Source organism: Hypanus sabinus, chromosome 2 (genome assembly GCF_030144855.1).
Source record: "Hypanus sabinus isolate sHypSab1 chromosome 2, sHypSab1.hap1, whole genome shotgun sequence".
NCBI lineage: Eukaryota > Metazoa > Chordata > Chondrichthyes > Myliobatiformes > Dasyatidae > Hypanus > Hypanus sabinus.
Window position 1 is genome coordinate 208960588 of NC_082707.1, and position 255410 is coordinate 209215997.

Here is a 255410-nt window from a genome sequence, read left to right on the forward strand (position 1 = left end):
TGATGTCCTTTGGTCACCCATTGGCCTGAGCTTACTGATGTCCTTTGGTCACCCATTGGCCTGAGCTTACTGATGTCCTTTAGTCACCCATTGGCCTGAGCTTACTGATGTCCTTTAGTCACCCATTGGCCTGAACTTACTGGTGTCCTTTAGTCACCCATTGGCCTGAACTTACTGGTGTCCTTTAGTCACCCATTGGCCTGAACTTACTGGTGTCCTTCAGTCACCCATTGGCCTGAGCTTACTGACATCCTTCAGTCACCCATTGGCCTGAGCTTACTGATGTCCTTTGGTCACCCATTGGCCTGAGCTTACTGATGTCCTTTAGTCACCCATTGGCCTGAGCTTACTGATGTCCTTTGGTCACCCATTGGCCTGAACTTACTGATGTCCTTTGGTCACCCATTGGCCTGAGCTTACTGATGTCCTTTGGTCACCCATTGGCCTGAGCTTACTGATGTCCTTTGGTCACCCATTGGCCTGAGCTTACTGATGTCCTTTAGTCACCCATTGGCCTGAGCTTACTGATGTCCTTTGGTCACCCATTGGCCTGAGCTTACTGACATCCTTTGGTCACCCATTGGCCTGAGCTTACTGACATCCTTTAGTCACCCATTGGCCTGAGCTTACTGACGTCCTTTAGTCACCCATTGGCCTGAGCTTACTGACGTCCTTTGGTCACCCATTGGCCTGAGCTTACTGTCGTCCTTTAGTCACCCATTGGCCTGAGCTTACTGACGTCCTTTGGTCACCCATTGGCCTGAGCTTACTGACATCCTTTAGTCACCTATTGGCCTGAACTTACTGACGTCCTTTAGTCACCTATTGGCCTGAACTTACTGACGTCCTTTGGTCACCTATTGGCCTGAGCTTACTGATGTCCTTTCGTCACCCATTGGCCTGAACTTACTGGTGTCCTTTAGTCACCCATTGGCCTGAGCTTACTGATGTCCTTTGGTCACCCATTGGCCTGAGCTTACTGACGTCCTTTAGTCACCCATTGGCCTGAGCTTACTGACGTCCTTTAGTCACCCATTGGCCTGAGCTTACTGATGTCCTTTGGTCACCCATTGGCCTGAGCTTACTGATGTCCTTTGGTCACCCATTGGCCTGAGCTTACTGATGTCCTTTGGTCACCCATTGGCCTGAGCTTACTGATGTCCTTTAGTCACCCATTGGCCTGAGCTTACTGACGTCCTTTAGTCACCCATTGGCCTGAGCTTACTGATGTCCTTTGGTCACCCATTGGCCTGAGCTTACTGGTGTCCTTTAGTCACCCATTGGCCTGAGCTTACTGATGTCCTTTAGTCACCCATTGGCCTGAGCTTACTGACGTCCTTTGGTCACCCATTGGCCTGAGCTTACTGACGTCCTTCAGTCACCCATTGGCCTGAGCTTACTGATGTCCTTTCGTCACCCATTGGCCTGAACTTACTGACGTCCTTCAGTCACCCATTGGCCTGAGCTTACTGACGTCCTTCAGTCACCCATTGGCCTGAGCTTACTGATGTCCTTTGGCCACAGCTGAAGTGAATCCCTTGTTTTCAGACACATCTGTGCTTCTTCCTTTCCTTTTCATTGTAACCTTCATCCAGCACTACAGAACAAAATCAGGCACTTCAGCCTGAACCATTAATCTGCCTAATCCTGTCGACCTGCACTCGGAACATAACCCTTCATAACCCTTCCATCCATCAGTCCAACAATCTTCTGAAACTTACGTGATCCTCCATTTCTGATCTCCCTCACTACAGTCATTGATGACAGTGTCTTCATTCTCTGCCTCAATACCTCTTTCCTCCTTAAAAGTACATTTAAAAAACGGTCAGTTTTTCAGTTATGGTACTATCTCAGTGTTAATGTGTTTCATTATGTACATGCAATGTGCATTGAGACATTTTGCTTTTTCAACGCTGAATCATAAAAATAAGTTGTAGATTTTTCGATATTGACAGTGTCTATGTGCTCCATATTGTTCATGACCTTGGACTTCGGTGTAACTTATTTTTGATCAAGGCAACAGCACACAAAATACTTAACATTCAAGATTGTTCAATGTCATTTCCAGTACATAACTGTAAAGGAGAATGAAATAATTGTTACTCTGGATCCAAAGTAGCATAAAAAAACACAATAAAATAAAGAACACAATAAATATGAATACGTAAGAGAGCTTTTATATATATATATATATAGATAGATCTATTTATAGATATTTTTAAATCTATATATAGATTGCTTTTTTTCGTCCATAAAGTGACACTAGGCACAGGAGTGTCTGTATATAGGTGAGTGACAGGAAATGATATAGTAGTGGGTGGAGGTGTTGATCAGCCTTAGTACTCGGGGAAAGTAGCTTTTTGAGTCCGGTGCTTCTGGTGTGGATGTTATGTCACCTCCTCCCTGATGGGAGTGGGACTAACAGTCCATGAACAGAGTGGCTAGGGTCGTTCATGATGTTACTGTCCTTTTTTTGTGGCGTCTTTCTATTGATGTCCTTGATGCCGGTGTTGTGTGGGGTAGTTTTAATTACCTGTTGTAAAGCCTTCCTGCCCACTGCAGTGCAGCAGCAGTGAGGGAACTCAGCGTGCCACACAGCATTGATCAAGAGAAACGAAAGGTCAACATTTCGGGCTGAGAGCCTTCATCAGGACTAGAAAGAAGGAAGGCAGAAGGTAGAATAAAAGGGTGGGGGGGGAGTACAAACTGGCACCCAATAGGTGAGGGGAAACTGGGGAGTTGGGAGGGACAGATGTGGGAAACTGGATGGTGATAGATTGAAAAGGTAAAGGGCTGAAAAAGATAGAATCTGATAAGAGAGAACAGTGGACCACAGAAAAGAGAGAAGGAGGTGGGAAGGTGTGGGTGATGGGCAGATCGTGAGGGCAAGAGTGAGGAGAGGAAGTGGGTAATGGGGAAAGAGCGATAATAACAATAATTAGAAACATTACAAGCAGTCTATACAATAAAACTTTTCATTTCAAAGCGTAATGAACAAATGCTCTGGACAGATGCAAAGCACAATCGAGATTTTTGGTTATAATTTCATGTGCCTAACTTTGTGGACAGCATTGAAAATTTAAAGTCAATTCAAAATAAATTTATTTTCAAAATACATAATGTATCACCATCTACAACCCTGAGATTGATTTTCTTGCAGGTATTCACAGCAAATAGAAAGAAATAAAAATTAACAGGCAAAATAATAATAAATAAATAAGCAAAAACTATTGAGAATATGAGATGAAGAGTCCTTGAAAGTGAGTCTATAGGTTCTGGGAACAGTTCAGTGATGGGGTGAGTGAAGGAGTGAAATTATCCCTTCTGGTTTAAGAACCTGATAGTTGAAGGTAATAACTGTTTCTGAACCTGGTGGTTTGGGTTCTGAGTCTCCTTTGCCTCATTCCTGATGCCAGTAGTGAGAAGAGAGCATGGCCTGGATGGTGAGGATCCCTGATGATGGATGCTGCTTTCCAACGACAATACTTTGTGGAGATGTGCTCAATCATGGGGAGGGCTGTACTCGTGATGGACTGGGCCAAATCCACTGTTTCATAGGCTATTCCATTCAATGGAATTAATTCTGTTAATTCATTCTATTCTGAAATTAATTAAACTTATTTGTGGTGATGACTTTTCTATTTTTTAGAAAGGAAGGTATGATTACAAAGCTGGTTTTACATAGCAAGTCTACAACACATAATGCTGAAAAATGAGTGATATAAAAGATCTCAAACAACAGAAAATCTGTAGATGTTGCAAATTCAAGCAACACACACAGAATGCTGAGGCAACTCTGCAGGCCAGGCAGCATTAATGGAAAAGAGTACAGTCGACATTTCAGGCTGAGCCCCTTTGGCAGGACTGCTGAGTTCCCCTGAATATAAATTACCTGCTCTGTAGTATTCCTCCTAGACAATGGAGAATGTTGACATCTAAATGCCTCCTCTGTTGTCTTACTGTGATTTCAAAGTAAATATATAAATATTTATATATTCTGAAGTCAGGACATTCTGAAGTATTCTCACAAATCCTTTGTGTACAAAAGGGACAGGATTGGCTTGAATCCAAGGGGGATCAATATCCTTGCAGGCAGGTTTGCTAAAGCTGTTAGGTGTGGTTTAAACTAGTATGGCAGGGGGATGGGAACCAGCAGGATAGAGCTGAGGATGATCCAGATGGTTACAAGTAAATGATCGGTGTAACATGAATGTAATGAAGGACAAGCCAATGATTGGGTACAAATGCAGTCAGTGGGCTTCACTGAGTTGTGGCTGAAAGAATGTCATTGTTGGGAGCTTAACATCAAAGGATATACTTTGTATTGAAAGGACAGTCAGGAAGGCATGGGCGACAATGTGGATCTATTAGAAAGAGATGGAATTACATCTTTAGAAAGAGGTGACATAAGGTGAGAGAATGTTGAATTTTTGTCGGTGGAGTTTAAGAAACTCAAGGGTAAAAAAAACATGATGGAAACCATATATATAGGCCTACAAATAGTGGCCAAGATGTGGCATTGTGATTGCAAAGGGAGCTGGAAAGGATAATGTAATAAGGGTAATGTCACAATTGTAATGGAAGACTTCAATATGCAAGGGGATTGGGAAAATCAGGTTGGTGTTAGATTGCAAGAGAGGGAATTTGTTGAATACCTACGAGATGGCTTTTCAGAGCAGCTTATGCTTGAGCCAATATGGGGAAAGGCTGTCGTAGATTGGGTGTTGCGTAAAAATCCAGATTTTATTAGGAAGCTGAAGGTAAAGGAACATAACATGATTGAATTCATACTGCAATTTGAGAGGGAGAAGCATAAATCAGGTGTATCTGTATCACAATGGAATAAAGGGAATTACAGGGGCACAAGAGGCACCAGGTGGTTTAGAAGAGGATACTGGCAAGGATGTCAGCAGAACAGAGATGGCTGAAGTTTCTGGGAATAGTTCACAGGGTGCAGGGATAGATATGTCCCACAGAGGAAAAAGTTCTCAAATGGCAGGAATAAGAATCCATGACTGACAAAGGAAGTTAAGCACTGCATAAAAACCAAGGAAAAGGCATAGAAGGTAACAAAAGTGAGTGGGAAGTTGGATGATTGGGAAATTTTTAAAATCCAACACAAGGAAACTAAAAAAGCTATAAGAAGGGAAAAGATTAAATATGAGGGCAAACTAGCCAATAATATAAAGCAGGAAATTTAAGGTTTTTTTTCAGATATGTAAAGAATAAAAGGAAGGTGAGAATTGTTATTGGACTACTAGAAAATGATGCTGATGAGATAGTAATGGGGAACAAAGAAATGGCGAATGATCTTGACAAGTACTTTGCTACAACTCTTTACTGTGTGTGCCAAGGTCCATGAGTGTCAGGGAGCAGGAGTGAGTGTCATTGCTATTATAAAGGAAAAGGTGCAAGGCAAATTCAAAGGTCTTAAGGTGAATAAGTCACTTGGACCGGATGGACTACAGCCCTGAGTTCTCAAAGAGGTTGCTGAAGAGACAGCAGATGAACTGGTTATGATCTTTAAAGATTCACTTGATTCTGGCATGGTCCTGGAGGACAGGAAAATTGCAAATGTCACTCCACTCTTTAAGAAGGGAGAAAAGCAAAAAAAAAGGAAATTATATGCCAGTTAGCCTAACCTCAGTGGTTGGGAAAGTATTGGAGTGCCACAAGGGGATGTCCTGTCTCTGTTTCTATTCACACTGTACACCTCAGACTTTAAAAAGAACTCTTGAGTCTTGCCACTTGCAGAAGTGCTCTGACCACTCTGGATGTATCAGAAATGGGCAGGACTCGGAGACAGAGGACTGGTGGACAAGTTTGTGAAGTGGTGTGGGAGGAATCACCTGCTCCTGAATATGGCAAAATCAGAGAGATGGTGATTGATTTTAGGAAGAAGGGACTGTGACGAGTCCTGTATACATTCTGGGAGAAGTACAAATGCTTGGGAGTTCACCTGTACAACAGACTTGACTGGAAAACCAACACCAAGGCTGTTTACAAGAAGGGTATGAGCAGACTCTGTTTTCTAAGGGAGCTGAGATCCTTCAATGTGAGCAGCAGGATGTTGGAGATCTTTTACCAGTCTGTTGTAGCGAGTGTGGTCTTCTTTACAGCTTTATGTTGGGGGAGCAGCATCGGCACTGGTGATGCAAAATGACCAATAAACTCATCAAAAAGGCTGGATCTGTCCTTAGCCATAACCTGGACCCTTTTGAGTTAGTGGTGGAGAGGAGGTCACTAAACAAACTGTTATCCATTATGGGCAATCAGGCATATCCTCTCCATGACCGACTGAATAATCAGCAGAGCGCCCTTTCAAATAGATTCATTTAGCTCCACTGTCACAAGGATCGTTACAGAAAATCCTTTCTGACCAAGTGCAATGAGCATATACAACAGTTCATCTCTGTGCAACAGGAGAACACACATTATCATACAATACTCTCTGCTTTATTATTTTGTACATTATTATTGCATGTTGGTACATTATTTACTGTGTATATTATTATTCTGTACTTTATTATTAGTAAAACCTGCACTCTGCTAAGTTTGTTTTTAAATGTGTTTGCTGTAATGAAAGTATTACCCACTCGGGATCAATAAACTTATTATTATTAAGGATGAGGCTTCGGGGTACTTGGAGACTAATGATAAAATAAGTCACAGTCGCCATGGTTCCTGTACAGGGAAATCTTGCCTGGCAAATCTGTTAGAGTTCTTCAAGGAAATAACAAGCAGGGTGGATAAAGAAGAGGAAGCAGATGTCATTTACTTAGATTTTCAGAAATCATTTCATTAGGTGCCACACACAAGGATGCTTAACAAGATAAAATCCTATGGCATTACAGGAAAGGTACTGACATGGATAGTGGAATGACTGACAGGCAGGAGGCAGTGAGTGGGAATAAAGGGCCCTTTTCTGGTTGGCTGCCAGTGACTAGCGATGTTCCTCGGGTCAGTTTTAGGACCACTACTTTTCACATTTTTTGTCAGTGGTTTAGATGGCTTTGTGGCAAAGTTTGTGGATGATACGAAGATAGATGGAGGGGTAGGTACTGCTGAGGAAGCAATGCAATTGCAGAAAGAAGGACATGGACAAATTGGAAGAATGGGCAAAAATGTAACAGCTGGAATATAGTGTTGGAAAATGCATGATAATGCATTTTAGTAAAAGGAACAATAGACCATTAACCAAATGGGGAGAAAATTCAAGCATTCGAGGTGCAGAGTGACTTAGGAGTCCTCATGCAAGACTTCCAGAAGGTTAACTTACAGGATGAGTCTGTGGTAAAGAAGGCAAATGCAAAGTCAGCAATTATTTCAAGGGGAATAGAACATAAAAACAAGGAGATAATGCTGAAACTTTATAAGACACTAGTCAGGAGTATTGTCAACAGCTTTGGGCCCAATATCTCAGAAAAAAATGTATTGTCATTGAAGGGAGTCCGGAGGAGGTTATTGGAGTATGAAGTTGCATTGTTTGCTGTGTAACCAAAACTATGTAGTCAGCTTGGTATTTGCTATGTATGTATCCAATTTAGTAGGAGAATGAAATCTCTGTTTTGTCTCTGTACTATTGAACACATCAGTGACTTGACAATGTAGCTAACTTATACTTACTATTTATCCAACTTATCAGCCAGAATGAAATCTCTGTATTGTCTCTGTAACATTGAACACATCAGTAATTTAAGAATGTAGCCAAATAAGAAGATAATGGTATGTTAATGAGAGGCTAGCTAAGAGATAACAGGGATGAGGTAACACATGGCCCAAAGAGTAGATTAGAACATGATTAAGTTAATGGGTAGAAACAATAGTGGGAAGTCGGGAGCTGATGTACTGGTGATACGCAACTGCAGACCGATTGGAAATGCTATTGCAACTAAACCAGGAGATTGCTATAAAAAATGCTATGCACAAGGATCGGTGGGCAATCAGCAACTAGCTTACTGACCGTCTCAGCTTTGATTTGCAAATTAAAGTTTAACACTTCTTGAAGAATCTTCTGCGTCTCCTGGTCGTTTGTGGGGCACAAGAAACCCCGACAAGGTTCAATAGGATGATTCTGGGAATGAAGAGGTTAATGTATAGAGACATAGAAAACCTACAGCACAATACAGGCCCTTCAGCCCACAAAGCTTTGCTGAACATGTCCTTACCTGAGAAATTACCTAGGGCTACCCATAGCTCTTTATTTTTCTGAACTCATATACCTATCTAGGAGTCTCTTAAAATACCCTATCGTATCTGCCTCCACCACCGTCACCGACAGCCCATAGCACACACCACTATCTGCGTAAAAAACTTACTCCTGACATCTCCTCTGCACCTTAAGACTGTGCCCTCTCGTGTTAGCCATTTCAGCCCTGGGAAAAAGCCACTGACTATCTACACACTCAATGCCTCTCATCATCTTATACTCCTCTATCAGGTCACCTCTCATCCTCATGAGGAGCGTTTGGCAGCTTTGGGCTTGTATTCACTGGAATTCAGAAGAATGTGGGGGGATGTCATTGAAACCAACCGAATGTTGAAAGGACTAGGCAAGGTGGATGTGGAGAGGATGTTTCTGATGGTGGGAGTATCCAGAACTACAGGGCACAGCCTCAAAATTGTGGGGCAGCCCTGTAGGCCAGTGAGTAGTAAATCTGTAAAATGTTTTGCCACAGACATCTGTGAAGGCCAATAACATGGGTATGTTTAAAGCGAAAATTGACACTTTCATGATCGGTCAGGGCATCAAAGATTATGGGAAGAAGGTAGGTATGTGGGGTTGAGTGGGATACAGGATCAGCCATGATGGAATGGTGGAGTAGACTTGATGGGCTGAATGGCCTAGTTCTGCTCCTATGTCTTATGGTGTCAGGGATACTGAGGGGGAAAGCTTTCATTAAAAACATCTATTTTGTGTTGTAAGGTGGAACTGGCACACAATTTTAGCTGAACAAACGTGTATAGATATTAGTAACTCCAAGGCTAATGGTGGTGGTTTCCCGTCATGTCTGATGATGATAGGACATCAATGGAGGAGTGTTTTTAAAGTGGAAAAGCCTTTGCACTGGGGCAGATCCACTCTATCGACCTCAGAAGTCTAGGTCCAATGGTACGAACAAGCATCAGAAGCTGGGGTCTTCCCTTGTTGCAGTGGATATCCATGAAGTCTTCTGGGTCTTATCCTGCTCTTCGCTTTCCATGGAGCATTGAAGAACCACCTTCCTGCCCATTGGATCTCACTGTAGATCTTGTCTAACCAGTTCACCTGAGCTGACTTCACATGCTAGGGCAGGCATGTCTGTATCTCACCAGGATATGTGACCACTAGCATTCCTGGCCTGGTCTAGCCCACCTTTCGAAGTGGTGTTGCAGGGTGTGGCCATTGTCAAATGCAAACAGCTACTCGGAGCCACAGATGGAAGCTAAGTGTCTGTTGTGGACCCAAGGTGTATGGAGTGTCTATGGAGGGGTAGCACCTCTGATGAACGGTTTGCCATGTCCATTCTGGTCTCTCAATACTTGACAAGTAAATAGCAATGTTTAACTTTAATCTTCTGATAGATTTCTCAAAATGCCTGATAATGCTACGTGTACCTTTTTCAGAGGTAGCATGGTGACCAAAACTGAATACAACCCTGCAAGTGCAGCGTTTCCCACCTCCTGAATAAGAATGGCATGATTTCCCAGTATTCAATGTCCTGATGAGTAAGGCCAGTTTGGCAATAGCTTTCTTCCCCACCCTCTCTACCTGTGACAAGAGGGGGAGGTGTTACATTGCTTGTCAGAGAAAATATTACAGTGGTGCTTTGGCAGGATAGATTAGAGGGCTCATCTAGGGAGACTATTTGGGTGGAATTGAGGAATGGGAAAGGTGTAGTAACACTTATAAGGGTGTATTATGGACCACCTAATGGGGAGCGAGAATTGGAGGAGCAAATTTGTAAGGAGGTAGCAAATACCTGTAGTAAGCACAGGGTTGTGATTGTGGGAGATTTAAATTTTCCACACATTAACTGGAAAGCGCATGCTGTAAAAGGGCTGGATGGTTTGGAGTTTGTAAAATGTGTGCAGCATAGTTTTTTGCAGCAATACATAGAGGTACCAACTAGAGAAGGGACACTGTTGGATCTTCTGTTAGGGAATGAGATAGGTCAGGTGACAGAGGTACATGTTAGGGAGCACTTCGGGTTAAGTGATCACAATTACATTAGTTTCAATATAATTATGGAGAAGGATAGGACTGGACCCAGGGTTGAAATTTTTGAATGGAGAAAGGCTAACTTTGAGGAGATGCAAAAGGATTTAGAAGGAGTGGATTGGGACAATTTGTTTTATGGGAAGGACGTAATAGAGAAATGGAGGTCATTTAAAGGTGAAATTTTGAGGGTACAAAATTTTTATATTCCTGTTAGGTTGAAAGGAAAGGTTAAAAGTTTGAGAGCGCCATGGTTTTCAAGGGATTTTGGAAACCTGGTTTGGAAAAAGAGAGAGATCTACAATAAATATAGGCAGCATGGAGTAAATGAGGTGCTCAAAGAATATAAAGAATGTAAAAAGAATCCTAAGAAAGAAATTAGAAAAACGAAAAGAAGACACAAGGTTGCTTTGGCAAGTGAGGTGAAAATAAATTCAAAGGGTTTCTACAGTTATATTAATAGCAAAACGATAGTGAGGGATAAAATTGGTCCCTTAGAGAATCAGAGTGGACAGCTATGTGTGAAAGAGATGGGGGAGATTTTGAACAATTTCTTTTCTTCGGTATTCACTAAGGAGAAGGATATTGAACTGTGTAAGGTAAGGGAAACAAGTAGGGAAGTTATGGAAACTATGACGATTAAAGAGGAGGAAGTACTGGCGCTTTCAAGGAATATAAAAGTGGATAAATCTCCAAGTCCTGACAGGATATTCTCTAGGACCTTGAGGGAAGTTAATGTAGAAATAGCAGAGGCTCTGACAGAAATATTTCAAATGTCATTAGAGACAGGGATGGTGCCGGAGGATTGGCATATTGCTTGTGTGGTTCCATTGTTTAAAAAGGGCTCTAAGAATAAACCTAGCAATTATCGGCCTGTAAGTTTGACATCAGTGGTGGATAAATTAGTGGAAAGTATTCTTAGAGATGATATATATAATTATCTGGATAGACAGGGTCTGATTAGGAACAGTCAACATGGATTTGTGTGTGGAAGGTCATGTTTGACAAATCTTACTGAATTTTTTGAAGAGGTTACTAGGAAATTTGGAGAGGGTAAAGCAGTGGATGTTGTCTATATGGATTTCAGTAAGGCCTTTGACAAGGTTCCACACGGAAGGTTGGTTAGGAAGGTTCAATCTTTAGGTGTTAATATTGAAGTAGTAAAATGGATTCATCAGTGGCTGGATGGTAGATACCAGAAAGTAGTGGTAGATAACTGTTTGTCAGGTTGGAGGCCGGTGACTAGTGGTATGCCTCAGGGATCTGTACTGGGTCTAATGTTGTTTGTCATATACATTAATGATCTGGTTGATGGGGTGGTAAATGGATTAGTAAGTATGCAGATGATACTAAGAAAGGTGGTGTTGTGGATTGGATAATGAAGTAGGTTTTCAAAGCTTGCAGAGAGATTTAGGCCAGTTAGAAGAGTGGGCTGAAAGATGGCAGACGGAGTTTAATGCTGATAAATGTGAGGTGCTACATTTTGGTAGGAATGATCAAAATAGGACATACATGGTAAATGGTAGGGCATTGAAGAATGCGGTAGAACAGAGTGATCTAGGAATAATGGTGCATAGTTCCCTGAAGGTGGAATCTCATGTGGATAGGGTAGTGAAGAAAGCTTTTGGTATGCTGGCCTTTATAAATCAGAGCATTGAGTATAGGAGTTGGGATGTAATGTTAAAATTGTACAAGGCATTGGTAAGGCCAAATTTTGAGTATTGTGTACAGTTCTGGTCACCAAATTATAGGAAAGATATCAACAAAATAGAGAGAGTACAGAGAAGATTTACCAGAATGTTACTTGGGTTTCAGCACCTAAGTTACAGAGAAAGGTTGAACAAATTAGCTCTTTATTCTTTGGAGTGTAGAAGGTTGAGGGGGTACTTGATAGAGGTATTTAAAATTATGAGGGGGATAGATAGAGTTGACATTGATAGGCTTTTTCCATTGAGAATAGGGGAGATTCAAACAGTGGTAGCTGTTTTTTTAACCATATAACAATCACAGCACGGAAACAGGCCATCTCGGCCCTCCTAGTCCATGCCGAACTCTTAATCTCACCTAGTCCCACCTACCCGCACTCAGCCCATAACCCTCCACTCCTTTCCTGTCCATATACCAATCCAATTTTACCTTAAATGACACAACTGAACTGGCCTCTACTACTTCTACTGGAAGCTCATTCCACACAGCTATCACTCTCTGAGTAAAGAAATACCCCCTCGTGTTTCCCTTAAACTTTGCCCCCTAACTCTCAAATCATGTTCTCTAGTTTGAATCTCCCCTACTCTCAATGGAAACAGCCTATTCACGTCAACTCTATCTATCCCTCTCAAAATTTTAAATACCTTGATCAAATCCCCCCTCAACCTTCTATGCTCCAATGAATAGAGACCTAACTTGTTCAACCTTTCTCAGTAATTTAAGTGCTGAAACCCAAGTAACATCCTAGTAAATCGTCTCTGCACTCTCTCTAATTTATTGATATCTTTCCTATAATTCGGTGACCAGAACTATACAAAATATTCCAAATTTGGCCTTACCAATGCCTTGTACAATTTTAACATTACATCCCAACTTCTGTACTCAATGCTTTGATTTATAAAGGCCATTGTTCCAAAAGCCTTCTTCACCACCCTATCTACATGAGACTCCACCTTCAGGGAACTATGCACTGTTATTCCTAGATCTCTCTGTTCCTCTGCATTCCTCAATGCCCTACCATTTACCCTGTATGTTCTATTTGGATTATTCCTGCCAAAATGTAGAACCTCACACTTCTCAGCATTAAACTCCATCTGCCAACGTTCAGCCCATTCTTCTAACCGGCATAAATCTCCCTGCAAGCTTTGAAAACCCACCTCATTATCCACAACACCTCCTACCTTAGTATCATCGGCATACTTACTAATCCAATTTACCACCCCATCATCCAGATCATTTATGTATATTGCAAACAACATTGGGCCCAAAACAGATCCCTGAGGCACCCCGCTAGTCACCAGCCTCCATCCTGATAAACAATTTTCCACCACTACCCTCTGGCATCTCCCATCTAGCCACTGTTGAATCCATTTTATTACTCCAGCATTAATACCTAACGACTGAACCTTCTTAACTAACCTTCCATGTGGAACTTTGTCAAAGGCTTTGCTGAAGTCCATATAGACTACATCCACTGCCTTACCCTCGTCAACATTCCTCGTAACTTCTTCAAAAAATTCATTAAGGTTTGCCAAACATGACCTTCCACGCACAAATCCATGCTGGCTACTCCTAATCAGATCCTGTCTATCCAGGTAATTATTAATACTATCTCTAAGAATACTTTCCATTAATTTACCCACCACTGATGTCAAACTGACAGGTCTATAATTGCTAGGCTTACTTCTAGAACCCTTTTTAAACAATGGAACCACATGAGCAATACGCCAATCCTCCGGCACAATCCCCGTTTCTAATGACATCTTAAAGATCTCCGTCAGAGCTCCTGCTGTTTCTACACAAACTTCCCTCAAGGTCCTGGGGAATATCCTGTCAGGACCTGGAGATCTATCCACTTTTAAATTTCTTAAAAGCGCCATTACTTCCACCTCTTTAATTGTCATAGGTTCCATAACTTCCTTACTTGTTTCCCACACCTTACACAATTCAATATCCTTCTCCTTAGTGAATACCAAAAAGAAGAAATCGTTCAAAATCTCTCCCATCTCCCTCGGCTCCACACATAGCTGACCACTCTGATTCTCTAAGGGGCCAATTTTATCCCTCACTATCCTCTTGCTTTTAATATAACTGTAGAAACCTTTCGGATTTACTTTCACCTTATTTGCCAAACCAACCTCGTATCTTCTTTTAGCTTTTCTAATCTCTTTCTTAAGATTCCTTTTACATTCTTTATATTCCTCGAGCAATTCCTTTACTCCATGCTGCCTATATCTATTGTAGACATCCCTCTTTAGAGTTGATAGAGTTGACGTGGATAGGCTTTTTCCATTGAGAGTAGGGGAGATTCAAACAAGAGGACATGAGTTGAGAGTTAGGGGGCAAAAGTGTAAGGGAAACACGAGGGGGAATTTCTTTACTCAGAGAGTGGTAGCTGTGTGGAACGAGCTTCCAGTAGAAGTGGTAGAGGCAGGTTTGATATTGTCATTTAAAGTAAAATTGGATAGTTATTTGGACAGGAAAGGAATGGAGGGTTATGGGTTGAGTGCGGGTCAGTGGGACTAGGTGAGACAGCACAGACTAGAAGGGCTGAGATGGCCTGTTTCCATGCTGTAATTGTTATATAGTTATATGGTTACAAAGAGGATTCATAGATTCCTGAGAACTTCACTAATTATAAATATACAGCACAAGATTGGTGTTGTCAGAAGAAAATTAACTTATGTGATGCAGTGACTCTATAGTCATTGCCCAGACTTGATAATGCAGCTTGTAATTAAGACGACCACAACATTGTTGGGGTCTGGAGGCTTGTGTGCCTCAAAAGACCCAGAGCACTGGGTCAGGGCTCTATGCCTTGTCTCTTTATGCGTTGTCAAAGGGATGAAGCCAGACAAAGAGTGATCACGTCCTCCAGTTTTTGGGGTTCAGCTCAGGGCTAACAATCCTGCCTTGTCAAACAGAACTGTTATGGAAACTGCAATGCAGAACTCTTACGCATTTGTGTGTGCAACCTGTGTGCTCCTGTGTCTCCACCTGGGACTTGCATGGCTGACAGTAGTGAAAACCGAGAGGAAGCTACTGGCACGATGAAGGAAGCCCTCGGCACTGCCAAGATCAAGACAGGCTGAGATGGAGGGCTTTCATTTTCCCCTAAGCACCAGCGGCTTAGGGCAGTAAATAAGTATATGAATATCTCAATATCGTCGGCAGTTCTCGCTTTGATCATTTCTCCTTATTACAGATTTTGTTCTGGGAAATAAGTGAGTTTTAAATATTTATCACACCTTCCTTACTTTAGTGCACTGAGCCTTTAATTTTAAAGTCAAAGATTCTGTATGGTTTATTTTACGTATTGTTTCAATCATTATGTGTGTGTTGTATAATATGGGTGATCATGGTTTTTCCATGGCCATGATTGTTCTTGGCAAATTTTTTTACAGAAGTGGTTTATCATTGCCTTCTTCTGGGCAATGTCTTTACCAGGCAGGTAACCTTCCACCACAACCATTACCAATACTCTTCAGAGATTGTCAATCTGGTGTCAGTGTCACATAACCAGGATCATACGACCATCCACTACATCCTCCCATAGGTTCACATGACCCTGATCGGAGGGAATAAGTAGGTGCTACACCTAGCCCGGGGTGACCTGTAGGCCAGCAGAGGGAAGGAGCACCTTACAACTCTTTTGGATAAGATGCATCTCCACCCTATCACCCTGATGGATTGGTATCGCTTATCAGTTCTGTGTGTTTGTGTGCAAAAATCCAGTTATTTTGTCATTGATAGTTGGCAAGAAATAAGCAGGTAGGACAATTCTGAACTGTTTTCTCACCTCAGTTTCAAGCATTCCGACTTGGAGATACCAGAAATGGCCAAGAGCGAAAATGAGACGAGTTTGGAATTACAAAGAATTTGAAAGTATTGCCATTCATCATTGAATGCTACAATGAAAATGAAGATTTGGAGGATGTAATCTTTGAAAGCTTTATGCAAAGGCAGTGTGTTTGTCTGCACTAAGTGTCTGCACTGATTTTGTTCATTTACAATCAATCAAAAGAACATGGCAGAGTACACTGGATAAATATTAGGAACTAATATGCAGTTTATAGTACTGTAGAGGTATTGGTAGATTGATCATTATTTCATGTAAATACATAATTTTTCAGCAGTTAAATAGCTCCTTTTGACTATTTTGATGAAATTTTAACAAATTGGGACAACTGCTTAATTGGGCCAAAATGTATTGGTCCAATATATTATATCATATATAATAATGTGTGTATAAATATATGATTATATATAAATATAATGTATAGCACTTGCTATGTATCATATAGTTTAGTTTAAGAGTAAATAAATGATGGATTGCTTTAATGGGGTTTGTGTTTCCTTGGTTGGATGTTTAAGAAATAATTTACTTCAGCAGATATTTCAGATGGTGAATGGATCGAAGAAAATAAATAGAGTATAACTCTTTTCTCTGATTGTGCAGACAAGAGCATCTTGTAGTTGGAACCAGTACAAATATGGAGAATATCAGGAAGAACTTCTTTACCCAAATCTAATGGAAATGTAGAATACCTTACTACCAGCTACTGTTCCCTATCAGTGATATCACTACCCCCCACAACCACCTACCCACACCCTCCAACAAAAGCAATTTTAAAGCTGACATTCATAGATTTAGTGAAGATTGAGATTTGGGGATAGCAAAACCAAGATGGTGGATGGGCTTACTATCACTTTTTTAGGTCAAGATGGCCATTGAGTTCCAAAGTCTGTCAAGATCATAACTCTAAGAGTTATTTAATTTTTAGAGTTGTTGGGATGGATTTGGGGACAGCACAGGGAGTCAGGGATGAGGACTGTTAGAAGTAAGGAGTAGTAGAATTATGACAATGACAGGCAAGACAGACATACTTTATTGATCCTGAGGGAAATTGGGTATGTTGGGGGTTAGGGATAAGGGACAGTTATAGGTGAGTGGTGGTTGTTATTTGTGAAGGAGGGGAGGGGCTTGTTTTGTCGTTGTTTTGTTGCTTGTGGTGTTCAGCTGAATATCGTGGGCAGGAATAAAACATTACTATCCCCCCCCCCCCCCCAGCATCATTCTCCCCTCTCTTTTATTCTTTATATATCTGAAAAAACATTTCACGTTGTCTTTTAGCTGACCTTCATATTTCATCTTTTCTCTCCTTCAGTCTTTTCAGTTGCCTTCTGTTGGTTTTTCAAAGCTTATCAATCCTCTACCATCCCACTAATCTTCACTCTATTATATGCCCTCTTTGCTTTTATGCTGTCTTTGACTTCCCTTGTCAGCCACGATTGCCCCATCCTCCCCTTAAAGTAATTCATCTTTAGGATGTATCTTTTCAACACCACCTGAACTGCCCCTAGAAACCCCAGCCATTGTTGTTCTACCATCATACCTGCACGTCAGCTTCCAATCAACTTTGGCCAGCTTCTCTCTCATGCCTCTGTAATTCCTTTTACTCCACTGTAAGACAGACACATCAGACTTTGTCTTCACACTCTCAAACTGCAGGGTGAATTATATTATGATCACTGACTCATAAGGATTCCTTTACCTTAAGCTCTCTAATCAAATCAGGGTTATTACAAACACCCAATCCAGTATGGGCTTTTCCTAAGTGGGCTCAACCACCAACTGCTCTAAGAATGCATCTCATAGGCATTCTACAAATTCTCACTCTGAGATCCAGCACCAAGCTGATTTTCCCAATCTACTTGCAAATTGAAATCCCCCACAACTATTGTAACATTGCCTCTATCTCCCATTGTAATTTGTAGTCCACATCTTCACTGCTGTTTGAGATCTGTATATAATTCCCATCGAGGTCTTTTACCCTTAAAATGTCTTAACTCTACCCACAAGGATTCTACATCTTCTGATCCTGTGTCACCTGTTTCTAAGGATTTGATTTCACTTTTTACTAATGGAGCCACACTACACCCTCTGCCTACATGCCTGTCCTTTCAATACAATGTGTACCCTTGGATATTAAGCTCCCAGCTATAACTTTCTTTCAGCCATGACTCAGTGATGCTCATAACGTCATACCTGCCAATCTCTAATTGCACTACAAGATCATCTACCTTATTCCGTATAGTGCGTGCATTAAAATATTACATCTTCAGACTTGTATTCACCACCCTTTTCAATTTAATCTCTGTTACATTGCAAAGTACCCCGCTGACTACAATTCTGTCCTATTATCTGCCTGTCTTTACTCACAGTCTCACAATACACTGCTTCAACATCAGTAAGACAAAGGAGATGGTGATGGACTTTAGGCCTGCACTGCTCCCTGTCGCTTTTGTTGGTTAAGACGTGGATGTGGTGAGGACCAACAAGTACCTAAGGTGCACCTAGATGAGAGACTTGAGTGAAGCACCAACACAAAGACTGTGTACATGAATGGCCAGAGTCGTCTCTACTTCCAGAGGAGATTGAGGTCCTTTGGAGTATGCAGGCGTCTCCTTTAAATTTTTTACTAGTCTGTTGTCACCAATATAATCGTCTATGCAGTGGTGTGCTGGAACAATGGTATCAACATGGGTGATGCCAACAGGCTCAATAAACTGATTAGAAAGGCTGGAATTGTTGCAAGAGTCAAACTGGACACACTGGAGGCTAAAGTGGAACAAAGAACCCAGGCAATTCTGGACAATGTTTCTCACCCTCTGCATACCATCTTGTCTGAACAGAGGAGCACTTTTAGTAATAGACTAAGACGACTGTGCTGCTTCAAAGAGTGCTATATGAGGTCATTCTTACCCTCAGCCATTTGACTCGAAAACAAGTCAACTTATAGCTGGGGAAGGGATGATCCCCTCCTGTTAAGACTGTTTGAGGTAAATTAATTTTTACTCTTTCTTACTTCTCTTCTAATACTTGTGTATCTGTACACTTGTAATGCTACTGTGACACTAATTTGCTGTAGGATCAATAAAGTACCTATCTGTCTACCCATCTAGTTGTTTATCTACGGCCCCATCCTCAGCCCTATCATTCCAGTTCCCATCTCTCTGCAGATTTTGTTTAAACCCTCCCCAACAGTTCAAGCAAACCAGCCAGCATGGATATTGCTTCCCCTCAGGTTCAGGGGTAACCTGTCCCTTTTGTACAGGTCACACCTTCCTCAGAACAGATCCCAGTGATTCAGAAATCTGAATCTCTGTCCCCTGCGCCAGTTCCTTAACCACTCTTCCATCTGCCAAATCATCCTGTTCCTGCCCTGACCAGCATGTGTCACTGGGAGTAATCCAGAGATTACTATCTTGGAGGTCCTGCTCTGAAAGAATCGGACAGATGAGGAGTCACCATGGGAGAAAGGGAAGGAGGAAGGGCACAAGTGGGAGGTGATAGGTGGAAAAGGTAAAGGGCTGGAGAAAAAGGAATCTGATAAGAGAGGAAAGTGGACCATGGGAGAAAGGGAAGGAAGAGGGACGCCAGAAGAAGTATGATATGGATCAACTAGGATCTAGATGGGATCATAGTATCTAAGTTGGACTTCATGGTATCCAAGACATCTTGGCTGAACAGAGATGAACTTTTAGTAATAGACTAAGACAACTGCGCTGCTCCAGAGAGCGTTGTATGAGACTTGGGAAGGAGGCGCCCACCGTTTCGGATCCCCACCAGCCAGGACGTGCCCTGCGCACAATGATACCGGCGGGAAGCAAGTACAGAAATCTGAAGGCACACACTGAATGTTTCAGGAACAGCTACTTCCCCTCTGCCACTTGATTTCTAAGTAGGCATTGAAGCCATGAACACGACCTCACTACTTTGTTTTATTTCTGTTATTTTGTACTACTTATTTATAACAACTATTTATTTAATATACATTATATATTTATATAACTCAATTTTTTCTCAATTATTTATCATGTAATTCATTATACTGTTCTCGTAAAGTTAACAAATTTCACGACATATGCCGGTGATATTAAATCTAGTTCTGAGTGAGTAGGGTGCAGTCTCCGGTGCATGTGCCTGCAAATTAAGATGTATAAATAGACAAGGCTAACTAAGGTTGTAGTAACTCTTGGCGGATGTTTTTATTTAACATGCAGAAACAGAAGGAACGCTTCCCCGAGTTGCAAGGCATGGGAGACAGCTGGGATAAAGACTACAGCAACAGAGAGCACATTGTTGTCCCCGTAATGTTCTTTCAACCTCAGATTCTAAATATAACCGGGGTCTGAATGCAGTCGACCACAAACCCTCTCTGTTCCCTTTAATTTCTTTTGCGGTATTCCGGCAGATGATGCAGAATCCAACCCGCTGGTCCAAGCAGGCTCAATGCGAACACCGACAGGCACAGAACTGTCTTCTGTAAAAGCCACACAAAGAAACACATTTAACTCAGCGGTAAACACCACGTTACCACTTTATCGATACCGAAATCTGTGCAGTGCCAAAAAAATCACCGACAAGTGTTAAAATTTTACAGAGAGGGAGCAAAAACGTTAGCAACCCAATTTTTACCTTAAGAAAATGAGAGTAAATTATTTAACATACATTGATGAACTAAGGCAAGGAAAGATATATTCCTGAAAGGCTCGTTAAAAAGCGAGCAAAATAACAATGTGGAGTTCAAATTTCGTTGAGTTTAATAAACTGTGCAAAACTCAAAATTTCCGTGCGACCATCGGACCATAGAACATAAGAGCAGGATTTGGCTATTCGGCCCATCGAGACTGCACCATCATTCCGTTATGACTGATTCATTTTCCTTCGCAACCCCCACTCTCCTGCCTTCTCTCCATAACCTTTGAATCTCGTCTTCGGGTAGCTTTATTTTGGAGTAATTTTGAAAATAAAGGTTTTTTTTCTACTTTGGGTGTACGTGACGGACACCAGGTTGCACTCACAGGAGAAGACATGGCGGTGCCATGGATACAAACTTACCAAAGGGCCGATTTTCTCTTTTGGCGGTTTTACGTGAATATTCGCCTTTTGCATTAAGGTCTGCATCACCGACAAACGGCAGCCAAACAGTCCACGGAGAATGCCCGACATATCTTTGCTTTTTCTCTGTGTGCTCCCCGGTTCAAACTGTAACTTGGATTTCTCACGGTCAGCGCCAAACTGACGGGGGCTATGTGATTTGGCAATGAGTCCCGGAGAGGCAGGACCAGTGAGGCTCGTCTGCTAGCGGGTCTCAGAGTGCGCGGAAACTTTGAGTATCACATTCAACATAAAACGCTGAAATTATTCTAACTCACTTTATTTAGATGAGGGAACATCTCAGTCCTGTTAGCTAATCCACATTGGCTTCCTGCGTCTTTTAGAATTGATTTCAAAAATTAATTTACTTGTTTTTAAAGCTCTCATTGGTCTGGGACTGGAGTACCGTACATCACAGAATCACTTTTGTTTTATAATCCTGCTCGAGCTCTCTGGTCTTCTTCCACTAGTCTCTTAAATTTAAACAATCTCCCTCAAAAGATAATTGGCATGTCAGCTTTTCTGAACTGCGCCCCAAACTGTGGAATTCAACATCTAAAACTATAAGGGATGCAGGCTCAGTCAATACTTTTAAACATCAGATCAAAACCTATTTATTTAACCTTGCTTTTAACCAACATCTTTTTATCTTTTATTAATTTTCATGTTTGCACATTATCCCATTGTAAATGACTTTGAATTCTATCGTCTGTCTGGAAACTGCTCTATAAATCGGTTATTATTATTATTATTAAAATTAATAATTGTGCATAACTAACAGTGCTGGAAATTCTATTTGATGGAACTTTTATACAGATTTTCACATTGATAATACATCCCAATGCCTCTATAGAATGCAAAGTTTTGTCTGGTGCTCTAACCTTAGGAATAAGAATAAAGTTAAAAATTCGCTTTCGTCAAAATGATTGCCTCGTTACTCTGCAGACACTCCTGTGCCTAGCGTCACTTTAGGGACGTATAATCAATATGTGCATATAAACTATATAATGTGTTATATTTATTGTATTTTTATTATTGAGTTCTTTATCTTACTGTGTATGTGTGTGTGTGGGAGAGAGAGAGTGTGTGCGCGCGCATATGAGAGCGTGTGTGTGTGTGTGTGTGTGTGTGTGTTTGTGTGTGTGTCAGTGCGCGTATGTGTTTGAGTGTGTGTGTTGTGTTTGTGTCAGTGTGTGTGTGTGTTTGTGTGTACGCGAGCATGTGTGTTTGTGAGCGCGCGCGTGCGTGTATGTGTGTGTTTGTGTCAGTGTGTATGTGTTTGTGTGTATGTGCGTGTTTGCGTGTGTGTGCGTGTGTTATGTTTGTGTCAATGTGCGAGTGTGTGTGGTGTGTGTGTTTGTGTCTGCATGTGTTTTGGTGTGTGTTTTCTGGTGCATCGGATCTGGAGAAAAATTTATTTTGTTCTCCTTTACACTAGTGAAGATTTGCGTCTAAGATGCGCGGGTGAGCGGTCATGCAGTAACTCAAGTGCTCCCATGCACATAGACGTTGTTTTCGTGCAGCTGGGATTTGATTTTATTAAAGTGCAAAGCAGTTTTCAGGCCATGTAAAAATTTCTTGCTCAGAGCAATTGTTGGTCCGCGCATTTTTGGGAAAAAACAAATTAAAGGCAGCGTTGCACTTGTGTGCTGGAAATGACATTAATCAACCTCGATTGTTGCATGGATTGGATCCGACATTGCGCCCTCCTGGGCACTCGAGTATCTCAGCCGTGGGTAAGGGCTCCGATAGTTGTGTGTCACACTCAATTATCTTTTCTCCCACTGATCCAAATCAGTTTCAGGCCTGTATTATGCAAACATGACAACCGCAAATTCCCAGAGGCATCAGACTCCATCCAGTCACACGGAAGTTCAAACTCCTCTCGACCTCTTTCTCAACTCTTCCCAGCCAGCACTGCTCCGTTTTCCAATTTCCTGTCTTCAACAGTCTTTTTACTTTTAATAAAACCCTAATATTCAAACATGTTCAAATTAACCATACAAAATTCTATCTCACTTGCCAATGCAAGTTCAGTTCAAGTACTCAGATGGTCTCTCAATTTGAAGTTAAAGTTCAGTTTATTGTCATTCAACCACACAGGTATACTAGTGATAGTGTGGTCACTGGAGTTGAGTATGAGGAGTTGTCTGACGGTGGTTCCTCTGGTGGCTGTAGAAGCTGATTGAGGATCCACATATTCTGGTGCAGTGTGGACACAAGCAAGTGGTGGCTGTGGTTTGTCTACACATCTACTGCCAAATGAAGCAACATCCCTCCAGACCAAGATGCACAACATAGTACATATTGAGTAGAAAAAGCAGCGACTTGCAGCAGTTTGGAACTTTGAGCAGTGCTCAATCAGAGATCAGAAACCTGAGAAGATATAGTTTGCTCAGGTAGAAGAGATTGTGGCAATTTGGTGCTTTGAGCAGTGCTCAATCAGAGATCAGAAACCTGAGAAGATATAGTTTGCTCAGGTAGAAGAGATTGTGGCAATTTGGTGCTTTGAGCAGTGCTCAATCAGAGATCAGAAACCTGAGAAGATATAGTTTGCTCAGGTAGAAGAGATTGTGGCAATTTGGTGCTTTGAGCAGTGCTCAATCAGAGATCAGAAACCTGAGAAGATATAGTTTGCTCAGGTAGAAGAGATTGTGGCAATTTGGTGCTTTGAGCAGTGCTCAATCAGAGATCAGAAACCTGAGAAGATATAGTTTGCTCAGGTAGAAGAGATTGTGGCAATTTGGTGCTTTGAGCAGTGCTCAATCAGAGATCAGAAACCTGAGAAGATATAGTTTGCTCAGGTAGAAGAGATTGTGGCAATTTGGTGCTTTGAGCAGTGCTCAATCAGAGATCAGAAACCTGAGAAGATATAGTTTGCTCAGGTAGAAGAGATTGTGGCAATTTGGTGCTTTGAGCAGTGCTCAATCAGAGATCAGAAACCTGAGAAGATATAGTTTGCTCAGGTAGAAGAGATTGTGGCAATTTGGTGCTTTGAGCAGTGCTCATCAATGTTTGGGATTGATAGACAGGAACAAATTAAAGAAAGTCAGGGGCAAGCGGAGCAGCCAACTTTGGAGTGGTCAGAGTTAGAGTGGGGTTTTGAGGCTTTAACTCTTCGGGGCTTCAGCAAGGAAGAGGCTTGAATGAGAGAAGGCAAAAAAAAAGCTGTAGCTTGTGTATTTTCTCTCCCCTGCTGTTTTTCCTTCTTTATATCTGCTCAGTTAGAAACAGTAAAGGTGTCAGGCAGGAGAGTTGAATGGTCCTCTTGCGGGATGTGGGAAGGCAGGGAGACCTTGTGTTTCTGACGACTACGGCTGTAAGCAATGCATCCAGCTGCAGCTTCTAACAATCCGCATTCAGGAGCTGGAATTGCAACTGGATGAACTCTAGATCATTCAGGAGGCTGAAGGGGTGATAGATGGGACACATAGAGAAGCAGTTACACCCAAGGTGCAGGACACAGGAAATTGGGTGGCAGTCAGGAAGGAGAAGAAGGTTCAGGTTAAGGAGCCAATGCAGAGTACCCCTCTGGCCATCCCCCCTCAACTACAGGTTTGGATACTGTTGGGGGGGGGAGGGGGGGAAAATGACCTAGCAGAGGAAAGACAGGTCTCTAGCACTGAGTCTGGCTCCGTGACTCAGAAGGGAAGGGGGGGAGCACACCGTGGTGACAGGGTATTCATTAGTTAGGGGTACAGACAGGAGGTTCAGTGTGTAAGACCGAGATTCCCAGAGGGAATGTTACCTCCTGGATGCTAGAGCCTGGGATATTTTGGATCGAGTCCGTAAGTGGGACAGTGAGCAGCCAGAGCTCATGGTCCATCAGGTACCAATGACGTGGGTGGGATGAGTGACGAGGTTCTGCATGGGGAGTTCAGGGAGTTCGGTGCTATGTTAAAAGGCAGGACCTCCAGGGTTGTGATCTCAGGATTGCTAACTGTGTCACATGTTAACACGTGGCTAAAGAGTTAGTGTCAGAGGGAGGGCATAGAATTTGAATCATTGGGCTCTCTTCCAGGAAAATTGGGGCCTGTGATGCACCATCAATAACTCACTCTGAGACGTAAGGCGAGATATCGGCTTTTATTGACTGGAAGAAGGAACAAGCAGTGAGTGACCACCATACTACATCCTGGAGACTGAAAGGCCGGGCTCAGGCCTTGATCGCCTTTATACAGGGGTCTGTGGGAGGAGCCACAGGAGCAGTCAGCAGGGGGCATGTCCAGACAGGTATATGTAGTTCACCACAGCCTGTACAGAAGAGATAGTTTGTATCTGAACTGGAAGGGGACTAACATGTTGTTAGGAAGGTTTGCTAGTGCTGCACAGGAGGAAGGAGTGAGTTTTAAACGACAGTCACAGGGGATAGGAACAGTTAGTGGAGAGGTTGTGGGGACAGATGTTATTAAGATCTCAGACAAAGTTGGGAATCAAAAGGTTGAGCAAGGTACGGCTAGGGTCCTGATGTTCATATATTTCAATGCAAGAAGTATTGCAGGAAAGGCAGTTGAGCTCAGGACATGATTCTGATCTGGAATTATGATATTGCGGCCATTAGTGGGACTTGGTTGCGGGAGGGGCAGGTTTTACAGCTCAATATTCCAAGGTTTCATTGTTTTAGCTGCACAGAGTGGGAGGGATTAAAGGAGGAGGGGTGGCGTTACTATTCAAGGAAAATGTCATGGCTCAGTACTAGATATTCTCCAGCAGACTGGTGAATTTGTCTACTGAGGCATTCTGGGTAGAACTCAATAAGAAGGGTGTGACCACATTAATGGGGCTACATTACAGGCCACTGAACAGTCCGTGTGTTACGAGCGCACCAGCCTCCAGAGTTTAGAGGCTCTGACTCTCTTAAATAAGGGTAGCTGGCACTGCCCCTTTAAAGATCCGGGCCTGCCCTGCTAACTGGTCATCATGTTTTGGCGGCAGAGTTGCAATATTTAAAGAGCACTTGAACTGAGGTTCAGGGTTCAATCGTCAGCTCAACTTCGTCGTCTAGTTTGGAACCCCGTCTTTATTTCAGCCTCGTGTCGTGTCTCCGTTCTGCTCTCACTTACTCCAGTGCTTGGATCCTAACCATCCTTACCTGGGGCTCTCATCACAGTACGATCAAGGTCAACATGGACCCAGCAGAGCTCCAGAGCCTGTCCAATGCGAAGGCCAGCCACAGACAGAACATTTCTGGACAGACTCTGGAGAAACACGACCTCCAGGTCTCCAGGCCGGGTGCCAACTATTGCAAGGAAGAAGTCACTGTCGTTCGGGTGAGGCTGTCATTCGTTCTGCGAGCCAGTCGGTCTTCCGACCCCAGAGAGATTGAGCGGTGACCCGGCTCTTGCATCCACTGCCTCACTCAATGTTCATTGGTGTTTGAACTCCAGCCATCCTGGCCCCAGAAATATGGCCTTCGTGATCTCTATCCTGACCGGGAGAGCCCTGGCCTGGACCAGCGTGCACTGGGAGCAAAGCTCGGACCATCTGATGTTGGTGCGTCAGAGTAGTCGGTCAACAATCGACTAAGATATTGAATTTCAGACTCTGTCAGCAGAAAGTTGCAGAAGTGGGGAGGCCTTGGCCACATTGTACCGCCACTGACTCCAGGGCGAACTAGAGGATGCCCTTACCTTGGGAGAGCTGGCGAGGACCCAGAGGCTTTGATTGATTGTTCAATCCATCCGCCTCAATAATCACTGGCGGAGTGACCGTGGGACTACCTCAAGATGTTAAAGAGGGCTAGCCTGAGCCTGGCCTCAACACATCGCGGTTTCACGTCTTAAATCGGACAACATCCCCTGCTGAAGATCCTGTTGAGCCCATCCAGATCAGCTGCACCAGACTCCCCACTGATGTGAGTCTCTGGTATCGGTGTTAAGGTTGCTGCACTTCCTGTGTGGAAGCAGGTCACCTGTGGGGCGAATAGTGAAACCCAATAGCATGAATGGCAGCAATGCTTCACTACCAGATGAACTCAACACCTTCTATGCCCACTTTGAAAGGGAGAACAGAACTACAGCTGTGAAGATCCCTGCTGCACCTGATGATCCTGTGATCTCTGTCTCAGAGGCTGATGTTAGACTGTCTTCAAAGAGAGTGAACCCTTGAGAGGCAGAAGGCCCCGATGGAGTACCTGATAAGGCTCTGAAAACCTGTGCCAACCAACTGGCGGGAGTATTCAAGGACATTTTCAACCTCTCACTGCTATGGGCAGAAATTCCCACTTGCTACGATTGTACCAGTGTCTAAGAAGAATAATCTGAGCTGCCTGAGTGTCTATCGCCTGGTAGTACTCACATCTATAGTGATGAAATGCTTTGAGAGTTTGGTCATGACTAGACTGAACTCCTGCCTCTTCAAGGACCACTGCCACTGCAATTTGCCTATCGCCACAATAGGTCAACAGCAGATGCTATCTCAATGGCTCTTCACACGGCTTTAGACCACCTGGACAACATAAACACCTACATCAGGATGCTGTTCATCAACTATAGTTCAACATTTAATACCACCATTCCCACAATCCTGATTGAGAAGTTGCAGGTCTCTGTACCTCCCTCTGTAAATGCTTCCTTGATTTCCTAACAGGAAGACCACAATCTGTGCAGATTGATGATAACATATCCTCCTCGCTGACAATTAACACCTCAGGGGTGTGTGCTTAGCCCACTGCTCTGCTCTCCATATACACATGACTGTGTGGCTAGGCGTAGCTCAAATACCATCTATAAATTTGCTGATGATACAACTATTGTTGGTAGAATCTCAGATGGTAACAAAAGGGCGTACAGGAGCAAGATATACCAACTAGTGGAGTGGTGTCACAGCAACAACCTGGCACTCAATGTCAGTAAGATGAAAGAGCTGATTGTGGACTTCAGGAAGGGTAAGACAAAGGAACACATACCAATCCTCATAGAGCAGGGGTGTCAAACTCATTTTAGGTCAAAGGCCGGATTGAGAAAAATGCGACTTCATGCGGGCCGGATCAGTTGTGCATGCGCGCGTGCTCCCACAGCTTTCGTTGCCTTCATTTTTTCAACCTGCTCTCATGTGTCTCAGTCTCTGCTATATCTAAAATTGTTTCACTTTACGAATTTCGTTTTTTATGAAGCAGATTGCCTAGCAAGCATTCTTTTTATGGTATTAACTTACAGACGGAGATTACAAGAAAGTAGGCAACGAGAAAGAAACGATGCTATTTTGGCTAAGATTGTTTTGGGAGCCATACCTTTTCCATTAATAAACCGTTTGAAATCAAGCATTAGCAAACACAAATGTAGACCTAACGCAGGGGTGTCAAACTCAAATACACAGTGGGCCAAAATTTAAAAATCGGTACAAGTCGAGGGCCGGACTGGTTCAGCGTTTATTGCAAAACTTATTGAAATGAATTCATTACACATATTAACCTGGAACTAACAAAGCTTAGGTTATTGCCTACAAAAACAACATTGAACATTAAATAAATAAAAAATCAGTTGCATTTATTTCTTATGGCTTTATCTGCAGCTTTTCCAGAGTAATTTCTAATGAAAACATTTTTCCACAGGCCAACACTCTGTGATTCACACTAGTCTAAGCCAGATACTTGGCATCTCATCTTGGATGCAAGTTCATCAATGTTTGGAATCAGGCTCTGAGCTGAGGAAATCCTCAGAATTGAGTGAAGGTGTTCATCAGAAAGACGACTCCTGTGTGATGTTTTGTTTATCTTCATCAAAGAGAACAGTTGTTCACACAGATATGTGCTGCCAAACATAGAGAGCATTTGAGCAGCTTGGGTACGCAGCTGGGGCATTGTGTCGGGAATGAAACGTAGAAACTGTGCAGGGCCCACCGAGTCATACTTTGCCTTGAGTGTGTCACTACATTGGAGTTCAATCAGCTCCATTTGTATGTTGGTTGGTGCGCTTTCCACGTCAGCTGCAAATGGATTACTGAGCAGTTCAAACCTGCTTTTTTGGGCTTCAAAGTCGGCAAATCGCCGTGTGAAGTCGGCACCAAGTATGCTAAGTTTTTCAGCAAACTTTGCACATGGGAACACTGCGGTAGAAACCTGCTCTTTCATAGTTTGGCAACACGGAAAATGGCTCAAGTTTTCTTGCTGCATCTGCATCTCCCACAGGCGCAGCTTGGTTTTAAAAGCCCTCACTGCAGCGTACATGTCTGTGATCACACGACCCCGCCCCTGAAGTTGCAGGTTGAGCACATTGAGATGGCTCGTGATGTCACACAGAAACGCCATTTCACAAAGCAACTTTTTATCCCGGAGCTCTGTTGTGTCTTTCCCTTTGCTTTCCATGAACTGACAGATCTCCACACACAACTCGAAACATCTTTTCAGCACTTTTCCTTGGCTTAACCATCGCACCTCTGTGTGATAGGGCAAATCATTATATTCTGAACCCAACTCCTCCAGAAACGACTTGAACTCGCAGTGATTTAAACCTTTGGCTCTTATGAAGTTAACTGCTCGTGTTATGGTGCTCATTATATGTTCCATTTTCAAGGCTTTGCCACACAACGATTCCTGGTGTATGATGCAGTGATAAGCTGTCAGCTCACTTGCGCCGTTTTCCTCCCGCGTCTTCTCCCGAATCCTGCCCACCAATCCACTCTTTTGACAGCACATCACAGGCTTCTGTTTCTTGTCCAGATGCTTGTATTTGTCATGGTGTTTTGTTTCATAGTGTCGTCTTACGTTATATTCTTTAATTACAGCCACACCGTCTCCGCACACAAGACAAACAGGTTTGCCCTTTATATCTGCGAACATATACTCTGCCTCCCACCTGCCTTGAAAACCCCTGTTTTCAAAGTCCACCTTTCGTTCAGCCATTTTTGGGGTGAGGGATAGCTGAAAGTTGACCACACGTGACTAGCGCCATAAGGATGCTGATGAGAGAGTAAGGCAAGCACGAGCAATGCACTGGCAGTGCATTGTGGGATTTGTAGTATTAGTGGTGTATGCAATATACCGGCGGGCCAGCTCTAATAGAAAAAAAATTTATTCATTAATGATATTCAGGAAATAAACCAGGGAAACCGAATAAACACTAAAAACCCCTGAAAACCTGGTACCTGAATAAACTCAGCAGTAGCCATATCCTACGCCATAGGCGCTTCGATTACTGGGGCCAGCTTTAATAGTAATTAGATATTATCTCGCGGGCCAAAGATAATTCCCTGCGGGCCTTGAGTTTGATATATATGTCATAGGGAGATCAGAAGTGGAGAGAGTGAGCAGTTTCAAGTTCCTGGGTGTCAAGATCTCAGGATCTAACCTGGTCCCAACATAGTGATGCAGCTATAAAGAAGGCAAGACAGTGGCTATACTTCATTAGGAGTTCGAAGGGATTTGGTATGTCAACAAGTACACTCAAAAACTTCTATAGTTGTACCGTGGAGAGCATTCTGACAGGCTGTATCACTGTCTAGCATGGAGGGGCTACTGCACAGGACCGAAAGAAGCAGCAGAGGGTTGTAAATCTAGTCAGCTCCATCTTGGGTACTAGCCTACAAGGTACCCAGGACATCTTCAGGGAGCGGTGTCTCAGAAAGGCAGCGTCTTTATTAAGGACCTCCAGCACCCAGGGCATATCCCTTTCTCACTGTTACCATCAGGTAGGAGGTACAGAAGCCTGAAGGCACACACTCAGCAATTCAGGAACAGTCTGGGGCAAGCAGTCGGGATGCCGTTTTTTGGTTGACACCGGAGCCGAGGTCAGCGTCTTACCTCCAACGAGTTACGACACCCACAACAGAGAACTGGGTCCCACCCTGAGGACCGCGAACGGCAGCACAGTAAGGACCTACGGCACCCGTACGGCGCAGCTACAGTTCGGCTCCAGCTGGTTCATGTGGGACTACACACTTTTCGCCGTAGCCCAACTGCTCCTGGGAGCGGGTTTTTTGCGAGCTCACAGCCTGCTGGTCAACCTGCCAAGGAAGAGACTGGTCCACACCGAGACCTTTCAAGCGTTCTCCCTGGGTGAAGCCCAATTGCCGGCCCCACACCTAGCCTCCATCACTCTGTCCGACAACGACTTCACCAGAGTCCTGGTGGATTTCCCATCGGTTTTGGCACCGCAGTTCACGGCAGCCATGCCCAGACACGGCCTACAGCACCACATCCCAACACAAGGTCCACGCCTGTGCTCGAAGGCTCCCCCCAGACAAGCTCCGACTGGCGAAGGAGGAGTTCAAGAAGATGGAGGAATTGGGGATCATCCGGCGGTCCGACAGCCCATGGGCCTCCCCCCTGCACATGGTGCCCAAAGCAACAGGGGGCTGGAGACCATGCGGTGACTACCGCAGGCTGAACGAGGCTACAACACCGGACCGCTACCCTGTGCCGCACATTCAGGACTTTGCAGCAAACCTGCACGGCGCATGGATCTTCTCCGAGGAAGACCTTGTCCGGGGATACCATCAAATCCCAATGCATCCAGACGATGTCCCCAAGATGGCACTCATCACCCCTTTCGGCCTTTTCGAGTTCCTCCGCATGCTGTTCGGCCTAAAGAATGCCGCACAGACATTTCAGCAGTTAATGGACGCGGTGGGATGCGACCTGGACTTCGCTTTCATCTATTTGGACGACATCCTCATAGCCAGCAGCAGTCGTCAGGAGGATCCATCCCACCTCCGTCAACTCTATGCCCGACTGAGTGAATACGGCCTGACAATCAACCCGGCCAAATGCCAGTTCGGGCTCAACACCATCAACTTCCTGGGCCACAGGATTACTAAAGACGGGGCAGCCCCTCTGCCCGCCAAGGTAGACGCAGTCCACCATTTCCCCTGACCCAACACAATCAAAGGCCTTCAGAAATTCGTGGGTATGGTGAATTTCTACCACTGCTTCCTCCCTTCAGCTGCCCGAATCATGCGCCCCCTGTTCACTCTGATGTCGGGTAAGGGCAAGGACATTACCTGGGACGAGGAGTCCACCGCCGCTTTCATTAAAACCAAAGAAGCCTTGGCAAATGCCACGATGCTGGTGCACCCCAGAACAGACGTCCCTACTGCCCTCACAGTGGACGCATCCAACACGACAGTCTGTGGAGTGCTGGAACAACTCTTCGAGGGTCGCTGCCAACCCCTGGCATTTTTCAGCAAACACCTACGACCACCCGAGCTCAAATACAGTGCTTTTGACCGGGAACTGTTGGCACTATACCTGGCAATCCGGCATTTTAGGTACTTCTTAGAAGGTAGGCCCTGCACCGCGTTCACGGGCCACAAACCACTTACCTTTGCGTTCACGAAAGCATCTGACCCCTGGTCGTCCCACCAGCAGCGACATCTGTCCTACATCTCCGAATACACGATGGATGTCTGGCATGTCTCGGGAAAGGACAATGTCATGGCGGACGCCCTCTCCCGCCCTAACATCCAAGCCCTGTCCCAGGGGGTAGATTATGAAGCACTGGCAGAGGCACAGCAGGCAGATGAGATCCCTAGTTACAGAACCGCAGTCTCCAGTTTGCAGCTCCAGGACCTCCCCATAGGTCCAGGTGAGAGGACCCTACTCTGTGACGTCACCACCGGCCAACCCCTCCCCGTCGTTCCGGCAGCCTGGCAGTGGCGCGTTTTCAACTCCATTCACAACTTAGCGCACCCCTCCATCAGGACAACCATCCGGATGGTAGCCAACAGGTTCGTTTGGCACGGACTCCGCAAGCAGGTCAGTGAATGGGCCAGAACGTGCATGCACTGCCAAACAGCCAAGGTGCAGCGGCACACCAAAGCTCTGCCGCAGCAGTTCCACCCCACCCACCGGCTTTTCGACTATATTAATGTGGATATCGTGGGCCCCCTGCCAGTGTTGCAAGGAGCACAGCACCTCCTGACTATAATGGACTGGTTCACAAGTTGGCCAGAGGCAGTCCCACTCACCGACACCACCTCCGAATCTTGCGCCCGGGCACTGAATGCCACCTGGGTATCTCACTTTGGTGTTCCTGCCCACATTACCTCCGACAGAGGCGCCCATTTCACCTCCAGCCTGTGGTCAGCTATGGCCAGCCTTTAGGGGACACAGCTGCACCACACAACTGCCTACCACCCACAATCGAACGGACTAGTGGAGCATTTCCACCATCACCTGAAGTCGGCTCTCATGGCCCGCCTGAGAGGAGCTAACTGGGTGGATGAGCTTCCCTGGGTCCTGCTCGGAATCCGCACGGCGCCCAAAGAGGATCTGCACACCTCGTCAGCCGAGTTGGTGTACGGCGCACCCCTGGTCGTCCCAGGAGAGTTCATACCAGCCCCAAGGGAGCAAGAGGAAGAACCCACAGCAGTCCTGGGCAGACTACGTGAGAGGCTCAGTGACCTGGCCCCCATACCCACTTCGCAGCGTGGGCAGAACCCGACCTGCGTACCCAAAGACCTGCAAAACTGTAAGTTCGTTTTTGTACAACGGGACGGACATCGGGCACCGCTACAGTGACCCTACGAGGGGCCATTTACGGTGATCAGAAACAAGGGATCCACATCCATGCTGGACATTGGGGGGAAAGAGGAGGTTTTCACGGTGGACCGACTCAAACCGGCCCATGTGGACATGGCGCAGCCGATCAAGGTTCAGGCACCGTGGAGCAGAGGCAGACCTCCCAAACAGAGTCCAACCCAGACTGTGGACATTGGGGGGTGTATTGCCTGTTCTTGGGGGGGGGGGTTATGTGGAGACCCACTTCCCAGCACACTCGAACCGGCTCACAAAGCAGCGCGCGCCGGCATTGAGGCTGGTCCCAAAGAGGGTGCCAAGCCTGCCTCACCAGCGGGAGGAAAAGCCCGCGCGCGAGACGGGACTGTGAATACGCGCCCCCTACAGCATTCCCGCCCGGGGAGGGCAGGATCAGGAAGGCTTTAAAGCGAGGCTGCGAAGCTTGAATAAACCTCTTTTGCAACTGCAGCTCACCGACTCCGTGTCGTTATTGCAGCGCTGCGTGTAGCACACCGCTACAAAGTGATCTTTTTTTACAACATATTCATTGATTTGTGAGAATAAAATCAGGCCTATGAGGCATTATGTAGTTAAACCATTTTTACTACCTCACTTTGTTAATATATATTTTTGTTTTTGCATGATCTTTATTCAATATATGTTAACTGTAATTGATTTACATATTAATTATTTTTTTCTTCTAGATTATTGCATTGAATTGCTGCTCTAAGTTAACAAATTTCATGTCATGTGCCAGTGATAATAAACCTGATTCTGATTCTAATTGTCTGAAGTTACTGCCATCGGAAAACTGATCATACCGTTCAATGTTGGGAGGACTGCAATGGTAGCAGCCGTTACTCCCAATCCTGCTGATTCTGCTGTCTCGCTGAAGGCGGTGTATCCAGAGATACTGGCCACGTGACAGACGCACTGCCACCTGGCTGGTCGGAGGACACACCACACGCCAATCAACATTTGGTCCGTCCCAACTAATCAATGCACACCTAAATTATTGGTCACCTTAATTGGATTATCTCGCCCAGCCCCATGCTATAAAAGGTGAGACATGTGCCTGGCTTGCTCTCTCTTACAGACCACCTCATTGAAGGTAAGTGCATCGATTTATGTTTGGGAAGGTCTATTGTTTGTCCTGGTAAGGGAGCTGTGGCTATCCAAGGTCAAGGGGGATAGCTGTCGTAGCGCTTTTCCCTTGTTCTTTGTTTGTGTAACCATACCCTGTCCCCACAGGGTACAGGGTATTGTTTTGTACAGCTGACCCAGCTTTCCCCACACGTGTTAACCCTAAGCATTTTTTGTTAGAATATTGTAGTTGCTTGTGTTGACCCGAATTCCCCTTGTAAATAAATTCCTTATTATTAAAACTGTCTGTGTCCAGGCCTCTGCTGTTGAGACTCAAAGAAGCAGTTATTTTCCATCACAACAGGTGGCAATCTCCTGGGGTAAGAACCAATAAGAGATTAATGCCTTTGTGGACTTTGAAGCAGCCAGTAATTTCCTGGACTGGGGGACAGCCTGTCGACTTGGCCTACCTCTGCAGAAGGTGAGCCAGCCCATGCCTACAACTGCCCTGAACGGTCGTCCTCCTGGTTCCGGGCGAATCCTACAGCAGGCATCAGTTTTGCAGATGAGGGTAGAGGACCATGTGGAGGATGGTTGTTTTCACACCATAGATTCTCCTCACATACCCCGATTCTCCGGCACCCTTGGCAGTCGCAGTGTAACCCTAGCATGGACTGGAAAGAAGGGAGGATCACTGCATCACCCAGTCATTGCAAGAGGGATGTTTTCAGCTTGGTTCCACCCTCTCCACCCCCCCCCCCCCCCCGCTGACCCTCCTGGGACCAGCAGCTGATGAGGGGGCAGACTCTTGTTTGGGGTAACCTGGAGCCTTCGGGATACCCAGTCCTGCCTCCAAGGGTAGACAAGCCAGCTCCAGTGTAAATCCTGACCCTGTCTAGAGAGAGAGGGTCTCCAGTTCAAAAGCAAGCCCAGGTGGTGCCCAAGCAGTCCGGAGTTCTAGTAGCCAAGCCTAGGGGATCCAGGCACCAGGTCCCATCTATGAGCAAGGCTTCTAAACGTAGATCCTTGGAGCCTAGTCCCAGGAGCACAAAGACCATTTGTAGAACCTTGCTGTTGTTGTCTGAGGATTCAGAAGAGGATATGGACTCTGATTTGGTCTCTGTTTCAACTTGAAGACTCTCGTGAACCTATGGAGGAGACTCTGAGGACTTCCAAATCACCCCCACTACTTAAGGAGCCTCAGGACTCATTCTCAGAAGGAGGTTCAGGAATAGTTGCAACACCCAAGCTGGTTGCAGTCCCTTCCATCTACAAGGATTTGGCAAGGGAAAGGCTTCAACTCTTCCACCACACCAAGCCAACAACCGTGCTAGAGAGCAACTACCTGGTACTTGTCCTCTGCAGGGTTGATTGCACACAATCTCTCTCAGGCCCAGAGAGAAGCTCTATGGAGGAGCACATAGAGGAGGCTCTTGCTACGGAATTCTTTCAGCCCTCCACCTCACCAGATGAGCGACACACCAACAGGGCACTATGAGTAACCGGTCATGACTTTGGCCTCGGGAGCAGGAATGAGTGCCACTGATATAACAAAGTAAAAACTGCTAGGCAAACTCAAAGGTCTTAAACAAGAGAAAATCTGCAGATGCTGGAAATCCGAGCAACACACACAAAATGCTGAAAGAACTCAGCAGACTAGCCAGCATCTATGGAAAAAAAGTACAGTCGACATTTCAGGCTGAAACCCTTCAGCAGGACTGGAGAAAATAAGATGAGAAAGAGATTTAAAAGGTGGGAGGAGGGAGAAACACAAAGTGATACATGAAACAGGAAGAAGGAGATGGGAAGTAAAGAGCTGGGAATTGGATTGGTGAACGAGATACAGGGCTGGAGAAGGGGGAATCTAATAGGAGAGGACAGTCAATAAAAGCCGATATCTCACCTTACGTCTCAGTGTGAGTTATTGATGGTGCATCAATTTTATTGACTGGAAGAAGGAACCAGGAGTGAGTGTCTATCATACTTTGTCCTGGAGACTGAGGCCGAGCGTCAGGCCTCAGATCTCCTTTATACAGGGGCCTGTGGGAGGAGCCACAGGAGCAGTCAGCAGGGGCGTGTCCAGACAGGCACATAGTTCACCACATTCACCCCCCCTTTGTTTGAAAGAGACCTCATGTGGCGAAGTTTCTTACAAGTCAAGTCTATCAGGTGGTCGAATCTGTCGCTGCGATCTACGTAGCACCGGCTGTGATTGCATAGATGCCGGCAACATTGGTGATTGCACAGGGGACGGAGGTTGTGCTTGTTCTTGCCCACTAGGCACAGGTAATCCTTCATGCATGTGCGAGGCGCCTGGTATAAATGTGTACGAAACGCCCGGTATACAAGTGTCGTGAGGAGTCTGTGTAGGGCCTGGTGAGCACGGTGTCACCTCTGGTGCAGGGTTCATAGTTACCGGAGAGCCTTCAGGGTAGTGGTCTGCTGCACCTGCGGGTGCCAGGTCGCGGATGGAGACCGTGTCCTCCCGCCCATCAGGTAAGACCACATAAGCATACTAGGGGTTCGCATGTAGAAGGTGAACCCTCTCTACCAGCGGGGAGTATTTATTGCTCCTCACATGTTTCCGGAGCAGCACTGGCCCCGGGGACGTCAGCCAAACTGGTAGGGTGGTCCCAGTGACAGACTTCCTGGGAAAAGAGAATAGGCGTTCGTGAGGGGTGGCATTGGTGGACGTACATAACAGAGAGCGGATAGAGTGTAGTGCCTCAGGGAGGACCTCCTGCCATCGAGAGACCGGCAACCCTTTTGACTTAAGGGCTAAAAGTGTGGCCTTCCACACTGTGGCATTCTCCCGCTCCACCTGGCCATTACCCCGGGGATTATAACTCGTGGTCCGACTGGTAGCAATGCCCCTAGCTAGCAAGTACTGGCGCAGCTCCTCACTCATAAAGGAGGACCCTCTATCACTGTGGATATAGCAGGGATACCCGAACAGAGTGAAGAGCTGGCGCAGGGCTTTTATGACGGACATGGCAGTGGTGTCGGGGCAGGGGATGGCAAAGGGGAACCGTGAGTACTCGTCGATAACACTGAGAAAATAGACATTGCGGTCAGTGGAGGGAAGGGGGCCCTTAAAGTCAACACTCAGTCGTTCAAAAGGGCGTGTGGCCTTGACAAGTTGTGCCGTGTCAGGACGGTAGAAGTGCGGTTTGCACTCAGCGCAAATTTGGCAGTCCCTGGTCATCGTCCTGATGTCCTCCAGGGAGTACGGCAGGTTCCGAGCTTTCACAAAATGGTAAAATCGGGTGACCCCCGGATGGCAAAGTTGTGCATGAAGGGTGTACAGCTGGTCGAGCTGTGTGCTAGCACATGTTCCCCGGGATAGGGCATCAGGGGGCTCATTGAGTCTGCCAGGCCGGTACAGGATATCATAGGTGTAGGTGGAGAGTTCTATCCTCCACCGCAAAATCTTATCATTTTTGATTTTGCCCCGCTGTAGGTTGCTGAACAGGAACGCAACCGAGCGCTGGTCGGTCACCTTTTGCCAGCAAGATAGTGCCTCCAGTGCCTAACAGCCTCCACTATGGCCTGGGCTTCTTTCTCCACCGCGGAGTGCCGAATTTCGGAGCCTTGGAGGGTGCGAGAAAAGAATGCTACTGGTCTGCCTTCCTGATTGAGGGTAGCAGCCAGAGCAAAATTGGAGGCATCACACTCCACTTGGAAGGGAGCGGTCTCGTCCACCGCATGCATCGTAGCTTTGGCAATGTCCGCTTTAATGCAGTTGAAGGCCGATCTGAGGCCTGACGCTCGGCCTCAGTCTCCAGGACAAAGTATGATAGACACTCAATCCTGGTTCCTTCTTCCAGTCAATAAAAGCCGATATCTCGCCTTACGTCTCAGTGTGAGTTATTGATGGTGCATCAGATAATACATTTACTTTGAACCATGAGGACACTGCCAATGCAGGAACCTGGAACAAAAGAAACCAATCTGCTGAAAGGATTAGAATCCAAATCAGGATAATAATCACTGACACATGTTGTAAAATGTGTTGTTTTGTGGCAGTACAATGCAGGGCATAAGGATTACCATAAATTGCAGAAACTAAATAGTGCAAAATACTGAGGAAGTATTCATGGGTTCATTGTCCGTTCAGAAGTTGGTGGCAGAGGGGAAGAAACTGTTACTAAAAAAAAACAACTAAGCATGTGCCTTCAGGCTCCTGTACTTCCTTCTTGATGGTAGCAATGAGAAGAGGGCATACCCTGGGTGGTGGGGTTCCTTAATGATGGATGCTAACTTCATGAGGCACTGCCTTTCGAAGATGTCCTCAATGGTGGGGTGCATTCAGGATATCCAGCAACAGAGGGAGAATACGTAGTGTTTTTTTTTGTTTACAAATAACCTGAGAATAATTTGACACTATATAGAAAACGTAGATTTGGTTATTAAGTTTCACGTGGCCAGAAAAAGGGTTAAATTTCTGACTGATGCCTTCCACTAGTATTTTGAAATGGGGCGTTAGCTTTGTTCTGTTAGAGTCATGGAGTCATACGGCATAGAAACAGGCCTTTCGGACCATCTAGTCCATGCCAAAACCATTTAAGCTGCCAACCCCCAATGACCTGATACTGGACCATAGCTCTCCATATCCCTACTATCCATGTACCACTTGTGCATTCTTGTGACCTTCTAAGAGAAGAGGTTTCCCCTCATACTCCCCTTAAACTTTTCACCTTTCACCCTCAAGTTATAGTCCCACAGAACCTCAGTGGAAAAAGCCTTGCCTTTACCCTATCCATACCCCTCATAATTTCGTATACCTCTATCAAATCTCCTCTCTATTTTTTATGTTCAAATGAATCCAGTCCTAACCTATTCAATCTTTCTTTATAAGCCAGGTCTTTGTAAAAATCTTTGTAAATTTTCTCTGTGCTCCTTCAAACTTGTTTACACCTTTGCTGTAGGTAGGTGACTGAAACTGCACAGAATACTCCAAATTAGGCCTCAACAATGTCTTGTACAACTTCAACACAACATCCCATCTCCTGAATGCAGTATACTACCCACTCTCCCCTGATTTAGCTGACACTGACCTGCTCAACATCAACCAAACAACACTACAGTGGCTGGCTGTCTGCTGTGACAAGCTATAATGATGATGACTAATTTATGAAGGCCAATGTGCCAAAAACTTTCTTCCTTCTGTAAATTAAAATCTGCTTGTTTTCTCACTTTTCAGTTACAATAAATATTCTTCCATCGATTTCTTTCTTGTAACACTCAAAACCTCCTCTGTCACGTTCTCCTTCGGGTGTAACAAAACGCCGAATTTAACGTCCGGATAAACCACAGTTAATAAGAACCAGATCGCAGTAAGATTAACCATTTACTGTTCACTCTTCACATTAACATATGGTGAAAACTGTTGATAAAACAATACAGGATTGATACAGTATTTGTTCCTTCCTTAATATCACATTTCAAGTGTAAATACTTGCAAAGGTGACTATAACTACATTACACTAAGGTGCAGTATACAGGGAGAGTTTACCTGCTCCATTGACTACTTTAAATACACTTCCATGCAAACTATCCGCGACTCTTTAACTAACGAAAGCATAAACATTATCTACCGTCGTTACCTCTAACAGGATCAGCATTAACATCTTAGTTCAATATATCGATTATCTATTAACTTACAGCGTTGCTCTCACTGTGATTTCTCATGCCTGCAAAACTGCTTGTGCTCAGGTGAGCCTCGTGGAAAGCCCCCACCCTCGCGCTAATTTCAAACCGGTATTTTCCCACAAGACGCGGCGAAACCGGATGTGACGTCATCGCATGCCGATATATTTTACATGCAATGAATACACTTTAAACACTTCTAATTCTAACTAGAAAATACTATTGAATGAATTACTAAGCGAAAATATTATAAACTAAATAACTGTCGTAAAGACAGCACACTCCCCGCTTGACCTTCGTAAGGTCACAATGAGCAGAGTACAAAACTTAGTCTCTTAATCAGTCATTGGGTAGAAGTAGAATAACTTCTGTAACTGGCCCTTGGTAAATTTTCACATCGCCTTGGTCGGTAGTCTTCAATTCGATCTTCCTGACATGTCCATCCCCGCTAGGGAATGTAGCAGTGATTCTGGCCGTTGGCCAGATTCCTGTGGGGTCCTGTCCACTTTTGTCTCTGTTGCAACGAGGGTAGATATTTTTGTCTCCAGCGAGGCCAGAACTGATTTGCCAGAGCCTGGACTTGTCTCCATTGCTTTGTGTACAAATCCTTGTCTGAAAAGTCTCCTGGTGGAGGAGGTGCTCCTGCCTTCTGCGTAAGGAGCGTTGATGGCGAAAGTATAAAGGGGTTTTCTGGGTCAGAATACACAGGTAGGAATGATTGTGCGTTTATAATGGCTGTGACCTCTGCCATTAGGGTGCACAGTACCTCGTGGGCCAATCGGGTGTGTTGCTGCATCTCAGGTTTCCTTTTCCGGGTTTTCCGTAAGGACGTGAACTGTTTGACTGCCTGCTCTTTGTTATCTGGTGAGCGCTGGCATGGTTCTCTGATAGGCAATGGGGCAACCCCATTATTTGCTTCATCTCTGAAGACCTTGGTGTCTTTGGGTTTTAAAGAAATGGTATCTTGAGCTGATTGTGCAAGTTTGTTTCCGTCCTCGGTTTGAACGAAAACTGACTGACCTAGCGTCTCGTCGGTTACTTTACGCTTGGTAATGTCTTGTTGTGCTTCTTTAGGGTACACCTCAGTGAGGCAGATCTCGGAACAAGAACGGCTTGACTGAGTTTGACCGCAAACTTCTGTACAGTTCGAGCTGACAATTGTTGTCCTGGAGTGAACCTCTCCCTCCCCGCCGTCCTGTTGTGGGGGTGAAGGAGCGTTGTCGGTTCTTTCATTCTTGACTTCATCACGGAGCCGTGAGGGTAAATTTCCTTCCTCGTATGGATGTGATGCAACCGTGACTCTCTGAGGTTCCTCGTAGCTGGGGAAGTTATCGAATACGTATGGAGAGGGGAGACGAGCCTGCCTGTCTATTTGATATTGTACATAGTCGCTTGTGCGTTCCAGTCTGGTCCTTTCTAAAGTAGATCTTACTTCGGTCAGATCACGCGACCCTTCAGCTTGTTCTATGTACTTTGCTTCCACCCTGGCAGCTTCTCTTTCTCCTTCTAGCTGCAGCACATGCAACTCTGTCGATATTTTTGTCATTTCCAACTGGGTTTCGGCTTCTCTGGCGGCCTCTTCTCTTTGTCTGGCAGCCTCTTCTCTTTGTCTGGCAGCCTTTTCTTTCTGGATTTCGGCTTCTCTGGTGGTCAGTTTCATTTTCCAAACTGCTTCTTGTCTGGCGTAACGCAGTAGCACCTTGGCGGCTTCTGCCTTTCTGGCGGCCCTTTCGGCTTCTCTGGCAGCCAGTTTAATTTTCAAAACTGCTTCTTGTTTGGCGTAATGCAGTCGCACCTTGGCGGCTTCTGCCTTGGCTCTTGCCTGTGCGGACTTACTTGATGTCGTTCTACTGCCCTTGTCGCTGGGCGGCGTCGACTTGATGCCGGATTGAGCTGACATTGCAGCACTTGAAACACCTGATAATGTCGCTTTTTCACTGTCACGTTCTCCTTCGGGTGTAACGAAACGCCGAATTTAACGTCCGGATAAACCACAGTTAATAAGAACCAGATCGCAGTAAGATTAACCATTTACTGTTCACTCTTCACATTAACATATGGTGAAAACTGTTGATAAAACAATACAGGATTGATACAGTATTTGTTCCTTCCTTAATATCACATTTCAAGTGTAAATACTTGCAAAGGTGACTATAACTACATTACACTAAGGTGCAGTATACAGGGAGAGTTTACCTGCTCCATTGACTACTTTAAATACACTTCCATGCAAACTATCCGCGACTCTTTAACTAACGAAAGCATAAACATTATCTACCGTCGTTACCTCTAACAGGATCAGCATTAACATCTTAGTTCAATATATCGATTATCTATTAACTTACAGCGTTGCTCTCACTGTGATTTCTCATGCCTGCAAAACTGCTTGTGCTCAGGTGAGCCTCGTGGAAAGCCCCCACCCTCGCGCTAATTTCAAACCGGTGTTTTCCCACAAGACGCGGCGAAACCGGATGTGACGTCATCGCATGCCGATATATTTTACATGCAATGAATACACTTTAAACACTTCTAATTCTAACTAGAAAATACTATTGAATGAATTACTAAGCGAAAATATTATAAACTAAATAACTGTCGTAAAGACAGCACATCCTCATTAGTCAAGAAGGCGCATCGGTGTCTACAATTTTAGAGGAGATTGAGGCGTGCAAGGCTCCAGTCTCCATTCTGACAAGTTTCTACAGGAGCATCATTCAGAGTGTCCTGTCTGGCTGTATCATTGTGTGGTACCGAAGCTGCAGGAGATTGCATCACCAGGCCCTACAGAGGATAGTAAAAAATGTTGAGAGGATCACCAGGGTCTCCCTCTCCCCTATTTTGTTATTTGCTGGGTGCACTGCACACAAAGGGCCCGAAGTATTGTTGATGATCCCTGCCATCAGCCCACAATCTCTGACCCACTACCAACAGGAAGGAGGCACAGGAGCATCAGGACTCACACTGCCAGACTGCTGATGCACCATCAATAACTCCCGGAGACGGGAGGCGAACGATAGGCTTTTATTAGCAGCAAAATGGAGCACAGCATCTTGGAGACTGAGGAGAGGCAGTGCCTCCAATCGCCTTTATACAGGGGTCTGTGGGAGGAGCCACAGGAGCAGTCAGCAGAGGGACGTGTCCAGACAGGTATATGTAGTTTACCACAACTGAGTAACAGCTTCTTCCCTCGGGCTGTGAGACCCTGCCACCTCTGAGGTCTCATCACTCGGACAGCCAGCTGCTTACTGTTTACATGTGCTGCGCACGACATGCATTTTAAATTATTTGGGTTTGAATGTAATCCAATTCCTCCAGGCTTACTCACAGCAATTTCATCTTTAACACACAAGAACACCGCAATGCCTTGACATTGCACCTTAGAGCAACGTTCCCTCTCATTTTTTTTCCACAGACCAACCATTGTTCTGAGCAGGAAATTTTTAAACAGGTTGACACTTTAATAAAAATTATTGAAAAGAAAATTCTGGCTGCGTGGCAACAAAGGCTATGTGCGCGGGAGCATTTCAGTTGCTGTGTGGTTTATGTGCTGCGGTAATATTCAGTTTTATGTGCTATACGTGTACCCCCCCCCCCACTGAGCTCCTATGCAAACTTGGCTCATTAGCCAGTGATGCACCATCAATAACTCTGAGACGTGGGTTAAAGTAGGCTTTTATTGGCTGGAAGAAAGCCATCACACGACATCCTGGAGACTGAGGAGCAGTCAGCAGGGGGGTGGGGGGGGGACGTGTCTAGACAGGTATATGTAGTTCACCACAGCCAGCTCTGCCAACAGCCACTGGACTCAGTGGTGAGAAAACCACCTTTCTTAAACGATATACATCTGAGGTCCGTATGGTTTGGGTTCAACCAAAAAGGAAAGTTGGGATGGTTTGATTAACAGAAGCCCAAATTGAGCAAATGCTGTGTAAATACCATCCATACACAATTATCCATCAGCAAGAAGTACAGACAAACTTTATTGATCCTGAGGGAAATTGGGTGTAACAGATCAGACACTGCGTACAATTATAAAGAAAACATATTTACTAATATCAGCTTTATCAAAGTTATTAAGAGGGGAAAAAGAAAAGAAAAAATAAAAGGGCCCTTTACATTTAAACCAGTCTAAATGTGCACATCATTGGAGCTCGTATCGTCCAGAAGCTGGGTATGACCGTTACTTAAGGCACTGAATTCTCATCACCAATCACCAGTAGAATGTCCCATCTTGGACTCTTTTGTCTCGTTAAGCACCCCTTGTAATTGCATCTTCCCATCGGCTCAAATCCTATGGCCGTCTCTCCTGATCTTCTCCTCTCCGTATTTCTTGCCAAAAAGCCACAAGCCCACCCAGTGTCCATCACAAATCTCTCTCCGCCCAGCTCTCTATAGAACCTTCTCCCAATTCCTCCATCCTGATTGGCTGACACAACATTCCTAAATTGAACACCATAGCCCTGATCTTTAACCAAAGCCCAAACATTCTACTAGCAGGACATACTGTTTTAACAGAAAACTACTGATTGAAATACCCTACAGCATTAGCATTAAAAATCTTAACCAGGGTGTTATATTCTCCCCCCAACCACAAATATCCATTACTTTGGAAGTTATCAAGTCATTAGTAATAACAGAGTGTTCAAATGAATTTTGCGATTCAGGACCCCCAACCCATTTGTAGATGGTAGTAACATATCTCATGATGGGGGACATCACGTGATGACGTAGGATCGAGACGTGGATATCCAGCTGTCCCGTTTATAAAAAAAACTAATAACTTAATGTTTAAGTGAAGAAAAGTTAGTAAATATGGTCTAAAAACTACGTCTAAACTACTCAGGATTTTACTTAGATATGCCTCCTAAACAGACAAAGAAGAAAACTACTACTTTGAAGACAGTACAAGCTGGGCCGGCCACCATGAAGAAGGCTCGGACTCAAGTGCTTCTTACCTCCAGCGACACAGAACAGAAATCGGCGGCAACATCAACAGTCTCCAAGAAGGAACAACAGGAACTGCGTGTGCGTGCAGGAAAGGGCATGTGCAAACACGAGCAATTTGAACTACAAATCCCAGCTACGGTTGGAAGTGGAAGTGAAAGTGAACCCGAAGTGGATTCGGATTCTCTGGAACATACAGATGAAGATGAGGAAGTAAAAGAAGAACAACAGGAAGAGGTTGGAGGTGGAAGATATTCTGGAGACATAAGAGAAGCTTTGGCACAAATAATGCATGAATTAAAAGAATTAAAAACATTAAAAATAAAAGAAGATATTAAAAATATGAAGACTGTTTGATAAAATGGTGAAAAAACAGGAGAAAATGGACAAGAAAGTTAAAAAGCTGGAAGAAATAATGGGAGACACTATTGATAGAGTGAATAAAATAGAAGATAATCTTGCCTGGACATCAGAAAGAAAACGACTGTTGGAAAAAATAGATGTGATTGAAAGTTTTAGTAGACGAAGTAATATTAAAATTGTTGGTCTTAAAGAAGGGATAGAGGGAGAGGATCCAATAAAAATTTTTTCAAAGATGGATCCCGGAAAATTTGGAAAAGGAAGAGGGAACCCAGTTGATTGAAATCGAAAGGGTCCATAGAGCCTTAAGACCAAAACCCCAACCTGATCAAACCGACGACTAATCTTGATAAAATACTTAAGATATCAAGATAAAGAAAAGATCCTGAAGGCGGCTGCCCAATGTGCCAGAAAGAGAAATGAGCCATTGATGATAGAAGGGAAAGCAGTTCTTTTCTATCCTGATATAAGTTATGACCTTTTGAAGAGAAAGAAGGAATTTAACCCAGCGAAAAAAGTTTTATGGGAAAAGGGTTATAAATTTATATTGCACCACCCAGCAACAGTGATAATTTTCTTGGATGACGGAAAAAGATTTTTTACTGATCATCGGGATGCAGAGGAGTTTGCACAAGAACTCCCAAATATTCACTAGACATAGTAAAGATTTAAAAGTGAAACAGATTAAAGATGAAGATGGGGACACTGAGGTGAGTAGATGGACATTAAGGACAGAAGAATATTTAAATATACCTTTAATTATATGATACAAGGGGAGAAGGGTAAAAATTTGAGAAATATTAATCGAGTGTAGTGATACTATTTTTTCTTCTCTTATATATACTTTTTTCATGTTACGGGGGAGCTGGGGGAACTTTGGATCGATCGCTATGGGATTCACGTGTGTAATCATGGCGATCGCCATGACCCACACAACGGAGGGGGGTAATGTTGTGGGTTTTTTCAGTCACATTAGCAGGGGTGTTTTTTGTTTTTTTTCTTTATAATCTATTTTTCTTTTATCTTTCTTTCTTTCTTTACTTGGATGATCGGAGGGGAGACACATAGCAACATGGAGAATTTTAAAATAATTCCCCAAGGTACTATGAGAGTTGAAATATTTTCTATTATTATAGACTGAAGTAGTAACCCTGTTAAACATTAAGAAAATGAAAATAGATATAGCTTTTATACAAGAAACACATTTAACAGAGATAGAACATCAGAAATTAAAGAGCGATTGGGTCGGAAATGTTATAGCAGCTTCATTTAATTCAAAAGCGAGGGGAGTTGCAATTTTGGTCAACAAAACTTTACCAATTAAAATACAAAATGTATTAATTGATTCTGTGGGAAGACATGTAATTATACATTGTCAAATCTTTTCAGAACTATGGACTCTTATTAATATTTATGCACCAAATGAAAACGATGTAAAATTTATACAAGAGGCTTTTTTGAATTTGGCTGACGCAGACAATAAAATATTAATAGGTGGAGACTTTAACTTTTGTCTAGACTCAGTTTTAGATAGGTCAACAAAGGTTGTTACAAAACCAAAAGTAGAAAAATTAACTTTATCATTGATGAAAGATTTAAATTTGATTGATATATGGAGAAGAATTAACCCAAGAGAAAGAAATTATTAATTTTATTCAAATAGACATAAAACATTAAGGATAGATCTTTTCCTACTATCAGCGAATATTCAAGACAGAGTGAAAAATATGGAATACAAAGCAAGAACATTGTCAGATCATTCCCCCTTGATAATGACAATGATAATGATGGATAAGGAGGAATCAATTTACAGATGGAGATTTAATTCAATATTATTAAAACATCAAGATTTTTGTGATTTTATGAGAAAACAGATTCAGCTTTTTTTAGATACAAACTCACACTCAGTTGATGATAAATTTATATTATGGGAAGTGATGAAGGCATATTTGAGAGGCCAGATAATAAGTTATACTTCTAAAATTAAGAAGAAATATACGGTAGAAATAGATCAATTGGAAAAAGAGATTACAAAATTAGAAAAAGAATCTCAAAGATATATGACAGAAGAAAAACAAAGACAACTTGTTAATAAGAAGCTACAATATAATACACTGAAAAAGCAATCGAGAACTAAACAGATATTATGAACTAGATGAAAGATCACACAAGATTCTTGCTTGGCAGTTAAAAACAGACCAGGCTTCCAAAACAATAAATGCAATTAGAATAAATGTAAATAAAGCTTTACATAAACCTTTAGAAATCAATGAAACTTTAAAAATTTTTTATTCTGAACTGTATCAATCAGAATCACAAAATGATATTGTTGAGATAGAAAGGTTTTTATCACAAATAACTCTCCCAAAATTGAATTCGGAAGAACAGAAGGGATTAGATGTGCTTTACATTAAAAGAGGTCGAAGAAGCTCTAGGATCACTTCAGAGTAATAAATCCCCAGGAGAAAATGGTGTTACGCCTGAATTTTACAAAAAGTTTAAAGATTTATTAATTCCTCCTTTTATGGAGCTAATACACCAAGCGGAATGCATAAACTTCCAGAATCTTTTTCGACAGCTATTTTAATAGTATTGCCAAAAAAAGACAGATCTTTTAAAGCCAACATCATATAGACCTATTTCTTTGTTGAACATGGACTATAAAATAATAGCAAAGATTTTATCTAATAGATTATCTAAATACTTACCAAAATTAATACACATGGACCAAACAGGATTTATTAAAAATAGACAATCTGCAATTTGCAATCTTGGTTACTTAGCATAATTCATTTGGCACAAAAGAGGGAAGAAATGAGTGTGGCAGTTGCTTTGGATGCAGAAAAAGCATTTGATAGATTGGAATGGGATTTTTTATTTAAGATATTGGAAAAATATGGATTAGGAGTATCTTTTATAAAATGGATTAAAACCTTAAATACTAACCCCAAAGCTAAAGTGGTGACAAATGGCCAAATTTCAACATCATTTCAGTTAACAAGGTCAACTAGACAAGTTTGTCCATTATCACTTGCTTTATTTGTGTTGCGGATAGAAAGACTCAGATTATGGGTTTCAGAGTTAATCAGGAGGAATATAAGATTAACTTATTTGCTGATGATGTTCTGATTTATCTAACCAACCCATTGCATTCGTTGCGTAAATTATCTTCTAGATTGGAAGAATATGGGAAAAGATCAGTGTACAAAATAAATTAAAAATAAAATTAAATTTAAAAACAAAATAAAAGTGAAATTCTACCCCTTACTACAGGAGATTATAATCAATGTCGATTAATAACTCAATTTAGATGGCCGATAAATGGTATAAAGTATTTGGGTATAAGAGTTAATAATGATATTAATAATTTATATAAATTAAATTTTTGCCATTATTGAAAAAAATTCAAGAGGATCTTGATAAATGGATGATGTTACCAATAACATTAATAGGTCGAGTCAATGCTGTAAAATGAATATATTCCCTAGATTACAATATTTATCCCAAACACTACCAATACAGTTACCGCAGAAGTTTTTTCAAGAGTTAAATAAATGTGTGTGGAAATTCCTTTGGAAAGGTAAGGTGTCAAGAATATCGTTGGAAAAATTGACATGGAACTTTGACCTAGGAGGGTTACAATTACCAAATTAAGAATTATTACAAAGCAAATCAACTTAGATTTATTGCATCTTTTTTTGATGAAGACAAACCGGCATAGATTAGAATAGAATTAGATAAAATAGGAGAAAATATACCAGAAGATTTTATATATAAATGGGAATCTAAATGGATACGGGAAAAGAAAGAATCTCCTATACTAAAACATTTGATTGATTTATGGAATAAGATAAATGTTGTTGATGAGATAAAGAAATCTTTATTAGCAAAGAGAACTTTAATTCAAAATAAACTTATCCCTTTTTCAATGGATAATCAGCTTTTATATAACTGGTTTCGCAAAGAGATTAGATATATAGGAGACTGTTTTGAAGGAGGTATATTAATGTCATTTGACTAATTAAAGAATAAATATAAAATATCAAATAACACTCTTTTCTGCTATTTCCAATTAAGGGCTTATTTAAGAGATAAACGGGGTCGAACAATGTTATTGCCGAAACCTAATGAAATAGAAAATTAATTCATAAAGGAAAAATTTTAAAATTTATTTCTGGCACGTATAATTTGATTCAAAAACAGGCAATTAAACAAAGAATTCATAAGTCAAGACAAAAATGGGAAACTGATTTGAATATTAAAATTGATGAAACAAGTTGGTCAAGATTATGTCTTGACAGTATGACAAATACAATAAATGTTTGACTAAGATTAGTACATTATAACTTTTTACATCAAATATATATTACACCACACAAAATAAATAGATTAAACTCAAATTTATCTGATCAATGTTTTCGATGTAATCAAGAAATTGGTACTTTTTTACACTCTACTTGGTCTTGTTTTAAAATTCAACCTTTTTGGACAAATTTAAGAGTTTTACTGGAACAAGTTATTGGAATACAACTTCCACATAATCCAACATTATTTTTACTAGGTGATATTGAAGGGATAAAATCGAAATCCAAATTGAATAAATATCAGAAAGAATTATTTATTTATTTATTAAATTTTAGAAATTGCAAAGAATAAATGTAATAGTAAAATAGTAAGAAAGATAATACTAACCCTCCCCCCCCCCTTAACCCTTATCTAAGGAGAGAGGAAAAAAATAAAGAAGAGAAAGATTGCCTGGATATCGGAGGATCCCCACCTGCTCCATGGTTCAAAATAATTTTGATATTTATTTTTTACTTTCCCCAATTACTATAATTTTATCTTCAAAGGACCTATGCTATCTTTTGTAAGTATGGGAGCCAAATTTTCAAAATATTCAAAAATATATCATTCATTTCTTAAATTATACATAATTTTTTCAAATGGAATACAACTATGTATTTCATTATTCCAATGATCCATAGTTAAATATAAATCAGATTTCCAACTAACTGCGTTAACTTTTTTGGCTACTGCCAATGCAATTTTTATAAATTTTTTCTGATACTTGTTCAATTTAAGTTTCGGTATTGTCCCTTCAATGTCTCCTAATAAAAATAATAGTGGACTATGTGGGAGTTATACTCCAGTAATTTGTTCCAATAAAAGTCTTAAATTTATCCAAAATGGTTGAATTTTAAAACAAGACCAAGTAGAATGTAAAAAGGTACCAATTTCTTGATTACATCGAAAACATTGGTCAGACATATTTGAATTTAATCTATTTATTTTCTGTGGTGTTATATATAATTGATGTAAAAAATTATATTGTATTAATCGAAGTTGAACATTTATTGTATTTCTCATACTATCAAAACATAATCTTGACCAGTTTTTCCCATCAATTTTAACATTCAAATCAGATTCCCATTTTTGTCTTGATTTATGAATTCCTAATTTAATTATTTGCTTTTGAATCAAATTATACATACAAGATGTAAATTTTTTAATTCTTCCTTTCTGAATCAATATTTCTATTTCACTAGGCTTTGGTATCAACATTGTTTGTCCCAGCTTTTCTCGTAAATAGGCTCTTAATTGAAAATAACGGAAAAGAGTTTGATATTTTATATTTATTTTTTAATTGATCAAACGACTTCAATATACCGCCTTCAAAACAATCACCTATATATTTAATCTCCTTTTGGAACCAATTATGTAGAAGTTTATTGTCCATTGTAAAAAGAATAAGCCTATTTTGAATTAAAGTTCTTTTTGCTAATAAAGATTTCTTTAACTCGTCGTCCATATTTACCTTATTCCATAAATCAATCAAGTGTCTTAATACGGGAGATTCTTTTTTTTCCCGTATCCATTTGGATTCCCATTTATATATAAAATCTTCTGGTATATTTTCTCCTATCTTATCTAATTCTATTTTAATCCATGCCGATTTTTCTTCATCAAAAAAAAAGACGCAATAAATCTAAGTTGATTTGCTTTATAATAATTTTTAAAATTTGGAAGTTGCAACCCTCCTAGATCAAATTTACATGTTAATTTTTCCAATGATATTCTTGACATCTTACCTTTCCAAAGAAATTTCCTTACATATTTATTCAGTTCTTGAAGAAACCTCTGAGGTAACTGTATTGGTAAATTTTGAAATAAATATTGCAATCTAGGAAATATATTCTTTTTTACAGCATTAACTGTACCTATTAATGTTATTGGTAACATCATCCATTTATCAAGATCCTTTTTTTTAATAATGGCAAATAATTTTGTTTAAATAAATTTTTTACATCATTATCAACTCTAATACCTAAATATTTTATCCCATTCATTGACCGTCTAAATTGAGTTGCTAATCGACATTGATTGTAATTTCCTTTGGTGAGGGGTAAAATTTCAGTTTTATCCCAATTTACTTTATAGCCTGATACTTTCCCATATTTCAATCTAAAAGATAATCTTTGCAACGATTGCAATGGGTTTTTTAAATAAATCAAAACATCATTTGCAAATAAATTAATCTTATATTCTTCTTGATTATCTCTAAAGCCCCTGTGCTGTCTTTACGACAGTTATTTAGTTTATAATATTTTCGCTTAGTAATTCATTCAATAGTATTTTCTAGTTAGAATTAGAAGTGTTTAAAGTATATTCATTGCATGTAAAATATATCGGCATGTGATGACGTCACATCCGGTTTCGCCGCGTCTTGTGGGAAAATACCGGTTTGAAATTAGCGCGAGGGTGGGGGCTCACCACGAGGCTCACCTGAGCAGAAGCTGTTTTGCAGGCATGAGAAATCACAGTGAGAGCAACGCTGTAAGTTAATAGATAATCGATATATTGAACTAAGATGTTAATGCCGATCCTGTTAGAAGTAACGACGGTAGATAATTTTTATGCTTTCGTTAGTTAAAGAGTCGCGGATAGTTTGCATGGAAGTGTATTTAAAGTAGTCAATGGAGCAGGTAAACTCTCCCTGTATACTGCACCTTAGTGTAATGTAGTTATAGTCACCTTTGCAAGTATTTACACTTGAAATGTGATATTAAGGAAGGAACAAATACTGTATCAATCTTGTATTGTTTTATCAACAGTTTTCACCATATGTTAATGTGAAGAGTGAACAGTAAATGGTTAATCTTACTGCGATCTGGTTCTTATTAACTGGTTTATCTCGACGTTAAATTCGGCGTTCGTGACACGCGAAGGAGAACGTTACAGTGAAAAAGCGGCATTATCAGGTGTTTCAAGTGCTGCAATGTCAGCTCGATCCAGCATCAAGTTGACGCCGCCCAGCGACAAGGGCAGTAAACCGACATCAAGTAAGCCCACCCAGGGGTTATCAGGTGTTCCAAGTGCTGCAATGTCAGCTCGATCCGGGATCAAGTCGATGACGCCCAGCGACAAGGGCAGTAGAGCGACATCAAGTAAGTCCACCCAGGCAAGAGCCAAGGCAGAAGCCGCCAAGGTGCGACTGCGTTACGCCAGACAAGAAGCAGTTTTGAAAATGAAACAGGCCAGCAGAGAAGCCGAAATCCAGAAAGAAAAGGCTGCCAGAAAAGCCGAAATCCAGAAAGAAAAGGCTGCCAGAGAAGCCGAAAGGGCCACCAGACAAAGAGCAGAGGCCGCCAGAGAAGCCGAAACCCAGTTGGAATGGGCCGCCAGAGAAGCCGAAACCCAGAAGGAATGGGACACCCGAGAAGCCGAAACCCAGTTGGAAATGGCAAAAATATCGACAGAGTTGCAAGTGCTGCAGCTAGAAAGAGAAGAAGAAGCTGCCATGGCGGAAGCAAAGTACATAGAAGAAGCTGCCATGGCGGAAGCAAAGTACATAGAAGAAGCTGAAGGGTCGCGTGATCTGACCGAAGTAAGATCTACTTTAGAAAGGACCAGACTGGAACGCACAAGCGACTATGTACAATATCAAATAGACAGGCAGGCTCGTCTCCCCTCTCCATACGTATTCGTATTCCCCAGCTACGAGGAACCTCAGAGAGTCACGATTGCATCACATCCATACGAGGAAGGAAATTTACCCTCACGGCTCCGTGATGAAGTCAAGAACGAAAGAACCGACAACGCTCCTTCACCCCCACAACAGGACGGCGGGGAGGGAGAGGTTCACTCCAGGACAACAATTGTCAGCTCGAACTGTACAGAAGTTTGCGGTCAAACTCAGTCAAGCCGTTCTTGTTCCGAGATCTGCCTCACTGAGATGTACCCTAAAGGAGCCAAAGACAAGGCCATCAAAGTCTATGTGATTCTGGACGATCAGAGCAATCGTTCACTAGTCAGTCCAGAGTTCTTTAAATTGTTCAACATTGAGAGTGAGCGGTTCCCATACTACCTCAAAACTTGCTCAGGCCACATGGAAACCCAAGGAAGGAAGGCAGAAGGCATCCAGATCGAGTCCCTGGATGGTAAAGTCGTCATCTGTCTCCCTCCGCTCTTAGAGTGCAATGAAATCATGAATAACCGCGCTGAGATCCCGACACCAAGTGCGGTGCTACACCAGCCGCATCTCCACCACATCGCCAAACACATCCCAGAACTGGATCCGAAAGCGGAAATACTCCTGCTATTAGGAAGAGATGTTATCCAGGTACACAAGGTTAGGCAGCAGGTCAATGGACCACTCGACGCCCCCTTCGCGCAACGTCTGGATCTGGGCTGGGTGGTGATAGGAGAGGTGTGTCTCGGTGACGTACACAAACCGACAGTCGACACACTCAAGACCAATGTGCTAGAGAGTGGCCACCATTCGATTTTTCAACCCTGCACAAGTTCCATGTATATCAAGGAAGCACAACAAGGCGTTAACAAGCGCGAGGCAAGCGACGAGTCGCTGGGCCAGTCAGTCTTCGCTCAAACGAAGTATGACAACAAACTTGCACAATCAGCTCAAGATACCATTTCTTTAAAAACCAAAGACACCAAGGTCTTCAGAGATGAAGCAAATAATGGGGTTGCCCCATTGCCTATCAGAGAACCACGCCAGCGCTCACCAGATAACAAAGAGCAGGCAGTCAAACGGTTCACGTCCTTACGGAAAACCCGGAAAAGGAAACCTGAGATGCAGCAACACACCCGATTGGCCCACGAGGTACTGTGGCACCCTAATGGCAGAGGTCACAGCCATTATAAACGCACAATCATTCCTACCTGTGTCTTCTGACCCAGAAAACCCCTTTATACTTTCGCCATCAACGCTCCTTACGCAGAAGGCAGGAGCACCTCCTCCACCAGGAGACTTCTCAGACAAGGATTTGTACACAAAGCAATGGAGACAAGTCCAGGCTCTGGCAAATCAGTTCTGGTCTCGCTGGAGACAAAAATATCTACCTTTGTTGCAACAGAGACAAAAGTGGACAGAACCCCACAGGAATCTTCAAGTTGGAGACTTAGTCCTGCTCAGGGGCAAGCAAATCGCCCGCAACAGCTGGCCAACGGCCAGAATCACTGCTACATTCCCTAGCGAGGATGGACATGTCAGGAAGATCGAATTGAAGACTACCGACCAAGGCGATGTGAAAATTTACCAAAGGCCAGTTACAGAAGTTATTCTACTTCTACCCAATGACTGATTAAGAGACTAAGTTTGTACTCTGCTCATTGTGACCTTACGAAGGTCAAGCGGGGAGTGTGCTGTCTTTACGACAGTTATTTAGTTTATAATATTTTCGCTTAGTAATTCATTCAGCAGTATTTTCTAGTTAGAATTAGAAGTGTTTAAAGTATATTCATTGCATGTAAAATATATCGGCATGCGATGACGTCACATCCGGTTTCGCCGCGTCTTGTGGGAAAATACCGGTTTGAAATTAGCGCGAGGGTGGGGGCTCACTACGAGGCTCACCTGAGCAGAAGCTGTTTTGTAGGCATGAGAAATCACAGTGAGAGCAACGCTGTAAGTTAATAGATAATCGATATGTTGGACTAAGATGTTAATGCCGATCCTGTTAGAAGTAACGACGGTAGATAATGTTTATGCTTTCGTTAGTTAAAGAGTCGCGGATAGTTTGCATGGAAGTGTATTTAAAGTAGTCAATGGAGCAGGTAAACTCTCCCTGTATACTGCACCTTAGTGTAATGTAGTTATAGTCACCTTTGCAAGTATTTACACTTGAAATGTGATATTAAGGAAAGAACAAATACTGTATCAATCTTGTATTGTTTTATCAACAATTTTCACCATATGTTAATGTGAAGAGTGAACAGTAAATGGTTAATCTTACTGCGATCTGGTTCTTATTAACTGGTTTATCTCGACGTTAAATTCGGCGTTCGTGACACGCGAAGGAGAACGTTACAGCCCCCAATATCTGAATCTGTTCTAATTAATTCTGCTAATGGTTCTATTGCTGATACAAATAAAGCAGGTGATAATGGGCAGCCTTGTCTAGTTGACATCTCTTTAGCTACCTCTCATTAACACACCATTGTCTTCTACATTCTTAAGATTTCATTCTCCTACTAAATTGGGTACATGCATAGCAAATAGCAATCTCAGAACTGAGCAAAATAATAGCAAACTCAGAACTGACCAATGTTCTAATCTACATCTCTTTAGCTACCTCTCATTAACACACCATTGTCTTCTACATTTTTAGGATACATGCATAGCAAATAGTAGTCCTAGGATTATGTGACTTAATGATGTTCTAATCTACATCTCTTTAGCTACTTCTCATTAACACACCATTGTCTTCTACATTCTTAAGATTTCATTCTCCTACTAAATTGGGTACATATCAAATAGCAAGTTTCAAAACTGACTTCATAGTTTTGGTTACACAGCAAAATTTATACTTTTATACTCCAATACCTTCAAATGCTTTTTCTGCATCTAAAGTAACTGCCACACTCATTTCCTCTCTTTTTTTTGTGCCAGATGAATAATACTAAGTAACCGAGTTATATTATCCATTGTCTATTTTTAATAAAACCTGTTTGATCCATATGTATTAATTTTGGTAAATATTTAGATATTCTATTAGATAAAATTTTTACTAGTATTTTATAATCTGTATTCAACAAAGAAATAGGCCTGTATGATGTTGGTTTTAAAGGGTCTCTATCTTTTTTTGGCAATACAGTTATGATCGCTGTTAAAAAAAGATTGCGGAAGTTTATGCATTCTTTCCACTTGGTATATTAATTCCATAAAAGGAGGAATTAATAAATCTTTAATTTTTTTATAAAACTCAGGAGGAAAACCATCTTCTCCTGGGGATTTATTACTCTGAAGTAATCCTAAAGCTTCTTCAACCTCTTTTAATGTAAAGGGCATATCTAATCCTTTCTGTTCTTCCAAATTTAATTTTGGAAGGGTTATTTGTGATAAAAATGTATCTATCTCAGCAGTCTTATTTTGTGATTCTGATTGATATAGTTCAGTGTAAAAATTTTTGAAAGTTTCATTAATTTCTAAAGGCTTATAAGTAACCTTATATTTACACTTGTTCTAATTGTATTTATTGTTTTAGAAACCTGTTCTGTTTTCAACTGCCAAGCAAGAATTTTATGCGATCTTTCACCTAATTCATAATATTTCTGTTTCGTTCTCATAATTACTTTTTTCTGTACAATATATCTGGAGTGTATTATATTGTAGTTCTTTATTAACAAGTTGTCTTCATTTTTCTTCTGTCATATCTTTGAGATTCTTTTTCTAACTTTATATCTTTTTCCAATTGATCTATTTCTGCTGCATATTCCTTTTTAATTTTAGATGTATAACATAATCTGACCCCTTAAATATGCTTTCATCGCTTCCCATAGTACAATTTTATCCTCAACTGAATGTAGGTTTGTAAATCTCCATCTATAAATCGATTCCTCCTTATCCATCATTATCATTGTCATTATCAAGGGGGAATGATCTGACAATATTCTTGCTTTATATTCCACACTTTTCACTCTATCTTGAATATTTTTTGATAAAACTTAAGGATTGATTTTTTTTATTATGTCTGTTTGAATAAAATGCGTAATCCCTTTCTCTTGGATTAATTTTTCTCCATATATCAATCAGATTTAAATCTTTCATTAATGATAAAGTTAGTTTTATTACTTTTGATTTTATAGCACCTTTAGTTGATCTATCCAGAACTGGATCTAAACAAAAATTAAAATCTCCACCTATTAAAATTTTATCATGTGCATCAGCCGTTCAAAAAAACTTGTGTAAATTTTGCATCATTTTCATTTGGTGCATAAATGTTCATAAAAGTCCATAATTCTGAAAAAAATTGACAATGTATAATCACATATCTCCCCCAGAATCAATTATTACATTTTATATTTTAATTGGTAAAGATTTATTAACCAGAATTGCAACTCCTCTCGATTTTGAATTAAATGAAGCTGCAATGACATTTCCAACCCAATCTCTCTTTAATTTCTTATGTTCTGTTTCTGTTAAATGTGTTTCTTGTGTAAAAAAAAAAGCTATATCTCCTTTCATTTTCTTAATATGTTAAAACTCTTTTTCTTTTCACAGGTCCTGTGTTGCCTTTATGGCAGTTATTTAGTTTATAATATTTTCGCTTAGTAATTCGTTTGTTAGCATTCTAGTTAAAGTTAGAATTGTTTAACGTAAATTCATTGTCTGTGAGATATCGCGGCATGCGATAACACCTGAATGTCAAATAGTACAGTGAGTATCCGGTAGCTTCATTCAGTGTACAGTTGTAGCAGTGTGCCAAATGCCCATTATGCTGACTCCATTTGCTTTTCTTGCTGATCTCCAAAGTCCAATGTCTAACAATGTCCAGTTGAATCTTTCAGACTGGGGATCACCCTGAAAGAAACAGTAGAACCAATCCCGGACCAATCCGTAGGTCTTGTCAAACCCCAAGTGACCTGAATCATCATGAAGTGACTTCAACACAATTCTCTGATGCTTCTCAGGCAAAACAAACTGGGAACACTGACTGATGTTGACTGCTCCTTTCAACAGATGCTGCCCGACCTGCTGAGTTCATCCAGCTTGATTGTACGTGTTTATGGGAACACTGAGGCCTGTCTAGAGGAGACATAACCTTGTATAGAACCTGGTTCCTCAACTCAAGTCTTTTACATTCTCTCATCAGTAGGTAGGGTGTTTCATCTTTTCAACTCGGCTGTATCCCCTTCTGCAACAGATGACCAAATGGCACCTATACAAGGGTTGTCTCATTGTGCTGCTGCCAGTCCCACAGGACTCGAGGCAGGCAACTGCTTCATATCCAGAGCGGTCAAGTTGCAGTAAGTTTGTGGAATGGAGCAACCAGAAGCTCCCAGATGATCCACAGCTCTACTCTGCCACAGCCTTGGTGGAAAGCTGGCACATTGCTTTAACACTAGAGGCAGGGACGCTCTCCCATTCTCCGTCCGTTTCCAGCACCTCATGTGAATGTCAGGACAGCACATCCACATCAATGTTCCAGCTCCCCAGCAGACAATTCAGGCTGTAATCATAACCAGATGACACTGACAACCAACAATGACCTGTGGCATCCAAATTTGAGAAGGTCAAGATACAAGTCAGTGGATTGCTGTCAGTCCTCACCTTGAACTTGACACCATATAGTCACTAAACTTATCCTCCACAGCCCATTTCAATGCCAGAAACTCCAATTTGCACACGGAGTAATTCTGCTCGGAGGGTGACAGACTCCAGCTGATGAAAGTAACAGGCCTCAACCCTCTGCCATGTCCCTGATATCGAGCAACCCCTATATCGTCATGGCTAGTATCGGTATGCAGTAGAAACTGGGGGTTTGCAAAGGCCAACACAGCTGCTTTAGTCAGCAGCTGAAAGGGCTCTTCACATTTTGCGTTCCATCTTTCCCTGAAAGGCTCCTAAGGGGCAAGATAAGCATTACCACCTTCTCCTTTTGTCCTCCCTTTCTTCCCCAAGGGTGGGTAACCATAGAAAAGCTGATTCAAAGGGTGACTCATGTTAGAATAATCCTTTACAAACCTCTGCTACTACTCACAGAATCCAAGGAATGAGCTTAGAGCCTTGGCCATATGGTCACCACCTCTGACTTGGATGGATCCGTACCTCCTCCATCCCATGAGACTATGTGCCCAACATAAGTTAACTGACGTCTTGCAAAAGTTGACGGTTTGCACTTCAAAGAATTTACTGGCAGGTCAGCAAAGCTTATATAAAACAAGAGCTTCGTAGGTGTCCAGACATTCCAGAGGGCCAGTCAGCATTGGGAGCAGAGCACTGCGAATGAAATAAAAGTAGAGAAGGGGCAAGCAGGGTGGCCATTGCCAGGAGTGGGCCAGCAGTGAGAGTGGGAGCATCAGGCTTTGACTCAAGAGACTTCGATGAGAAAGGAACAGGTTAGAGGGTTTGGTCTTGGTTGGCCGTAGAACAGTTTAGGCAGGATGGCAGATATGGCAGTGGAATGCTCCTCCTGTCGGATGTGGGAATTCATGGAACCTGATGGTTTCCCTGATGAGTACATCTGCAGGAAGTGCAGGCAACTCCAGCTCATGAAAGATAGCATTAAGGAACTGGAGCTGGAGTTGGATGAACTCTGTGATTAAGAAGGCATATGGTACATTCGCCTTCATCAACCATGAGATTGAGTTTAAAAGCGGAGAGGTAATGTTGCAGCTATATAGGACCCTGGTCAGACCCCACTTGGAGTACTGTGCTCAGTTCTGGTCGCCTCACTACAGGAAGGATGTGGATACTATAGAGAGAGTACAGAAGAGATTTATAAGGATGTTGCCTGGATTGGAGGGTGTACATTGTGAGAATAGGTTGAGTCTCCTTGGCCTTTTCTCCTTGGAGCAACGGAGGATGAGAGGTGACCTGATAGAGGTGTATAAGATGATGAGAGGCATTGTCTGTGTGGATAGACAGAGACTTTTTCCCAGGGCTGAAATGGTTCGCATAAGGGGACATAGTTTTAAGGTGCTTAGAAGTTGGTACAAGGGGGATAAGTTTTTCACACAGAGAGTGGTGGGTGGGTAAGTGGAATGCAATGCCAGCAAAGCTGGTAGAGGCAGATACAAAAGGGAATTTGAAGAGACTCTTAGATAGGTACATGGAGCTTAGAAAAATAAAGGACTTAAGTGGTAGGGAAACTCTAGGCAGCTTCTAGAGTAGGTTACACAGTTGGCACAACATTGTGGGCTGAAGGGCCTGTAATGTGCTGTAGATTTCTAGGTCTCTGTGATCACTCTTTCTAATAATGATCAGTGAGGCACAGAGAATCTGTATTTACTAACAAGTAACTTTTATTGTCTCAACTAAAAAGTTTGGGTTCAACTACCTGTGTGTACCCCACTAGAATCCCTGAACCTCCATGAACAGTCAATGAAGAAAGGAGTTTACACTTGCCAGGCGTTCCTAATGTCCGTGGGGTCCAACTTATCCACGATGGTTGGTTTCTGGTTACTGGAGAGTTATTGCTCCTGCGTATTTGGAGCTCCTGACTCTCATAGTGTTCCTAATCAATTGAACTGTTGGTTCTCCATCCCATTGGCTCAACGTCACCTGACCTACACTGGGTTGCCTTCTTACTGGTTCTTGTACACGAGTACAACCCAACATTGTCTCATGATTCTGGCCACCCCAGACAGTCCTGACGAAGGGTCTCAGCCCGAAATGTTGACAGTGCTTCTCCCTATAGATGCTGCCTGGCCTGCTGTGTTCCACCAGCATTTTGTGTGTGTCATTGTTTGAATTATCAGCATCTGCAGATTTCCTAGTGTTTGCTCTTGTATATTTGTGTCTTTCAACTCTGACTGGTCCAAATCAGTTAAATGAGACGACCCAGATGGAGTCTAATGAAATTACAGATTGTTTCTTTGTTAGGTCTGACATTTTACATAATAAGTAGCTACTCGTCTGAGAATGGTCTCCGGTTCAGCAGGTGAAGCTCCTTGTGTCCATGTTCAATTGCACTGTTTAGATTACCCAAGAACAAGAATTAGTTCAGAGTCCACACACTATACATAACAAATAGCTACTTGTCCAAGAATGGTCTCAGGTTTAGCAGGTCATTACTTGTATCCACAGTCAATTGCTCTGATTAGATTATCCAAGAACCAGAATTGGATTGGAACACAAAGTGGATGGACTTGCTGAAATGTTTCTGTCCAAAACATCAACTGTGCTCTTTTCCATAGATGCTGCCTGGCCTGCTGAGTTCCTGCAGTATTTTGTGTGTGTTGCTCAGATTTCCAGCATCTGCAGATTTTCTCTTGTTTGTGATTGGAAACAAAGGCAACTGGCTTGTCTGCTTCTCCTGTCTTTGATTAGACTATCATTTCTTATGGCCAACAATGCAAACACTGAGGTCATCCAAGAACACCTGTAACTCAAGCAAGTTCATGACTCAAACAGCCTTCTCCATGACACATTGTAAAGTAGCTGATGCCCCTGATATGCTCTGGGGCATTTGTTCAATCTGAAAGAATTTAAGTGGACATATAAATGCTATCTTCTCTTTGTCAGCTTCACTCATGGGGTATCTGATAATACCTACTCCCAACTTCTTTTTCTCAGGCAGGCCAGAGTATCCCTGATCCGTGGAACCATATATTGGTCAGGGAATGTACGTTGGTTCAGTGTCCGATAAACAACACACATTCATACCTTCCCATTCTTCTTCCTCACCACCACTATGGGAGTCACTTAGGGATTCCTTGACTCATTGAGAGTTCTAGCTTCCTTCAGTTTCAGCAGATGCAGCCAATCATCTTCAACTTTAGCCGGTTCTAATCACCAAGATTATTCTGTGAAAGGGGTGTCCTCTGTCATTTGGATGGTGTGGCGAGTACTCTTAGAGCAACCCACATCAAATTCGTCAGTAGAAAAGACATCTTCAAACTTCAGCATCTTCTCCGTTCATCTCCTTTTCCATCCCATGGGTACCAGGGAGTCACCAAGGTTGAAATACTTTCCCGTTAACTTTCCTGATGCAAGAGATTGTCTCTGTCCTGGTTTACTTACCAGAAATCTAGACATTATGGTCACCAAGAAAAGACGTGCCATTGGCATCCCATGTCGGAGGCTAACCTCTCTCTCCAATCACCGTTATCCTGTTTACATGTACAGCTGAAGGTTTCTGCAGTTTAGGGCCTTGCCAATACCCAGCCGGTAAGCATGACTGTTCTTCAGGATCCTCCAGAGCATCCACCAAGAGTGCCTCATCAGGCATTTCAGGGAATTTGGGCTTTCCTGTCACTCTAGCTACTTTGCCAGGATGTAACATGGTGGGTTTGGGCTTGGTGTATCACACAGTTCCTTATTTATGCTCATCTTGCTTTGGAGGAACTTTTGCTTTCTCAAAAACAGCTCTAACCCCTGGGGGAATGGACAAGGTTTTCAAAAAATTCTCTCCATTTCTCTCCTTGCAGGCTCCAACAAGCCTTCTCACAATGGGAGTATTTTTTCCTACAATAGTGGGAGCTTCACTCTTTTCAAGGGAGCCCACACAGATCAACAGTATTGTATCAAGGGCCTCATCCACTCCAACATCAGCTTCAACGACAAGTAACCATCATATGGGCAATCATCAGCACAAAGGGGCAAATTTCTAGGGCACTGAGTGACATCAATGGTAAATATGTCAAATATCGATTGTTATAAGATCTGTAAAGTAGAGTAACCTGAGAACCTGTGTCAACTATGGCTCTAGCATAAATATCCTCTGATCCATAGTGATATACTGGAGCTTGGCCCCACTAAGCCTTCAAGAAGAGGGTTTTGCACTTTAGTGTTTCCCCTGATACATTGATTGAAACAGGTTTCCCACAAGACGCCAGGCCATTCCCTTACCAGGTCTCTCCAAAGTTTCCCAACTTTGAGGATGTGATTATGATTATGTTAGAGGAGTAGATGTAGTGTATATGGATTTCAGCAAGGCACTTGATAAGGTATTCCATGCAAGGCTTATTGAGAAAGTAAGGAGGCATGGGATCCAAGGAGAAATTGCTTTATGGGTCCAGAACTGGCTTGCCCACAAAAGGCAAAGAGTGGTTGTAGACCGGTCATATTCCGTTTGGAGGTCAGTCACCAGTGGAGTGCCTCAGGGATCTGTTCTGGGACCCTTACTCTTCGTGATTTTTATAAATGACCTGGATGAGGAAGTGGAGGGATAGGTTTGTAAATTTGCTGATGACACAAAGGTTGGAGGTGTTGTGGATAGTGTGGAGGGCTGTCAGAGGTTACAGCGGGACATTGATAGGATGCAAAAATAGGCTGAGAAGTGGCAGATGGAGTTCAACCCAGATAAGTATGAGGTGGTTCATTTTGGTAGGTCAAATATGATGACAGAATATAGTATTAATAGTAAGACTCTTGGCAGTGTGGAGAATCAGAGGGATCTTGGTGTCTGAGTCCATAGGACACTCAAGGCTGTTGTGCAGGTTGTCTCTGTGGTTAAGAAGGCATACAGTGTATTGGCCTTCATCAACTGTGGGATTGAGTTTAGGAACCAAGAGGTAATGTTGCAGCTATATAGGACCCTGGTCAGACCCCACTTGGACTACTGTGCTCAGTTCTGGTCGACTCACTACAGGAAGGATGTGGAAGCCATAGAAAGGGTGCAGAGGAGATTTACAAGGGTTTCCTGGATTAGGGAGCATGCCTTATGAAAACGGGTTGAGTGAACTCGGCCTTTTCTCCTTGGAGTGACAGAGGATGAGAGGTGACCTCAGAGAGGTGTATAAGATGATGAGAGGCATTGATCTTGTGGATAGTCAGAGGCTTTTTTTCCCAGGGCTGAAATAGCTAGCACAAAAGGGCACAAGTTTAAGGTGCTGGGGAGTAGGTACAGAGGAGATGTCAAGGGTAAGTTTTTTTTACGCAGAGAGTAGTGAATGTGTGGAATGGGCTGCCGGTGACTGTGGTGGAGGTGGATATGATAGGGTCTTTAAAGAGACTCCTGAATAGGTACATGGAGCTTAGAAAAATAGAGGGCTATGGGTAACTCTAGGTAATTTCTCAGGTAGGGACATGTTCGACTCAGCTTTGTGGGCTGAAGGGCCTGTATTGTGCTGTATTTTCTATGTTTCCTCTTCTGTTTAAGTAACCATTGGGATGCTTTCCAAAGGTTTTCCTGTCCTTCACACTCCCACTTGAAATGTCCTCTCCACAGTTGTAACAAGAAAGTACTGGTTGCTTCACTTGTTAAGCGACCCAGTCAGTAGCAGCTGTCTGCTTCCTAAGCCCTACCAGTAGGTCTGGTTTCCCATTGGACTTGTCACATCTTGGTGGCAGCACGAGCCAACATCAACCGAGATACTTCAGCTTGCAGGTTTTTCACGACATCCTGCAAAACCCCTACTAATGTGGCATCAGGAGTCGCTCAGCAACAGAGGCTACTACTGAGGACATTGCCCTGCCAATGAAGGCCTCCTGCTCCTCCATCACATTTTCCTCCTCTCTTGCTTCTCTGATCAGCTCACAAACAAGGGAGGGGATGTGTCTTCTGAGACATTCAAAGGCTTAAAGCAATCACTTCATGTGATTGCACACCCTTCATAACTTGCCCTATCCTTAATCGATTTATCTCAGACAATTGAATGGCCCCTTTACAGCACAAACAAATGCTCTGGCCTGAAAGTTTCTCCCCTTTCTCTTGGAACGTGTTCCTGTGCTCATCCTAAGCTCCACTGGGCTGTCAGTCATGTCAGAAATGCTTTCTGACTCTTGCATGTAGCCCATGGATATAGCCTATGGGTCTCTGCCTTTAAGGACCTCCTCACCTCAGCAGCCAGAACTTTTAGACTCTCTACCAGTCACTGTCTTTTCATGTTATCTGAACACTGCCAGTCTTCTAGTAACTGAGATGTCTGCTCTAACCAAGTTTCATGTTCCTCCTCCTGGTCAGGGGTGGGCTTGACTCCTGACAACTTTCTCAGTCAGTGATAACTTTGGCTCTCCACTGGTTCATGCTGACATTTATCTACCATTGATGAAATCAGCCCAGAATTGTCACTACCCACTGAAGACCCATTAGACCTTTCACACCAGACAACTCGTTCCCCTCACTTCACAGAAACGAGAACAATCTGTCCTTCAACAGCTACAAGCAATTCATCTTTAATGTCTTTGCCCTCTCTCTAAAAGTATGGACCTGGCTCTCCAGATGTCCCCACCCTCTCAGTCACATCACCACTAGTCTGGACTAACCCTTACCCACTGATTGATCAAACCACCATTCAATCAACCACCATTCAGCCCCAATACTACAACAGAATTTAGCATTCTAATTAGCAATTAATTAGGGCTGCAGATACCCACCTGATTTAGAGCACAAGCATTATTTGTGGGTAACTCACACCAAAGCTTAAACCCTGCAGTGTCCATAATAAGGTACCTTAATCACTTTCCCCAACACTAGTTTAAATACATAAACTGCTTAATCAGTTTAAACAGCACTACACAGAATTCAGAAAATCCCAGATAAACCCCCACAAATGTATCCCCCGATCACCAAGGTCCTATGCAAACTTGGCTCATTAGCCAGCTCTGCTAACAGCCACTAGACTCAGTGGTGAGAAGGCCAGCTTTCTTAAACAATGTACATCTGGGGTCAGTATGATTTGGGTTCAACCAAAAATGAAAGTTGGGATGTTTTGATTAACAGAAGCCTCAAATTGAGCAAATGCTGTGTAAATGCTGCCACAATTATCCATCATCAAGAAATAACAGATTGTACACTGCATACAATTATAAAGAAAACATAGTTACTAATATCAGCTTTATCAAACAGTTATTGAGAAGGAAAAAAAGAAAAGACACCATTACATATTACGTTGCATCCTAACTTTTAATAATAATACTATAACACAGAATGGCCCACCCAGGGAGAGTCACAGTTGTTCAGTAAGTTCCTACAGCAGCCAGGACTCAGGCTCGTTCCTGACTTTCAGTGATGTCTGTGATTCTCGCTGCGACTGTGAGGATCTCCTTTGCGTGAATCAGATTCACATTGTGACTTTGGCTGTTTTGCAGCAGCTGTGCATTGCAATACATAACAAAATACTTTTAAAATGCCCTATTCCTTCAGTATCATCAAGAGGACATGGCCACAAACATCATGAGGAAACTTTGAAGATAGATTGGGCACGTGATGAGAAGAGAGGCTAACTCCATTCATCAAGACAGCACTTCATTGGGCCCCTGAAGAGCAAAGAAAACACAGGAGACCAAAGGCAACTCGGCACTGAACGGTAGAGGCAGAAACGAGGACCCCGAACCACACCTGGGCCACAATAGAGAAGATGGCCGAGGCAGACAGAGATGGAGGACCTTCGTTGCTGCCCTAAACACCAGCGGTGTAACAGGCAGGAAGTAACTAATATAAAAATAAATTACATAAGTATTACAGAGAGAGCAAAATGAAGTATTGAGGTAGTGTACATTGGTTCATTGTCCCTTCAGAAATCTGATGGTGGAGGGGAAGAAGCATTGTTCCCGAAACATTGAGTGTGTCTCTTCAGGCTCCTGTACCTGCTCCTTGTTGGTAGCAATGAAGAGAGAGCTTGTTCTGAGTGATGCGGGTCCTTAACGATGAATGCTGCCTCTTTGAGGCTTTGCCTTTTGAAGATATCCTCGACACAGGACAGCCTAGTGCCCATGATGGAACTGTCCAAATTTAAAGCTTCCTGCAGCTTTTTCTGATACTGTGTAGTGGACCCTCCCCTCCATACCAGACAGCTACCCCAGTTTCCTCAAACATCATTTAAAAAACATGCAGAGTTATCAGTTTTTGACCTCTATAAATGGATTAGTGGTAGAAATGAATGCAAATGGTGGGCACATATTCCTTGAACTAGAAGACCTGTTTCTACACCATATGATGATGACAACCACGACCTACAGCTCACATTCTCAATATTTATTGCCTAATTATTTATGTATTTGCTCTGTTTGTTGCCTTTTGCACTTCAGCTGTTTGTCCTCCTGGGTGTGGTCTTTTATTGATTCTATTGCGTTTCTTTATATTTACTGTGAATTCCCTCGAGAAAATTATGACATACGTACTTCCATAATAAATTTACTTTGAACAGCCCAATTTCAGCAACATTTAATTAAAACTGAAAGTTTTCCCTCTAGTTTCCAGGGATTAATGTATCAACCATATTTCTTTCGTTAGAAGTTTTACTGATCAGTAAGATTATGATACCATGATGTTGAATTTGCTGATTTTTATGCTGTTGCCTTGGTGATGACTGTGAATGTGTTTCCAATAGGTAAAGAATATGCTCAATTCTCTCTTGTACCAACCAGTCAGAGAAGAGCTTCTGCTCCACCAGCTCTTTAGAGAGAGCTGGAGAAAGATGTGGCTGTAGAGAAGTGATGTGTCATTTGGATAATGGGACCCTTTTTCCTTTGTTGTAGTACACAGTTCTGGCCTCTGTATCCAGGTTGTGAAGCAGATGTGGGTGGAGGACTTAAAAGCTTCTGGTGACCAAGGAAAAGCAACGTGGGTTTCATCTGCAGCCAAGAATGAAGAACAATCCTGTTCAAGTTGGGGAAGAGGTTTGCAATGTAACATCAAAATGCAAAACTGATTGAAGATGCTGCAGTTGTTTGGGCTTCTGTGAGTTCATGCGACATTTTCATATTTCAATCTTTAATATAAATCATCAAGAAAAGATCCTAAAGTTATAATTGTGTCAGAATCAGAAACAAATTTAATATCACCATTGAAGTATTGACAAGCCAGTCAGTAGGGTGGAGAGAGATGCAAAGTTATTATTGTCATTTATTGGAATGTTGCATTTGTTTTATAACGTGTACTCAGAGATTGGGCTGCACAGGACTGAAAGTGCTGCAGAATGTTGTAAAATTAGTCAGCTCCATCTTGGGTACTAGCCTATGTAATATCCAAGACATCTTCAAGGAGCAATGCCTCAAAGGCAACATCCATTATTAAGGACCCCCAGCATGCAGCACATGCTGCCGTCAAGTAGGAGGTTCAGAAGCCTGAAGAGACACACTCAGCAATTCAGGAACAGCTTCTTCCCCTCTGCCATCCGATTCCTAAATGGATATTGAACGCATGAACATTATCTCACTTTTTTTAAAAATACATACTATTGTATGTATTTTGCTCTTCCTGAATTTTTTCAATATATATACTTACTGTAATAGATTTACTTATTTTTCTCTTTGGATATTGTCATGTATTGCATTGAACTGCTGCTGCTGCTAAGTTAACAAATTTTCACAACACGCCGGTGATAATAAACCTGATTCCGATTCTGATTCTCTCTTGAGATGAATCTGAGAGAAAGCAACAAAAAATAGATTCATGGAGTCATAAATCACGACAGCACAAAAACAGGCCCTTTGACCCATCTAGTCTGTGCCGAACCATTAAATTGCCTCATCCAATAGACCTCCACCTGGACCACACTGCTCCAGACCCTCCCATCCACATGCCTGTCCAAATTTCTCTTTAATGTTGAAATTGAACCCACATCCATCACTTGTGCTGGCAGCTCATTCCACACTCTCACCACCTTCTGAGGGAAGAAGTTTCCCCTCATGTTCCCCTTAAACTTTTCGCCTTTCCCCCTTAATCCAATAGTCTTTTTTTTTAAGTGAATTAGTTTGCAGTGAAAGAATTAAATTCAGGAAGAACTGTAATTCTATTTAACAAATAGTGGTAAACCCAGACTGACAGTCCTATTCCTGGTGCTCCTGTACCTCCTTCCTGATGGTAGGGTGTCAGAGAGATTGTGGGGACCCTCAACAATGCTACAGGCCCTTTGCCTACAACACCCCTGGCAAATAGCGCAACTAGTGGGGAGGAAAACTCTGACGATCCTCTTGTCGGTAATTACAATTCTCCAGAGGGTCTTGTGGTCTGATACCTTACATGTGACCAGAGATGGTTGGACCCAAGTGCCGGAGTATCCGAGGCTGGAATCAAGACACAATGCGAGACTGAACTAAACAACAATCCAAACAGAGCTGATGATTGAGCACTGAACCTCCCTTCAGCTGCTTCTCAAATATTAAACATTAGTGGGACAGTCTGAACCCTTAGAGGGGTCGTGCCAGTTATCCATATTCCAGAGAGTTTGAGAGTCTAAAGCCTGGAAGCTAGCGTGGTAAATGGACCCCCTCCCTTATGGCCGACTCCTGGTGACCCTGATTGTTCGGATAGATGACAATGGTAGTCATGGATGGGAGCTGGATCCAAGATGTCCCTTTCAGGAACCCAGCACTATTCCCCAGGTCCGAATCCTGCCCAGTCCACAAGGAACTGCTGAGCAACCAGGACAGTTCATGAATTAAAACTCTTCTCACAGTGAAGACCTGAAACACATAGACAGACATGGGTGGTAGTGGGACTGAGGACTGGTGTTCACAGGTTTTAATTTGGAAATGTGGAAAGTGCGATTGATTTTGAGGGTCTTGGGGAGCTGCGAGGTGTAAGCTACCCAGAGAGGCAAATTCTGAGTAGACAGCCAGATCTGTTGCCCAGGCCGCAACGTTGGTTCCTGTCTTCTCTTGCAGTTAGCTTTTCCAGGTGGAGGCCTACAAAGTCTCCTTTGCCCTAGTCCATTTCTTCTTGCAGCGTCAGACGAGATCTTCGGCAGTGTTGGGAAGTGTCTGGTCATACACTTCGGTTGAAGAAATAAAAGGGTTGACCATTTTCTAAATAGAGAGAAAATACAAAAAAAATTGAGATGGAAGGAGACTTGGGAATCCTTGTGCAGGATTCCCTAAAGGTTAATTTGCAGGTTGAGTCTGTGGTGAGGAAGGCAAATGCAATGATAACATTCATTTCAAGAGGACAAGAATATAAAAGGCAAGTATTTAATGCTGAAACTTTATAAAGCACTGGTGTGGCCTTACTTGAAGTATAGTGAGCAGGTTTGGGCATCTTAGAAAGGATGTGCTGAAACTGGAGAGAGTTGAAAGGAGGTTCACAAAAATGATTCTAGGATTGAATGGCTTGTCGTATGAAGAGTGTTTGATGGCTCTGGGCCTGTATTCACTAGAATTCAGATGAATGAGGGGTGACCTCATTAAAACCTATCGAATGGTGAAAGGCCTCGATAGAGTGGATGTGGAAAAAATGTTTCCTTTGGTGGGAGAGTCTAAGACCAGAGGACACAGACTCAGAATAGAGGGGTGTCCTTTTAGAATGGAGATGAGAAGGAATTTCTCTAGTCAGAGAATGGTGGATCTGTGGAATGCTTTGCCACAGGCAGCTGTGGAGACCAAGTCTTATGTATGTTTAAGTCAGAGGTTGATAGGTTCTTGATAGGTTAAGGCATGAAGGGATACAGGGAGAAGGCAGGACATTGGAGCTGAGAGGAAAATGGGATCAATCATGATGAAATGCTGGAGCAGACTCGACGAGCCAAATGGCTTAATTCTGCTCCTTTTTCGTATGGTCTTTTGCAGACTCGATTGTACACACCCACAAGTCTAACCTTGAATATTCTTGCCCCTTGGAGAATCTCAAAGGCAGTGTTTGTGAGCAGAAGGGGTGACGATTCTTGGCCTTGTGTAATCAATGCACGGCCACAGGCTCTCGTGCTTCTACTGTACGAAGAACACAGTGCCGACTGGTGAGGTGGAATGCCAAATTAATTCCACGGCAAGAGCCTCCTTTCTGTACTCCACCATAGTGCTTCCTGGCGGCCTGAGAGTGCATACAATCAACCCCACGGAGGACAAGTACCAGGCAGTAGATCTGTAGCAGTCGTAGGGTCAGTGCAGCGGAAGAGTCAAAGCCCACCCTTGCTGAAGACCTCTTCCAAATCCTTGTTGATGGAAGGGATTTTGACTGGTTTGGTTGTTGCAATTTCCTCCAACCCTTTTGTGAATGACTCCTGAGGCTCCTTAGAGGGCAAGGGTTATTTGACAGACCTCAGAGTCTCCTCTTTCCTTGAAATAGTGGCTAAATTAGAGTCCAAATCCTTGTCTGTATCTTTGGACAATGGCAACGAGGCATTACAAATGGCCCTTGCACCCCTGTGACCAAGCTGTAAATGGTCTGTGTTTAGGAGTCTTTCCTTTCCTTCTTGCAGTGACTGGACCAAGTAATGATCCTCTCTTCCTTCCAGTTCACCGAATGGTTAGCCAAGGGTGTTCACCAATCAGGGCTAAGAGAGGTGAATCGATGATAAAGAAACTAAGGGCCTCCACGTGATCCTCAAAAATCCACAAAACAAATATCTGTTGCTGGACCCATCTGGAATTTAGCAGATGGCTGTCTGGCCTCTTTGACTATTGAAATAGTCCTACTTTCACTCCATCAGAAGATAATTGAGGTAAATCAGAACCTTTTCTGGCTCTCCCAAGGCAACAGCATACTCCAGTTCATCTTGGAGATCTATGGTGGTCCAGAGTGGCCATGGCTTGCCCATTCCAGTCACTTTCTCAGGTCAAATTCTGAAACTTGATAGCGTAGTTGGCCACTGATCTCTTGCTCTGACCTCCCTTCATCAGATGGTCCAAAGCTCGGCTTGCTCCAGTGGGATGATGGAACACCCTCCTCCTGGCGGCCATGAATTGCTCCGAATCCGAGCAAATCTCCAACCATTATTCCCAATGTCCCCAGGCCAGGGCTCTCCCTGTCCGTGCTCTGAAGGGAACTGGGATGACTGGAGTTTGAACACCAATGAGTATTGAGTGAGGAACTTGCAGCAAGAACCCGGGTCACTGTAGAATCCCTCTAGTAGAAGATGCACTTGCTCCACAGAGCGAGCACAGCCTCACCTAAGTGACTCTGGCTTCCTGCCCCCGCGATTCCTGGCCCATGGCGACCTGGAGGTTGTGTATCTCCAGGCTCTGTCCAGATATCCTCTCGCTGTGCTGGCCTCGGCAATTGAGAGGCTCTGATACCCTGCTGATCCATGTTAGACTCAGTCAGGCTGTGATGGGAGAGCTAGGCGAGAATGTGAGACTGTAACAGAAACAGAACTGAACTGGACACTAGACAATAATTCAAGTAGAGCTGCTGGTTGAGCGCTGAACCTCCGTTCAGGTGCCCCTTAAATAATGAAATCCTGGCACCAAAACATAGCTCCCAATTAGTGGGACAGTCCTGAATCTGTAAAGGGGCCACACCAGCTCCTTTAGATAGACAGGTAGATAGATACTTTATTGATTTCAAAGGAAATTACAGTGTCGCAGTAGCATTACACATGCACAGATATAAATATTAGAAGAGAAGTAGAAAGAATAAAAAATGAATTACCTCAAACAGTCTAACAGGAGGGTCATCTCTTCCCCAGCAAGAGGTTGATTCATTATAGCATCTAATGGCTGGGGGTAAGAATGACCTCATGTAGCGCTCTTTGAGTAGTGCAGTTGTCTTAGTCTGTCACTAAAAATACTCCTCTGTTCACCCACGGTGGCATGCAGAGGGGGAGAGACATTGTCCAGAGTTGCCTGGATTTTCACTCTCTCCAGTTTGACTCCTATAACAGAGCCAGCCTTTCTAATCAGTTTATTGAGCCTGTTGGCATCTCATGTGTTGATGCCATTGCCCCAGCACTCCATCACATAGAGGATTATATTGGTGACAACAGACTGGTAGGACATATGAAGTTATCCATATTCCAGAGAGTTAAAGCATCTGAATCCTCGAAGTTCAAGTGAAATTAAGTTTAATTATCATTCAAATCATACATAAATACAGCTGAATTTATGGATTTATATTTATTTACAGTAGGTGTAATTGGAAAAGGTATCAATTGTGCCACCTTCATTCTCATTAAAATCATTAATATATTGTGAATCTACAGAGGACCCTACACTGATCTTTGTGGCATATCAACTCTCTATCTCCTCTGACAAACCTGGGTTCCATGGTTAGACAAGAAAGATTCATTCAAGGAAAAAGCTGTCATTACTCTATAGCTGGTGTTCCAAGCCTGGGGTCCATGGATCCCTCGGTTAATGGTGGGGTCCATGGCATTAAAAAGGTTGGGAACCCCAGGTTCTGATTAGATAAAGGCCCTACTCACAACCAAAGAGAAGTTGTGGAATGTTGTATAAGATGGTAAATAGAAGCAAGGACGTTCCGGTGATAACTGGCCCACAGGCAGAATTCGGATGCTCATCACTTTCATTTATGTTGGGTTGAAAGGAGCTTCACAAGGTTATCCCCAGTGATTGCTAGTCATGAGCAAGCTGTTACAAGTCATTTCCCTTCTGGCATCATCAAAGATGCCCTCACCCGCATCTCCTCCACCACCTGCACTTCAGCCCTTAACCCATCCTCCTGTCATCACAACAGGGACCGTGTTCCCCTTGTCCTCACCTACCACCCCACCAGCCTCCAGATCCAACACATTTTCCTCCACAACTTCTGCCACCTTCAACAGGACCCCACCACCCAGCACATCTTTCCCTCCCTACCCCTCTCAGCTTTTCGCAGGGATCGTTCCCTCCGTGACTACCTGGTCCACATGTCCCTCCCCACAGAACTCCCACCCGGCACTTATCCCTGTAAGCACAAATGCTACACCTGTCCCCACACCTCCCCCCTTACTACCACTCCGGCCCCCAGACAGTCCTTCCAGGTGAGGCAACACTTCACCTGCGAGTCTGATGGAGTTGTCTATTGCATCCGGTGCGGCCTCCTCTACATCGGCGAGACCCGACGCAGAATGGGGGACTGCTTCATCGAGCACCTCTGCTCCGTCCGTCACAATAGACAGGATCTCCCAGTTGCCACCCACTTCAACTCTGCCTCTCATTCCCATCTAGATATGTCCATACATGACCTCCTCTACTGCCATGATGAGGCCAAACTCCGGTTGGAGGAGCAACACCTCATATACCGTCTGGGTAGTCTCCAGCCTGGTGGTATGAACATTGAATTCTCCAATTTCTGGTAATCCCCTCCCCCTCCCCCTCCCCCTCCCCCTATCCCAGGTCCCTCTCTGCCTCTCTCCCCCTTCAACTTTCTGCTCCTTTACCTCGACAGTTCTTTCATGCTTATCCCCTCCCCCTTTATCCTTCCTCTGATTGGTTCTCCACCTGGCGCCTCTAGGCCCTACCCCCTCCCCTATCTCTATTACTGGGCTTTGGCCCTTTCTTTCCTCCCCCATTCCTGATGAAGGGTCTCGGCCTGAAACGTTGGCACTTTTTTCTCACGGTTGCTGCCTGACCTGCTGAGTTCTTCCAGCGTTGTGTACGTATCATTTGATTTTTTTTGTTTTGAGGATTCTGGAAGATTGAGAGGAGATTTGACAAAGATGTACAAAATTATGAAAGGTATAGTAGGGCAAATGCAAGCACTGCATCCACTGAGGTTGGGTGAGACTAGAACTATAGGTCATGGGTTAAGGGTGAAAGGTAAAATGTTTATGGGTAACGTGAGGGGAAAATTCTTCACTCAGAGGGGGTGAGAGTGTGGAACCAGCTTCCAGCACGAGAGTTGGAAATTGTCCAGTGATTCAGTTTGTGTTAAATAGCTGAGTTGCTGGGGAGTGCGGCTGATTGGCTGAAAGTTGCTGGGGGGGTGTGCAGCTCATTGGGCTGAAAGTGCCTGTTCCACACTGTATATCTAGATAAAAAAATTTTAAATGTGGAAATAAAGTGTGTACACTGTAGACACAAATATAGGGCCATGTAGGAAAGGGAAGCTTAAGATAGTAAAGTTCAGTTTTAATTGAATTACACTACTTTCTCTCAGAAGTTGTTCTCTCATTCCACTGCTAATTTTCTCATCAGGTGGAATGATTCTCAAAGCCCTCCCATTACCCTAAACTTCTTGACACTTCCTTCAGCCATTGAAAGCATGTCACTATAATCAAGTCTAATTCCCAACTGCACTGAACTTTATTTATCTAATTCTCTCAGTACTCAATAGGCAACCACTTTATTTCCCTCCATCAAAATTCTTTTCTCACCTGAATATTTCTTGTGATACTTCTGCGACCTCATTTTGTACCTTATAAAATACTTTTATGCTCAGTGCCTATGGTAATATGCATGAAAGTTTTCCTTTAGTTGGGACCCGCACAGGCCTGTTGGCTGGAGCCGGCTTGTTTACCCTTGAGGGCAGGACATGGGGCTTCCAAAGGCATTGGATCCAGAGTAACAATTATTTCATCTTCCTTTACGCTCGTGTACTGCAAATGGTGGGTGCTGACAGAAAACTGAACCCAGGTTTGTAGGAATGGATGCTCCCATGTAGAGACAGAAACAAGAGTTTATTCATCAGAACTCCAGCTGAACTTCAGTGGCTTGACTGAGCGACGCATGATGAACCATTCTCAAAACGCACAAACACGAGGACCCCACCATAAGCGCTAATTGAGGGTCCACTTCAAATAATCACAGACAACTGAAAATCTGTGCCAGTCACAATTAACTTGACAAGATTAAACAGAAAGCACAAGGACTTATTGACTCTTAAGACAATAAGTAAATACAGGCATAAGAAAGTGAGAAGCCCGCACTCTATAGCTTGCCGTAGGGCTCATGAGAGTACCTTCCCCCCCCCCCACCCCCCCAGGGCTGGCAGCTGATAGCACTGGGAAACTCAAGACAGGGCTGCAATACTCTTGAGTCAGGGACTCTGAGGATGGCGATAGGGAGGTGAGGAGAAGAGGAATAGGTCAGAATGGGGAATTGAAGAAGGGAGGGGGGGAAAAACTACCAGAAGCTGGAGAAATCAGTGTTCATGCCATCAACTGGAGGTTACCTGGATAGAATAGGAGGTGTTGCTCCTGCACCTTGGCGAAAGAGGAGGCCCTGGACTGACATGTATACTCTTGGCAATTTTGAGAAAATAAATTATTCACTGATTGACTATATGGTAATGTTGGCTGTAAATGTTATTTAACAAAGAGAATCAAAATTAGCTGAGCAAATTGTTGTGAGGTTTGTTCTAGGACTGCAGTGATTCACTGCAGCAGAGCCCAGGCCCTAATGCGAGCTACAACCCACTTTTTGACAACCTAATCACCAGCCCAGATAGACTGGAAAGACAGGGTGTCGAGAATTTGGCGAGGGAAGATCACTCCGGGTACCGAGCTGATTTGAAGAGGTCGAGAAATGGCTTCATGTCTGTGAGCTTTGTGGCAACTTACCCCATTAATATGAACTGAATATTGACCCCACCTCCAGGCTGCTCCAAGAATGTGGATCCAAGGACTCAGTTTGGTTTGGAATGCTGTTGTTGTTACTAGCTTCTATTGTTTGCCTGATTTGGTTTTCTTCTCTCTCTCTGTCTCTCTGTCCTTTGAGTGTTGGTCTTTACTTTTTTAATTGAGTTCTTTCGGGTTCCTTGCTTTGCAACTGCTGTAAGCAAATTTAAGCTTGTATAATTTATACATTCTTTGATAATAAATGTACTTTGAATCTGAATCAGAAATAGGTTTAATATCACTGGTATATGTTGTGAAATTTGTAGTCTTTGTGGCAGCAGTACAATGCAATTATATAATAATTGAAAAAAATTGAATTACAGTAAGTATACACTGATCAACAGAAAATAATCTTTTGTGTCAAAGTGCAAACAAATTTCTACAAATTGTTCTAAATTTATTGCAATTATTAAACACAAAATAATTGTTTGCATAATTTGAAACATAGAGAAACATAGAAAACCTACACAACAGGACCTTCGGGCCGCAACGCTATGCCGAACATGTTCTTACCTTAGAAATTACCTCGGGTTACCTATAGCCCTCTATTTTATAAGCTCCATGTACCTGTCCAGAAGTCTCTTAAAAGTAACTGTCGTATCTGCCTCCACCACCGCTGCCGGCAGCCTATTCCACGCACTCTACGCTCTTCGTAAAAAAAAACCTATCCCCTGGGATCCCACTACCAAGCACATCTTTCTGCTTTTCGCAGGGATTGCTTCCTACGCGACTCCCTTGCCCACTCATCCCCCCCCCATCCCTTCCCACCGATCTCCCTCCTGGCACTTATCCTTGCAAGCGGAACAAGTGCTACACCTGCCCTTACACTTCCTCCCTCACCACCATTCAGGGCCCCAGACAGTCCTTCCAGGTGAGGCGACACTTCACCTGTGAGTCGGCTGGTGTGGTATACTGCGTCCGGTGCTCCCAGTGTGGCCTTTTATATATTGGTGAGACCCGACGCAGACTGGGAGACCGTTTCACTGAACACCTACGCTTGGTCCGCCAGAGAAAGCAGGATCTCCCAGAGACCACACATTTTAACTCCACGTCCCATTCCCATTCTGATATGTCTATCCATGGCCTCCGATACTGTCAAAATGAATCCAAACTCAGGTTGGAGGAACAATACCTTATATACTGGTTAGGTAGCCTCCAACCTGATGGCATGGACATTGACTTCTCTAACTTCCGTTAATGCCCCTTCTCCCTTTCTTACCCATCCCTGACATAGTTGTTTGCCTGTTCTCCATCTCCCTCTGGTGCTCCCCCCCCCCCACTTCTTTCTCCCGAGGCCTCCCATCCCATGATCCTTTCCCTTCTCCAGCTCTGTATCACTTTCGCCAATCACCTTTCCAGCTCTTAGCTTCATCCCACCCCCTCCGGTCTTCTCCCATCATTTCACATTTCTCCCTCCCCCCACTACTTTCAAACCTCTTTGGATCTCTCCTTTCAGTTAGTCCTGATGAAGGGTCTCGGCCTGAAACGTCGACAGTGCTTCTTATAGATGCTGCCTGGCTTGCTGCGTTCCACCAGCATTTTGTGTGTGTTGTTTGAATTTCCAGCATCTGCAGAATTCCTCGTGTTTGCCCTGACATCTCCTCCGTACCTACTTCCAAACACCTTAAAACTGTGACCTTTCGTGCAAGCCATTTCAGCCCTGGGAAAAAGCCTCTGACTATCCACATGATCAATGCCTCTCATCATCTTATACACCTCTATCAGGTCACCTCTCATCCTCTGTCGCTCCAAGGAGAAAAGGCAGAGTTCACTCAACCTATTCTCATAAGGCACGCTCCCCAATCCAGGCAACATCCTTGTAAATCTCCTCTGCACCCTTTCTATGGTTTCCACATCCTTCCTGTAGTGAGGCGACCAGAACTGAGCACAGTACTCCAAGTGGGGTCTGACCAAGGTCCTATACAGCTGCAAGATTACCTCTTGGCTCTTAAACTCAATCCCATGATTGATGAAGGTCAATGCACCATTTGCTTTCTTAACCACAGAATCAACCTATGCAGCAGCCTTAAGCGTCCTATGGACTCAGACCCCAAGATCCCTCTGATCCTCCACACTGCCAAGAGTCTTACCATTAACACTATATTCTGCCATCATATTTGACCTACCAAAATGAACCACTTCATACTTATCTGGGTTGAACTCCATCTGCCACTTCTCAGCCCAGTTTTGCATCCTATCGATGTCCCGCTGTAACCTCTGACAGCCCTCCACACTATCCACAATACCCCCAACCTTTGTCATCTGCAAATTTACTAATCCATCCATCCACTTCCTCATCCAGGTCATTTATAAAAATCACTAAGTGTAAGAGTCCCAGAACAGAACCCTGAGGCACTCCACTGGTCACTGACCTCCATGCAGAATATGACCTGTCTACAACCACCCTTTGGCTTCTGTGGGCAAGCCAGTTCTGGATCCACAAAGCAATTCCCCTTGGATCCCATGCTTCTTTACTTTCTCAATAAGCCTTGCATGGGGTACCTTTGTAATGCAATCATTGGCTTGTCCTTCCTTATATTCATGTTACATCCATCATCTACTTTGGCTCTATGCTTGGAGTCATGGTCTTGTTGGAAAACAAATCTCCTCAGTCACAGTTCTCTTGCAGTCTGCATCAGGTTTTCCTCCAGGATTTCCAGGATTGTGCTTTTCCATAACCTTTTTGCAGAGTTGTTTAGGGTGTTCTTTTGTCTTCATGGTGTAGGTTTTGCCAAGATACTGACTCACCAGCAGCTGAACCTCTTTCTTCTTCCGACAACAACTTTTAATGCAGTTGACGGTCCAACTTAAAGGTGCATTATCGCCACCAACTGGACTGGAGTGTAGTGTGGAGAGTTGGGAAATAAAACCCCTACTAGTTCTTTATCAACTGAAAGGTAAATTACCTCAGAAAGCCCTATAGATTTTAAATAATGAAAGACAATATTGTGAATTAAATTAATGTCACTTCCATAACTTGGTAAGCTTTTTAAATGAATACTGTCAACCCCCAAAGCTAGTAGTGCAGCCTTCATTTGCTTTCTTTCAACCTTAGATGCTTCAAAAGAAGGTGTTCAACTGTTTCATAATGATGACAAAACCTACACACCCCAAAGTGATGTTTTCCATCAAGACACGAGGAATAGTATGCCCAATTCTAAGTCAAGTCAATATAATTCCTTCCCCTCTTGTCTTGCCCTTTCTCCCATCAATCCAACAGTTTTGTGCATTCTGGAAAAGTCACTCTCCTTATACCCATTCTCCCACAAGTCTTGCCATAATTCCTTGATTCTTAGCCCCACCAACCCCTTAGCTCCTGATTTGCGAAGTGGAAGGTCTATACCATAGATAAACTTTTAACAGTTTTTTTGGTCAAACAATCAACCTGCTCGTGTGCACTTCTGTTAGCAGGAACCCATAAGAAGAGGACATGTAGATCAATACTTTGAATGTGAAATAGTTTGAAGAGTTTCCAGCTGTAAATCAGACCTACTGCTAGAATGACCTGTTTGAAGACTAGTTAAAACCAAAAAAGAACCTGAAGAAATTATAGCTTTGCAAGGACAGATTTTCTTCACCACTTCAAGCCCAAAATGATGGCAACCAATTCTGCAGTACACACTGATAAATAACTAGTGAGATGTTTCTTTATTGTTACCTGCAAAGATGGCCACACCGGCATTCCCTGTTAAATTATCTTTTGATCCATCAGTAAAAATGGTCAACAGATCACAATAATCTTCCTTAACATACTGATGAACAAACAGACTCTCAGGCATATCAGGATCCTTGGATTTCATTAAATCATGCAACCTAAAATCAACTAAGGCCATTGGAAAAAACCAAAGTATGATTACTGAAAAAGCTACAGTGGGACAAATTACGTAATCCAGCAAACCCATAGTCCCTGCGTGATGAGAACCCAGCCACTCAAAAGTAAAAACACTTCTTGTGATGTTCCAACACACTTTTAACAGGGTGATTATTCCTCTGCTCCCTTAAGTTAACCCAGTATGTTAACAACAACTTCATCCTCCACAACTGTAAGGGTAACCAGTAAAGCTGAAACAGGAGATACACAACACAGTCTTAAAGCCTGAGTTTGTGTTACATCCATTTTAAGGTTGAAGAAGCAGCTGATCCATAAGCCACACAACCATAATCAAGTACCGACCTAATTAAATAGAAATGGTCACAGAGATTTTCGTGTAGCACCCCAAGAAAACCCATGTAGACACCAAAGAATATTTAATGCCCCTTTACATTTGTCAATTATTTTACTGATATGGTGTTTCCATGTCAGCTTATTATCCAGCCACATGCCAAGAACTCTTACCACTGACACTTCTTCAAGAATTAATTTCAAATTAAGTGTAGATCTATGGATCCTCTTTGCAAAACATATAACGTGCATTTTAGCTACAGAAAGCTTAAAAATCCATCTATCTGCCCACTGTTCAACCTTATAAATTGCTAATTGCATCCTATATACAGTTAAATTAAATTTTTTTCCTCTGGTCTATAAAGCTCCATCATCTGCAAAAGATGATTTCTGCACCCCAGTGCCCATCTCAGAGAAAATGTCATTAATCATAATATTAAACAACAAAGGGCTACAAATACTGCCTTGTGAAATACATTCTCTGCCTCATAGAAGCCCGAATATACCCTTCATACCCTTACCTGCATAGAATGTCCAAATACAAAACTCTGAAAAAAATTATATAGCTTTCCTCTCACTCTTAATTTCCATAATTTAACCAGAAGACTGTTCCTCCATAACATGTCATATGCTTTCTCTATATCAAAGAATACTGCAATTACTTCTTTATTTACCTATGCTTTACTAATATCATCTTCCAAACATAAAACTGAATCCATAGTTATTATACCTTACTGAAATCTATACTGATAAAATGCTATATCATCTCTTTTTTCCAAAAAATGATTCAGCTGTTCTATTATCATGTGTTCCATAAGTTTACACAAATGGGACGTTAATGGTACTGGTCAATAACTAGAAGAATCCCACAGGGGTCTCCCAGGTTTTACAATAGGTACTACTACGCCATTTTTCATGATGGCCTGAACTCAAAATATGATCCAAAAACTTAAGAGAGTTGTCAGCCAAATGTTTAAACCTACAATAACATATATAATCCTTTTCTGCAGCCGTCTGACCTGAACTATTAATAGCTTTCTTAAATTCACACAAGGAAAACTCAACATCACTAATACTATCATTGCTACAGCTGGCTTCTAAAACATAAGGGTATTCACTCAGAATCTTATCCTACTTTGTTTAGCCTCTTCACTTCAGTTATCTTGATTATGAGTTGTGGCAAGTGACCATGCTGGTAACTCAATCTTCTCTGTTTCAGTAACAATCATAAAGCCTTCTTTAATCATCAGTTAAACCTTCCAGAATACAGCAGTGCTCTGGCAGGATAGATTGAAGGGCTCATCTAGGGAGACTATTTGGGTGGAATTGAGGAATGGGAAAGGTGTAGTAACACTTATAGGGGTGTATTATAGACCACCTAATGGAGAGCGAGAATTAGAGGAGCAAATTTGCAAGGAGGTAGCAGATATTTGTAGTAGGCACAGGGTTGTGATTGTGGGAGATTTTAATTTTCCACATAAAGACTGGGAAGCCCATACTGTAAAAGGGATGGATGGTTTGGAGTTTGTAAAATGTGTGCAGGAGTTTTTTGCAGCAATACATAGAGGTACCGACTAGAGAAGGGGCAGTGTTGGATCTTCTGTTAGTGAATGAAATGGGTCAGGTGACAAAGGTATGTGTTGGGGAGCACTTCGGGTCCAGTGATCACAATACCATTAGTTTCAATATAATTATGGAGAAGGAGAGGACTGGACCCAGGGTTGAGATTTTTGAATAGAGAAAGGCTAGCTTTGAGGAGATGCAAAAGGACTTAGGAGGAGTGGATTGGGACAATTTGTTTTATGGGAAGGATGTAACAGAGAAATGTCGAGGTCATTTAAAGGTGAAAATTTGAGGGTACCAAATCTTTATGTTCCTCTTAGGTTGAAAGGAAAAGTTAAAAGTTTGAGAGAGCCATGGTTTTCAAGGGATATTGGAAACTGGGTTTGGAAAAAGAGAAATATCTACAATAAATATAGGCAGCATGGAATAAATGAGGTGCTGGAGGAATATAAAGAATGTAAGAAGAATCTTAAAGAAATTAGAAAAGCTAAAAGAAGATATGAGGTTGCTTTGGCAAGTAAGGTGAAAATAAATCCAAAGAGTTTCTACAGTTATATTAATAGCAAAAGGATAGTGAGGGATAAAATTGGTCCCTTAGAGAATCAGAGTGGACAGCTATGTGTGGAGCCGAAAGAGTTGGGGGAAATTTTGAACAATTTCTTTTCTTCGGTATTCACTAAGGAGAAGGATATTGAATCGTGTAAGATAGAGAAACAAGTAGGGAAGTTATGGAAACTATGATGATTAAAGAGGAGGAAGTAGAAACATAGAAAATAGGTGCAGGAGTAGGCCATTCGGCCCTTCAAGCCTGCACCGCCATTCAGTACTGGTGCTTTTAAAGAATATAAAAGTGGATAAATCTCCGGATACTGACAGGATGTTCCCTAGGACCTTGAGGGAGGTTAGTGTAGAAATAGCAGGAGCTCTGACAGAAATATTTCAAATGTCATTAGAAACGGGGATGGTGCCAGAGGATTGGTGTATTGCTCATGTGGTTCCATTGTTTAAAAAGGGATCTAAGAGTAAACCTAGTAATTATAGGCCTGTCAGTTTGATGTCAGTGGTAGGTAAATTAATGGAAAGTATTCTTAGAGATGGTATGTATAATTATCTTGATAGACAGGGTCTGATTAGGAACAGTCAACATGGATTTGTGCGTAGAAGGTCATGTTTGACAAATCTTATTGAACTTTTGAAGAGGTTACGAGGAAAGTTGATGAGGGTAAATCAGTGGATGTTGACTATATGGACTTCAGTAAGGCCTTTGACAAGGTTCTGCACGGAAGGTTAGTTAGGAAGGTTCAATCGTTAGGTATTAATATTGAAGTAGTAAAATGGATTCAACAGTGGCCGGATGGGAGATGCCAGAGAGTAGTGGTGGATAACTGTTTGTCAGGTTGGAGGCCGGTGACTAGTGGTGTGCCTCAGGGATCTATACTGGGTCCAATGTTGCTTGTCATATACATTAATGATCTGGATGATGGGGTGGTAAATTGGATTAGTAAATATGCAGATGATACTAAGGTAGGTGGCATTGTGGATAATGAAGTAGGTTTTCGAAGCTTGCAGAGAGATTTATGCCGGTTAGAAGAGTGGGCTGAGGGATGGCAGATGGAGTTTAATGCAGATAAGTGTGAGGTGCTACATTTTGGTAGGAATAATCCAAATAGGACATACATGGTAAATGGTAGGCCATTGAAGAATGCAGTAGAACAGAGTGATCTAGGAATAATGGTGCATAGTTCCCTGAAGGTGGAATCTCATTTGGATAGGATGGTGAAAACTTTTGGTATGTTGGCCTTTATAAATCAGAGCATTGAGTATAGGAGTTGGGACATAATGTTAAAATTATACAATGCATTGGTAAGGCCGAATTTTGAGTATTGTGTACAGTTCTGGTCACCGAATTATAGGAAAGATGTCAACAAAATAGAGAGAGTACAGAGAAGATTTACTATAATGTTACCTGGGTTTCAGCACCTAAGTTACAGGGAAAGGTTGAACAAGTTAGATCTTTATTCTTTGGAGCATAGAAGGTTGAGGGGGGACTTGATAGAGGTATTTAAAATTATGAGGGGGATAGATAGAGTTGACATTGATAGGCTTTTTCCATCGAGAGTAGGGAAGATTCAAACAAGAGGACATGAGTTGAGAGTTAGAGACAAAAGTTTAAGGATAGCAGGAGGGGGCATTTCTTTACTCAGAGAGTGGTAGCTGTGCGGAATCAGCTTCCCGTAGAAGTGGTAGAGGCAGGTTCGGTTTTGTCATTTAAAGCAAAATTGGATAGGTATATGGACAGGAAAGGAATGGAGGGTTATGGGCTGAGTGCAGGTCAGTGGGACTAGGTGAGATTAAGTGTTTGGCATGGACTAGAAGGGCTGAGATGGCCTGTTTCCGTGCTGTAATTGTTATATGGTTATATAATACAGGTGTATTTTTACTACCATCAATTGAAGCACCTTGACTTCATGGTAATCTCCATTTAACTAATTTTGTGACTTCTAAAACCAATTGGCTGCACCAGTGATGATTTGGTGTGTCATTTTAAAGAGGGCAAATACTTATGCAATCAATTATTTTGTGTTTTATATTTGTAATTAATTTAGATCACTTTGTAGAGATGTTTTTACTTTGATTCAAAAGAGTCTTTTTCTGTTGATCAGTGTCAAAACAGCCCAATTAAATCCACTGTGATTCAATGTTGTAAAACAATAAAACATAAAATCTTCCAAGGGGGTGAATGTTTTTTGTAGGCACTGAAGTCATGTAAAAATAGAAATAGAAGTGTAGTGAGGTAGTGTTCATGGGTTCAATGCCCATTCAGAAATAAAATGGCAGAGGAGAAGGAGCTGTTCCTGAATCGCTGAGTGTGTGCCTTCAGGAGTATTTACCTGCTGTTTGATGGTCGCAATGAGAACCTGGCATGGCCTGGGCGATGGGGGTCCTCAATGATGGATGCTGCCTTTTTGAAGCATTGCACCTTGAAGATTATTTGGATACTATGGAAGCTAGTGTCCATGATGGAGCTGGCTGAGTTTACAACTCTCTTCAGCTTATTTCAATCCTGTCCACTAGCCCATCCATACCAAGTGATGCTGTAACCAGTTAGAATGCTCTCCATGGTATATCTGTAAAAATTTGATTTGTCAGTGTCTTTGGTGACATACCAAACCTCTTTAAACTTTGTAGGAAATATGGGGTGTATTTGATGTTATTGGTTGGAGTGCAAATTATAAATTTATTTAAAGTGGGAAGAATACTATCCTAAGGTCTACAAGACAAATAAGGATATCATAGCTCAAGGAAGATCCTGTTGTTTAAAAAAAACGTAACAATGTCCTTCCTCTCCCTTCCTTTCCAACCCTGATGAAGGGTCTAGGCCCAAAATATTGACCGATCATTCCTTTTCATAGATGCTGTCTGACCCACTGAGTTCCTGTGTTCATGAGTCCATCAAACTACTTTCTGTTCATGTGATGGAGGAGAGGAAAGAAAACAAAGTCAGTGTTCATTCCGCCTGGTTGTAAAGTGCCAGAGGAGTCCAGGTGAAAAATCTGCGTCGAAATGATGACTCTACAGTCCCCTCCACTGATGCAGGTTGTAAATCATCAATCCCAGAGTTGGTTCAGTTGAGCCCTGTTGTAATGTGAGTGTTATTAAAAGTGAGTTAATACCAATCGGGAAGCTGTTGGTAACGAGAGGCTGGTACCGGGGTCAGTGGGGTTTTACTTCCGGTGTGCATTGTATGTAGTTCCACCACCCAGGCCGCACGAGGTACCGGGAAGCCTCTGTATTGTAAATATCATTTGCCATCCCAGATAAAGACGTTCTTTTGGCCATGAAATTGTCGAGTGGTCCTTTTGTAAAGTAGAAGTTACCAAATATTTTTGGCGACGAGGTGAACTGGTTTTGTGGATGTGTCGGCATGTTTCGAACAGGAGCTGCGTGGGGACAAGGAGCCTCGCGATCGGATGGCTACGTTCAGGATTATCAGTGAATTTGTGGAGGGACCGAGGACTGGCTGGAGCATGGGGAAAGGTTGGGACACTTTTTTTGTGCTAATGGCATTACTGAGGAGGCTAAGAAGCACTCTATTTGCTTGAGTGTGTGTGGGGCAAAGACTTACAAGCTGATAAGGAACTTAGCCACACCGCAGAAACATGGAGAAATTCCACACGATGAACTGGTAAAGCTCATGGGGAACCACAACAATCCGAAACCTTTGGTGATAGTCCAACAATTCAAGTTTCACAACCATTTCAGGAAGCCAGTTCAGTCTGTGGCTAATTTTGTGGCCGAGCTTCGGCAGCTGTCGGAGCATTGCGATTTCGGAGCCGTGTTGGATGTCATGCTCTGTGATAGATTAGTATGCGGCATTAATAATGACGCCACACAACGCTGCTTGCTGGGTGAAACCCCACCGTTGACTTTCAAGAATGCCCTAGAGATTGTCCAAGGCATAAAGGCGGCTGCTAATAATGCCAAGTATATCCAGAAAGGACATGGGAAGTCGCAGACGGCGGCAGTGCTCCAAGTCAGGAGGGAGTCTGATAAACAGGCAAAGCAGGTGGAATGTTTTCAGCGTGGAGGACCGCACTATGCAAATGTTTGCAAATTCAAAGACACTGTCTTCCATGCTTGTAGCAAACAGGGACACTTAGCTAAAAAGTTCAGGAGCATTATGGGTAAGGTTAAGCCTGGGCAGGGGAAAGCTCAGCAGACTCAGGCAGCCACACACCACCGAGGAGAAGCAGACGAGGAGGCAACATGTGCCTACAACATGTTTGGGGTGGAAACGGATGAGGAACCACCTGAACCAACTTATGCCACAGTTACTGTCGGGGGAAAGGACATTAAGTTTGAGATTGATTCAGGGGCTACTGCATCGGTCATCAGTGAGGAGACCTACAGGAGGACATGGGGGTCCAACCTCCCTCCCCTCATACTGTCAAAGCTCAAACTCAGGACCTGTACGGGGCAGTCCATACCTCATTTAGGGGCGTTATATGTGGACATTTCAGCCGGGGGTCAGCCAGGCTGGTGATAGCTAAGGGCAGTGGGCCCGGTCTTTTGGGCTGCGATTGGCATCGCAAAATCCGGCTCGACTGGCATGAAATTAAGTATGCACACACGACGGAGGACATTCTGCAGTGGTATTGTGACGTTTTCAGGGATGAGCTGGCCACACTGAAGGGTGTGACCGTGAAACTCCATGTCGACCCTGGGGCCACGCCACGTTTTTTTAAGCCCAGGTCAGTGCCCTATGCCATGAAAGACAAAGTCGAGGCGGAGCTGGTATGTTTACAGGGGCTGGGCTTCAATGCGCCCATCCAGTTTTCAAGGTGGGTGGCTCCTATTGTTCCAGTTTTGAAGGCAGATAAAACGGTGAGGATATGTGGGGACTACAAGCTTACAGTGAATCAGGTCTCTAAGCTGGAGGAGTACCCACTACAACGGGTGAATGACCTGTTTGTGACCCTGTCAGGGGGTAAGCTGTTCACAAAGCTGGACATGAACACGCCTACCAACAGCTGCTGCTCGACGATGATTCAAAGGAGTACGTCACCATCAATACACACAGGGGATTATTCAAATACAATCACCTGGTGTTTGGAGTGGTGTCTAGCCCGCCATTTTCCAAAGGACAATGGACTCTTTGCTGTAGGGGATTCCGCAAGTAGCAGTGTACCTCGATGATATTTTGATCACGGGAGCCACGGAGGGGGAGCATCTGGCTAACTTAGAACAGATGCTGAAAAGGCTCTCAGACACAGGGCTGTGGTTGAAACACAGAAAATGTGTGTTCCTGGCTCCATGTGACCTACCTGGGACACAAGATTACAGCTGAGGGGCTTTGCCCAGTGGAGGACTGAGTGAGAGCTATCAAGGAGACCCCAAGCCCCAAGAGCATCACTGAACTCAGATCATTTTTCGGCATGGTGAATTATTACGACCTCTCAAAGGTGTATAAGCTGCTTCACAATGACACTAAGTGGCGGTGGGGTGAAGAGCAGGAGGAAGCTTTCAAGAAAGTGAAAGAACTCCTGCACTCAGCGAAGCTGCTCGTTCACTAAGACCCAGACAAGGAGATCACCCTTTCACGAGACGCTTCGCCCTATGGAGTCGGGGCAGTTCTCTCACACGTAATGGAGGACCGTTCAGAGAAGCCTATTGGTTTTGCTTCACGTACCCTGACGGCTGCTGAGAAGGGATATTCACAGCTAGACAATGAAGGTCTGGTCATTGTTTTTGCAGTCAAACACTTTCATCAGTACATCTATGGACGTGCATTCACAATTTATATGGACCATAAGCCACCGATGAACCTGTTCAGTGAGACCAGATGCATCCCACCACTAGCCTCAGCCAGGATACAGCGCTGGGCTCTTACATTGTCAGCCTACCGGTATACTATCATGTACAGAGCCGGGGGGGGGGGGGTAATGCAAACGCCGACGCGCTGAGTCGACTACCTTTACCTGAGAGACACCTGTTACTACATTTATGCCTCCAGAGACTGTGTTTTCTTCGGAGAGGCTGTCAGAGACACCTGTAAAGGTGACCCAGATCAAGCAATAGACAGAGAGGGTCCCAGTCCTGTCTCAAGTCAAGACTTTTCTTTTACAAGGTTGGCCTAGAGTCGTGGAAGGAGAGGAACTGAGACCTTATGCCAAACACAAGACGGAACTGAGTTTGCAGGATGGTTACATTTTCTGGGAGGGGGCGAGGGTCATCGTGCTTCCCCTGGTCGTTCACAGATTATGGAGGAAATTCATGAGACTCACCAGGGGTGTCTCAAATGAAAAGCCTTGCAAGATCCTATGTCTGGTGGCCAAGAATGGATCAGGATCTGGAGAACAAGGTAAAATCATGCACGCAATGTCAGACCAATCAGAACATGCCACACCAGCTCTTTTGCACCCATGGGAGTGGCCAATCTACCCCTGGTCTAGGCTACATTTGGACTTTGCTGGCCCCTTTATGGGGCAGATGTTTCATGTAATGGTAGATGCGCATTCCAAATGGATCGAAGCTCATATCATGAGCAACATCACAGCCCCCTCAACCATAAACAAACTCAGGCAAGTGTTTGCAGTCCATGGGTTGCCTGACACTCTGGTCACTGATAATGGCCCGACGTTCACCAGTGAGCTGTTCAGTGAGTTCATGTGGCAGAATGGTATTCGTCACATTCGGACGGCCCCTTTCCACCCAGCCTCAAATGGTTTGGCTGAGCGGGCTGTTCAGACAGTGAAGGAAGGATTGAAGTGGATGACAGGTGTCACATACCCCGTGACCAGGTTAAAGAACCAGCAGAAATGGAAGACACATTGGAGTCTGGTATTGCTATAAATTAATAGTGTTTATTAGTAATCTACGCAATACAGTACTATAAATGCAAATATATCAAACAGGTTAGCAATTATATATATATATATATATATATATATGTGTGTGTGTGTGTGTGTGTGTTATGATATATATGATATATATGTCCAATGTTATTTGTCATATACATTAATGATCTGGATGATGGGGTGGTAAATTAGATTAGTAAATATGCAGATGATACTAAGGTAGGTAGTGTTGTGGATAATGAAGTAGGTTTTCAAAGTTTGCAGAGAGATTTAGGCCAGTTAGAAGAGTGGGCTGAACGATGGCAGATGGAGTTTAATGCTGATAAGTGTGAGGTGCTACATTTTGGTAGGAATAATCCAAATAGGACATACATGGTAAATGGTAGGGCATTGAAGAATGCAGTAGAACAGAGTGATCTAGGAATAATGGTGCATAGTTCCCTGAAGGTGGAATCTCATGTGGATAGGTGGTGAAGAAAGCTTTTAGTATGCTGGCCGTTATTATTCAGAGCATTGAGTATAGGAGTTGGGATGTAATGTTAAAATTGTACAATGCATTGGTAAGGCCGAATTTGGAGTATTGTGTACAGTTCTGGTCATTGAATTATAGGAAAGATGTCAACAAAATAGAGTACAGAGAAGATTTACTAGAATGTTACCTGGGTTTCAGCACCTAAGTTACAGGGAAAGGTTGAACAAGTTAGGTCTTTATTCTTTGGTGTAGAAGTTTGAGCAGGGTCATGATAGAGGTATTTAAAATAACGAGGGGGATAGATTGAGTTGACGTGGATAGGCTTTTTCCATTGAGAGTAGGGGAGATTCAAACAAGAGGACATGATTTGAGATTTAGGGGGCAAAAGTTTAGGGGTAACATGAAGGGGAATTTCTTTACTCAGAGAGTGGTAGCTCTGTGGAATGAGCTTCCTGTAGAAGTGGTAGAGGCAGGTTTGGTATTGTCATTTAAAGTAAAATTGGATAGGTATATGGTCAGGAAGGGAATGGAGGGTTATGGGCTGAGTGCGGGTCAGTGGGACTAGGTGAGAGTAAGTGTCAGCATGGACTAGAAGGGCTGAGATGGCCTGTTTCCGTGCTACTTGTCATATGGTTATATGTGTGGAAATAGGAAAACCAAGCTTCTTCAAGTCTAGGGGTAAATGAATCCTATTATGTTTCTTGGATTTATTGTTATTGCCCGCAAGAAAATGAATCACAAGGATGTTTACTGTGACCTACATAGATAATAAATTTACTTTGAACTTTGGACAATAGTTAACCTCGCACAATGATGCCGAACAGTAAGAAGAAACCGAGAACCGAAAAGGAGGTAAAGAAAGCATTTCATTCTGTCTCCTGCTCGGCCGGGGTTGCTAAGCTGCAGACGTCCCAGGCTGCGCGTTTTAAATCTCTTCTTGTCTGAGGGAGGGAGCCGCCCCCCTCAGCAATGGAGCTTCTGATTGGCTAGTCGGCGTTCAATGGGGACGAGGCTTGGAGGGCGGTGGGGCGGAGAGAGACGGGGCACAGGGAGACCATCGACTCTGTGTGGCAATGAGTTATTTGGGATTAATTAGTAAAGGAGAGGGATGGACCGGGGCTGGGCTGAGGGCGGCTCCAACGTGCTCGGACTAAACCCAACAGAACTTGCCTTTGGAAGGAGCGGTGAGTGGCTACAGGCGCTGGGGGAAAGTTTCGGGGAGGGAAGTCCAGGCTACAGAGGGGGCTTGGGCCCGTACTCCCGGCCCAGGTTGTCGAGGAGGGGCGACCCACCGGCTCCACTCCCGAACCAGGCTGCAGGGGTTGGGCCCTCTCTGCGCTCGTCCCCGGCCCCCAGTTGCCTCTAAGGGTTTGTGGCGCCCGTCTTAATCCCGTTGAGACGGAGGTGGGGAGGGAGACCTTCGCCTTCCCACGCCTCCTCTTCCTAAATGATGCAAGTTTATAGTGGCACCGGCGTTTCTTCAGTGCAATCACTTTTTTATGTAAGAGTTCAACGTCGACAGTTATGAGAGAAGGGAAAAATGCAGCTTGTCGATTGCATTTCAGCCTCTGCATATCCAAACTGGCTGTTTCTGTCTTGTTAGGTTGCAACCAGGGTGCAGTATGAGTGTGTCATCGCAGATCATTTGCATTTTCACTGGGAGAATTATGCCTGTTGGGCGTTTTTTTTAAAATTCCATCTTCCAACCTCCCTCAACAACTCCCACCACTCCTCACCCTTAGCCCTGCCCTTCAAGGTGGTGGTATGTTTTTATGGAGTAGGAGATATACATTTTTGCTGTCAAAGCTGTGCTTTTGGTGCACAGAACAGAAAATATAGATGAAATTGCAATGATTCTGAGATCTTTTTTTGGCATTGGAAAGAATGGTACTAACAGTCCCAGGAATTGTGTGTTTCAGTACTTGGAATTTGTTCAGGATCAAGCTTTCAAAGTATAGCTTTGGAGGTTTTAAAAATGTGCTTATCAACATTATCTTACAGTAGCTTTGATGGAATTAAGTAAACACTGTTGCTTTTTCTGAAACTGATCAGACAATGATGGCAAGGATTAAACTATGGGTTTTAAGGTGGATCCTTGTGGTTCTTATGTAGTTTAACAATTGATCATTTTTAGATAATAGCTTGTTTGTCTTTGAATTTACAGGAAGTGTTATCTTCTAACATCAGCACATTTTCTAGTTAAGTTATTTTATGTATTTGCATATAATAATTCCAAGAGTGCTGTACTCTTCATTGTGTTAAGAATTCAGCTGGTCTTTGTATTTCATGCATTCACCTGAGCAGAGCCCAGTTGTTTGTCCAATCACAAACAAGTGAAAATCTTAATGCTGGAAATCCAGACAACACACACCAGTTACTGGAGGAACTCAGCAGGCCAGGCAGCATCTATAGAAAAGAGTATAGTTGACATTTCGAGCCGAGACTGTTCACCAGGACTCGGCCTGAAACCTCAACGGTACTGTATTAAGTAGATACTGCTTGGCCTGCTGAGTTCCTCCAGCAATTTGAGTGTATTTGATTGTTTGAGTTTGGCTCATACTACTGTCAACATCAGCTAATTTTACCATTTGAAAGATTGCTCTCCGCTTCCTCTTTTCATCTACAACCCCAGAATCTGAGTTGGGTTTAATATCATAGGCACTGTACATCTCTCTGCAGGCATATCAGTACATCTGTAGAAATTTGTTATGATCTTTGACATACCAAGTCTCCTCAAACTCCTAATGGAATACAGCTGCCTTCCAACACCCAGCCTGCAATTGGAAGCTGTACACAATTCATAGAGTATCTTGTTCTTCTGTCAGTGTCAACTGAATCAGATTCTTGTCAGTGTAATTGCATTCTTCTTCCAAGCTAAACACTTTGTTTTTTTTTATTTTTTTGATACACCTTCCAGCCCGGCTGCCCCAGCAACCCCAATTTAAACCTAACCTAATCACGGACCAATTTACAATGGCCAGTTAACCGACCCGGCACATCTTTGGACCATGGGAGAAAACTGGAGCACCCAGGGAAAACACACAAGTTCCACAGAGAGGGCACACAATGACTCCCTACAGAATGGTGCTGGAATTGAACTGTGAAACAGCCTGATCTGTAATAGCGTTGCCCTAACTGCTATACTATTGTGCCACTGAAGGATGAGGTTAAAGGGCTCAATCTGGTTCACACATGTAGCTCTGTGTGTAACAAGAGAATTAATTCCATGCTCCTTTCCCTTTGTTATTAGTAATCATATTCTTCAAGTATTCCCTTTCGGAATGGAAATAAACTTCCTTGATTGACTTTATTGAAAGGCCAAGATTGAGTGGTCGAGGAGAGGATACAATCTATACGCATCCACCATGTTTAGATGTCTATAGGTTGAGTGCACACTGTCTTGGGTGCAATTAGAACTATACGTGGGTTGGAATGCCCAGTGAAAGGCCTCGAGTGCATGTGGAGAGGCTGATTCCTGTAGTGGGAAAGTCTAGGATCAGAGGTCACAGCCTCAGAGTAGAGGGACATCCATTTAGAACAGAGATGAGAAACTTCTAAGCCAGAGGTTTATGAATCTGTGAAATTCATTTCACAGGCGGCTGTGGGGGCTGAGTCAATGAGCATAGTTAGGACAGAGGTTGATAAGTTCTTGATTACTCAGGATTTCAAAGATTATGAGGAGAAGGCAAGAGAATAGGGTTGAGAGGGATAATATAGCAGCCATGATGGAATGGTGGACAGACTGAATGGCCTAATTCTGCTCCTATGTCTGTTGATTTTTATGGAAAATATATAATTGAATGTGCTGCTACCTTTCATTCAGGTGTTGCATTTCAGATTGTTACATCCTTTTCTGTAAAGCAGTTTCTTAAATAGTCTGAGGAACTATGACCATAATTAAGTCTTCTGGTTATCAACGCTTTTGACACTGGAAACAGTTTTTCATAATTTACTCCATCAAAATACTGCACTCCCTTGAGCACCTGCTAGTTGGCAAAGTAGTAAGGTTATTTTGTTGTTTCCAAATTCAGACTTTCTAATTAGAATTTTTAAATAATTGCCTTTTTGCTTTTGAATGTTCATCTATATACAAAGTAAACAGTGTGGTGACAAGTTTTAAGTCCTTAAATGAATAGGCCAAAACAAACAACTTGTTTACTCTGTAATTGATTAAATTATTTTAATTGATGTATTTAGAGATGAAACCAGATTGAGAGTGCTTTGAAAACATTAATTGATTCTGCAGCAACCTAATTTTTTTTATTTTATAAAGTTTGATTCATTTACAGAAAACTTGGAAAGACATTAGGTTTCCAGGCATTCAAAACTATAAAACGAGTTTTACTCTTAAGAAATTGTGGTGCGTTCTGATAGACTAACATCTAATTGTTGTCAAAATTTGACCACTGTTCTGAGGAACACACAAAATGCTAGAGGAACTCATCAAGCCAGGCAGCATCTGTGGAAAAGAGTATAGTTGACGTTTCAGGCCAAATCCCTTTGGCAGGACTGGGGAAAAAAAGCTGAGGAAAAGATTTAAAAGATAGGGGGAGGAAAGAGAAACACAAGGTGATTGGTGAAACCTGGAGGGAGAGGAATAACGTGCTGGGAAGTTGATTGGTGAAAGGGACAGAAAACCATTGAAGAAAGAAAAGGGTGAGGAGCACCAGAGGGAGGCTGTGGGCAGGCAAGGAGATTAGGTGATGGGAAATGGTAAAGGAGTGAGGTTGAGGGCATTACCAGAAATTGATGTTCATGCCATCAGGTTGAAGGCTGTAATATGCGGTGTTATTCCTCCAGTCTGAGTGTGACTTCGTGACTGGAGGAGGCCATGGATTTTCTATCAGAATGGGAAGTGGAATTAAAATGGGTGGCCACTGGGAGATTCCGCTTCTGCTGGTGGACAGAACGTAGGTGCTTAGCGAAGCTGTCTCTCAATCTACGCCAGGTCTCACTGATGTACAGGAGGCCACACCGGGAGCACGGACTCAGTATATGAGCCCAACAGACTCACAGGTGAAGTGTCGTCTCACTTGGAAGGAATGTTTAGGGCCCTGAATGGTGTAGGGGCAGGTTAAAGCAGGATCTCCCATTGGCCTTCTCCACTGTCATGATGAGGACATACTTGGGCTGGAGGAACAACACCTTGGGCATTCTGTTTGGGTATCCTCCAACCTGATGGGATGAACATAGAATTCTCTAGCTCCCAGTAATGCCCTCCACCTCCACCCCCACCCCACCATTTCCCAAACCCTTTTCCCTCTCACCCGAACTCCTTGCCCACCCATTGCCCCCCTTTCTTTCTTCTGTGGCCTTCTGTCCCTTTCACCAATCAACTTCGCTGCTCTTTACTTCATTCCTCCTCTTCCCAGTTTCACCAATCACCTTGTGTTTTTCTCTCTCCACTCCCCCCACCTTTTCAATCTGCTCCTCAGCTTTTTTCCTCTCCAGTCCTGCTGAAGGGTTTCGGCCCAAAACGTCGACTGTACTCTTTTCCATAGATGCTGTCTGGCCTGCTGAGTTCCTCCAGCATTTTGTGTTGTTCGTATTTCCAGCATCTGCAGATTTTCTCTTGGTTGAGGACCAAGAGGACTCCTTTTTTCTGGTCCAATTCTCATGTGCCTGCACAAACTGGATAATTTTATACCATATCCTCTTTTTTTAAAAAAAAAGAGGAAGATTTTGAACCAAAATATTTTAAATTGAATTTAGCTTCTGGTTATACTGTTAGGAAAGTTATGCTGACTAATTGGAAAGGAAAATAATCTTGTGTATATAATACCAGAACAATCAATTTTTCAGCTTTCCAAAACAAAACTGTTTGTGGTATTAACAGAAATGTGTATACATAAAATACCTCTCCAAATCTCTTGCCTTAATGTTTGCAGCTGGACGGATAACGGCCAGGCAGAACTGGTCACACTTAGACCAGATGGTAGTCAGATGAAATGCTCTTAGTTATTGTGCAGGAGTACGTTTGCTTCAAGGAACAGAGCACCAATTCTAAGCAATGGGAAAGGTTGTAGGTGTCAGTGCAATAAGCTTGGATATTGCACAGCCATTACAGGTTGACTCTGGTGATGGATTTGCTTAAGTGCTGAGTGTGATCTCTCCCTTCCTGCTTTACAAGCAGCGCTGAAAAGATCATGTTCCTACTGCAGACACAACTCTCATCTTTGTTCAGATACATTTCCTTCGTGCCTGAAACTGGCCTGAAATTGACATCTGAATTTTTAAAAATCTGAGGTCTGTGTTCGAGTGTTTTATTTACTATCCCACCCCAGATACAGCTTGTCAGTCTTCCACCCCTAAAATATGACTGGTTAAACGGAAAGCAAGTTTGTTTTCTACTGTTGAATTCCAGTTGTCAAAAATTTAATCCTACATGTCTTTCCTAGTTTGACTGCTTGCAAGGAATACCTTGGACAAAGTAAATTGGTTAGTCATCATGGATAGAGCTATTAATTGTCACTGGGTTATCATCTGTTCACTGCCATGCTGATTTGTGTAAATGTGTGGGGGGGGTGGGGATTACCATTGATCTTGTTACTGATTCTAAGCGTTAAGCAATGAAAATGTTTGCATGAGCTTGTGTTTTGACTTTATTGTTGCTTTCCTGTATTCTCTAGCTCTTTACCACTGGATTTTAACCAGTTTTGTGAAATTCCTGATTCCTGAACTGGAAAGACTTAATAGTTAGATCCCAACTTTATCCCTCAACCATCAGGCTTTGTTGGCTGGTGGCTCAGTGACATCAGCGCTGGTCACCGGAACGGAGGTTCCCGAGTTCGAATCCAGCTGGGCTGATCCTGAGTATGCTTTCCATCCGTGCCGTGTTGAGCTTGCAAATCGACCTCGTAAAATAGAGAAAAATACTGCAAAATGCCTGTGTGAGGAGTGGCGTGCCACACAATCTTTTGTTCTGCACCTTGTAAAGCATGAAAATGCCCGACACTGGCTAGGCCTTGGTCGACGTCTTCATCATCATCAGGCTCTTAAACCAGAGGGGATAACTTCACTCACCTCAACACTAGACTGATTCAGAATCTACACACTTACTTTTAAGAACTCTACAGCTTCTATTCTCAATATTTATTATTTATTTTTCCTTTTGCACTTATACAGTTTGTCTTTTGCATATGGGTTCTTTGTCCGTCTGTCTTGAGGTTTTTCATTGATTCTAATATATCTTGGTATTTACTGTAAATGCCTACAAGAAAATGAATCTCAGGATTGTATATGGTGACATATATGTACTTTGATAATAAACTTTGAACTTTGACATGATACATGTCAAACATTGTCCAATTTTGATGGTGTCAGAAATGATCTGGCACGTGTGAACTGGAGCATGCTGTTTTCTGGCAAAGGTGTCCTTGGTAAGTGGCAGGCTTTCAAAAGTGAAATTTTCACAGTACAAAGCTTGCCTGTCAGAATAAAGGGTAAAGATAACAGGTGTAGGGAACCTTCGTTTTCAAGAGAGATTGAGGCTCTGGTTAAGAAAAAAAGATGCAGAGCAGGTACAATGTACAAACAAAATGCTGGAGGAACTCAGCAGGCCAAGTAGCATCTGGGAAAAGAGTACAGTCAGAGTTTCGGGCGAAACTCTCTGGCAGGACAACAGAAAAAAGCTGAGGAGTAGATTTGAAGGGTAGATTTAAGAGCAGGTGCCGGCAGGTAGGTCCAAATCAGGTATTTATGGAATATAAGAAATACAAGAGAATGTTTGTAGAAATCATGAGGGCTAAAAAAAGGCATGAGGTTCCCCTAGCAGGCAAGGTGAAGGAGAATCCTGAGGGATTCTACAGATTTGTTAAGAGCTAAAGGATTGCAAGGGACAAAATTGGTTCTCTGGAAGATCGGAATGGAAATCCTTGTGTGGAGTCAAAAGAGATGGGGGAAATGTTAAATTAATTTCTTGCATATGTATTGACTCGGAAGATGGATACAGAGTCTATAGAAGTGAGGCAAAGCAGCAACAACTTCATGGATTCTGTACAGATTACATAGGAGGTGTTTGCTGTTCTGAGGCAAATCAGGGTGGATAAGTCCCCAGGGCCTGTCAAGGTGTTCCCTTGGACCCTACGAGAGGCAAGTGCAGAAATTGCTGGGGTCTTGGCAGAGATATTTAAATCACCCTTAGTGATAGGAGAAGTACCAGAGGATTGGTGGGTAGCCAAAGTTGTTCAGCTGTTTAAAAAAGGCTCTAAATATAAACAAGGAAATTATAGGCCTCTGAGTCTTACATCAGCCGTGGAAAAGTTATTAGAAGGCATTCTAAGGGGTTTGGATATACAGTGCCTGTAAAAAGTATCTACCCCCCCCCACCCCGCCGGAAGTTTTTATGTTTTATTGTTTTACAACATTGAATCACAGTGGACTTAATTTGGCTTTTTAGGCACTGATCAACAGAAAAAGTCTCTTCCGTGTCAGTGAAAACAGATCTCTACAAAGTGATCCAAATTAATTAAAAATATAAAACACAAAATAATTGCACAAGTATTCACCCCCTTTAATATGACACAGCAAATTGCAGGTGCAGCCAATTGGTTTTAGAAGTCATAATTAGTTAAATGGAGATCACCATGCAGTCAAGGTATTTCAATTGATTGTACACCTGTATCTGGAAGGTCCAACTGCTGGTGAGTTATTATCCTGGAGAAAACTACAGCATGAAGACACAAGAACTCTACAAAAAAGGTTACTGAGAAGCATCGGTCAGGATAGGATACAAGAAAATGTCCAAGTCACTGAATCTCCCTTGGTGTATAGTTCAGTCAGTCATCAAGAAATGGAAAGAATATGGCACAGCTGTAAATCAGCCTAGAGCAGTCCATCCTCTCAAACTGAGTGACCCTGCACAAAGGGGCCTAGTTGGGGAAGCCACCAAGAGACTTGTGACAACTCTGGAGTAATTCCAAGCTTCAGTGGCTGAGATGGGAGAGACTGTGTATACAACATCTGTTGTCCAGGTGCTTCACCAATTGCAACTTTATGGGAGAGTGGCAAAGAAAAAGCCACTGTCGACTACAGTTCGCCAGAAGGCGTGTGGTAGACTCCGAAGTCAGCTGGAAAAAGGTTCTATGGTCTGATGGTACCAAAATTGAGCTTTTTAGCCAGCAGATGAAACACTATGTTTGGCATAGGCCACACACCATCAAAACACACCATCCCTATCATGAGGCATAGTGGTGGGTGCACTATGTTGTGGGGATGGTTCACTGCAGCAGGTCCTGTGAAGGTAGAAGGTAAAATGAATGCAGCAAACTATAGGGAAGTCCTGAAGGAAGTCTGCTAGAGAACTGTGACTGAGGAGATCTGTTTTCCAGCAAGACAGTGACCCCAAGCATAAAGCCAGTGCTACACAGGAATGGTTTAGAAACAACAAAGTTAATGTCTTGGAGTGGCCAATTGAGTCCAGACTTCAATCCAATTGAGAATTTGTGGTTGGACTTGAAAAGGGCTGTTCACTCACAATCCCCATGCAATCTGACAGAGTTTGAGCAATTTTGTAAAGAAGAATGGAGAAAAATTGCAATGTCCAAATGTGCAAAGCAGATAGAGACCTATCCACACAGACTCAAGGCTGTAGTTGCTGCCAAAGGCACATCTACTAAATACTGACTTAAAGGGCTTGAATACTTGTGCAATCAATTATTTTGTGTTTTATATTTGTAATTAATTTGGATCACTTTGTCAAGATCTGTTTTCACTTTGACATGAAAGAGTCTTTTTCTGTTGATCCATGTCAAAAAAGCCAAATTAAATCCCCTGCAATTCAATGTTGTAAAACAATAAAACCTGAAAACTTCAGAGGGTTTGAATACTTTTTATAGGTACTGTATAATTATTTGGTTAGACATGGACTGATAAGATAGTCAGTATGACTTCATGTGTGGTAGTTATGTCTAAGCAATCTTTCGAAGAAGTTACCAGGAAAGTTGATGAAGGCAAGGCAGTGGACTTTAGCAAGACATTTGACAAAGTCCTGCATGGGAAGCTGTTCAAGAAGGTTCAGTCACTTGGCATTCAGTATGAGATAGTAAATTGGATTAGACATTGGCTTTGTGCAAGAAGCCAGAGAGTGGTAGTAGATGGTTGCTGCTCTGACTGGAGGCCAGTGATTAGTGGAGTGCTGAAGTGGTTAACTGGATCAGCAAACTTATAGATGACACTAAGATTGGTAATGCATTAGACAGTGGAAAAAGGCGTTCATGGCTTACAGCGGGATCTGGACCAGCTGGAAAAATATACTGGAAAAATAGCCGACGGAATTTAATGCAGAAAAGTGCGTGGTGTTGCACTTCGTCAGGACCAATCAGAGTAGGTCTTGCAAAAGTGAATGGTAGGGCACTGAGGAGCGTGGTAGAACAAAGGGATCGGGGAAGACAGGTCTATAATTTGTTGAAGGTGGCATCACTTTCATTAGGGTGGTAAAGAAAGCTTTTGGCACATTGGCTTTCATAAATCAATGTATTGAGTACAGGAGATGGGATGTAATGTTGTACAAGATATTGGTGAGGCCTAATTTGGAGTATTGTGTGCATATTTGGTCACCTACCTACAGAAAAGATACAAACAAGGTTGAAATAGTACCGAAAAAATTCACAAGGATGTTGCTGGGTCAAGAGGACCCGAGTTATAAGGAAAGATTGAATAGTTTAAAACTTTATTCCTTGGACTGTAGAAGATTGAGAGCAGATTTGATAAGAGGTATATAAGTTGATGGGTAAAGATAGGGTAAATGTAAGCAGGCTTTTTCCACTGAGGTTGGGTGGGTCTGCAACTAGAGGTCATGGGTTAAGGGTAAAAAGTGAAATATTCAAGGGAAACAAAAGGGTCATGAGAATATGGAGCGAGCTGCCGGCACAAGAGGTGCATGTGAGCTCGATTTCAATGTTTGAGAAGTTTGGATAGGTACATGGAGCATAGGTAGGGTTATGGAGGGCTATGGTCCTGGTATGGGTCAATGGGAGTAGACAGTTTAAATGGTTTGGTACAGGCTAGATGGGCTGAAGGGTCTGTTTCTGTGCTGTACCTTTCTGTGAATCTATGATAAAAATGGTCATCAGCTCTTGTCATTTTACTAAGAATGAAGGAAAGGTGGTCGACATCATCAGTTCGAAATTCAGCAAGGCCTTTGACAAAGTCCCACATGAGATGCTGTTCCAGGAGGTTACATTGCTTGCCATTCAGGAAGAAGTAGCTAAATGGATCCATTATTGGTTTAGCAGGAGAAGCCAGAGTGTTAGTAGTTGGCTGTCTCTCAGACTTGAGGCAAGTGACGAGTGTCAGTCTGTGGCAATGAATTCCACAAATTTCTGACCCTCTTGGTGAAAGAAATTCCTGCAGAGAAACTTTTTCACATAGTAAGGTGCGAGTGCAGAACATGTTGCTAGTGGAAGTGGGTTCAATTATTGATTTATTATTGAGCTACAGTGGGGAATAGGCCGTTCAAGCCACACCTATCAGCCCCCAATTTCATCTGAGCCTAATATGGGACAATTCAGAATGACCAATTCACCTACCAACATGTAGGCCCTTGAAACCCATGTGGTCACACAGAGAACATACAAACTCCTTGAAGGCAATGGCAGGAATTGAATCTGGGTCACCTGTACTGTAAAGCATTGTGCTAACGACTACACTACCATGCCAATTTTGTAACATGAAGAGAAGTTTGGAGGAATCTGTCCCAGGTGCAGATAGTTGGGAATAGGCATAAAATCAGGCTGGTGTGGTGCAGAAGGACCTATTTCTGTGCAGTAGTGCTCTGTGAATCTGTCCCTCTTCAAAGACGCAAAATTCTGGAAGTGTACTGCTTATCTTAAACATACATTACAGTCAGAGATTCACTAGGTATTGGAAACATAGCCATTAAGAAGCTTGATTTATGGTAAGAGTGCTTTTTGATTTATGATAACATTCATAAAATCTGTGTAACAGCATCCTTGGAAAATAGTTTGTAAACAGCTCTGTGGAGCTTTTTACAAAATATTCTGTATAGGTTTCCTGTTTTTTTAAAAATGTATAGCAAACTGATGCATGTGTTAGTGTCATGCATATTTCCAGAATTTTATCACTTTCTTTATACAACAAATAGAACATTAATGTTATCTGTAAATGGAAACTTCATTTTTTTTTTCAGTTTGTGTAAATTTCTCAAGGAAGCTGTGGTTTTTGATTAAGTCTTGTATACAGTTTCTGAATCATTTGAAACCATCCAGAGCAGTGGTTTAATGAAATATCATTATCTTGTAGTTCCATTGCAGTATTAAATTATTGTTTTGCCAATGTAGAATATTTCAATAGTATGCATTCTGGTTACAACAGTGGGATTTGATTAGAAGTGATTTTACATTGTCACATACTGGGAAATACTTTGCTTTATGGGGAAAAGGGAAGGATACAATTATTCTGGCTTATTTCTTACCCACTCTAAATAACTGCTAGATATCTTTAAAGAACACAAAACATAGGCTTAGAATTAGGCCATTCAGCCCATCAACTGTTTCACCGTTCCATCGTGGCTGACTTATATTACCTTTGAACCCCTTCTCTTACTTTTTCTCTGTAACCATTGATGACCTGGCTAATTAAGAACTATCCATCTCTTCACTTTACATATATTCAATGACTTGACCTGCACAGCCAATTGTGTTAATAACTTCCAGAGTCACCATCCTCTGTTTAAAGAAATTCCTGCTCATTTCTGTTCTAAATGGACATCCCAGGGAACCAGTATGATAGAGCTGAAGATGAGCCAGGAGGTTTACAAGTAAATGATGGTGCAACATAAATGTAAGGAAGGACAAGGCAATGATTTGTTACAAATGCGGACAGAACGAACAGTTAAATTGTACCACAGATGCAAAATTCAAAAGGGCAAAGAATGCAGGACTGAATGTGCTGTATTTAAATACGTGTAGCATTTGGAATAAGGTGGACGAACTCGAGGCACAAATAGATTGGTCAGTATGATGTTGTGGGCATCACTGAGTCGTGGCCAAAAGAAGGCCATTGTTGGGAACTTAACATCAAAGGGTATACCTTGTATTGAAAAGAGAGGCAAGAAGGCATAGGCAGTGGTGTGATGCTGTTGGTAAGAGATGGAATTACATCTTTAGAAAGAGGTGACATAGGGTCAGAGAATGTCAAATCTTTGTGGGCGGATTTAAGAAACTGCAAGGGTAAATAAAAACATTATGGGAATCACATAATGTTAGTTGTTTGCCTGTTCTCCATCTCCCTCTGGTGCTCCCCCTCCTTTCTTTCTCCTGAGGCCTCCCGTCCCATGATCCTTTTCCTTCTCCAGCTCTGTATCACTTTCGCCAATCACCTTTCCAGCTCTTAGCTTCATCCCACCCCCTCCGGTCTACCCCTATCATTTCACATTTCCCCCTCCCCCCATTACTTTCAAATCTCTTACTATCTTTCCTTTCGGTTAGTCCTGACGAAGGGTCTCGGCCTGAAACGTCGACAGCGCTTCTCCCTATAGATGCTGCCTAGCCTGCTGTGTTCTACCAGCATTTTGTGTGTGTTGTTGATGGGAATCATATATAGGCTTCCAAATAGTAACCAAGATGTGGGGTTGAGATTGCAAAGGCATGCAATAAGAGTAATGATGTAATTGGGGACTGCAATATGCAAGGGGATTGGGGAAAATTAGGTTGATGTCAGATCAGAAGAGGGAATTTGTTGAAGCCTACAGGATGGCTTTTTAGAGGAGCTTGTGCTTGAGCCTACTCGGGGTAAGGACGTCTTAGATTGGGTGTTGTGTAATAACCCAGATCTTATTAGGGAGCTTAACATACAGGAACCCTTCGGAGGCAGTGATCATGATATGATTGAATTCATACTGCTATTTGAGAGGAAGAAGCGTAAGTCACATGTATCGATATCGCAATAGAATAAAGGATTTACAGAGACATGAGAGAGGAGCTTGCCCAGGTGGATTGGAGGAGGATACTGGTCGGGATGATGGCAGAGCAGAGATGGCTGAAGTTTCTGGGAATAGTTCACAACGTGCAGGATAGAGATGTGCAACGGAGGAAGAAGTTCTCAGATGGCAGAGATGTGCAACTGTGGCTGACAGAGGAAGTTAAGGACTGCATAAAAGCCAAGGAAAGGGTATATAAGGTAGCAAAAGTGAGTGGGAAGTTGGATGATTGGGAAGCTTTTAGAATCCAACAAACTACTACTACTACATCGACTCAGGCCTAGGGGGCCAGCGTCGGGCACAATGACGGACTCTCCACTACACCCTCTCCCTCATCAGTGTGTTCAGTTCATCTACGTTAGCCACGCCGCTATCTTCTAGGAGCGTGTTGACCATAGTCTTGGGAGGGCGCCCAGGGTTCATCCTCCCATGCTTGGGCTCCCATGTGATGACTAGGCTGGCAGATAGCTCAGGGTGGCGTAGACAGTGCCCTGCTAGTTGCAGTCTTTTTGCCTCAATTTTAGTAGTGAGCATCGGTAGCTCGTCATAGAGCTCGACGTTCGTCATGTGCTGTTGCCAACTCACATCAAGAGCCATCTGGAGCATTTGTGTATAGCAACCATATAGTGACTTTCTCATGATCTTGGTGAGTGTCTACATCTCACATCCGTATGTGAGAATGGACTCTGTGACTGCTATGAAGATCCTCTTTTTGAGCTCTCTGTTTAGATTCGACCTCCAGATTTCCTTCATGTCGTTCATAGCCCTCCACGCCAATGCCTTTCGTGTCTTTATATCCTTCTCCAAACTCATAATTTTTCACCCAAGGTACTTTAAGTCAAAGACTTGCTTAATGGTGTTATTCTTTATAGTCTTGAGAGTACCTTCGTTGCCATGTACTCTGACTTTTTAGCATTTATGTGAAGTCCAACTTTATTGCACTCAATTTCCACTTGTCAGTAGCAGCTGTGCTTCCTCCATCTGGTCAGAGAACAGGACTATGTCATCTGCAAAATCGAGATCTGTGAGTGTAACTGATCTGACCCTTTTTGTTCGTCTTGTTTTTATGGTAAAACCAAGCTTGCCGTGATCTTTGGTAGCTTGACGTGGAGCGTAATCAAGGATGATTATAAAGATGTAGGGTGCCAGAGTGTCTCCTTGCAGCACACCAGCTAGGAGCTCGAACACTGCTGTTTCTCCGTCTGGGGATACAACTTTCACCATGGTCTTGGTATAGCTGGACTCCATTGCTCTCAGTAGATGGTCTGGCACTCCGTAAGCTTTCAGGATCTTCAGCATTTTACCTCAGTGAATGGAGGCAAAAGTTTTGCAAAAATCAATGAAAGTAAGCACGGCTGGTAGGTTGTTCTTGACTTCCTCGATGATTCTACGGAGAGCAAGTATTTGCATTACTGTTGTGCGCTTCTGCTGAAAACCATTCTGATTGAATCTTAGCTTAGGGTCAATCCAATACAAGGCCACTAAAAAAGCTATAAGACGAGAAAAGATGAAATATGAGGGCAGACTAACCAATAATATAAAGCAGGATTCCAAAAGTTTTTACAGTTATATGAAGGGTAAAAGGGAGCTGAGAGTTGATATTGGTCCACTGGAGAATGATGCTGGTGAGGTAGTAGTGGGGGCGGGGGGCAGGGGGAGGAACACAAAGAAATGGCAAATGAACTGAATCGGTACTTTGCATCTGTCTTCACTGTGGGAGATACTAGCAGTGTGCCAGAAGTCCATGAATTCACAGAGCAGGAATGAGTGTCTTTGCTATTGCAAAGGAAAAAGTGCTAGGCAAACTCAAATGTTTTAAGGTGGATAAGTCACTTGGACCAGATGGACTACATCCAGGAGTCCTGAGAGAGGTTGCTGAAGAGATAATGGATACATTGGTCATGATCTTTCAAGAATCACTTGATTCTGGCATGGTCTTGGAGATTGCAAATGTCACTCCACTCTTCAAGAAAGGAGGAAGGTTTTTTAAAAAAATAACGGAAATTGTAGGCCAGTTGGCCTAACCTCAGTGGTTGGGAAAGTGTTAGAGTCCATTATTAAGGATGAGGTTTTGAGGTACTTGGAGACTAATGAATAAATAAGTCAAAGTCGGCATGGTTTCTGTAAAGGGATCTTCTCTGACAAATCTGTTAGAGTTCTTCAAAGAAGTAACAAGCCAGGTGGACAAAGGGGAGGCAGTGGATGTCATTTACCTGGATTTTCAGAAGGCATTCGATAAGGTGCTACAGGTTGAGTCTGTGGTAAAGAAGGCAAATGCAAAGTCAGATTCAAAACCAGAATCAGGTTTATCACTGCCATGTGTTGTGAAACTTGTTAACCTAGCAGCAGTTCAATGCCATACGTAATATAGAGGAAAAAACAACAAAGTAATAATAAATAAATCACTAAATCAATTACAGTATACATATTGAATAGATTAAAAATCATGCAAAAACAGAAATAACATACAGTTGACCCTCTTTATCCATGAGAGATTGGTTCCGGGACCCCTGCGGAAATCATAATTCACGGATGCTCAAGTCCCTTATTCAACCTGTCTCAATACGGTGGATCTTAGGACCCAGCGGAACCCAAGACCTTATTTAACCTGTCTGAGTGCGGTAGACATTAGGACCAGCGACAGAGATCTGAATCCGCAGTGTGTCTGTTCATGAAAATAATCACGATAACGATTGAAAATAAAGCGTAAATAATAAAGCGATTGGAAAGAGGTGAAACGTCATTGGAAAAGCATTAGGCTATGTCGGTCAACAATCAGAACAATTTTAAAGGATAAAGTGAGAAAGGCTGTGCCCCGATGAAAGCTACAATTATTACTAAGCAACGCAGTAGTTTAATTTTTGGGGTTTGGGGTTTTTGATCCTCCACATCAACCCGGCATGGTGGAGCGTGCACTCCATAGTAATCTGTCACTAGATTCTCGTGAACTTGTGTTCCCGAGCCTTGCTCTGAAACATACGTTCTTAAGTGTTTCATATGCATAGAAAGGTAAAATATATACTGTATACGAAGATAAACGTTTGACTAACTGATGCTAAATAATACCGGATGTACCTGTTCCGACTTACTTAGTTAAAAGAACTTGCGATTTTTTAAAATCCCGATCCACGATAACCTACGCACATCCTCCCGTATACTTTAAATAATCTCTAGATTGCTTATAATACCTAATACAATGTAAATGCTACGTAAAATAGTTGTTATACTGCATTGTTTAGGGAATAATGACAAGAAAAAAAATTCAGTACATGCTCGAACAACAAGTGCTGGAAGAGCACTTCCAGGTTTTGGTGATTCGCGGTTGGTTGAATTCACGGATAAGGAGGGCCGACTGTATATTTAAAAAGTGAGGTTGTGACCAAAGCTTCAATGTCCATTTAGGAATCTGGTGGCAGAGGGGAAGAAGCTGTTCGTGAATCGCTGAGTGTGTGCCTTCAGAGTTCTGTCCCTCCTAACTGATGATAACAGTGAGAAAAGGGGATGCCCTGGGTGCTGAAGGTCCTTAATAATGGACACTGTCTTTCTGAGACTCCGCTCCTTGAAGATCTTGGTACTTTGTAGGCGAGTACCCAAGATGGAGCTGACTAAATTTACAACCCTCTGCAGCTTCTTTTGGTTCTGTGCAGTAGCCCCTCCATACCAGACAAAGATGCTGTCCATGGTACATCTATAGAAGTTTTGAGTGTATTTGTTGACATACCAGATCTCTTCAGACTCCTGATGAAGTATAGCCGCTGTCTTACCTTTATAACTGCATCAGTATGTTGGGACCAGGTTAGAAGTTGGATAAGGAGAGGATGTTTCCAATGGTTGCAATATCCAGAAGTAGAGGTCACAGCCTCAAAATTGAGGATCAAACTTTTAGAACAGAGGTAAGGAGGAATTTTGTTAGCTGGAGGGTAGTGAATCTATGAAGTGCTCTGCCACAGACTGCAGTGGAGGCCAAGTCTGTGGGTATATTTAAGGTAGAAGTTGATAGTTTCCTGATCAGTCAGGGTATTACATACCCCGTAACTGGGTCACTTACCAGCAAAGATAGAGAGGTCCATTGAAGTCTGATGGTACTATTTTTAACAGTATTTATTGATAAAAATACACAAAAAGAATATCAATGCAAACATACAGATAATATACGTCGTCAATACTAAATCTAAAAGCGCGGGTATAATAATACTCAATAAGAAATAGCTCTATCGTTGTCTAGGGGGATAATGTATTGTCCGATGGAAATATAAAAGTCACTTTAGTTCATTCAAGCTGTAGGCTGCAGCCTTCTTTGGTTGGAGAGAAAGTCGGAGGTTTAACTTGCCTATTCCTTTTATGATGTCAATCCTTCGAGAGTCGTTGGGGGACTGGTTTCCCCTTTGTGGTTAGCTAAAGCCGTGCTTCCGTGGCAAGACCCACCAATTCCGAGGCAAATGGAAAGGGATGCACGTGGGCTTGCCACCGGCTTTCACTATTACGCTGTTACAGGAGTTCTAGCTTTTCTTCTGGTGTGTCTGAGGGGCTGTTCCCACAGACCCTCTTTTATCCTGACTCACAGGGTCTCAGATGTCAATCAGGTTGGGATGATGCAATCCCTCCACCAACCCCCCCCCCCCCCCCCCTCGGTTCATTGCCTGGGGGCTTCGATGCATCGTACAGGATTCAATACACAATTCCGTCTCCAAGAGACAATAGCCGGTATCAATGGTTCCCCCTTTCGGAGGCCAGGACATATTCCAAACTCTTTGTGGATTCTGCATGTCTTTCTCTCATTTCCTTGGTCTCCTGAACTGACTCAATAGTGATCTTGCGATTCTCAAAAAGGAGGGGGCTACCCCGCACCTTTCAGCCCCTCAGCTGTGGCACATTCGTAACAAGGACATCAAAGGATATGAAAAAAAGGCATGTGTGTGGGGTTGAGTGGGGTTCGGGATCAACAATGATGGAATGGTGCAGCAGACTCAATGGGCTGAATGGCCTAATTCAGCTCCTATGTCATGTCTTTTTCCTCTGTTCTGAGGATATGCCCTCTGCCCTAGACTCCACACAATAGGAAATGTCCTCTTTTGTCATTGTTGTATTGCTATATCCTTGAGGTTTTTTTGTACTCCTTTACAACAACTGAGCATGGAAGTTGAGATCAAATTCTGAATCTCATCTTATCTCCTCACCATTGTGTAGACTGATATTTAACATATAATAGCAGGAAAAGCTTATTGAGAAAGTAAGGAGGCATGGGATCCAAGAGGACATTGCTTTGTGGATTCCTAACTGGCTTGCCCACAGAAGACAATGAGTGATTGTAGACTGATCATATTCTTCATAGAGGTCAGTGACCAGTGGTGTGCCTCAGGGATTTGTTCTGGGACCCCTGCTCTTCGTGATTTTTATAAATGACCTAGATGAGGAAGTGGAAGGATGGGTTAATAAATTTGCTGATGATACAAAGGTTGGGGGTGCTGTGGACAGTGTGGAGGGCTGTCAGAGATTACAGCGGGACGTTGATAGGATGCAAAACTGGGCTGAGAAGTGGCAGATGGAGTTCAACCCAGGTAAGTGTGAGGTGGTTCATTTTGGTAGGTCAAATATGATGACAGAACATAGTATTAATGGTAAGACTCTTGGCAGTGTGGAGGATCAGAGGGATCTTGGGGAACACTTTGCATCCAGTGACCACAATGCTGTTAGTTTCAAAGTAAATATGGAAAGAGAGTGGTCAGGTCCACAAGGTTGAGATTCTTAATTGGAGAACGGCTAATTTTGATGGTATCAGGAATGATCTGGCAAGTGTGAATTGTCTATTTTCTGGCAAAGTTGTACTTGGAAAGTGGAAGGCCAACAGATATGAAATTTTGAGAGTACAAAGCTTGTATGTGCCTGTCAGAATAAAAGGTAAAGATAACAAGTGTAGGGCACCTTGGTTTTCAAGAGATATTGAGGCCTGATTTAGAGGGAAAAAAGGTGCGGAGCAGGTATAGGCAGGTAGGTGCTTAAGGAGTATAAGAAATGAAAGAGAACACAAGAAAGAAATCAGCAGGACTAAAAAAAGGCATGAAGTTGCCTAAGGGATTCTACAGGTATGTTAAAAGCAAAAGGATTGCAAGGCAGAAAATCGATCCTCCAGAAGATCAGAATAGTAATCTATGTATGGAGCCAAAACAGATGGGGGAGATCTTAAGTGAATTCTTTGCATCTGTATTTACTTGGGAGATGGATACAGAGTCTATGGAGGTGAGGAAAAGTAGCATCAACTTCATGGAGCCTGTGCAGATTTCAGAGGAGGAAGTGTTTGCTACCTTGAGGTAAATCAGAGTGGATAAATCAGAGTCTGACAAGGTGTTCCCTCTGACCTTATGGGAGGCAAGTGTAGAAATTGCCGTCATCGATTAAAATCATCCTTGGCAACAGGAGAGGTACCAAAGAATTGGAGGATGAGCAACATTGTCCAAGAAAGCTGTAAATGTAAACTAGGAAATTATAGGCCAGTGAGGCTGACATCAGTTGTGGGAAAGCTACTGGAAGGTATTTGAAGGGACCAGATTATGTGAGAATTTGTTTAGACATTGACCGATTAAGGATCGTCAGCATGGCTTTGTGCATGTTAGGTCATGTTTAACCAATTTTATAGTTTTTTTTCAAGGAAGTTACCTGGAAATTTGGTGAAGGCGCAAGGCATTAGAGGGTGTCTAAATGGACCAGCAAGGCCTTTGACAATTGCCGCATGGGAGGCTGGTCAAGGAGGTTCAGTCGCTCGGTATTTAAATTGGATATGTCATTGGCTTTGTGGAAGAGGCCGGGCAGTGGTAGTGGAGGGTTGCCTTTCTGTCTGGAGGCCTGTGACTAGTGGTGTGCTTCAGGGTTTGCAGCTCTGTTCTTTGTTGTTTGTCACTTATATCAATGATGGATGATAATGTGGTTAACTAGATCAGCAAATTTATGGATGACACCAAGGTTGGGGATGTGGTAGACAGTGAGGAAGGCTATCATGGCTTGCAGATGGATCTGCATCAGCTGGAAAAATGGGCTGAAAATGGCAGATGGAATTGAATGTAAACAAGTGTGAGGTTTTGCACTTTGGTAGGGCCAGCCAGTGAATGATAGGGCACAAAGGCATGTGGTCGAACAAAGGGTTCTGAGAATACAAGTACGTTCTTCATTTCAAGTGGTGTCACAGGCAGATAGGATTGTAAAGAAGATTTTGGCACATTGGCCTTCATAAATCAATGATTAATTACAAATGTTATGTTTATGATGTTACGTTAACAAAGGGATCACCAACCTTTTTTGCACCATGGACCGGTTTAATATTGACAATATTCTTGCGGACCGGCCGACCGGGTGGGAGGGGGGAGGTGTTAATCACGACCAGAAGATGGGTGATAAATCACTTATAAGTGGCTAATACCCTCAATTTTTTTTCTAAAAGGGTTTATCTAACGAATTTAATACTAAATACACAGCTTATATTTTCCTATAAAATCATTGCAACACACCAGTAAGAGGACAAGGTAAGGGCCGGAGGTCCCTGTGCTGGGGCTGCGGCGGTCGCAGCCGGAGAGTGAGTGAGGAGTGACAGGGCACGCGCCCACCCGCCCCCAGTAGGTCGGTAGAATCTTATCGGCCCACAGAAGTTTGGCTGGAGGGATGACTTTAGTAGATCGCAGCGAGGTAGCTGCTGTGCTACTTACGAAACCCTGTCCGCCAGGTGAACACCAAGAAATTTGGTGCTCTTAACTATCTCTACTAAGGAGCCATCGATGTTCAGCGGGGAGTGGTCGCTCCGTGCCCTCCTGAAGTCAACAACCATTCTTTTGTTTTGTTCACATTCAGAGACAGGCTGTTGGCTCTGCACCAGTCCGTTAGCCACTGCACCTCCTCTCTGTAAGCTGACTCATCGTTCTTGCTGATGAGACCCACCACGGTTGTGTCATCGGTGAACTTCATGATGTGGTTCGAGCTGTGTGTTGCAACACAGTCGTGGATCAGCAGTGGACTGAGCACGCAACCCTGGAGAGCCCTGGTGTTGGAAATGCTGCTCCCGATCTAGACTGACACACTGAGGTCTCCCAGTCAGGAAGTCTAGGATCCAGTTGCAGAGGGAGGTGTTCAGGCCTAATAGGCTCAGCTTTCCACTCAGTTTTTGAGGGATGATTGTGTTGAATGCTGAACTGAAGTCTATGAACAGCATCCGAACGTATGTGTCTTTATTGTCCAGGTGGGTTAGGGCCAGGCGGAGGGTGGTGGCAATGGTGTCATCTGTTGAGCGGTTGGGACGGAACACAAACTGCAGGGGGTCCAGTGAGGGGGAAGCAGGGTCTTGATATGCCTCATGACAAGCTTCTCGAAACACTTCATGACGATGGATGTAAGTGCAACGGGACGGTAGTCATTGAGGCAGGACACTGAAGACTTTTTTGGCACGGAGACGATGGTGGTGGCCTTGAAGCACGTTGGAACAGTGGCGCTGCTCAGGGAGATGTTGAAGGTGTCAGTGAGAACATCTGCTAGCTGGTCTGCACATCCTCTGAGCACTCTACCAGGAATGTTGTCTGGTCCAGCAGCCTTCCTGCACAGGGTTCTCACATCGGCCACAGTGAGACAAAGCACCTGGTCATTTGTAGGAGGGGTGGACTTCCTCGCCGCCACATCATTTTCCACCTCAAATCAGGCGTAGAAGTTATTCAGCGCATCTGGGAGGGAGGCATCACCTGCACAGTCAGGTGATGTTGTCCTGTAATTGGTGATGTCCTGGATGCCCTTCCACATGCGCCGCGTGTCACCGCTGTCCTGGAAGTGACTGTGGATTAGCTGGGTGTGTGCACGCTTTGCCTCTTTGATGGCCTGGGACAGTTTGGCTCTTGCTGTTGTTAGAGCTGCCTTGTCGTCTGCTCTGAAGGTGGTGTCATGGGTCCTCAGCAGCGCACGCACCTCCGCAGTCATCCATGGCTTCTGGTTAGCGTGTATAGTGATGGTCTTGCACAGAGTAAATCATCAATGCACTTGCTGATGTAGCTGGTCACTGATGCTGTGTACTCCTCTAAGTTGGTAGAGTCACCATCGGTTGCAGCCTCCCTGTACATGTGCCAGTCAGTGTGCTCAAAGCAGTCTTGAAGAACAGAGATGGCTCCTGCTGGCCAGGTTTTCACCTGCTTCTGAACTGGTCTGAAGCACCTGACGAGCGGTCTGTATGCTGAGGTTAGCATAACTGTGCACCAGCTCTGCATCTTACTCAACAAGCGAGGGAACAACATGGTACACAGTTTCATCACATCAAGTAATTCAGTGAAGGGGTAGACCCGCAGTACACCTGACGTTCAAAATATCCAGCCATGTCTTGCCATCTTAAAGACAATGGATGATCAATCATACCTTTGGTTGGACCTGGGGAGGCCGTTGCGACTGTGCACACCACCATAAGACCACAAGACATAGCAGCAATATTGGGCCATTCAGCCCATCGAGTCTGTTCTGCCATTCCACCACGGCTGATCCTGGATCCCATTCAATCCCATACAATTGCCTTCCTGCCTTATCCTTTGATGCCCTGACTGATCAGGAAATAATCAATTTCTGTCTTAAATATATCCATGGACTTGGCCTCCACTGCAGTCTGTGGCAGAGCATTCCACAGATTCACTACACTTTGGCTAAAAAAAACTCCTTCTTCCTTCTGTTCTAAAAAGTTGCCCCTCAATTTTGAGGCCTTGTCCTCTACTTCTGGATAGGAAACATCCTCTCCACTTCCACCCTATCTAGTCCTTTCAACATTTGGTAGGTTTCAATGATATCCCCCAGCATTCTTCTAAATTCCAGTGAGTACAGGCCCAAAGCTGCCAAATGCTCCTAATATGTTAACCACATTCATTCCCGGTATTATCCTCGTGAACCTCATTCTATTCCACAGAATGTTGGAGAAGCTGTAGCTACCCGTCTCACTATACAAATTGTTAAATCAAATCCACAGTACACACATGCTGTCTAACATGATTATAATTCTGCAGACACCCGAGGGCAAACATTTCCAAATATAAGCTGCAAACCAGCTACGCCTTGCACAAATTCACATCAACAAAACACACTGGAGGAACTCAGCAGGTCAGGAAGAAAGGGGAATAAACTGTCATGTTTCCGGCTAAGATCCTTCAACGGGATTTGGAGGTTCACATCACTATGTTACAGCAAGAAGAACAAAACACGTAACATACTGCTGCTATGTCTTGTGGTCTTATGATGGTGTGCACAGTTGTATTGAGAGCATCCTGAGCAGCTGCATCACTGCCTGGTTCAGAAATTGCACCATCTTGGATTGCAAGACCCTGCAGCGGATAGTGAGGTCAGCTGAGAAGATCATCGGGGACTCTCTTCCCACCATCACGGACGTTTACACTACACGCTGCATCCGCAAAGGAAACAGCATTATGAAGGACCCCATGTACCCCTCATACAATCTCTTCTGCCTCCTGCCGTCTGGGAAAAGGCTCCGAAGCATTCAGGCTCTCACGACCAGACTATGTAACAGTTTCTTCCCCCAAGCTATCAGACTCCTCAATACCCAGATCCTGAACTGACACCTTACCCTATTGTCTTGTTTATTATTTATTGTAATGCCTGCACTGTTTTTGTGCACTTTATGTAGTCCTGTGTAGGTCTGTAGTCTGGTGTAGCTTTCTCTGTTATTTTTTTTACATAGTTCAGTCTAGTTTTTGTACTGTGTCATGTAACACCATGGTCCTGAAAAACGTTCTCATTTTGACTGTGTACTGTACCAGCAGTTACGGTCGAAATGACAATAAAAGTGACTTGACTTGGTGCACAATCCAACAAAAGGTGCAAATGATTGTCTTGGATGTTTTAATTGTAATTTCAAGACCCTGTTGGGAGATTGGTGATGTAGAATAGTTGAACTATAGTTCACTGGTGAGACCGACAGCGGTGGACTTGTGTGGCCCTCATGCTGCGTGATCACCTGTTGCAGCTGCCCAAGAGAAGAGTTGAAGTAGGGTGAGAGAGAGCAAAGGCACCTGTGGGCACATTGGAATCTGTACTGGGTTGAAGTGCTATTTCAGATGTGAAAATCTGATCCGGACTATGAAATAAAGCTAGTTTGCTCTCTAAACTCTCCTTTACCTGCTTACTTTCTGCACAGCCTCTCCAATTCCCAGAGCAGTCAGGTGGCTGACAGTGTCTTTGTCAGGTACGTAGATGTGGAAAAAGATACAAGGTTCATTCTTCTTTATTTAAAAAAAAATCAAGATAGATAATCCTATCATCCAGCTGAATTTTTCCCCAGTGTTATAAGGAGGCATATTGTTGCAATAATTTTGAAGATGTGTCTCAAGGCAGCAATTCCATTTGGTGAAGTAGTGCTCAGCTCTTGCTATTTGATTTCTTCCTGGAACCTCTTGGTGATTTTATAACTGCTTTATCTGATCCATGAATGGTTGAAAAAAGATTAGGTAAGCTATTTTTTTGACAATGAAAATTTTAAGCCAGCTTGTATTCTTAAAGGTCTTTGCTATTTTGTTAAACTGTGGTACAGCTGCTCGGCTTTGTGGCTTGAATAATATTAAAATAATTAATTCTGTTATGTCATTGAGGGGGAAAAACATGTAAATTTTTTCCATCAGGACCAAAAACTATAATCAGAACAATCATACACACATTTGTTGGCTGATCTACAGATAATTAATGTATTTAAATTGGTGTTTTTCTTAAGTTGCAAAAACACAAAGTACCCACATTACTGCATTTTTATGGTTAATAATACGTGAGGCAGAGATAGGGTAGATAAGTGAACTCTTTTTGCAGGTAACGAGAATATCAAATTCAAGAGAGCATGCATTTAAGGAGTTTAACAGGAGTTCTGATGGGTACGTTGGTAAATTGTGCTGCTGGAGTTGGTGGAATCAAATATGGAATTCTGGCTCATGGACTTTTTGTCCCACTCCCATTAGGAAGGAGGCAATGTAGCTTTCATATCAGGATCACCAGACTCAAAAACAGCTATTTTCCCCAAGCAGTAAGGCTGATCAACACCTCCACCACTAACCCACCCCTCCACATTCCTAACCACCACTACTTTATCATTTCCTGTCAGTCTCTTTATGTACAGACACTCCTGTGCTTAGTGTCACTTTATGGTCAGTCGATAGTGCCTTGAAAAATGATTCAGCCCCCAGCCGTTTGTTCATATAAACGAGTATTACAGCCAGGGATTTTGATCAATTTAACTGAATTTTTATTTATGAATCACATGCACCTTTCTTCACAGTAGAGTCCAAAAAAAACAGAATTGTAAAGCATGAAAAACTAAAATTTGAAAATTGAAATGTCACCAGTTCATCCCTCTTTCCTCAGTACTTAGTTGAACCACCTCTTGCAGCTGCCAGTGGTCTTTCTGGATAAGTTTCCATTATCTTTGCACAATATGATGGTGCTAGATTTGCCCAAACCTCCTTGCAAAATGGCTCAAGTTGCCAGGTTATTTGGGGAGCAGTGGTGGTCAAGAATCTTGAGGTCTCACCAGAAATGTGCAATTGGATTAAGGTCATGATGCTGGGCCGCTCAAGGACTTTGTGGCAGCTCGCCCACACAGCAAGTGAACCAGCTCCAGCAGTTGCGGGTGAGTCTGCAGCCAGCGGCAAACGAGAGGGCTCTGATTGCAGGGCAGACCTCGGCCTGGAAGCCAATGTCACTTCAGCTCCGCAAAGAGCAGGGGGATGCTGGGAGCAGGCACATAAGTGTGCGCAGATTGAAAACAGTAAACAGTTCAACCAGACCCTGCTCGACTCAGTGTGTTGCTTTCACTTGTTGCGTATCAGTGCGACTACATTGGTGACCCCGACGGTCTTAACGACATTTGGACCCAGCATGAACTACTCGGCTCTGCAGAATGCAATTTCCCTTAAACTGCCAACCTTCTGGACGACTCAACCCCTGGTCTGGTTCAAGCAAGCAGAGGCCCAGTTCCAGGTCAGGCAAATTGTCTCAGATGCCACCAGGTATTACTGCATGGTAGGTGCCCTCGACAAGGAGACAATGGGCCGCGTTATTGACTTTCTGCATTGGCCCCTGGCAACAGACAGGTATGAGGCACTCAAGGCCCTGTTAATCCGTACATTTGGCCTCTCCCACCGCGAACGGGCCGCGTGGTTACTGCATATGGACGATGACCTTGCCATCAGCCCTGATGAGCGACATGCCAGCACTGGCAGGTGGCCATCAGCCTTACCTCCTTTTTGAACAGATCTTCTTGGAGCATATGGCAGAAGACATCCGCCTCCTGCTAGCAGATGAAGACTTCAGAGACCTTCGCAGGGTGGCTGCCCGCGCAGACGTGCTTTGGCGCGCCAAACAGAATGGCGGAACCACCATCGAAATTACTGCTGAGGCACGGCTGAAAGCCCAGCCCTCCCACACCCCAGCAGCGGAGCACGTAACACCCACACCAGGGGACGGCACCACTTCTGAGTCTTGGTGTTTTTATCATCAAAGGTGGGGTTCCGGGGCCCGCCGCTGCGGACTGCCATGCTCGTTCCAGGGAAAACACCAGGACCAGCCGTCGCTGATGGCTAGGGCAGCTGGACACTGTGATAGCTTCCTCTGTTTGGGACAAGCACTCCGGGCATAAATTCCTGGTGGACACGGGGGCGGAAATCAGTGTCCTACCCCCCTTGAGCCACAATACCCAAACTAGAAGAACAGGACCAGAAGTTACGGCAGCGAACAGCAGCACCATCCACACCTACCCCTTGCAGTTCGGTTCCAGCCGCTTTACATGGACATTTACACTGGCCGCAGTATCACAGCCATTGCTGGGTGCAGACTTCCTCTGCGCGCACTGCCTGCTCGTGGATTTGAAGGGACAACGATTGGTCGATATGAAGACGTTCCAGACTTTCTCCCTCAGTGAGACCAGGTTATCGGCCCCACACCTGGACTCCATCATGTATTCTGACAACGAGTTCGCCAGAGTGTTATCGGAGTTCCCATCTATCATAATGCTGCAGTTTTCTTCAACAGCCCCCAAGCACGGCGTGATGCACCACATCCCCACGCAGGGACCTCCCCTTCATGCCCGGGCCCGCAGGATACCGCCCAACAAACTCCGCCTCGCGAAAGAGGAATTCAAGAAGGTGGAGGAGATGGGGATTGTGCGGCATTCCGACAGCCCGTGGGCCTCTCCTCTCCATCTGGTGTCCAAGTCCGCGGGAGGGTGGAGACCTCATGGTCCGAGGGTATCGTCAGCTCCCAGTCCACCCGGATGATGTACCCAAAACAGCCCTCATTACCCCCTTTGGCCTGTTCGAGTTCTTCAGGATGCCGTTCGGGTTCTAAAACGTGGCGCAGACGCTCCAGCGCCTGATGGACGCAGTAGGGCGAGATCTGGACTTTCTGTTCATCTACCTGGATGACATACTTATCGCCAACTTCTCCCGCCAGGAACATCTAGCACATTTACGCCTGCTGTGCCACCACCTAAGTGACTATGGCCTGGCTATCAAGTGCCAGTTCAGCCTACGCGCCATTGGGATTGACCGCCATGGAGCTGTGCCCCGCCAGCAAAAGTTGAAGCCATCCGCCGACTTGTCAGACCCAGCACTGTTAAAGACCTGCAGGAATTTGTTGGGATGGTTAACTTTTACCATCTTTTCCTGCCCTCAGTGGGGCAGATCATGTGGCCCCTTTTCAGCTTGATGTCCAGCAAGGTCAAAGAGGTCACCTGGACAGTGGAGGCAATGGCGGCTTTCAAACAAGCCAAGAACATGCTGGCAAATGCCGTGCTCCGGGTCCACCCCCGGTTGACATCCCCACTGCCCTCACTGTGGATGCCTCCGCGGCAGTTGGCAGCATGCTCAAGCAGCTCATCGAAGGCCAGTGGAAGCCACTCGCTTTTTTCAGCCGGCACCTACGACCCCCGGAACTGAAGTACAGCACTTTTGACAGGGAGCTCTGGCCCTGTACCTTGCTATCTGGTGCTTCAGGTATTTCCTGGAAGGGAGGGAGTTCACGGTCTTCATGGACCACAAGCCCCTCAGTTTCACGTTTGACCACAACATCAGTTTCCTTCAGTAGAAGCCTCTCCGTGGCTGTATGTCTCTCCCAATGACAACACACCTTTCTGAGATATGGGGCAGTAAACTGTTGAAGATGTTCCAGGTGTGGCCTGAGTATTATCTTACAGGCTCAGGATTATCTCCCTGTTTTTATATTCTATTCCCCTTGAAATAAATGACAACATTGTGTTTGCCTTTTTCATAGACTTGACTTGTAAATTAACCCTTCTGGGAGCCTTGCACGAGGACTACTAAGTCTCTCTGCACCTCTGATATTTGAATTTTCTCCCTTTGTTTTAGTTGCCTTTTGTTGGATTTCAAAAACTTCGCTATTATCCAACTTTCCACTCAGTTTTGCTACCTCATATGCTCTTTCCTTGGCTTTTATGCAGTTCTCAACTTCCCGAGTCTGCCACAGTTGCCTACCCCTGCCATTTGAGAACTACTGCATCTGTGGGACATATCTATCCTGCACCATGTGAACTATTCCCAGAAACTTTAGCCATCTCTGCTCCGCCATCATCCCCGCCAGTATACTCCTCCAATCCACCTGGGCAAGCTCCTCTTGCCTCTAATTCCTTTATTCCATTGCGATATTGATATGATTTGTGCTTCTCCCTCTCAAATTGCAGTATGAATTCAATCATGTTCTGATCACTGCCTCTTAAGGGTTCCAACACCCAATCTCAGACAGCCTTTCCCCGAGTAGGCACAAGCTGCTCTAAAAAGCCATCTTATGGGCATTCAATAAATTCCCTCTCCTGCGCTCTGACACCAACCTGATTTTCCCAATACCTTTGTATATTGAAGTCCCCATTCCATTTGTGACATTACTCTGAACTCCACCCACAAAAATTCAACATTCTCTGACCCTACGTCACCCCTTTCTAAAAGATGTAATTCCATCTGTTGTCAACAGAGCCACATCACTGTCTATGCCTTTCTGCCTGTCCTAACATCAAAGTCATATCAACTAGTCTCTAATTACACCAGTAGTTTGTCCACCTTATTCCAAATGTTACGTGCATTTAAATATAGCATCTTCAGTCCCCCATTCTTCGCCCTTTTGAATTTTGCCTCTGTCTGCATTTGTACCCAGTCGTTGGCTTGTCCTTCCTGACCATTCATGTTACACTCAACATTTGCTGTAAGCCTGCCGGTTCATCCTCAGCTCTTGTAAACCTGCTCGCAAACATATTGGACTCCTCAGCTTCAAGTGCAATTCGTCCCTATTGTACAGGTCCCACCTCCCCCAGAAATGGACCCAACTATCCAGAAATCTGAATCCCTGTTCCCTATTCCAATTCTTCAGCCCCACAGTTATCGCCACCTCATTTTATTCCTATCTTCACAGATGTGTTGTATAGATTTACGCCACCTGTACCTCTTCATGTTGATGTCAAAATACGACCATAAAATACAGGAGCAAAATTGGGCCATTTGGCCCATCAGGTGTGCTCCACCATTTTATTATGACTGATCCAATTTTACTCTCAATCCCAGTCTTCTGCCTACTCCCAGTATCCCTTCATGCCCTGACCAATCAAGAATCTATTGACCTCTGCCTTAGGCAAACATAAAGACTTGGCCTGCACAGTTGCCTGTGGCAAAGAATTCCACAGATTCGCCACTTTCTGGCTAAACAAATTCCTCTTCATCTTTGTTGTAAAAGGGCACTCCTCTATTCTAAGGCTGTGTCCTCTGGTCTTAGACTCTCCCACCATGGGAAACATCCTTTCCACATCCATTCTGTCAAGACCTTTCAACATTCAATAGGTTTAAATGAAGTCACCCCTCGTTCTTCTGAATTCCTGCAAGTACAGGATGGGCCATCAGACGCTCTTCATACGACAAGCCTTTCAATCCTGGAATCATTTTTGTGCATCTCCTTTAAACCCTATGCACTTTTAGCACACCCTTTCTGAGATAAGCACCCAAAACTGCTCACAGTACTCCAAGTGAGGCCTCACACCGCGGTGCTTTATAAGGTTTCAACATGACATCCTTGCTTTTATATTCTATTCCTCTTGGAATTAATGCTAACATTACATTTGCCTTCCTCACCACAGACTCAACCTGCAAATTAACTTTGGGAATCCTTCACAAGGACTCCCAAGTCCCTTCAACTCAACTTTTTTTGTATTTTCTTGCCATTTAGACAGTCAACCCATTCATTTCTTCTACCAGAGCGCATGACCATACACTTTCCACCACTGTGTTCCATCTGCAGTTTCTTTGTCCATTCTCCTAAGTCCTTCTGTAGCCCATCTTCTTCCTCAAAACTACCTATCCTTCCACCCTTCTTCAAATCACCTGAAAACTTTGCAACAAAGCCATCAATTCCATCATCCAAATTGTTGATATGTAACGTAAAAAGAATCACTCCCAACATAGTCCCCCAGTGGAACCTCTAGTCACCGACAGCCAACCCACTCTTCCTTCTGCTAATCAGCCACTGCTTTCTTTTATGCTAGAATCTTGCCTGTAATACCATGGGCTCTTAGCTTGTTAAGCAGCCTCATGTGTGGCACCTGGACAAAGACCTTCTGAAAATCCAATTACACAACATCAACCAATTCTCCTTTGTCTATTCTGTTTGTTATTTGTTCAAAGAATTCCAATAGATTTGTCAAGCAAGATTTTCCCTTGAGGAAACCATGCTGACTACGGCTAACTTTATCACGTTCCTCCAAGTATCTTGAGATCTCATCCTTAATAATTGACTCCAACATCGTCCCAACCACTGAGGTCAGACTAATTGGTCTATAGTTAACTTTCTTTTCCCTCTCTCCTTTCTTGAAGAGTGAAGTGACATTTGCAATTTTCCAGTCTTCCGGAACTATTCCAAATTCTAGTGATTCTTGAAAGATCATTACTAATGCCTCCATGATCTCTTCAGCCACCTCTTTCAGAATTCTGGGGTGTACACTATTTGGCCCAGGTGAGTTAATCTACCTTCAGACCTTTCAGTTTCTCAAGAACCTTCTCCCTGGTTATGTTAATTTCACACACTTCATGCCCCTGACACCTGGAACTTCAACCATGAAGACTGATGCAAAATTAGTTCATCTGTCATTTCGTTATCCCCCATTACTACCTCCCCAGCTTGATTTATGATGAAGAGTAGCCCGGGAGGGGTAGATGCGCATCTGTCCATTTGAGAGCTGGGTTAGATCAATCTTCATCTGACATCTCATCCACAACTCTCGACACGGGTGGCTCTTGAGTTGGCATCGCCTGATGGAGTCCTTGCAGCACGCAACCTTCCACATGACGTCAACACGTCCAGGTCATGGAGGATCCAGCAAGTTGCCATCCAACTTCTCTCTTCTGCTGTACCTACTGACTTCTTGAGCACATTATTTTAACCGGAATATTACCTCTGATAGATCCTTGCATATCAATCAAACAAACTGACTTCAGACAACACCACAATACCAGTGAACAAGTTCATGTACTCACAGCGTGCATGAAATCAGGCTTTGAAGCCAAAAAGAAAACCGGAGCAATTTTTATTGATTTGTCCGATGAGTACGACATCATTTGAAACCAATGGTTAATGTTAAAACTAGCCCGAATTATCCCAAGTAAAAAGATCTCCTCCACAGAATGACAGGCTTCTTTCTTCACCTGCTAAGGAAGTGGCACTAGTCACATTGTGAACTTCTATAATGGCGTCCCCAAGGGTCAGTCTGTCTTCAGCTTCGTTCAGTGTGTACCTTAGTGAACTCCCTGAGACCAAATCTGCTAAATTTGGATACACTGATTAATGGGCCATAGACTTCCAATTGAACAATGTCAAATCCATGGGGGGTGGGTGGGGGGAGGAGAAGAACCTTGCCCAAGATATCAACTCCCTAATCAGCTACTTCTCAAAGTGGTACCTAAATATGAATGTCAACAAAACAGAAACTTTCATATTTTATCTGGACAACCAACTAAACAAACTTAAACTTAATATCCAACTAAGCGACAAACAGCTACTCAACGATCTACACCCAAAGTATTTGGGAGTCACATTCGATCAAGCTCTCTCGTACAAGATCCATATTCAAAATGTTGCAAAGAAACTAAAATCCAGAGCAGCCACAATCAGTAAGATTGTAGGAACTAAATGGGTGCTAACCAGTCAATCCTACGAACATCTAGCCTGGCACTATATTTCTCAGTTGCCGAATATTGAGCACCCACCTAGGAGAGAGTGCTCACACAAACATCATTAATGCATAGCTCCATACTACTTTGAGAATAATCTCAGGAGCCCTAAAATCCACACCTGTCCGATGGCTCCCAACAATGAGTGGAGAAATAGCACCCCGAAGATCCATAGAAGAGCAGCTTCAGCAAAATTCTACATGTGTAACCAAAATATGCTCAACAACATACCAGTTCATAAACTCATTAAAAATGCTGTTCCAACTTCTCGACTCAAATCTCAAAAACCTTTCTACAGCTTGAGAAAGCTGAACTCATGTGATGGCCACATTTAATGGCGCCAATACAAGTACACCAAGACCCCTCTCCCCACCCCCGTCGGAGATCTGATCAACGACCCCACCTCGCTCCTCCCGGACTATACTGCAGCTCCCAGAAAAAAGTGGGCAGCCACAAATAGACTCGGACGTTGACATGCAAAAAAAGTGCAGACACTACCTGACAAACCCCAGCTTGCCTCTGTGGTGCCTCAACCCAGGACGTCTTCCACCTGGTCCAAAGATGCCCTCTCACCAAGATCCAGGACGGCTTTGCCACGGTCAGAACTAGAGGAGTGGCTTGACAAAAAACAATTAGAGATGTGAAGGGAAAAGTACCTGCCTTATGAAACAACAACCTCCCCAGCATCGTTTTCTGGTTTCTCTTTACACTTCATGTATCTGGAAAAACTTTTGGTCTCCTCTTTAATATTATTGGCTAGTTTACTTTTGTATTCCATCTTTACCTTCCTCACTTTTTTAGTTGCCTTCTGTTGGTATTTAAAAGCTTCCCAATCCTCTAACTTCTGACGAACTTTTTGCTCTATTGTATGTTCTCTCTTTGGCTTTTATGTTGGCTTTGACTTCTCTTATTAGCTATGGTTGTATCAGCTTTCCTAAAGAATACTACTTCGTCTTTGTGATGTATATATCCTGTGCCTTCTGAATTGCTTCCAAAAATTGATCCATTGTTGCTCTGCTGTCATCCCTGCCGGTGTTCTTTACCAGTCAATTCAGGTCAACTCCTCTCTCATGTCTCTGAAATTCCCTTTACTCCACTGATACATCTAACTAGCTTCTCCTCCTCAATTTCAGGGTGAATTCAGGGTCATAAGATCACTTGCTCCTAAGGGTTCTTTTACCTTGAGGTCCCTAATCAAATCTGGTTCATTGTGGAACACCCAATCTAGAATAGCTGATCCCCTAGTGGGCTCAACCATGAGCTTCTCTAAAAAGCCATCTTCTAAGCACTCTAGAAATTCCCCATCGTATAATCCACCATCAGCCAGATTTTCCCAATCTACCTGCATATTGAAATCCCCCATGACTATTGTAACATTCAGCACCCACACCGCGCGCACACAGACACACACAGACACACACACACACACAGACACACACAGACACACACACACAGACACACACACACACAGACACACACACACAGACACACACACACACAGACACACACACACACACAGACACACACAGACACACACACACAGACACACACACACACAGACACACACACACAGACACACACACACAGACACACACACACAGACACACACACACAGACACACACACACAGACACACACACACACAGACACACACACACACACACAGACACACACACACACACACAGACACACACAGACACACACACACAGACACACACACACAGACACACACACACACACACACACACACACACAGACACACACACACAGACACACACACACACAGACACACACACACAGACACAGACACACACACACACACACACACACACAGACACACACACACACACACACACACACACACACACACACACACACACACACACACACACACACACACACACACACACACACACACACACCCCCCCCCCCCCCCCCCCGGAGAAACTCAGCAGGAGGTCATTGGAGAATTTGGAAGAAACCCGCTTGGTCATATCACAAACCTGCAAAACCCATTCAGAGGACCAGAGGTCGGTATTGAACTTGGGTCACTGGAAATGGAGACTACAGCCACAGTGCTATTACCTGTGCAGTGATGCTGCCAAGACACTCCTGTGCACCTTGCACTCAATATCAGTAAGACCAAGCAACTAATTGAGGACTTCAGGAATTGGTAGTCGAGGGGGAACACAGCACTTCTCATCGAGGAATCAGCAGTGGAAAGAATGAACCGGTTGAAGTTCCTAGTTGTCAGCCTCTCTGAAGATCTATCCTGGGCTCAACATATTGATGCAATTACAAAGAAGGCATGGCAACAGCTCGATTTCATTTGGAGTTTGAGGGAAGTTGGTATGTCATCAGAGACTTTTGCAAATTACTACCGATGTACCATGAAGGGTATGTGACAATGGTGCCAGCGAACAACGTGACTGAGAGTGACATCCTCCAGACAGGTCATGAAACTATTTATTTCATTTTTTTCTTTCAAGTTTGATTCTGCCACTGTTGAAGCCTGTAATCTACAGTTTGATGGTGTGTTAATCCAGCAGATTGGGCACTCTGGCATATTGCTGTCTTCTAGGGCATTCCAGGAGGCCTGGAGGCTACAGTCAAAACATGTGCCTCAAGGCCAAGAAACCTAGAGATGGGGCCCTCTTCGCGCCTTTGCCCTCCCTCCCCATTACAACAAGCCTAACTTAATCAACTGCATTATTATTTTAAACAGTAAAAAAGATGAAAATACCCAAATATATAATGTAATTGAAGGAACACATTGCATTTTGAGAAAATCAGCAGAAACTAAAATACCCAATAGCATAACTATTAATACAATAAAGTATGGTTTTAAATCAGGGTGTTACATGTTTATTGCTTTAAACTGACCCACCAAGACCTGGATCGTTCCACTACCATACTCCCTGCATCACGACATGACCATGTGCAAGTCAGCACACCCTTGCCTGGACAAGACAGCTTCACAATGCTGGTTTTGGTTAATTCTGCAGGGGCCTGTGTAGAGTAATGTAAAGGGTGACAGATGACAACTTGTTGATTATAGAAACTGTTCTACATACACAAACACCATCATTGAGTTGTGCTCACTTTTAGAGACAACGTCTGACATAATGACATCAGTATAGGATGACTGCTTTTGGTTTGTTCGTAATGGAAGTAAAGAACTGAGACTTTTATTAAGCACAAAAAATGACTCTTGTCTGTTTTATTCACAAAATTGAAATCGTGGCTGGGAGGGGTATGGAGAGCAGTGGTCTGGGTGTAGGTCTGTGGGACTAGGTGTGTTAATAGCTTGGCATGGATGAGATGGGCTGAAGGGCCTGTTTTTATGCTATACTACTTTGACCTGGTTTTTACAGTAATTGGTTGACTGGTTGCCCCAGGATGATGTGTGGTCCACAGGTTGTTTGAAATGGTTCTAAAGAACCTGTGATCTCCTGGACCAAGTGAATATGCAAAAGGTATGAGGTGAGATGAAAAGGGGGTTTCATAAGTAAATGGAGCTTGGAACTGGAGGGAGGAGTGTCTTTTGAACTTGGTTTTATTTGTATGTTTCCTGTTTCAGTGACCAGACATATCCACCACAGATAGTGATCCTGTAGCAAAGAATTCCATAGATTCTCCACTCTGGCTGAAGGCAATCCTCCTCATCTCCGTTCTAAAAGGAAGTCCCTCTATTCTGAGGCAGTGCCCTCTAGTCTGTGGTGGGGGTGTCTAAGTAAAGTGGTGAATCTGGAATTCTTTGCCACAGGCAGCTGTGGAGGCCGTCTTTATATATATTTAAGGCAGAGCTTGATATTTTCTTCATTGGTCAGGTTCTGAAGGGATATGGTGAGAAGGCAGGAGATGGGGCTGAGAGGAAAAATAGATCAGCCATGATGAAATGATGGAGCAATTTGATGGCTAAATTACCTAGTTCTGCTCCTGTATCTCATGGTGTTGACTGTGGCTTCTATGAAATCTCCTGAAGCCTGCTGATTCCCACCCACTAATCCTCTTCCATGTGATGTATCAGTATTTTGGGCATTGAATAATACTCTGGGTGTCTGTAATTAAGAGTGATTAATTCATGCCTTTTAGTAGACGTCTATCAGATTGATCCTGTGGTAGGTGGTGAAAGAACCAGCGCATAATATAAACCTACTGGACCATCTGTGATGACATATCTGGTACAAATGTATCTCTCTATAATGGTATTGATATTGAACAGTTATATTGAATAGCTTGGATTACTGCAGTGCACTTTCTGCTGGCCTGAAGCAATCTGTTAACAAACTGCAACTCATTCAGAATGCTGCTGCTAAAACCAGGATGTGGGAACCTACCACTCCCATCCTAGCTACTCTGCATTGGTTTCCTGTATGTTTCAGAATTGATTTTTTTAAAAGTTCACTGGTTTTTAAAGCTCACAATGATCAGGCACCAGAATACCTCACAGAATCACTTTTGTTTTATAATCCTGCTTGAGCTCTCAGCTCTTCATCTGCTGGTCTCTTGTAGTTAAACAATCACCCCCAAAATAAAATTGGCAGGTCAGGTTTTTTTTGAACTACACTCCTAAACAGTAGAACTCGATACCTAAAACTATAAGGGATGCAGACTCAGTTGACACTTTTAAACATCAGCTCTTAACCTATTTATTTAACCTTGCTTTTAACTGACATTTTGTCTTTCATTTTCGTATTTATTTTTTGTTTTACTTTTATGTTTACACTTTATCCCATTGTAAAGCACTTTGAACTACATCATCTGTATGAAAAGTGCTCCATAAATTAATATTTAATTCAGAGGTACAAGTAAGTAACAGACCCTTCTGGCCCAATGAGCCTACTCTGCCGTATTTTACCCATGTGACCAATTAACCTACTAGCCTGTGCATCTTTGTATTGTGATTCTTCGAGGAACTGGGGCACCCAGAGGAAGCCTACACAGTGACAGGAGAGCTTACAAACTTACAGAGAACTGTGGGAACTGAACTTGGAGATAAAAAGCGATGCAGTAACCACCATGCTATGGTGCTGCCCTATTGTAAGAGACAAAATCCTCCATTATGTTGTGTGTAATTACAAATATGCAAAATGGGATACTGAGAGCAAATACTCCAATTCACAGTTGAGGCACTGGGTTATGAGCAGCAGTAAACATGAATTTCACACAGTCTGATCGTTGGGGCCTGCTAGACTGAGGGTGTGGGGGGGGGGGGTGGAATCTCGTCAGCAGGTACAGAAGAGCATACAATGCCGTAAGACATAGAAGCAGAATTAGGCCATCGAGTCTGTTCTGCTATTTCATCATGACTGATCCATTTCCCCTTTCCCCCTCACCATACCTCTTCATGACCTGCCCCAGCCCCTTTTCCCTCTCTCACCTTATCTTTTTGCTTACCCTTTGCCTTCCTCTGGTGATCCTCCCCCCACCCCCTTCCATGGCCTTCTGTCTTCTATTAGATTCCCCTTTCTCCAGCCCTGTATCTCTTACCAATCAACTTCACAGCTCTTTACTTTGTCCCTCCCCTTCCCGGTTTCACCTATCACCTTGTGTTTCTGTCTCCCCTGCCCAACTTTTAAATCTGCTCCTCATCTTTTTTTTTGTCCAGTCCTGCCTAAGGGGTTCAGCCCGAACTGTCAACTGTACTTTTTTCCATAGATGCTGCCTGGCCTGCTGAGTTTCTCCAGCATTTTGTGTCTGTTGCTTGGATTCCCAGCATCTGCAGATTTTCACTTGTTTGTACCTAAAAGTGAATCACAACCCGGTAGAGCTGCAGCATAGGACTGAAGTGCTCACCATACAAGACAGTATGCAGTAAATACAATTAAGTCCTCCACAATCGTGCAAGTCCCAGGCATAATTATTTTATTCCGATATACAGCATGGAACAGGCCCTTCTGGCCCACCCTGCCATGCCCCCCAGCAGTGCACTTATTTAACCCGAACCAAATCACTGGACAGTTCACAATGATCACTTAACCTACCAGCTGGTATGTGTTTGGCTGTGGAAGGAAACCCACATGCACACGGGCAGGAACACACACACTTGTTTACAGAGGATGCCCTGTCCTGTGATAGTGTCGTGGGAACTGCTACAGTACAGTTGTTCCTCACAGCAGTGGCCCATAAGGCTGAAGAATTTGCAAAACTCTTATCAGGATTGCAAATAACCCATCTTTACTTCTCTGTGGTCCCTGAGATGACCTGGTATCAAGACATGTATGAAAGCTCTGAATATAAGAAAGGAGAAGGGTCTCGGACCAGAGCACACAGCTTCAGAATAGAGGAACATCCCTTTAGAATAGATAAGGAAGAATTTCTTCAGCCAGAGAGTGGTGAATCTAGGGAATTCATTGTCAGAGATGGCTAAAGTGGAGGTTGATAGGTTCTTGATTAGTCAGGGTGTCAAATGTTACAGGGAGAAGGCAGGAGAATGGGATTGAGAGGGATAATAAATTAGCCATGATGAAATGGTGGTGCAGACTCAATAAGTTGAATGGCCCAATTCTATTTCTATGTCTTCTGGTCTTAAAATGGGACCAGGGAACACCCTGATAATGATGAAAGTGCACTCAGAGCAGTTACAGTTCAAGTAGAATTACTGCACTGGCATTAATTTTAAAAAATGTGAAGTTTCCCAGCTACATCATAGTCACAAGAGGCAGGACTATTTAAACTGAGTGAAATGTTACTCATTCAGTTTACTCTGATATGATGGAAGATGATGCCGATGGTCCAGCATTTGCCACTATTCTGCTGACTTGCAAATTTCTTCAGACGTACCATGGGGAGAATTCTAATTAGTTACATCACCATCTGGTATGGAGGGTAGCTATAAGGTGAAACCTGAAACCAGGTGGGTAGGAAAGGTAAAGGGCTGGAGAAGAAGGAATCTGATGGGAGAGGAGAAAGGGAAAGAGAGTTCCCAGTGGGAGGTGATGGACAGGTGAGAAGAGACAAGAGGCCAGAGTGGGGAATAGATGAAGAGGGGAGGGGGAGGGATTATTTTAAACCGGAAGGAGAAATCAGTATTTATGCCATTAAGTTGGAGGCTATCCAGGAAGCATATAAGATGTTGTTCTTCCACCTTGATGGTGGACTCATCTTGACACATGTCAGAATGAGAATCGGAATTAAAATGCTTGACCACTGGGAAGTTCTGCTTTAGGAAGATGGAATGGAGGAGCTCAACGACATGACATATACCAGCGATATTAAACCTGATTATGATTGTATTTTGCCAGTACTGCTAGGTTCCAGATCTGAATGTAGCATTAGATCAAAATAAGATCTTTCTGAGTTACACCACCTTTCTGAAATGTACAGGTAAAGAGAAGCAAGGGAAAATTCCCCATGGCCAGGCATACACTTTATGCAACAGAAGATGGCTGTGATTGTTGGAGAACAAGTATCTGAACCCTGGGACATGGCTACAGGGTTTCTCTGGTGCAGAATTCAGGTACTTCATCCATCACTGCCATCATTGGAAGACTTAAAGTGTGGATGTTCCCTGAAATTCATTTTCTTGTGGCCATTCACAGTAAATACAAGCAAACAGAATAGAATCAATGTAAAACTGCACACAAGACAGACAAGCAACCAATGTGCAAAAGGTGACAAACTACAATACCCCATTCCGAGGGAAGAAGCTGTTATCCAGTCTGGCAGTCGTAGGCCTGATGCTCCTGTACCTGGGCAGATCAAAGAGATTGTGGGGATTCTGAACAATGTTTCGGCCCCTTCCTATACAATGGTCCCAGTAAATGACAGTATGGAGGGGAAGGAGACCCCAGTGACCCTCTTGGTCGTTTTCCTATCCCGAGACTAAAGTCCTCAAATCCAGGCAAATGAAGGGAGCATTGGTCATTTTTTATAATGCTGCATTGTTTCATTTTTGGATTTATAAATTTGATCCTAGGCCTTGTTCAGTGTCCGAGTTCACTGCTGCCCTGTTTGAGTTAATGTGATCAAGTTTTCACCTTAAATCTTCCAGACATCTACTTTGGATATTTTAAAAGGGGGAAAATAAAACTGGAATGGATCAAGTGTACAGTGAAGCATCTGAAATATTAATATTTCTTGTTTCAGGGTAAGCAGTGTCCATTTAAGTGCAAGAAAGGGTTGCAAAATGTTTGTAATTTGTCTCTGCCAATGAGTTGTGGACACTGATTCATTAAGTACACTTAGTGCCAATATAGATTTTTCAACTTTGGAGGGCATTGTGTTTAAAGAGATCTGACACAAAAGTGGAGTTGAATGCAAGATGAGAATATCCAGTATTGAATGGAGAAACAAGCTGGAAGCATCACAGATCCCACTGCTCTTCTGATGTTCTGATTTCTGAGATTGCCAGCTGTGTGTGTTTCATCTTGTTAATAATATCTTATTTATAGAGCACTTTTCATACAGACAATGTAGTTCAAAGTGCTTTACGATGGGATAAAGTACAAACATGAAAATATGAGATAAAACGGTATTGTGTAACCCTCAGGTTTGGCTGGCAGTGTTAGTCTAGGGAAGAGTCTCTAGCCCCGCCAGATGCGTGTCATCTGAAGTACAAAACCTCTTGTTTGTGGGATGCTGTGTGACCTGTTTCCCCCGTTACAAATCAGTACCATGTAATAACAAACTATGCCATATGCAATTAAAACAACTCAGGACTTTAGTTCTTAATTTGCCTAAAGGTTTAGTAAAGAAAAAAAGAAAAGGGTCCATTTTAATGAAAAGCCTCATGTGCAAGTTGGAGCTCACGGTTGGTCCTCCATCGATTTCTCCAGGCTTCGTCAACTCCCAGCCCTACCCCAAGTCCACTCCGTCCTGCTGTCTATGACCTTTTCTTTCTGGTGTCTTCTCTCTTCATCTCTTGCCGAACAAAAGACCCAGATCACCTCGTTCTCGGGCACTCGAAAAAACACTCCCTTCATCGGCTGGCACACATTCCAAAGCCCCCGTTAACTCTAACCATTACCCAAACACTGCTTCTATATGAAAAACCATTACCTTAGCAGTGAAAACTTTCCCAGGGCGTTACAGTTGAAAGCGAGGTTAAATAAATAGGTTTTGAGCTGGCATTTGAAAGCGTCGAGTCTGCATCCCTTACAGTTTTACCAATTATATTTTGAGGGAGATTATTTAAATTTTAGAGTGGCATCTCTACCAGAGGAGATGTAAGGTGCTCCTTCTCTTTGCTAGCTTGCAGGGCACTCTTAGCCAGGGCGTAGCACCCACTTAGCCCCCAATCAGGGTCATGTGACGCCATGGGAGCAGATGGTGACATATATCACAAGTCCTGGTTATGATGCCAGATAGATCATCTCTGACGAGTATTGATAATGGCTGGGGTAACCCATCTTTTAAAGACACTGCCCAGAAGAGGGCAATGGCAAACCACTTCTGCAGAAAAATTTGCCAAGAACAGTCTTGATCATGGGACCATGATTGCCCACATTACATGAGATGGGACATCATGGTTTAAATTTGAGAGAGAGACTAGTGGAAGAAGGCCTGAGAGCTTGAGCAGGATAATAAAACGAAAGTAATTCTGTGATGTTGCTTCACAGTACGAGTCTTCTGGGTTACTTTGCTTTTTAACAAACTACTTTCATTTTGTTTAAATAGCCACCAATAATTTGTTTTCGTTGTTTTCAGGAATGGCTGAAAAAAATTCTAAGAGGGCAGATCTAAAAGTGATGTCCGGCATCTGCTTTTGGAATTTGTAGCGGATGACTTGGCTGCCAGCATGCCGCATGGTTTGACCTGAAAATGGGCGTTAATGCTTCGAGCTACCCTCACTCTTTCTCTCAGAGGGTAGGAGGAAATTCACAGGCTCAGCAGACATTCATTGGTAAGTTGTGCTTTCTTGATCCAAGGTACTTTAAAAACCCATAAAGATCACAAAACAGTAAGTTTAACATGTACTGTAAATTTGGTTGATGTTTATTTTTATTTATTTAGAGGCACAGCGTGAAATAAGCCATTCAAGCCGCGCTGCCCAGCAACCCTTGATTTAACCCTAGCTTAATCACAGGACAATTTACAATGAGCAATTAACCTACTAACCTCTACGGTTTTGGACTGTGGGAGGAAACTGGAGCCCCTGGGCATTCCACAGGGAGGACGCACAAACTTCTTACAGAAGACAACGGTATTGAACTCTGAACTCCAACGTCCTGAGCTGTAATTGCGTCACGTTAACTGCTACACTATCGTTCTGATTTCCGTCTTGTGGTGTCTGAATGACAGTTTGATGCTAGAGATGTGGGCAGTAGTGCTAAGCATAAATTGTTCCCTATTCCCAGTTACCTTAAATATTTTGCCGTCCCTTTGAGCTACTTTAGAGGGACGACCATTTAGAACAGAGTTGAGGAAGAATTTCTTTGTCAGAGGGAAGCAAACCTGGAATTCTTTTCCAAGGGCAGCTTTGGAGACCAAGTCATTGGGAAAATTTAAAGCCACGATGGCCTAATTCTACTCCTATGTCTTATTTGGTGGTTATTTTGCTCTTTATAATAATGGAAGTCAGGAAGTTTTAGTATACCATTATGTATTGTGATAATTTAAAAATGTGTATCTTGGAGATGGGAAGATTGTGGTTAAATGGCTAGGATGTTTCAGACAACTATGGAAATGAGAGGCATTCCTGGAATGGTCACCTTTTGACAAAAGAATTGAAGTATTTTAAGGTATGTGTGCGAAAGGTGCTTGCCAGAACTTGAAAAGCCTAATGATTTAAAATGCTGTCTAAGAATACGCTACAGAGGGTGAGATGGCAGAGTGCGATGGGATAGAACAGGACAGCACAGGGGCCAGCCCTTCAGCCCATAATGTTGTCCTGAACCAATTATCTCGAAGTATGTCCCAAGAAGAAACAATTCAGAGTCTGCAGCTCCTGAGAAATGGGTAGAGGGAATCATAATACAATGTGGAGATGTCATTTCTCAATTAACTGTAAAGAGAGCTACAGTGAAATTTTATCTGTATTATCCAGCAAATAGTCTCTTTTCATGTGTTTAGCAGATTACAAAGTAACTTATTAATTTAAAGGAAGAGATTGTTGGTATCAGGCATACTAAACACAAAATGTATTTTTGTTTTCATTTCCCAGGAACATCTTCCTACTTACATCAAGGATATGGATGTGATTCGAAATTATATAGCCTTGAACATAGCCACGAGAAACCACAAGACAAAAAGAAAAAGAGTTCTGGCCTTGCGACACTGAAGAAGAAATTTATAAAAAGGCGCAAATCTAGTCGCTCTGCCGATCATGCAAAGCAGATGCGTGAGCTTCTTTCTGGGTGGGATGTAAGGGATGTGAATGCTTTAGTGGAAGAATATGAAGGCACTGCAGCTTTAAAGGAGCTTTCATTGCAAGGAATTTTGGCACGACCCGATGCACGGACCTTGCAAAGAGATCTAGCAGATCTTTATGATTACAAGTACTGCACTGATGTAGATTTAATATTCCAAGACACTTGCTTTCCAGTACATCGTGCCATTCTGGCAGCGCGGTGTCCCTTTTTTAAGACATTGCTTTCATCGTCACCTGAATATGGTGCTGAGATTATGATGGACATAAACACAGCTGGCATAGATTTGCCAATGTTTTCAGCACTGTTACACTACCTGTACACTGGAGAGTTTGGAATAGAGGACTCCAGGTTCCAAAGTGTTGACATCCTGTTACAACTCACTGAAGAATTTGGAACACCGAATTCTCTGGATGTGGATATGCGAGAACTTTTCGATAACATGTGTTACTATGATGCTATTCTTAGCTTTTCATCTGATTCAGAATTTGTGGAAGCATTTGGAAGAGGTTCAGGTTATTTGGATGAGGAACTCCGTGGGCATAAGGCTGTTCTATCTGCACGTTCGCCATTTTTCAGAAATCTTCTCCAAAGACGTATAAGGACTGGTGAAGAAATAACAGATCGAACTCTGCAGACACCAACTAGAATCGTACTTGATGAGTCTATCATTCCAAAGAAATATGCAAAAGTAATTTTACATTGTATGTATACCGATCTTGTGGACTTGTCTCTTGTATTGCACTGCAACCCATCTGTGGGGAGCCTAAGTGAAGTCCAAGCAATGGTAGCAGGGAAAGGTAACATGTCGAGAGCTGAAGAAGCGATGGAGCTTTACCACATAGCTCTTTTTCTGGAATTTAATATGCTCGCCCAAGGTAGGTTTACGATAATTAGAATCAGGTTTAATATCACGTGCATATCTCATGAAATTTGTTGTTTTGAGGCAGCATTACTTTATAATGCATAATTTAAAAATTACAGTAAGGAATATATTTTAAAACTAAATTCAATAAGCAATACAAAAATAGTGAGGTACTGTACATTAGTTCATAATCCATTCAGAAATTTGATGAAGAAGCTGTTCCTGAAACATTGAGTGTGTGTCTTCAGGCTCCTTTACTCCTCCTTGATAGTAACAATGAGAAGAGAGCATACCCTGGGTGATGGGTGTCTTTAATGATGGATGTTGCCTTTTTGTTCTCAGTGCTGGAAGGGTCGTGCCCTGTTGGAGCTGACTGAGTTTACAATTTCCTGCAGCTTTTTCTAATCCTGTGTGATCTGAGCCTAAGATACATCTGTTAAGTGTGTGTGTAGCTAAATGCTAAAGTAAATGTGTTTTCCATTGCCATAAAAAGCAACTGTTAAGTTTTAATCTTTCAAGAACTCCTACAATGTATTTGTCAATTTTTCTTCTCTAACCTTGCATTTGTGGAGTAGATCTTTTGATAAAGATTGGAATATCAAGTTTTTTTAAATCATAAAAAATATTAATTGGTTTTAAGATACTGCTTTCAATTGGAGCAAACTTAGGTGTGGATTTGTTCTGTTTTAAATAATAAAAATCTAAGTTGCAAATTTAAAGCATTGATCAGTACATGGAAATACTGTGTTGCGGCCGTTGGTTGCGAGAGGAACTTTATTTGTTAGATCGTAGAAGATTGAAAGGAGATTTGATAAAGGTATACAAATATGAGGGGTATACCTCCATTAAATCACCTTTCAATCTTCACATTCCAGGGAATAAAGTTCTATCCTATTCAATCTTTCCTTATAACTCGGTCCTTCAATCCTGGCAAAATTCTTGTAAAATTTCTCTTTTCTCTGCACTTTCAACCTTATTTACATCTTTCCTGTAGGTAGGTAACCAAAACTGCGCACAATTTTCCAAACTAGGCCTCACCAAGATCTACAACTTCAACATTACTTGGTCTCCACAGCTGACTGTGGCAATGAATTCAAGGGTTTTAAAGGTACATTTAACGTCAGAGAAATGTATGCAATATACATCCTGAAATGCTTTTTCTTCTCAGCCATCCATGAGAACAGAGGAGTGCCCCAAAGAATGAGCGACAGTTAAATGTTAGACCAAAGTCCCACCCTAGCTCCCTTCCCTCCTGCTCGTAAGCGACAGCAAGCAACAATCCCCCCTCCCCCACTAACAAAAAAAATCATTGCACCCACCACCGAGCACTCAAGTGTGAACAAAACAACAGTGAAGACACAGACTTTCAGTACTCCAAAACCTGTACTGTTCACCCAGTATTCGACATACCACAGGCTCTCTCTAAGAGAGAAAGAAGTGTATCCGTTTCACAGCAAGTGGGGAGACAAAACAAACAACTTGCTGATGTACGATGTTAAAAGTTCATTACGTTGCTTTTTTAGAGCTTTGTGCCCAAGGATCTCGAGTCTCTGGGCACACAACCTTAGATGTTCTGACTCCCTGACGACATGGGTCTTCTGCCATGACACCAACCTTGATCCACCCATCTCCAGAGTTCCGAGATCCCAGGCCTTCAAAACAGAGCCGAGCCCTTGGCATGCGGAACAACAGCCAGTTTTGAAACCCCGAGAGTGGGTCCCATTCCCGCAAAGAACTGTAGTCAGCCTGTAACTCCAGATCAGGGTCTTCAAAAGACCCCTGAAATGGAAAAATAAAGATGGAAATAGAGCTGTTTCTGAAGATACAAGCAAAGGAGTCGCCGTTTTGCACCATCATCACTCCGCTCCACCTCCAAGAATTCTCAAGGTTCTCCACCCTCTAGCTGAAGAAAATCCTCCTCATCCCTCTACTGCCCTCTGGTCCGAGACTCACCCACAAGAGGAAACATCCTGTCCAAATCCACACAAATTCAAGCTACACACACAAAATACTGGAGGAACTCAGCAGGCCAGGCAGCAACTATGGGGAAAGAAGTACACAAGTTTCAGGCTGAGACATATGTGTTGCTTGGATTTCTTGTTTCTTTCAATATTCAATAGGTTTCAATGACGTCTCCCCCTTATTCTTCTAAACTCCAATTAGTATGGGCCCAAAGCCATCAAATGTTCCTCGTGCTAACCTTTTCATTTCAGAATCATTCACGTGAACCTCCTCTGGACACCTTCCAAAGCCAGCACATCTGTTCTTCGATAAGTGGCCTAAACTACTCAATACTCCAAGTGTGGTTGACCAGTGCCTTGTAAAGCCTCATCATTATGCCCTTGCTCTTATCTTCCCATTGTCTCAAAATGATTGTTAACATTGCATTTGCCTTCCTCACTACAAACTTAGCCTGCAAGTTAACCTTCAGGGATTCCTGCATAAGGACTCCTAAGTTCCTTTGTACCTCTGATTTTTGAGTCGTCTCTCAGTCTAGAAAATAGCCTTAAGAGGGCATCTATCATGAAGGACATGCCCTCTTGTTACAGTCATTAAGGACGAGGTACAGGAACCTGAAGACGCACACTCAGCTTTTTCCCTTCCTCCATCAGACAGTCCATGAACATGACTCAATATTATTTTTTTTGCTCTATTTATTTCTTAGTTTATAATTATTTCTTTGCACTATACTGCTACCCCAAAACAACAAGGACAGGTGTGTAAAAAAAAGGCCCGTAGGATCATCAGGGACCCCAGTCATCCCAACCACAATGTATTCCAGCTGCCCCCATCTGGGAAATGGTTCCGCAGCATAAAAGCCAGGACCAGCAGGCTTCTTCCACCAGGCCATCAGACTGATGAACTCATGCTGATTTCAGTGTACTCTATATTACATTAACTGTTCAATTTATTATAAATTTCTATGATTGCACATAGCACATTTAGATGGAGACGAAAACAAAGAATTTTACTTCTCATGTATGTGAAGGATGTAAGAAATAAAGTCAGTTCAATTCAATGCAATACAGATGCGCTGGGCTGTCCGCACCACTCTCTGCAGAGTCCTGCAATTGAGGGAAGTGCAGCTCCCATACCAGGCAGTTATGCAGCCAGTCAGGATGCTCTCAATTGTGCCCCTATAGAGAGTTCTTAGGATTTGGGGGTCCATACCAAATTTCCTCAACTGTCTGAGGTGAAAGAGGTGCTTTTGTGCCTTGTTCACCATGCAGCTGGTGTGTATAGGCTACGTGAGATCCTTGGTGATGTGGATGCCGAGAAACTTAAAGCTGTTAGTAATGATAAATCCAGTTGCTGTGTATTTCTCTGACAATATCTATCATTTCATTTGTCAATCTGAGGCTGACATTAGAAGTGTGAAATATTAAATCTAGTAAAATTTCACCGTTGTAGAGGGTGAGCGAGCTGTAACTTAATTTATTTTGGTAGATTCATCAGTACTTTTATAAGCAGTCACAAGCAGTTTGATTTGTCCACTTTAATCCACTCTGAGTACATCACGTGGAGTATATTGTGAATCAGAACTAGGTTTAATATCACTGGCATATGTTTTGAAATACGTTGTTTTATGGCAGAGGTGTATTGCAATACATATTACTATCAATCACAATAAGTATATACACATTAAAAAAAGAAAATTACGTAAGTAGTACAAAAAAGAAGGAAAAATACTGAGACAGTGTTCATGGGTTCATTATCCATTTGGAAATCTGATGGTGGAGGGGAAGAAGCTGTTTCTGAACTATTAAGTGTGTGTCTTCAGGCTCCTGTATCTGCTCTGTGATGGTATCAAAGAGAGCATATCCTTTGTGGTGGGGGAGGGGTCTTTTATAATGGATGCTGACACTTTGAGGTATCACCTTTTGAAGATATCCTGGATGCTGGGGAAGCTACTACCCATAATGAAGCTGGCAGAGTTTGTAACTTTCTGCAGTATGTTGAGATCCTGTGCAGTGGCCCCCTCCATACCAGACATTGATGCAACCAGTTAGAATGTTTTTCACGGTACTTCTGTAAAAATTTGAGAGTTGTGGAATGTGGAACTATTTGTATCTTTGATCAATGTGTACAGCTTTTGGAGTGCTGTGATCCACCTTGAGTTTTCTTAATCAATCATTCCATTGAAATTTTCTTTGCACCATTGAAGAGTTTAATGTACTTAACACGTACTTTATATTAACTAAAACCTGTCGCATATAGAAAAGCCTAGATAGTAAATGTGGAGAGGATATTTCCTGCAGCTGGGGTGTCTAGGACCAGAGGGCACAGCCTCAGAATACAAAGCTGTTCCTTGAGAACAGAGAAGAGGATGAATTTCTGTAGCCAAATGGTGGTGAATCTGGGGAATTCATTGTTACAAGTGGCTGTGGAGGCCATGTCATTGAGTATATTTAAAGCAGAGGTTGATAGGTCAGGGTATCAAAGGTTACAGGGCGAAGGCAGGAGAATGGGGTTGAGGGGGTTATTAAATCAGATTGATGGAAAGGTGGAGCAGATTTGATGGACTGAATAGTCTAATTCTGCTCCTGTGTTTTGTGGTGCAAATTTAATATGGTATGATCAAGAAAACTGACAAAAGAATGGTTATTCTAGTCAGAACAAAGCTGAGATGTTTGCAGATGTTCAGAATCAGTGTAGTTTATCTCAATAAAAAGCATTTTCAGTCGCAGAGGGAATGACAGGCAGAGACTAGAGACCTAATGTCTTTCACAATCAAGAATGCTCTGCCAGAAAAGATATTGGAAGCAGATTCAGCAGCAATTTGGTGATTTGGACAAACTTTTGATGGAACTACCAGTACATGGCTATGGGAAGGAACAGAAGAATCAGACTAATTAAATAGCTCTTCCAAGTCCAGACGGTCCCTTGTGCATTGTTTATGAATAGCCGATCATGTTCTTAGATAGCTATGGGTTTTATCAAAAAATGGTGTTATAGATTCAGGATTTTTTAATGTCATTTCCAGTGCACAAAAAATGTAAAGGAGAACAAAATAATTGTTACTCCGAATCAACACACAAAATGCTGGAGGAACTCAGCAGGTCAGGCAGCATCCATGGAAAAAAGTAAGCAGTTGACGTTTCGGGCCAAGATCCTTCTTCAGGACTGAGAAGGAAGGGGGAAGATGCCAAAATAAAAAGGAGGGCAAAAGGGAAGGAGGCTAGCTGGAAAGTGATAGGTGAAGCCAGGTGGGTGGGAAAGGTCAAGGACTGGAGAAGAAAGAATCTTTTCAATTTTTTTATTATTATTATCCAAAATAACAAGAGTACATCAAAGTAGGTAACACTGACAGTGTCTCAAAGGAAAAAAATCAATGTTTTAAAGATTGAAAAATGGTGACTCAAAAAAACAAAAGAAAAAAATCCCTACTAAAGCAAAGTGAGAAATAAAATAACCCACTGGGTGTTCAACCCCAGAGCCATGTGTCATACAAAAAGCTCAAAAGATAAACATCAAACTGCCAGCAAAAAAAATTATACCAAAATTTACAATTGGATCGTGGAGGAAATCGTATCAATTAACTCAAATGGTAGCAACGAGCAAATGAACCCCATCTTTTCTCAACATCAAACATAGGTTCAAAGGTTCGACTTCTAATTTTCTCCAAACTAAGACATAACATCACTTGAGAGAACCATTGTGACAGAGTGGGAGCCAACGTATCCTTCCACTTCAACAGAATGGCCCTCCTAGCTGTCAATGTAACAAACGCAATAACATGTTGGTCAGACAAAGAAATACCGCAGATATTTTGAGGAATTATTCCAAAGACAACAGTTAATTTGTTGGGTTGTAAATTAATTTTAAGTGCTTTAGAAATTGTAGAAAAAACTGACTTCTAAAACTGTTCCAGTATAGAACAAGATCAAAACGTGTGTCAGTGTAACTGTCTCAGTTTTACCTCTATCACAATAACTATCAACATTAGGAAAGATTTTAGACAATCTCTCCTTCATCAAATAGTAACTATGTACAATTTTAAATTGAATCAGTAAATGACTAGCACAATTCGAAGAAGAGTTAACCAACTTCAGAATTCACATAAAAGTCAAAAAGTCAAATTAAGTTCCTTTTCCCAGTCTTGTTTAATCTTAAACAAAGGACGCTTATCACATTGTAATAATAAATTATAAATTCTTCCAATGGAACCCTTTATCAAAGTGTTCATACTCGTAATTTTATCTAACAGGTCAGCATCCAATATGTTAGGAAAATTACTTAAATAATTTTGTAAGAAATGTCTAACTTGTAGGTGTTGTAAAAAGTGTGAGTATGAAAGAGAATATTTATCAACTAATTGCTCAAAAGACATCAATCTATCTTCTTTAAATAGATCCAAAAAAGAATTAATACCTTTATTATTCCAAAATGAAAACATCGGATCACTCAAAGAAGGCTTAAAAATAATTTCGATAAATTAAACTAGAAAGTTTAAATTTTTTAAGATTAAAAAAATTACGGAACTGGAGCCAAATTTGTAAAGAATACTTAATCACAGGGTATAAATTTAAATTAACAATTTTAGTGAGTATGATAAAAGGATAGTGAGGGATAAAATTGGTCCCTTAGAGAATCAGAGTGGACAGCGACGTGTGGAGCAGAAAGAGATGTGGGAGATTTTGAACAATTTATTTTCTTCGGTATTCACTAAGGAGAAGGATATTGAATTGTGTAAAGTAAGGGAAACAAGTAGGGAAGTTATGGAAACTATGACGATTAAAGAGGAGGAAGTACTGGCTCTTTTAAGGAATATCAAAGTGGATAAATCTCTGGGTCCTGACAGGATATTCCCTCGGACCTTGAGGGAGGTTAGTGTAGAAATAGCAGGGGCTCTGACAGAAATATTTCAAATGTCATTAGAAACGGGGATGGTGCCGGAGGATTGGCGTATTGCTCATGTGGTTCCATTGTTTAAAAAGGGATCTAAGAGTAAACCTAGCAATTATAAGCCTGTCAGTTTGACATCAGTGGTGGATAAATTAATGGAAAGTATTCTTAGAGATGGTATATATAATTATCTGGATAGACAGAGTCTGATTAGGAATAGTCAACATGGATTTGTGCGTGGAAGGTCATGTTTGACAAATCTTACTGAATTTTTTGAAGAGGTTACGAGGAAAGTTGACGAGGGTAAAGCAGTGGATGTCTATATGGACTTCAGTAAGGCCTTTGACAAGGTTCTGCACGGAAGGTTAGTTAGGAAGGTTCAATCGTTAGGTATTAATGTTGAAGTAGTAAAATGGATTCAACAGTGGCTGGATGGGAGATGCCAGACAGTAGTGGTGGATAACTGTTTGTCAGGTTGGAGGCTGGTGACTAGTGGTGTGCCTCAGGGATCTGTACTGGGTCCAGTGTTGTTTGTCATATACATTAATGATCTGGATGATGGGGTGGTAAATTGGATTAGTAAGTATGCAGATGATACTAAGGTAGGTGGTGGTGTGGATAATGAAGTAGGTTTTCAAAGTTTGCAGAGAGGTTTAGGCCAGTTAGAAGAGTGGGCTGAGCGATGGCAGATGGAGTTTAATGCTGATAAGTGTGAGGTGCTTCATTTTGGTAGGAATAATCCAAATAGAACATACGTTGTAAATGGTAGGGCATTGAAGAATGCAGTAGGACAGACTGATCACTCGTGGATAGGGTGGTGAAGAAAGCTTTTGGTATGCTGGCCTTTATAAATCAGAGCATTGAGTATAGGAGTTGGGATGTAATGTTAAAATTGTACAAGGCATTGGTAAGGCTGAATTTGGAGTATTGTGTACAGTTCTGGTCACTGAATTATAGGAAAGATGTCAACAAAATAGAGAGATTTACTGCAATGTTACCTGAGTTTCAGCATCTAAGTTACAGGGAAAGATTGAACAAGTTAGGTCTTTATTCTTTGGAGCGTAGAAGGTTGAGGGGGGACTTGATAGAGGTATTTAAAATTATGAGGGGGATAGATAAAGTTGATGTGGATAGGCTTTTTCCATTGAGCGTAGGAGAGATTCAAACAAGAGGACATGAGTTGAGACTTACGGGGCAAAAGTTTAAGGGTAACATGAGGGGGAACTTTTTTACTCAGAGAGTGGTAGCTGTGTGGAATGAGCTTGCAGTAGAAGTGGTAGAGGCAGGTTCAGTATTGTCATTTAAAGCAAAATTGGATAGGTATATGGACAGGAAAGGAATAGAGAATTATGGGCTGAGGGCAGGTCAGTGGGACTAGGTGAGAATAAGCGTTTGGCACGGACTAGAAGGGCCGAGATGGCCTGTTTCCATGCTATATATGGTTATATGGTTTAGCTTATTGTATAGGTAGGGCAGCTTCCAATAACGAGGTTAAATAAAACTGTTTCACTGCTTTCAATTCCAAATCTACCCAAATTGGCCGCTCGTTCTTATCAACCCAGTGTAACCAAAAGGACATATATCGCACATTAACAGCCCAGTGATACATTCTTAAATTAGGCAAAGCAATACCTCCATCCTTTTTAAATTTTTGTAAGTGCCATTTACTAATTCTTGGTCTTTTATCATTTCAAATAAAAGATGAGATAATAGAATCAATTCAATCAAAAAACTTCTTAAGTCAAAAAAACAGGGATATTCTGAAGTAAATATAAAAACTTTGGTAAAATCATCATTTTGACTATATGGTTGCGGCCAGCAAGTGGAAATGTAAGTGTGTTCTATCTACTAAATAAATACTTAATAGGACCTACCAAGGGAACAAAATTAGCTTTACAAATATCCTTATTTTTTAGTGATTATAACGCCTAGATATCCAAAGCAATCCGTAACTTCGAAAGAAGTATTATCATTTATAGAAACAGATTCATTTAAAGGAAACAGTTCACTTCTATTAAAATTAATTTTATATCCTGAAAAATCTCCAAATTCATTAAATAATTTTCACAAGGCAGGGATAGATTCCTTGGAATTAGATATATAAACCAGTAAATCATCAGCATAAAGAGAAATCTTATGAATTCACAAGGATCTCATGTATATCTTTAGCTTCACAAAGAGCAATAGCAAGGGTTTCTAATATTAAGTTAAATAACAAAGGACTTAATGGACAACCTTTTCTTGTACCCCGTGAAAGCTGGAAAAAAGGGGATCTACAGTTATTAGTAATAACAGTAGCAATAGGAGTTTTATATATCATTCTAATCCAATTATTAAAATTAACACCAAAACCAAATTTCTCTAAAACATTAAATAAATATTTCCATTCGATTCAATCAAACGCTTTTTCAGCATCCAAAGAGACGACGCATTGTGGAGTTTTAAAAGACGAGTATATAATGTTAAATAATCTCCGAACTTTGAAATGGAATAATGACCCTTTATAAAGCCTGTTTGATCTTTAAAAACAATTTTACCCAAAATATTTTCCAACCGATTGGCCATTATCTTTGACAGGATCTTAGCATCAACATTCAATAATGAAATGGGTCTATGTGAGGCACAATCAGTCGGATCTTTATCCTTTTTAAGAATTAAAGAAATAGAAGCCTCATTAAAAAGTAGAGGGTAAGTCACCTTTCACAAAAGAGTCTTTAAACATTTCCAACATATACGGAGAAAGTAATTTTCCAAATTTTTTATAGAATTCTACAGAAAGAACCTAATGGGAGAGGAGGGTGGACCGTAGGAGAAAGGAAGGTTATTCAGAATATACTGCAGGACAAAGAAGCACAGTAAGGTAAAGAACACAAAAAAAAACTCAATGAGTACGTAAGAATTATATATACAGTACTGTGCAAAAGTCATAGTCTCATATATAGCTTGAATGCCAAAACTTTTGCACAGTATTGTATTTGTCAACGTGGAGCAGAGAGCAAGTTTGTAAATCTGGCAAGAGCAAAGGATGTTGTGAATGGCAAAGGTGGAGTGCCACAGAACGGGTGTAGGAAAGCTATCAGAAAAGGATTGGCATGGGTGTGGGGGTGGTGCAGCTGTAGACACACCCAGCCCTGAGACATCAGGCAAGGTCATTTGATTCCAGGCAATTGGTTCATTGATCATTACAAAATGCCTCTCTGGTGCTTCCTATTCCCTCTCCTCTTCCTTCCCCTTTTCCCAATCATGCTTCACAAACTATGAGCCCCTTGGACTCCAGACGATTTGAGTGATGTGATCAACAGGCATGAAACAGCACACCCTGATGCTGTCCCCATCATTTTGGGGAATTTTAACCAGGCTAGCTTGAAAAAAATCACTAAATAATTAGTGTCAAAAAATCACTTGTAGTACCAGAGGAAGCAACACATTGGACCACTGTTACACCACCATCAAGAGCACTTACCATTCTATTCCACACCCACACTTTGGGAAGTCTGATCACCTGGCTGTATTTCTACTCCCTGAGAGTAGGCAAAGACTGAAGACCAGTAGTGAGCACCAAGAAGATATGGACAAGGGAAGCACAGGAGCACCTACAGGACTGCTTTGAATCGGTGACTGGACCGTATTCAGAGATTCATCTTCAAGTCTGAATGAGTATGCCGCAGTTGTTACCAGCTTTTTTAAAAACGTGTGTGGATAAGCGTGTGCCTACAAAGATTTGCTATAGATTCCCAAAACAAAAAGCTCTGTCTCTGATGCCGAAGTCAGGCTTTCTTTCAGGAGGGTGAACCCTTGCATGGTGGCTGGCCCTAATGGAATACCTGGGAACAGTCTGAAAATTTGTGCCAGCCAGCTGTTAGGTGTACTCAGGTGTACTCTCACTGCTACAGTTGGAATTTCCTAAAAGGACAACCATTACACCAGTGCCCAAGAAGAGCATTGCGAGCTGCCTAACAAGCTGTCAGTCAATAGTACTCACAGCTATGGTGATGAAATGCTTTGAGAGGTTGTTCATGGCTAGAATGAACTCCTGCCTCAGCGAGGACCTGGACCCACTTCAATTTGCTATTGACATATCAGGTCTACAGCAGATGTGATCTCAATGGCTCTTCTCACAGCCATAGTCCACCTGGATAATACAAACACTTATGTCAGAATGCTCACAAACAAGAGAAAATCTGCAGATGCTGGAAATCTGAGCAACGTACACAAAATGCTAGAGTAACTCAGCAGGCCAGGCAGCATCTATGGGGAAAAATGGTACAGTCGATGTTTTGGGCGGAAACCCTTTGGCATACTGGAGAACAGTTTTGGCCCAAAACGTCGACTGTAATTTTTTCCATAGATGCTGCCTTGCCTGCCTAGTACCTCCAGCATTTCTTGCGTGTATGTCAGAATGCTATTTGTTAAACACCATCATACCTACAGTCTTGATTGAAAAAATACAGAACCTGGACCTCTGTACTTCCCTCTGCAATTGGATCCTCGGCTTCCTGACCAGAAGACCACTATCTGTGCAGATTGGTGATAACATCTCCTCCTCACTAACGATCAACACTGATGCACCTCAGAGGTGTGTGCTTAACCACTGCTCTACTCTCTTTATACACATGACTGTGTGGCTAGACACAGCTTAAATACCATCTGTAAAGTTGCTGATGATACAACCATTGTTAGTAGAATCTCAGATGGAGATGAGAGGGTGTACAGGAGCAAGATATACCAGCTAACTGGGGGTCATAGGAACAGCCTTACACTCAATGTCAGTAAGAAGAAAGAGCTGATTGTAGAGTTCAGGAAGGGTAAGATCATTACTCCCCAACGCCATTCGGCTCTACAATTCAACCTCCAGGGGCAAGACATGTTAAAGTGCCGGGGTTAGGACTGAGCTTAAGTTACCACTCAATGCACTTTAGTAAACTATTTAAGAACTTTTTAAAAGCTATTTATTAATGCTTTTTGGGAGGGTGATTTTAGATGCATATCATATATATACTGAGTTAAATACTGTATGTAATTAGTTTTGCTACAATAAGTGTATGGGACACTGGAAAAATGTTGAATTTCCCCTTGGGGATGAATAAAGTATCTATCTATCTATCTAAGACGAAGGAACACATACCAGTCCTCATAGAGAGATCAGAAGTGGAGAGAGTGAGTAGTGGCCAACCTCCTCAAACTCCTGATGAAATATAGCCATCGTCCCAACACATCGATGCAGTTATAAAGAAGGCAAGTCAATGGCAAGTAACAGAGACAGAGCTTTTTGCTTTGGGAATCTATAGCAAATCTTTGTAGGCACACACTTATCCACACACGTTTCAAAGAAGTTGGTAACAACTGCGGCATACTCATTCAGACTCGAAGATGAATCTCTGAATACGGTCCAGTCCCTGATTCAAAGGCAAGTATGGGTGGAAGTCAGGAACAGGAAGGGAGCAGTTACTTCACTGGGGGTATTCTATCGGCCCCCTGGTAGCAGCAGAGGTACCGAGGAGCAGGTTGGGAGGCTGATTTTGGAAAGGTGCAAAAATAACAGGGTTGTTATCATGGGTGACTTTAACTTCCCCAATATTGATTGGCACTTGATTAGTTCCAAGGGTTTAGATGGGGCAGAGTTTGTTAAGCGTGTCCAGGATGGATTCCTGTTACAGTATGTTGACAGACCAACTAGGGGGAATGCTATACTAGATCTAGTATTAGGTAACGAAGTGGGTCAGGTCACAAATCTGTCAGTGGGTGAGCATCTGGGGGACAGTGATCACCGCTCCCTGACCTTTAGCATTATCATGGAAAAAGATAGAATCAGAGAGGACAGGAACGTTTTTAATTGGGGAAGGGCAATTATGAGGCTATAAGGCTAGAACTTGCGGGTGTGAATTGGGATGATGTTTTTTCAGGGAAATGTACTATGGACATGTGGTCGATGTTTAAGGATCTCTTGCAGGATGTTAGGGATAAATTTGTCCTGGTGAGGAAGATAAAGAATGGTAGGGTGAAGGAACCATGGGTAACAAGTGAAGTGGAAAATCTAGTCAGGTGGAAGAAGGCAGCATACATGAGGTTTAGGAAGCAAGGATCAGATGGGTTTATTGAGGAATATAGGGTAGCAAGAAAGGAGCTTAAGAAGGGGCTGAGAAGAGCAAGAAGGGGCATGAGAAGGCCTTGGTGAGTAGGGTAAAGGAAAACCCCAAGGCATTCTTCAGTTATGTGACAAACAAAAGGATGACAGGAGTGAAGGTATGACTGATTAGAGATAAAAGTGGGAAGATGTGCCTGGAGGCTGTGGAAGTGAGTGAGGTCCTCAATGTATACTTCTCTTCAGTATTCACCACTGAGAGGGAACTTGATGACGGTGAGGACAATATGTGTGAGGTTGATGTTCTGGAGCATGTTGGTATTAAGGGAGAGAAGGTGTTGGAGTTGTTAAAATACATTAGGGCGGGTAAGTCCCTGGGGTCTGACGGAATATTCCCCAGGGCTGCTCCACGAGGCAAGGGAAGAGGTTGCTGAACCTCTGGCTAGGATCTTCATGTCCTCGTTGTCCACGGGAATGGTGCCGGAGGATTGGAGGGAGGCAAATGTTGTCCCCTTGTTCAAAACAGTTAGTAGGGATAGTCCAGGTAATTATAGATCAGTGAGCCTTACTTCTGTGGTGGGAAAGCTGTTGGAAAAGATTCTTGGAGATAGGATCTATGGGCATTTAGAGAATCATGGTCTGATCAGGGACAGTCAGCATGGCTTTGTGAAGGGCAGATCGTGCCTAACAAGCCTGATAGAGTTCTTTGAGGAGGTGACCAGGCATTTGGATGAGGGTAGTGCAGTGGATGTGATCCACAAGGATTTTAGTAAGGCATTTGGCAAGGTTCCACATGGTAGGCTTATTCAGAAAGTCAGAAGGCATGGGATCCAGGGAAGTTTGGCCAGGTGGATTCAGAATTGGCTTGCCTGCAGAAGGCAGAGGGTCATTGTGGAGGGAGTACATTCAGATTGGAGGGTTGTGACTAGTAGTGTCCCACAATGATCTGTTCTGGAACCTCTATTTTTTGTGATTTTTATTAACAACCTGGATGTGAGGTATGAAGGGTGGGTTGGCAAGTTTGCAGACGACACAAAGGTTGGTGATGTTTTAGATAGTGTAGAGGATTGTCTAAGATTGCAGAGAGACATTGATAGGATGCAGAAGTGGGCTGAGAAGTGGCAGATGGAGTTTAACCCAGAGAAGTGTGAGGTGGTACACTTTGGAAGGACAAACTCCAAGGCAGAGTACAAAGTAAATGGTAGGATACTTGGGAGTGTGGAGGAGCAGAGAGATCTGGGGTTACATGTCCACAGATCCCTGAAAGTTGCCTCACAGGTAGATAGGGTAGTTAAGAAAGCTTATGGGGTGTTAGCTTTCATAAGTCGAGGGATAGAGTTTAAGAGACACGATGTAATGATGCAGCTCTATAGAACTCTAGTTAGGCCACACTTGGAGTACTGTGTCCAGTTCTAGTTGCCTCAGTATAGGAAGGATGTGGAAGCATTGGAAAGGGTACAGAGGAGATTTACCAGGATGCTGCCTGGTTTAGAGAGTATGGATTATGATCAGAGATTAAGGGAGCTAGGGCTTTACTCTTTGGAGAGGAGGATGATGAGAGGAGACATGATAGAGGTGTACAAGATATTAAGAGGAATAGACAGAGTGGACAGCCAGCGCCTCTTCCCCAGGGCACCACTGCTCAGTACAAGAGGACATGGCTTTAAGGTAAGGGGAGGAAAGTTCAAGGATGATATTGGAGGAAGGTTTTTTTACTCAGAGTGGTTGGTGCGTGGAATGCACTGCCTGAGTCAGTGGTGGAGGCAGATACACTAGTGAAGTTTAAGAGACTACTAGACAGGTATATGGAGGAATTTAAGGTGGGGGGTTATTTGGGAGGTGGGGGTTTGAGGGTCGGCACAACATTGTGGGCCGAAGGGCCTGTAATGTGCTGTACTATTCTATGTTCTGTGGCTATATTTCATCAGGAGTTTGAGGAGATTTAGTTTGTCACCTAAAACGCTCAAACTTCTACAGGTGCACCCTGTAGAGCATCCTCTCTGGCTCCATCACCATCTGTGATTTTGGGAGGGGGGTGCTGTTGCTGTACAGGATCGAAAGAAGCTACAGAGAGTTGTAAAATTAGTCAGCTCCATCCTGGGTATTAGCCTCCATAGTATCCAAGACATCTTCAAGGAGCAGTCCCTCAGAAAGGCGACGTCCATCATTAAGGACCCCATCACCCAGGACATGCCCTCTTCTCACTGTTACTATCAGGTAGGAGATACAGGAGCATGAAGGCACACACTCAGCGATTCAGGTGCAACTTCTCCCCTCTGCCATCCAATTCCAAGATGGACATTGAACCCATGGACACAACCTTTATTTTTTTCTGTTTTTGCACTATTGTTCTTAATTTAACTGTTTAATATATATATACTGTATATACTGACTGCAGTTTATTTATCATGTACTGCATTGTACTATTGCCACTGAGTTAACAAATGTCATGACATTTGCCAGTGATATTAAATCTAATCCTGATTCCTTCTCCCTTCCCACTCCCAGTCCACAACAGAGACCCATGTCAGAATCAGGTTTATCATCACTCACATACATCATGAATTTTTTTGTCTGCAGCAGTACAGTGCACTACACAGTGCAATTTCTACAATACTGTGCAAAAGCCTTAGGCACGCTAGCTATATATGTGTCCAAGACCTTTGCACTGCACTGTACACAGATTAATTGTATGCCCATAAAGTGACGCTGGGCGCAGGAGTGACGACAGGAAATGATAGAGTAGTGGTGGTTGGGGGTGTGGAGAGGTGGGCTAATGGGTGGAGGTTACTACTTAGGGAAAGTAACTGTTTTTGAGTCTGGTAGTCTGTGTAGCTCTAAATACATATGAAACCATAAATATTTGCAGGATGTGAAGATATTGTGGTGGAGAGCATCTCCCTTGACACGCTGATTTCCATTCTGAGCTGGAGTTCGCAGCCTTACGGCTCTAAGTGGGTTTACCGACAGGCAATTAATTTCCTATGTGAGGAATTCACTTCAGTCATGATCTCTGATGTGTTCTTTGAGCTCAGCATGGACTACTTGTCTGTCGTACTTCAGTCGGACTATCTGCAGGTATTGGTTTTCATTTACTGTATTTTGACACAAACTAAGATAATCTGGTCTTTCAGTGGAGTCCTGATTCAGCAAAGTTAGTTGTATAGAGCTAATGGAGTAGAAAATTTGTAACAAATTCATGAAATCTGAAAATAAATTTACAACTTTGGGTATAAAAATGGTGGTATAGAAAACAGAAAACTTAGTGCTTGATGTTTTGATCCAAGGTTCTTTTAGCAGCCAGGAAAGAGGCACATAACCTGTTGCTTCATGTTTGTTTTATTAAGAGTTGATAGAACAAAGAGAAATTGAAACAGACAGATGGCTCCCAGCATAAAACAGCGAATTTTATACTGCCGTGATAAGAAAACTTCCATTCACATCTGTAGATGAGGGACAAGCAATTAGAAAGTACTCATTTCAAATACTGCAGTACCAAATTATCCAGTGAGAAAGCACTTATTATCTTAATGCAGAAAGAAGTTTCCAGAGCTTTCCAGAATGATAGCCACTAGAGGCAGATTAAACTTGCGTAAGATACAAGCAGCTGATTAATTGTTAAACGGCAAAGAAAATTACAATTGAACAGTTTAATCTAAGAATTAAATAGTCGGATCCCATGTCTCTGTCAAATGTGGAGCTGAAGTTTGCCTGCTAGAATTGATGCACCTATTCTTGAGCAACCGTGCTAATAAGATAGTTATGATATTTTCAGGAATACCTCTGCTTCTCATTGTCCCACTTATTTAACAAAGGGAAGATGTCTTCAAGTACAGGTGACATTCAAAGCAGTTGTAATATTTTAAGTGAAAAATTGCTTAAGTATCTTAAATGGTGAATTATTTCAAAGAAATTTGAGCAACTTGCACACAAAATGCTGGAGAAACTCAGCAGGTCAGATAGTGTCTATTGAAATGAATAAACAGTCAATGTTTTGGGCTGAGACCTTCATTAGGATATCTGTAGAATCTCTTGTGCTTAAAGAAATTTGAGTATGCTTCCTGAAAATTTCAATATCAAACATTAGATTTCTAATTTTTTTTAATATGTGCAGCTTCATGAGATTAACACAAACTTGTTTGGAATAGCTCTTTATAGAAGGATTCATCTAGACTGTAAAATCATAAGCAGATACTTTTCAGTGGGGAAGCATTCTAGATTGGAACACGGCAGAGAAATAATTATTTTTTTCAATTAATTGATGTAGGGTCTCGGCCCAAAACATTGAGTGTTTATTCATTTCAGATGCTGTCTGAGCTGCTGAGTTCATCCAGCGTTTTGTGTGTGTTGCTCTGGGTTTCCAGCATCTACAGAATTTCTTGTGTTTAAGAATTAATTCTGATAGTTTGTCATTGCATTCTCTTGACAAATTTTTGGCTCAAGAGTTGAAATATAATATATAGCTCAAAGTTCAATGTGAATTTATTATCAAATTACATATATATCACCATATTCCATCCAGAGATTCATTTTCTTGCCAAGATGGTGCTGGCGTTTTGTGGATAGCTGACAAATATAACATTCTTATTTATTATCCCATTTCCTATCTTATTTAAAAAAAATTAAGTCCATCTTTGGCACATTTGGAACTTAAGCACATTGAATGTGTGTGGTCAGTGTAAATACCATTCTTTTTTATGCTGTTTGTGCACAAATTGTTTGATATTTGTGCTTCATAATCCATAGAAACAGACCATTATCTAAATAATTGTCCAAAGTAAACTTATTGTCTGATTATGCATCCAGTTGTAGCATAAGCAAGCAGAAATCCAGGACTGAGATTCTGAACAAGGTAATTGGGATGAAGGAAATGGTAATATTAATTGATTTTTTGTTAATGCATGCTTTAGATGAGATGGAAAGGGTACAACTTAAACAATAGTTGATATAGTTTAAATCTTCAAAACAAAATAAATTCAATTTTCATTTTTTTTTACCCTTTGCTAAATAAATTAACAATTTATTTATTTAAGGCTAGTGAGCAAGATATCCTGAAATACATGAACAAGTGGGGAGAACATCAGCTCATTAAACAGATGGCAGAGAGAGGTGAGGAATTCCTAGTTAAATTTTACATTACTTTTTAAATTGTGGTCTCTGATTCAATACAGGTTATAACAGACTTCCTGAAGTAATCGAATTGAAAATGAATGTTGCTGCTTTATTTCATACTGTAGGGTAATGGTTGACAGACGACACATTTTGTAATGGAAACTGTTCTACATAATTCACAAGCACCACCATTGAGTTGTTGTGTTCACTTTTAAGAGGTGGTGTCTGACATAATGCTTTTAGTTTGTTTGTAATGTAAATAAAGAGCTACAGCGTTTGTTAAGCACATAAAACAAATCTTGCATGTTTTATTCACAACATCCTACAATACCTTTTGATGTAAATTTTCATCTCTACCAACATGCAGCCATTGTTTTGAAATGGTACTTATACAAAAATTTTCCTGACATGAATCTCACATCCTTGATGCACTTATACAGGCCTGACAAATCCTGTAAGAATTTTTTCTGGAGTTTATTTTTAATCAGTGCAGATGTAATTTGTATAATTTGGATTGAAGCTACCACATTGAACTTATTGAGCACACAACTAGCAGTAGTGCAGAGTATGAGCATTTGGAAGATGATTTTCTAAATCAGTTTGCTCACAGACCAGTGACGGACCAGCAGGCTGTTTTACTTGTAGTAAGGCTGTGATGTTAGTGCGGAAAGGTGAGTGTGGTACAAGGTCAACTGTAAACTTACTGAATGACAGTTGTTAGATTCTAATGCTTTTGATTCAAACTTCTTTCGGAAATCAAGAGGCACAAAACTTGTTGCTTCACAATTGTTTATTAAGTGTTAATAGAACAAAGAGGATTGGAAACAGGAAGAAGTTGAGGTCCAGTGGCTAAGAATAAAGAACAGAAAAAAGAATAACGATGGTGAGCCTAGCAACACACAATGCTGGAGGAACTCAGTAGGCCAGGCAGTATCTGGAAAAGAGTACAGTCAGCGTTTCAGGCCAAGATAACACACAAAATGCTGGAGGAACTTCAGCAGACCAGGCAACATCTATGGAAAAGAGTACAGTCAGCATTTCAGGCTGAGACCCTTTGGCAGGACTGGAGAGAAAAAGATGAGTAGGGTTAAAAGGTTGGGGGAGGGGAGAGAGAAACAGGGTGATAGGTGAAACCGGGAGGGGGAGGGGTGAAGTAAAGAGCTGGGAAGTTGACTGGTGAAGGCAATACAGAATTGGAGAAGGGCTGGCTGATGAGAGAGGACAGAAGACCATGGAAGAAAGAAATGAGGGGGAGGAACACCAGAGGGAGGCAATGGACATGCAAAGGGATAAGATGAGAGACAGAAAGGGGGATGGGAAATGGAGGTGGCCATTACTAGAAGATCGAGAAATTGATGTATCTTGGCCCATCAGCATGACAGTTGCCTTGTTTTTCTGTTAAGTCACTCCACCAATGAGGACTCTACAAACAGGTAGTTAACACTGCCCAACACATCATTGGCACCAGCCTACTCACCATCAAAGGCATGTATACAGAAAGGTACCAGTAAAAGTGCAATAACATCAGGAAGCACCCCACCCATCCTGCTCATTAACTGTTAGTCCCACTGCCAACAGGGAGGGAGCTATGTAGCATACACACCAGGACCACCAGATGCAAAAGTAGTTCCTTTCCCTGAGCAGTAAGGCTGATCAGCACCTCCACCCATTAACCCACCCCTCCATCATTACTGTATCATTTCGTGTCAGTCCACTTCCGTACAGACACTCCTCTCCCAAGCATCACTTTATGGACATACAATCAATCTATGTATGTAAGCTATCTTATGTAGTTATATTTATTGTGTTTTTTGTTATTGTGTTCTATATCTTGTCTTTTTGTGTTGCATCAGATCTGGGGTAACAATTATTTTGTTCTTTACACTTGTGTACTGGAAATGACATTAAACAATCTTGAATCTTAAAAACCAATCTCTCTGAAAGGGCTATGTGCCTCTTGTCTTAAAGCTTTCTTGAGTGACTCGATACCCCTGGAATGTATCTGGAGACATGATATAAAAGAAACAGTTGTGTAAATGTAAGGTTTTCTCACTGTGCTCATCCGAGAGCATAATGTTGCATGATTTTCTATTTGTGTTTTGTTTCAGAGCCGAACCTGCTGAGTGGAACTGCACACAGTGTCAACAAAAGAGGTGTGAAACGACGTGATCTGGACATCGAAGAACTAAAAGAGATTTTGTCTCCAGTTCTGCCTCATATCCGCATAGATCACATCCTTCCCACTAACAGTGAGGTTCTTAATGATGCTGTAGGTTGATTTCATTTTGTCTTAATTTTGCTCATGTTTAACACCATAAGAACATATGATATTGGAGCAGAATGGGGGTGGGGAGGGTGGTTACTGATATGCTGAAAAGCAATCAGTGCTCTTTGTCACTCAACACCAGACTCACAACCACCGGTATACCTGGCAGATCACCAACAATGAGATCATTAATGTGTGTTGGTACAGTATAGAACAACTCCATTAGTCCTGCACACTGAAGACTGCACAGATTTTCCATGCATATGATGTGGATGTTATGAACCAGAGGACATAGAATTAGGCCATTCAACCCATCAAGTCTGCTCCGCCATTCCATCGTGGCCAATTTATTACGTCTCTCAATCCCATTATCTTTCCTTCTCCCCATAAACTTTGATACCCAGACTAATCAAAAACCTATCAGCTTCTGCTTTAAATATGCCCGATGACTTGATCTCCACAACCATCTGTGACAATGAATTCACAGATTCACTACCCTCTGGTTAAAGGAATTCATCTCTGATTTAAATTGATGACCCTCTGTCCTGAGGTTGTGTTTCTGGTCCTAGACCAGTGTTTCCCAACCTTTCTTTTAGCCCAACACTCCCCCCCCCCCCCAAAAAAAAACACTTTCGTATTTGCCAACTCACTCCTAAAGAACCTTCATATTTGCCAACAACCCTCTTTGGCACAATATACTTTGTGGTGCTGCCATAATGTAAAAAGATAGCTACCGTATGCTAACATGAGAAAAATTATTCTGCTTTAAATTTTTACTTGTCTTTAAACCTAACTTGCACAGTACCTGTGCACTATACAGCAACTTCAATATCAAAGTTTTATTTGAGCTTGATGGTTTTTAGCTAGAGTTGAAATATCTGGTTCAAGTTGTAACAGTGAAAGCCTTGCATCTCCACATGTAAAAGTGTTCGAGGGGTTTCTGTGAGTATGTGGTTCACTGCAGTAAAACTTCTTTCAACAAGGTAGGAGGATGGAAATGCAACGATGAGCAGTTTGGCTCCTCTCCAAAGACCAGGAAGCTTCGTATGACATTGCAGCCAAATACCACAAAAGCTAATATTCTTGAAAAGCATTTTTTGCTTCATTATCATTCTGAATTTCAATAATTTCTTTTTGCAAGCTCCAACATGCAAAGAAATGGGTTAATTGCCCAATCCAGAATTTCTATGTTGTTTCAAATCCTTGAATTGATTCTGAAAATCCTTCTTCAGTGACTATAAGCAGTACTCTTGCAAATTATTGTTTGTGAAAGCATGTGTCATACTTTCTATGCAGGGAAACTGTGAGAACATTCTTCTCCTAATGTTTTGCTTGTATACAGTACCAGTAAAAAGTATTCACCACCTTCCCCCCGCTCCAGAAGTTTTCATGTTATATTGTTTTACAATGTTGAATCACAATGGATTTAACTTGACTTTTTTTGATACTGATCAGCAGAAGAAAACTTTTGTGTCAGTGATAACAGATCTCTACAAAGTGATCTAATTGCAACACAAAATAATTGATTGCACAAGTATTCACCCCCTTTAATATGACACACCCAATCATCACTGGCACAGCCAATGGTTTTATAAGTTACATAATTCATTAAATGGAGATCACCATGCAGTCAAGGTGTTTTACTTGATTGTAGTAAAAACACACCTGTATCTGGAAGGTCCAACTGCTGGTGAGTCAGTATTTTTTTCTTTCGCAGTTTGGTTAAGGCACAACTGCAAGCGTGCGGACATCAGCAAGTTAGACCAACGAGAAGAGTTTAAAAGGAGGCAGCGTTATACAGCAGGCATCAGAGGTACAGGAGACGGAGTATAGAGGGGCAGAGTAGGAGGGCTTTGGCTCAACAAAGGGTCGAAGAGAGGTAAGTTACCTGTGAAGAACAGAAACAGGAAGTCGGTCTGTGACGTGGGTGTTCTGTGCTCAGTGTCAGATGTGGGAAGTCCGGGAGACATCTAGCCTCCCGGTCGGCCACATTTGCCCCAGGTGAGAAAAAGTGTGGAGGTGATAAGAGAGGAGCTGTAAGCAAGTAATCACTCCTGAGGTAGGAGACAGATAAGTGGGTAACAGTTAGGAGAGGGAAGGGCAAGAGTCAGATACTAGAGAGTATCCCTGTGGCTGTCCACTTTAAGATTAAGTACTGTTTGAGTACTGTCGTGGGGGGGGGGGGGTGTGGGGAGGGAATGGCCTACAGGGGGGAAGCAACAGTGGCCGCACCTCTGGTACAGAATCTTGTCCTGTGGCTCAGAAAGGTAGGGAAAGGAAGAAGGCAGCAGTAATAGGTGCCTCTATAGTTACGGGGTCAGACAGGCAATTCTGTGGACACAGGAAAGAAATGCAGATGGTAGTTTGCCTCCCAGGTGTCAGGGTCTGGGATGTTTCCTCATCACCTCCACAATATGCTGAAGTGGGAAGGTGAACAGCCAGAGGTCGTGGTACAGATTGGTACCAACATCGTAGGTAGGAAAAGGGAGGAGGTCCTGAAGACAGGCTACAGGGAGTTACAGTAGTTAGAAAGAAAGTTGATTACTACTTGTGCTACGGAACAGTGAGTATAGGAATAGTGAGCTGAAGGAAAAATGTGTGGCTGAGGGATTGGAACAGGGGGCAGGGATTCAGATTTCTGGATCATTGGGACCTCTTTTGGGGCAGACGTGACCTGTACAAAAGGGATGGTTTGCACTTGAATCTGAGGGGGACCAATATCCTGGCGGTGAGGTTTGCTAAGGCTACTGAGGAGAGTTTAAGTTAGAATCGCTGGGGGGTGGGAATCGAACTGAAGAGATGGAGGAAGGGGTGGTTAGCTCACAAATAGGTGAAGCTTATAAACAGTGCGAGAGGGAGGATAGGCAGGTGATAGGGAAGGGATGCACTCAGACCGATGCTTTGAGATGTGTCTATTTTAATGAAAAAAGCATCATGAGCAAAGTGGATGAGCTTTGAGCACGGATCAGTACTTCGAGCTATGATGTCGTGGCTATTACAGAGACTTGGATGGCTCAGGGGCAGGACGGGGGCAAAAGAGGTGGGGTGTGGCACTGTTGATCAGAGATAGTGTTACGGCTGCAGAAAAACAGGAAGTTATGGAGGGATTGTATACTGAGTCTCTGTGTGTGGAAGTTAGGAACAGGAAGGGGTCAATAACTGTATTGGGTGTTTTTTATAGACCACCCAATAGTAACAGGGACATCGAGGAGCAGATAGGGAAACAGATTCTGGAAAGGAGTAATAATAACAGGGTTGTTGAAATGGGAGATTTTAATTTCCCAAATATTGATTGGCATCTCCCTAGAGCAAGGGGCTTACCGTAAATTCCGGTGTATAAACCGAGAATTTGCCCCTAAATTTTGGTCCTGAAATTAGGGGGTTGGCTTATACAAAGAGTGCCAACTTTGGAAAAACGAATACGCGGAAGACAGGTCGTATTTATTGGCTGTTATTGAGTCAAATGCGTTCCAGTGTCGACGCATGAATTCTTTGAATGATTTGTTTAAACCATGTTTAAATGTTTGTTCAGTCCTGACGAAGGGTCTCGACCCGAAACGTTGACTGCTTCTTTCAATGGATGCTGCCCGACCTGCTGAGTTCATCCAGCTTTTTTGTACATCTTATTTAAACTCACGTCTGGTGGCTGGAGTATAGACGTCAAACTACTAAGGATGACTGCAATGTCTGTATTTTCAGCTTTCAATACTGCTCATCTCACCAGACAAGTGTGCTCTGAACATGTCCCAGACAAGTAGCGACTTTTCCTTCCTGAAACCTTCAGGACATCGACGCCACACCTCTTTAACCCACTTCAAGAAACCGGCTTTGTCCATCCAGTAGCGTTCTTGAACATGAACATTTTCGGGAATTTTCTAAGCAATCTTTGTTTTTTGTCTCAATACAAGATCACGTCTATTCATAAATCAGGTGCACCAACTTCGCGTAGCTTTGAAATTTTCGCTGATCTCACGATGTTTTTCCTCCTATTTCAACGCTTGAACTCGAATCATTTCTCTGGTAACAATGTATCCTGACGATCGCTGGTGATTCACCCACTCTAAAACTTTTTCTTCCAGTTCTGGCCACTGGCATGTTTTCCTGCAGTTTGCACATTTCGTCTTTGGCATTTCCCTCAGCATGTCCTCTGCCTTCCTCCACTCACTTGTTTCTCGTTTACACTAAACTTCTTTGCAGCTGCAGAATTATTCGTTCCTTTAGCAAAATCAACAACCTTCAGCTTGAAGCCAACATCATATCGCATTCGTTTTAATCTTTTGTGCATGGTGGTCGCAAACTCAATACTGAGTACACGTACTGATCCCACCACCCCATGTTATGTTTTAACGAGATTATGATGGGTGCTAAATGGTTTCACGGGGGTTACATTTCAGAGGATTCTTTTCCATTGGAAACCTAATCCAAAATTTCCCTCCCTGATTTATTTATTAAGAATTGGCATATAATGCTCTACAATGTGTAGACCTGTTTTCTTAGCAGGTACTGGTTCACAAAATTTCCAGGTTCCAGATCTGGCAAAGCTGAGTACCGGCATGTGAGATCTTGTGATCTTTTCTGGTTAAGTCAAAAACCTCTACAAAAGAGGTTGGCTTATACAAAGATAACATGAAAAAGTCACTTTTTTTAGCCTTGAAAATGGGGGATCGGCTTATACTCTGGGTTGGTTTGTACACCGGAATTTATGGTAGATGAGGTGGAGTTTGTTAGATATGTTCAGGAAGGTGTCCTGACACTATGCAGATAAGTCCACAAGAAAAGAGGCTGTACTTGATCTGGTATTGGGAAATGAACCTGGTCAAGTGTCAGGTCTCAGTGGGAGACCATTTTGGAGATAGTGATCACAATGCCATCTCCTTTACTATAGCATTGGAAGAAGTTAGGAAAGCACTTAATTGGAGTAAGGGGATCTATGAAGCTATCAGGCTGGAACTTGGAAGCATAAATTAGGAATAGATGTTCTTAAGGAAATGTACAGCAGAAATATGGCAAATATTCAGGGGTTATTTGCATGGTGTTCTGCATAGGTATATTCCAATGAGACGGAAAGCATGGTAGGGTACAGAACCGTGGTGTACAAAGGCTGTTGAAAATCTAGTCAAGAAGAAAAGAAAAGCTTACGAAAGGTTCAAAAAACTAGATAATGATAGAGACCTAGAAGATTATAAGGCTTGCAGGAAGGAACTTAAGAATGAAATTCGGAGAGCCAGAAAAGGCCATGAGAAGGCCTTGGCGGGCAGGATTAAAGAAAACCCCAAGGATTTCTACAAGTATGTGAAGAGCATGAGGATAAGATGTGAGAGAATAGGAGCAATCACGTGTGACAATGGAAAAATGTACATGGAACCAGAGGAGATGCTTAATGAATACTTTGTTTCATTATTCACTATGGAAAGTGATCTTGGTGATTGTAAGGATGACTTACAGCTGATTGAAAAGCTTGAGCATACAGACATTTAGAAAGAGAATGTGCTGGAGCTTTTGGAAAGTATCAAGTTAGATAAGTCTCCCCGGACTGGATGAGGTGTACCCCAGGCTACTGTGGGAGGTGAGGGAGAAGGTAGCTGAGCCTCTGGCAATGATCTGAAGTATTGGATGGTTGCAGATGTTGTTCCTTTATTCGTAGAGATAGACTAGGGAATTATCGACCAGTGAGTCTTACTTCAGTGGTTGTAAGTTGATGGAGAAGATCCTGAGAGGCAGGAATTATGAACATTTGGAGAGGTATAATTTGATTAGGAATTGTGAGCATGGCTTTGTCAAAGGCAGTTTGTGCCTTTTGAGCATGTGACTAAACACATTGATGGAAACTATAGAAAAGGTGCAGAGAAGATTTACAAGGATGTTGTCTGGATTGGGGAGAATGCTTTATGAGAATAGGTTGAGTGAACTCAGTGGAGCAACGGAGGGTGAGAGGTGATCTGATAGAGGTGTAAAAGATGATAAGAGGCTTTGTTCTTGTGGATAGTCAGAGGCTTTTTCCCAGGGCTGAAATGGCTAACATGGATAGGACACAGTTTTAAGGTTCTTGGAAGCAGGAACAAAGGAGATATCAGGGGTAAGTTATTTTTACTCAGAGAGTGGTGTGTGCATGGAATGGGCTTCCGGCAACGGTGGTGGAGGCGGATACGATAAGGTTTTTTAAGAGACTCCTGGATAGGTATATGGAGCTTAGAAAAATGAGGGCTATGGTTAAGCCTCGGTAATTGCTAAAGTAAGTACGTGTTTGGCGTAGCATTGTGGGCCGAAGGGCCTGTATTGTGCTGTAGGTTTTCTAAGTTTCTAACCTGGCAAAAACTATACCATGAAGGCAAAAGAACACTCAAAGTAACTGCAAAAAGGTTATTGAAAAGCACATGTAACCCCCTGGGTCGCCTCAGGCTCGCTCAGCTCGTTCTTGTCTAGGGGGAGCAGCCTTCGGCCCCGCCAAACTGGGTAATCAGCTGGTGTGGATGCTGTGTGATGTCCCCGCCTCGCCCAAAAACAGACAGTACACCATATGCGATTAAATGAGTACAATTTATAAAGGTTACTATAACTAAGTGATTAATAACGATACAGTATATATGAAGAGAAAATTAAAGGCGCCAAACTTATCAAAGTCCAAACCACTTCGTGCACAGCCGTTGGAGCTCAATTACTGAAGTCTTCTGGCCACCATTCGCTCCCCTCCGAACTCCTCGTCTTGCAGCTCAGGACCCTCCGAGTGGTCAACAAAACACATCTAGCTTCATCCCCCCCCCCCCCCCCCCACCCCGTCCTCGGAGAATCTCCCGGCCTCGGACCCCCCTTTGGGGTCCGATCCTCGCCCAGCTTAGAGCATTGCGTCCTCTCTCTCGACCCCCTCGTGCCGATCTGCCCAAAAGCCCGTCAACAAAAGCTTACAGACTCAGAAGAAAGAACATTAATCCCCATTTGGTTTACAAAGGAATACCATTCTCGTTATCAGTAAATTAGCATTCCTGCTAGTTAACAAAAGGAAACCCTTTCCCAACAGTAACAAAGAAAAAAAAGAAACCCCCTTTACACACAAGTCAGGAGATGGATACAAGAAATGGTAAAAATATAGCTCAACTGTAAATTTGCCTTGAGCAGGCTGTCTTCAAAAAGTGAGGGAGTTAGGAAGGAAGTCGAGAAGCAGGACCGCAAAGGTAGTAATCTTGGGGTTACTGCCTGTGCCACACGACAGTGAGAATAGGAATAGAATGAGGTGGAGGACAAATACGTGGTTGAGGGATTGAAGCGGGGTAGGGATTCAGATTTCTCGATCATTGGGACCTCTTTTGGGGCAGGTGTGACCTGTACAAAAAGGACAGATTGCACCTGAATCCCAGGGGGACCGGTATCCTGGCGGGGAGGTTTGCTAAGGCTTAAACTAGAATTGTTGGGGGTGGGGTGGGAACTGAACTGAAGAGACTGGGGAAGAGGAGCTTGGCTCACAAATAGAGAAAGCCTGTAGACAATGCGAGAGGGAGGATAGGCAGGTGATAGAAAAGGGACATGCTCAGACCGAAGGTTTGAGATGCGTCTATTTTAATGCATAGAGTGTTGTGAACAAAGTGGATGAGACCATAAGACAAAGGAGCAGAAATCAGCCATTCGGCCCTTTGAGTCTGCTCCACCATTTTATCATGAGCTAATCCATCCTCCCATTTAGTCCCACTTCCCCTGCCTTCTCACCATAACCTTTGATGCCCTGGCTACTCAGATACCTATCAATCTCTGCCTTAAATACACCCAATGACTTGGCCCCCACTGCTGCCTGTGGCAATAAATTCCACAGATTCAGCACCCTCTCGCTAAAAAAAATTTCTTCGCATCTCTGTTCTGAATGGGTGCCCTTCAATCCTTAAGTCATGCCCTCTCATAGTAAACTCCCCCACCATGGGAAACAACTTTGCCACATCCACTCTGTCCATGCCTTTCAACATTAGAAATGTTTCTATGAGGTCCCCCCTCATTCTTCTAAACTCCAAGGAGTACAGTCCAAAAGCAGTCAAATGTTCCTCATGTTAACCCTCTCATTCCTGGGATCATTCTAGTGAATCTTCTTTAAATCCTGTCCAACGTCAGCACATCCTTTCTTAAATAAGGAGCTCAAAACTGCACATAGTATTCCAAATGAGGTCTTACCAGAGCCTTATAGAGCCTCAGCATCACATCCCTGCTCCTATACTCTATTCCTCTAGAAATAAATGCCATCATTGCATTCGCCTTCTTCACCACTGACTCAACTTGGAGGTTAATCTTAAGGGTATCCTGCACAAGGACTCCCAGGTCCCATTGCATCTCAGAACTTTGAATTCTCTCCCCATTTAAATAATAGTCTACCTGTTTATTTCTTCTACCAAAGTGCATGACCGTACACTTTCCAACATTGTATTTCATTTGTCACTTCTTTGCCCATTCTCCCAATCTATTCAAGTCTCTCTGCAGACTCTGTTCCTTTATCATTAGCAAACTTAGCCACAAAGCCATCTATTCCATAATCCAAATCATTGACATACAACGTAAAAAGAAGCTGCCCCAACATGGACCCCTGTGGAACACCACTGGTAACCAGCAGCCAACCAGAATGGGATCTCTTTATTCCCACTCTGTTTCTTGCCAATCAACCAACACTCTATCCATGTATGTTAGTTTACTGTAATTCCATGGGCTCTTATCTTGTTTAGCAGCCTCATGTGTGGCATCTTGTCAAAGGCCTTCTGAAAATCTAAATACATAACATCCACTGCATCTCCCTTGTCTAGCTTGTAATTTCCTCAAAAAATTGCACTGGATTTGTCAGGCAGGATTTTCCTTTAAGGAAACCATGCTGAGTCCTGCCTATCTTGTCATATGCCTCCAGATACTCCATAACCTCATCCTTGACAATCGACTCCCAACAACTTCCCAACCACCGATGTCAAGCTAACAGGTCTATAATTTCCTTTTTGCTTCCTTGCCCCCTTAAATAGCGAAGTGACATTTGCAATCTTCCAGTCCTCTGGAACCATGCCAGAATCTATTGACTTTTGAAAGATCATTGCTCGTGCCTTCGCAATCTCCACAGCTACTTCTTCCTTTTTGGAATATATCTGTCTTGAACCTTCTTCATTTCTCGCATAGACTCCAGCCACTGCTGCTCTGCCATCCTTCCCACTAGTGTCCCTTTTCAGTCAACTTTGGCCAGTTCCTCTCTCGTGCCACTGTAATTTCCTTTACTCCACTGAAATACCGACACATCAGATTTCAGCTTCTATTTCTCAAATTTCACAGTGAACTCAATCATGTTATGATCGCTGCCTCCTAAGGGTTCCTTCACCTCAATCTCTCTAATCACCTCTGGTTCATTACACAATACCCAATCCAGTACAGCTGATCCCCTAGTGGGCTCAACAACAAGCTGTTCTAAAAAGCCACCTCATAGACATTCTACAAATTCTCTCTCTTGAGATCCAGTGCCAACCTGATTTTCCCAATCCACTTGCATGTTAAAATCCCCCACAATTATCATAACACTGCCCTTCTGGCAAGCCTTTTCTATTTCCTGTTTTAATTTGTAGTCCACATCACTGCAGCTGTTTGGAGGCCTGTAGATAACTGCCATCAGGGTTCTTTTACCCCTGCGATTTCTTAGCTCAACCCATAAAGATTCTGCACCTTCCGATCCAATGTCACCTCTTTCTAATGATTTAATATAATTTCTTACCAATAAAGTCATGCCACCCCCTCTGCCTACCTGCCTATCCTTTTGATATACCATGTATCCTTGGACATTCAGCTCCCAGAGACATGCATCCTTTAGCCACGTCTCAGTGATGGCCACAATATCATACCTGCCAATCTGTAGCTGTACAGCAAGATCATCCACCTTATTCCTTATGCTGCGTGCATTTAAGTATAACACCTTAAGTCCAGTATTTGGTACATTTTGCATTGATTGCACTGCAACTCATCCCAGTGGCTGCAAATTTGCCCCATCACCTGCCTGTCCTCTCTGACATCTACACTATCTTAGATTTATTTCTGTTTTTCCCCTCCTCCACTGTATCATTCCATCTCTATCTGGCTGACAGAATCTCCTGTCTGTTCCCCTGACTGTGGAATCCCCTATGACTACTGCATTCTTCTTCTCCCTCCTTCCCTCCTGCAAAACAGCGCCAGGCTCAGTGCCAGAGACCTGGTCACTGTGGCCGTCCCCTGTCAGGTCATTCCCCTCAACAGCATCCAAAACGATATACTTGTTGCTGAGGGGGGCAGCCACAGGGGTGCTCTCCACTATCCAGGCATTTCCCTTCCCTCTCCTGACAGTCACCCAGCTTTCTGACCCCTGTAGCCTAGGGATGACTACCTCTCTGTAGCTCCTGTCTATCACTTCTTCACTTTCCCTAATAAGCAGTAGATCTTTGAGCTGCAGCTCCAGATCCCTAACACGGTCTCTGAGGGGCTGCATCTCGGTGCACCTGGTGCAGATGTGGCCAACAGGAAATCTGAAATGATAGGAGAAGACAGCAGGAGGAAGAATGAAGCTAAGAGCTGGGAAGTTGATTGGCAAATATGGACCCTTTTCTAGCCTTGTATCCCTTTTGCCACTTTGTGTTTTATGTTTGTAATTAATTTAGCTTACTTTGCAGACAGCTGTTTTCACTTTAACATGAAAAAGTCTTTTTCTGCTGATCAGTGTCAAAAAATCCAAATTAAATCCACAGTGATTCAATAAAATATGAAAACTTCCCGAGGGGTTGAATAATTTTATAGACACTATATTTCCAGTTTTGTGTTAAAAGTGGACACTGCAGTTTATGGCTGGGTTATATTGAAATTTTCACCCTACAGTTTAATATTTAGAATGTTCATTTTTTCATATAGATCAGCTAGGTATGCCACATCTCCACATAGAAATTCAATCTTGTTTCCCAAGCTTTTGTCGACTTTGAGCAAATACTCAATTCAACCACGGTGCCAAAAGGATCAAAGAAACTTTTTGAGCGGTGGCCTTTTGACAGCCAATGCACTTCAGTGCAAACTCTTCATCATTATCTTGGTATAACTGGCGAAATATTCTGCTATTCAATGGATGACCTTTAATTTTGTTGACTGCAGATGCTACAAGAGTCATGTTTGGAAAAAAAGTCACTGGCTGAAGTTTTTGGCTGCGAGATGATGTTGCAAGCAGATTTGTTATTTCCTTTTTCATAAATGCCACTAAACCAGCATGGTGACCTATCATATATGTTGCTCCATCTGTTGCACAAGAAATTGTGTTCCTAATCAGAGTACTTTGATCCTCAATATACATTTTGAGCTTGTCATAGGTTGACTCTCCATTGATACTTGTTTTAAATTTCTTACAAAACAGGACCTCCATAAATTTTTCCCATTTTGATCAACTGTATATATGCCATTAGCAACGCCTCATTGTCTTGCACAATTGATTCATCCAGTTTTTTGTACCTTTGTGCATAGTTAATACTCAATGTCTTCACTCATTTTGTCAATGTGACGAGTTACAGAGTTTGATTTTAAAATACTGGTATCCATTTTGAGAATAGTGCTGATCACTTCTGATACAGCAAGCATTATTAATCTTTCACCAATTGTGTGAGATTTTCCACACTTGCTATTATTTTCGAAATGTTATAAGAAGCAATGAAACCAGTATTGAGGTCATTTTTAGCTTTCTTGGCAAATGACTCAAATGTGCAACACTTTCCAAATGCTTCTTTCTTCTTCTGGAACTGAGTAATACCATAAGTAGCTTTTTCAGGGTGTCTTTTACAGAAGTATTCCTGCAATCTTGCTGGTTTATGGTTTCAGTAGACAATACAGTATAACATATAAGACAATCTGATCTGACAGGAACAGAATAAAACCATACTTAAGGGAAACATGTTCCTGATGTTGGGGTAATCCAGAACCAGAGGCCACAATTTAAGAATAAGGGGTAGGCCATTTAGAATGGAGTTCAGGAAATACTTTTTCACCCAGAGAGTTGTGGATCTATAGAATGCCCTGTCTCAGAAGACAATGGAGGCCAGTTCTCTGGATGCTTTCAAGAAAGAGTTAGATAGAGCTCTTAAAGATAGCGGAGTCAAGGGATACGGGGAGAAGGCAGGAAACGGGGTACTGATTGTGGATGATCAGCCATGATCACATTGAATGGTGGTGCTAGCTCAAAGGGCCAAATGGCCTACTCCTGCACCTATTGTTTGTGTATAGATGCACTTCCTGTAGTTTCTGTTTCTTACCAGGACTAGAATTCAAAGCTTCACCATCTTCAGGCTCATAGAGATCGTGCCATATGTATTTGTCCATCATTAACGGGGCAAAATTAAAATAAATGACCACAAACTGGGATTGTCTATCGGATGTTGACACAGATGAGACGATGGTAGTGGTATGCAAAGGAACGGCTAAGCGAAGATGAGATGATCATAACAGCAAAAATTACGTTGACAAGGATTCAGATTATAATCTGAATGTTAGTCTGGATAGTGCTGTTGTTCAGCAAGCTACCTTTATACTATTCCAGTTAATACATTTGACCAATCACATAAGGTCTCATAATCCCCAAAGATGATTCTTGACCGCACGTATGAAGCCGAGTTCACTGAACACCTCATTGGTAATACTCGGAGTCGGCAGGTTCATCATTTGGTTCCAGTCAGTGCTGTATCATTGTGCAACTTGTTTTTTGTAGATCTGTAGAGAAAGTTAAGAGGACGCTCTTGACTTACTAACTGTTAAATTGCATGAACTTGTTCTGTGTCGTGAGTCAAGGGGAACTTTTGGGCACCCTGCTTACTAATTTATCCATCAGCAATAATGTCTGTGCGTTGGTAAATTCAGATGCGTTGTGATGACAGGTACCCGCTGCCTGCAGAGATATGGCTCTTCCTGTGTTCCAGTGCCTCGTTCTTTTCATTGGAAGTGTCTGCTCTAACAGTCGGTCAGGTTTCATATCTCAAGTTAGTGCCACTAACTGCCCCCCCAAGAATCCTGAATACCCCCAACAATTTTTATTTCCCCTAATGCCCCCTTAAGACACTTACCGCCCCCATTGGGAAACATTTCCTAGACTCACCCACTATAGGAAACATCCTCTTCATATCTACTCTATCTAAAGCTTTCAATATTCGATAGGTTGCAATGAGATTCTCCACCCCTCCCCCATTCTTCTAAACTCCAGTGAGTACAGGCCCAGAGCCATCAAGTGCTCCCCACACTTTAACCCTTTCATTCCCAAGATCATTCATCATTCACCAGTAGAACACAGTGATCTAGGAATAATGGTGCATAGTTCCCTGAAGGTGGAATCTCATGTGGATAGGGTGGTGAAGAAAGCTTTTGGTATGCTGGCCTTTATAAATCAGAGCATTGAGTATAGGAGTTGGGATATAATGTTAAAATTGTACATGGCATTGGTACGGCCGAATTTAGAGTATTGTGTACAGTTCCGGTCACTGAATTATAGGAAAGATATCAACAAAATAGAGAGGGTACAGAGAAGATTTACTAGAACGTTACCTGGGTTTCAGCACCTAAGTTACAAGGAAAGGTTGAACAAGTTAGGTCTTTATTCTTTGGAGTGTAGAAGATTGAGGGGGAACTTGATAGAGGTATTTAAAATAATGAGGGGGGTAGATCGAGTTGACATGGATAGGCTTTTTCCATTGAGAGTAGGGGAGATTCAAACAGGAGGACATGATTTGAGAGTTAAAGGACAAAAGTTTAAGGATAACATGAGGGGGAATTTCTTTACTCAGAGAGTGGTAGCTGTGTGGAACGAGCTTCCAGTAGAAGTGGTAGAGGCAGGTTTGGTATTGTCTTTTGAAGTAAAATTGGATAGGTATATGGACAGGAAAGGAATAGAGGGTTATGGGCTGAGTGCGTGTCAGTGGGACTAGGTGAGTGTAAGCGTCGGCACGGACCAGAAGGGCCAAGATGGCCTATTTCCGTGCTGTAATTGTTATATGGTTATATTAAGATGAGATTGCTGCCAGATTTCATGGGTGAAAAAGCTAGGTGAGCTCTGGCCTGTTGTTGTTTGTGTTAATTTGCTGTAACTCCCTGCAGTTAGATGTGCAAGTGAAACTAGTGGCCATATCTCACCCCACATTTACACCTTTGGTTCTTACTGACTCACTTGCTTTGGCTGTAGAGGCTGAGTCATTGGATAAGCAGAGGTTGATAGATTCTTCATTAGTTGGAGTGTCGTAAGTTGTGTCTTATGTATTTTTGCCTTCTCATCTTTTGATTGGTAATACTGATGCCTGGCAACTTTTAACTCACCAGTGGCAACTGATCTTTTAACAGTTAATAAGTCTTAATTAATCAGGGCATGAAGGGATACAGGGAGAAGGCAGGAGATTGGGGCTGAGAGGGAAAATGAATCCACCATGATGAAATGGAGCAGACTCAATGGGTCAAAAGGCCTAATTCTGCTCCTATATCTTATGGTTTAATAACTCAATAAATTCCAGGCATGCACTGTTCACATCATTTGAATGAAAAGTGCACTATAAATAAGTTGTTATTGTTATTATTTATTAAAGTGTGAGTGAGTGGTTGACAGATGATAGTCATGTAAGATATGGCAATTTAAGTAGAGACAGAAATGACTTCAGTTCATTCATTTAGAGATACAGCCCGGATTAGGCCCTTCTGGCTGTTTGAGCTGCGCGGCCTAGCAGCCCCGACAACCCCTATTTAATCCAGTTTACAATGACCAGTTAATCTATCCGGTATGTCTCCAGCCTGTGGGAAGAAACTGGAGGACTTGGTGAAAACTCACACATTCCACAGGGAGGATGTACAGAGGCTCCGTAATGAAGGCACCAGAATTGAACTCCCCAGGCTGTAGTAGCATCATGGCTGTGCTATCATGGCAGAACTATTCTCCCATCAATAAATGTTCAGAAATAATATTTGTAAAGCAGCAATATTAATAACATAAACCCAAGAGTGCATATAAATGCACATTTAAAAATTGTTGCATTTGTTGAGGTTGAGGTGGTCTCCGTGTGGAGTTTGCACTTTCCCTATGTGATGATGTGGCTTTCCCCTGGCTCCTCTGGTTTCCTCACAGATCTACAAAAGGCGGTTGGTTAATTGACTGCTATAAATTACTGTATGTCTGGTATTGGTGCGAGTGAGGAGGGATCAATGACACAGAAATGGATTAGGGCTCTTGGGATTACCTGGAGTTTACTGAACTCACTGGGTCATATAATATCCTGGAAGTGTGGAACACTTCATGCCCATATCCTTCCATTTTCCTCACATTCGTGTGTCTCTCCAAATGAATCTTAAAAGCCTGTAATGTACCTGCCTCTACCACTACTTTGTAGCACATTCCAGGCACCCATCCCTCATCTTAAATGCATGTCCTTCAGTATTAGACATTTCAACCCTGCTAAGAAGATGTGAGAAAATGAATTGTAAACTAGTGAAAAAATGATACTATTCAACACTTTCATTTCTTTAAATTTAGATGAAGAGAGGACTGATTAGCACACCACCATCAGATATGCTCCCAACAGCAGAAGGTGGAAAATCTCATGCTTGGCTGCGTCAGAAAAATTCTGGGATCTATGTGAAACCTCGATTATTTGCACCATACGTGGAGGAGGCGAAGGTACCTTTGTTTGTGTTCCAAGCTTGTATGTAAATATGGATTAAATTCAATGTGCTTCACAATTTAACATCTGAGTTATGAACTGTTGTTATTAATAAGCTGTTTTATACATTAAGCTTGACAATTTGGGTAAGTAAATTTGAACATGTGTACAACCTGAGATTTGTTGCCTTGTGGGCATACTCAGTAAATCCAAGAACTATGATAGAATCAATGAAATACTACACAAACAGGATGAAGAAACAATCAATATGCAAAAGATAAAACTGCAAATGCAAAAGAGAAAATTAATAATATGAATAAGCAATTAATATGGAGAACATGGGATGAAGAGTCCTTGAAAGTGAGTCCATAGGTTCTGGGAACAGTTCAGTGATGGTGCAAGTGAAGCTGAATGAAGTTGATATTTTTATTTGTAACTGGGCATATCAGTCAGTGTTTCTGGCCAAGTGTTTGACGCACAAGAAAGTTGAAAAGATTTGCTGTCTGTCAGTTGTGAAATTGAGGGAACAAAATCTGTTCAGATACCTAATGCAGAAAATGAGCTGCCTTGTAAACAAAATTAGCAAAAATCACTGCTTTTTGAATCGGCATCCATTGGCCCAAATAGATAACAACACAAGCACACATAATAGATTCTATTTAAAAACTGTTCATTCCATGCACAGTGTGGTGTCTGATGACCACACAAGTGCTCACGACTGATGCTAGTTAGAAACTGTTCTGCAAGAGGTTCCTGTCCCAAATGAGCAACATAGTGTTCCAAATAAACAAATGGAATCTCAGCTATTTTCTCAATTAGTTTCTGTTCTGTAATATTTATCCAAATTAAGTGGCTGCCTTGGTTAACTGATGGCTCAACTAACCAGAATCCTCTGCTATAAAAGGAAAGATTAGTTAACTAAACTAAACTAAACGTTTACACCTGAGTTGGGTGTGTACTTAAAATAATAGTCACTGTTCAAAATACTAGCATTTTTCAGTTCAGTACAAATGCTAACGAATATTCAAGTCCTGGATATTATATCAGGTTTGGTGCCTTGCATCCAGGTACATTCAGTCTAAAGTTATAAAGTTTCAGTCATCATACTGCATCGGGTATAGGCTGCCAACTGCAGCGTGCCAGAATCCTGTGTCCTGGGTCAGGCTTTCACATTGTCTCCATGTGTAGCCCATTGAAGATCCTTCCTCTCCCAGGAACAAGGTCTTTGTAGCTTCTGTTGAGATTTTGGTAGCTCTGAGTCTGCTAACCCCATGCCCAACCCTTCTCCCTTCATAGCTAGGCTGGGGACCGTCCATGGAGGAGCTTCTACATGCATGACTTTCAATTTAATGTCAATAAGAAATTAAATCTTGATTTACATTACTTTGGAAGATCTTGGATTTCCTTTTGGGATCTAGGCAACCATCTACTACCATTCTTTGTCGTCTTCCACAAAGCCATGCCTAATCCAATTTACTACCTCATCTTGAATGTCAAACAGCTGAACACCTTGACAAGCCTCCCATGTGGAACCTTGTCAAATGCCTTACTGAGTCCACATAGACAACATCCATCAATTTTCCATGTAACTTTCTCAAAAAACTTTATAAAATTGGTTAGACATGACCTACCACAGACAAAGGCATGTTGACTATCCGTAATCAGTCCCTGTCTATCCAAATGCTTATAGATCTGGTCCCTCTGAATACTTTCCAATAACTTTCCCACAACTGATATCAGGTTCACTGGCCTATAATTTCTTTGTTTATATTGAGAGCCTTTTTTAAACAGCAGAACAACTTTGGTTATCCTCCAATCCTCTGGTACCTCTCCTGTTGCTAAGGATGTTTTAAATATCTCTGCTAAGGCCCCAGCAATTTCTGCACTTTCTTAAGTGTTCTGTTGCATCTCTTGTCCTCTATAAGCTCCGCATTTGTTCCTACCTGCTATGCACCTCCTTTTGTCTCTTAACTAAGGCCTCAATACCCTTAGAAAAACAAAACTCCCTATACTTGTTATCTTTACCTTTTATTCTGACAGGCGCATACAAGCTTTGTACTCCCAGAATTTTGCATTTGAAGGCCTCCCACTTACCAAGTGCACCTTTGCCAGAAAACAGCCTGCCCAATCCACACTTGCCAGGTCATTTCTGATGTCATCCAATGTAGAATCTCAACCCACAGATCAGACCTATCTTTTTGCATATTTGCATTGAAAACTACTGGCATTGTGATCACTAGATGCAAAGTGTTCCCCTACACTTTATCTCCTGCCCTGTCTCATTCCCAAATTGAAGATCAAATATCAAGCACTCTCTCATTGGAGCTTCTACATACTGATGGAAGTAAACTTTCCTGGGTACATTGGGCAAACTCTATCCCATTTAGACATTTTACAATATGTGATTCCCAGTCAGTATATGGGAAGTTATAATCACCCACTATAGCAACCTTATGTTTCTTCAAACTGCTGCAATATCTGCAAACTTGTTCCTCACAATCCCTCGGATCATTGGGTGGTCTGGAATACAGCCCCATTAATGTGGTCATATGTTCCGTATTTCTCAGTTCCACTCAACACCTCACGAGACAAGTTTTCCAGTCTCCTGACGGAGCACTGCCGTGACATTTTGCCTGATTAGTAATGCCACTTCTCCTTTCATCTCCTACTATGTCGCATCTAAAACAATAGAACCCTAGAATATTGAGCTGTCAGTCCTGGCCCTCCTGCAACCAAGTCTCACTCTTGGCTCCAGTATAACTCAGGTGTTGATTCAGGCCTGTGCTCACCCATTTTTCCCATAATACTGCTTGCATGGAAGTATATGCAGTTCAGGGCATTAGTCACACCATGCTCACCTTTTTGGTTCTTGACTTTGTCTGAAGTCTTAGCAATACATATCTCCACAATCTCTTCACTAATTGTTCTGCCACTGTGGTTCCCATCTCTCTGCAGCTCTAAACACCACCATGCAGCACTAGTAAACCTTCCTGCTTGGATATTAGTTCCCTTCCAATTCAGGTGCAAATCTTCTTGGTACAGATCCCACCTTCCCTGAAAGAGAGCCCAATGATCCAAAAATCTTATGTCCTCCCTCTTACACCAAATCCTTAGCCGTGAATTAAACTGTATAATCTTCTTAGTTCTGGCCTCACTAGCATGTAGCACAGTTAGGAATCTTGAAATCACAACCCTGGTCCTGCCATTTAATTTGGCACCTAACTGCCTGAACTTATTTTGCAGAACGTCCTCACTATGTCATTGGTGCCTGCATGGACCATGACCTCTGGTTTTTAATCCTCCCATTTAAGAATGCTGAGGACGCGATTTGAGATGTCCCTGACCCTTGTACCCAGAAGGCAGCATACCACTCGGGAATCTTGTTCGTGCCCACAGAACTTCCCTAACTAATGAATCCCCTATCACCACAGATTGCCTCTTCTCCCCTTCCCTTCTGAGCTGCAGAGTCAGACACAGGCCTAGAGAGCTGACTGATGTGACATTCCCCTGTTAGCTCAGCCCCCACCAGAGCACCCAAAGTGATATACAGTACCTGTTGTTGAGGGGAATGGCCACAGCGGTACTCTGCACTGACTGTTTAACCTTCCCCTTCTTGACTGACACCAAGTTTCCTGTGTCCTGCACTTTGGGCGTAACTACCTCTCTGTATGTGCAATCTATGAATGATCCGGAGTTCATCCAGTTTCAGTTCCAATTCCATAATGTGGACTGGTAGAAGCTGTAGTTGGATGCACTTCTCACAGCTGTAGTTATCAAGGACATTCCCACATCTCCCTGACTTCCCACATCCTGTAGGAGGAGCATTCAGCTATCTGGCTGGCATCTCTATTGTTCTAACTGAGCAAATATAATGAAGGAAGAACAATAAATTGTGGGTGAATCTCTACCTAAAGCTTTTTTTGCCTTCTCTCACTAAAGCTTCTCCTTGAAGTCTTGAGTAAAAGCTTCAAAATCCCCACTCTATCTCTGTCCTCTCCACTTGCTCATGCCTTATTTTAATTGTTTTTGCCAATCAGTCCTGAACGCTGCTTAGACACTGCACAAAGCTCCCAATTGCCACAAGTTGCTGCCTTTTCTCCTCAGTCGGTGAAACTGAATGAACTCTGGCTTCCAAACTCTGATTCACCGCTGCTCAATGCACAATGCAATACATAATCAATAAAAAATATATTTTAAAAATTTAAATTAAGTATTACAAAAAGAGAGAAATAAACAATTGAATTCGTGTTTGTGGGTTTACTATCCATTCAGAAATCTGAGGGCAGGGGGTAAGAAACTGTTCCTGAAATATTGAGTGTGTCTTCAGGCTCATGTATCTCCTCCTTGATGGTAGCAGTGAAAAAAGGGCATATCTTGAGTGATGGATTCCTTAATAAGACCATAAGATATAGGAGCAGAATTAGGCCATTTAGCCCATCGAGTCTGCTCTGCCATTTCATCGTAGCTGATCCAACTTTCTGTTCAGCTCCAGTCTCCTGGCTTCTCCTCGTATCCCTTCATGACCTGACTAATCAAGTATCTATCAACCTCTGCCTAAAATATACATAAAGACTTGGCCTTCACAGCTGCTTGTGGCAAAGAAATTCCTCCTCTTCTCTAATTAAGGTAACTTCGCACACTTCATGCTCCCTGACACCTGAAACTTCCACCATACTGCTAGTGTCTTCTGTAATGAATACTGATGAAAGTGCTTACTCAGTTTGTCAGCATTTTTGTTGTCCTCCATTACAACCCCTCCAGCATTGTTTTCCAGCAGTCCAATATACACTCTCTCCTCTCTTTTACACTCTATGTATCTGAAGACACTTTTGGTATCTTGTTTAATATTATTGACTAGCTTACTTTCATAATCCATCTTCACCTTTTAATGATTTTTTTAGTTGCCTTCTGTTGGTTTTTAAAAGTTTCCCCATCCTCTAATTTCCCATCAATTTTTACTCCATTATATGCCCTCCCTTTAGCTTTTAGGTTGGCTTTGACTTCTCTTGTTAGCACGGTTGTGTCATCTTTCCTTTAGAATATTTATACAGGGTATAAATATCCTGTGCTTTCCAAGTTGCTTCAGGAAATTCCAGCCATTGCTGCTCAGCCGTTATCCCTGCCAGTGTTCTTTTCCAATTAGTTCCGGCCACCTCCTCTCAAGCCTCTGTAATTCCCTTTTCTCCACTATAATACCAATAATCTAGGTTTTTAGCTCATAGATGCTAGATCCTATTTGAGGCATCGCCTTTTGAAGATGTCCTCAATGCCAGGGAGGTAGTGCCCATGATGGAGCTGGCAATGAAGCAGATTAATTGTCATAACTCATCTTTGATTCTAGCAAGCTTAACAATTTCTAGTAGTTGTAAGAAGTAACTTTTCTTCTTTCAAGCCGTTATGTAATTGCAGCCCATGTGTGTTGATTTCTGTTTGCAGACTGTGTTGGATGAGATGATGGTGGAGCAGACTGATCTTGTCCGGCTGCGAATGGTCCGTATGTCCAATGTACCAGACACACTATACATGGTGAATAGTGCTGTTCCACAATGCTGTCACTTAATGAATCACCAGCCGATAGGTGCACCATCTAACCCTCCTTCAATCATTGCCAATGAAATTCCCGGTAAGTATTATTCCAGTGCTGAAATTAGCTATTCATTCTCAGTTCTGTATTTGGAGTTATGGGGAGCTACAACATAGAAACAGGTGACATCTAGTCCATGCTGAACTGTTAGTCTGCCTAGTCCCATTGACCTGCACCCAGACCATAACCCTCCCTACCCCTCCCAGATTCCCCTTAAATATTTCACCTTTCACTCTCACCCATGATCTTTGCCCCACCTATTTGTCTCTCTGCCTCATACCGCCCTCTCAAATCACCTAAATGGTTGTACTTCAGTTGGGGAAATTTGGAATGGTTTCCACAATGGAGGGATCACTCACTGCCTTCAGTTCATACCATTAAAAAGTTGTGCTCAGATGTTGAGCCCTGATGACCTGTTGGTTGACATTGTATCCAACAATGATAGGAGAGCTGTGCAGGAATTTTTTTCAATTGTACAAGCTATTGCGCAGGGGCAGTTCCACTCTCCCGACCTCTAAAGTCTGGGTCCGGTGTGGGTAAGTCATCACGTCTGGGTCCAAGTTGCAGTGCATGACCATGACTACTACTGTGCCACATCAAGCACTTCGTTCTGCACGGAGTGTTGCAGAACCGCCCTGGATCTCCAGTCCATTGGTGCTGACTGCACGTGCTAGGCCAGGCATGACTCTATCTCACCTGGTATGAAGCTTGCTGGCTACTTTCACCTGGTTTAGCTTGCCTATCAAAGCAGTGTACCGGGTGTGGCTGCTGTCTCTTGCAAATAGCGCCATCATAACATTTGCACTTGTTAGCTCTTGAGGGCCAATTCATTGCCTTTCTCAGATTGCTTTTCTCTTGGAGCATCAGTTCACTTTACTTAGATATGACTGTTTTGTTATAGTTTCTTGTGCTCTTGATTTGTAGGGATTGCATTACATGTTGATTTGGTTTACAAAGCAGTATCATTAAATCCATTCCTGTTATTCAGCTAATGGACAGACGATAATGGGAGTTAAATTCCCTGAAAGTGAGGGAGCAACAGACCCCCCCCCCCACACACACACACACACACACAAAGAAAGTAAATAGTACAAAACGACAATGAAAAAACCTGAATATTTGAACAGCTACATGGCCTGTTATCACTCCACTGGTCAGACTAAATTACCACTTCAGTTAGTCCTGGTCCAGGGTCTCCGCCCAAAATGTTGACTCTCCTTTCTCCTCCTTAATTGCTTTGTGACCTGCTGAATTCCTCCAGCATTTTGTATGTATTGCTTTTTAGTTAGAATCTCATCCATATTACAATAAATCACTAAAAATTACCACTTAGTGGATAGTAAATGAACGGAGACGGAGGAGGATTGATGGGCCAGATAACCTTGTTCTGCTCCTCCGCCTTATGATTTCCTCCCAATATAAGTGAGTTCAGATGCAGGTACTTGTGCAAAGACCTTACTAAATAAATATTACTTTTCAGTCCCCCCCTTGAAAATGGTAAAAGATATGATCAGGCGCCTTCAAGAACTTAGACATACGGATCAGGTGCAGCGAGCATATGCGTTGAACTGTGGGGAAGGAGCAACTGTAAGCTACGAAATTCAGATCCGGGTATTGAGAGAATTTAACCTCCCAGATGCTGCTGTTGAACTGCTTCAGGTATGGGAATTGTGTGTGTAACATTATGACATTGACCAGCCTAAACGACCAAATGAGTTTTCATAAATACTAATACCTTTAGGTGCAGTATTGGGCAAAGAGGTTTCCTACAATTAGCTTGTTAATAACCATTTTTAAAGCTACTTTGGAATTGATGCAGCTTCATAGAACGGAGAACACTACAGCACAGCAACAAGTCCTTTAGCCCACAACATTGTGCCAAGCCAAATAAAGCAATAATCAAGTGGTTTACTCTTCTGCCTACACTTCTTCCATTTTCTTCACAATCATCTGCCTATCTAAACATCTCCCAAAAGTGCCTAATGTAGCTACATCCACCACCACCTCAGGTGGCAGATTCCAGGACCCACCACTCTGTGTGTGTGTGTGTATATATATATATATATATATATATATAAATAAATTGAATGATAATTTTTTTAAATCCACATCTCCTTTGAAATACCCCATCTCACCTTAAATGTGCATATCCTCTAGTATTAGACATCTCAACCCCAGGGAAAAATACTGTGTCTGTCTACTCTGTCTATGCCTCTCATAGTCTTGTAAACCTTCATCAGATCTCCCCTCAACCTCCGCTGCTCCAGAGAAAACAACCCAGGTTTGTCCAGCCTCTAGTTACAGCACATGCCTTTTTTACCCAGGCAACATCCTCGTAAACCTCTTCTGCACCCTCTAACGGACATGAGTAACCCACAATTTAAAATTCTTTCTTCCTGTTAACAAGCCAGCTAACTTAAAATATTTGAATTATTAAGATATGTGGAAACTTTAACGACAATTGACTTGGGTTAAGTCTATAGGAATGTAGCTCTGCTAATCTAATGATTATCTATTGCTTTGCACAGAATCCTCTGAAGTTCTTTCCTCATGAGCGGTTTGGTGATGAGAGTCCAGTGCTAGCTGTCCGTCACTGCAGGATGAGCAGTCCCCCGGCTGGACAGCGCGGTGATGTTGAGCCCTTTGCAGCTTCCCGGCCACCTTTGCCACCACCTCCACCACCGTATCACCCTCCGAAAGCAATGACACACGAGAAGCACAAAACCCATTCGAAGCAGAGGCTGCCTGGTCAGCTGTCATCCCGCTCCTTATCCTACCCATGTAATCGTTCTTTACATTATTCTGGACTGACCACCAGACCTATTTATACATCTGGTGGTAAACAAATGCCTCCCAACTGCACCAATTCTGCCAGACTGGTCCAGGCGCAAACAGATATAGGGGTAAGTTTTGACTTTTAAACGTCAGATCAGTGGTAAAGAATTTGGAAACAAAATATCCACGTGCCTTTCTGAATCATGTGACGGGGCTTAAAATGTTACATTAACTATTTTATTTCTAAGTATTCTGTTCAGTTTTCCATGTCAGCCAAGATCTCCCATCTAACCCTATCTTGTCTGCCTGACTTTGACGAGACTCCCACTCGTCTCTCTACTACTGTCTGCAGGAGATTCAGGAATTTTGATAGCCCACACGGCCAGTTTCAAGAATAGTGTTGCTCTGTGGCCATCAGGCTCCTAGACAGGCTTCACTCAGCTCAGCACTGAACTGGCTGCACAGCTGTGGCCTGTGGCCTGTAGCCATCGGTCTCCTGGGCTGTTTAACAGCTCAACGCTGGACTGGCTGAATAGCTGTGGCCTGTAGCCATCGATCTCCTGGGCTGTTTAACAGCTCAGCGCTGGACTGGCTGCACAGCTGTGGCCTGTGGCCTGTAGCCATCGGTCTCCTGGGCTGTTTAACAGCTCAACGCTGAACTGGCTGAATAGCTGTGGCCTGCGGCCTGTAGCCATCGGTCTCCTGGGCTGTTTAACAGCTCAGCGCTGGACTGGCTGCACAGCTGTGGCCTGTGGCCTGTAGCCACCGGTCTCCTGGGCTGTTTAACAGCTCAACGCTGAACTGGCTGCATAGCTGTGGCCTGTAGCCATCGATCTCCTGGGCCGCTTCACTCAGCTCAGCACTGAACTGGCTGCACAGCTGTGGCCTGTAGCCATCGATCTCCTGGGCCGCTTCACTCAGCTCAGCACTGGACTGGCTGCACAGCTGTGGCCTGTGGCCTGTATCCATCGGTCTCCTGGGCTGTTTAACAGCTCAACGCTGAACTGGCTGCATAGCTGTGGCCTGTAGCCATCGATCTCCTGGGCCGCTTCACTCAGCTCAGCACTGAACTGGCTGCACAGCTGTGGCCTGTGGCCTGTAGCCATCGGTCTCCTGGGCTGTTTAACAGCTCAGCGCTGGACTGGCTGCACAGCTGTGGCCTGTAGCTTGCAGTCATTGGTCTCCTGGGCTGCTTCACTCAGCTCAGCACTGAACTGGCTGCACAGCTGTGAAGTAACTTTTGGAGACTCTACAGTTAGTGTTCTGTGTATTGTTTGTTTTATTGATATTTGACAGTTTTTTGTGGATTCTATTGTGTCTTTGTTTTATGACTTTTAGCAAAATGATGTATCTCTAGCTTGTATATAGTATACATACTTCTATAATAAATGTACTTTGAACCTTGAAGGATCAAGACCTGTCTCCATAGGAGATCTGTATGCATCACATCCTATACTGATTCTACTGATCTCTTGAAGCTCTATAGTAATGAAAATCTGCTTTACTGACTTCTGCACGGGCTCCCATTGGATTTTAAGAATGGAAGTAGGTTATTTGGCCTCTTAATGATTACATGGTTAATCCATGACCCAACTCTGCATATCCATCTTTGGCCAATGTCCTTAAACAGATTTGGTTATCAAATGTCTATTCCTCCCAGATTCAACATCAACATTTTCTAATTTGCTGATTAGGGTATCAATTAAAATATTGTAAATAAATATTAATAAACTAATTAAAATATTATAATAAGTATTAAAATATAAAAAATGCTGTTTGTGTGCTAATTTTTATTCAGGGCATGGAGCCTTTTAAGGAAACACATCAGACCATCTGGTGTGGAAATCAGCAGCTTGGGTACCTGTAAAATGAGTACAGCCAAATTGGTCTTTGCAAATTTTTGTGATTAGGCTAGAGTTAAATCGGTATGTTGCAGGCAGCTCGTTGGGCCAGAAAGGCCTGTTCCGCCTTGGAGCTCTAAATAAATAAATATGTAACATCCTTCTAGGGGGAACTGCCAGTAGGCCCTGCCAAACGGTGTGCTCATGGTGGCGTAGATGCTGTGTAATGCACCCCGATACAAGCCCACAGTGTAAAATATCAGACAATACACAGTGTACAATTAAATGATTACACTTTATAACTTTTCTTGGTGGTATGGTTAGTAGAAACAAATAAACAAAAGTGCCACTCAGTAAATTCATCAGTTTTGTGCATAAATTTAATTCATTGGAGTTCACGCCTTCCAGATCTGTCCCCAAACGACCTCCGACAACCTCCGAACCGTCCAGTATCTGTTGCCCTGGGACCACTGAATGCTCCCACGCTCGCCCTTCCTTGCCACTTGCCTCCTCCTAAAGACTGCGAACCCTCTCTTGGTTCCCACCATACAAGGTAGCACAAGTCTTCCATTGGTTAGTTCCCGTTATCTGTAATTATAACCCAAACATCGCAACTACAAAGAACCATTACATCACCAGTTAACATTACAGAGAAGCCATTTCATTATAACACTACAGAAAAGCTTTTTTGTTAACCTTGCCAGTTAACATTACAGTTAATATTACTGAGAACCCTACAAATAAAATTGGCCTGAAACTAAGTGTGTGCTTATAAATGAAAGGGTGCTATGAAAATATTAACTCAACAATTGGAACAACATGCATCATTCATTATGCCTTTTTCCTGCATGGATCCACTTTGGAAGCAGGAACAAGAGGGCAGAGTATTGTCTGAATGGTGTAGAGTTAGGTAAGGGAGAAATGCAAAGAGACCTAGGAGTCCTAGTTCCATCAGTCAATGAAGGTGAATGAGCAAGTGCAACAGGCAGTGAAGAGGGCAAATGGAATGTTGGCCTTTATTACAAGGGGAATTGAGTACAAGAGCCAGGATATCCTTTTGCATTTGTACAGGGCCCTGGTGAGACCACACCTGGAATATTGTGTACAGTTTTGGTCTCCAGGTTTAAGGAAGGACATTCTGGCAATTGAGGAAGTGCAGCGTAGATTCCTGGGATGGCAGGGCTGTCTTACGCAGAGAGATTGGAGAGATTGGGCTTGTACACACTGGAATTGAGGAGATTGAGAGGGGATCTGATTGGAACGTTAAAGATAATTAAAGGATTTGATAGGATTGTGGCAAGAAATATGTTCCAGATGTTGGGAGAGTCCAGTGCCAGAGGGCATGGATTGAGAATAAGAGGTCAGTTATTTAAAACAGAGTTGAGGAAAAACAATTTCTCCCAGAGAGTTATAGAGGTGTGGAATGCACTGCCTCGGAAGACGGTGGAGGCCAATTCTCTGGATGCTTTCAAGAAGGAGCTAGATAGATATCTGATGGATAGGGGAATCAAGGGATATGGGGACAAGGCAGGGACTGGGTATTGATAGTGAATGATCAGCCATGATCACAGAATGGCGGTGCAGACTCGAGGGGCCGAATGGTCTACTTCTGCACCTATTGTCTATTGTCTATGAGGTAAAGGAGGGTATTGGTTAGTATTTTGAGTTAGTTTCATCAGGAAGTGTGAGGCTTTACATTTTCAGTGTTTGTGCACTATCTCTTTAATTTTCCAAAAGCAACATTCATTGGTGAGGTCTAATTTACAGTTCTGATTACCTACCCACAGAAATGTATCAGTACGATTGAAAGAGTGTAGAGAAAATTTATTATGATACTGCTGTACTTGAGGACCTGAACTAAAGGGAGTGGTTGAATAGGTTAGGACTTTATTCCCTAGCGTGTAGAAGAATGACGGGAGATTTCAAGTTCAAATTGAAGTTTAATTATCATTCAACTGCACATGAATACAGCCAAATAGTATAGGGTTCCTCAGGGGCCAAGGTGTAAAACACAGTACAAAGCATAGCTCTGCTATTCAATTGTGGCTGATCTTTTTTCCCCTCCTAAGCCCCAGTCTCCTCTCCATAACCTTTCATGCTGAGTCCAGTCAAGGTAGACGTATACAAATTTATGAGGTAAATTTAAGTTAGCTTTTTCCAGTGAAGTTGGGTGAGACTAGAGGTCTTAGATGAACTATTTAAGGGAAACGTCTTTGCTCAGAGGGTGCTGAGAGTGTGGAACAGGCTGCCAGCAAAAGTGGTGGATACAGGTTTGATTAAGAGAAATTTGGACAGGTACGTGGATGGGAAGGGTATGGAGAGCTGTGGTCCAGGTGCTGGTCAATGAATAGTTCAGTATGGAGCTCACCAGCTATACTTGAAAAGTTATTGTGATCATATGAATCTACAGATGTTGTGTTCACATAGTTTGGCTTCAAAAGTCATGGAGTAGAAAATCCAAATTTGATGTTGTTCAATTTTGTTTTCTTCTAGAGTGCTGAAGGTGCCTTGAATGAACTGATGCCAGACATTGCAATGGGTGTGACATCTCTGAGTAACTTGTCACTTAAGGACAGAAGGTTTCCAGAGCTTGCTTTAAGTACCGAAGTGAACCAAATGGCTTCAGATTTTGCTTCCTTTCCACGGCCTGCACCATATTTGCACAGTAGACGCGCACACGGTGTGAGGAGAAAGCCCAGTCATCTGAAGGCAGAACCTCGCCAAGGCTTCCAGGACTACCCTGATCTCTATGATTTCTCCACTGTATCTTACCGGCCGTACACTCCAGGAACAAGCAGACATACATTGGCTCCTTCACAGGCAACATATTTCAGCCCAGACTTATACAACCCCAATAGATCTGCAGCAGCAGGGAGCTTCAAGATGACTTCTCTTTGCAGTGAACCTTCTAGTAAGCCAGTAGAATCAAGGAGAGAGTACTTACTGCCTCCTGAAGCCCAACAACCAAGACCCAGTGACCCACCTTATTTCGATTTTCTGGAGCAGCCACCACACAGGTTGGACTTAGCACTGAAGCAAGAGTATAGTGGGGGCTCTTTGCACACCAGAAGCAGGGGATTAATGGAGACGGATCTGACTTGTGGCCTGACCGCTAGCCATGCCCTCAGTGTGCCCTGCAGCTCTGAGAGCCGCGAGGCTCACTGCAGCAGACGATCATCGGATGGTGATGTGCTGGAGCCGGGACCCAGCGCTCAGCCTCACAGAAACATCCGGAACAGTAGGGAAGATACACTAAGCCGAGAAAGGAGGTCACCAAACAGATCTGATCTCTCGTACAAAAAGTCAGCTCTTTAATGACAGCAGTAATCCATTGTGATTTTTCAGCAGATGACTCTTAATTTTGCTTTCATAGATGTTTTGTACATAACATTTCTACCTTAAATAGGATAATTTCTAAGTGATTTTCTATGACTTTTTTAATATCTCGGGAAACCAAGTCATGTGCAGTATTGCCATCCTTTCTAATGTTCAAATCGTCCAGTAATCAAGTTCACCATTTAAAATAATGCTTGATCTTTTACCTCCGTTTTTTCAGGTCTGTTTAAAACAGTTCCATGTTGTTGTGCATTGAATAACAATTGTGTAATATTTAATGGTGAAAAGTACTCTGATATACAGTACACATTGGCATATTTTCTCATTTTCGAGAAAGTTTTTAGTCTTTAAAATACTGGGCAGTATTCTTTTCAAGTGTACTCAGCATTGGAAACATGCAAGGGAAGAACGCCTTTAATCTGCTGGCCAGCTGCCTCTATTCAGAGCACAGATCCTTGTCAGTTTAAAGCTATAGTCTTAATCTTGGGACAATCAGATTGCTGTGACAATCGGTTTATAGGATTAATGCTTTAATATATCCTGAGAAGCTGAAATCCCAAAGGCAGAAATACTAGCAACATGGAGAAAGCGGCTGGAGTTCCCGATGAAGCTGCTGTCATATTGTTTGCTTAATCATGGATCTGTCGTTGGACGCATGAAACTTCTCAGCCCTTTCCCCTCATTTTTTAGTTTGTTAGCTCCTTTTCAAATTTCTGCATGGATAGATGAATGTTGGTCTCCAAAATGGTTTCCAACACTTAAAATAATATTAATTCTGTGAAGGGGAGAAACTAGAATGCAAGTTGTATGTGATTTTTAAATTCTCTTGTTTCCCCTTTGCTGTATCCAAGTAGGGTCTGCAATTGCACATATTTAAGATGTTCTGTGCACAAAATGCTGAAGGAATTCTGCAGGTCAGGCAGCATCGATGGTAATGAGTAAACAGTTGATGTTTTGGGCCGCGATCAGTGGAAAGGAAGGGGGAAGCCAGAGTAAGAAAGTGGGGGAGGAGAGGAGTAAAAGCAAGAAGGTTTTTATTCCCTCCATAGATGCTGCCTGACTTGCTGAGTTTCTCTAACATTTTGTGTTTGTTACTCTGGATTTCCAGCATCTGCAGACCTCATTTTCACCTCCCTGGCAACAGTTAAATCCAGGCCTACTCCTAAAGACAGAGACTAACCCTGTTAATCCAATCTTGGAGGCAAGGTAGAATATCTAGAGAACTATAATAATTGATTATAGTTGTTTTAGTTCTGTATTCTGCCAGCTATGTCGATCCTACAATCGCTTGCAGAAACTTCCCTCCTCTTGAACCTGTATCTGTTGAGTTATACATTTAAATTCTGTGGTGGCGTTTTGAATTTTACTCATTCTGATCTACAGTATAAAACTAATTTGAAGTAATTGTGCAGATTTTCCTTCTCAGATCTTGTTCTGTTTCCTGTTTGGATGCCACATCAGGACTGACATTAGGAGACAGGAGAATTCAAAGCAAAAAGCTTTGTGTGCAAATTTCCAATGCAATATACTGATGCAAAGCCTACCGTTGTTCAGTGTTACAGTGCAATCTTATCAATCATGTCAGGGTACCTAGAGCTGATGTATTGGTGTTAAATTGAAAATCTGAATTCTAAGACTACACACAAACTTCCATTCTTGGGCTTGTGGCAACCATTGAAATATAAAGTTTAATTTTATTTTAGTAAAGCGGAATTAGGCCCTTCTGGCCTTCGAACCGCGCCATCCTAACAACCTCAATTTACCCCTAACCTAGTCAAGGGACAATTTACAATGACCAATTCACATGCCCAGTACACCTTTGGACTGCGGGAGGAGCACCCAGAGAAAACAGCCACATCGAGGACATACAGACTCCTTACTGAAGACACTGGAATTGAATTCCAAACTGCTATAGCCTGAACGTAATAGCCTCACGCTAATCGCTTTATTACTCTGGTGCCCTGCTTTATTCCAATATGTTAGCTGTGCTTCATTTGGTTGTACAGAGTGAATTCCAATTCCACTCCAGATGATCATCCAGCCTAATAGTCCCATATTGTACTGTGAGTGTTGCTCTAGTGCCACCTTGTGGATGTGTGTGCAGTTTCTTGAGAGAGTACTGGGGTTTCCAGGTTTAACACATTAGCTGTTTTCCATTGAGGTTTGGTTAGACTAGAACTATAGGTCATGGATTAAGGATGAAAAGTGAAATGTTTAAAGGGAACATGAGGGGAACTTCTCTCACAAGGTTGGTTAGATTGTGGAACGAGTAGCCCTTGCAAGTGGTGGATTCGCATTTGATTTCAACATCTAAGAGACGTTTGGATAGGTACATCGACGGGAGAGTTACGGAGGGCTATGGTCCAGGTGCAGGCTGATGGGACTAGGCAGAGCAGTGGTATTCACTACATAGGCTGAAGGGCCTGTTTCTGTGTTCGAGGACTCTAACATTGTTTTCACTGTTGGTTTTTGATCAGTATATATTAGTGCTTGCTTTCCACCACAGCTAGGTTAAGAAGGTAGTCAAAACTGGCTGCTAATTTATCTGCATTGCCACAGATCTGCAGCCCTTCCTAAACATAACAGAAGCAACTATTTCCAGTACACGCACAACATTCAAAAGTTGCCTGATCTGACGCTACTTGCATATTGTTCTAAATTGTGTTGATGTACCTTTTTCTATTGGCCACATGTCCCTGCATGATGTTGAACTGCAACTGTTTACCAGTTTAATTTTGGTTATATTAGAATATTGGAAGCCACTCAGATGAATTTGTGCTTCGTAGCAAAAGCTTTTTAAAAAACTTGCATTGTTGGTGTTTAGTTCTCTAATGATTTGTTTTGGATGCTTACGATCTAAACTGTTACTGGGATACAGTAAAGTGCCTTCAATGCTAAAGGCTCATATAACAGTAAATTAGATCAAATATCCTATGCAAAGGTTTTCTACAAATGGCATAACTGTCTATTGATTCTTACAATGCTTCAATGTATATAAAGTTTTTTAAAGAGATGACTATTTTTTTTAGCATCTTAAAAGGAAGTTGTTGCTTAGTGAAATGCATTTCCCTATTGAGTACTGTAGCAGTTGTACAGAATCTCTCATCTATTTTTCTACTGTTTCTGGGGAGGGAAAAGCATGTAACAAATTCTAAACTGGCATAGTTAGTGTTCTAATTAAATGGCCAACAGAATGTTTCATTATGATTGTGAATTTAATCCATATTTTTATTAAAATGAAACAGCACATTTGAAATGACTGTCCCTTCATTGTTTGAGCAAGAGGAAATGTGACCAACTGGAATGACATTCCAGTGGTTGGTGACTGTTTCATCTGTGGAAGGATCCAAATATAATCTGAATGCACTTTATTTATCCCATAATGTTCCTGATTGTCCCCAAATTCAACTTTGTATGTTTATCCCATGTACCACCCTGTACCTAATAAGATGGCCACATAGTGTATGTCGGTGGTCTTCTGTTGCTGTAGCCCATCCACCTCAAGGTTTGACACATTGTGCATTAAGAGATGCTATTCTGCACGCCACTGTCGTAATGTGTGGTTATTTGAGTTACTAATCGCCCTCTTGTCAACTTGAGCCAGTCTGGACATTCTCCTCTGACCTCTCATTTCAGGGCATTTTCATTCAGAGGGTCGGCTGGTGGCACAGTGACTCCGGAACGGAGGTTCCAATCCGAGTACGCTTTCCATCCGTGCCGGGTTGAGTGTTCAGCTGGCAACTCGACCTCGCAAAATAAAGAAAAATACTGCAAAATGTCTGTGTTAGGAGTGGCGTGCCACACCACGCAGTCTTTCGTTCCACGCCTTGTAAGGCATGAAAATGCCCGACGCTGGTCTTTCATCATTCGCTCACAGAACTGCTGCTCACTGGATTTTTTTTGTTTTTCACACCATTCTCTATAAAATCTAGACTGTTGTGCATGAAAATCCCAGGAGATCAGCAGTTTTTGAGATAGTCAGACCACACCCAACAATCATTCCATGGTCAAAGTCACTTTCATATTTCTTCCCCATTCTGATGTTTGGTCTGAACAACTGAACCTCCTTGACCGAGTCTGCAGTTCTCTATGCATTCAGTTGCTGCCACATGATTGGCTGGTGAGATAATTGCATTGATAATTGCATGTGTACCTAATAAACTGGCCATCGTGTATAAACAGTGGTATGCAACTGCAGCATTGGTTTTTCTATTGGGTTAAAATGGCCATGTCATGTCTAATGTCAGATTCCTGAAATAATGTTCCATATTAAAGTCAGTGAGGCAGACAGCAAAGAAACACTGGCATTTTTATCAGCTTCTGCACCTTTTGAAGCCTTTACTTAAGAATTCTGTGCTAGGTTGGAGGCAGCCCCCTCCCATCAGTGCTGCCCTCTATTCACTTGGTCAAGGACAAATTGAATTCCTTCATCTGCAGCTGCATTGCATGCTGTGAGCAGCTGCTGTGGGCTGTTCTTGCAGCAATGTGGCTTCAGGACAACATCCATGCACCATCAATCCACAGGCCACGACCCTCGAGCTGAAGTGGTAACGGATGCATTGGTCATGATCTTTCAAGAATCACCTGATTCTGGCATGGACCTGGAGGACTGGAAAATTGCAAAACTGTGGTTGGGGAAGTCTATTATGAAGGGGTTAACAAATGAGCATCTGGCAGCTTTAGCCTGTACTCACTGGAATTTATGAGAATGCAGGGATCTCACTTAAATCTTCTGAATGTTGAAAGTTCGAGGTAAGGTGGATGTGGAGAAGCTGTTTCCTCTGGTGGGGGTATCCAGAACTAGAAGGCACAGAGTAATCTTTTTTAAACCAAGAAGTGTTGAATCTGTGGAACGCTCTGCCACAGGTTGTGGTGGAGGCCAAGTCTGTGAGTATATTAAAAGCGGAATAGATTCCTGATTGGTCAGGATACGGTGAGAGGGCAGGTGTATGCATGGTGTTGAAAAAAATCTGGAGTCAGCCATGATGATACAATGGAGTGGACTCTGGCCTAATTCTGCTCATGTCTCATGGCCATGGGGGAACAAAGGGATCTGTGACTGCAGGAACATAATTCATTGAAAGTGGTGTCACAGGTAGATAGGCTTGTAAAGAAAGCTTTAAGCACATTATCCTTCATAAATCAATGTATTCAGTACTGAAGATAAAGTTGTAAAAGATGTTAGTGAGGCCTAAATTTGGAGTATTATATGAAGTTTTAGTCACCTACCAAAGGAAAGATATACACAAGGTTGATAAGAGTGCAGAGAAAATTTACAAGAATGTTGCTATGTCTGGGGGACCTGAGTTATAGGGAAAGATTTAGCAGGTTAGGACTGTATTCTTTAGAATGTAGAAGAGTGAGGGGAGATTTGATAGAGGTATACAAAATTATGAGGGGTATGGCTAAGGTAAATGCAAACAGGCTTTTTCCACTGAGGTGTGGGACTATGATCAGAGGTCATGGGTTAAGGATGAAAAACATGAGGGGAAACTTCACTCAGAGGGTTGTGAGAGTGTGGAATGAGCTGCCAGCACTGGAGTTCAGATAGGTACATGGATAGTAGGGAACTCTCACAAATGCTGGAGGAACTCAGCAGGCTGGACAGCATCTGTGGAAAAGAGTACTGGTGATATTTCAGGGAGAGGCCCTTCAGTAGGCCTGTTGTTTCCTCCAACATTTCCAACAGTTGCTTGGATTTCCAGCATCTGTAGATTTTCTTGTTTGTGAGTGGATAGTAGGGATATGGCCCTAGTGTACATCAAGAGAAATAGGCAGGTTAGTATTGGCATGGATGATCTGGGCCAAAGAGCCGTTTCTGTGCTGTACTTCTCTATGACTCACTTCAAAAATGTTTTGTAACAATATTTCTCTGGTGTGCATAGCTGTTGGTTCTCCTTGGCCCAGTGTTTCGTTTGGCTGCATACATGTGTAACACCCTGGTAAAGGTTTCACTGCTACCACGATGGTTATGCTGTAGCAGCAGTGTTTGGGTTATGGCTAGAGATACAGGCCATGGAATGTGCACTGTCCAATGAAGAGGTTTTTTTCTTGTGTGCCTGAGACAGAGGTGATCTGAGTCTTTTGTTTGGTGGAAGATGAAGAGAGAAGATGCCAGAAATGAGAGGTCAGAGTGGACGTGGAGTGGGGCCAGGAGTCGACGAAGCCTGGGGAAAATCGATGGAGGACCAAAGGAAGGGAAACCATGCGCTCCTACCATGTCTGCATTAGACTGTTTCATTAAAATGGGCCCTTGTTTTACTTTACTAACCCTTCATAATTCTTAATTTGACTAAAGCTAAATTGGGTAGGGTGTACTGTTATTTTGTGGTATTGATTTGTAACAGGGTAACACATTACGCAGTATCCACACAAACAGGAGGTTTTGCACCACAATCTCATGTTTAGTGGGGCCAGAGATAGTCTTCCTGAGACTTGTACAGCCAACAGAACCCAAGTGTCACACGTTGGGTTGAACAACAATTAAATTTGAACTTGTTGACAAGACTGCCTTGTTGCATGACTAGAAATAAATATTTAAATGGGTGATGTCACATTTCAGAAAGCATCTCACATGAGAAAGTAACTAAATTTTTATTGGCTTCTCCCTAACCCATGAACATTAAAGCATTAGTAACAGAACAGATTCAACATGTCGGTCAGCTTTTCATATTTCAGTTCCAACGTTAAAAATTACAGGGTGCGACACAGACAGATATTCCTTATGCTTGCTGTAAATGAAGCAACTTGTAGAACATGGTTTCAGGTTAATAATTGTCAATTAAAGATCTTCACTGTCAAATGATGGCTAGTTTCTTAGCAATCTCAATATGAACCTTAGTGCCTTGATTTGCAGTTTTAAGTGTATAGTTGAAGCTATGAACTTGCCCCTTCTGGCTAGATGAAGCTGGTTTTAAAGTAGGTGAACAAGAGAGCTCTCGGCTACAGGTATGGCTTGATTTCAATATTTACCGCACACTGCTGTTAAACAGCTTGTCGGGGTGGGTATTTAGTTGGTGGATGAAGGCAGCATGGATGTATTAGAGCCACTGTCCTGTTTGAAGGTCTCATTTGTCCCAATGCTTATTATAAACCATGAGTTTAAAAAGAATTACCTGTGCATACATAGTCCAAGCTGTTAATTTCTTATAAAAGTATCATTTCTACTCTTCCCCTACTGAAGTGAACTGATGCTATGAATTCTCTATTGCGTCTTCTCAATAAACCAGGGGTTCCCAACCTGGCGTCTATGGACCCCTCCATTAATGGTAGGGGTCCATGGCGCAAGAAAAGCTCAGGAACCTCTGCACTAAACCATTTCTGCTTGAATTACACCAAGGAGGCCAAGTAAAATAAACAGGGGACAACCAGTTAATTTTAAAAGTGCCGTTGTTATGATAACATTTTGCACATGTTTTGACTGAATGTTATGGTAGTTTAACTGCAAAAATACTGCATCCCGTCCACTCGCCGTCTCTTCTTTGATTGAAGCTCCTCAAAGAATTGCTGGATATCTTCACTTGTAACCACCTGTTAACGTAGAAAGATAAAGGTAAAAATCAGTTTTATTAGAACAAGTGAGTTTCTAAAATAGGATGTCCAATCCCAGGCATTGGACAAACATCCACATGTTGATAACTTCTCTGTACAACTTGTCTGAAGGGGTGGGGCAGTGTAGTAGGTGGCTCACTCAAGTTGAATATGATCTCCTAAAGTATTGTCTGTTGGTGTGGCTGTAGAGGCCGACTGAGATCCAGTTAATAGGGATGTTAGGGCAGATTCCCTAAATAGACAATAGGTGCAGAAGTAGACCATTCAGCAATGGAGAAAATGTGCAAGACTTTGTTTAATGTGGGGGTGGGGGGGCATCAGCCTGACAGATCAGGGTGGAGTTAGAGACTGGGGACCATTTACTGCCAGCACTGATGTGTCGTCATCTTCCACCAGCTCCACTGATTGGAACACTCTTTGGCTAGAACCATGGTGACTACCAGAGCTAAGCTCCAGGTGGCATCATAAACCTCTCTGTGACTGGGTGACCTTCGCTGGAGGAGGGAGAGGGTTGCCGTTTGAACATTTTAGTTTGCTCACTCCTCGTCAGGGGGAAGTTCCTTTGAAGCTTTCCGTTGTAGCCTGCAGCTTCAAAGGCAAATTTCTGATGTCACATGCTCTCCAGTGAAATTGAATTACTGTAAAAATAGAAAGCATCTAGTCAAAAACAGGAAACGAGCAGCTTGAAAGTCTGCTCAGCTCAGTTGCTACTTAAAGCCACTGATTATACCCTTCCATATAAACCACAGTCATCCAGCACAGACACATGCCCTTTAGCCCATCTAGTCTATGCTAACCCAAATTCTCACAATCTGTGGGAGGAACACAGTAGGTCAAACGGATGACACTTCAAGCCGAAACTCTTAAGGGCTGGGGAAGATGCCAGAATTTTGGGGGGGGGGGGGGGGGAACAGTAATAGATGGTGCTTGGCCTGCAGAGTTCCTGCAATCATAACAATCTCTTCAGCACTCGACAAAGGCCAGTCAAAAGAAGCCAGGTAGGAGTAGACAGTGTTAGAGCCCTCAGGGTTGGGTCACAAACAAGAGAAAACCTGCAGATGCTGGAAATCTGAGCAACACACACACAAAATGCCAGAGGAACAGAGCAGACCAGGCAGCATCTATGGAAAAGAGTACAGACGTCTCGGGAATGAAACATCGACTGTACTCTTTTCCATAGATGCTGCCAGGTCTGCAGACTTTGGCTCAACGGGCTTCAGCATAAACAGGCCAAGGCTCACACAGGCGGAGATTCTAAGTGAGTTTCTATCAAGTATTTTCCCCTTTTTTTTGTCTATTGATACATTGTGCTGAGAATGGGTCATGGGTTAGTGGTGTGCTCTCTGTGTGAGGTGTGGGAACTCTGGGAGACCGCCAGCCTCGCTGATATCTACATGTGTACATCTAGCATTGAGTCTGGCTTTGTGGCTCAGAGGGGAAGGAGAGATGAGAAGCAGAGCTGTAATGGTAGGGATTCCATCATTCAAGGAGCAACAGCAGATCCTATGAACATAAGACACCCAGATGGAATTTTGCCTCACAGGTGCCAAGCTTGGGGATCTCTCAGATCCACATCATCAGGGGAGGTGGGGGTGAGCAGCCACAAGTCACAGGACCTATCAGTACCAATAACACAAGTAGGAAAAGGGAGGAGGTCCGAAAGAGAAAATATAGGGGGTTAGGTAGATGGAAGATCCCACAAGACAGACTCCACTTCCTCATCAAGGCAACCAAAGACACATTGCCCTGCCCCCAGTGGTTCAGCAGTGAGGATAGCCACCTCTGTGTGATCCCACCAATGCCAACTCCAAAATAACATCTTCCCACAAATTTCATCAGAAGGGATCACAGCCAAGTAGCAGTGGTTGGAGTTCCTGGGGGAAATTCAGAAGGCCCAGGATAGATACATCCCAAAGATGAAGTAATATTCTAAAGGGAGGATGAGCCAACCATCACTAACAAGGGAAGTCAAAGACAGCATAAAAGCCAAAACAAGGGCATATAATGGAGAAAAAATTACTGGGAAGTCAGAAGATTGGGAAGCTTTTAAAAACCAACAGAAGGCAACTAAAAAGCAAAACAGAGAAAAATTGAAGGTAAGATGGCCAAAAACAAGGTTTTCCAGATGCAAAGTGTAAAAGAAAGGCAAGAGTGGATATCAGATTGTTGGAAAATGACGCTGGAGAGGTAGTAATGGGGGACTAGGAAATGGCAGACTAACTGAATAAGTATTTTGCATCAGTCTTCACTGTGGAAGACACAAGCAGTATGGTGGAATCTCCAGGTGTCAGAGGTGCGGGAATGAAGTTACCATAGCTAGAGAGAAGGTTCTTGGGAAACTGAAAGGTCTGAAGGTAGACAAGTCACCTGGACCACAAGGTGTGCACCCCAAGGTTCTGAAAGAGGTGGCTGAATAGATCATGGAGGCATTATTGAAAGGTCATCCATCACTAATCACTAGATTCTGGAATGGTTCTGCAAGACTGGAAAATTATAAGAAGGGAGAGGGGCAGAAGAAAGAAAACTATAGGCCAGTTAGTTGAACATCAGTGTTTGGGGAGATGTTGGAGTCGATTATTAAGGACAAGTTATCAGGGTACTTAGAGGCACATAGTAAAACAGGCTAAAGTCAGCATAGTTTCCTCAAGGAAATCTTGCCTGACAAATCTGTTAGAATTCTTTGAAGAAATAACAAACAGGATAGACAAAGGAGAATCAGTAGATGTGTGTGTACACTTGGATTTTCAGAAGGCCTTTGACAAGGAGCCACACATGAAGCTATTTAACAAGCTATGAGCCCATGGCATTACAGGAAAAATTCTAGCATGGAGAAAGCAGTGGCTGATTGGCAGGAGGCAAAGAGTGGGAATAAAGGGAGGCTTTTCTGTTGGGAACTGGAGTGAAGTACACAGGATAGGACAGACGGTAAAAAAGCACAGATAGCATGCAGTCAGACTCTCAGGAAGACAGGTAGATGATGGGACATAATTGCAGCCAGCAGGGTGAGTATCAGTGCATTAGGGATGCAGAATCAAAAAAGGGTAACAAATACTGCACTCAAGGCACAAAGAACAAGAAATAAGGTGGGTGATCTTACTGCACTATTCCAGGTTGTCAGGTGTGAGATTGTGGCCATCTCTGAATCATGGCTGAAGGATGGTTGTAGTTGGGAGCTGAATGTCCAAGGTTACACATTGTGTCAGAGGGATAGGAAGGTCGGCAGAGTGGGTGGTGTGGCTCTACTGTTAAAGAATGGCATCAAATCAGTAGAAAGATGTGACATAAGATCAGAAGATGTTGAATCCTTGTGGGTTCAGTTAAAAAAAAAATCAACAAGGGTAAAAAGCCCTGATGGGAGTTAGATACAGACCTCCCAACAGTAGCTGCAAGCTGGACCACAGTTTAGAACAGGAAATACCAAAGGCATGTCAAAAGGGCAATGTTATAATAGTCATGGGAAATTTCAACATGCAGGTCGATTGGGAAAATCAGGTTGCTAATGGATCTCGAGAGTGTTGAATGCCTCAGAGATGGCTTTTTAGAGCAGTTTGTCATTGAGCCTACCAGGGGATCAGCTAAACTGGACTGGGTGTTATGTAATGAATCAGAGGTGATTAGGGAGCTTACAGTAAAAGAACCCTTAGGAAGCAGTGATTTCAATATGATTGACTTCAACTTGAAATTTGAGAGGGAGAAAGTTAAGTCTGATATAGCAGTATTGCAGTGGAGTAAAGGAAATTAGTGGTTTGAGAGAGGAGTTGGCCAAAGTGAACTGGAAGGAGGTGCTGGCAGAGATGACAGCAGAGCAGCAATGGTGAGAGTTTCTGGGAAAATGAGGACAGACATATTCCAAAACTAAGAAATAATCAAATGGTAAAATAGTACAACCATGACTGACAAGGGAAGTCAAAGCTATTGTAAAAGCAAAAGAAAGGGCATACAACAAAGCAAAAAATGAATGGGAAAGTAGAGGGTTGGCAAGTTTCTAAAAAATGTATAGAGAGCAACTTAAGAACATTAGAAGGGAAAAGATGAAATATGAAAGCAAGTCAGCAAATAATATCAAAGTGGATAGTAAAATTTTTTAAGTAAAAAAATATGTAGATATAATACTGCTGGAAAATGAGGCTGGAGAAATAATAACAGGGGCAAGGAGATGGCAGATAAACTAAGAGTATTTTGCATCAGTCTTCACTGTGGAAGACACCAGTAGTATGCCTGATGTGCAAGGGAAGGGAAGTGAGTAGTTACTACTACAAGGGAGGAAGTGCTCAAAGAGCCGAAAACCTAAGGGCTCATGTTGTCACCCGGATCAGATGAACTATACCCAAGGGTTCTGAAAGAGGTGGCAGTAGAGATTCTGGAGGCATTAGTAATGATCCTTCAAAAACCATTGGACTCTGGCATGGTGCCAGAGGACTAGGAAATTGCAAATGTCACTCTGCCCTTTAAGAAGGGAGGAAGTCAGCAGAAAGGAAACTATAGACCAGTTAGCCTGACCTCAGTGGTTGGGAAGATGTTGGAGTCATTTGGTAAGGATGAGGTGACGGAGTACTTGGTGACACATACAAGATTGGACAAAGTCAGCATAGATTCCTTAATGGAAAATCTTGCCCGACAAACCTGTTGGAATTTTTGAGGAGAGTACGTGTGGGGTAGATAAAGGGGATGCAGTGGATGTTGTATATTTGGACTTTCAGAAGGCCTTTGACAATGTACCACACATGAGGCTGCTTACCAATTTAAGAGCCCGTGGTATTACAGAAAAGTTATTGATATGGTTGTAGCATTGGCTGATTTGTAGGAGGCAGGAAGTGAGAATAAAAGGATCCTTTTCTAGTTGGCTGCCAGTGACTAGTAGTGTTCCACAGTGTTCGGTGTTGGGACCGCTTTTTTTGCTGTATATCAATGATTTAGATGATGGAATAGATGGCTTTGTTGCCAAATTTGCAGGAGATAAGAATGGTGAAGGGGCAGGTAGTGTTGAGGAAACAGGAATGCTGCAGAAGGACTTAAGACAGATTAGGAGAATGGATAAGAAAGTGGCAAATGAAATACAATGTTGGAAGTACAATGGTCATGCACTTTGGTAGTAGAAATAAATGTGCAGACTTTTTCAAATGGGGAGAAAATCCACAAATCTGTGATACAAAAGGACTTGGGAGTCCTTGTGCAGAACACTCAAAGGTTAACTTGCAGGTTGAGTTGGTGGTGAGGAAGGCAAATGCAATGTTAGCATTCGTTTCAAGAGGTCTAGAATACAAGAGTGAGGATGTGATGCTGAGGCTTTACAAGGCACTGGTGAGGCCTCACCTTGAGTAGTGTGAATAGCTTTGTGCTCCTCATCTAAAAAAAGATGTGGTGGCATTGGAGAGGGTTCAGAGGAGGTTCACAAGGATGATTCCAGGAATGAAAGGGTTATCATACAAGGAATATTTGATAGCTCTGGGACTGTTCTCGCTGGAATTTAGGATGGGGGGGGGGGGGGATCTCATTGAAACCTTTTGAATGTTGAAAGGCCTAAACAGTAGATGCAGAAAGGATGTTTCCCATGGTGGGAGAGTCTAGGACAGGAGGCTACAGCTTCGGGATAGAGGGGCATCCATTTAAAACAAATGTGCAGGAAATTCAATAGCCAGAGGTTAGTGAACTTGTGGAATTTGTTGCCACATGCAGCTGTGGAGGCCAGGTCGTTGGGTGTATTTAAGGCATAGATTGATAGGTTTTGATTGAGAGGTCGTTAATTGGAGTACAGTACTGCAGACGCAACAGGAGCGTTCCTGCACAGGTCAAACAAAGAGCTTGTATAATCCCAGTCTCTGTGAAAGGGAAGTACCCCATCGCACTTCTGTCATTGTGGGAACGGTCGTCATAGTAGTAAGATTTTGGCTCACAAAGCTTCGGCAAGAACAGATGGAAGCATGGTAAGTAGGTGAGTTCATTCCTTATTTTTTTTCTTCTTTAACTCTTGAGAGCATAGGGGACATGTCTACAGAGCCAGTGTTCAGTTCTGGGTGTTAGATATGGGATTTCCAGGAGACACCGAGTGTCCCTGATGGCCACATCTGCACCCCGTGCAGCGAGATGCAGCTCCTAGAGATGGAGTTAGGGAACTGGAGCTGCAGCTCGATGACCGTCTGCTTGTTAAGGAAAATGAGGCAGTGATAGACAGGGGCTACAGGAGACTGGTAATGGGTGACTATCTGGAGAGGGAAGGGAGAACGTCAGATACTGGATGTCCCTCAACAATAAGTACTCCATTTTGAGTGAGTACTGTGGGGGGAGGAAACCTACCTGCGGGAAGCAATAGCAGCCATGCCTCTGGCACTGTAGCTCAGAATGGCAGGGAACTGAAGAGGATGGCAGCAGTATTAGGGGACTATAGTCAGGGAGATAGATAGGTGATTCTGTGAACACCAAAAGCAAACGCAGGAGGGTGCCAGGTTTCTGTACGTGTCCACAATATCCTGAAAAGGGAGGGTGAGCACCAGAAGTCATGGTACATACTGGTACCAATGACATGGGTAGAAAAAGGGAGGAGATCCTGAAAAAAAAGTTAGCAAGGATGTTGAGAAGCAAGACCTCAAGGGTAGTAATCTCAGGAGATTGACAATGAGGAGAGGAATAGAGTGAGGTGGAAGGTAAATGTGTGGCTGAAGAATTGTAGCAGGGGGAAGGGATTCAGATTTCTGGATAATTATGATCTCTTCTGGGGCAGATGGGACCTGTACAAAAAGGATGTGTTGCACTTGAATCCAAGGGGAACCAATATTCTTGCGGACAGGTTTTCTAGAGCTGTTGGGAATGGTTTTAACTAATATGGCAGGGGGATTGGAACCAGTATGATAGAGCTGAGGATGAGCCAGTAGGTTTACAAGCGGATGATGGGTGTAACATGAATGTAAGGAAGGACAAGCTAATGACTGGGTACAAATGCAGACAGAGCAAAGAGTTAAATTGTACCAGAGAGGCAAAATTCAAAAGGGCGAAGAATACGGGACTGAAGGTGCTGTATTTAAATACATGTAGCATTCAGAATCAGGTCGAGGCACAATTAGAGATTGGTCGGTATGACATTGTGAAAATCAGTGAGCTGTGGCTGAAAGAAGGCCATAGTTGGGAGTTTAACATCAAAGCATATACTTTGTATTGAAGGGACAGACAGGAAGGCAGAGGCGGTGGTGAGGCTGTGTTGGCAACAGGTGGAATTACATCTTTAGAAACAGGCAACATCGGGTCAGAAAATGTTGAATCTTTGTGGGTGGAGTTAAGAAACCGCAAGGGTAATAAAAACCATTATTTAAATCGTGTGGGTGAGGAAGGCAAATGCAATGTTAGCATTCGTTTGAAAAGGACTTGAACATAAAAGCAAGGCTGCAATGTTGAGACTTTTTTTTAAAAAAGCAGTGAGCAGGATTGAGCCCCTTATCTCAGAAATGATGTGCTGAAACTGGAGAGGGTTGAAAGGAGGTTCCTGAAAATGATTCCAGGATTGAATGGCTTGTCACATGAAGAGTGTCTGATGGCTCTGGGCCTCTATTCACTACAATTCAGAAGGATGAGGGGTGACCTCATTGAAACCTACCGAATGGTGAAAGGCCGTGATAGAGTGGATGTGGAGAGGATGTTTCCTATGGTGGGAGAGTCTAAGAGCAGATGACACAGCCTCAGAATAGACGGGCCTCATTTTAGAACCGAGATGAGGGGGTTTCTTAGGCCAGAAGGTGGTGAATCTATGGAATTCTTTGTCACAGCAGCTGTGGAGGCCAAGTCTTTATGTATATTTAAGGCAGAAGTTGATAGATCCTTGATTGGTCAGGGTATGAAGGGATACAGGGAGAAAGCAGGAGATCAGGGCAGAAAGGAAAATTGTATCTGTCACAAAGAAAAGGTGGAGCAGACTCGATGGGCCAAATGGCCTGATTCTGCTGGATCTCATCTCCTCTCCTCGTTCACAGTTGAGATGCTGCAGGGAGCCTGTGTGCCTTTTACTGACCTGGTTACAAATCAAAAGTTACCACAAAGAATTCTACCTTTTTCAATTGGCTCAATTTCATAAACTTGTTCAAAACAAAGCTGACCTTACCTTTCCTTCATCTGCAAATCTCTTCAGGTAATCTTTCAATTCAGATTTTAAATCATTGTATTCTGTAAAAGGAAAAACTTTCTTTAAACCATAACACGCACCAGGATGAGTGAATCAGAATTTTATTTTTTCCCCTACAGCACAGCAGAGAAACCAGTGAAATAAGCCAATATTTTTAAAAGACATGCAAGTCAGACATGATAATTTCTCTGGCACCAGATTTCACAAGCTAAAATCTATTTGATTGTAATAATTGTGGTGTTTTGTGTTAAGTCCCCATTTCAGTGCCCATTAAAATGACAGTTAAATGTTTAAGTAGACTTAAATACCCCAGTAAGATTAAAATTCAGTCAAGACCCACACTTCAGCCTTGAACGTGATTTTCAATCCATAATACAACAAAATAGCTCCCAGAGACAGCAGAACTGTGATTTAGTCTTTCAGAAGCTGTGCAGTCAGAGTGATTGGGCAGCACCAAGTTAGCACAATGCGGCACTGTGCCAGCAATTAGTGTTCAGTTCTCAGGGTTGGGAGTTTGCGCGTTCTCCCGGTGTCCACACTGGTTCCTCCCACGTTCTAAAGGGCGTGCAGGCCCGGGTACGTTGTGGCCATTCTCGGCTGCAACAGCGAGCTGTCCCCAGCACATCCTCAGACTGTTGGTCTTTGAAGCAAATGACACATTTCACCGCATGTTTGTGCTGGAATAGGTGACAAAGCTAATTTGTTTTTAGAAACAGAAAACCTACAGCACAATACTGGCCCTTCAGCCCACAAAGTTGTGCCAAACATGTCCCTACCTCAGAAATTACTAGGCTTACCCATAGCCCTCTAATTTTCTAAGCTCCATGTAACCATCCAGGAGTCTCATAAAACACCCTATCGTTTCCGCCTCCAACACCGGTCGCTGGCAGCCCATTCCACGCACTCACCACTCTCTGCGTAAAAAAAACTCCCTGACATCTCCTCTGTACCTACTTACAAGCACATTAAAACTGTGAGCTCTCGTGTTAGCCATTTCAGCCCTGGGAAAAAGCCTCTGACTATCCACACAATCAATGCCTCTTATTATCTTGTATACCTCTATCAGGTCATCTCTCATCCTCCGTCACTCCAAGGAGAAAAGGCCAAGTTCACTCAACCTATTCTCATAAGGCATGCTCCCCAATCCAGGCAACATCCTTGTAAATCTCCTCTGCACCGTTTCTATGGCTTCCACATCCTTCCTGCAGAGATGTGACTGGAACTGAGCACAGTACTCCAAGTGGGGTCTGACCAGGGTTCTATATAGCTGCAATATTACCTCTCGGCTCTTAAATGCAATTCCACAATTGATGAAGGCCAATACACTGTATGCCGCCTTAACCACAGAGTCAACCTGCACAGCAGCTTTGAGTGTCCTATGGACACAGACCCCAAGATCCCTCTGATCCTCCACACTGCCCAGAGTCTTACCATTAATACTATATTCTGCCATCATATTAGACCTCCCAAAATGAACCACCTCAACTGCTATTTCTGGGTTGAACTTCATCTGCCACTTCTCAGCCCAGTTTTGTATCCTATCAATGAACCACTGTAACCCCTGACAGCCCTCCACACTATCCACAACACCCCAACCTTTGTGTCATCAGCAAATTTACTAACCCATCCCTCCACTTCCTCATCCAGGTCATTTATAAAAATTATGAAGAGTAAGGGTCCCAGAACAGATCCCTGAGGCACACCACTGGTCACCGAACCTCCATGCAGAATATGACCTGTCTACAACCACCCTTTGCCTTCTGTGGGCAAGCCAGTTCTGGATCCACAAAGCAAGGTCCCCTTGGATCCCATGCCTCCTTATTTTCTCAGTAAGCTTTGCATGGGGTACCTTATCAAATGCCTTGCTGAAATCCATATACAATACATCTACTGCTCTACCTTCATCAATAAACTCATCAATGAGTTTAGTCACATCCTCAGAAAAATTCAAACAGGCTCGTAAGGCACGACCTGCCCTTGACAAAGCCATGCTGACATATTATGCCTCTACAAATATTCATAAATCCTGCCTCTCAGGATCTTCTCCATCAACTTACCAGACAATGAGGTAAGACTCCGGTCTATAATTTCCTGGTCTATCTCTACTCCCTTTCTTAAATAAGGGAACAACATCCGCAACCCTCCAATCCTCTGGAACCTCTCCCGTCCCCATTGATGGTGAAAAGATCATCACCAGAGGCTCAGCAATCTCCTCCCTCGCGTCCCATCGTAGCCTGGGGTACATCTCATCCTGTCCGGGTTACTGTAGAGATACAGTAACTAGCCTTTCCCGACTATTTACACCCATGTGACTAACCCACGTGGCGTTGGAATATGGGGCGAAACCCACCCGGTCACAGGGAGAACGCGCAAACTCCTTACAGGCAGCAACAGGAATTGAACCCGGGTTGCTGGCGCTGTAGCGCTCGGTTACCAAGTAGCCACTGATCTTTATTTAAAAGCCACAAGCAGAACCAGACAACTATTCAAACACTTAACAGACTTAAACAAAAACGAACACGGTACCATAAATGAGTTCAACTTGCTGGATTCTATTCATATTGCTCAGGACAGCCATCAGTGGGTCACTTCTCTCTCGATCAGTCTCTTCATCACTTTTACCTTTGTTCTCATAAGCCAGTACTGTGTCAAACTCGTCCAAAAGAAACGAGATTTCGAGTTCTTTGTACAGGTTCTGCAAAGCAGTCATATTTAACAGAGATGGATACAGAATGCACAGCACAAAGTTTTTATCAGCAATGAAATAATTTAAAGAAAAACAAGCCATTTAATAAAATTCAGTCATAACTGAAACACTGGTTTCTTACAGTTGTTATAGCCAGGCTTGGGGTACTAGGGATGAGATCTCACTGCCTAGTAGATGCTCGCAATGGAGTACCTCTCAAATAGCCTCTGACAACCAAGTCCAGCTCCTGGCCGTCACTTGTGGCTCAACTACTGAGCCCGACGGAACCGATTCTACTGACACAGGAGGGTCAAAGGCAGGTTACGAGCAACTTCAAACCCATTGCCTGGAGCAGATGGTGTTCATTATTCCACGTTGGCAACCAACATTCCCTGACCAGTTCACGCAAAAATCTTCTACAGTGCAGTTGTTTGCCTAGTGATGTGTGTGCACTGAATAATTTCTTCAATAAAAGCAGTATAAATAAGCCAGTTACAAAATCTGCAGACAAATCATTGTAAACTCCATATTGTCAACACTGTCTACTCCAGAAACCGGAAAAGGAAATATGATTATGTATAATTGTGAAATATCCTTAACATACCAATGAGGTAGAGGACAACCTTTTGTGCGCAGTTTAAATTGCTTTGTGCACTAGTAGCAGAAGATGTGTGCATGCACACCTCAAAGGGAACATTGCTGACAGCTCATCTAGGAGGAGAAAAAAATCTCAACCCTTCACCTTGAAGCTGTACCCACTCGTGGGGAAGTAAACCCCGAGGGAAAATCCGGAGCTGGAGTCCCAAAGGCAGTTCGATGCTGACTGCTGCCGAACTGTTCCTTTGGGTTATCAGCTGCATGGAGGGGAAGCCTGCTGTTTGCTCTCCATATCGTACTGCCCAGGCTTGTGTAACACTTAAACAGCTGAGACGAAACATCCATGGTTGACCCCAAACAGCCGAACACCTCAAGGCGCAGAGGTCTATTTTATCACAATTGAAATGATGTGATCTAAACACTAGTGAACACAATACTAGTCGTCAAGAATTCATCCACAGTTTAATCTTTTTGTTTTAAAAAAACCTGGAGTACATGCTGTCAAATTCCTCCTCCTCATCAACACTTGCAAATTGTGCATTGGCAAGCCTCCAGCAGAACATCAGCTGGCATTTGTAATATTTGAAGAGTTAGCTTTCTTTTAAGATGAATTATTCAATGCTGTGGTTAGACAGATTTCCAAGACTCAATATACTTTATGACTAGGTATCCAGAGAAACAGTACAGGCTAGAAGTGCAAGAAAAAAAACATCTTGCAAATCTTCAGAGTCACAGGATTTAAGAAACCCAGAAGCAGGATTCAATGTTTCATAAGATGTGAACCCAGTATCCTTGATTTAAAATCATTTATCTATTTAAATGTGCATTTACAAGGCATCTTAAACCATTTCAGAATGCTACATGCAGAAAAGCACACAAAAATCTTTATTCCTAACATTAAAAACAGATTAAAGTTCTGTACTCAGTTTTTTAAACCTATGATTACAGGAAGCCATGATAGTGGGGAAATTAAGTGTGGTCAGGAAGCTACATGACCCTACAGAGGGCAGCAAAAACCGTCAAGATGATCACTGGGGTCTTCCTCACCCACTGTGACCAAACAGTCCAAAGTATTGTTGAGGATCCCTACCACTCAGCCCACAATCTCCAATCCACTACCATCAGGACTCGCACTGTCAGACTGCCCAACAGCTTCTTACCCTGTCACCACCGACAACAGCGAGATGTATACTGTTTACCTGTGCTGCACATTATATGCATTTTGAATTATATTTTAGACTTATGGTAATATTTTTGTTTTATGTGCTGTGTGTGATATATGTATTATGGGTGCACCATGGTCCAGAGGAACATTGTTTCATTAGTTTGTATAAAATCAGATGACAATAAACTTTAACTTAATTGGAGAGTGGAGGCCAACCTACCATGCAGGATGGGCAGGTGCACAACGTGTTACGCCAGTTATGAGGCCAGTAGGTGGCACAGTCTCTCTGCATGCCCCCTCTCTTCCTCAGCTGTTGCAGTTTGCAGCCAGCATCCTCCTCTTTCACACTGCAACTTGCTTCGTCGTCACTCACTGCCTGAGAGAGAAATCAAACTTTAAATTCTAGACCAAACACAAATTACAAAGAGGATACAACATGCTGGCATTAGTGATATGAATGCATGTTACTGACGCAGTTCAAAATGATATATGCCGCCAGCCTCTGGCAAGAGTGAAAGTCCCCCAAGCTCAATGCTTTTCAAGATTTTGTCGCAATGATTAAAATCACTGATTATACTTCACCGATAATGGGGAAGAGAGAAACATTGGCTGCATCGTTTACATTTATTGTAATTCAAAGTACGAATCACAATCAGGTTTAAATTCACAGGCGTACAGTACTGGGCACCCTAGCCATATACGTGTGCCTAAGACTTCTGGACATTACCGTACTTGTCAAAGAGGAGCAGAGAGCGAGGAGAGGAAAGGATGTTGGGAACAGTGAATGTGGAGTGCCACAGGAAAGGTGTGGGACATGTGGCAGGGGAGTGCCAGGGGTAGGGATTGGCGCAAGTGCAGACACACCCAGCAAGATCATTTCATTCCAAACAATTAATTTCTTGGTCATTACAGAATTTCTCTCTGGTGCTTCCTGCTCCCTTCCTCTTTTCCCTACCATGATTCCCCTCTCCCTGCCCTCTTCCCACTCTCAGTCCACAATGGAAACCCCCACCAGAATCAGGTTTATCACTCACATGTCAAGAAATCTGGGTTTTTTTTGTGTCAGCAGTATAGCACAAAACAAAATTACAACAGTACCGAGCAAAGGCCTCAGGCACGCCAGCTAAAAAATGTGATCAAGACTTTTGCATAGTACTGCATGATGTGAGATGGGTTTTGCAGCAGCTATACATTGCTACACATTAAAAACTATAATGTAAAAGTATTAAATTGGATTAAATTTAATAAGCAGTTGAGCAAAAAAAAGTGAATTGTATTATTGTACAAATCCTAAAGGAGTAACAGAGGCTAAACAAGCACAGCCCCATCCTCCTCGATGGGACGGGATCTTCTGTATCCGAGTTTCATAGTGCCTGGTAGCAACGTTCTCTCAGTGTTTCAATTTTTAATTTCCAGAATAGGATTTGAACGCAGGACCTTGCAGTTCAGGGGCAGGGGTACGGGTCATACACAGGCACTGTTGGCTGGAAGGACATGTTGGCTGTAACAATCACTCAAAACTAATACCCCATACCCAGAATACGACAGCAAAGCGTCTTTACTGCTGGCCAATCACAACTAGTGCAGGGGGGCCTGCAAGTTCAAGAAGCTAAAGTCAGTTGCATCAGCGTTACAGTAGAGTAAAGGAAAATAAAGGCTTGAGAGAGAGGAACTGCCCAAAGTTGATTGGAAGGGAACACTAGCAGGGATGATGGCAGAACAGCAATGTCTGGAAGTTTTGGGAGCAATTCAGAAGGCGCAGGATAGATACATCCCAAAGAGGAAGTACTCTAAAGTTGGGATTATGCAACAGTTGCTGACAAGAGAAGTCAAAGCCAAGGAGAGGGCATATACTAGAGCAAAGATTAGAGGATTGGGAAACTTTTAAAAACCACAGAAGACAACTAAAAAGTAATAAAGGTTAAAATAGGATACAAAAGTAAACTAGCTAGTAATAAAGATGATACCAAAAGTGTCTTCAGATACACAAGGTATAAAAGAGAGGTGAGAGTGGATGTTGGACTGCTGGAAAATGATGCTGGAGGGGTAGTAGTGGAGGACAACAAAATAGCAGACAAACTGAATCTTCCCTCACTGTGGAAGACACTAGTAGTATGGTGAAAGTTCTAGGTGTCGGGACAGAAGGAAGTGTTGTTACTATTACTGAGGAGAAGTTGGGTTCCAGGTACAACAGACTATTAAGGTGGCAAACAGAATGTTGGCCTTCATTGCTAGAGGGATTGAATTCAAGAGCAGGGAGGTCATGCTGCAACTATACAGGGTACTGGTGAGGCCACACCTGGAGTACTGTGTGCAGTTCTGGTCTCCATACTTGAGGAAGGATATACTGGCTTTGGAGGCAGTGCAGAGAAGGTTCACCAGGTTGATTCCAGAAATGAAGGGGTTAACCTATGAGGATTGATTGAGTCGCCTGGGACTATACTCTCTGGAATTCAGAAGAAAGAGAAGGGATCTTATAGAAACATACAAAATTTTGAAAGGGATAGATAAGATAGAAGTAGGAAAGTTGTTTCCATTGGTAGGTGAGACTGGAACTAGGGGACATTGCCTGAAGATCCAGGGGAGAAGATTTAGGACAAAGATGCTGAGAAACTTTTTCCCAGGGAGTGGTGAATCTGTGGAATTCTCTGCCCAGGGAAACAGTTGAGGCTTCTTCATTAAATATATCTAAGATACAGTTAGATAGGTTTTTACATATTAAGGTTTATGGGGAAAAGGCAGGTAGATGGAGCTGAGTTTACGGACAGATCAGCCATGATCTTATTGAATGGCGGGGCAGGCTCGATGGGCCAGATGGCCTACTCCTGCTCCTATTTCTTATGTTCTTGGGAAGCTTAAAAGTCTGAAGGTAGATCAGACACGTGGACCAGATAGACAACATGACAGGTTTCTGAAAGAGGGACTGTAGCTGAAGAGATTGTGGAGGCATTAGTAATGATCTGTCAAGAATACTAGATTCTGAAATGGTTCACAAAGACTAGAAAATTGCAGAAGTCACTCCACTCTTCATGAAAGGAGACAGGCAGAAGAAAGGAAATTATAGGCCACTAAGTCTGACCTTAGTGTTAGGAAGATGTTGGAGACAATTATTGAGAACGAGTTTTTTTGGGTAGTTGGAGACACAACACATTTTTCTAAAAAAAGACCAAAGACAGCATGGCTTCCTTCATGGAAAATCTTGACTGACAAATTTGTTAGAATTCTTTGAGGAAAGAACAGGCAAGGATAGACAAAGGAGAGTCAGTGGATGTTGTTTACGTGTTTTCAGATGGCCTTTGACAAGGTGCCACACACGATGCTGCTAAACAGTACAACAGCCAATGGTATTACAGGAAAAATACTAGCATTGACAGACGAATGGCTGACTGGCAAGAGACAAAGAGTGAGAATAAGGGGGCCTTTTCTGCTTGGCTCCTAGTGACTAGTGGTGTTCCACAGCAGTCAGTACAGGGACCAGATTATAGGTCAATGAATTAATGATGGAATTGGTGGCTTCATGGCTAACTTTGCAGACAATACAAAGATAATTAGAGGGCAGGTCATGTTGGAGGGGGGACCTTTACAGATACAGAAAATAGACAAAGTGGCAGATGGAATATAGTATATGCAAATGCGTGGTCATGTACTTTAGCAGAAGTAATAAAACATGTAAATTATTTTCTAAATGGAAAGGAAATTCAGAAGTCAAAAGGAGTAAAGGAACTTGAGAGTTGTCATGCTAGATTCCATAAAGATTAACTTGCAGGTTCAGTTGGTAGTTAGAAAAGCAAATGCAAAGTTCACATTCATTTCCAGAGGACTCGAATATAAAAGCAAGGATGCGACACTGAGTCTTTACAAGGCATTGGTCAGACCACACTTGGAATATGTTCAGCAGTTTTCGGTCTCTTATCAAAGAATGTGCTGGTATTGGAGAGGGTCCAGAGAACATGCTTGAGAATGAAAGGGTTAATGTAGGAGTGTCTGATGGGTCCTGGCCTGTACTCTCTGGGGTTTAAGAGAATTGGGGGCGAGTGGGTGTAGAAATCTCACTGAAGTCGATCGAATGTTGGAAGGCTGCGATAGAGTGGATGTGGAGAGGATGTTTCCTAGAGCAGAGGAGTCTAGGACCAGAGGGCACAGCCTCAGAATAGAGGGACATCCATTTAGAACGGAGATGAAGAGGAATTTCTAAAGCTGGGGGCAGGGGGTTGAATCTGTGGAATTCACTGCCACGGACGGCTGTGGAGGCCGAGTCGTTAAGTATATTTAAAGTAGAGCTTGATGGGTTGTTGATCAGTCAGGGCATGAGTTTACAGGGAGAAGGCAGGAGAATGGATTTGAGAGATAATATATCAGCCTGATGGAACAGCAGAGCAGACTCGATGGGCTGAATGGTTTAACTTTGCTCCTTCATTTTATGGCCTGAAATGGGTAATTCAATGTCACCACCTGCACAATGGATCAAATTGTTTTGTGCAGTGCATGTCAATGGAGTCAGAGATGATATCGGCCAGCAGGTGGCAGAGCTGAGCATTCCACACCGCACAACCGAGAATTTGAGAACAGACATCACAGCTATAGCAAGTATTGAGGTTACCTCAGATTGCTCAGCTGTGCAGCTTGTGGAGGGTCCATTCTGCTTGGCTTCACTTTCTTCAGTTTTCACTGCTTTTTGGTTACAGGAATCACCATTTTCCTGCACCGTACACACATCAACGTTGCTGTCCTCCAACTTGGTCAACGGTGCACTGTTCTCACCATCTGTTGCCTTGATAACTGGCAGGAGTTCACAAAAAGGACACTAAATAGTTAAGCACAAGAGACTCTGAAGACGCTAGGAATCCAGAGCAACACACACAAAATGTTGCAGGAACTCAGCAGGTCAGGAAGCGTCTATGGAAATGGATAAACGGCCAGTGTTTTGGGCTAAGACCCTTCATCAGGACTGGAAGGGAAGTGGGGAGATGCCAGAGTAACCCTGAGATGTCAACTGTTTACTCATTCCCATATTAAACAGTTTCTTTTACCCAGTTCTAACACAACCAGCATGATTCATCGGCACACTTGTCCCATTCCGAAAGGCTTGAAGCCAGTCCATCTCCCGTTAAGGGAACGACACACCACTCCGTCAACTTCTCCCGCCTCCGTTCACCTGGCAGAATGCTGTTTCCTCATCAAGAACTCATCACTGTGTCAGCAATCACACCTATGCAAACACGAACCATACTGAACTGAACCCAGACACAGTTGCCACAGCACCCAAGCAGGAAGTCGCAGAACACTACAGTGCAAAAACAGGCCCTTTGGTTCATCTACTCCATGCCAACCCATTAATCTGCCCCATCTCATCGACCATAGCCCTCCTCCACATACCTATCCAAATTTACCCTCAATATGGTAGAGCTGGGTTTCCCACAAGATCAAGGACTTTGAAATCAAGCAAAACCAAACACAATTAGAATCGGGTAGCAGAGGTGATGAAACTGTCATTTTGTGGCAGCAGTAATTTATAGTTTTTTTAATGTATTGCAATAAGGAATACTGTTGATTCCAGGTAAATGGACACATCAGGACCAAAACATTTTGGCCCAATTAAGCAGCTGTCCCAATTAGCCAAAGTTTCACATAAATAGTTAAAAAATAAGACAAACTACCATTTAACTGAGTAACAAATTATGTATTTAAATAAAATACAGAACAATTTAGGTTTCTTAAGGTTATTACAGCCAGGGGTGGTGATGGGGACAAACTCCCACTGACCGATTAAATGCTCTCAATGGCGGCGTCTCAAATAGCCTCTGACAACCAAGTCCAGCTCCTGGCCTTCACGTGTCGCTTAGTGACCAAGCCTGGTGGAACTGTTTTGACTGACAGGAGAAGGGGCAAAGGCAGGGTACTGGCACCTTAAAACCCATCACTTCAAGCAGATGGGGCTTGTCAGCCATGGTCGGCAGCTCAGGTAGAAGGAAAACTGATCACAAACCTCCACTGCCTTGCAGCTAGACCCAGCCATGGGGAAGGCTTCGGGAGTAAACCGGAGTCGGGAGTCCCTACGGCAGCCCTACATGGAATTCAATGCTGACTGGCAATGCCTGACGCTGCTGGTACCAAACTGTATCAGACTCTGCTGTTCCTTTGGGTTCATCAGATGCATGGAGAGGGGGAGCTTGCTCTCCATATCGTACTGCCCAGGCTTGCATGTCTAGACAGCTAGGTCGCAGTATCCACGGTCAACTCTGACCAACAAAGACCCTCAACTTCCTCAAATAACAAATTAGAACATATAGAACCATTGAACACTACAGCACAGTACAGGCCCTTCAGCCCTCCATGTTGTACTGACCCATATAATCCTTTTAAAAAAAAGTAAACCCACACTACCCTATAACCCTCCATTTTTCTTTCATCCATGTGTCTGTCCAAGAGGCTCTTAAATACCCCTAATGTTTTAGCCTCCAGCACCATCCCTGGCAAGTCATTCCAGGCACTCACAACCCTCTGTGTAAAAACACTTACCCCTGATGTCTCCCCTAAACTTCCCTCCCTTAATTTTGTACATATGGCCTCTGGTGTTTGCTATTGGTGCCCTGGGAAACAGGTACTGACTATCCACCCTATCTATGCCTCTCATAACCTTGTAGACCTCTATCAAGTTCCCTCTCATTCTTCTACGCTCCAAAGAGAAAAGTCCCAGCTCTGCTAACCTTGCTTCATATGACTTGTTCTCCAAACCAGGCAACATCCTGGTAAATCTCCTCTGCACCCTCTCCATAGCTTCCACATCCTTCCTATAATGAGGTGACCAGAATACCACTAGAGTACTATAAAACAGTGTCAGTTCCTAATATTTATTTATTTGGGACACTGTCACTTAACTGGAACAGGAAACTAATTTTAACTAGCTCCAGTCACGTACACATGTACAGCTGATAAGACACTATGCCATGCTTAGGGAGAGCAGTTTTTAAAATTATATTAGTTGCACATGCTTGTGTTATGGTAGCCGTCTGGGCCAAAAGACGCTGATTCAAAAAGCAGTGATTTTTGATTTTTTTTTATATATAAAAGATTTTAGGACCACGAAAAGATTTGACACTAGCCAAAAGATCTACTCTAGGTGTCTGCACTGATCTTGTTAATTTACTGTCAAATAAGAAAATATGCTAATGTAGACTGTATGAATTCCTCTGTCGATAACTATGAGGAACTATTATAGTTTTATTTCACTGTAGGACATGTTCTAATTTATTCTGTTTCTCATTTAAATACATAATTTGTCACTCAGTTAAATGTAGTTTTGTGGCGACCCATTTCCTGGCACATCCGAACCAGCTCACAATTAGATAGCCTACGGGGGGGTTTGCGAGCACAGAGCTTTGGAGCCTCTGCGCCACCGGGGGGGGGGGCAGGTTGAGGGAGGCTAAAAAGTGAGGCTGAGGATTTCGAATAAAGTTTTTCCTTCGACTGCAGTTACCAACTCCGTGTCGTAATTTTAGCGCTGCATGTAGCACACCGCTACAGTTTGTCTTTTTTTATACTTTTTTTGGCTAATTGAGACAGTGTAGCGCCTCATTTCCTAGCATATCCGAACCGACTCACAATTAGATAGCCTACGGGGGTTTGCGAGCACAGAGCTTTGGAGCCTCTTCGCCATGGGGGGCCGGTTGACAGAGGCTTAAAAGTGAGGCTGAAGATTTCGAATAAAGTTTTTCCTTCGACTGCAGTCACCGACTCCGTGTGGTAATTTTAGCGCTGCGTGTAGCACACCGCTACAGTACAACAAGGGCCAAATGTACTGGACCCAATTAACTGGAACTTACTGGATTAGTCACTAATGTTACTATTCTGTACTCAGGTAGTACAGTTATACAATACACACGGTTCCCATGACAAATAAACTGTAAATTTATTGCATCAGCACAGACCTGGAGAGGATGGGGTATGGGTACAATGAAAACTGAGGTTGATAGGTTTCTGATCGGCGAAGGTTAAGGGGAGAAAGCAGGAGACTGGAGGGAGAGGGAGAATAAGCAGTCTTGATGGAATGGGGGAGCAAACCCAATGGTTTAGAGCGATTTCACAAGCTTTCAAATTTCCCCCAACGGTCAGCCCACAAGGTTGTACTCAACCAACCAAATAAATAAATCAAATAGCCAAATAAACTCATCTCTTCTGCCTACACAATGTCCTTATCCTTCCATTTCCCTCACATTCATGTGCCTGTCTAAACACTTATAGACAGTAGGTGCAGGAGTAGGCCATTCGGCCCTTCTAGCCAGCACCGCCATTCACTGTGATCATGGCTGATCATACACAATCAGTATCCCGTTCCTGTCCTCTCCCCATATCCCTTGACCCCGCTATCTATTAGAGCTCTATCTAACTCTCTCTTGAAAGCATCCAGAGAATTGGCCTCCACTGCCTTCTGAGGCAGAGCATTCCACAGATCCACAACTCTCTGGGTGAAAAAATTTTTCCTCAATTCCATTCTAAATGGGCTATCCCTTATTCTTAAATTGTGGCCTCTGGTTCTGGTCTTCCCCAACATCGGGAACATTTTTCCTGCCTCTAGCGTACCCAATCTCTTAATAATCCCTAATCTGAGGAAAGACATTCTTGCCATAGAGGGAGTACAGAGAAGGTTCACCAGATTGATTCCTGGGATGGCAGGACTTTCATATGAAGAAAGACTGGATCGACTAGGCTTATACTCACTGGAATTTAGAAGATTGAGGGGGGATCTTATTGAAATGTATAAAATACTAAAGGGATTGGACAGGCGAGATGCAGGAAGGTTGTTTCCAATGTTGGGGAAGTCCAGAATGAGGGGTCACAGTTTAAGGGTAAAGGGGAAGCCTTTTAGGACCGAGATGGGGTCACACAGAGAGTGGTGAATCTGTTGAATTCTCTGCCACAGGAAACAGTTGAGGCCGGTTCATTAGCTATATTTAAGAGGAAGTTAGATATGGCCCTTGTGGCTAAAGGGATCGGGGGTATGGAGAGAAAGCAGGTACAGGGTTCTGAGTTGGATGATCAGCCATGACCATACGGAATGGCGGTGCAGGCTCGAAGGGCCGAATGGCCTACTCCTGCATCTATTTTCTATGTTTCTATAATCTTATATGTTTCAATCAGATCCCCTCTCATCCCTCTAAATTCCAGTGTATACAAGCCCAGTCACTCCAATCTTTCAATATATGACAGTCCCGCCATTCCGGGAATTAACCTTGTGAACCTACGCTGCACTCCCTCAATAGCAAGAATGTCCTTCCTCAAATTTGGAGACCAAAACTGCACACAATACTCCAGGTGGGGTCTCACCAGGGCCCTGTACAACTACAGAAGGACCTCTTTGCTCCTATACTGAACTCCCCTTGTTATGAAGGCCAACATGCCATTAGCTTTCTTCACTGCCTGCTGTACCTGCATGCTTACTTTCAGTGACCGATGAACAAGGACACCTAGATCTCCTTGTACTAATGTCTCTGCCTCTACCACCACCCAGGCAACTCATTTGAGGCACCCATCAGTCTAAAAAAGAAAAAACTTGCCCCTCACACCTCATTTAAAAGTCCCCCTCTCACCTTAAATGCATGTCCTCAGAATTAAACATTTCAACCCTGGGAAAAAGATACTGTCTTCTCTATCTGTACCTCTCAATCTTATAATCTCTATCAGGTCTCCCGTCAGCCTCTGCCACTCCAAAGAAAACAACCCAAGTTTGTCCAGCCCTGTAATCGAGCCAACACCCACCGCGGTGAACCTCTCTGCTTGTTCAGAGCCTCCGTGGGAACAGCAAGAGAAGCAGCCAGCTGAATGCCTGCAAGTTAACCGACAATCAGCACTTCAAGAGACCCTGCACAATATGGCTTCGGTAACAGTGAGTCGAGAATGTCAGCTGTGGGTAGGAAAGTGCCAAGGTGAGCCGTACCTGCCAAGTGTGTCGCGTAGGCCCAGAGAAAGGAGCATCTCTTCATACAGCTTCGGCACACCATTTCCTGATACTCCACGTTGTCAGGGAGAACAGTACCAAGGTGCTGAAAAATCAAACAGCGGTCACAAATTAATTAGCTGTCAGTACCATAATCACCATGGGAATGAGGGTGACATCATAACGAATGTAAACAATGAAAACGGTGCAGAACAATCCAGACACCATCATCATGCTTTTTGTTAAACTGAAGATACAACAGAAGAACTTGGCCCGTCTGCTCCACCATTCTCAGGAGGGAGGGTGAGCGGCCAGATGTCGTGGTCCATGTACGGACCAATGACGTGGTGAGGAAGGAGGAAGTCCTGCAAAGTGAGTTTAGGGAGTTAGGTGCAAAGTTGAAGGACAGGACCTCCAGGGTTGCAATCTCAGGATTACTACCCGTGCAACGTGCTAGTGAGGCTAGAAATAGGAAAATAATGCAGCTAAGTACGTGGCTAATGAGATGGTGCAGGAGGGAGGGCTTCATGTTTCTGGGCAATTGGGTTTTGTTCCAGGGAAGTGGGGACTTGTTCCGATGAGACGGTTTGCACCTGAACTGGAGGGGGACTAACATCCTTGCGGGAAGGTTTGCTCCGGGAGGTTTAAACTAGATTTGCAGGGGGAGGGCAACCAGAGTGTTAGAGCAGATAGTGGGGTGGAGGAGGATAAAGGTCATGGGAGAGCTGCAAGTACAGTGCATGGCATAAAGCCAGAGCAGACTAAAGGGTGTTAAGGTAGAGAGGCTAAAGTGCATGTACTTCAATGCAAGAAGCATCAGGAACAAAGGTGATGAATTGAGAACTTGGATGCATACATGGAATTATGATGTAGTGGCCATTACAGAGACTTGGCTGGCACCAGGGCAGGAATGGATTCCCAATATTCCTGGATTTCAGTGCTTTAAAAGGGATAGAGAGGGGGGAAAGGGGAGGAGGGGTGGCATTACTGGTCAGGGACACTATTACAGCTGCAGAAAGGGTGGGTAATGTAGCAGGATCCTCTTTTGAGTCAGTATGGGTGAAAGTCAGGAACAGGAAGGGAGCAGTTACTCTACTGGGGGTATTCTATAGGCCCCCTGGTAGCAGCAGAGTTACTGGGGAGCAGATTGGGAGGCAGATTTTGGAAAGGTGCAAAAATAATAGGGTTGTTATCATGGGTGACTTTAACTTCCCTAATATTAATTGGCACTTGATTAGTTCCAAGTGTTTAGATGGGGCAGAGTTTGTTAAGTGGGTCCAGGATGGATTCCTGTCACAGTATGTTGACAGGCTGATTAGGGGGAATGCCATACTAGATCTAGTATGAGGTAACGAACCAGGTCAGGTCACAGATCTGTTAGTGGGTGAGCATCTGGGGGCCAGTGATCACCGCTCCCTGGCCTTTAGCATTATCATGGAAAAGGATAGAATCAGAGAGGACAGGAAAAATTTTAATTGGGGAAGGGCAAATTATGAGGCTATAAGGCTAGAACTTGCGGGTGTGAATTGGGATGATGTTTTTGCAGGGAAATGTACTATGGACATGTGGTCGATGTTTAAGGATCTCTTGCAGGATGTTAGGGATAAATTTGTCCTGGTGAGGAAGATAAAGAATGGTAGGGTGAAGGAACCATGGATGACAAGTGAAGTGGAAAATCTAGTCAGGTGGAAGAAGGCAGCATACATGAGGTTTAGGAAGCAAGGATCAGATAGGTGTATTGAGGAATATAGGGTAGCAAGAAAGGAGCTTAAGAAGGGGCTGAGAAGAGCAAGAAGGGGGCATGAGAAGGCCTTGGCGAGTAGGGTAAAGGAAAACCCCAAGGGATTCTTCAATTATGTGAAGAACAAAAGGATGACGGGGTGGGGGGGGGGGGGGAGATAGGACAGATTAGAGATAAAAGAGGGAAGATGTGCCTGGAGGCTGTGGAAGTGAGCGAGGACCTCAATGAATACTTCTCTTTGGTATTCACCACTGAGAGGGAACTTGATGACGGTGAGGACAATATGAGTGAGGTTGATGTTCTGGAGCATGTTGATATTAAGGGAGAGGAGGTGTTGGAGTTGTTAAAGTACATTAGGATGGATAAGTCCCCGGGGCCTGACGGAATATTCCCCAGGCTGCTCCACGAAGCGAGGGAAGAGATTGCTGAGCCTCTGGCTAGGATCTTTATGTCCTCGTTGTCCACGGGAATGGTACCGGAGGATTGGAGGGAGGTGAATGTTGTCCCCTTGTTCAAAAAAAGTAGTAGGGATAGTCCAGGTAATTATAGATCAGTGAGCCTTACGTCTGTGGTGGGAAAGCTGTTGGAAAAGATTCTTAGAGATAGGATCTTTGGGCATTTAGAGAATCATGGTCTGATCAGGGACAGTCAGCATAGCTTTGTGAAGGGCAGATCATGTCTAACAAGCCTGATAGAGTTCTTTGAGGAGGTGACCAGGCATTTGGATGAGGGTAGTGCAGTGGATGTGGTCTACATGGATTTTAGTAAGGCATTTGACAAGGTTCCACACAGCAGGCTTATTCAGAAAGTCAGAAGGCATGGGATCCAGGGAAGTTTGACCAGGTGGATTCAGAATTGGCTTGCCTGCAGAAAGCAGAGGGTTGTGGTGGAGGGAGTATATTCAGATTGGAGGGTTGTGACTAGTGGTGTCCCACGAGGATCTGTTCTCAGACGTCTACTTTTTGTGATTTTTATTAACGACCTGGATGTGGGGGTAGAAGGGTGGGTTGGCAAGTTTGCAGACGACACAAAGGTTGGTGGTGTTGTGGGTAGTGTAGAGGATTGTCTAAGATTGCAGAGAGACATTGATAGGATGCAGAAGTGGGCTGAGAAGTGGCAGATGGAGTTCAACCCAGAGAAGTGTGAGGTGGTACACTTTGGAAGGACAAACTCCAAGGCAGAGTACAAAGTAAATGGCAGGATACTTGGAAGTGTGGAGGAGCAGAGGGATCTCGGGGTACATGTCCACAGATCCCTGAAAGTTGCCTCACAGGTAGATAGGGTAGTTAAGAAAGCTTATGGGGTGTCAGCTTTTATAAGTTGAGAGATACAGTTTTAAGAGTCACAGATCAATGATGCAGCTCTATAAAACTCTGGTTAGGCCACACTTGGAGTACTGTGTCCAGTTCTGGTCGCCTCACTGTAGGAAGGATGTGGAAGCATTGGAAAGGTTACAGAGGAGATTTACCAGGATGCTGCCTGGTTTAGAGAGTATGGATTATGATCAGAGATTGAGGGAGCTAGGGCTTTACTCTTTGGAGAGAAGGAGGATGAGAGGAGACATGATAGAGGTGTACAAGATATTAAGAGGAATAGACAGAGTGGACAGCCAGCGCCTCTTCCCCAGGGCAACAGTGGTCAGTACAAGAGGACATGGCTTTAAGGTAAGGGGAGGGAAGTTCAAGGGGGATATTAGAGGAAGGTTTTTCACTCAGAGAGTGGTTGGTGCATGGAATGCACTGCATGAGTCAGTGGTGGAGGCAGGTACACGAGTGAAATTTAAGAGACTACTAGACAGGTATATGGAGAAATTTAAGGTGGGGGGTCATATGGGAGGCAGGGTTTGAGGGTCAGCACAGCATTGTGGGCCAAAGGGCCTGTAATGTGCTGTACTATTCTATGTTCTATCATGGCTCAGCTCTGTTCCTCTACTCTGAGGCTGCGCTCTCTGGCCCGAGACTCCAAGAATCTAAAACTTCCTCATTCAGAAGCACCGGATCAGAATTCCGCCCCTTACTTCTGGAGAAGTGCTGCCCAATAGCATTGTATTGAACTCCCAACACCAACTCCAGGAAGCACCAACATATGCTTCCTTTAACAATTTGCAAAAAGTTATCCAGACTCAACAAATAGATTAAAACAAGTGTTGTTCACACATAACCCCATGTTTTACTTCTGATATCAGAGTGGAAAAAATTAATTATTAAAATATTAATAATAGTACTTTCATACTATTATGTTTACTATTAATATTATTAATATCATATTAATACAATTACAAGTAAGAAAATTTGCAGATGCTGGAAATCCAAGAGTCCTGCTGAAAGGTTTCAGCAGAAATATCAACTGTCCACTCTTCTCCATCGATGCTGCCTGACCTGCTAAATTCCTCCAGCATTTTGTGTGTTGCATGGATTAATACAACTGGTGGGATTAAATAAGTTACCCAATAGGCTTGTTTGAATTAAGTAATGAAATAAATACTTCATTCACCAAGTGTAATTCATTTACACGCACATACTCCGGGAGCTGTGATGAAAGAGCACAATTATTTGGTATTTGCTTATGAATACAACTTTATTGTCAAGTGTACTGTGCAGTGAAGCCAACAGGAGTGAATAATTGATGTGACAATACGATATTACACATTCTGAAATGTGCAAACACAAAATGTGAAAATACCCTAATGAAGAGATTTCTCCACAGAAGCTGCCTGACGTAGAGTATTTCCAGCATTTGCTGTTTATTGCTTTCTGCTGGTTTTTAAAAGCTTCCCAATCCTATAACCTCATGCTAATTTTTGCTCTATTATATGCCTTCTTTTTAATTTTTATGTTAAATAACCGATTTTCTTACTCTTTGCCTCTTGAATAAGACAACTGTTGTGATCCAACATCCTGCTTTCTACACATAATGTGTCTGTTTGCACAGCTGTGTTTTCAACTTCAAGCTGATTGCTGCTTTCCATTTACATTAAGTACTAAAGACTGGCTCCTATTTACGATCAAAAATTGAACAAAGAATATTAGTTGGAAGTTTAACTTACAACATTTTGATCTTTACAAGCGCCGGTTGTTGTGTTTTGGAAGATCAGCTCGGCAAAAAAAAACAAGAGACCCTCTGCCCAGAAACCAACTATAAAACCATAAAAAACGGTTTTGCACCACCAAAACAATTTAAAAAATATATTAAGACTGAGAAACTCCCACTACGTACAAACAGTTAACTCACCCTTCCATGGAACCAGTCTTCACACACCACGCATTGAATCATTTCATCAGGGGTCTGAGAAGCAAGAACACAGATTCCATGAGGCAGCTGCTTTGTAGCCCATTCTGGTAAAGCTCAAATTTCTCGGCAAGCCTCCGAATATCTCACCTCATCTTCAGGATCTGGATAAGGCCTCTTGCAGGTACAGTACAGTCCAAAGAAGTTGTCATTATATTTATTCTTGCAATTTGTTTTTTCTTTGTCCTAAAGCCCAAAAAAAAAACCAGAAAACGCTCAGGAATGTGTAAATTCTTTCTGTTGCTCCTTTAATGGCAAACATCAAATTCAATAATTCCATAAAAAACAAAAAACTTATGTTCAAAGTAATCATCTGCATTCGACCGATGACACAGTACTGAGAGCTGTTCTGGGCCCCTTATCCAGGAAGGGATGTGCTGGCACTGAACTCGAGGAAGCACCTGAGAATTACTCTGGGAATGAAATGGTTAACATAGTGGGCTCTAGGCCTGTACTTGCTGGAGTTTAGAAAAATGAGGGGGGATCTCATTGAGACCTACTGAATATTGAAAGGCCTACACAGAATGAATGCAATGTTAGCATTCATTTCAAAGGACTAGAATATAAAATTAAGGATGTAATACTAAGTCTTTACGAGACATTGGTCAGACCACACTTGGAATATGTTGAGCAGTTTTGGGTTCCTTATCAAAGAAAGTGCTGGTATTGGAGAGGGTCCAGAGTTCTGGGGATGAAAGGGTTAACGTATGAGGGGGGTGTCTGACAGATCCTAGCCTGTTCTCACTGGGTTTACGAGAATGGGGGGGGGGGGGGAGAGAGGGGAGGGAAAGAGGTAGAAATCTCACTGAAATCTCTGAATGGTGAAAGGCCTTGATGGAGTGGATGTGGAGAGGATGTTTCCTATAGATGGAGAGTCTAAGACCAGAGGACACAGATAGAGTGGATGTGGAGAGGATGTTTCCTATAGATGGAGAGTCTAAGACCAGAGGACACAGCCTCAAAATAGAGGGGTGTCCTTTTGGAACAGAGATGAGGAGGAATTTCTTTAGCCAGAGGGTGGTGAAATTCATTTCTACAGATGGCAGGAAAATGGGGTTGAGAGGGTAATAATAAGCCAGCCACGATGGAATGGCAGGGCAGACCCTATGGGCCGAATTCCCCCAGGTCTTATCCAGCTTAAAGTGTGGAATTAGCAGAGGAAGGGGTGGTGGGAATGGATGGAGTCACAATGAAAATTAAAAGTTGTTAGAATTCCAAGTGGAAACTTTGAAAGTGCAACAAGGAACCATAATGAGTAATGGTGAATAAATGCTGTCCCCACAGGTGTGGGGTGCTGGCCTTGGTACACACGCTCCGAATAAAACCCTCCAACAAAGGACGTTCCAAACACAATCACACACTGATACCCTCTCTGTTCCACAGCTTCCGTTCATCTCCTGACGTGTGCAATTCCCATCGATACTGTTACAGGCTGGCTACAGAACAGGTGTACCAGAACACTGCCTGTATCGGACAGACCTGCCATGTTCTCTCCAGCAGTGACGCCAACAGGGGTTTCTAACATTACTGTCTGTATTCACATGGAGATCATATGCAGCCCAACACCCCAGATTAACCCCAGCCTAATCACAGGACAATTTACAATGACCAATTAACTTACTAATTGATAAGTGTTTTTACTGTGGGAGGAAACAAGAGTGCAGCCAGGGGAAAAACGTAAAAAAACTACAGACGGCACTAGAATGCCCCAAACTGGAAAACATCACTAACTGTTACGCAAATTTGCAGCGTATGGAAGGCATACCGAGGGCAGACAGCCTACTGGAATACTGGGGGATGTGTACTTAAGGTGAGAAGGTCAGTATAAAACAGGGATAGGCAACCTTAAGCACAAATGATATTCTAGCATGTGTTATTCATTAATTTGAGGCAAAACATAACTAGAAGTATTTAAATGGATAATTCCCATATTTTAAGTTTTTTCATGACATTTATCTGGCCCACCGTCCACTCATTAATATGCGATCCGGCCCACAGAGGCAAAAAGGTTGCCGACCCCTGGTTTAAAAGGGGTGCAGGGCAAATTCTATTGTAAACCAGAGTGGCAGGTATCAAAAAGTGCCTAACAGGGCAGTGGTGAAAGCAGATACCTCACTGGTGTTTAAGAAGCATTTAGACAGACACACAGATACGCTGGGAATGGAGGAATATGGATCAAATACAGACAGAAAAGATTTAATCAGGTATTGTGTCATTAAACAATACAGCACAGAAACAGGCTCTTCAACCCATCTAGTCCATGCTGAACTCAATCTGTCTCGTTCCACTGAGCTGCAGCCTCTGTGCCCTTGCCATCTACATACCTATCCAAATTTCTCTTAAACATTAAAATCAGACCAATATCCACTTGTTCCAACTCCCACCACCGAGTGAAGAAATACTCCCCTTAAACTTTTCACCTTTCACCCTTAACCTATGACCTCTAGTTCTTTCTCAATTGGAAAAGCCTGCTCACATTTACCCCATTTGTACCGCTCATGTTTTGTGGAGAGACACTGGACTGAAGGTCTGCTTGGCTGTTGTACATTCACTGTGGCCTTTTGATTTCAGCTTCTTTCATGTCCTCAGCAATCTACCTGTTAATTCCCTCCCCTCTGTCACTGTGCTATCCACATTCACCACCCCCCCCCCCCCCCCACTCCCAGCAACCACACCCTTGGTGGATTCTGATGTTCTGATCAAAGGTTCCTTCAGTAGTCAAGAGGCACAAAATTGAAACCAGGGAGAAGCAAGAGTGCAAGAACAAAGTGATGGGTAGCACAGCGGTTAGTGGAGCTCAGGGGAGAGGTCAATTCCAGCATCCTCTGCAAGGACTTTGTGCAACCCCCCTTGGGCTTCTCCCAGTCCAAAGACATAGTAGGTTTATTGGTAAACTGTCCTGCGATTAGGCTGGGCTGAAACCAGGGGTTGCTAGGTGGTGTGACTTGGAGGGCCTACTTTGTTCTGCATCTCAATGAACTGTCTATGGGTACAAGGTGGGGAGTAGAGGCATTGCATTCAAATTTGCAGATTAGAGTTAACCAGGGAGCCCTTTTCAAATAACGCAACACCAGAGAAGCTTCCAGAATCATGCAAAGAACTTTACCCGCTAGGGAACACACTGAACAATTGTATACACATACTGTGACCACTAGGAAACACACTAAACAATTACATGTATACATGTAGTCATACAAAAAATTCAAGCAGGATATTAATTACTCAGCTGCAAAACAATTACAAGTCTAATTAACAATCAACAAGTCTAATCCAGCACCCTCAGTACAGCTATCAATAATGGGCAACGTCAAAATCTGCCTCTGATATAGACATCTGTAACAACTCCATTGCTAAACTTCAATTCCAAAGACATTTAAAACAACAAGCTCATGGTTCACTTACATCAAACTTACCGAGAAAAACTTACACTGCAGATCACTAAACTTGCTGTTCCCACAGTCACAGCGGAAATTTCTGGAAGAGCAAAGCAAAAATATAATGAGTACATAGTCAGTGACTTTCAATGACAGAAATCAGCACAGAAGAGGTTAAAAGCTGACCACATCTCGCAAAAAAGACTTGCTGCAATGTGATCACTGGTACATTATGTATATTTAATTGTACAGAGAGTCTCTTTTGTGTTTTTTTTTAAAGCTCTCAATGTTCTGGAACATCACTGAATCACTTTTGTTTCGTAATCCTGCTCGAGCTCCGGTCGAGCTTCTTCGACCGGTCTCTTAAATTTAAACAGTCTCCTTCAAAATAAAATTGGCAAGTCAGCTTTTTTGAAGTAGCCTCCTAAACTGTGGAATTCAAACTATAAGAGGTGCAGACTCAGTCGCCACTTTTACACCAGATCAAATCCTATTTATTTTACCTTGCTTTTAACTGACATCTCTGTACTTTATATCCCATTGTAATGCATCGTCTGCATGGAAAGTGCTCTGTACACACGTCATCATTGTTGGGCCAAAGTTCACCACAAAGCTGTCTGGCATGAAATGACCGAGTGTACTACACTCAAAACAACTCAATTCACTCTTCCGAGACAGGGAAACATTGCAAACATTTAAAACTTTATTCCCCGGACTGCAGGAGAGTGAGGGACACCTCAGAGACGTCGAGACGCGGGAGTAGGGTCAGGCCATTCAGACACCCCCCACGCTACCACACTCCTTTAATACATATTCCTGGTTTTTTGCATGATTTTTAATCTGTTCAATATATGTACACTGTAATTGACTTATTATTATTGCTTTTTCTTCCATATTATGTATTGCATTGAACTGCTGTTGCCAAGGTAACAAATCTCGCGACACATGCCAGCGATAATAAACCAGATTGACACTACACCATTCCATCATGGCTAATCCATTTCCCCTCTCAGCCCTGATCTTCTGCCTTCTAATAATCCTTCATGCCATTACTAATCAAGAACCTCTGCTTTAAATATACCCAATGACTTGGCCTCCACAGATCCATCAACCCCTGCATAAAGAAGTTCCTCTTCATCTCTGTTAAAGCAGTGGTTCCCAACCTTTTCTATGCCCCACACCCCTAGGAAATGTTTGATTAATGTTCGCACCCCCTACAAAAGTAATATCACATTTGAAGATGAAGAAGTCTAATTCTAATTTTTGAGCCACAAATTGAACCACATACAATACTGCAGGTGAACAAATTAAACTTAAAAAAATAAGCTTTTAACTCAGTGCATAAAATGCAAATATAAATTGAGCAATTAGATTCTAATTTATTCAGAAAAAATTGTGAACAGTAAATTGATGAGACTCCTCAACTCTGAGGTGTAACTTCCCAGGTAACACTGATGAGAATCCTCAACGCTGACTCGGGCAGCGGGAGACTGGAGTGAGTTTACGTCTCTCTCGACTCGGGCAGCGGGAGACTGGAGTGAGTTTACGTCTCTCTCGACTCGGGCAGCGGGAGACTGGAGTGAGTTTACGTCTCTCTCGACTCGGGCAGCGGGAGACTGGAGTGAGTTTACGTCTCTCTCAACTCGGGCAGCGGGAGACTGGAGAGTGCTTGGGACAAACGTTACTACCACTTCTCAAGGCATACTGGCAGCTGGCAGAGTGACGACTCGTCACTCAAGCACACAAGCCACTCTTTGTCGCACCCCCTGAAATTCCTTCTCGCACCCCAGGTTGGGAACCCCTGGTGTTCAAGGGACATCTCTCTATTCGGAGGTTGTGCCACCGGTCCTAGAGGTACCAAGTTATGGGAGTTACAGACTTAATCCCTCGGGTTTAGGATGGTAGGTAATACCCAGCCCGTGGCCTCCTTATTAGATACCCCTATACATCTCGTCAATGCAAGTGTCTCATCAGCCAATCATGTGGCAGCAACTCAATGTGTAGAAAAATGCAGACATGGTCAAGAGGTTGTTGTTGCTCAGACAGAATATCAGAATGGGGAAGAAATGTGATCTAAGTGACTCTGTCCATGGAGTGATTGTTTGAGCATCTGAGAAACTGCTGATCTCCTGGGATTGTCATGCAAAGTGCTCTCTAAAGTCACAGAGAATGGTGTAAACAGCCAGTGAGTGGCAGCTCCATGGGTTGAAATGCCTTGTTAATGAGAGGTCGGAGGAGAATGGCCAGACTGCTTCAAGCTGACAGGAAGGCGACAGTAACTCGAACAACCAACAGTGCTGTGCAGAAGAGTCTCTGAACGAACAACCTGTTGAACCTTGAAGAGGATCCACAGCTGAAGTGGCACAGAAGGTACCTGAAACGACCTCCGAGTGCACGTGAGGGGAACTACTTCACTCGGGGCTACAGCAGTGGATCAAGCTGCCAGCAGGAGTGGCAGATGCAAGTTCAATTGAAACAGTTCAGCCTCGTGAGATACATGGATGAGAAAGATATGGAGGGCTATGGTCTGGGAGCAGGCTGACAAGGCCAGACAGAAGGCCAAGTTGCCACGGCCCGTTTCTGAGGGTAATGTTCTATCACTTGATAACAGCTTTCATTACAACAGTGCAAACCCAAGATATATGTCTCCATGGATACACTCCACGACATCATCACTGCTTTCCATTCACACATCTCTCAAAGCTGTCCCCCGGTTTTCGAACGTTCGCTTTACGTCAACTGGCTGTTACGAAAGACCTATATCAGTTACCTGTTTTCACTAACAGAAGGTGTCTTCACTGTTACAAAAAAAGACAGCGCGCGTCGAGCAGCCAAGTTCCTCCCCCTGAACTGCATTCTAGCTGTCATTGCTTAAACACGTGCCTGTGAGCATCTGTGATTTATCTCCATTTATTCTGGACATCCATTAGTAAGATGAGTTCTAAGGTATCAGAAAAGCCTACAAGAGTGCGTAAAGGTGTTACACTTATCGTAGAACTAGACATCATTAAGCGTTTTGATCGTGGTGAACAAAGTAAGGACATAGTGAGCTTGGCTAAGGGTTTGTGGGTGTTGACGAAGATGATGTTGAGGAGCTTTTGGCATCCCATGACCAAGAACTGAGAGATGAAGAGCTGATGAAGAGGAAACTATAACAATTGAAACCGAAGTCATTAGCGAATGGCCCGAAAGTGAAGTCGTCTAGGAACTGAACGGGAAGCAATTGTGTGAGATTTTCTCTGCGATTGACAACGCTGCAATGATTGCAGTAAAGTATGACTTTAATTTTGAAAGGGTACGTAAGTTTAGGGCATATGTACAGGATGGTTTGAGTGCTTACAAAGAACTGTATGATAGAAAAACACACGAGGCTTAGCAGTCAAGCATAGTGTCGTTTTTCAAGCCTTTCACATCAGCCACAGCAGACGACGAAACTCGACCTTCGACATCGAGGGAGGCAGACATAGAAGATGTTAGTGACCTGCTGCCCTGATGGAAACAGACGACGATGAGGTGATACCCCAGTTTCCTCCACCTCCCACCACCCCAACCTCCGACTCCGCCTAACACACCTGTCTTCCCGATTCCGGTAAGTGAAACCACACTGGGCGTACATTACTTCTTTATATCGGCTGTGTATTTTTACGTGTTATTTGGCAGCTTCACAGCTTAAAGGTTACCGGAAAGAGTGTTTCTGCCGGGAGTGCTTGCGCCCTGTGTTTTTGCGGTCGAGAGTGCTTGCGTGAGATTTTCGCTGCGGTAGACAGTGCTGCAATAATTGTGGAAAAGTATTCCTACATTAGATAGGCTGTGTATTTATCAGATCATTCCTGCTTTTACCATATGTTACTGTTATTTTAGGTTTTAAGAGTTATTTGGCATGATTTGGTCGGTTATTTTTTGGGTCTGCGAACGCTCACAGATTTTTCCCATATAAATAAATGGTAATTGCTTCTTCACTTTACGATATTTCGGCTTACGAACCGTTTCATAGGAACGCTCTACCTTCGAATAGCAGGGGAAACCTGTAGTCAGGACTCCCACTCTGGCCGATAAACAGCAAGCACATGACAGGAATGTCTCTAGCACACCCGACAGCTCCACGCCTGGCTCAGAAAGAAGGCAGGCTGGGCACGGGCCTAGAAACCCCACCCTGAAACACCATCATATAGAACATAGAATAGTACAGCACATTACAGGCCCTTCGGCCCACAATGTTGTGCCGACCCTCAAACCCTGCCTCCCATATAACCCCCCACCTTAAATTCCTCAGAAGTTCCAAAGACCTCATCCCCAGCTGGGAGTGGAGGGATCTTGCCTTGAAGATAATAGACAGTAGCTGCAGGAGTAGGCCATTCGGCCCTTCTAGCCAGCACCACCATTCACTGTGATCATGGCTGATCATACACAATCAGTACCCCGTTCCTGCCCTCTCCCCATATCCCTTGACCCCGCTATCTATAAGAGCTAATATCTAACTCTCTCTTGAATGCATCCAGAGACTTGGCCTACACTGCGTTCTGGGGCAGAGCATTCCACAGATCCACAACTCTCTGGGTGAAAAAGTTTTTCTGCATCTCTGTTCCAAATGGCCTACCCCTTATTCTTAAACTGTGGCCTTGAGTTCTGGACTCACCCATCAGCAGGAACATGCTTCCTGCCTCCAGTGTGTCCAATCCCCTAATAATCTTATAGGTTTTAATCAGATCCCCTCTCATCCTTCTAAATTCCAGTGTATACAAGCCCAGTCGCTCCAATCTTTCAACATATGGCAGTCCCACCATTCTGGGAATTAACCTTGTGAACCTGCGCTGCGCTCCCTCAATAACAAGAATGTCCTTCCTCAAATTTGGAGACCAAAACTGCACACAATACTCCAGGTGTGGTCTCACCAGGGCCCTGTACAGCTGCAGAAGGACCTCTTTACTCCTACACTCAATTCCTCTTGTTATAAAGGCCAGCGCGTGTTGGCGTGTGGCCAAGTGGGCAAGGCATCAGACTAGTAACCTGAAGGTCACTGGTTCGAGCCTCAGCTGAGGCAGCGTGTTTGTGTCCTTGAGGAAGGCACTTAACAACACATTGCTCTGCGAAGTCACCGGTGCCAAGCTGCATGGGTCCTAGTGCCCTTCCCTTGGACAACATCGGTGGTGTGGAGAGGGGAAGGCCTGCAGCTTGGGCAACTGCCGGTCTCCCATACAACCCTGCCCAGGCGCAGGCGCAGATCCATGGTCTCTCGAGACCGACGGATGCCACCACCATAAAAGCCAGCAAGCCATTAGCTTTCTTCACTGCCTGCTGTACCTGCATGCTTGCTTTCATTAACTGATGTACGAGAACACCTAGATCTCATTGTACTTCCCCTTTCCCTAACTTGACTCCATTTAGATAGTAATCTGCCTTCCTGTTCTTGCCACCAAAATGGATAACCTTACATTTATCCACATTAAAATGCATCTGCCATACATTTCCCCACTCACCCAACCTGTCCAAGTCACCCTGCATTCTCATAACATCCTCCTGATATTTCACACTGCCACCCAGCTTTGTGTCATCAGCAAATTTGCTAATGTGACTTTTAATCCCTTCATCTAAATCATTAATGTATATTGTAAACAGCTGTGGTCCCAGCACCGAACCTTGCGGTACCCCACTGGTCACAGCCGGCCATTCCGAAAGGGTCCCGTTAATCGCTACTCTTTGTTTCCTGTCAGCCAGACAATTTTCAATCCATGTCAGTACTCTGCCCCCAATACCATGTGCCCTAATTTTGCCCACTAATCTCCTATGTGGGACTTTATCAAAAGCTTTCTGGAAGTCCAGGTACACTACATCCACTGGCTCTCCCTTGTCCATTTTCATAGTTACTATATTAATACTATTTTCTGCGATCATAGTGGACCTCCAAGATGAACCACCTCACATTTATCTGGGTTGAACTCCATCTGCCACTTCTCAGCCCAGTTTTGCATCCTATCAATGCCCCGCTGTAACGTCTGACAGCCCTCCACACTTCCACAACACCCCCAAACTTTGTGTCATCAGCAAACTTACGAACCCATCCCTCCACTTCCTCATCCAGGTCATTTGTAAAAATCACGAAGAGTAAGGGTCCCAGAAAAGATCCTTGAGGCACACCACTGGTGACTGGCAGCCGAGGCAGGGCTGATGGGCTCAAGACCACCAACAAAAACAAGAACACCAAAAAGTCTGCAGATACGGAAATCCAGAGTCACACAGAGAGAACGCTGGAGAGACCCGGCAGACGGGTGTTACAGTCCGTAGATACGGAAATCCAGAGTCACACAGAGAGAACGCTGGAGAGACCCGGCAGACGGGTGTTACAGTCCGTAGATACGGAAATCCAGTGACACAGAGAGAGAACGCTGGAGAGACCCGGCAGACGGGTGTTACAGTCCGCAGATACGGAAATCCAGTGACACAGAGAGAGAACGCTGGAGAGACCCGGCAGACGGGTGTTACAGTCCGTAGATACGGAAATCCAGAGTCACACAGAGAGAACGCTGGAGAGACCCGGCAGACGGGTGTTACAGTCCGCAGATACGGAAATCCAGTGACACAGAGAGAACGCTGGAGAGACCCGGCAGACGGGTGTTACAGTCCGTAGATACGGAAATCCAGTGACACAGAGAGAACGCTGGAGAGACCCGGCAGACGGGTGTTACAGTCCGTAGATACGGAAATCCAGAGTCACACAGAGAGAACGCTGGAGAGACCCGGCAGACGGGTGTTACAGTCCGTAGATACGGAAATCCAGAGTCACACAGAGAGAACGCTGGAGAGACCCGGCAGACGGGTGTTACAGTCCGTAGAGACGGAAATCCAGAGTCACACAGAGAGAACGCTGGAGAGACCCGGCAGACGGGTGTTACAGTCCGTAGATACGGAAATCCAGAGTCACACAGAGAGAACGCTGGAGAGACCCGGCAGACGGGTGTTACAGTCTGTAGATACGGAAATCCAGTCACACAGAGAGAACGCTGGAGAGACCCGGCAGACGGGTGTTACAGTCCATAGATAGGGAAATCCAGAGTCACACAGAGAGAACGCTGGAGAGACCCAGCAGACGGGTGTTACAGTCCGTAGATAGGGAAATCCAGAGTCACACAGAGAGAACGCTGGAGAGACCCGGCAGACGGGTGTTACAGTCCGTAGATACGGAAATCCAGAGTCACACAGAGAGAACGCTGGAGAGACCCGGCAGACGGGTGTTACAGTCCGTAGATACGGAAATCCAGTCACACAGAGAGAACGCTGGAGAGACCCGGCAGACGGGTGTTACAGTCCGTAGATATGGAAATCCAGTCACACAGAGAGAACGCTGGAGAGACCCGGCAGACGGGTGTTACAGTCCGTAGATACGGAAATCCAGAGTCACACAGAGAGAACGCTGGAGAGACCCGGCAGACGGGTGTTACAGTCCGTAGATAGGGAAATCCAGAGTCACACAGAGAGAACGCTGGAGAGACCCAGCAGACGGGTGTTACAGTCCGTAGATAGGGAAATCCAGAGTCACACAGAGAGAACGCTGGAGAGACCCAGCAGACGGGTGTTACAGTCCGTAGATAGGGAAATCCAGAGTCACACAGAGAGAACGCTGGAGAGACCCGGCAGACGGGTGTTACAGTCCGTAGATAGGGAAATCCAGAGTCACACAGAGAGAACGCTGGAGAGACCCGGCAGACGGGTGTTACAGTCCGTAGATACGGAAATCCAGAGTCACACAGAGAGAACGCTGGAGAGACCCGGCAGACGGGTGTTACAGTCCGTAGATACGGAAATCCAGAGTCACACAGAGAGAACGCTGGAGAGACCCGGCAGACGGGTGTTACAGTCCGTAGATACGGAAATCCAGAGTCACACAGAGAGAACGCTGGAGAGACCCGGCAGACGGGTGTTACAGTCCGTAGATACGGAAATCCAGAGTCACACAGAGAGAACGCCGGAGAGACCCGGCAGACGGGTGTTACAGTCCGTAGATACGGAAATCCAGAGTGACACAGAGAGAACGCTGGAGAGACCCGGCAGACGGGTGTTATGGAGACGCAGTAGAAGAGCTACAAGTTCTTTTGCCATTTATAGATTACATATTTGGCTCCTGCTTTTCCCCATCACCAGAAGCTCCAACAAGTGCGAGTGCACTCCACAGGCTCCCCATACATCAAGAAAACAGCACGGTGGGTCCCAGTGAAGATAAAGTGGAGCTTTGTTTGTCACATGCAGTGAGATGCAGCTGAATGCAGCGAATATTGAACTAGGCAGCCGCAATCTGGTCTTCTCCAACAAGCATGCCGCCACTCGCTCACCCCAAGTGTACACCTGTGGCCAGTGGGAGGAAATCTGAGCTCCCAGCGGGAAACCATGCGGTCAAGGAAAGAAGGTAACACTCCTTTCAGACAGCGGCAGGAATGCGAAATGCTCTGAGCAATGAGCCACTGCTTCCACACTCCCAACACCTTTCAAATCTTCATGAGAACACCAACACTCTCATGCTCATCTCCAACTAAAACCCAACTTGGAAATCTATCTCCACTGCTTAACCACTACTGAAGCTGAATCTTGGATTTAGAACATGCAACAGCACAGGAAGAGACCATTCAAACCACAACGTTGTGCCAAATCAACGTCTCTAGCTCAACCAACACCCCAGCCACCCACTACTCTCTGTGTAAAATAAAGCTTGGCCTTCACATCTCCTTTGAATGACCCCATCTCACCTTCAATGCATGCCCTCTCGTATTAGGCATTTCAACCCTGTGTAAAGATGCTGTCTGTCTACTTTAGCTAAATCTCTCAATCTTATAAATGTCTATCAGATCTCCCTACAGCCTCTGCTGTTCCAGAGAAAACACAAGTTTATTCAGCCACGAGGAAATCTGCAGATGCTGGAAATTCAAGCAACACACACAAAATGCTGGTGGAACGCAGCAGGCCAGGCAGCATCTATAGGGAGTAGCACTGTTGACGTTTCGGGCAGAGACCCTTTGTCAGGACTAACCATATAACAATCACAGCACGGAAACAGGCCATCTTGGCCCTCCTAGTCCGTGCCGAACTCTTAATCTCACCTAGTCCCACCTACCCGCACTCAGCCCATAACCCTCCACTCCTTTCCTGTCCATATACCTATCCAATTTTACCTTAAATGACACAACTGAACTGGCCTCTACTACTTCTACAGGAAGCTCATTCCACACAGCTATCACTCTCTGAGTAAAGAAATACCCCCGTGTTTCCCTTAAACTTCTGCCCCCTAACTCTCAAATCATGTCCTCGCATTTGAATCTCCCCTACTCTCAATGGAAACAGCCTGTTCACGTCAACTCTATCTATCCCTCTCAAAATTTTAAATACCTCGATCAAATCCCCCCTCAACCTTCTACGCTCCAATGAATAGAGACCTAACTTGTTCAACCTTTCTCTGTAACTTAAGTGCTGAAACCCAGGTAACATCCTAGTAAATTGTCTCTGCACTCTCTCTAATTTATTGATATCTTTCCTATAATTCGGTGACCAGAACTGTACACAATATTCCAAATTTGGCCTTACCAATGCCTTGTACAATTTTAACATTACATCCCAACTTCTGTACTCAATGCTTTGATTTATAAAGGCCATTGTTCCAAAAGCCTTCTTCACCACCCTATCTACATGAGACTCCACCTTCAGGGAACTATGCACTGTTATTCCTAGATCTCTCTGTTCCTCTGCATTCCTCAATGCCCTACCATTTACCCTGTATGTTCTATTTGGATTATTCCTGCCAAAATGTAGAACCTCACACTTTGGCAGGAATAACATAACGAAAGGTCTCAGCCCAAATCATTGACTGTACTTCTTCCTACAGATGCTGCCTGGCCTGCTGCGTTCCACCAGCATTTTGTGAGTTTATTCAGCCTATTGTTGTAGCACACGCCCTTGAAACCAGGGAGCGCCCTGATAAACCCTTTCTGCATCATCTCCAAAGCCTCAATGTCCTTCCTCGAACGGGACGACCAGATCTGTACGCAATACTCCAGATGCAGCCGAACCGGTTTTAAAAAGCTGCAGCATAACTTCCCGACTTTTGAACTTAGTACCTCAACTAGTAAGAGTAAGGGGTCAGCCTCCCCGTAATCGTGCGTAGGCACTTTCAGGGCCACCAAATAGCCTTCAGCACGAGGACTGCAGTGCTTCAAGCAGGCAGTGTGCAGTTTTTAAAAGGTTGCAGAGATAAATAACAAGTGTTAGTGATGCCACATCCTACACATAGAAATCCAAAACAGATCCCCACAGTATCGAGGATAAACAGCTTTCTAATCCCATTAGAAACAGGTCCAACCGATCAACTCGAGTGGAGAAAATGAGCAAATTAACAGTGCTCTGCGACTCCATGTTCGAAGTTCCAAGTGAATCTGTTATCAAAGTCACTTTAAGGAGATGGAGCTGGAACTGGAACTGCATTAACTCAGGATCACTCAAAGGCTGAGGAGGGGTGATAGACAGGACATGTGGAGAGCTGGTTACACCCAAGGACACAGGTTAGGTGGTCAGGAAGGGATAAGGGGTTAAGTACCCCTGTGGCCATTCCCCTCCACAACAGGTATATCACTTTGGATACACAGGAAAGTCACGGTGATCAGGTCTCTGGCACGGAGTCTTGCTCTGACTCAGAAGGGACAGGGAAGTAGAGGCGTGCTGGGGTCGAGGGATTCGTTAGTTAAGGAACGGACAGGAGGTTTTGTGGGTGAGAAGGCAATTCCTGGATGGCATGTTGCCTCCCGAGTGTCAGGGTCTGGGATATCTCGGATCGAGAACTCAGCGTTGAAGTGCGAGGGTGAACAGCCAGACAGAAATGGACAAGCGACGAGGTTCTGCAGAGGGAGTTAGCAGCCAAGTAAAGGGCAGGATCTCCAGGGTTGTGACCTCAGGACTGCTGCCCGGGCCACATGCTGGTGAGGACAGAACTAGGAAGATTATACAGTTTAATACGTGGTTAAGGAGTTGGTGTAGGAGGGAGGGCATCCGATTTTTGGATCATTGGGCTTTCTTCCAGGGGAAGGTAGGACCTGTACAGAAGGGACGGTTTGCACCTGGACTGGAGGGGGACTAATATCCTCGTGAGTGTTTGTTAAAGCTGCTTGGTGGGGTTTAAGCTGCAGGGGATGGGAACCAGAGTGCCAGAACAGTTAGTGGAGAGGCTGTGGAGGCAGATGTTGGTAGGACCTGACATAGTTAGGAACCAAAAGGCTGAGGGTGGTGTGACTAGTGTCTTCAGCCGTGTATATTTCAATGCAAGAAGGGTTGTAGGAAAGGGAGACGTTAGTGTTGAAGATGAGGTAGCTGGTTTACAAAGAGAGACTGTGTGTAGTGAGGAGAAGCTGCTGATAGGGGAAAATTCATCTCAACAGGATGAGATGTGAAGGGCAGACAGAAACTGAAAAGGGTGAAGACAGGATTGAAGGTGTTGTATGTGAATGTGTGCAGTATATGGAATAAGGTAGATGAACCTGTGGCACACACAGGCATCACGGAATCATGGCTGAAAAAAGATTACTGCTGGGAGCTTAACATCCAAGGAAACACTTTGTATCAAAAGGACAGGGAAGTAGGCAGAAGGGGTGGCATTGCTCTGTTGGTAAAAAAATGAAATCGAATCACTAGAAAGAGGTGACATAGGACTGGAAGGTGTTGGATCATTGTGGATTGAGTTAAGGAACTGCAAGGGTAAAAAGGCTGATTGAAGTTGTATTCAGACCCCAAAAAGTAGCAAAGATGTGGCCTGTAAATTACAACGGGAGATAGAAAATGCATGTCAAAAGGGCAATGTTACTATAATCATAGGGGGGTTCAATATGCAGGTAGATTGGAAAAATCAGGTTGGTGCTGGATTCAGGAGGGGGAATTTCTACAGCCTACGAGATGGCTTTTTAGATCAGCTTGTGGCTGAGCCCACTGGGGGATCAGCTATTCTGGATTGGGTGTTGTGCAATGAACCGGAATTGATTAGAGAGCTTAAAGTAAAAGACCCTTAAGGGACAGTGATCATAATGATAGAATTCACCCTGAAATCCGAGAAGAAGCTAAAGTCTGATGTATGGGAATAACAGGGGAGTAAAGAGGATTACTGAGGCTTGAGAGAGCAGCTGGCCAGAATTGATTGGAAAAGAACACTGGCAGGGATGACAGCAGAGCAGCAATGGCTGGAATTTCCGGAAGCAATTTTGAAGATAGGATATATACATCCCAAAGAAGTATTCAAAAGGAAAGATGACACAACCATGACACTATTGTGGGAGGTGAGGGAGGAGATTGCTGAGCCTCTGGCAATGATCCTTGCTTCATCAGTGGGAATGGGAGAGGTTCCAGAGGATTGGAGGGTTATGGGTGTTGTTCCTTTACTCAAAAAAAGGGAGTAGACATAGCCCAGGAAATTATAGACCAGTGAGTTTAACCTCAGTGGTTGGTAAGTTGATGGAGAAGATCCTGAGAGGCAAGATTGATGAACATTTGGAGAGGCATAATATGATTAGGTTTGTCAAAGGGAGGTTGTGCCTTACAAGCCTGATTGAATTTTTTGAGGATGTGACTAAACACGTAGATGAAGGTAGAGCAGTAGATGTAGTGTATATAGATTTCAGCAAGGCATTCGATAAAGTACCCTATGCATAGCTTATTGAGAAAGTAAAGAGGCATGGGATCCAAGGGGACATTGCTTTGTGGATCCAGAACTGGCTTGCCCACAGAAGGCAAAGAGTGATTGTAGACGGGTCATATTCTGCATGAAGGTCAGTGACCAGTGTTGTACCTCAGGGATCTGTTCTGGGACCCCTATTCTTCATGATTTTTAGAAGCAAGCTACCCAGTAATATTAAAGAGGATACCAAAAGTTTCTTCAGATACATAAAGAGAGGACAGAGTGGATATCAGACTGCCGGAAAATGATCTGGAGAGGTGGTAATGGGGGACAAGGAAACGGACAAACTGAACAAGTAGTTTACATCATCCTTCATGGTGGAAGATAATGCAGTATGGTGGGTGGTCAAGCATCAGGGGCCACAAAGTATATGAACTTACCATTACTTGAGAGAAGTTCTTGGGAAACTGGAAGGTCTGATGGTAGACAAGTCAGCTGGATAAGATAGTGCACGCACTATAGAGTTTGAAAAGAGGTGACTGAAGAGATTGTGGAGACATTAGTAATGATCTTTTGTGAATCACTAAATACAACTCCACTCTTCAAGAAGGGAGAGAGCCAGAAGAAAGGAAACTATAGGCCAGTTAGTCTGACCTCAGTGGTTGGGAAGATATTAAGAGTCAATTATCAAGGATGATGTCTCAGGGTACTTGGAGGCACATGATAAAAACAGGCCTTCGTCAGCATGGTTTCCTCAAGGGAAAATCTTGTTTGACAAATCTGTTGGGATTCTTTGAAGAAATAACAAGCAGGATCGACAAAGGCCTTTGACAAAGGTGATGCTTAACAAGCTACGAGCCCATTGTATTACAGGAAAAATTCTAGCTTGGATTAAGCAGTGGCTGATTGGCAGGAGGCAAAGAGTGGGAATAAAGGGAAGCTTTTCTGACGGGCTGTCAGTGACTAGCGATGTCTGTGTGGTGACCAGTTCCTTTTACATTGTATGTCAATTATTTGAACGACAGAATTGATGGCTTTGTTGCAACGTTTGCAGACATGAAGATCAGTGGGAGGAGCAGGTAGCTTTGAGGCAGTTAGAGAGGCTACAGAAGGACAGGAGAATGGGCAAAGAAATGGCAGATGGAATACAGTGTTGGGAAGTGTCTGGTCATGCACTTTGGTTGAAGAAATTAAAAGGTTGACTATTTTCTAAATGGAGAGAAAATACAAAAACCTGTGCTGCAAAGGGACTTGCACAAGGATTCCCCAGAAGGTTAATTTGCGGATTGAGTCTGTGGTGAAGGCAGCAATTGCAATGTCAGCATTAATTCCAAGAGGACTAGAATATAAAAGCAAGGATGTGATGTTGAAACTTTATAAGGCAAAGGTGAGGCCTCACTCGGAGTATTGTGAGCAGACTTGGGCCCCTTGTCTTTGCTGACACTGGAGAGGGTTCAAAGGAGGTTCACAAAAATGACTGGGATTGAATCGCTTGTTATATGAGGAGTGTCTGATGGCTCTGGGCCTGTATTCACTGGAATTCAGAAGAATGTGTGGTGACCTCAGTGAAACCTATCGAATGGTGAAAGGCCTTGATAGAGTGGATGTGGAGAGGATGTTTCCTGTGGTGGGAGAGTCCAAGACCAGGGGTCACAGCCTCTATTCTGTGTCCTTTTAGGGCAGATGAGAGGATTATTTTTTAAAACCAGAGGGTGGTGAATCTTTGGAATGTGTTGCCGCAGACAGCTGTGGAGGCCAAGTCTGAAATATACACAAGGCAGAAGTTGACAGCTTCTTGAATGGTCGGGGCATGAAGGGATATGGAGAGAAGGCAGGAAATTGGGGCTGAGGGGAAAATTGGATCAGCCATGATGAAATGGCAGAGCAAACAATGGGACAAGTGGCGTCATTCTGCCTCTATCTTATGGAACACACCACTGAGTTATTTTTTCTTGTCGGCATTCACAGTCAAACAGAAACACAACAGAATCAATGAAAAGCTATTCACAAAGATGGACAAATAACCAACATGCAAAAGACAAACTGGGCAATAGTAAAGCACAGATAAAAATGGTAATAAATAAACAAACGAGTGATGGCATCCATGTCTCAAAGGACAGTGGAGTGACCGCTCCAGGATGCAAGCCTAGGCAGAAGGCCCGGAGCTCCTGAGATGCCCAGTTGTCAATCCCACTTTAGACCTATGGAAAGCCAGGCCGTACGTTTGGCACTAGCTTGGCTGCAAGAGCTGCGGGAATGATGTTCAAGGACATCCAGCCCCTTAGGGGCTCCATTCCGGGTTTACTCCAACAGCCTTGGTCTCTCCCGAGGCAGCTGGGGATCTGTGGACAATTAATATCACCATATTTTGTCGGATTTTCTGTTCAGTAACGCATTCTACCACACTCCAGTTAGCAAACCCAGTTGTGTTTCACAATCGTTTTATTAAATGCCAAATGAACAAAGAATTAGAAACAGAGTAGCTAACAACAAAGAACAGAAAAGGAATAAAAGGGGAAAAAAAGACGGTGGGCCAATGTGGTCAACCTTTCCTCCACTCATAAACAAACATTTCATTCAAATTTGTAGATCAGAGTTAACCAATCACATATTCTTTATTCAAATAATAAAATACATACAGAAGTTCCCAGATTCATATACATACTGTGACCACTAGGGGACACACTGAACAATTGTATATACATACCATGACCACTAGGAAACATACTAAACAGTTACATGTATAGAAAACACATAAAACACGGGGTGGCAGGGTCGAGATGCATCTCTACTAAAGGAGGTATAAAGCGCTCCTTCCCTCCACTAGCCTACAGGTCACCCTTGGGCAAGGTGTGGCACCTGCTTAGCCCTCTCATCCCTCCCCCAATCAGGGTCACGTGAAGCAGATGGGAGCAGGTGGTGGATGGTCGTATGAGCAGCTGGTGCAGATCACAAGTCCTGGTTATGTGACCAGGCAGACAATCTCTGAAGAGCAGTGACAGGGGCTGGGGTCACCCGTCTTGTAAAGGAGCTGCCCAGAAGGTGGCAATGGCAAACCACTTCTGCAGAGAAATTGCCAGGAGTGATCACGGCCACGGGAAGACCATGATCATCTGACAGCACATAATCAGCAATACAAAATACAAGCAGGTAATTATACGTTAAGCTGTGAAAAATAACTGTACAGTCTAACCCAACACTGTTCGGAGTTTCCCTTCTCTGCCGATCATACCTTTTAGTGTAAAGTTCAAACAGCTCATGGCCTTCATGACACTTGTAGCTGCAAGCCAAACAGATGCCGGCAGGCTGTCCTCCTTTGGGCGTACATGTGTTGCAAGCATACAGTGCCTGTCTCTTCACATAGCCCTGCAGGGGAAAGCAAATCAATTGTTTCAGAAAAGCAGATCATCAGTGACATCATCTTTGCAAAGGAAGAAAATCATAAATACAGCAATTATTGGGTCAGGGTGGGTATGGGGAGAGACAACGTGATTAAACAAATGTCTGGAAAAGCAGAAGACTGAAACAGAGTCAAGTGTGGAACTTAACTCAGGAACTCAGTCTGTGGGCTCTCACCTTCAAACACCATACAGTGACACAGAGCAAGCGGTTATGAACTTATCCAAACGGCCTCTCTCAGTTGCACATGCATCAAATTCAGAAACCTCCTGTACCACACAAAACACACTCACCCATCTGGTTTTTAACAGAGTATCTACACAAGACAACAGTGTACAAGTCCCCACAAGACCTTCTGAAAGTCCCAAGGTGTTTCCTGGCAGTTTGCCCCAAGGAACAGTTATCAGACAACCCAACAATGAACCACTGAAGAGGGACGCAACAAAAAGACTTGGAGAGCTTGGTAGCATCAAAAATAATTAAAAGGGCAATAATTCCTGAAGAAGGGTCACAGCCAAAAATGTCACCTGTTCAGTCTTTTCCATGGATGCTGCCTGACCTGTTGAGTTCCTCCAGCACGGTCACTAAATTGATTCCAGGGGTCAGAGCGTTGACAGCCCCTGTCCTAAAGGACATGTTAGCAATGTCAGAGACGCACGAGACTACAGATGCTGGAACACAAACAGCCACTAAAGGAACTCGGTGACTCAGGATGAGAATGTGAAGAGGGCAAGGGGTACATGTAGAAGGGGTGGGCGAGGGGTAAGTGTAGACAGGACCAGGGAGAGGATATGTCATTGGGGAAGTGGAAGAGGACAGGGAAGAGGTAGCTAAAATAAGATGTCAGACAGCATGTGGCAACCAAAGAGGAACCCTGCGACCACAAGACAATGTGTTCGGCAAAGTATTTTGAGCTATATACCCATTTCGAGTGTTTTGCTTGTGTCCATACCCATTCCAAGTATTACGCTTGCATCTATGCTTATTCCAAGTATTTCACGTGCTTAGCTATGCAATAGCCAATCAATTGATGAATTTGAATCGGTAACCATATTTGCGAATGTAGTACCCTGCTTTTGGGTACAAGTATGACCTTTGTAAACCGACAGATTGGGAGTTGGCGACCTTACGCCCGAAGTGCGTGGGGCTGCGAACTCCTCTCTGAATAAAAACTGTTCCAGAGGTAATTTTCGTGTCTCTGGTGTTTTTCCTCAGCTGAGCAGGTTAATAATTCCAGGTTGACAAGGTAACATCTGGAGAAGAAAACAGACAGTTGTTCTTTGGGTTGAGACCCTTTCTCCAGACACAGATCCTTCAGGGACCTTATCTCGGGTTCTCACCGTCTCAGGAAGCAGCCAACATAATCCACGATTCCACCCAGCCTGCACAATCCCTCTTCTCTGCAATTGCACAGAAGGTACCAAAAGCCTTGAAGCACATCGCAACAGGCTCAAGGATATCTTCACCAGTTTAAGGACCACTGATGTACGATAAGACAGGCTCTCAACCTCACAATACACCTCGTCATGATCCCCCTCTCTGTGGCATTTTATTCTACATTCTGCAGAGGTACAGCCTGTATCAATACGGCTAAACCAGCTTACTAAGGACTTTGTGGGTCTGCTGGAAGGACAGGCACACCAGACCAGCGTACTGGAGACGGCCAACATGAATGGCATCTCCACCATGATAAAGCAACACCACCTCCGATGGAGGGGTCGTGTCATCTGATGTCTAACTCGCGTCTCCCCAAACAGATCCCTTACTCCCAGTCACCGAGCCCTCAGTGGGCAAAGATCACATCAAAATCAGCCTGAAGAAATTCAGCATTACATTTAAATACTGGGAAGGCAATGGACTCAATAGAGAGACTTGGAGGAAATCTGCTCAAGAGAGAGTGACCTGCCTCCGCTGGAACACAGAACAAGCAGCCACTGTGGAAGGACAGACCCAACCAGTCACCAGAGACACCACTGACCCGTGTCCACACTGCACCAGATCAGCCACCAGAGGACAAATAACAAACAAACACAGGCAATTTGGAGCAAATTGACAGGGACAAAAAAACAGGCAAATGCTGCCAAGGACCCAAATGAACTGAGAGCCAAAACCGAGTACTGAACGAAAGTCGTACGTTACTAATCCAACAGAAGGGATTCATTTCCCTCGGTAATTGGTTCAGCATAGTATTGTGGGCCGAAGGGCCTGTTCCTATTCTACGTTTAGTACCAGAAAATGAGTAGCTTTTACTGACAGGAAATTCAAATGCATATAATGTACAAACAACTGCATACGTTTAGAAACTCATACAGAAACCTGGGTCTACTCACAACCAATTCAAGGGGTCTTAGTAATCAGAATCACGATTAACTCACTGACATACATCATGAAATTTATTTTGCACCCGTACATTGTAATATATAGTTTTAAAAACCTCAAACTAGATTAGTAGAGAAACAGCATCATATGGATTCTGCATCAGTAGGTGCACCCAACACTGACAAAATACAGTGCAATCAGCTAAGCACGTGGGATTCAGCTGGTATATGTGGACTTTCAGTGGCTAATTTAAACAAAAGAGCTGGAGCAGAAAGGGCTGAGTAGCGAATGTACAGACCACAAGACATGGAACAGAATTAAGCAATTCAGCCCAACGAGTGTGCTATCATTCCATCATGGCTTATTTACCCCATTCTCTTGCCTTCTCTCTGTAACTTTTGACACCCTAATTAATAACTTAGCAACCTCCACTTTGAATATACCCAATGACTTAGCATCCACAGCCATCTCTGGCAATGAATTTCACAGACCGCTGCCCTCTGGATAAAGAAATTCCTCGTTTCTGTTCTAAAGGGACGTCCCCCTATTCCGAGGCTGTGCCTACTGGTTCGGGACTCTCCCCCTATAAGCAACATGAACGTGGGGAACTCAATCCATGGTTAACGGGAGTGTTAAACCCTCCCTCTCCAATACCACACGTACTGTATCGCCGTTCCACAAAAAGAACGCTACGACAGTTAGCTGACCAATCACAGCCGCCGTAACTCATTACGTAAAAATGGCGCCAGACAGACGCGAGTAAACGGCCGGAGTACCTCGGGGAGGGAAATTGATCCGTTCGGAGAATTAATTGGGGTTAAAATCAAATCTCCTGGGTTCACGGAAAAAAATTCTCCGTCCACAAATAAACACTTCATACGCAACCCGAGAGCGCAAGTCCCGATAACCCTCTACCGGCTGGTTTAACTGTAGCCGCTTTTGTTTATTATAAAAATGTACTGAATCGCATTGAAATATGCGGCCAACCCGAAACTCGTCCGCTCCGATCCGATCGGATCCAACACATAGACAATGCTGGAGGAACTCGGCAGGTCGCGACCCTTTCTTATGCCATTAAACAAGGGGTCCATGGACCCCAGGCTGGGAAACAGTCGACGTTTCGGGCCGAGACCCTTCATCCACACAATTATTTCAGGTCGGCTTTCAAAAGATTGACATAAACCGGTAATTCAGACCCGATTGAGCCCCCGCCGGAGGACCGAGAGGGTTTTAGAACCACGCAGCGAATAGTTAGGCCCTTATAAACAGAGAGGGACGGACTCGCCTCCGGGTAAGAGCATTTGTCGGAGTCGCTGCCACCCAGAACCGCGCACGCTTCGTGCTCCAACTCCTCGTTCTCCTCCAGAACGTCGGCTAAGGACACGATAGGATCCTCCTGCAGCGGCCGCTTGTGATTCTCCTCGTTTGCCGCCATCTCAAACTGCGTAAGGACTTCCGGGGTTGGGGGCTATTTAAAGCTGCAAATGCCCTCCCATCCCCCCCCCCCGCCCCCCGCACTGCTACACGGCCTTTTCCTAATAAAACACGCATTACACTGGGCGCAGCCACCGACTTTGCCCCGGTTATTGTATTGTTACGTGAATTGAAACGGGGCGGTGGTTTTGCAAGGTGCCTGGGTCAAAGTGCGGAGGAGACAGTCATGGCTGAGTGCGAGGTTTGCGGAGAGCTGGTGGAGTGGGGCGGCCGGAGCCGGCGTTACTCCGCCCGAGTTCGGCGCACCATACCGGGCATCCTCGCTGGCGTCCGCAGCCTCCTCGGCCAGCTGGGCGGCGCCCTGAACGACCTGGTCCTGCAGGAGAAGCAGGCAGACACCGACAGGACGGCCTCCGGCTCCGGTGGGTTCACGGTGACCGCTCCTCACTGCAGTTTGTGTAAATATAAAGCACATTTCCTCAACGGTTTTGCCGACACAATGTCCATAATCCCTCACGTTCATGTGCCCATCTAAACTTCTCTAATGTTTCTGCCTCTATCATCACCCCAGACACCCACCACTCTGTGTCAATAAACTTGCCTCACGTCTCGTTTAAAATTCCCCCTTTCTGCATGTTCTCTGATATTTCAACCCTGGGTTAAAAGATACGGTCCCTGAGCCTCTATCAGATCTCCCCTCAGCCTCCACCGCTCCGGGAAATACAACCATGCACATTCCCTCTAATGCAGGCAGCCCTCCCCACATCCTTCCTAGAGTACATGGACTCTAATCCAGGCAGCACTCTGGTAAATTAGGGACAATCGGGTTGTAAATGAACGCTGTTGCCGCTTTTATTGTTTGCATGTTCTTCCTCTCCGAGGCTGTTTGGCGGCGTGATGAACTGACCCTGAGGTTTTGGGCCTACTCCAGGCTCCGTGTCCTCCGACTCACTTCCATTCTGAGTGCTACCGCTTGTTTTTATTCTCCCTCCCTCCCTCTCCCTCCCCGCATCGGGTATTGGTCTTTATTTTACCTGTGTTCGTTCGGGTTTCTTGCTGCCTGGCTACCTGTAAGCAAACAAATCTCAGGGTTGTATAACTTGTACATTCTTTGACAATAAATGTACTTTGAAACTTTGCTTACGTTGTTAGGGATAAACTTTATTGTAGTTTGTTTAAACCCTTTAGAGTTCTGAAAGTAAGCCTTACTATTATGTATTGGCTCTTGTCTCTTTTAGAATGTCCAAAAATGCTTAGCAGTCAGCTAATATTCTTTTGAATTGCGCACACACACTTGTGGTGTGGGACCCGTCCCGGGAATTTCATGTACAGAAAAATACATGAGGAACACTGCCCAGGAAACCAGGTTTAACTTGCCATGATCCAAACAGCAGATGCGGGAACTCTGAAGAAAGAATTTGAAAATGCTGGGAATATTTTCCCGATTGTGCAGCACAGAGAGTTAAAGGGTGTGGACTGGTTACCATACACACGAATCACCTGAAATCCTCAGGGCGGAGGGAGCACCTCTGAGGCACTGTTCCCTCTAAGATGTTCTGGTGTGTGGCCAAACTGTAACTAAAATGCTCCTGATTTGTTGCTGCACAGGTGGAATGTTCCTGAATATAACGACTCATTAAAGCTTCACGCTTTCCATCTGTGCTGGGTTGAGCGTCGAGCTAAAATAACAAGGGTTGAGTGAGGAACGTTCATACTGTGACCTGGTTAATCCAATAGGAGACCAGTCCTGACACCACACGCCAGCCAAGAATGGTGCCACACGCTATGAGATGAATTAAAGTGCTGTGCAGTTCTCAGGCTGTGTAAAAACTTCCTGCTCTGAACAGTCTGCACAGCTGTGAAAAGAAAATGAGAGGGAACGTTCTTCTAAGTGCAATCTCAAGGCTTTGTTGTTGTGCTAAAGATGAAATTGCTGTGAGTAGACCAGGAGGAATTGGATATGTTCAAGATCAAATAAGTTAATAAATTATAATTCAAAGTGTATGTAGTACACGGCACAGGAAAACAGTAAACGGCTTGTTATCCTTGTGATGAGAACTCAGTGATGGCAGGATATTCATTAGTCTCACGGGAGGGAGCTGTGCCTAGTCTGTCAGTCCTCGTCCTGATGCTCCTGTATCTCCTCCCTGCCAGAGGTGGGTCGAGGAGTTGGTGAGATGGGTGGTCCCACAGATGCTCCCCCAGCAGACTCTTCTTGTGTTAGTCCTGTTCGGCCCCAATGAGGAACGTTTGATAGCTCTAGGCCTGTACTCACTGGAGTTTTGAAGAATAAGGGCAGAAGATCTCATTGAAACCTATCAAATATTGAAAGGCCTCAATAGTGTGGATGTGGAGATGATGTTTCCTGTAGTTGGGGAGTCTGGGACCAAAGGACAGAGCCACAGGGGAATGTCCATTTAGAACAGATGAAGAGGAATTTCTTTAGCCAGAGAGTGGTGAATGTGTGGAATTCTTTGCCACGGATGGCTGTGGAGGCAAAGTGATTGGGTATACTTAAAGTGGAGGTTGATAGGTTCTTGATTAGTCAGGGCAACAGAGGTTATGGGGAGAAGGCAAGAGTGTCAGAGTTGAGTGAAGGGCATGGCGAGTTAACTTTAGCCTCTTCCAGAAATGGAGCAGGAGGTGGTTGACAGGCTGGGAAGGCTGGTAGTTTGTGAAGTGTTGTACTCCTTCCACTGCTTATGCAGACTTCTACGTGGCCAGCATATGAATCTGAAATTCCCAAAGCTGTCCTGACTGCTCTTTCTGTACACAGAGTCCCGGACCAGTGGTTTCACAGGGGATATTGCAAATCCTTTTCCGAAACAAAAAGCTTTGAGGATATCCTTTCAATCTCAGTCTACCTGGTGATCTTCACCCAATATTGAGTTCAAAAATTGTACAGTATCCACTGTAGCTGAGCAGAGATACTGGTTGTCTGGGAGAGAATGTTCATCTTGTGGCATCTCTCCGTTTGGTGAATTAGGAAGGTTTTGTCCGGGCAGTGTTGGTGGCATTTCTCTGGAGCCTGATGATCCCTGCAGAAGATGGAGCAGACCTTCAACCCGCAGTCATTTCCAGAGCACAAGTGTAAAGGAGAACAAAATCATTTTTATTCTGGACATGATGCAAAATATACACAATAAGATAAAGAAAATACATGAGATAATTGTATACAAAGACTGATTGTCTATAAAGTGACACTAGACACAGGAGTGTCTGTACACAAGGTGTCTGTGACAGGCGATGATAAAGTCGTGGTGGTTAGGGTTGTGGAGGTGAATAGGAGGGTGGTTATCCCTACTGCCCAGTAGACCTCAGTTTTGTGCTAGTTCTGAGACCTTTGATCACCGAGTATTATTCCCTGCATTTTGGAGGTTACTTTGAAGGTTATGGTGATGACATTCACCAGTGTTTGCCTTGGCGAGAAGTGATGCGTGAGATTTGAAGAGACGTCCACGTCAATATGAACCTTTTCTCATTGTTGCAACACAGTGGGGACGTGCTTTTCGAGCTCCTCAATCTTTGGGATATTAAGACCCGTTCTCGTCTGCTTCAGTGCATGAGCTCACTGGGGTGTAAACACTGCTGAGAGGCTCATCAGAGTCTGGCCTGAAGCATTGTTAGGATCCCTACCACCCATCTCACAATCTCTTTGACCTCATCAGGACTGGGTAGGTAACAGCTTCTTCCCTCAGGCTGTGAGACCCTGCCACTTCCGAGGCCCCATCACTCTGACAGCCAGCTGTTCACTGTTTACATGTGCATGGACTTTGAGTTATATTTCATAATGTGGGCACTCTACCCCAAAGTATCCAGGACATCTTCAAGGCGCAATGCCGAGTCCGTCATTAAGGACCCCTGCTACCCAGGGCATGCCCTCTTCTCACTATTACCACACTCAGCGATTCAGGGACAGCTTCTTCCTGCTGCCATCCGATTCCTGAATGGACATTGAACCCATGGACACTGCCTCAGGCTTTTTTGTTTCTGTTTTTGCACTACATATATCTTGTAAGGAAAAACTAAATTACTGCAGTAGTTTTCTTTCTATTGTTAAGTATTGCCTTGTATTGTTGCCACAAAGACAAATCTTACAACAAATGCCGGCGATATTAAACCCGTCTCTGATAAACTTGGGGTATTATTTTTGTTTCACGTGCTTTGTGATATGTGTATTGTGAGTGTACTGTGCTCTGAGGAACACTTTCATTTGGTTGTAGATTTGTAGTTGGATGACTGTGAATTTGAACTTAATGATGTACAATGTCCATATGTAATAGGAAGAGAAGTGGACAAATGAACCCTCACTTTGTCATTATTCAATATAACATTCTTGGCTCGCCCACATGAAGCTTTGTGCAAGCTGCCATCTAGTGTAAATGGTGTGTAAGTGCATCGATTGGCTTTGGAATTTATCAACCGGGATTTATCTCCAAATACTTTGGGATGTCAGCTTCTTTTCCCGGATTGATGGCAGTAGATGCTGTAAAGGAAATGAAGACGGGACTGAACCTCCGGTTTTTCAACAGCACTAAGTGTCCTGAGCTGAGATTCCAAGTCAGGTTTAATATCACTGGCATATGTTGTGAAATTTGTTTTGCGGCAAATTTAGAAATCTGGTGGTGGTGTGGAAGAAGCTGTTCCTAAAACATTGAGTGTGTGTCTTCAGGTTCCTGTGCCTCGATGGTAGCAATGAGAAGAGGGCATGTCCTGGGTGTGGGTCCTTAAAGATGATACCCTTTTTCCGGCATCACTTTTTGAAGGTGTCTGTGATCTGGGGAGGCCAGTGCCCATTACAGAGCTGGCTAAGATGACCAATTTCTGCAGCTTTTCCTGATCCTGCGCAGTGGCTCCCAGTGCCAACATTATGTTAATGAGTTTATTGTCAGCAACTCTGTCACCGACTTCCCAGATTTGAAGTGTTTCCAGAACACTTCCACCTCACTCCCCTTTTGATTATCTGCCTAATATCTCCTCGCATCCTACTTTATCGAATGAGGCCATGCTTGCTGTCTGGATGGAAATTTCACGTCACGTGCTGGTGATGATAAACCTGACTCGGATTCTGTTTGCATCCCCTCGGATTCCTCTGTGAACTTCTTTCTGATGTGCCCAGAAAGGTGGGGCGAGGGGATGGACAAGCTGGAAGTTGATAGGGGGACAGGGGTGAACAAAGAAGCTGGAAGGTGATTGGTGGAAAAGGTAAAGGGTTGGAGAAGGAGGAATCTGATAGGAGAGGAGAGTGGGCCATCTTATTGCAGCATCTTCCCCCTTCCTCCCCAGTCCTGAGGAAATGTCTCAGCCTGAAACGATTCATTTCCACAGATGCTGTCTGACCTGCTGAGTTCCCCCGGCATTGTGTGTGTTGCTCTGGATTTCCAGTATTCTAGTTTTCTTTCTCGGTACTTGTACCCATTTCTTGAAGTACAATGATAATTATTTTTTGCCATGAACTGAACATTCTTTTCTTGAATCAGATGAAGATGAAGATGACGATGAAGGTGAGGACGACGGAAATGGCGATGCACCTCCAACTAAAAGGACCAGGACGCAGTCATGATATTGTCACGACGATTCACCTCAGTATGCGCCTGACGATCTGACTCCTCCTCCAGGCTGTCGCTATTTTAATCACTTTAGACTACTCAACAACCGAAGGACATTTTTTATTAAATTTGTTGAAAACTTTGTACTTGTTAACTTTTTTTTACTGTTTACTTAAGAAATTCAGAATCAGGTTTAATATTCCTGATTATGTCATAAAATTTGTTTTATGGCAGCAGTACAGTGCAATTCATAATAAAACCTAAATTACAATAATATATATATTTTTTAAAAAGAGAATTAAGCTAAATAAGTAGTGCAAAAAAGAGCGGGGGGGGGGAAGCTGAGTTAATCTTAACGTAAAGAAATCTGATGGCAGATGGGAAGAAGCTGTCCTGAAACTTTGAGTGTGGCTTCAGGTTCCTGTTCCTCCTCCGAGTGTGAGAAATGACCCTGGGCCAGTGCCCGAGGTGAGGGCCATGAGGTTTAATGAGGCTGTGGCCTGCAAGTAACGGGCTTCTGTGGACTCCCTTTCATGAACTTCAGTTCCAAATGCTGTTTGCTTGCTTTTATTGTTTGCATTTGTGTTTGGTTCTACACATTGGATGTTTGATGGTCTTCTCTTAATGGATTCTATTGGGTTGCTTTGTTTTGTGGCTGCCTGGAAGAAGACAAATCTGAAGATTGTGTAAAGTGTACATTGATAATAAATGAGCTTTTTTTTGCTGGTAGCAATGAGAAGAGGACATGTCATGGGGATCCTGAAATTCAATGATGGTCTTCCTTTTGTTTTATCTCTTACTGTTTATTTTGGCTGTTCAAGTGCATAAGACAGGAATGGAACACACACGAAACACTGAAGGAACTCAGCACCTTCAAAGGCCTTGGCATTCATTATGTCCTGCCTTGGTTTAGCTCCCCAGAATGCATCAGTGGTATATTTTCAAGGGTGGCCCGCTAGTGTCGTGGTTAGTGTAATGTTAGTACATGGCCAGTGACCACAGTTCAATTCCTGCCACTGTCTGTAAGGAGTTTGTAGCTTCTCCATGTTACCGTCTGGGTTTTCTCCGAAAGCTCTGGTTTCCTCCTGCGTTACAAAGATGTTCATATTGGAAGGTCAATTAGTCACATGGGTGTAATTGTGCTGGAACTTCCTGTTCCTCTGCTGTTTCTCTTGCTGTATGTTAAATAAAATTCCCTCTCTCATTCTTTGGCCCTCTTTCCCCAGTAATCTTCCACTATGCTATCAACTTAAATACGTCTTTAAGAGGGGACCTTACACTGACCCTGCTTCACGCCAGTGGTCACAGGCCTTCTATCTGAGAACCAGCCAGTCTGCCTTCTTCCACCAAGCCAGGCCAGTGTTGTATCGTTTCACCAGCTCATCTGGGATCAGATCGCATGAGACCTTGTCCAATGTCTTGCAGAAGTCCACCTCTTCGATAAACACAGTTGAACTGATGAGACACGTAAGAGCCATGCTGACAGACGGATCCATTTCCCACCCTGACCTCCTCTCGTTTCTGTTCTGAAATGAAGACACAGCATGAGCTACTCTCCACTCTTCCAGCACCTCACTCGTTGCAAAGGAAGATACAAAAATCTCTGCTAGTCTGCCAGGATTTCTTTTCCTCCCTTGCTTCTCCGGGGTCAGGGGTACACTGGCACAGACCCTCGTGCCTCCAGGCTACCAGTACCTCTCTTTTTTTTTAATGGTGCTAAGTTTCAGGAAATCACTCATTCTTTTCTCTTACCTCCTCTGTCAATACAAATGAGAAATAATCATTAAGGACAATTTATTTATTGAGATAGGACCTGCCAGCCCTTTAAACTGTGCCCCCCAGCGACCCACTGGCCAAATCACAGAGTGACCAATCAGCCCACTATCTGGGACATCTCTGCACTGTGGGGGGAGACCGGAGCTCCCAGTGGAAAGCCAGACGGTCACAGGGAGAACATCCCAACTCCTTACAGGCAGCAGTGGGAACCGAACCTGGGTCACTGGTACTGTAAAGCATTGTACTAGCCATGGGATAGATAGAAACTTTATTGTTCCCAAAGGAAATCAGTGTCACCGTAGCATTATAAGTGCACAGATACACAATTATTAGAAGAGAAGTAAGAAAGAATTTTTAAAAAGCTTACCTTAGAAAAATGTGACGTATAAGGTTTACAAGATCACTCCCCACTGACTCATTATAGAGCCTAACGGCTGAGGGTAAAAATTATATCGTATAGCGCACAGAAGTGTTAGTCTGAAACTGAAACTGCTCCTCTGTTCAGCCAAGGTGGCATGCAGAAGGTGAGAAACATTGTACAGGATTTTCCGGAGGGTCCTTTGTTCTAGCACTGCCTCCAGTGTGTCTAGTTTGACTCCTACAACAGAGCCAGCCGTGTTGATGCCATTGCCCCAGCACACTATTGCATAGGAGATTGTATTGGTGACAACAGACTATGCTACTGTGCCACCCCAAAATGGCAGTTCAGGTGAAATACCTGGCGGAGCAAAAGCAGGTGAAGCAGGGCTCGGTTGGTACCTCAGACCGTTCCCCTGGAAGATAAATGCTTCCTGTTCTCAATATTCAGTCTGGGAAGTCCACACTGATAGCTGAGAAACTCCAAACTACAATTAAACCAAAATAAACAGTGAAGTGTCGGATGCTGATCATATACCAGATGTAGTACGTAAAGCAAGGGATCCCACAATGGCAAATGTGCTGTGTTTGTGTTTCTGGATACTCGGAAATCCCTGCTGTGTTAGCTTTTTTAATTTTATATTATCTGGAGATACAGGCCCTTCTGGCCCACTGGGCTGTACAACCCGACAACCCACCGATTGAACCCCAGCCTAATCACAGGACAATTTACAATGATCTGTTAACCTACTAACCGGTACCTCTGGACTGTGGGAGGAAATCCTCGTGCACATGGGGTAAACATACGAACTTTCTTACAGAGAATGCCAAAATTGAACTCCGAACTTTGATAGCCTGAGCTGTTATGTCACTACACTACCACTAATCTCATCATTTGCACTCTCTTCCTCTGCTCTGCTGGGCTGGGAAGATGCTTGTTGAATTGCCTGCTTCTCCATGCATGGGAATGCCCTCTGCTTCTTTCAGCATCCCCAGCCAGAGCAGAGGCTTGACCTTCAGCCTCAAGAACTTTGAGGCTTCAGTCAGAGAAAGCAAAGGATTGAGAAAAGCTCTAGGTAAAGTGTTTTATTTTCCTTCCCTTTATACCTGCTCAGTGATGCCAGGCAGGATAGGTGAATGCTTATGGGATGTGGAAGGGCAGGGAGACCTTCATTATCCCTGACAACTACAACTGCAAGAAATACATCCAGCTGCAGCTTCTAACGATGCACATTAAGGAGTTGGATGAACTCCGGATCATTTGGGAGGCTGAGGGGGTGATGCGTTGAGAAGTTGCTAACCCCACGTGCAGGACACGGGAAACTGGGTGACAGACAGGAAGGGGAAGGGGTGAAGGAGACAGTGCAAAGTTACCCTTTGGCCAGCTCCTCAACTACAGGTATATCACTTTGGCCACTGTTGTCGGGCTTGGCCTAACAGAGCAAGGTCACAGTGGTCCGGTCTCTGGCCCTGAATCTGACTTTCTGATTCAGAACAAGAGGCACACTGTGCTGAAGGGGGACTCATTAGGGGAACGGACGGGAGGTTCTGTGGGCAGGAATGGGATTCCCGGATGGTGTATTGCTGCCAGGGTTCGGGATCGAGTCCTCAACATTCTTAAGTGGGAGTGTGAACAGCTAGAAGTCATGGTGCATGTAAGTACCAATGATATGGGTAGGATGAGTGGCAAGGTTCTGCACAGGGAGTTCATGGAGTAGGGTGCTAAGTTAAAGGGCAGGATCTCCAGGATTCTGACTTCAGGATTGCTCTACGTGCTAGTGAGGCCAGAACTGGGAAGATCATGCAGCTTAATACATGACTAAGGAGTGGTGCAGGAGGAAGGGCTTAAGGTTTTTGGATCATTGGGCTCTTCCAGGGAAGGTGGGACCGGTACAGAGGAGACGGTTTGCACCTGGACTGGGACCTGTACAGAGGAGACGGTTTGCACCTGGACTGGGATTTGTACAGAGGAGACGGTTTGCACCTGGACTGGGACCTGTACAGAGGAGACGGTTTGCACCTGGACTGGGATCTGTACAGAGGAGATGGTTTGCACCTGGACTGGGACCTGTACAGAGGAGATGGTTTGCACCTGGACTGGGACCTGTACAGAGGAGACGGTTTGCACCTGGACTGGGATCTGTACAGAGAAGATGGTTTGCACCTGGACTGGGACCTGTACAGAGGAGACGGTTTGCACCTGGACTGGGATCTGTACAGAGGAGACGGTTTGCACCTGGACTGGGACCTGTACAGAGGAGATGGTTTGCACCTGGACTGGGATCTGTACCGAGGAGACGGTTTGCACCTGGACTGGGACCTGTACAGAGGAGATGGTTTGCACCTGGACTGGGATCTGTACAGAGGAGACGGTTTGCACCTGGACTGGGATCTGTACAGAGGAGACGGTTTGCACCTGGACTGGGATCTGTACAGAGGGGACGGTTTGCACCTGGACTGGGACCTGTACAGAGGAGACGGTTTACACCTGGACTGGGATCTGTACAGAGGAGATAGTTTGCACCTGGACTGGGATCTGTACAGAGGAGACGGTTTGCACCTGGACTGGGACCTGTACAGAGGAGATGGTTTGCACCTGGACTGGGATCTGTACAGAGGAGACGGTTTACACCTGGACTGGGATCTGTACAGAGGAGACGGTTTACACCTGGACTGGGACCTGTACCGAGGAGACGGTTTGCACCTGGACTGGGATCTGTACAGAGGAGACGGTTTGCACCTCAACTGGGACCTGTACAGAGGAGATGGTTTGCACCTGGACTGGGACCTGTACAGAGGAGACGGTTTGCACCTGGACTGGGATCTGTACAGAGGAGATGGTTTGCACCTGGAATGGGACCTGTACAGAGGAGATGGTTTGCACCTGGACTGGGACCTGTACAGAGGAGATGTTTTGCACCTGGACTGGGATCTGTACAGAGGAGACGGTTTGCACCTGGACTGGGATCTGTACAGAGGAGACGGTTTGCACCTGGTCTGGGATCTGTACCGAGGTGACGGTTTGCACCTGGACTGGGACCTGTACAGAGGAGATGGTTTGCACCTGGACTGGGATCTGTACAGAGGAGACGGTTTACACCTGGACTGGGATCTGTACAGAGGAGACGGTTTACACCTGGACTGGGATCTGTACAGAGGAGATGGTTTGCACCTGGACTGGGATCTGTACAGAGGAGACGGTTTGCACCTGGACTGGGACCTGTACAGAGGAGACGGTTTACACCTGGACTGGGATCTGTACAGAGGAGATGGTTTGCACCTGGACTGGGACCTGTACAGAGGAGACGGTTTGCACCTGGACTGGGATCTGTACAGAGGAGATGGTTTGCACCTGGACTGGGATCTGTACCGAGGAGACGGTTTGCACCTCAACTGGGACCTGTACAGAGGAGATGGTTTGCACCTCAACTGGAGGGGGGACTAATATCCTGTTAATGCTGCACGGTGGGGTTTAAACTAGAGTTGCTGGGGGATGGGAATCAGAGTGCCAGAACAGTCAGTGGAGACAGATGTTGGTAACTCCTCAGACAAAGTCAGGTTTCAGAGGTTGAGCCTGGTGTGACTAGTGTCGTGAGCTGCATAAATTTGAATGCAAGAAGTATGGTTGGAAAGGTGAATCAGCTCAGGACATGGATCAACACCTGGAGTTATATTGTAGCTATTAATGAGATGGTTGCAGGAGGGGCAGAATTGACAGCTCAATATTCCAGGGTTCCGTCGTTGTGGACATGACAGTGGGAGAGATTGAAGGAGGAGGGGTGGCGTTACTAGTCAGGGAAAACGTTACGGCAGTGTACCAGCGGGGCAGACCAGAACCCAACTAGTGAAGCGTTATGAATGGAACTGAGAAATACGATCTGGTCCACAGGCTGGGATTCTAAATTGGAGAAAGGCCATATTAATAGAGCTGTATTACAGACCCAACATTCCAAGGGATTTAGAGGAACAAATTTGTAAAGTTCGCAGACTGTTTCAAGAAACATACAGGAAGTTTGTTATCACAGGTGGTTTTAACCGTCTACATACTGACTGGGAAAAGGACTGTAAAAGGACCAGATAGGACAGAGTTTGTGTTCAGGAAAGTCCTTTATTGGGCCATAGAAGTCCTGATGAGAGAGCACATCATACTAGTTCTGCTATTCGGGAATGAGATGGGGTAGCTGACAGGAACAAATAAAAAATCTGCAGATGCTGGAAATCTGAGCAACACACAAAATGCTGGAGGAACTCAGCGGGCCAGGCAGCATCTATGGACGAGAATTCAGTCGATGTTTCAAGCCGCGACCCTTTGGCAGGACTGGGAGGGAAAGCCATAGAACCATAGAACATTACAGCACAGAAACAGGCCTTTTGGCCCTTCTTGGCTGTGCCGAACCATGTTTCTGCCTAGTCCCACTGACCTGCACCTGAACCATATCCCTGCAAACCCCTCTCATAAAACTGTAGATTTAAAAGACGGGAGAGAGAACCAGCTGGTAATGGGTGAGACCTGGAGAGGGGGGGATGAAGTAAAGAGCTGGGAAGTTGATTGGTGAGAGAGGGAAAGGGGGTGGGAAATGGAGCAGAGGTGGTGTTGGAGAATTACCAGAAGTTTGAGAAGTTGATGTTCATGCCAGCAGGTTGCAGGCTACCCAATCGGAATATAAGATGTTGTTCCTCCAACTCAAG

At 43.4% G+C, this 255410-nt stretch overlaps 4 protein-coding genes across 9 annotated transcripts; 1 reads left to right on the forward strand and 3 right to left on the reverse strand.

The window, feature by feature from the left end:
• Positions 1-19938: 19938 nt before the first annotated feature.
• Positions 19939-21706, reverse strand: si:dkey-85n7.8 (COX8 domain-containing protein). Its single transcript, XM_059962730.1, has 2 exons — positions 20811-21706; positions 19939-20232 (listed from the first exon to the last, which is right to left on the reverse strand). Exons 1-2 carry the CDS (start codon positions 20919-20921, stop codon positions 20137-20139), a joined length of 207 nt encoding a protein of 68 aa, XP_059818713.1. The 5' UTR covers positions 20922-21706; the 3' UTR covers positions 19939-20136.
• A 17989-nt stretch (positions 21707-39695) lies between these two features.
• Positions 39696-42467, reverse strand: LOC132405838 (uncharacterized). The gene is made up of 2 exons (XM_059990831.1): positions 42381-42467; positions 39696-42102 (listed from the first exon to the last, which is right to left on the reverse strand). The coding sequence occupies exon 2, from the start codon at positions 41933-41935 to the stop codon at positions 40484-40486; it is 1452 nt and encodes a 483-aa protein (XP_059846814.1). The 5' UTR covers positions 41936-42102; positions 42381-42467; the 3' UTR covers positions 39696-40483.
• Positions 42468-91031: 48564 nt separating this feature from the next.
• On the forward strand, positions 91032-188929 carry btbd7 (BTB (POZ) domain containing 7). Of its 6 annotated transcripts, none has more exons than XM_059962744.1 (11): positions 91032-91197; positions 132820-133015; positions 134276-135358; positions 151143-151351; positions 153307-153382; positions 155494-155654; positions 171148-171291; positions 176711-176897; positions 178339-178517; positions 179387-179761; positions 183968-188929. In XM_059962744.1, the coding sequence occupies exons 2-11, from the start codon at positions 132934-132936 to the stop codon at positions 184787-184789; spliced, it is 3318 nt and encodes a 1105-aa protein (XP_059818727.1). In that variant the 5' UTR covers positions 91032-91197; positions 132820-132933; the 3' UTR covers positions 184790-188929. The 6 variants fall into 6 exon arrangements, 4 of the variants coding, with proteins under 4 accessions (XP_059818727.1, XP_059818753.1, XP_059818735.1 ...); XM_059962752.1 differs by lacking the exon at positions 91032-91197 and adding an exon at positions 128057-128211; XM_059962755.1 differs by lacking the exon at positions 91032-91197 and adding an exon at positions 133126-133315 and having other exon boundaries at positions 132889-133015.
• Positions 188930-191389: 2460 nt separating this feature from the next.
• ubr7 (ubiquitin protein ligase E3 component n-recognin 7) lies at positions 191390-243076 on the reverse strand. The gene is made up of 11 exons (XM_059962772.1): positions 242891-243076; positions 239120-239253; positions 223293-223353; positions 219970-220065; positions 219823-219876; positions 214851-214956; positions 209517-209695; positions 205137-205292; positions 202995-203163; positions 200448-200509; positions 191390-192340 (listed from the first exon to the last, which is right to left on the reverse strand). Exons 1-11 carry the CDS (start codon positions 243038-243040, stop codon positions 192248-192250), a joined length of 1260 nt encoding a protein of 419 aa, XP_059818755.1. The 5' UTR covers positions 243041-243076; the 3' UTR covers positions 191390-192247.
• Positions 243077-255410: the final 12334 nt, after the last annotated feature.

Coding starts and splice junctions, on each gene's coding strand:
- si:dkey-85n7.8 (XM_059962730.1), bottom strand. CDS start 20,921: ATGTCGGGCATTCTCCGTGGACTGTTTGGCTGCCGTTTGTCGGTGATG. Junction 20,233..20,810: donor AAGAGAAAATCGGCCCTTTG/GTAAGTTTGTAT, acceptor TGGCTTTTACAG/AAGACAGTTCTGTGCCTGTC.
- LOC132405838 (XM_059990831.1), bottom strand. CDS start 41,935: ATGTCAGCTCAATCCGGCATCAAGTCGACGCCGCCCAGCGACAAGGGC.
- btbd7 (XM_059962744.1), top strand. CDS start 132,934: ATGGGCGTTAATGCTTCGAGCTACCCTCACTCTTTCTCTCAGAGGGTA. Junction 135,359..151,142: donor ATTTAATATGCTCGCCCAAG/GTAGGTTTACGA, acceptor AAATATTTGCAG/GATGTGAAGATATTGTGGTG. Junction 155,655..171,147: donor GTGAGGTTCTTAATGATGCT/GTAGGTTGATTT, acceptor CTTTAAATTTAG/ATGAAGAGAGGACTGATTAG.
- ubr7 (XM_059962772.1), bottom strand. CDS start 243,040: ATGGCGGCAAACGAGGAGAATCACAAGCGGCCGCTGCAGGAGGATCCT. Junction 223,354..239,119: donor TTTGAACTTTACACTAAAAG/GTATGATCGGCA, acceptor TTGCTCTTCCAG/AAATTTCCGCTGTGACTGTG. Junction 203,164..205,136: donor GCACCTGCCCATCCTGCATG/GTAGGTTGGCCT, acceptor ACTGCTTTGCAG/AACCTGTACAAAGAACTCGA.